The sequence below is a fragment of the Pleurodeles waltl genome, chromosome 6 (assembly GCF_031143425.1).
Source record: "Pleurodeles waltl isolate 20211129_DDA chromosome 6, aPleWal1.hap1.20221129, whole genome shotgun sequence".
Classification (NCBI taxonomy): domain Eukaryota; kingdom Metazoa; phylum Chordata; class Amphibia; order Caudata; family Salamandridae; genus Pleurodeles; species Pleurodeles waltl.
This window is the reverse complement of record NC_090445.1, coordinates 100065462-100353819: the sequence shown is the minus strand read 5'-3', so window position 1 is coordinate 100353819 and position 288358 is coordinate 100065462. Positions and strand designations below refer to the sequence as shown.

The following is a 288358-nucleotide window of genomic DNA, read 5'->3' as shown; positions in this document are numbered from 1 at the left end:
GGCCAGTACCTGGCCCATGGTCTCCAGGGAATGGTGATATGCTCCCAGGATGTTGGAAAGTGCCGCGTGGAGAGTGGGTTTCCTGGGCCTGTCCTCCCCTGTCGCACAGCAGTCCTCCCAGCTTCCCTGTTGTCCTGTGCCTCTGTCCCTTGAACCGTGTGCCCACTTTCACTGACCCCAGGTCCCTGATTGTCCTGTGTTTGTGGGGTTGCCTGGGGTCCCTGTAGTGGTGGACACACTGCTGATTGATGTGTCCTGGGGACAGTGGCATGGGCCCGCTGGGTGGGTGCTGTGCTGGTGTTTCCTGAGGGGGGAGGCTCTGTGGTGGGTTGGGACTGTGGCAGGGGAACCGACTGTCCAGAGGTCCCTGATGGGCCAGGTTGGTCATCCTGATCCAGGCGTGCAGAGCTGCTGTCATCACTGTGGGCCTCTTCTTGGGGGGGACTGGATGTAGCTGGCACCTCCTCTCTGGTGACTTTGGGTAGGGGTCCTGTTGGGATGCAAATGCATTGTTAATGTATCTGCGTGTGCCATTTTCTGCATGGGTGTGTTTCCCTGTATGATTGTGATTTCCCTGTCGGCTTGGCCTTGTGTGAGTGGTGATTTTGGGGGCTGGGTGAGTCTCTCTATTGGGCATTCTGGGGTGATGGCTGTCCATGCAGGTCTGTGAGTGATGTCCATGCAGGGCTTGGTATTGGGATGGGTGGGTTGTACTAGTGGGGTATATGTGAGGTGGTGGAGTGATGGGGTGAGGTTAGGGGTAGGAGTTTGTGACAGCATGCAGGTAGGGTGGGGGGATAAGGTAGTTAAGATTTTACTTACCAGAGTCCAGTCCTCCTGCTACTCCTGCAAGGCCCTCAGGATGCATTATCGCCAGGACTTGCTCCTCCCATGTTGTTAGTTGTGGGGGAGGAGGTGGGGGTCCACCGCCAGTCCTCTGTACAGCAATCTGGTGTCTTGATACCACGGAACGCACTTTCCCCCGTAGGTCATTCCACCTCTTCCTGATGTCATCCCTGGTTCTTGGGTGCTGTCCCACGGCATTGACCCTGTCCACGATCTTCCGCTATAGCTCCATCTTCCTTGCAATGGATGCCTGCTGCACCTGTGATCCGAATAGCTGTGGCTCTACCCGGATGACTTCCTCCACCATGACCATTAGCTCCTCCTCTGAAAACCTGGGGTGTCTTTGGGGTGCCATGGATGTGGTGTGAGTGATATGTGTGAGGATGTGTGGGGTGATGTGTTTTTGTGTATGCTGTGATGTGTGTGAATGGTCTATGGGTGATGGTGTTCTGTGCCTTTGATTGGGTGGGTGCTCCTGGCTTGTCTCTCTCAGTTAGCTATCTTGTTTTTCGTTGTAAGGGGTTGTGGGTGTGTGTTTTATATTGGATTGGGTGTGGGTGTGGTATGTGTATGTGTGTCAGGTGTGTGTAGTTTGGATTGTCCAATGTGGTGTAGCTTTGTAAATGTGTGTGTATTTTGAGCACGGCTGTGTGTACCGCCAATGGTTTATCGTGGTTGAAAGACCGCTGCGTTGATTCGTGGGCCGTGATACTGTGGGCATATTCCTGTTGGCGTAACAGTGCAGGTTTTGCTATCGCCAGTTTATCACTGACCTTTGGTGTGGCGTACTTGTGTGGGTGTCTATATAGTGGCGATATTCTATGTGTGGGTCATAATACCCATAGCGGAATACCGCTGCGGTCAAGGTATGTTGGTGGCCGTCAGCACGGCGGTAGATGGCATTTACCACCAGGGTTGTAATGAGGACCATATTTTTTTATAGTGTGTTCTTTGTGAAGCAGATGGTTCTTGCAAACCATTATTTTCCTGAGTGGAACCTCTTTTTTGCGGCTTACATCATTCAGTAGTATTGGTAGTGCTTAGGAGCTGTTTGCGTTCATTACATCATCTGGTTTAGGAACTGTTGTATTAATGTATCACTGCTCTGATGATGGTGATGGAGCAGCCTGGTATGCACAAAGGTCAAATCTGTAGAGTGCCTCCATGGGATGTGATGTAAGCTCTCTGGTGATGCAGCGGTCTGGCATGTGCAATGCTTCACAGATCAAGCTATGATTCATGTGTGTGCCCTAAGCCCCATTTTTAGCCCAGAGATGTGACACGAGTCCTCAGGTAGGGTGCGGCCTAGGGATGCGTAATGTCCAGTAATGTCCAACATCACTGACAGCTACGCAGCAGCAAGCAGATGTGCCTAGTCGTGGCTCCTCCATTAGGGAAGAGGAGCGTCGCCCCCCTGCCAGCAGCAGCCGCTGCAAATCCTTTAACAAACGAAATGATAATAAACCATGTTTATTATAGTTTTGTTTGTTAAAGGGGCGGGGCATTGGGGATGACGAGATGAGGGGAGTGCACTGCGCATGCATGTTTAGCCGGCCGTCTCGGGCCACAGAAAAGATGCAGCATGGTTTTCAATACATTTATTGAAAAGACTGCAATCTACAATAAAATATATGAGCTGCAATTAATCAAAGAAGTGGGCACCTCTTTTCGGTATGCGGGTGGCCTTTAATGAGAGAAGGAAGCACCCTTCTCTATCAATCAATCAAATAACTGTAGAGCATGACTTATCACCTGGGGGTCTCAAGGTGATGAAGCGGGATGTGGATCAGTCGAAGAGCCAGGTCTTGAGGTCCTTCCTGAACTGAGCCATTGTGATCCAGGTCTGCGAGGCGAGGTAGGAGAAGGATCTTCCTCCAGCTGAGTTGAGCAGAGTTGTATGGGGTTGGGTTGAAGGAGAGGCGGTGGTTGAGGTAGGCAGGTCCGATGTTGTGAAGGGCCTTGTAAGTGTATGTCAGGAGTTTGAAAGTGATGCATTTGTTGACGAGGAGCCAGTGTAGGTCTCTCAGGTGGGCGGAGATATGACTGTGGCGGGGGATGTACAGGAAGAGTCTGGCCGCGGAGTTCTGTATTCTCTGGAGTCTTGTTTGGAGTTTCTTGTTGATGCCGGCATAGAGTGTGTTGCTGTAGTCGAGTTTACTGCTGACGAGTGCATGGATGATTATTCTCGGGTCGATGGGGATCCACTTGAAAATCTTCCGGAGCAGGCAGAGTGTGTGGAAGCATGAGGATGAGAAGGCGTTGACTTGGTGGGCCATAGAGAGTGATGAGAATGATGTGAGATTGCTTGCATGGTGGTGGGATATGGGACAGTTCCGAGGGCAGTGGGCCACCAGGAGTCGTCCCAGGCGGTGTCCGTTTTATCCAAGTTGAGCTTGAGGTAGCTGTCTTTCATCCAGTGGGCAACTGCTTTCATTCTGTTGTGAAAGTTGCTTTTGGCTGTCGATGATTCATCAAGTAAGGGAGGGAATTGACTGTGTGTTGTCAGCGTATGAGACAATGTTGAGCCCATGGTGTCTGACGATCTTGGTGAGGGGGGTCATGTAGACAATGAAGAGGGTAGGACTCAAGGAGGACCCCTGGGGTACTCCACTGCTGGTTTCTATCAGTTTCGAGGTGAAAGGTGGGAGCCTTACTTTCTGGGTTCAGCGGGTAAGGAAGGAATGGATCCACTCCAGGGCTTTGCCATGGATGCCATCCTCCGTAGTATGGTGCACAAGCTGGTGTGGGAGATGATGTTGAAAGTGGCAGAGAGGTCGAGGAGGATGAGGGCAGCTGTTTCACTGTGGTCCAATAGGGCGCAGATGTCATCTGTGGCTGCTAGGAGTGCAGTTTCAGTGCTATGGTTGCTCCTGAATCCAAATTGGGAGGAATCTAGGATGTGGTTTGTCTCGATGAACTTGGTGAGCTGTGTGTTGATTGCTTTTTTGATTACCTTGGCTGGAAAAGGGAGCAGTGAGATCAGTCTGTAGTTCTTCAGCTCTGCTGAGTCTGCAGCGGGGTTTTTCAGTAGTGGGTTTATGTCTGCGTGTTTCCATTAATCCGGGAAGGAGGCAGTCTCGATGGATCAGTTGATGGTACAACATAGTTTGGGTGCGATGGTGGCGCCAGCTCATATGAAGATGTGGTGGGGGCATGGGTCCGAGGGTGCCCCAGAGTGTATGGTACGCGTGAGCTTCCAGGTGACTTTCTTGGTGAGGGGGGTCCAGTGGTCCATGGTTGGCAGAGGGTTGGGATCTGTGGTGGTGGTTCTGGTGTGCTGGGTGGGACTTTGCTTGTGAATCCTTTGTGGATGTCCTGGATTTTTCGGTGGAATAAGGTGGCGAGGTTGTCGCAGAGGTCTTGAGAGGGGGGATATCTGTAGTGTCCATGCCGGGTTTCACAAATTCTTTGACTATGGTGAAGAGTTCCTTGCTGTTGTGTGCATTGGCATTGATGTGCTCCTGAATGGCTGATTTCCTGGCTGATCTGATGAGTCGGTGGTGCGATGTGACAGCGTCTGTGAAGGCTTTGTGGTCTGTCTTGCTCTTACTGCTTCTTCGTTTTCTCTTGAGTCGTCTGCAGGTGCTCTTGGATTCTTGGAGGTCAGGGGAGAACCAGCTGGGTCTTCTGTAGTGTTGATTGCCAGCTGATCTCCTTGGAGGGGCTAGAGTGTTGGCGCAGTTAGCCATCCATTGGTGGAGGTTGTGGGCCGAGGTGTTGGCGTCCATGGTGTCTGGTGGTGGGGAGTGGTGGAAAGCGGTAGTGAGCCAGGCTTCAGTAACCTTGGTCCAGTTTCTTGCAGGGGTGGTGGGGGTGGTGCAGTTTGGTGGTCTTAGTGAAGGAGAATTGGACATAGTGGTGGTCAGTCACTGGAGTTCGAAGGTGTGTGAGAAGTAGATGTGATTTCCGCAAGGAGAAGACCGGATGGAGGATGTGTTCTGCTGCGTGTGTGGGGAGGTTGACCAGTTGTTTGAGCCCGATGGTGACGAGGTTCTCCATGAGAGATGAGGTGTTCAGGTCGCTGAGCTTGTCGAAGTGAAAACTGAGGTCGTCAAGGAGGCTATAGTCCATTGAGTAGAAGGCATGGGGAGCAATAGGTCGGTCAGGGCTTCTCTGAGAGGAGCGGGGTTCAGGGGTTCTGTAGATGAGGGTTCCACAGAGGGTGGTGTTTGGATTTGCCTGGATCTGAAAATGCAGGCGTTCAGCAATAAGGATTTGGACATCTATGCTGGTTGTGAGGCGGAGTGAGTTTTTGTGGACCATGGGGATGCCTCCTCCTGGTCAATTGGCGTGGTCTTCATGTATTATCTTGTATCCATTAGGGATGGCACTAGCATTGTCCAGCACTGAGGTGATGGTAATCCAGATCCCCGTGAAGAAGGCAACGTTGGGTCGATGGAGTTGAGTAGATCCCATACTTCTATTGCTTGTTTGATGAGGGAGCTAGTATTGAGTAGTATGCATCTGAGATGTCCGGGTGGTCTACTGGAGGCGAGGTTTGGTGTGCGACTGCAGGTGAAGGTGCAATTGCGGCAGGAGAAAAGGCCATGAGTGTCCTTAGGCAAAGCATGGTGGCATGCGGTGGAGCCTCCGGTGTTGAGGGTGTACAGGGTGCTACCGTCATAGCGATGGATAGTGCAGGAACCAGGGTCCATGGCGCGGGGTGCGTTCCGGGCATGGACGTGCGCAGATGGGCTTGCCTATGGTGTGCTAGCGGCACAGCCGCTGCGTTGCCCCATTAAGAAGGGCATGGAGGATAGAGGGGATGCTCAGCTGGGAGACGGGAAACGCGGTGCTAGAAGGGGGCGGGCCGCAGGGGTAGCAGCAGTAGGGGGAAACGTGAGAAAAGGGCACGGAAATGATAGAAGGAAGCAAAAAAAGAGGGGGAAAGTGAAAAAGCAAAAAGAGAAGACAGAAGGCCACAAGGGATGAGGCGCAGGTTGGTGCCTGTGGAACCAGGAGGGGCTCAAACACAGTGAGCCAGGCAGGCTCCCAGGACGCAGGGCAGCAGCAGCAACAGGTTGTGCTGCGTAGGGGGAGCGATGTAAACGCTGACCAGCGGTCAATGATGTCACTCCGTCTACAGTGATGGTCTATTCTGAAACCCTTAATCAGAAAACCACCAGGCACCCCTCCCCTATATACCGTTGGCCTTTACTGTCCTCCCCTACATACAGTTGGCCTTTCTTTTAAATAGTGAAGTGGATACCGCAATACATACATGATTTTGCTCCCATTGCTAAGTGTCTAAGATATTGCACCTGTCCTTATATATGGTCCTTATTACAAGCGGCACACTACTGGCGAAGTGCAGACTCCATCCCTGTAACTACCGATATCGTGCTGTAAGATCCTGAAAGTAGCACGCGTAATGTACAAGCACCGTCACCACTACAAATCTCCTTGGTGTATATTCTACATTCTGCAAAGTCTTTAGAAATGAATGTATAAAATATATGAGTGCATAGGTGAAGTGCCCTGACACATAGCACAGTGTAGATCAATATGCGTTGTCTGTGAATAGGAAAATGCCTTGCATGCCCTCCTGTGCTAGAGTTGGAGGTCAGAGGGCAGGGGCACATGACCTGGGTGCTGTTGCAGCCGAAGCCTAAAGTGATTTTGATGGCTGTTTTTTTCGTCCTGCAAAACTGGGTATGTTGTACCCACATCTGGGAAAAACAGGTGCGAAAACACCAGACCTTTCATGATTAGACAGAGCTTACTTCGATATGGGGATTTCACTCTACCTGACTCGTAACTATGGTCTTAGTCTCAACCAGCATATCTAATTAAAACAGTAACTTTCTCTCCATACGAGGGTGTATTTCAAGGTCTATATTTGGTTCTATGTTTTGATGATAATGTTAGTCTGGAGATTTGCTTTTCTCTTAAAAGAGACCTGACGAACGCAACCCAAAGTAAAATCAATTCCGTCATTTGTGGGTCAGTTTCCCCAAATCCAACCACTTGAATGATTTTTTGTAAAAAATGCTGTAACTATTTCACTTCTTCCTCTTCTTGACTCTCGCAGTGGGCTCATAACCGAAGAGCCACATAAAACCCCAGATATCTTCCTTGGAATATTGACAAGTGACAATCCATTGTCAATCAACAGTAACATAAAATAGATGACCTCCTATTGTCACATCTCAACATCCATACCCGCCTATCTTCTTTTCACCACCCAACATGCCAAACATTCCCACAACACCTACTTGTAAGCCCCTCCCATGAACTCCATTGATTATCTCTTGATCCAATGCTGTACCAATTTTCCCCTTGTGTCCAAGAGACTGATGGCTTCCGGTGCCAACCCATAGAATCTCCAACAGTGCACAGGACAAAGCATCCACAATGTCATTCTCCACTCCTGGAAGGTGCAGCACCTGATATTGAATGTGTGTCATATAACCATAAACAATCGATCACAACACCCTCCAAATCCTCTCTTACCTCGCTATCTGCAAGCTCACCAACACCACCACCGCCGGATTATCCATACTAAAAACTGCCTTCTAGTTTGCCATTGTTGTCTCCCATAGAAGCAGGGCCACAGTCAACACCACATACTCCACTATTGCTATACTCCTTCCTTGCCTCTACCAATTTTCTGGCCACTATTCCAATTTCTGTGGCAGCGAAGCCAAAAGCCCCTGCTCCCGCCACATCAGAATATATTTGCTTTCTATACCATGCTTTATCCAATGGCCACATGGTGACACCACTGAAACACCACATAAAACACCTCTCATACCTTCAGGTCTGCCTTTACCACTCTTTTCAGTCTTACCCTATGGTGCGGCAGATCTGCTTGAGACACGGCAAACCCACTCTTGTACAAAAAGTCATTCCGGCCTTCATCATTCTGCAATTCAAATGTCCCATCGAATGCTGCAACTTTTTCAGCTCTAACGTCTTTTGGCCAAAGCCTCTGTTATTAACTACAACACCTCTACAACTACAACTCCTCTTTGGGCAACTACACCCCCAACCTAACTTAATCTTGACTTAAGCTTAAGATCGATATAACTAATAAGATTGTCAATTTTTTCTTGTGCCAAGGGCACTCCTCGCTTCCACATCAAATCCTGAACTCCCCACTTTTGATCTTACCCACAAAGAAAAAATCCATCCTGCAAATGGTGCACAACTATGTAATTTCCGAATGCAAAATAGAAAACCCACTGCAGAAAAGTGCTGAGTGTTTGAAATAATGACACATCAAGGAACAAGCTATTGACAATCTGTGTTCACATTCATCTTCCCTAGAAATTGCATACTGAAAAACTAGAAATCATTCAGATGAATCAGCAGAAATCAAAAAGCAGAGTGGCACATTTTGGAATTTCTGAGCTTTTCCTATAACTTCAGTCAATTGTACCATATCACCTGCATCATCAAATCTAACCAAACTATCCACCTAAGCAATAAAGCTGCTAATCAACTAACAATATGACCAGGACAAATGATGTGTAATCCTGAACTCCATTCTCTTTTCTTATGGAACCACCTCTAATAGAGACACAATCAAAATCTCGCAAAGCTACCCTTGAAATGTGCCTTCCACTGTTCCTTCTTCCACTTATTTATCAAAGTTCTTTCCACCTCTAGCTTAGCCTAATTGACTTATTGACTTCAAGTTTTCGGCCCAACCTCAGACTCCTAAACCCCACCAGAAACATGAAAGCAAAACCTTCTTGTGGCATTGCAGTTGTCTCTTTGTTTCATAAACCAACCTGCACCCTCTGCTCCCAAGATCCCTTCTAAGGCTCCGCCCTCATCCACTTCTAAGCAATGCCCTTGCTTGACCCACGGCAGTTGTACTACTGAATGGAAGACCATCACGGTGCAAAAATAAATTGAGGACAAAATTTCAATGGACAAAATATCGAAAGGTAAACATATAGTGAAGTATAGGTTTCCATTCCTGACTCCAAATCTGCATATCTTAAAGATATATATACACACACACACATACATACATATATCTTACCAAGCTACATATATGGAGTGTGTGGAGTTAGGTATAGAAAACTTGACTTACCTGTCGATATTTTATTGTTGATATTTTGTCCTCGATATTGTGTTCCATTGATCTTCCAATGTCGATATTCAGGGTTCACACTCTCCTGGCTTGGAAGATCAATCCTGGCTATGTGCCTCTGCATCCAACCGGTAGACCTCCTGCACCATGCCCCTGCCATGACCCCTGAACCCATGGTCTCTTTCTATAATGAGGACTGCACACACCTGGGCTCTCCCAAGTCTGCAGGAACAGATCTACTCCTACTTGATACCCTCTGCCGCACAGCCCTAGACAGCTGTACAGTCTATCTACTTTCTGACTCATGCCTTAAGGTCGAAATGTGTGTGTGGCATCCATAGCAAAAGGTGCCGTATTCCACCAAATCTTCTTCAAGGTCCACTCTAGACACTAACAAATCTTTCACCTTGCCACCCTCAACATCCATAAGGCTTTCTTCACTTACTCCCTCTTACCCGACTAATTAAACCTACCTGAAAACTTCTGGGCCTAAACTTCCAAACCTCCAATCCTCTACTCACCTTCTGACATGCCCAACACTACCAACAAAATTTCTTCCTTGACAACCTCACGAGCCCTCTTATGTCCTGCGTAATCCCACGAAAACCCCTGACCCTTTGTCTGGCCTACAACATTTTGCAGCAAGAAAGAGGAAGCAGTTTCCTACGCACGCACTCTAGTTCCCATACAAATCCCTCCCTTTCCACCCCCTCAGCCAATCGGCCTCCTAGCCCCATGCTGGACTGCAGCCATTCTTTAACTTGCTTTTCACATGATTACTGAAGCCGATGGTCCCTCTCAGAGTCTAATCAGAGATGCAAATACCTATTTTTACAGATAACTTCTTCTAAGGTTTTTGATGAGAGGTGAACAACCACATATCCAGATAGTTCCTCCCAGATTATTTGCTAGGTATAGAAGTGTTCAATTAGAGAGGTGAAGAACAGTGTAGACATAGTTTGTCTCCCATTGTCTTTAATGAGATAGGTTTAGGTCTCTGCCTCTTGATGTTGCTTCGCAGTCTCTGTAATCAGTTAAATGAACACCCCTGCACACAAAGTGTCTTCCAATGTATTTAATGAGCTCCGTAAATACCACTGTGGGGTCTCTAAATGTCTTTAATGAGAGATGTTAAAGTCTTGCTATGCATATGTTCTGTCATCAGAGAGATGAACATCCGAACATATCTGCATCAGGGGCATAGCTTAGTCCATGGAATTCAGAGAGTATGAATCTGAGATTTCCCAACAAGTCTGTTTGCACGCAGTACAAAGAGGTATCACAAACATGTTCCTGTATCATCAATAAATCTGGCCTGCCCCCTAAAAAATCATAAATGAAACAGCACAGGTGAAGAAACTGTTTCTGAATCATATATGACTAAGACACATGTAACAGGTTCATAAATGTCTCTTCAGCAAGTGAATAAAAAGCTGAAAAAATGCATTACCTTTAAAACTTTCTTTATTATACAAGGCAAAATAGTTTTTCATAAAACAATAGGTCTAAATTGTTGTTTTCCATTACCATTTTGTCTATGTCCTCCTGTGTCTAGTTTTGTTCCTCCATAACTTGTGCCAGATATGTGAATAGTGCCTGTTCCAGCGTGTTTATCAAAAAGTCCTTATTTCCTATGCATTTAAGGACCTACTCTGCAGCATTACAAACAGCGTTAATATTGACAAGGACAAAAGGTCACCTTATGAGAGTTCGCCATCCTGACACGTTTAACAGTGGTCAGTTACCACACCAGGGGCCAGATGTAGCAAAGGATTTGCGCGTCGCAAACGGCGAAAATCGCCGTTTGCGAGGCGCAAATGCCTCTTTGCTATGCAGAAATGCATATTGCGAGTCGGGACCGACTCGCAATATGCATTTCAGAATCGCAAATAGGAAGGGGTGTTCCCTTCCTATTTGCGATTCTGAGTGGTATGCAATACCATTTGCGACCGCATATGCGGTCGCAAATGGTGTCGCAGTTACCATCCACTTCAAGTGGATGGTAACCCACTCGCAAATTGGAAGGGGTCCCCATGGGACCCCTTCCACTTTGTGAATGGACCCACAAATATTTTTTCAGGGTAGGTAGTGGTCCAAGGGACCACTACCTGCCCTGAAAAAAAAAACGAAACTAAAGGTTTCGGTTTTTTTTTTAAGTGCAGCTCGTTTTCCTTTAAGGAAAACGGGCTACACTTAAAAAAAAAAAATGCTTTATTTAAAGCAGTCACGAACATGGAGGTCTGCTGACGAAAGCAGGCCTCCATGTTTGCGAGTGCCTAGACTCGCTATGGGGCCGCAATTATCGACCCACCTCATGAATATTAATGAGGTGGGTCATTGCGACCCCATAGCGAGTCGCAGTCGGTGTCTGAGACACCGTACTGCATACCAATTTGCGAGTTGCAAATTGCGAGTCGCAGGGACTCGCAATTTGCAAGTCGCAAATTAGCATTTTGCTACATCTGGCCCCAGGTCCTGCATCTTCTAGTGGTCTTAGCTGCCAACCATGAATCAAAAGCGAAAAAGAACATAATTGGGCGGTGGTGCACCTGGCCCTTTTTGCTGGGTCACCCCCAGTCTTTTTGCCTCCTTCCTCCTAATGCTTCTGACCAGTTTTTGTTGGCTTTAGGACTCTGGGCACTTTACTACTACTAAAACAGTGATAAAATGCATATGCTCTCTGTGTACATTTTACTGTTGATTGGTTTATCCATGATTGGCATATTTGATTTACTGTTAAGTCCCTAGTAAAGTGCACCAGAGGTGCCCAGGGCCTGTAAATCAAATGTTACTAGTGGGCCTGCAGTACTGATTGTACCACCCACATTATAAGCCCTGTAAACATGGCTCAGACCTCCCACTGCAGTCTGTGTGTTCAGTTTTAAACTGCCAATTCGACTTGGCAAGTGTACCCACTTACCAGGCCTAAACCTTCCCTTTTACTACATGTCCCGCAAACCTAAGGTAGGCCCTAGGTAGCCCCAGGGGCAGGGTGCAGTGAATGCTAATGGTAGGGCATGTACTAGTGTGTTTTATATGTTCTAACAGTGAAATACTGCCAAATTCGGCTTTCACTGTGCAAGACCTATCCCTCTCATAGGTCAACATTGGGGCTGCCTTTAAATATTCTTAAAGCGCAGATTCCTTTTGAGAGCAGATACAAATTTGGAGTTTAGGGTCTCTGAACTCACAATTTAAAAATCCATATTTTAGTGAAGTTGGTTTTTCAATTTTCTGTTTGAAAATGCCACTCTTAGAAAGTAGGCACTTTCTTGCTTAAACCATTCTGTGACTCTGCCTGTTTGTGGATTGTCTGTCTGGGTCAGTTTGACAGTTGGGCTGTTTTGCACCTCTCTAGACAGTGACACAAACAGGGTGGGGTGTAGCCTGCATATCCTGATGAGCCACCTAAGCTAGAGGAGAGGGAGAAGTGGTCTTTCACACCTGAAAGGACTGTGCCTGCCCTCACACAATGAAGTTTCCAAACCCCCTGGGAGGTGTCTGGGGCCTGGCCTGGACACGGAAGGATCTCAGAAACACTTGAGACTTTGCTTTGAAGTTTGCCAACGTCAAAGGCAGAAAGGGGTATAAGAAGAACACCCAAAAACCCAGACTTTTAGAGTCTTTCTGGAATCAACAGGATCCTCTGCCCAGGAGAAGAACTGAAGAGCTGAATGAGGAGTACTGTCCTTTTACCTATGTTACTTTGCTGGACTGGCCTGCAGTTGCTGCTTCTGCCTGAAAAGAGTGCATAGGGTGAACTTTGCTGTGTGTCCTGCATGAGAAAGTTCTCCAAGGGCTTGGAGTAGAACTTGTCTCCTGTTGGAAGCCTCAGGGATACCAAAGACTTCAGTTTCCTCGACCTGCAGCACTGGGAACTGTGTGTTTTGTGCTGTTCAAGAGGAGAAACCACTATGACGATGCCAATTACGCCGCTGTCCTGCACTGTGATCTGCCAACGCCGCACGGAGCCGCACTGCCCTGCTTTGCACTGCGACCCTGATCTCACCCACACCATCATCAGATGACTTTACCGAGCCGCTACTCGCACCGCGACGTGTGGGCCCCGCACTCCGCCATCGCGTGCTCACACCACAGCCTGAGCATCCCAGACGATGACCCTCCTGCTGACACTTGCGCCGCAGCCTGCACCGTGACCTGTGGACACCACTCGTGAGGTACACAAAGCACCGTCCCATCCTGCACTGCAGCCCCGGTTCACCAACACCAGCATCATCGACTCCAGTGTCGTCACCAGGCATCCTTACGAACTGTGGCCTGTGGACACCGCTCGTGAGGGTCACGAAGCACTGTCCCGTCCTGCACCACTGGCTTGGGCCTACTGACAGCGATTCAGCAACAACGCCGCCGCTGCCTGCACCGTGACCTGGTGACAACGCACGTGGCACCACCCTGCTTCACACCGCAGCCATGGTCTCATTGACGCTGCTGGACGCTGTCACCCAGCCACTGCCTGCACCGTGATCAGTTGGCACCGCACGTCGCATCATCCCACTTTGCACCACAGCCCCGACACCATCCACGCTAGCGCTCCCCGAAGTTCGATACGCGATGCACGTGACTTCAAGGGCCCAACAGCTCACGCACAACTCCGGAACCGACACTGGGACGCCAGCGACGCCGCTCTCTGGAGCTCACTGCGAGGATCACGACGCCCTGCAAATACAAGGTACTGTTTGCGGGTCTTCCTGACACCGTAGCTTGCCCGTGACGCCACGGCCAGCCTGAACTGTTGGTTTTGTTAATCACACCGCCGTGATAGCCCCAGATGGAGTTATCGACTTCAAGGAACTGTATTTTTTAGTAAATCTTGCAGAATTAATACATCTATTACTGTATGGTGGATTTTTATTGTATTTGGTTTCGTCTTATATAGATAAATATTGGTTATTTTTCTAAAACTGGTGTGGTGTCCTTTTGAAGTGTTTTCATTTATTACTGTTATGTGCAAATGCTTTACACATTGCTTCTCAGATAAGCCTGACTGCTCATGCCAAGCTACCAAGGGGGTGAGCAGGGGTTATCTGAGCAGGTACCTCCTTTATCCTGACTAGAGTGAGGGTCCCTACTTGGACAGGGTTTCAAACCAACTGCCACCTAGAGACCCCATTTCTAACAGACGGCTTGCTGAACAACGCAAACATTCACCCCCAGGTACAAAGATCTGGGTTTAATCCATGTTTTTTTTGCCCACCATGCCACCCCAGTTTGGACACAGCCGTATGCAAATCAGTCTTGACCCTGTTACCCATGGGAAGAGTCCAGCCCGAACTGCGAAGCCAGGTCCTCCCTGGATGGGAAACTGGGATGGCGTGGTGGGCAGAAAACTATAGATTAAACCCAGATCTTTGTGACTGAGGATGAATGTTTGCATTGTTCAGCATTCTGTCCATCACCTGTCCTTTTTGTTTTGCCAATCATGAATCAAGCATCTGCTTTTCGGAACACTTTGGCTTTTTTTTTTTTTAAATGTCTATAATTTATTAAACTCATTTGTGTGGCGAAATTTTGTGGTTGTTGGACAAGCATGTCTGTTCAGAAATTAGTCAGTGCTCTATAATTACCAACAAGATTCAATTTTTCGAAGTGGCAAACTCGTCTGTTAATAAGCCAAGGCACTCACTTAGTTTCTCAGTTAGTTTTACTAAGTCTAACCTTCATGACAGCCCTCCAAACTGTAGGCTTTGTCACCCACCTGACAGAATTTACAGCTCAATCAGCATATCATGTGCCTTCTTCATTCTCCCAAAACCATGCTTTCAGCATCTTTTGGTTGGTGGGAAACCCCACAAAACCTCTATGAAGCTACGCCCCTGACCTGCAAGCAGATTGCTTTTTTGTGACTTACATGAGAGTGGATGCTATGTACTATTGAGTCTTGTTTTCGAAACAATAAAATTAAGTCTATAAAACAATGAGAAAGGCACGCCCCCAGTGCTTAATTTGTAAATAAAAAGGTGCCGGTGCCCAAATCCCTCCTCTTAAACACGCAGCTGCTGCAATTAAATGTGTGAACATGGAATACTGAGGCGGCGCAATCCTGAAGCCATCTCGGGCCTCTTCGATCCATATAAAGCCACTCTCTGCCCCTTCAGCTCACTCTTGCAGCTTTCTACTTTCTCCCTTTATGACGCTTTTACGTTTTTCCTTTCATTCGTCTTTCCCATAGGTATCTTTAGCTCGCAGCAAATGCTTGAGGCAGAAGAATAAGCCCATGCCCTCAAAAATAAGTGCCGGGGCTCAGCACCGAAAAAAACAAGCACAAATTAAGCACTGCACGCCCCCTGTTTACAGATAGTCTCTCTCGACGAATGTTATGAGCTCGGGATATAGCACTGCATACAGATTATGTCACCCAAGGTTTTGGAAGAGAGGGGTAAACACCTCTATGCACACAGACTGGAGCTTCCCTCGGGTTAAAGTCCTTGTACACAGACAGACTTTTCTGTAATCAGAGAGGTGAACGAACCAGCATACAAATGGCGTCTCCTATGGTCTTTGCAGTGCATCAGGGTGAACACCCCTGCGTACAGATGGTCTCTCCCTGGGACTGCAATCAGAAGAGGTGAACACTCCTATAAGTGCCCCCTCAAAATAAAGTGCTCGGTAAAACCCCTGTGCTCAGATGGTGTCGCCCAAGGAATTTCATGGAGGAGCTGAATGGCCCTTTGTTTTCCCTAGAGTCTGTAATCAGGAAGGTGGACACCCCCACTCACAGATTTTCTCTTCCTGAGCATACAATCAGAGAGTGAACACCATTGGGCACAGAAGTTCTCCCCTGCCCCCCGTGGCGCCGCGGGGTGGTGCCGCCCTGCAGGCGCCTCGCACAGCCGTGCCACACAGCACGTCACCAGCTGCCGCGCCCTGAACTGCTGCAAATCTCCCTTTAACCCGTGATGCTGGTGACGTAATGCAGTTAAAACTGTAAACATGCTCATCAAACAAACGCTTGCAAACATTTGTGCTCGGGGTGAGTCTATGCTGGCCCTGTACAAAACTGTTCATAGCTTGAATATGGTATCATGCTTGTGCCACAGCTGTGATATGGTTCCATGATATCGGGGACATCACATTTGTGTTTTATGCATTCATTAAAATACCCAGCGCAGTCTGGGGTTTATAGTCCATGTTCCCTTCACAGAACCATTTGGACAACAGATCTAGATTACCATGGAACGCTTGTCTCGATTGTAGTGTTACTGGTGACCGCAAACTCACAAAATATAGGCCTAGATATATACTTTGTTAGCGCCGCATGTGCGCCGCTTTTTGAGGCAAAAACAGCGCAAACTTACAAAATACATTTGTATTTTGTAAGTTTGCGCTGCCTTTGCGTCAAAAAATGGTGCAAATGTGGTGCTAAAATAGTATAAATATGGGCCTTAGTCTGCTTCAAACCTCTGTAGACAGAAGACCGGAGGAGGGCACGCGAGAGGGAAGGCTACTACGGGTCTAAATGGAAGACGGGTGGCAAGGGGTTGACAAAAAAACATAACTTCAGGTTTTAGTGGCATTCGGCCGGCTGTCCTTTTCACTCATAGGGTGGCCTACACATTGGCAAGGACCATCGTTTAGGCTTTTATATAGTGAAAATGTTTTTGCAAGCTTGCTAAATACTGGGATAGCAGCAGTGCTTTAAATGGAAAAATAGAAGTGCAGGTACTCTGTGCCAGAGTACCTGCTTGTTTCTGAGAAGTGCCGGTACTCTCTAATTAAAAGTATTACGTTTTTCTTGAGATATGCCAGTACTCTCCCTCTCAAAATAAAAAAGTGCTGGTACTCAGTACCGGAGAGTACCGGCCCATTTAAAGCACTGGATAGCAGATATGTAGTTCTCACTCAGGGCCACCGTACTCTCTCAGGGGAGGCTGCATTGGTAGATTATCAGACACGGCTGTGGGGCTTTAGGTTTCTGGGTGTGGTTGGGTGGGGAATCATAGCAGCCGTTCCAGTGCCCTTGCAGCCGTGGTGCCCGTTCCAGAGTGACATGCCCGTGCACCTCTTGGCGCTCTGCCCAGTGCTGGAGGGACACGATCTGACAGCCACGATCATGGCTGCCACCTGTCTGGAGTCTGGGTGGCGGCTCAGCACCCTCGGCTTCTAGGCGGTGACCACGCTGCCTCTGCGTGCTTGGTGGTGCGAGGGGGCATGTTCTAGTTCTGCGACCACCACCCTGGGGTAGGTAAAAGTCACCGAACTCTAGGAGGCAAAAATCACCGACCTCTAGGAAGTAAAAATCACCGAACTCTAGGACGTAAAAATCACTGAACTCTGCAGTGTGTGAGCTGATCCAGTGAAGGGGGGCACTGTGGAGACGACAGTGCGATGTCTGTAATGTGGAGTGTTTGGAGGGGCATGTGAAAGGATGTTTTTCTGAGAAGCACACTGTGTAAACAAATGTTATGGGTGAATGGGATGCAGTATGCATATTATGAGAGATTATGGACCATATTTATACTTTTTGACGCACAACTGCGCCAACGTAGTTGTGCCTCAAAAAATCTAACGCCGGCTAACGCCATTCTGAAGCGCCATGCGGGCGCCGTATTTATTCAATGACGTTAGCCGGCGTTAGCCGGCGGAGCTGCCTGGTGTGCGTAAAAAAAAATGACTTACACCAGGCAGCGCCGGCGTAGGGGAATATGGAGCTTGGGCATCAAAAAATGGGGCAAGTCAGGCTGAGGCAAAATTTTCGCCTCAACCCGATTTGCGCCATTTTTTTTTACTCCCAACCCCCATTTAAATGACTCCTGTCTTAGCAAAGACAGGAGTCATGCCCCCTTGCCCAATGGCCATGCCCAGGGGACTTATGTCCCCTGGGCATTGTCAATGGGCATAGTGGCATGTAGGGGGGCACAAATCAGGCCCCCCTATGCCACCAAAAAAAAAAAAAAAAAATACTTACCTGAACTTACCTTAAGTTCCCTGGGATGGGTCCCTCCATCCTTGGGCGTCCTCCTGGGGTGGGCAAGGGTGGCAGGGGGTGTCCCTGGGGGCATGGTAGGGCACCTCTGGGCTCCTTCCGAGCCCACAGGTCCCTTAACGCCTGCCCTGACCAAGCGTTAAAAAATGACGCAAAAGCGGCTGGACGTCATTTTTTTTGACCCGCCCACTCCCGGGCGTCATTTTTGTCCGGGAGTGTAAATACGGCACACATGCATCGGAGTCATTTTTTAGAAGGGAACGCCTACCTTGCATATCATTAACGCAAAGTAGGTGTCCACGCTAAAAAATGACGCAAACTCCATGAACTTTGGCGCTAGACGCGTCTAACGCCAGAGTATAAATATGGAGTTTGTTTTGCGTAAAAAAAAACGACGCAAATCCGGCGCAAACAGAGTATAAATATGGCCCTATGTGTGTAGTATGGGTGGGATGACCGTCAGTGAAAAGCAGATAAGCTCCGGACCACAACTATGCACACACAAAGTCTCATACTGGACAACCGAGTGCAGTGGCCAGCTAAGCAGATTCATTTCATATGAAATATCATAAGGGACCTGCAGAGCTGTTCAAAGCTACCAGTATACTGAAAACCATAAAACTGCACGTGTCTTTCACACTTCATCATCCAACACACTGCTGAGTGCTGCGTCCCATAACACAATACCGTACATCGGTGGTCATCACGCATGACATGCAAACACTTCTTGCATATGACCAAAACAAAAACAACATCCTTCCCACCATACACCCTATGTGGTGCAGCGGCCTACTCATGTAGACAAGCACTCCAGTGCCCATATAGGGGTAGTAACGGCTATATATATGCTGCAATACAATACAATGTGATACAATACGATAAGTTATATGACTACTGTGAACATCTGCAGGTTGTGAAATAATGTCATAGAAATGCAGCATATTAGTTCTTTGAAGGCACAGCAGGAGATGCAGCACAGAGAATTCAGTGTGTGAGCAGGATATACTTAATGTGACATGAACCTGACAGTTAATGCAAAATCACTTGGATTCATCCTTGATAAGGCCTCTCCTTCAATGACTACTCAACAAAAGCCCAAGGCCAGACTGGAACCAAAAGTTCAAACCTGCCCACTGCATTCCTTCTATCACTCATCTGCCTATCACTTTCTCTCTTTTTCGTCTTTTTCTACTTTGTAAACACCATGTTGTACCTTCTTCAATTAAGGTTGGGGAGCTGTTGGTGCCCCCAATTTCCCTGGTCCTTCAAAAACCAGCCTCCCACGGCTACAGCCCCTTGGGAAAACGCCTGATGGAATTACCCAACACATTAACCGGCCCTGGCAGACAGAGACAAATCAGGAGCCGGGACCTTTGCCAACCGGAACAAAAAGTAATGCAAGCTGGAAAAACACAAGAAGCAGACATTGTCGATCTACACACCCAGGATTTAGAACAATATCCCCATCAACATGAGACAAGGCGATACCCATCCTCTTTCAAAGTGCCACCTGGCGCAATAGGAAGCACATACTACCTGTCTCTTTGTTAGTATCTTGAATTGTATTTCATAAGTCACTCCCGCTGTGCAACGCTCGGTAGCTTTCCAAGGGTCCAACACTCTCCTGGCTTCCTTTTAACTTTTCGGGCCTTGGTATTTATCGTCCCCTGAATCTAGTGGTGACCAGACCAATTTACGCGCTCCTTCTAACAGTGAAGTCTCTAGTAGCTCTGTCAGCTGAGATGGGCATTAACTCAAACGTCACCCAATTTTTGAGAAACTGTAATACCCACTCTGGAAAACTCCCTACAGAAGGTGTTATTTTTTCCACTCACCTCTCTTTTCATTCCCAAAATATACCACTACTTTAATCAGTCTCCCTAAATAACATCTGCCCCTAAATGAATCAAGTGAACCCCATTCCAACCTACTTTACAAATCCTGAACCGTCCACATTCACTTGGATCCACTCTTTCATAATCGCTGCAGGCACAACAAATCCCACAGCACCCATCGCAGAAGTAACAGAGCCCACATCACTTTCCTCTCTGTGCCAAACCTCCTGGAAAGACACATTGAACTGCCCGAGTCACTCTAACCTGGCCCTTTACCGCAGATCAGTTTCTTCTGAGTGAAATACCACCATCAATGCTGGCGAGCCCAACAGTTTACCTATCGCAAATTTGCATGTATACTTTAATCTAAGAGGTCAATACAGGACTCGAAGAGACATTTTAAAACAAAGTAGCCATTTTCATTTAGTAAAACAAATGATAATGTTATGGTGCCAGTGATCTGTTTGGAGTAAGATATAGCTTTAGCGTTACACTATATACACTTCTGCACAGGAACCTTTAACACAGCGAGAGACTCTGTTTACCACTTTCAGGGGCTCTCCCAGAAAGCAAGTGGCACAGGACATAATGCATGGAGAATAAGGAGGAAGTGGCTTCCCTGTGCCTTTGTTTGCTATCACTGCCCCTGCTGCCTGAACTCCTCTGCCCCCTTCCTTAGCTTGTAGGCCAGATTTAATGACCCATTAAGATAATCCTGGGGCCCTGGATCCCTTGGTCCTTATAACCTGGTTTATTTGACAACAATTCCTTCGGTTATTGCCGTCTAGCCCGACCACAATTTAATCTCATATCTCAGTTTATTTGTGCCTCTCCCTGTAAGTTCCATGTGGGCTCTTGCCGTAGTCGCACCCATCGCTGCTTCGCTGTCTCTTTGCCATCCCTTTATTGACCTCCTTCTCCTGTTGGGTGAGACCATCAAAGTCTCCCTCTGACCCACAACCTCCAGTTGACACCCTCATCCTTCTGGTTCTGTCTTTCCAGGGACAGCCGCATCCTAGGGCATCTTCTGGTAGGTCTGCCACCTTCCTTCTAGGATACTGTCTTGTGTCTTTTTGGTAGGCCTTGAACATGTCTGCCCTGGTGCCTATTTTCCCTCGGGCCATCATGCAGAGGGCAAGTTCTTTGCATTCCCCTTCACCCACAGAGATGCCCTCTGGCTGCCATTTTGACCCCCTGAGAGAAAAGCATGCCATTGCCTGTTACCCAGGCATTCATTCAGGAAAGCCTGTTCGTGAGTGGTGGTGGGACTTGGGATGAGCCAGTCTGTCACATACAGGGCAAGCCTGATTCTGTAAGTCCAGTGGTGCTTGGGCAGTGTCACGCGCATCCGCTGAGCTGCCATCTTGAGTCACGTGTGAATCTAGGACAGCCTCAAATGCCTGCCAGGTGACTGGCGCTCAGAGAGGAGAGAGGGCCTGTTGGATAATGACAGGCCCTGGATAGGGTGCCTCCTGGTATCTGAGCAGCCTAGGTTGCAGAGCCTGACCTGAAAATACACAAGTGCTAATATTCACTGTCCGGAGTACCCGTTTGCTCAGGAAAAGTGCTGGTACTCTCCAATTAAATGTATTCTGAGCGCTGAGAGGTGCAGGTACTCTCCCATTCAAATGAAAGAAGTGCAGTTACTCAGTGTTTGAGAGTAACTGTCCAGTTAAAACACTACCGGTCTGTATATTTATGTCCTTGTGAGTAAAAGAAAAAAAAATGGGAAAAGCTGTGCGAACTGGTATTTTTTCGCTTTTGAAATGAAAACCTAAAACAGCAAAGATATGAAGAAATTGCTCTAAAAAGTATTTTAAAGCCGTCTGAATACTCTCGAAATGATTATAAAAACAAACACAGGAACTATTGTTATGTTACAAAAGAGTACTGTAAATGTTACACGAATTCCTTTTACCTACCAGCTCTTGGACCTCACAGAACAGCAAAACGTTAACAAACGCCCAGTATTTTTCTGAGAAAAGTGGCCACCCCGGTTGTGGACCCTGGTATCCTGGATTTGCCTTTTACCTTACCCAGTTGACCCAATTATTATTACGAGCAAATCACGATATTCTTTTGTGCCTCTACTCCCCAGGAGCTACACAACACCACCATTTCTCAACCATGCTCTCCCCTCCTTGTTCCATTCTGCATAGATGACAACATTCGGAGACAGAGAAGAAGGGCATTTTCGAATAAACATCTGGAGAATGTATTGTTTGCATTGAAGTGGAGGCAATTTCAGGTGGGAGAATGGTAAAGGAAAGCCATTTTCAGCATAAAGAATCTGGGGTCTCTCCTGAGAATCGTGCGTCGGCGTGAATATGCTGGTAATCTCGTTGTAAAGGCATTCATAAACTGACCTCAGCGATTTTAGGCCCCTCCAGCACAGCAGACATTTTGTTGTTTACTTCTTATGGAGTCCGGTTAGCAGTTTACAAGCACAGGGCTAGTCACCTGATGCGTCTCGCCGAAACAACCCAAACTCCCCGAGGCAGACTTTGCACTTGCGCTAGCAGTGTTTACACACACTGTCACGTGCCATGGGAAACACTCTTAAAAAGAATATAGCTGCAGTGATGCACTGATGTACATCCCGCGTGAGTACTGTCCTGTGTTCACGTTTCCAGTGTCGGACTAGGACAGAAAATAGGCCCGGGCATCAATGAGTAAAAGTGACCCCCATAACGAATCTGAAACTGTCTCACACCTCTGCACCTGCGCTTGCTAGAGGCAACGGAAGTTGTGATAACAGAGACATCATCAGTAACACGCATTGGCAAAGTCAGTAGGTCTCACCTACGTGAGTGCTCTTGACTTTGCCAATGTCTTTTAGCCCTATTGTACAGTAAGTAACGTGGCTGCTGTTCAGCATGCCTAAAAGTTAGTGAAGTGGGATAGAGGAGAGTGGAGTAAAGTAGAATGGTGTACAGTAGAGCTGCGTAGAGGGGAGGGGCATAGAGTAGCACTGTGTGCAGTGGCAGAGAGTAGAATGGAATAGAGAACAGAGTGGTGTAGAGTGGCGCAGAGTACAATGACAGAGTGGCGTACAGTTGCGTAAAGTGGCGTGGCTTTGAGTGGCATAGAGCAGAGCTGCATAGAGTGGAGTGGTGTAGAGTAGAGTGGCGTGGCATGGAATAGAGTGGCATTGTGTGGAGTGGTATAGAGTGGCCCTGTGTGGAGTGGAGTGCCATAGAGTAGAGTGGCTTAAAGTGGTATAGAGCAGCGTGGTGTAGAGTGGCACAACATAGAGTGGAGTGGCATAGAGTGGAGCAAATCTGAATCGTGTTGAGTGGCATGTGTAGAGTGTAGTGGCGTATATTGTAGTGGTATAGAATGGAGTGGCATAGAGTGGAATAGAATATAGTGCCGTAGAATAGAGTGGCGTAGAGTGGAATCATTTAGAATGAAGTGATGTGGCATAGAGAATAGTGGAAGGGCGTAGAGTGGAGTGGGTTAGAGAAGAGTGGCATAGAAGGAAGTGGTGTACAGTGGTGCAGAGTGGAGTACAGTAGCGAAGACTAGAGTAGCAATGAGTAGCATGGTGATAGGAAGATTGCGATGCGTGGAGTGGCATGGAGTAGAGTGGGGTAGAGTGGAGTGGCGTAGTAGGATGGAGAAGAGTGGAGTGGTGTAGAGTAGAGTGCATTGGCATACAGTAGAGTGGTGTTGGGTGGAGTGGTGTAGAGTCGAGTGGTGTGGAGTGGTGTAGAGTGGAATGGCGACGAGCGGACCAAGAATCTGGGACAATGGGTGTCTCCAATGATTACACATTGTATGCGAATTGTTAAATTAAAAAAACAAAAGTTTATCAACGATAAACTTGAGTGAAAAAGGGGAGATAGGCCAGGGTTGTCATCGGGACGGATTTTTACCTATGACCAGTATTGTCATGTCAGAGCTGGCGAAAAATGTAGGGAAATCAGCCAGTTTTGGTATTTCTTTCCCTTTTTAGTATGTCATTGACACAGCACCTAGAAAAGTGCTTTAAAAATTGTTCTTGGGCTGCGGAAGTGATTCCTGAATGATAATTAAAGTAAACAAAGGTAGAAAAACTATAATATAAATGAGTACAAAGAGTTAAAAAAAAGTCCTGAGTAAACATGCCCCCTGTCCTTACAGAATCTTAAAGCATGAAGAAATAGCTGGTATTTTTATCCTGAGAAAGATGACAAATCTAAATAGCCACCAAGAATGGGTCAGTGGGTTGGAAATATGTTAAGAGTAGTGGGTGAAAAGAGGAAAATAACATACAAGTATGTGGGTTGTCTTCCTATCTACAAGTACGTGTGTATATAAAGAATAATTGTTTCGCTACACACCTGAACATGTTTGTTTGATTTGGGAAGAACACGTTGCTGTCCTTTCAAAACATCTGCAAAATTTGAGAAGCTTGCAATTTTTAATGACCACTCATAGAACGTGATTCTTAATGCTAGTACTTTGTTGGGAGACAGGTCGGCCACTACGGGCCCGATATTCTAATATTCAATTAGCAAAATGTGGTTGCAAATTGCACAGCAACTTTTTGCAAATGAAATAGTATTTTGCAAACTAACATATGTACTAATAGGTCGGGTCAATGAATGATAGCAGAGAGTTGCAGAATGACCTACCTAATTAATATAAAAGGGGGGGAGGGACCGGGAGATTGATTGGTCCAGTGTACACTCTCCCTACAATAATGCTAATACAATTAAAGTACACTGTTCCACAAGAAAAAGAAAAAGCAAGGAAGAAAGAAAGACCTAGAGAGACCTGGAGTATCAGGAGTAAAACCCTCAAGCATCCTAGTAGATGACTGGTATCATCATTGGGTAATACTCCACGCCAGGCCGGCAGTGCAACGCCTGACGGGCTCCCCACAAGGAGGAGCACTGAACCGAATTGTTCTGATAGTTGTAGATGGATACTAACTAATTAAATAGGATAAGTGCTTCCATTCAAGCACCTATACTTGAAGGAGAGAACAAAAAGGAAAAAATTTAAAATTGGTACAGCAACCCTACATATATCATAATTTTAATCAATAGTCAGGGATGCCACCAAGATTAAAAACAAGAGAAAGTAATACAATGAGTGTCAATGCTCAATTACTTTCAAAGAGCAATAAACTCAGAGGAGAAGCCCATTGGGAGTCCTCATTAAGTAAGATCAGGTCCTGCACTACCTAATTAATATTCATTAGACAGGATGCAATTTGGGACTCCCCTTGGATTGGCTGTAATTACAGGGATGGTGAACTTCAAGCGACATCAGACCACCTCCCAATGATAGCATTCTTGTTAGATTTGTCAGCCTTAGGGTGGTCTTTCCCCAGTCATTTTTGCCATTCTCCACCTGTTTTTTCAGAATTTATTTTATTTACTCTGTACACTGCTAACCAGTGCTAAAGTGCCTGTGCTCTCTCCTTTGAACCTGGTGATATTGGCTTACATCCAATTGCCACATTTAATTTACTTGTAAGTCCCCAGTAAAGTGTTACTACACGTATCCAGTGCCTGTAAATTAAATGCTACTGGTGGGTCTGCAGCGCTAACTTTGCCATCCACTTAAGTAGCTTTTCAAACAAGTCTCAGGCCTGCAATTGGAGCCTGGTGTGCAGGTTTAGGCTGCCATTTCGACCTGGCCATATAAACATCTTGCCAGGACCAAACCTTTGTTTTTAGTACATATGAGTCACTCCTATAGTAGGCCATAGCCCATAGGGCAGAGTGCAGTGTATTTAGAAAATTGGACATGTACGTAGTGAAAAACTCTTAAATTCATTTTCGACTACTGCAAGGCCTGCCTCTCCCATAGGATAACATTGGGTTACATTATTGCCTTTAATAAGTGAGAATTTTCAATTGGGAGCAGGTAGGAAAGTCGAGTTTGGTCTCTGAAGAATTGAAATTTAAAACCTTCTTTAATATTAAAGTTGCATTTTAAGTCACAATTCTGAAAACACCACTTTTAGAAAGTTGGCATTTTCTTGTTCTTACCATTTGGTGCCTGCAGCCTCTATCCTTGGTCACATGACTAAGTGTTGGTTCCAGTTTGTCTTGGTGTATTACTCACAGACATTGAAACAAAGGGGTGAATAGATGTTGTCAGGATGGGCCATCTCTGTCAGAATGAAGGGGAGGACCTGTTACCTACCACACTTGCACATCACAAAGACCCTGCCCCAGCACATTCACTAAGGGTTTCACACTAGTCTTTTGTGTCCACAGGCAAGCCGGGACCACAGGGTGGGGGTGGAATTGCAGATACCTCTGTAGGGGGGTGACTCTAGAAGCTTCTCCCGAAGTGGGCACCAGGTGTAAATAGAAGACCCCCAGACCCAGATCTTCAGCTCACTTTTTGACCTGTGAATTCTACCAGGAAAGACTGCCCAGCTGTAAAGTCTGCCCTGCTGTCCATATTTTGTTGACCAAGGACTGCTTTGTGGCCCAAGGGCTGCTATTGCGGCAACAGGACTCTTCTGCTGCTGTGAGCTGCCCTGCTGAATCCAACCTGCCCGTGTGGATCTAGGAGTGCAGGAAATAGCCAAGGCTCAATCGATTGGCACCCTGTTCAAAGCCACAGGGCATAACAGACATCAACGCAATTCCTTGCATCTCGATGCAGCATAACGTAGCTCCCCACTGGCCCAGCATGACGCATCTTGCCCTTGTCGCCAAAGCATTACAGCATAAGGACTGGAAGCTTGGGTGGCTTCTTTGAAGACAACGCAGCTCAAGGCTGGTGTTGGCCGAGCATGACGCATCTTGTCGTCAGCACCGACGCAGCAAAGCGTAAGTCCACGCAAGCTCCCATGGATGGCTTCTTGATGACGGTGCAAGGTCTCACATCGCAAATGTGCATCAGTGGCCTAATTGACTCCACCGTGGTGTGTCACATCTCAACACTAGACCTCGCATCGTAGCCCCTCATCAATGACTCCTCAACGCCGGTCCGCGCAGTTCAACACAGAGACTCTGCGTCTCAATGCCCAGGCCACAAGGTACTGTGCCAGCGGACTGAACTCAGTCCTGTAACCCACCATTACTTTATCCTGGTCGGCCTGAACTTGTGACTAGGACCTGGTCCATCGTGACCAGATAACCGCAGTTGGCGCATTTTGCTCCTTAGCGCTTGATTTCTTCAAAATCTTTAACTGCATATCTTCGGTTCTACTCATTGGATCTTTGATGTTTTGGTGTCAAATAATTTATAAAAAATGTTCTATTTGTCTAATTGTTGTGGGATTTTTCTTGTATTGTGTTTTCACTTTAATACTGTTTGTGTCAAGCTAAGGGTTAAGCACAGGATAATTTGGGGTTTGTCTGCATTTCACCCTGACAAGAATTATGGTTGCAGCTTGAGTAGTATTTCAGCCCCCTAAGCCAGTTTCTCACAATTCCAAAACAGAATTTTTTTTTTTTTTTTAAGCAGCCTATGTTTTTTAAAGTAACCCTTGCTGTAACTATGTTGTTTTTGTTTTAAGCCGCCTATGTTCTTTTTTTTATTTTTATTGTTTTGGCAAATGTTAGGGGTAGCAAGCAGTGGTCCTCTGGACCACAACCTTTCCTTCCTGAGAGCACCAAAACAATTCCTAAAGGGGAAGGGCTCCAATTAGGAACTTTGCGAATCAGTTCCAGGGGCTGAAATCACAAAAGGGCTTTGTGCACAAGGGCACTAAGGGCAGTGCAGTAAGTGAAATGATGCACTAATGTACCCCGCTTTGATGGATCCTGCAACAAATAAGTAACACACAAATCTTTGCTGCAGGTGCATTAACTCAATGATTGTACACATTGGGATTAACTTGTGACTACGGGATGCCAGTGGTTTAACACAAAATGAAGCCCCCCTACCATTGCAGAATATGAAGTGGGGCCCTTTGCCTTCCAACTTTCACAAATATTAATTGGCCTGGGACTGGATGGGGTCCCTCTGAAGGGCTAGGGGACCCCAGTAGGTTGGGGGTCCCCTGCACTGCAGGAGCTGCATTACACCCCTGCCGGACGCACATAATCTCTGCAGTCAGTTTATAAAAACCTAATGATCAGAACTATTGAAACAAGTGACCCTGATATATTACACATACAGGGCCTGATTTTGAATTTGACGGTTGGAAAACTCTGTCTGCCAAACTCCCAACACAGTGACCGCTGCCTATGCGGCGACCTCCCTGCCAGAGTTATTATGGTTTTCCCGCTGGCCTAGCGGGAAACAGGCTACAGCATTGTCTTTTGCTTGTAATTGAGCTGGCAGCAATTCTGTTGCCAGCAGGGTGTTGGCCAGTGGGCCCCCTGCACTGCCCATGCCAAGTGCATGGGGATTGCAGGGACCCCCTGCACCAGTTCTCGACCAGCCTTTTTATAGCGTGCTACCGCCATGAAAAGGCTGGTGGAGAACGAGGTCGTAATCCACAGGGCATAGCTGCTTGCAGCGCTGCCCTGGCGGATTAGGACCGCCACCTACCACCAGACCGCCGGGATCCCTGATCCTGGCAGAGCTGGTGGTCCGACCGCCAGGGTTGTAATATGGCGCTTGGACCGCTGCATTGACAGCGGTTCGACCTCCATCCACGAACTGGTGGTCTTGTGACCACCAGGTTGTACTGAGGCCCATAATCTGTTTATTTTTTATGTTTCCCTTTCCATTTCTCTCTTCCTTGCCATTTGTCTCTTTTCCATTGTTTATTTATTTTTTGCTGATTTCTCTATTTTTATTTTTTTCCAGATAAACCTAACTTTAAACCATTCATTCTGCATTCTGTTTCCCCTTTCATTACTTACCCTCTTTGAGCTTGTGTTTTCTTTCTCTTGGTTCTTATCCCATCCTCTCCTTCCCTTTTTATCTTGGTACGTTTTCTGCAATAGCTTTTAATCTAATTGTGTCTCAGTTTTTTATTTGTCTGCCATTTCTTCTATTTTAACTTTTCTCTCTCTCTTTACAGTTTTTTCGTTTTATTTATCAGGATTTTTAATGTGCACAGTTCATCCCAGACAAGTATCTCAGCACTATACAAAAATTAGGATAGAAGGCTAGCAACTCGAGAAAGCCTATTGAGTAAATTGATAGGTTTTCAGGCTTTTAAGAAATTTAAGGATGAAAGCTCGCTGTAAATAAAAGGTGGTGAGGTGAGCTTAAAAGTAGTAATTCTGCCTGCATCAAGGCTATAACCTCAACACACTCACTAACAGCAATGATTTAGTTCTCCATCTAATTCCCATTCCTTCAGACTCCTAGGAAGAATTTACCCCGTCCGTTAGCGTGCAAAAGTGATAGGGATAGCCATGAATGTTGTTTAACACACTTGACTGACCATACAATCTCAAACTATGTTCTGATGCATAATGTTTTCAAAAAGTTATGCCTGGTCACCCTATCAGCTTCTTTGCAAAGTCCAGGCCCACACAATGAAGATAGAACGCTACAGACGCCATTGTGGCTATGTTGCAATGCTCATGAAAACCTTGAACATATACTGACTCACCTTGTGAATTCAATTTAGAATGTGTCAACGAAGCAACATCTACATGTAAACCTATGAGACCTCATCTCTCCATCTTAAAAGCTCTTCACTGGCTCTCTGGTGTGAGAAGATTCTTACAGACAATATTAGAGATACTGAGAAGACATTGCATTCCAGATTAGCACCACGGTTCATCGTATGACGTTACAAGTAAAAATTCATAGATGGCGTTTTCTTTTCTCTTCAAGTTGCTAAATTATAGAACTCCCTTCTAGCACGGATATGAACCATAGATAAACACCTGGAACTCAGGATCAAAGGCGGTAACTCTTTATGCTATCTGAGCCTACTAGCGGTAGAAAGGTGAAAACCAAAGAGATCCTCTCAGAGAATTACAGTGAATTCCATTAGCACTAAGCTGATCATACCACTGTTCCCCTATGAAACCCGACTGTCATGTCTTTAGGATCCAGCTGTAAGTGGATAGATGCGATGGTCACTCTTTTGCCTTTGGCCTGGCCTGTCCAAGGAAAGGGCGGCGCCCTTCATGAGCCAAGTTGCCTTACACAAAAATACAATGGGAATAAGCAGGTGTCTGGAGAAAGGTGTCTCTGAACTAGAGGAAAAGACAAAGGTAGTAAAAACTTTCAGGCATATGTGAGGTTGATCTACAATAATTCAGCAATGGGATTCACCAGGAGATCAGAAGAAATCTGGTGGCAAAAGAAGAAAAGATTAGACAGGGTAGGCACAAACTGTAATTTAAATAAAACAGGATTGGGAAATACTCAGTTACAGCTCAAGTTAAAAATGAGAAGGGACAAAAATGCAACAGAACGGGGCAATATTGGTCGGAAATTATGATGCAGGGTACTGAAGTCCCAGCTATCTATTTATACTGCATGGTGCGAAACAGGAAGAGAAAAATGAACAGGAAATGCAACAGCCATCTTTAGTAGGGCTGTAAGTCGCCATATTGGACTGGGGAACACTGGAGTTTCAATGTTCAGGTGTAGAGCTTGGAAAATAACGCTGAGTGACTAGAGAACCAAGAGTCTGTTTGGAAAACTCTTACACAACCATACACCACCTTTCCAGCTCCTGCGCTGCACCCTTCCGCTCACCGTCAGCGTTCTAAAAATCCTTTTCATGACTGCAGTCCCCTGGAAGCAGCCCGCGCAGTCCGGTTCTAGCCAATCCAGTGCCACTAGGAACCACTGTCCAGGACCCACCATGGCAGAAGAAACCGGGAGACGCCATCCATCAGAAGCAGGTAAGCTATGAATGGCCTCTCTGGTATACCCTGGGGCTATGTCACACCATAACACCAACAAAGAGGAAGAGACTACAAGAGACGCACATCTCAACAGCAGAATATGTTAAGGTACTAATTAATTTTCAAGAAAAAACTCCGCAGCCACCTGAGTAAATGTGAATTAGCATTACACAATTTTCTCCCTACGTGACCCTCCATGTCCAATATACATAAAATCCGATCTGCTCATTACGTTAAAAAAAATTTTGGTAAAATATTTGATTGTTTTTTCGAATGTAAAGTACAAACATTACAAAGAACAAGAAAAGTCATGGCTAGTTCTCACTGGATATTGCGATATTGGTCTGTTAACATATTTGGATGGATGCGGTGTGGTAGGGCAGCCTAGGGGTCAAAGTAAGCTCTGGCAAGGGTCCAGAATGATTACTAGTGAGTGAGCCTTTCGCCTTGACTGGGGAAGTAAAGTAAATAAAGTGTGGGAGGTGATGGGGGAGGGCGGGCAGTGTTGAGATACTCGGGAAGCTCTGTGTTGTGGGCAACGTCTGTCTATTGGTTAAGTGAATAGTGTTGTGGGTCTGCATAGGCACCAGCGTGGACCTGGGGTATGATGACAGTGGCAAGTTCTGTGGCTTATGGTGCCTGGGTAATGTATGTGTAATATTAGTATGGTCATGGGGAAAGATTATCTGTGTAGGCCTCTTGCTGAAAGTGAGTCAGTAAGGTGGCCCACTGGGGAGAAATTGAACGTTTACGCAGATGTCTCGCTTCTTCAAAGTGAAGTGCATCCTCCTCTGTGGTGCCCCATTTTTGCAGCGTGCCCTGCCAGGCTGCAACTGGGGGGGCATTAGAGGTTCGCCTGGGGTTGTATGACAGAGCCATGCATGCATTTAGTACTCAGAGCCTTTCCAACATGGGCAATACAATGAATGCGTTGTTACCACTTGTTCCTTTACCGCTCAAGTCATTACAACAACTTGCCTTAGGGACACGCTGGACTTCGGAAAGTATAATTTACTATTCCAACTCAGTAGGGAAGGTGTTGGACTTAAAATTCAACATCAGTCCAACAATGCATTACCTAAAGCAAGTCGTTGCAATGACTTGCAAGGTAAAGGAACACGTGGTAACGATGCATTTGTTGTATTTCCCACTTTGGAAAGGCACTGCATGGTTCCACCTGCGTGGTAAAGGCTGTTTCCCCGACAGTGTAGCGTGATGGTTCTCTTGCCTAGCAGGAGAGCCAGGGATGTGAAGTGGGTTCAAACTTTCTGCCCTTTCTTGTGCTTGAATATGCAAAGAGAACATGCCTCCCAGGTGGCTGGGTCTGAAAGCCACATGCCTCCCAGGTGGCTGGGTCTGGGAGCTCTGTGACGACCTGCAGGGTGTTGTGTATTGGGTGCCAGTAATCGTGTAAGGATGGGCAGGCCCAGAGCATGTGTTGGAGGCCAGCATCAGTGGTTTGTCAACATGGGCACGTCACTTGCGTGTTGGGGAAAAAAATGTTTCAGCTGTGCTGGGGTCAGTTACACAATATGAAGCATGTGGAATAGAATACTCTTAAAGCGTGAATTGCGAGAGACTGTTTTGGGGAACTGTAATGCTCTTTCCCACTCCTTATTGTGCAGCACCCTCCCGAAATTGTCTTACCAAGTTTGGCGCAGGGGGAGAAGGGAGCTAAGGATGAGTTCCTGGATTGTTTTATATAGCCATGAAAAGAGGTGTCGACCTGTCCCCATAACCAAGATGGACTGAAGGACTGGGTGTGTGGGCGGTTCTTCATCTATGATGCCCCAGAGAGTGTGAAAGGTGTGTTTTGAGTTGTCTATGTAACAGGAATTGCCCTGGTAGAAAGTGGTAGTCCTCGACCAGGCGCTTGATGTGGAGGAGATGACTGTCTGAAAACAGGTCACCTGTAACTTGTATGGAATGCTCTGTCCAAGTATTTATTGTGTAGAATCCTGGCCGGCGAGGTAGCCCGACCAGTGGAAAGGTGGGTGCGTATGTTGGTGTCGGGTGGGAAAGCTGGTGAATGCGGGCCATACAGGCCAGTGCCACTGAAACTGAAGGGGCCAGGGTGAGGAGGGCTGTGCCTTCGGGAGGAGGAATCCCCAAGAGTCGATATTGGCATGGACCCGTTGCTGTCTGATGCTTCCCTCAGATATCTGCCCGCTACCCATCGAGCTAGCCATTGAAGTTGTGTTGCTAAAAAGTAGGCCTGAAATGATGGGGCTGCAATTTAGCTAGAGCTACTCAGTGCTGTTTGGTGCCCCAGATTAGGTTGGAGAGGAGAGCCTCCAGTTCTTTAAAGAAAGATTCTGGAGGGATTACTGGAAGATTTGCAAAATAATATAGGAACTGTGGTAAGATGACCATCTTTGCTAATGCTATGTTCCCTGTGGGGGCCAGGGGAAGAGATTGCCAAAACTGAGCTTGGGTCTTAATCCCGGCTAGGGATTTAGGGTGATTTCCCTCATACAAGTCAGTGGGGGTGTGATACAGGTAGGTACTTAATCAACCAGTCGCTTGCCATGGTATGCTTGCGTCCCTCAGTTGCAGCTCGAGGGGTGGTTGGTCTGGGCAGAGAGGGTAAGCTGAAGATTTCGGCCAGTTAACACGTATCCCTACCGCAGAGGTGAAGTCTGCCAAGGTAATCTGAAGGGGCGTGAGAACCGTTGTGATGTCACGTATATATAAAAGCAGATTGTCAGCATAAAGAGATACTGCCTGGGACCGATCTGTCCGTGGGATACCCCACCCACAACCCTCCTCACAAAGGGTGGTGGCAAGGGGCTCCATTGCAAGGGCGAAGAGGAGTGGGGAAAAGGGGCAACCCTGACTCCTGCTTCGTTCAATGGTGAAGGGCACCGAGATGGGAAGTAGGACTGATGTACAATTAGCAGTTTTGGGCCTACCCCGTGTGGGTAAGTACTGAAAATAAGTAGTGCCATGCTAGGGAAACAAATGCCTTTTCCAAATCGAGTATAGGGTACATTACTGTCAGAAAATGGCCTCACACCTGATCTTGAATATGAAAAAGCCGACGGATGTTCTGAGAGGTGCTGCATCGTAGAACAAATCCGTTTTGGTCAATGGGAATAAGGGATGGTAGGATTTGGGCATATCTATCTGCCAGGATCTTCCCCAGGATCTTCTAGTCCGCATCCAGGATGGTTATAGGTCTATAAGAGCCTAATCTTGTGGGGTCTTTATCCAGTTTGGGAAGGGGGATCAGGAGGGGCTCTCGCAGAGAGTGTAGTAATTCATCTGTGCTGAGCGTGGCTGCATACATGGCCATGAGGCAGGGGTTAGTTGTGATGAGAAGGTGCTATAGTATTCTAGGGGGAGGCTGTCTAGTCCCAGAGTTTTATTACCGGCTATGTCGCTTATCGCCTGCTTTACATCTATATCGGTGATTGGTAATTCCAAGTATTCCCTGAGCGATGTGGGATGGTAAAGATGGTAATGCTAGCAAAGAAAGGCATCAGGGAGTCATAGAAGGCCTGTAAGATGGCTGCTTGTTGATATAGTGGGGTGCTGTTAGGATTCACTATTTCTGTGATTGGGTGAGTAGCCGTCTCACGGCGCATGAGCCAAGCAAGGAGCCTGCGGGCTTTGTCGTCTTCCCTATGTATTTTGGATGCATAGGTGGTAAAATTATAGCGCCTCAGATCTTCTAGAAAGGTGGCATGATCGGACTTTGCTTTTATAAGCCTCATGGGTAATGTTGGCTCATTGGTCGGTTCCTTGCTCAGAGAAATCATTTTGCGCTCGGCCTGTTCTATTTCCCTCTCTTAGGTCCTACGGATGCCCACGATCTTTTGGATACAGTCTTCCCTCGTAACCACATTGAAAGCATCCCATTCCAATGTCTCTGCGGAGGCTGTGCCACTGTTTTCACAGAAGTAGTCCCGAATGTGGTCTGTCTGTTCAGATCGCAGGACTAAATCATCTAGGCAGTCACGTGGTAACTTCCACATGGGCGCTGAGGGATGGAGGGTATCCAGCGAATATTCTTAGTGTGTGCATCATGATCAGAGATCACTCGACCAAGGTAGTCAGGATGTTGAACCAGGGGTAGGACCAGTGGTGAGCAAAAAAACCCGATCTAATCAGATATCAGATATATATGTCATGGGGTACAGGATGAAAGGATTGTAGGTGGATCCCAGGGTGGAGTGAACACCATACTTCTGTAAATAACCTTGGTTGGAGCCTTGCCCAAAAGCGATATGTCTGTGCTTGTGGCGTAGAGCAAGATAGTGGGGGTGGGATCTGTCTAGAGTAAGGTCTAGTGCACAGTTTGCACAGTTAAAGTCCCCCCCAATATCCAAGGTAAGTGTGACTTATGGGAGAGTATCGCTGACGGCGTGCTCATTACATTAAATATGATTTCAAAAAAATAATTCCTTACTTTTAGTAACTCAGCTGTACAACTAAACATAATCCTACACTCACTTCAATTAAAAAATCTATTCCCTATAATGGAATGAAAAACAATGTCACAAGAAGCACTATATACTCATGTCATTCCATAACGCGATGCCGGCTATGTTACTGTATTATACAGACAAATGAGGTAGGATGAACTGGCATATGATGCTGGTTGTGTGGACGCATGGTGGTGTGTAGATGACTAATGTTGGTTGAATCTACATCTAATGGTGTTATGGCGGGTGTGTTGGCACGATGCTGGTTTTCAGGGCATATTATAGTACTTGTGTTGACACACGATGTTAGTTGTGTGGATTTAATATGGTGGGTTTGTTGACATATGATGTAGGTTGTCTAAACATATAGCAGCGGGTGTGTGATGATGTGTGATGCGTTGGTGTATGGTAGCTGTTATATTGGTGTATGATGTTGCTTGTGTGGACTTATGATAGTGAGTGTGCCCCGTAAGGTGTTGGTTGTGTGAAAGTATGATGGTGACTGTGTCAATGAATGATGGTGAGTATATAAGTGTATTACGTTGACTGTGTGAACTTATGGTTGCAGGGTTGTTATCATAATGTAGTGGTGATAATGGTGGCGATAGTGGTAATGGTGATATAATGCTAGTGGTAATATTCATTTTTGAGTTAGTTATGGTGGTGTTAGTGGTGGTAACGATAGTCATGGCAATGCTATTGGTACTCCTGGTGATGGTGGTGCCAATGTGGTAAGCGTGGTAGAAATAATGGTGGTGGTGATGGTGGCCATGGTAACAATGGTATTTGCTGTCATGGAAGTGTGTTAACGCTGGTGTTGTTAATAGTGCTTTAAGTAGTGGTTGGAATGTTGGAGACTATAATAGTGGTGTAATTATAGTGCTCGTAATCATGTTGAATAGGTTGTGTTATGACAGTGTGAATGTGTTGGTGGCAATGGAATTGGTTATTGTAATGAGGAAAATGGTGCCAGTAATGGTGGCGGTGCTGATGTTTCTACCATTGGGTGTCATGGTGGTTGTGGTACTACTGGCATTAGTGGCATGGTAATGGTAGTTATGGTGGTGGTAATGGTGATAGTGGTATTAATGGTGGTAGGTACAGTAATGGCGTTAGTTGTGATAATGTTGCTCTTAATGTGGTGGAGGAAGTGGTGTTAATAGTGGTGGAGGGAAAGGTGGTAATGGTGGTGGTAATAGCAGCATTGTTTTTTCCATAACTCTTTTTATTATTTTTGAATGATATAATCACGACGTAGCCACACTTGGATATTATTTGTATAAATTACAGATGTTTCAGCCACAAATTGCTACAGGCTATATTGTGAATACTGTCAGTGCACACTATGAAATATTTGGCAGAACATTGTGAAATGGATTCCACCAAGACCCCCAGATCTTACGATATTTGTTGGGGCATCCATGGGCTCTGTACACTCTCTTGTCTGCTTGCGCGCTGTATTAAGCCACTATGACACAGACGGTGCTCGAATGGATCTCTCCAATGGTGTGCAATGTCGTGTTTGGGAAAATGAGCCCTGTGACGACTATTACACGGGTTCCTGAGGATCAAACTCATCCCTTACTTATAATTAACAGTGCAGTTTTAAGCACTCTGAAGAATAGTATCCCCGCTTCGACACCTCATCAGGGGTAGTAAGCGCTATATAAATACAATTACAGTTACAAATACTCTCTGTAGTGTACTATATGTACAAACCTGGCAGTCCCCTATGATCGGACATTCCCACACTATGTGGAACTACCTACAATAGTGTCACATTGTAAGCACTTGGGATGTGAACTTCTTCCCATCTTCCACAATTTCTCTGAATTCTAGTATATATTGTGAAAATATTTGAACTGGATCACCCGAAGTCTTTAGGAAATCACTTGGTTTTCTAGTGGCCATTTTAGCTGTCAGCCATTATGTACTGTCTAATGACCCTATGTCCATGTGCGCTGGAAGTAGGGGTGCAGGAGTTGCTGCAGGACCCTCAAAATAACCTTGCACGTCAAAAGGAGAATAAGAAATAAAGATGCCTTTAAATGTAGTTCATCTCTTGTTAATTGTGCAGTGCGTTCATTTACACAGGTCAAATGTCAGACAACATCTTCTGACAGATTGGTGTTTCCTTTTTTTCCTCTAACTTCAGGTAGTGGAAACTCGTACTGCATCGTGAACCACGTGACAATCTTTCTGGGATATACAGAGCATGAAAAGAAAGCATGTAGGTTGTGAAATGTGTTATAACACTCAACATTCAAATAGTTGTAAATAAACTACACAAAATACATCAACGTATATCAGCAGCAAGGTACATCAGGAATGTTATATTTGTGTAATTCGTGAGTGTGATGGAAACATAGATTTCAACAGAACCAAGACAAGGCAAATGATAAATATATGTGCTGGAACCCGATTGCCACACGGTATTGTGTGTGCACTACTTACGTTTCGCCTAATGCAAATTTAGTAGACATTTCAAGAGGCCATTACAATGGAAAACATGCTCCTTGTGGGTGGCAGTAGACAGCGGTGCTTAGTCATATATTTGGGGCAGAGTGCTCCAAAATGCACCACTAGAATCATAGTACTCCCTTGCCAATCTCCTGCTGAATGGGCGTGACTCAATTGCTACACCTGGTCTTTGTGTAAGGCCTGGATTTCTTTTACTATCCCTATGTCATCGGTGATGTAACATTGATGTCAGCAACTCCACTTTGAAAATAGTTCCAGCACTATTGCCTAGGTCTTGTTCCCATCCCACTCTAAACTTTCCATAGTAGTCAGTAGTATTCACTATCAGTGCTCTACAGGGACCATTTCCCCCAGTGCCTGCACATAGTGAGCTTGGCTTTCAAAGGGTTAAATACGGGCATGGAGCCTAGTTCTCTCCAGGTTTCAAGTGCATGGAGGAGTTGCTTTGTGAAACAATCATACTAATGAAGCAAGAGAGGGTTACCTTGGCTAACCATGTGCTGTGTCACAAAGGAGTATTGTTAGTAAGGATGTCCATCCATTTGATCCATTTCAATGTCTGAAACCAACAATTCACCAGGAGTCTGGTTACTGGAGGCAGCGTGTACTTTCTTTTATTGTACAGCAAGGTAAGCAATCCTTGTTTATCCAGTAAGTATAATTTGAGTATGAAAGTTGGGCCCTGCCTATCTGAACACAACCAATCACATACAGGGAGTAGTTGGAACAGCCTAGTAGCACAGTTCTAGGCCAACATTACATGGAGATACAACACATTTGCCAAACGATGCCCTCAGGATCTTCCTAGCCCATAAGCAATTGTAATTGTATTTATATAGCGCTTACTACCCCTGATAAGGCGTTAAAGCGCTTTTCGGCGAATAGCACGCTACTCCGGAACACAAAAGGATCAGTGGTGGATTAGTATAGGGAAATATGAGTACAGTATTAGTATTAGTTGATTTGAGCAGATATGTGAGTTTGTTAATAGGTTTGAATAGAATAATGGAGTGATAGAGGAAAGAAGAATCCAGAAGTGTTAATTGGGAGTTAATAGTAATAGGATGAGTAAAGGAGAGACGGAGGAGGGAAGAGTCTGTAGAAAGGGGTTAGGATGATCATAGTAGTAGAAGGGGTTTTGGATGAGTCAAAGGTGAGATAAGTGAGGGAGAATTTAGTAGGGCTGTTTGGGAGATCATGGTAGTAAACTGAGGTTTGGGGTGAGCCAGGAGCAGTAGAGGAGAGAAGAGCTTAGGCAGGGTTATTTTGGAGATCACAGTAGTAGAATGGGTTTGGGATGAGTCAGAGAGTGGGGATGGCGGATACATTGATAGAGGTATAGGACGTTGGGGAGTCAGACTAAGCTTTCAAGAGATACATTTTTTTGTTTTTTAATTTTGTTTTAATGTATTTAATGTATTTTTCCCCCTCTTGTACAGTAGACTAAAGTAATAGATACATAAATACATAGCAAGGGAATATATATTTAAGGAATATAATAATTAATATAATATTTTGAGACTTGAAGTTGTGTTGTATAAACACAGACTTTCAAGATTAGCAATATTTAAGGTTAATTTATTTGTGTACTTTTCTAACATTATTTTAGCTTTCCTCACTTTTCAATAGTGAAATGCTTGCTGATAAAATAGTTAAGATAACATTTGCTCATTGTGATAAATAAAATGAAAGCAGGGATTCATAAGTATCTAATCTAACAACTTATCTAGGAACTATGCAATGACATATGAACATGTTAAGCATTGAATAATATACACATATATATGTATACAGACACATATACACATACATTGTATACATACTTGTATATACATATATGCACACATATTTACACACACACACACACACACACACACACACACACACATGTAACTGTAAGTAAATATACATTTCCTAAACAGGCTTAAAGGGTATTTACATATTTTATTATTATGAAATAGTAATATATTTCAATGGTTAGAGCGGCAGACCCTCAAGCAGAGATCTGGCTCAAGACCAGGGTTCAAGTCCCGCTTCGGCAGGTCTTGGGCTCAATTCCCCTTGACCAGATAATTCTCGCCTCGGTGCCTAATCTAATTCATGGGTCCCACTCTGCAACTCTGGGCAATAGCTTGCTTAATCTCCACAACGGCCCCAACAGCGCTTGGATGCCTGGCTTCACCCTGGGGGTGCTCAGGAGTGGGCGCCTCACAGGGCAAAGCCAGGAGGGGTTCCGTAGCGGTATGAGTACAGCGCCTTGAGACCCTAACGGGTGAGTAGTGCGCTATACAAGTGCTAATTTACATTTACAATAGTCTGGCTTAATGTGCTCAAGCTAATTTAGGTAAACACAGGCCTTCACAATATTGGCTTTGCATATTCCAAGGAAACTAGCAAAACCGAGTGTTTTCTGTATAGAATGCATACAGAAGATAAAGAATTGAATGTGACAACCACAATGATAGAGTGTACTTTTCAGATATAAAATAGTCCGTCATTCATTCCGGTGGAAGCACTTGTTAGAAGGCGGAATGATACACAAAACACCCAACAGCATGGGCTGAGAGAATAATATCCCTCTGATTGAAGTTGACTCTACTGTATACTGGTAACAAATAGGTCCTGCAGCAGGTATGCCCGACCTAACAAAGTACCACACTGCTCCTCTGTGACCTACACAATGATGTGGGCCATGGAGATGCAGGTGGTCAGCTACCTGCCCCAGTGCTCTGGAAACTGGGCACAGGGGCTTGTGGCAGCCGATATGCTCATCCATATTTCACAGCATTCTATAGGCTACATAGATGCACCGTTCAGCAAATGTGCAACATGGCATAGAAACAATGTTTCATATGCCCTGCTTCTTCATGGTCTGCAGCATTGTGCAGGCCACAGAGATGGAGAGCAACTGCTAGTTGTCCAATCTTTTTGTTTTTTACATTTTTTAAACCTGCCCTGGTCTTAGCCAATGGTCTTTCCCAACCCTCTCACTACTAGGGGCAAAGGAAGAGGGCATGTGTATTGAGCCCCTTCCCCGGCACTTATTTATAAATCCCCCAGATCCTTGGGTGGTGAGACGGCGGTCATTTGCCCAGATTACACTTGAACAAGGAGAAAGGTTGTTGCATGTAAACCCATGCTCACCCTTTGTAAAGGCGAGGGGCAGTTTGGGCTTTTCCTCTCCCCTTCCCCTGTGCAAGACGTGTAGGACTGATTGCCAAGTCCAACCATGTGCCTAGGTTTAATGTGGGTGTCGGGCATTTCTTGGTGAGGGTTTTTTTGTAAACCCTTTGTCTTTGGGCAGGGTGAAGGTGGAAGGCAGTATTCTTTCCTCCCAGGCTCTTATGGCTGGTCTCGGACTTTATAACCTTCTTGTAAACCTTGGTCAGGGTGTGGGGCTGAGTGTAACCCCCTTAGTCTTGGCCAGGGAGCGGACGATTGAGCCCTACAAGCCATTTACACATAGATCTCTTTCTGGCCTGTCAAACAGATCGCAAAGGAATATTCATAATAGGGTGGATTTATCTGCCCACTCATGATTGGTGCAGGGTCGTCACTCAAGCCATGCTGAATCCTATTTGTTTCTTTTTTCCACCCAATATTTGCGGGTAGCGAGAGGAAACCCCTGTGAGTGCCCTGTGCTCATGTCCAGAACGTTGGGCAATTGCACTACATTCTTATTGCCTGAGATCTATGAGATTGCAAACAATCAAAACAAGCATTCGTAATGCAATGAGTCTTACGTTTGCTCGAATTAGAGATATTTGCACTGTAAATTCCTCACTGGACTTTTCTTGCCACATACATTGAAAATGAAAAGTAAAACATTTGACATAAGCAAGTCAATTCAAAGCGCCATGGCCACCATGAAAGTGAAGGAGAGGCACAAAAGGAAAAATAAGTTTGCTTGCAGTCAAACGTATCGGCAAACGTGCAATTATCCATGTAACAGGGTAGATGCCCAAGGCTGTAACAAAACTGCCCAAAGGAGGGACAAACGTAAAGCATTTACCAATGATAGCAAAGGATTTTTGAAAGGCAAGCCCATGAATGACTGAAAGTGATGGGCATGGTTAAAAGCCCATAGATAGATTACAACAGGCCAGAGCACTTGCACCCTTGACCTAAAAATTTAAACGCATGTGTTCTGGACATTCAAACTTTATCTGACATCTCCATAATTTTCACCAAACCAAAAAAAGGCATCAAATACTGAAAGGCTGAATGCCATAGAAATGTGATGACCATTCATTCAAGCAGCTTTGGTGCTTCATGCCTAAAACATTCTTCTGTGGTACATGAACAGTCTGGTGACATCTCACTGAATTCCTGGGGCTGTAATTAAGCGGGAACTCATAGGTTTATACTTTACATAGTGATTGTCTGTCTCAAACCAGATTCTGAGATTCTGCGGCGACAGTTCAGAGCACCACTGGGTTTGACCTAACAATACCCTATTCCATGCCCCAGTGCAGTATGATCAGTTCTGCCACTGGGATACATAGCTTTGCAGCTATTCAGCCAGGAGCGGCTTGCGGCGCTTAAAAGGGGTAGGGCGAGGAGGCGCATGCGTGGGTGGATTAATTAAAAACCAAACACTTACCTTTTCTGCCGCCACCACTACTGCGCTGCTCCTCAGCTGCAGGCACAGGCTCCCAGCCTGTCCTGTGGCCAATCTGAACGCTGCTGTCATGCTGCTGGCAGCATGTCAGTAGTGTTCGGATTGGCTGGAGCACCCAGCCATGGCACTCCGATGAAGAGTGAAAGTCTCTGCCTGCTCTCTCCAACCCAGCAACACAGTTCCGGGTTGGGGGCAGCCCAGTGTGTATGAGTGTTTGGCTGGCCCGAGGTGGCCTGGTGGGGTTGCACCAGGTCTGAGCGTAGCTTCCACACTAAGTGAGCCACTTAGTTGAGAGGGGGACTATCCAATGACTTGAAACAAATGCACAATATTTAAAAGGCAGGGAAGCAAATCTAGAGGTTGAAGCAAGAGAAAGTCCCAAAGAAGAGACCAGACACTAGTATTAAAAATAATATTCATGAGGCCTTGGGTGAGTGACCTCCTACCAATAAATAATGGAAGAAAAATGTAAGGGTTGTACAGTACCGTTGTGTTCAGGAAAGCATAGACAGACTATGGACACACTGCTGCAGTGAGAAAAATGGGTGCTCACCATATAGATGGTGGGTACCCTGTGCAGAATGAGAACCGTGTTATGGACAAATGGGTCAGCTCTGAAAGGGTTACACACTCAGGGAGAAATAACACTAGGAATACAGCAGCTATACCTTGTTTTTAAGTTATGGGCAAGAAGTTCAGCCACTGTCAGGGCACAGCGACTAGAAGCTGAAGACACCAGATCACGCTGAATAAGGTGAGCCTTGGTGGAACTGAAGCGACCTAAAAAAGAATGTGGATCCCACGGGTGCCATTACTTGAACTGAGTAGCCAGGCCAGGAGAAGGGGAGGGTGGCTGTTCTGCTCTGCTTCAGACTGAGAGGAAACAAAATGAAAGGAATGCAAAGAATGTAGCATTCTTAGTCTGAGTAATGAATTTATTAAGGCACTTCCCAAGTTTCATAAAGGAAAAGAATAACGTGAGCTTTTAATTCAAATGCAGCAACACACGTGCAGTTCTCAAAATAATCAAAGCAGCAGGATAATAATGATCAAACTAAATGCAATAATTCAACAATATATATATATATATATATATATATATATATATATATAGTGACTACGTATTCATGCATGCATACTGCACAGCTAAAAACAAGAATTAAAAATGCATCACCATGGGGCTTGACTCCGACATCATCCTTTGTCTGCCAACTTCAGGTTGTGGAACCCTGAACAACCAAAACAAGAGGGAGACCACCCTCAATGGGATTATTTTCTGGGCAATGCGCCTACTACCAGATGAGTTCCTTCTTCTCCCAGCTGTCAAGCTTCCCCACCTTATATACTTTAAACACACATAAGAGGAAGGTTCTAGAAACACCCCTCCCGTCGAATAAGTGGTTGTTCAAACGCTGGCCATACCAGGTCAGTGTTGAAAGAACACGCTAGAGACTGGCCAGATCCCAAGGTGTACTTTCAAACTGAGCTGTACCCTGCTCTACCATAAACATTCCCAGCCTGGTACATCCTTATCTCTTTTACTTCTCCATGTTATGTTCCCATCCTTGGTGAGAAAAAGCAAAAACACGTTAACAAGCTGTGCGCTGAAAAATACTTGTGCCACCAATGTGACGGCGTTTGAAGCTAAGCTAAGCACAAAATGGAGTCAGTGGTCAAGATGGAGCCGGTGTTTAAATACTGATGGCATTACAGTGGCCAGCAACAAATTAAGAGACATAGGGGGTCATTCCGACCCCGGCGGGCGGCAGTCGCCGCCCGCCTTGCGGGAACCGCCATTTGGCCGCTCCGCGGTCATAAGACCGATGGGGCCATTCTGACTTTCCCGCTGGGCCAGCGGGCGCTCGCCAAGGGAGCGCCCGCCGGCCCAGCGGGAAAGAGGCCTGCAACACTGAAGCCGGCTCCGAATGGAGCCAGCGGTGTTGCAGGTGTGCGACGGGTGCAGTTGCACCCGTCGCGCTTTTCACTGTCTGCTAAGCAGACAGTGAAAAGCAGCCTGGGGCCCTGTTAGGGGGCCCCTGCACTGCCCATGCCAGTGGCATGGGCAGTGCAGGGGCCCCCAGGGGCCCCAGGAAACCCGTTCCCGCCATCCTGTTTCTGGCGGTGAAAACCGCCAGAAACAGGCTGGCGGGAAGGGGGTCGGAATCCCCATGGCGGCGCTGCTTGCAGCGCCGCCATGGAGGATTCGCCCAGCCGGGGCTAATCCGGCGGGAAACCGCCGGACCCGGTTTTCCGACCGCGGCTGTGGGCAATGAAGCACCGCCAGCCTGTTGGCGGTGCATCAGTCATCCGTGGCCCTGGCGGTCTTGGACCGCCAGGGTCAGAATGACCCCCATAGCCTCCTATGGGGCACCATACCCACATGGAAAGTCTTGGTGGGTGGCTTCTCATGTTAACCATACACCACTATCGCCACGTTGAGCAGAACTACAGGAGAGGTCTCAAATAAAGAGAGAACGGTGGAGCACACAGACAAGAAAATTACTAAGAGCTTTATGAGGGAGTTATTTTACAATAATACAGCATAGCAGCGAACCCCACCACAAAGGCACCTCAGACCCAAGAGAGGTTGCAGTAAAAGTATCCACAATTAGGTCGCCCCAACACAAGAAGAAGTACAGCTGGAAAGATGACGGGTGATGTAGGCGGTGGCCTCTCTCAGCGGCTCCGGCACAGACCCCTTATCTCCGCTGGCCCATGGGCCCACAGAGGACTCTGAAGTTGCCACACATCACACCTGACACGTCGGATGACATTATTTGAATGCCAGGGGACTAGGGTGCAAGGCCCCGCAGAAGCACACGGAACTGGCTTAATGTATACTGCAGGTTTGGGGATGACTCAGAAGAGAGTTGGTAGTTGCCCCCGCAGCACCTGCAGCACTATAGTCTCTGAGAGTGCTGGATGGGAGGCCTGAGGGCAGGGGATTTCTCACCACCTGTACTAGCCCTATTTGTTGTATATTCTGTAGGAATCTTATCCATGACGTTTGTTTTTCTTCATGTTTGGATGAGGGGCCAACCCCTATTTGTCCTGGGGACTGGGAGTTGGGTTAAAGTTAGGTTCAGTTATTATTGGGAATTAGGAAGTCACAGCCACTCATGTGTCATACCCACAGTTCTTACTGGATGCCTGATTGGATGCTGGGGTGAGGATGGGGGGGATACAGACTATGTGACAACACTAATGATGACACCTACACTATACAGATTCCTCTCGTGGAACATCAGGGGAATGCATACCATGTCTGAAAGATATAAAGTGTTAACATACTTAGACAGACAGAAAATACAAGTGACACTCCTTCTGGAAACCCACCTAACAGAAAAAGATGGGCAGGCCCTCTAGAAGAGATGGAGAGGAGAGCTCTACTAGACCACCTATTTGGCCTTTGCTAGGGAGGTCCTAATCTGGGTAAGTGCAGGAATACCTTTCCAATTGACCAAACAGTTGATAGACCCAGGAGGCCGGTATGTCCTCATAACGGGCAGGTTGGAGGGGTGAGATATTACCATACTTAATATATACGCACCTAACTCTGATTAAAGGTCTTTCCTAGCAAGCCTATCAGGCACCATGGCTCCATACATCACACACTCGACACTTATAGGGGGGGGGGACTTCACCTGTGTAGCAGAACCGCACCTGGACAGATCCCATAGCCTACTGACTGACTCACCAACACTTAAAGTGGCCAGGGCATTCTCAGACTGGGGCTGGTGGACACACAGCAACAAACACACACTTTTAAGACAGCGATACAGGAACACTGGACTTAGGGGGACCTTACTGAGCAAAATATTGACAGCAGAGACAGCCCTCTGAGATCTAGAGAAGCGCCGTCCTGACTTACACCAGAGTCTTCTGGAACAGAGGAAGGAGGTGGCGGTCTGAGTTGACATACTGCGCTGCTTCAACTACTGGGGCTAAATGGAGCGCACACATGCCGAGCGGGACTGAGCAGGCCCATTGCTTGCCTGGTTTCCAACCCTGTGAAGCGCAGGACCCCCTTTTTAGAGGGGGGGGGGCATGAGGAGGGAATTGAATTTATAGTCAGTAAGGGATTAACAACTGTTTTTATCAATACTATTCAAGGCTATATGAAAGCACAATACAGCATGAGACGACACAGGTCAAAGCATTTCTATCCCACCTACCACTACCAAACCTATCCCTGGAAGAAGCCGAAATGCTTGGCGAGGACATCACTGCACAAGAGATTAAAGTAGCAATTAAAACACTAGCACGAGGCAAGACCCCAGGAACAGATGGCTTTCCAGCTGAATTCTATGTCACCTATTCAGACGAACTAGCCCCTAAACTGGAGACCCTATAAAACACTGCCAGGACTTCAGAGGCCCTTCCATCCACAACAAAAGAAGCAATAGTTATTCCTTTGCTAAAACCAGGGAAATCAGCCCATTTCCGTACAGCATACAGACCACTCTCAATGCTGAACGTGGATTATAAAATCCTGAGCAGGATACTGGCGAGTAGGCTCCTTCCATATATGAAGAAGCTTTTTTACACTGATCAAGCCGGCTTTATCCCCGGCCGCAGCACAGCCCTTAATATCCGGCATCCATATTGTCCCTCATGGAGATTGGTGAGTATAACCCAACCACAGGGGCACTGTTCGCTGTGGACATAGAGAAGGCATTTGATGGCCTGGACTGGGGGTACCTATATGAAGTATATGCAGCTTAGGCAGAACTTTCTGAAATAGACGATACTGCTCTATACTGACCCTATGGCGTGCGTTCAGACAGCTTGTACAATATCAAACACCTACAGGGGGGCAGGGGGCACCCGACAAGGTTGTTCTTTGTCCCCTCTGCTCTTTGCCCTGGCCATGGAGCCCCTGGCTGCCGGGGCGTGCACGGGGACATACTTCCTGGGTCTCAAGGTTGGCGAGCAATGGCATAGAATCTCCCTGTATGCAGATAACCTTTTGGTCTTCCTCCAGAACATGCAGGCGGATTTAGACAGGGCTAGGGTGATGCTGGAGCATTTTGGCTCCCTGTCGGGGCTTCCAGTAAACTGGCAGAAGTCCAGCCTATTCCCCCTGTTCGCGGATGGCCATTCTCCTGAAGAGCTGCAGCTACAATGGGAGCCCAGATTCCTGCCCTACTGTGGAGCACAAATCTACCATGAAAGACTAGACATCCTGGAAGGGAAGTGGGAACAGCAATCCGCTCCTTGTTATCATGCATGGACTTTTGGAAAACGCTGCCATTGTCAGTGATGGGTAGAGTAGCCCTGCTGAAGATGATGGCATGCAGGCGAATACCTGAAAGAGAAGTGGGACCTTTTGTGCCATTGCACGAGGACCTTGTGCAAGTCTTGCTCCAAGTGAAACAGCCCTCGATAACAGGGCAAGCGGAACTCAGAGTGGTCACACAATGTTGGCAACACTTCCTGTGGAAGGTGCATACCAGAGCCCATTACTCGCCTGACCTGCCTCTCGCAGTGTTGACGGAACTCCCGCAAGGCGGAGACTGGAGAGCCCCGAGGACTGGGTGGCTGCAGGGGCGACCACTGTCGGTTACCTCTATCGAATCAGGGAACTTCTATCCTTTAAGGAGTTCCGAGTGGAATTCGAACTTCCCCAGGGGCATTTCTTGTTGCACAGGGTGATTACAGCAGCATTAAGAAAACATTGGCAAATTGGCAATGTTGAACCTCCAACACATGTGAGCTGCCGATATATAGCTCTTTCATCCGGGGCCTTTAAAATGGTTACATGCCTTTACAGACCCATAGGAGCAGACACACACCGTTCTCTAGAGAGACAGCTGGGGGAAAATTTGGGCAACCCGATAAGCAAGAAAGACTGGGACATGATAAGGAGTAGAACCCCCAACAGAGTGGAGGAACTCTTTTTATAAACGTATACATTTCTACATCCTACCCCGGGCCTATCTCACACCAGCTCACCTCCACAAATATTTCTAGGTGGCCAATGCGGCCTGTCCGTGATGTGGGAAGATCCAAGCAGATCTGCTCCATATGCTATGGTCATGCCCACAGTTGTATTGGACAGAGATTACTAGGGCACTTACAATAATTTTAGACAGAAAGATTCCCTGCACCTCGGGCCACTGTCCTCTAGGTTGGTTTCCTGATACTTCTAAGAGTAAAGCCACCAGCAAATTCCAGGATCTTATTTTTATTTCAGTTAAAAGAGTGTTGGAAGTCTTCCAGAGGCCCTAGGACACTTACATGGTTAAGAGAACTAGAAAAGTGACCGAGCTGCGAGGGAAGGCTCCTGCTGAGGGCGGCAGCCGCCGCATTGGGACCAGGGAGACAGCGCAAGCACGGGAGACCCTGGTAGATACCCTTTGAGACCTCGACAACTTCCCATTGACTTCCTCCCAAGAAGATGCCCTGGTGCAAGCTGCCTCCTGACCCTATTAAGATTAGATCACACTCCCTCGAGAATTCCACTCACCAGCATGGAAAACACCCACTGATCATGCACTGTGATAATACACAATTAGAAGGCTCCGGAGAGAAGGAACTCTCACCACACTCATTGCGCTGTTGGCTGCGAGGGGGGGGGTATAAATAAAATACTAAAGGTGCTGTATATCTTGTTTAAGTACAGCCATTGTCCTGCTCGCTAAATAATTCAAGACATCCGGCAATATCTCAATTAAATGTGCAGATTGCATAGTACATGTTGCATAAAAACCTAATAACGTTTTTTTTACAAAAATAAAAAATATCAGAACACAGTCACTAGGATTACTCCCCCATTCCGTTTGTTAGCCCTTGAGCCATTCCTTGAAGGTCCCGCAGATACCAAAAGCAGTCCAGACCCCTAGGATATTGTGGTATGGATTAGGAAATTTAGCTCAAAAATGGAAATTGTGCCACAAACTATTACATTTTTTACATCATTTTCTTGACAATCATTCTGTTTCAAGTTCTGTCCAGTGATTTCAGTTAAAAAGTAGTAGAGTTCAGCATAGATAGCAGCTGTGCAAACAAACACTGGGGGACCATAAAACGATTCTCTTGCACATACAAAACAGGTACAACACAGGTAACACACTTAAGGAAGGGTAAGAAGAGTTAAAGAACAGTTGGAGGCTCTCAGTAAACAAACATACAAGTATAACACTCCGGAAAGAAACAGCCAAACGTTTTATGGAATTACAGAACATTCATGTACTCGCATAGGGTAATAAACCCTTACCTACCTAGTGCAATATTTTTCATCAGTGGGCTTCAGAGGTAACACTTGGAAACATCCAAAAGCATCTGTTCAGTGGCTGTCCAGTCTCCTAGTTGGTTTAGGTAAGGTTATGTCCCTTACGCTAACACTTATGCACTCCCTTTGCTGCTAAACTGTCAAACCTGTAGTTAAACAGTTGCATGAGTAAACTAATGTTGTATATTTGTTTCTCCATGAAACAAGATTAAAAACCAGTGTTCAGCAATAGATCCTACATATCTTTTCTGTCATGTTTTGGCATTCGTATACTGTCCCCACAGCGTAAAGTGCCGTCATAGGGACTATGGGTCTTGGTATCTCACCTTATACTTGGTTATGTTATGTAAGTGCATCCAATATAACATGGGGAACAGCAGTAGAAACACCCCTACTTCGTAGAGCAGCTATAGCTTAGGCAGAAATAGTGTAAGACAGTGATTCTTAACCTTGTGATGATTGTGGACCCCCATTGAATCATTACTGCAATCCAAGAATCCCTTGTTAGTCATTACTGGAGTCTATCGGCCCCGAGCCTAGCAACTTCTTCGATTTGAACCTCAAAACAATACACAAAAATACAGAAACAAGTATACATTAAACAAATATGTAAATATTTTATTTTTTCACAATCAAATGTAGAAAACTCTAAATTGTAATGGGAAGGTTGGATCCTTTCTAAATTTAATTTTTAATTTTAAAGATTAAGAAATAAACTAAACTCTGGCATATTACTTTGTATTTTTTTGTACAAATGCATGCTGTCTTTTTGTTGGCACTTCAATTGAGGCTGCCCATCATCTATATTATATCCCATCTGCTGTACTTGTGCTGCTCCAACAAATCAAGCTAAGGATACCAACTTATTTTTTAGCCTCCAACTTGAAATTTAGAAAATGCTTTAAAATGTTCAATTTTACTTCTTTATTTAAACATATAATTTATTACTCTTAATGTGATTTAATTTTTGAAACAGTTGTGGGCCCCCTAATTAGGCGATGTGGACCCCAGGGCTCCATGAAACACAGGTTGCCTCCCTCCTTCAGAGGGCGAGTAGAGTGCAGTCTTTGTTCAAGACACATACAAATTGGGCAGCAGCAGTGCAAGCATTGCTTCCTCAAAGAACAGATACAGCACAGAAGTAGAAAAGCAAGCTCCTTTCTCTCTCACACACACACACAGAAGGCAGCAAGTGCTATCTCTGAATTCCCACAGAAGATTTAGCCGGGCAGGCGAACAGAAACTTTTATTGCTCACAGAACATGTGCAATTAAGGTGTGAGTGACATCATAGAGCTCTGTGGAGCTAGTGTTTAACTCTTTGAAGGAAACATATAGGTGGGTGGTGAGTGAGTGAGTATGCAAGTTCTGACATCATCCTACCTTAGGTTATATTAAACAACAGCAGCGTGAAACACTTGATCCTGTTACTCATTGACATGCTGTTTGAGTTGATTCTTTGGTTTTAACATATCACGAAGCAGCCACAACCTAGTAGGTCCTTGTTATTTGGGGCATCCCTGCCACAGTCTAAATTACTGCACTCTAGACAGGTGACAATTTCTTTGAAAAGGTTTTGAATGCATCCCCACCAGAAGTCAGTATGGTCCCAGTCTAGATGGTGCACCTGTTCAAAAGGTTGTGGGCCACCATTAGAGGTGGGTGAACCAACAAATTAACAGGGAGAGCCGAGCCAATGGTCTGGCTTGACTGAAAGAGCATCATGCGACAGACACCAAGTAAAAATATAAAGTCCCTTTAAAAATCTTTGTTTCTTTAACATGTGAAAATGTTTCACCTTACGCATCACATTATATGAATATATCGAGAGGTGATTTTAAATCTAATAATTTTCAAACGTGAACTTGGAAACATTCATGCCCTTGTCCTGACACCAATGCCATTAGTGAAGATACAAAAGAGTTGTCATTTGTACCCTACTTATGGTGTAGTTTATTGTAGATGAAGCAGCACTACAGTCTATTAAATCAAACAAGAGGTTTTTGTACAGCCCATATCCTGAACCCCCATATTTGAAGGTGTTTTCCTACGTGATAATGAAGAAAAATGAGACTCTGAAATACAATATTTGCCCAGGCAGTTTTATCAACCAGGGAATCCAGGATTTAACCCAGATTTTCTGGTTTTACATTGTGCGACTCAGCCACTAGATGGGTATCTATCTCTCTCCAATTTTACATCAAAAAGGTCACTGCTTTGTTTTTAATTCTTCTTGCATGAGATGCAGGTGGAATCCACATTAAAGCTTGACTTATTTTGGCTGAGTCCAAGAGGATCGCGAGTAGACCATGGAAAAATGTAATTTACACCAGCATAATTCAGATAATTTTTAGAATTTTGTGTTACACTTATCATAATTTCAGGAATTTTGCATGACATCATGCTAGTTGTGAGATTATGCACCATTCGCAGTAAAGGTTTACTTCAAATGTGTCAGTTGTGTTAAAACATTACTGCAAACGCATGGGAACACGAGGCTGCACTTTTTTTTAAAAGCAAAAACATTTTTCACATAAATTGACACAAGGGTTCATTTCAGGCTAAATTATAGCACTAAAATGATGAATTTGCATTACATTACACATAATTTAGCTTCAATTAGTTATATGAAAGCAAATTTAGCACACCCCTAGCTTTTAGCGTCTTGTCCATCTCTAGCCGCTGCAGTTACTGGTGCCTCAGACGGCTAGCAATATTCTGCAAGACTGCAGGGATATAGGTAGGCCTCTCTCAGTTGGACTCAGTCAAACACTTCCTTCATGTGGAGGCTGAGAAAAAGAAAACCTAATCCTTAGAAGATTAATTTCTTCCACTGAAAGCTAATGTTAGCATGCCAAAGATGCAGTAAATTATAAGCTAGACTGGGCACCCAGGGCCTGCTGTAAGGCCTTGTGTTGGTGGCTTACAGCAAATAGCGCTGTCGTTTTTTTTAGCCAATTATAACCATTTCCCATGACATTTCCATATTTGCATGGCATACAGACTAGTTTTAAACTACTTTCTTTTAAATAAGGCACCCTAATGAATATGTGTTGTCTTCAATCACAGTTTTTCCCGAGTCATAGGTGCTGCTCAGATGTTTTTAAACATGCACGACTGACACTCTGCTCTCATCCCATGCCACAAAAGCAATTCAAAGTATGGAGATGGATATGTGGGGCGTATCTTTCGCCTTTCCTGACAGCACAGTGACAATTTCTGCTCTGAAATGAGATAAGAGGAGCTCTCTGACACACAGATTATTTCGTTGTTTATTGTGGTGAGCTCGTTAAATATTGTGGGCACCACAGAACATTACCAATAAATATTTCTTGAAATTTACAAATCATAGAATCGGTAAAATCTGGTAGGTCTGACCACTGGATTAGCCTGTGCCTTTATGGAAGTTATTCTACATCACATAAACAAAAAAAATAACCAAAATATCTTGAAAGCAGAAATGTGCTTTACTGAACAGACTAGGTTATAGCTGTCTGACGTCAACAACACTAAAAATGTTGTCTACAATACATGATTGAACAATCCATTTATTACGTTGTGAAATCAACAAAAAATGTGTTATATCTACTCACTGAAAGTTCAAACAGAAAAGCTTGTGGCTATTGTACAACCCCCTAGTGTTAAGTGGAGCACAACATCAATGGCATGCAGAGCCCATGCAGAATAGTGACATGGAAAAGGGACCTGTCTGTCAATCACGCAATAAACGTTTGATATGCTGTCAGAGTCGCCACAGGGTCATGATATAATATTATGGACTATCCATAGTCAATAAATGCTAGTTAGGGTCCCAGCCGTACCACACCTTATCTTGGCAGCACCACTTTAGCTGTCACTTTCATCTGCAGGCCCCGTCCTCCCTCTGGTCCCAATATCATTCGCCAACAGCTTTTTGTCCGGTTTTAAATGGCACAAAGAGCATACGAGCGATTTACATGTGCATCATGTTGCATTACACAAGGTAAAAATGCAGTATGTTTAAAGGCACAGTGTGATTTGCCTAGAATCACAGGATTTTGAGCCGACGACGGAACTTCGGTCCCCAGTTCCTAAATAGGCACCACGAGTCGTTCGGTATCATCTTTTCATCAGTCACGCCCATGAGCGCTCACACTGGTCATCTGGGGCTCTACTTCCTTTTCCCGTTGTTTCCTTCCCTTCCACCATCCCTCTTCTTTCCTGTCCAGTGCGGCGGGCGGTAGCAGCCCAGCTGTGGACAGGCTGCACCCACCTCGCCAGTGTTGTTATCGCTTGCCTCAATGCCTCTCTATTTTCTCCCAGGGGGCGGCACCCGCTGACAGTTAAGGGGAGGGATCGGACTAAAACACGTGCGGACACCACAGCCAATCAACACTTTGAAATTCTTCATAGTGTCCTAGGATTGGCTGTGATGCTTGCTTCCCAGTGCTCCAATCCGATGCCACCTAACAAGTTTAGCAGTACTTTCCACATCTAGTTGACTCCCAGAACATGTTCAGTAGTAGTATTGGTTGTTATGCGACCCGGAAGTGTTTAAACTTATTGAAAAATGACGTCCGTTTGAAGATAGCTAAGGACGCCGGAGATGCGGCAGAATATACGGACGGACCCTGTAAGTATTAGATTTATGCTCCCTGTACACTCAAGCGTGGTAGTAAATGTAGCCAGAAGTAAGGCGCGGTGTGAGATGGGAGGTATGTTGATGTCAGCGATACAGGTTAGGGAAGTTGGGTCAGGTGGAGATGGTGCAGGACTTATTGTGTAGACTACATTGGTTAATGAGGCAAGGACATGACAGTGAGTAGGTAGCAGCTGGAGCTAAGCTGTGTATAGTTTGTAGTCAAAGGGAGGTTATAGATAACGAGCGAATTGAGACCAGTGGTAAGAGATATCTACATAGTACGTTCTAGTACAATAATTTGTTTTCCCAAGTTGAATTTACTGAAATAAAAGTGAATTATTTTTCTGAATATTTAGCAGTAAGGAACTCGGAGTTCTGCTAAAAACACTTTAGACTTCTTTTTTTCCCCCTATTTTACATATATATTTTTTCCCAACATCCTCTTTTTGTAGGAAAATCTCGTCCATGCTATAGGGGTCTAATGTCTTAAACCTTTCTAACGCCTGCTTTTTGAAATACAACATCGCCATAGAATTTGGGGTTGGGAGATTTCGCGATTTAGGCTTCAACATTTTACAATGTAGGAAATGTACCCATAAATCCGACAACTCTTTACAGTTTAGTTGTAAATATGTCGTTTTTTAAAGTTTTTGGCTTGGAATATGCTACCTTTTTTGTTTCTTCTCCATCACCAAGAGAACGTGTAATAGTTGAGTGTTGACGGGTTCCAAATGATGTGGGTTTGCCAAGGGATAGTTTTCAGAAGAACCAGTAAAACCCCTGACTGGCTTGAGACATTGCCTCATTTGCGGTCTGTAGTAAAAAAAAAACCTCAATGTTTGTCATTGGTATGGAAAACCTTTAGTTTGGCAATGAGAGTTTTTGAACTACCCAAGGTGACCCACCAAACCTAAGGAACATTTACAGCGCTGATTAGCCCTTTGACCTGAGAGTATGAATATGGACCTCTGTGGATACACATGCTTTTAAGGATTTAAACGGTGTGACTTGAATGTTAATTTGGGAAATGAAGATCTATTTAATATTGTTATGGCAACGGAGTAACTTACTATGAGACTAAAACTTGAAACAGGCACTTGATGATGCTCACCATGCCCTTAGTAACAGCTCGCCATGCTTTGATCTGTGCAACTTGAACACCACTGCAAGTGCACATCAGCTAAAGAAATCACAAGTGCTCTACTCGTGTCTGGGTAATTCCGGACAGGAAGAAGCAGAGAGCAAGCTAATCTGCGTGGCCTCGGAACTCAGCAGAACGACAACAGCTAAGAGCACACCCAGGGGAAGAGCTTTAGACCCTGTTTTGCTTCACTAATGACCGAGCTGAAACACTCATGCACTGACAGAAATCTCTGGAATGCGCTTCCTAGTCCAAAGAAGGCATTTATTATTTTACTACACAAGGTTCCTAAAAAGAGATTAGCATGCTGAAAGCACACGTTCTAAAATGGTCACAGCAATGAAATGAAAGATTGTTCAAATGATTTTCCACTGCAATATACACAGCAAATATATGTATCTATATTATAATGCAAAGCAAATAATGAATTAAAAAATATGCATCCCCATGAGAAAAGAGCATCACTGCTTCATCTCCTTCCCATTTAGCATCAGATCGCCAGAATCAATCGAGGAGAGAGATCAGTTATACTCACAGGAAGGATGTCACACTCCAGCGTCCTGGATGTGCAAACACTCTGTCCCCGGTCCATCTGGTCTTGGCTTCTTATACTTTGAACAAACAAGAGGGGAAATGTCTAGAACCTCACTCTCCCTGCAGAAGTTTATTTATTCAAAAAATGCTGATTGCTTTAGGCCTGCTTTGAAAATAACACGTCCGGACTTGGCCACAATCCCAAGGTGCCAATTCAAAACAAGTCCGTTCCCTACCATCTGAGTACATTCTTATCTGCCTAAGCCTTTGGTGGGGAAAAAAACACAAAGAATAAAAACATGAGCACACTTGCAGCTTTTAACGCGGCAGTGGCTAATGCTAAAATCAAAATGAATCTGGTGGTCACTAGTGTGATGGTGTAGTGCTCGGCTAAGTGCAACGTGGAGTTAGTGATCAAAACTCGCATATCATTACAGACCCCTCAATGAGAAAGGGGGCAAACAAGAAGCAAAATAAAATTGCTCGTCAGTCAATCTTACATTGCCACCTTTTAGTCAAATCTTGCATTACAAACAAGTTATCCTGTTACAGAGAGGTATTAACCATACCAGCAGCATATTATTGAATTCAAATGTTATATGCTCAAGTTATAATTCAGCCACCTAGCTTCATTTCCCAACCCTCTCCCAAAAGAATGAGAGGAATGGATTAAGATTTTTGAAAATTACTAATTGGCACTGACGGTCAACATTTCAACCAAAAGAGGGAAAAAAGAACAGTGCTTATAAGCTCTTTGGGCAAGGAGGGCCTGCATATTTTTCGCTTATTTGGCAGTGGCTCAACAAGTTGATCCCATCACTGTCAACAGGGAAGCAAAGTTAAGATTGTTTGTGAGATTGCTCAAAGCTGTTAACATTACAGTGATATACCATAACTTTTATATGAAACCGCCATAGGCCAAACGAATCCGTGGAAGAATTGTGCATGTTTAAAAGAGTTAGCAATCTGATGCCAATTTGGTGAAACAACTGAGCTTTTAAGGAAGCAGGAAGCTATGGGAGAGATTTTTGACAGCTAAGAACCTTCCATTGAAGGAAGTGATATACGTTTCGAAGATTGTTGAGGAATCCAGTGCCAGCTTGAATAAGATGGAGAGGAAATTGTGGCAGGTGACAAAGGTGATATTATTATTCATATAACCTGTCTACGAGGCAAAGGGTGCGTGCAGGAAAGATAATGCAGCAGTATGATAGGGAAACATTTCTTACCAGATGGCGGCAATGATCTTCTTGGCTCTATCCACAAGCTTCAACTGCCTGCACTTAAAAGCATCCTCGATGCAGCAGTACACCAAACTAAGGTCTTTGGAAGTATGACAGGATGAAACTGGCCCTCAGTGAACTGCTCCGCTTCCTACACATAACTTTCAAGACTGATGATCAATCTACAAGACAATCAGATCTGGGATCCCTGCTCCTCCCCTTCACCCTATACTTGCTGACCATGATTAAAGACTCCAGAGAAGCAGACATCGCACAGAGCAGCAGCACCGCCCTATTGAACATTGGGAAATATATTAGTGATAAGATGAGGTGCTATTAATTCTGCTATCATTCTTTGATCGGCTATTCCACCCTAGTCTGCATCAGTGAAGCTCCATATGTCACACAGATCCAGCCATATTAACTCACTAGTTGTAGTAACTTGCAGAGGTATATTTTGAAAGTGCACATTCACCCAGAAGAGTATCTTGGTGCTGAATAACAAACCGTTAGTATTACCCAACTGGATGATATTTATTTTATCGACCACAGAATAATGAAAGGCTTAGTGCACCGACCTGGATTTGAGCCTGAGACCATGAGGAGTCCACTGAGCCGCCAGACCCGACTTGCCACGTTGTCTTGCAGCAGATGTACCCTCCATGAGCCGAGGTAGGGGGAGATGAGCAACATATTCTACTAGCTAAAGTGTGCAGCCATGGTTACAGCTGAAAATGAAAGCCTACCTCCTGCAGAAACGGCAAATGCGAGGACTGCTGGGTGAGTGTGGCAGAATTTGGGAGTTGCACTTTGTGGTCATTGTGTTTCTGTTACCAGCTGTAAGTGAGGCAGCTAACTATTAGTGAATTGATGGTTTGAGTTTTGAGGCTGAGGGTTTGGATAAAAGAGCTGCAGTGCACAAAGAACCATGGCAGTTGATGCTGCATCAAGTGACAAAGCAAGCACAGAGTTTTCCTTGCCTCCACCTGCGGGAATGCAGCTACATACACAAACAAAATTTAAATATTTGAGGAAGAGTAATCTTCCTGAAGTTTGTTAAAACATTTTGACGTAAAATGTTTTTGATGGGTTCCTTTTGCAGTTGGAAGAAATCGGGGTTGGTGAAAAGCGCGATATGTAGCATGTGACATCACCCACGCACTGTGCACAAAAATCCTCATGCTGTTAAAATGTGCACTTTCAACTCTTAGCAGAAAACTAATCTTCAAAACAAAAGCTCTCTGTTCTGTACCCTAATCATGGATCTTTATTGTGTTTTGTTCCTGTGACTCGTTTTGGCGTTCATCTTGGCGACAGGTTGAGTGTACATTAGTTATACAGAGTATTTATACTCTGGATCCAGAAAAATAAGAACTCAAATTTGTTTGCATTCATTTATCCTGTGAGACTCTGTCGCCATCTCCATCGAGCTCCTTGTAATTGTGGGGGGAAAAAAAGTCTATCAGAAAATGTTTTTTTGTCTTTCCTTTCAATGTATTTTAGAGAATCCAGGCTGTATGATCACGGTCTGCGGTTTACTAGTCACAAAATTGGTTTTGCTTTGGTTTGTGCATGTGTAGCTCACCACGTCTGGTGCCCCTGCCTCAGAATAGTCTTGACTTCCAAACAGAATACTAAATGCAGCAGTTAATGTGCAAACATTTGACAATAAATACGACTAAAGCTATTAGTTGTCATCTCACCTTTCTTACAATCTGGGCCCCTAAGGATTCTGCCATGGTTGTCAGTCTCTCACCATACTTCCCGAAACATGAAGAAGGCCTAGCTGTTTGGCTAGGCTGTTCTGAGTGCTTAATGTGTACCATTGGGTGCAGGTGGTGTGCACTGCCGCTCATGTTTGGGGACCAGGACTTATTTTTGATGTATTTATGCATTCATGATTGGACTTTGTGCGAGTGAGACAGAAAGGGAAATTGCAAAAGCTAGGAAAACAGCGACAAATGGAGAAAATATGAATGGAAATTGACCCGCATGAGTAAAATAGGCAACCTCGGTATTAAGCAGCAGCACGTTGCGTTCGTAAGGAAGACAGTGGACCTCTTTGTAGTTTGTGTATTTACCTTGCTGCATATGAATTTTGATGCTTCTATGTTTCCTTTGTGTGCTTGCCACGTAGGTACGTTTTGCTCCTGGCGGCTTTTGCCTGTCTCCTGATCTGGCTGGTCCTGCCTTCTGGTCATGGGCTATTTTCTTGGGAATTTAACCTCTTCAGACTTACTGAGCTTGTTGGTGACGAGGACTTGTGAAGGTACTTGGTTCCACCCATGCAGTGTCATTATTGGTTTTGAAGCACAACGGATCATGCCGTTCTTTTCCTGTGAGGCAGAACGAAAGAGCATGGTGTAGCAGTTAGATGCAAAACCTGCTTAAGGGACGTCTTTGCTGTCTATCGATCTTTGAATAGGTGTGCCATTGGAAAATTACCAGTTAAATGTATGTATTTCCATAAAGGGCTGAGGTGTCATTGAGTGGTAGAATTTGAGAATGTTGTGTCTGCTTTTGCAGCCTGCCGGAGAAAACCTTGTTTTGTTGGGTGAAATTCAAATTTCAAGTGTGGATAATGCTGATTGTGTGGGGGAATGGTGTTGAGAGGATATTATGTAAGTTTTCACATTTGTTTCTAGACTGTGTGGGAGTTGAACACCATATAAAACTCCAACTTTAGGCTACTCTATTTGTCTTTACAGTGCAGTCCTGTTTCACTGAGAGTCGGCGGTAAGCCTAAGCCTCTCCTAGATAACCTTTGTTCACATAATTAAACCCACTCATTTTTTGGGACTTGGTGTTACTGGTTGTGATTGCCTGTAATAAGCCATCCGACATTTTGCTTTGTGCCTAATAAGCCCCCTCAACAGCAATATCATGGTCAATTAGCATCCGTTGCCCAGAATTCAGGATATGATGGCTAATCTAGGTAATTCTAAGTATTTTTCTGTATGGTTTGTATTAACGTATCGCCAAGCTCCCCTTGATGCTGAGCTTCGGTATCTAACTAATTGGCTGACACCATTTGGGACATTCAAATGCCTGTGCTTGCAGTTTGGGTTTGTCTCAACGGCAATCATACTCCAGAAAACGAGGGACATAATATTCGGCGATATCTCTGCCGTACAGGTGTTCCAGACTTTAATCCTGTTTTTTGCGCAAAGCCCAAGGGAGCATACAAATGTAGGAAAAGATAAATAACAATCATACGGAATAAGTTTTTCACACAGGAAGTTGATTATTAGAGTCGCACTGTTTCATCATTTGAATTTGATCCAAGCCATTTAAGAGGTAACACCGCACACGGACATAGAAAGTATTATATTAGTTTTGTGTATGGATATCCTTTGATTGTACACCCAGCACCTAGGTTTTATGCTTTAAAAAAAAAAAAGGGTTTTAGAATTGAATGGCTGTGGATGCTGGATATTGACAAAGCTTTTGAGAAATTAAAGAAAGTGCTTTTGGGGGCTCTGACCCTTGGGCCCTTTCCTTTTGGTGAAAAGTGTTTAATAACGGTTGATGCCAGTCTGCAAGTTTTGGGTGCAGTACTGGGCTAGTGGCTGGATAGTAAGTAAGGAGCATGCTGTTGCTTGCCTCATTTACGCTGAAACAAGCGGAGACACACCGTAGTACAATGGAGCTAGAGGCTCTTGCTTGTATGTAGGTTGTTGAGAAGTTTACGAACTTTCTTTGGGGTGTCTATTTTAAAACATTTTATGGACCGCAAGCTGATTTACTTGTTGCGTGGCAATGATGCAGGCAAAGCGTTGGCCAGACTAATTAGGGTTTTGTCCAAATTTTAAGCATGCGTTTTGTTACAAAATATGTGCCTGGGGGTAATATGTCGGCGTTGACTGCCTCTCCCATGTGCTTTTGTCAGATGGTGTAACTCAAGAAGGCTTGGATGTCTCAGAATGTGATTTGGCAGCTCTGGATGCTGTCGAAGAGTGCGGTGGATTGATAACTGAGATGGAGTGGAGTTTGGTTTTTAAGAATGACATCTTGGTGCATGGAGTTAAGGAATGCATCAGAAATGTGTGGCAAAAGAACACTGTCTCCTCTCTGAATTGAGAGGTTATGCACAAAGGTTTGCTTCAGTACATGGTTGTGAGGCTTGATCGATTTATTTCACCTGTATCTTCGAGAGGTGCGAAGGTTACACTTGAGCCTGTCTGGCCCAAAAACGTGAAGCAGTATTACTGGTGTCCTTCATTGGAAGTAGAAGTTAAAAGGTGAGTGAATACTTGCCTTGAGTGTTTGCTGCCTGACACACACAGGAAGACCCCTAAAAAACAATTGCATCCTGTGTTTTCCTGAAGGCCTCTTTGAAAAGTTGTCCATGAACGTTTCTGACCCTTACAATCTCTTGCTGGCTAACACGAAGTGCATGATTGTATTGGTGGACTATTCCTCCAGATGGATCTACTTTGTTGTTGTCTGCCAGAATGGACAGTGTAATTGAATATTTACTGAATATCTCTTCGGTTGAAGGGTCACCTATGGAGGTTGTAACTGACAATCGCACTTACAGGGGGTTTTGAGTGTGCATAATATCAAACACCCGCAGGCTGCTTCATACAGTCTTGCTTTTAATGACCTTGTTGAGAAGGCCAATTGTTTTCTCAACGAAAGGGTTCTGGCATTTGAAGTCTATTTGAAACCAAAAGTTTGGAGTTATGTTGCAATAGCACTATAGGACTTTCGCCTTTTATGTTGTTGAGGGGAAGGGGCACAAAACTGAGTTTGTATTCAGAGTAGGTGCGAAATTCTAGATCGTTGTGTGTTCATGGTATTGTTGAGAATTGTGATTTGTGTGAAAGAAGTCTGCCGAAAGAGGCTGCTGCTAAATTATATTTTGATGAGAAAACTCATGGATTTGAATGTCGGGCTAGGTTATTATCAAGAAATTAAGCAAAGTTTTCAAAAGGAGAGTTGAGGGTTTCAGCCCCATTCAGTTGCCAACGTTTACAGGGGGGTCTATCTTACTGTCAGGCAGGAGGTAGTTGAAGAAAAGGAACTTTGTGCACGTGTCGGAAGATTATGAAAGAATTGTTATTCCAAACGTGTGCTCAGGCACACAGATCTTGATAAGTCAGGCTGGGCGAACAGTGATGCTGTTAAAAGCGAGTTGACTGCTGAGGGTTCAGAAAACAATTTGGGAGTAGATGTTGCTCGTTCAGTAGTACCTATTCCTCAAAATACCGATGTGGACTCTAGCGTATCTGATTTACATGCCTCCTCGTCAGTTACTTGAGCATGGTTTTCTGAGTCCTCACACTCTTGTGAGTGATTTTTGCAGTTGTGTGTTTATTTCTCAATAAATCTGTTCCTGCTTAAAAAGGATGGGATGCCTGTTAACAGTGGTGTTAGATTATCTTCTGAGTAGCTTGATTATTATTTGTAATGCATTTCTTATATGTTTATGCTTATTGATGCCTCTTTGTATCCTTTGTGCATGCATAATTGTATTGCACGTTCTGCAATTCAGGCAGATCTTTGAGTCTTGCAAATAATTTCTGTTCTCGACATTCTTGTTGCCTGTTTCCTGATTTGGCAAGTCGACCCTGCCTTTTTATTTTGGGCTCTTTAAATCCACAATAATTCAACAATGTTACATGAACAGCAGACAACGATGTTCAGAAGACAGATCTGTACAATATTGGCTCACCCACACAGCACCCTCGGTCCCCTTCCCTGCCCAGCACCCTAGACACTGGGAGACCTTTGTGCAGTACTAAGTATCAAGACTCAGAATATCCCTAGCACAGTTGCACGTCGGTCTTTGAGTCGGGTCTGCATCTGACTCTGATTCCGGGGCCATCAGTTCCTGCAACATCCCCGGCCAATGGAAGCAGTCCTCCTACATCTTGCCCTCAGTCCGGACCTCTCGCATCTGACTTTCTTCTACCAGAACCCTTTCCGCATGTCCCTGCTCCACTGTACATTAGTAGGTCCTTTTGGGGGCTGCCGTTGTCACCTATTTGCAAGTACAAGCCTCAGTAATGCAAACTTGTAGAACACGTTGCTCCCCTTTGGGCTCGACATCAGGTGTAGCATACAGTGTTCTCTATTATCTGTAACCTCCTGAAGCCAGCAGTTAACATGCTCCAGTAAACTGTCAGGTCTGGGCATTCCCACAGTAAGTGTAGAAAATCTGCTTCAGCCCTAGCACATCTTAGACAATCCTATATATCCTGGGCAGTCTCTTTGGCGAGAGATAGTCTCGATGCAAAACAGTAAAATGTGTCAGTTTGAATCGTGCATTACTAGAAATCCCCCTCACCAGTCCGCAGACACTCGCCCAGTCACCGTCTGTCTGGGCCTCACTTAGGTCACCATCCCATCCTCACCTGGTCACCAACTGGGCCACTGGTTTATCTCACCACAGTGCCCTGTATAATCTTGTAATCAGCCCTTGGGTGACTCCACCATCCGAGAGTATTTCAAGCTCGAGTGTAGATCGAGGGGACTGTGGGAAACCAGGCCAAAGGTCTTTAGCCATTTTTGTGAGTTTGGCAAATTGTATGAACTGGACAGATCACACATTTAATGCTTCATTAGCCTTCTCAGATGTAAGGAGGTCCCCCATTGTTTCACAACTACCCTCAATCCACACTGTCTTCGACATGGCCTCCCTGATCTACAAAAAGAGCCTCAACCACCACAGCGGTAGGTGTGTTGAAAAGGGGGCTTTGCACAAGACATGAGGGATCGCAGATTCCCATGAACATGCCATCTGCTGCAATATGTATGGGCAAGGTGCATGTGCTTGAGCTCCCGGCATGAGACTAAGGGGCAGCTCATCTGCCCCACCGATTTTGCCTGGAGCCCCTTCTCCGCATTAGGGCCCTCAGTGCATGACTGTGCTGTATAATGCTGTTGTCACACCATGTAGTATAATTCAGTGTCTGGTCACCCAAGAACACCCCCTCTCCCCAAAAACTCTGTTTCCAGTTTAAGGACCCGGAGTGCTACTCTGCTGCATTTTCAGGCCCAAACCAGGGCCACCAATAGGCTGTCCAATTTCTTAAATATCAAGTTATAGGGAACTGTGTGTTCTGCAGCACATAGACAGCAGGGTAGAAATACCATTTTTTAGGTCAACTGTGAGCTTGAGTATACTTATACTGTGGGTTAAATCAACTTCATTTGTTGGTTGGTGTGTCCTCTTAAAAGTTCTTGTACGCTAATGGTCAGTTCTGCCTTTTTCTCCCTCCGTTTTCTGTTTCAGAGCAGTGACCTACTACTGTATTGTTCCACTTTGGTTTCTTTATCTGTTGCTGGGACAAACAAATTTTTTTACGTTTCTTTGGTGGTCCCCTTTCACTGTGCATGTTTTAGGCTGGTAGCTGCCTGCATTTTATTTCAGTATTCCGTTCCTCCTACCTTCTCCCATGTCGCTGACATTTGTTTTGGCTTTATTCCAGTGATGTCCTTGTATCCGGATCCTAAGATAAGCTTATTTTACTAAACCAATGGCTCCTAAAATAAGTTTATTTTACTAAACAAACACCATATTCTCTCTCTTTCTCTCTCTTTCTCTCTCTTTCTCTCTCTTTCTCTCTCTTTCTCTCTCTTTCTCTCTCTTTCTCTCTCTTTCTCTCTCTTTCTCTCTCTTTCTCTCTCTTTCTCTCTCTCTCCTCCCTCTCAGCACTCATGACGTCGCACACAGGGCATTACTTATCTCCTTTATGGAAGCCATACATCTTCTTAGGATGCTCTGCTAACTTCATTAGAGCTTTGTTGAAATGCAAGGCATAAATGCTTGTTTTTGTCTGCTAGAGTTGTGGTGCACCTTTGTGTGTTTTTTCCTGTCATTTGGCAGATAGAGAGAATTGATCAGATTTGAAGGGGGTTGTCTGTCGATTATAGTTTTTATACTATGACAATGCATGCTAGTCTGCAGAGCCGTCGAGACCGGTGTCTGTCTTGAGTAAACCATGCGCACTGTGCAGAGGGGTGTAAAACCGCACATATCTAAAGTGTGATGCTGTCCTCCAACTCCACCTCTTCCAGAACTCGAAGAAATGCAGCACAAAGTTTTGTCCCTTTTGTACCTTGTTCGGCCGTGACATAGCATTCCTGGATTTTATTGATTTACATTACTGAACTCGGGAGCAAGGACCTTGAGAACTGCTGTAGCTGACTTTTGTTCGGACACACAGTTCTGGTTGTTGGATCTAGTTGGCATTTCATTTGTGTTCTCTTCTCACACATGGTCAAGATGTGAACTGCTGTCACAAATAAAAGGCAGAATTGTAATTTTTTTAAATCCCTGAGTGCCCTGCCTACGGTGCTGAAAAGAGCTCTATTTTGACCTGGATTGGCTGAGTCCTCCATCCCACCCCTGCACTGGACAGGACACCCTGGGTATTTTTACCTCAACTGGGTGGCGCAGACCACTGGTCATGGAGTATTGGGATGAAAGGGCAACTCACTTTACAACTGGTTTTCTACTGTCTTTTCTAGCTGTTTTGTCACCTTTCGAACAATAAAGGTAAACTAGGGCATGTGACTGGGATGAAGTTTGGTGCACCACGACGCAAATAGTTTTCTCCTATAGCCGCTGTCTAGATTTCTAGTTGAAAAACAGACATTTATCTTTAAAAGTGATAGGGCAGCAAAGGCAGTTTCAGGCTGGAGTGTATGTTCTAGTTAAATCTTTGCATGAAGTTTGCGCTCACTGCAGATCATGAAATAAACATAGACAAGCTGTACTTTTGATTGAGACATTTGTCTACATTAGCTGTTAACGTCACTCACTGCGAACAGTTTTTATAGGTGTTTCTAAATGAATGCTTTAGCTTTGAAGATTTGTGCTACTTGTTAATTGTTTATATTTGATTGACAGACTGCATTTATGTGCCGATCTGACAGACTGCATTTTTGTGCCGATCTCTACCCATGCGGCATCTTTCAACAGTTTAAAATCACCAATTACCGAGAGTATCAGTCACTCTATCCCCAATAACACTCTAATTTTAATGTCTGTCCATAAATCGCTACATTTGTCTATCATCTGCAGCCCCCGTGCCCTGCCCCCAACTCCCAGTTGCAGTGACTGCAATAATGATTATAAACCATATACATTCACGCCACTCCATAAAACATGAATAAGAGGCATTCATTTACTTTGCCAATATTTAGTTTTCGCCACTCCAAAACAAAACACATGGGTAAAAGACATTGTAATTTACAATGCCAATATCTCAAACTCTTGCAAATGCGAGACCTACTGCATTGCAAATGCTAGTTGTGATTGCCACTATGTCTGCGGCCGACAATGGTAGTTTATTCCAGTAATCTACTGAAACCTTTAGCCCTGCCACAACTCTGCCCATATCGTAGTCATACTGATTCTTGGCTGTGCATACCACTTGCATACCCAAGTAGCAAAAACTTTCGATTTTCCACTGCAGACTCAGGTCAGGGAGTGGGCCACTAAGTATCGTCCTGTCATCCCGCAATAGGGAAGACCAGGGACTTGTACATATTCACACTAAGGCCCGACAATCTCACAAAGGTGCAAAGTGCATCCAGGAGAAGCAGCACTGCCTGTGTTAGTTTCCTTAAATACACCAAAGCATTGTCTGCGTAAGGGGCCACTATATGCTCTGTGTCTGCCACCTGTACCCCCAAGCCCTGCATCACAGTTCGTAGGTGCTGTGCCAGTGGCTCCATGGCCAACGTGAACAGGAGGTGGAGGATGGGGCATCCCTGTCTTGTTCCCCCACCATAGCTTGAACTTGCCGGAGACAAGCTGCTTGGAGCGGACCCTGACTGAGGGTTCAGAATATAGTAAGAATATTCATTTGAGCATCTGTGCCCCCAAACTGACCTGAGACAGCACCACCCACAGTTATTCCCAATCATCTGTGCCAAATGCCTTCTCTATATCTAGTGCTTCCACTACCATATCCGACCAGGAGTCCTGCACTGAATGTGTGACATGTGTGAGCCTGTGTATGTTCAGAAGGGTGCTCTTCGGGGGGATAAATCAGCGTTGATCTTCATGTACAAGTTGACCAATTACTGCCCACAGCCTGCTCGCTAGGATCTTAGAGAGGATCTTCACATCCACATTGATCAAGGATAGTGGGTGTTAGGATCCTTATTCTACGGGCTGGGTCCCGGTTTAGGGAGCTTGATAATGAAAGCTTCTCACATGGTTTGGGGAAGGGTGCCCCTCTCACTCACCTTGTTATAGATTTCAAGCAGCCGCTCTGCTAGTACATCAGAGTAAGTTGCATAGAACTCCAGAGGGAGCCTGTTTGGACCCAGGGCTTTGCACTTAGGCAAATCACCTCCTGGATCTCATCCTTGGTCATGGCCATTTCGTAACCATTCTCATTGTGCTGGTTTCAGTAGGTGCAATTCTGGCCCCCTAATTAACCCCAGCACTGCAGATCCATCCCGGTTGGCCCGCTGTCCATACACTTGACCCAGAATTGTTGTCACTCACTGTTAAGCATTGTTTGAAACGTGGTAAGTCAGTCATTCTCCAGCTGCAGTGATAAAATCATGGAGCTCTGTCTCTCCCTGTATGGTATACAAGCCAGGAGGGAGCGAGGGCGGTCACCCTCCCTGTGCAGCATTTGTTGATATTTCCTCAATGTAAATTTATCAAGTCTTTCCCAGGTCTCTCCCAGCACCCGCTGGGCCTCTATCAATCTGCCCTGCACAATCTGGTCCCCTTCATATGGCCCCTCTGGGCACCAGCCCGTGAATCCTCCTACTCCTGAAGCTCCCTCTCCAACTGTTGCTTGATGCCATAACCTTGAGAAAGGTATTCACCTTGCAAAACCACATTCGGGGTGCCCCACTTATTATCCCTGGTTTCTGTGGACCCCCAGCTGCCCTGTAGGTATCTTGCCAAGGCTTCACGGATCTGTGCTCAGAATACATTATCCTGCAGTGCCTTCGAGTGCAGTTAGATCATTGACAGTTAATTGTGATGTAGTGATTTTAAAGAGGTGATTCTTCAACTCTTTCCCATGGATATCGAGATGATGTTCCACATGCTGAGTGCATAAATGGGAAAGGCCTACTGTCTTGTGGTGGGTTTTAATTTTTTTTAAATAATCTTCTTAGTCCGCAGTTTGATGTTGTCCTGGTTGTGCCGAGATCCACTAGAAATGGTGAGCTTGTCTGCAAGATGAGTGGGGATGCTGGTTGTGATGGCATTGTAAATGATTCAGCTGGTTTTGAAGACGGTGTGGGCTGGCAAGGGATGCTAATAGCTTCCTATCCGGATGGAGCTGATGTGATCATATTTCTTCAGGCCCATAGTAAGGCATTTTGCAGTGGGTAGTATGCCCCAAAAAGATGCCACTGTGAAGTACAGGAGTTCATTAAGTAGAGCGTTACCACCACTCAGATGCAAAAGGACCAGGGCTTCCACAGCAGTTCTGAAGTTGATTTCTAAAAGAAAAGGTTTCTCTTTCTTCAACAAAGAGAGCTGGTACCAGGCGTCTTTGTATTTGTTTTTGGCAATGTGTTCCTTGAGGGCAAGATTGGTGTTCAAGGTGAATCCAAGTAACTTGGCTTTCTGTGAACATTTGGATTCAAAACAGTCAAGGCTCATTTCATTGAGCTAAGTTAGTAATAAATCTTGTTAGCTGTTCTTGGAAAATAACAAGAATTCTTCCTTGGTTGGTTGAGCTTCAGGTGGACACTGGGCAGCCGGGTGTTTATGATGTGCAAACGAGTGTTTGAGGCATTGGATATCTGAAGCAATGAGGACTTTTAAGTAGAATTTTGTATAATCGTTATATTGGTGAATAATGATGCTGTTATCTGTGAATAGAGCACCAAGCCGCTCTGTGTAAAGACTGAAGATGACAGGAGACGGTGTGGAACCCTACGATGTGCCACAGGTGAAAGGGATCTTTTGTGACCTAGAGGTGTCCATGTGAACAAACTGTGTCCAGTGAAGGACACTGCAGGAAAATCCCCTTCGAGACTCCATGGTGGGAATGAGGGTATATGCTTGACTGTTTTGCTGAGAGGGCCAGTAATTTCAGTAACCAGGAGTCATCTTAATCTGTGGTCAAGAGGACCCCAAAGTAGGAGTCTCTGTAAGGACCCCGGGCACTAATTTGCCCGTCGATGGCCTGGTATACTCTCGCCCTGCTTGTCGTCTTAGCCCCAGTCCTGACGTGTCTGTCTGTGACTTCAGAGCTCCTTGCCTTCCTTGTACATGTGCCACACTCCTCACGTCCAGGTGCCCCTCCAGCCCTACCCATGTTCCCATCCTGCCTGTGTGATCCCACAGCCTCACTGTGCTCTTTTGGCTGCCTGCATTCCACAGTGTCTTGCCCTACCTGTGCATGCTTCCCCAGCTTCTTTTTCCATCTGTGCATGTGCCAAGCCTTACACACACTGTACACCCTGTACATCTTTTGTCCTTTACCTCCTTTAGAGTTTCTGTCCATATGACACAAGTACTTCATAGTCTGTGCCTTGAGTTCTTTAGTTCTTTTAGTCTACAGGTTTTCAATATGTTTTTTAAGTTACACTTCCTTGCCTAGGCTGTCCATGTGCCACAAACACCAGGATACCTTCCCGGGGGAGTTGTGAGCTATACAAACGCACATAACTCAGAAAGCCTGTACAGTCTCTCCTTGACATGAATGGCCCACATTGTCTCGGACTAGGTACTGTACTTTGAGGTTTGTTGCAAGGAATCAGAAGAAAGATTGTTACTAGCTCTGTTTGTAGTCATGGGTTGCTGCAGTGACCTCATGTGAAGTGATTTGACTGAGACGGTGACATTCCACTCTCCTCCTCGGAGTGTTAGATCAGTTTTGTGGGCCAGAGGTTGTGGATGTTCTATTGTTTGTGGGTACAGATTCTGGTGTTATGGGAACATGTGTGCAGCACATCTACAATGGCTTGTATGCCCTCTCCCTCTTCACCATGCGGTTTAAATAGTTAATGACTGCATACTGAAAAGCCAGTCTGCCTCCCCTTGAAGAAAGTAGGAACTTCTGTTTTCACGTCTTTGCTTTTGACATACTCCTTGTAAGTTTCTTAAAATAACAGATATTTTCTTACTTATACCGACTTTTTGTTTTTAAATATCCCTTTTTATATTTAGCTCAGCACGACTTGCAGAGGCAAACAAACTGATATCCGTGCATTAGTCAATTAATTTCCAAAATTCCAGTGTGAATTATATTTTAATGATTGATCTAGAGTGGAGAGAAACCACTTATATTTTAAACAGTCTTGCTGTATCCTATCTGTTTATAAGACGTATTTTGTTTGCTAATAGATGTTAATAACCGTGGATTCTCCCATTGCTCTCATCCCTTGTTCAATACGCGTCTGTCCAAACACAAGTACACAAAGTAAGTTGCATATCATTCTGAATGGAAAATTAATAGCTGTGAAGAATGATCCATTCTCTGCACTGACTGGCCTAGTATGACGTTTGAAAACCTGCAGTGGCTGGTTCATTATTACCTTTGTACTCCATTTCTCAAATTGGTGATGTTTGTCCACTTAATGCAACAAACAGGGAAGAGAAATATTTCTTAAGTCAATTGGGGAGGGGGAACATGATTTATGGTCCCATTACAGATATATTTGGCTTAGTTCATCATGCCCTTGTTTATACATCAATACATCATTTTGTGAGAGAAGTAGTCCAGGTTTCTAATTACGGGCAGGGATTGTGGGAAAAATCCCCCCCTCAAGTCAGTGATTTGCTGTGATTCTTCCATCCACTGCAGCTCAATGCTGGTAGGGCCTTCAAAATTGTGGCAGGCACGTACCCTTGCCTAGTCTGACCAAATGCATGGCCAGGATGCTCACCATAAAGGCTGTGCTTGTCATTTTCTCTTGAGCCTCTTATTTTGAATTAGCCATACTTGCTTTGATCCCATAGGCTACTTTATTAAGTCCTTGATTTTACCGAGAGTGAGTCATTGTTGACGTGCATGATCCCCGCTCCCACTCTGTAGCAGAGTGGTTGGTTGCTGCTGTATATTCACAATTGTTTTGGGCAAATCTGTTTCCTGAAAAACGCTCCAAGTTCATTTGTACTCTGGAAAATGATTGAATATTGGAAGCCCTTATGTGTTTTTCTCTCACCTGAGATTCTTATTCCAATATTGAAACCACACCTTAGTAACAATGTTATGCCTGCCGTAAAGGAAAGCACTCTGGGCAAGCTCCACTTCCTGATTACACTGCTTTTTGTTTGGCAGCAAAGTGAACGTTTTATCAAGATAACACAACATTTATTAGCAACTGTTAATCTACAAATTTGAAATATTTGTCACCACTTTCATAACTTTTAACCACTATGGAACCAGCTTCATCAATGATATCCCCACTCATATTTTCCTGGCTCAACCTGGCAATCCAGCCACGGAGTTGGGCGAGTGGGTAGACATGCTTAACAGTTATCTTCAGGCATTTATGGGAAAGGCAGACATTGCTTCTTACTACTCTTGAAATGGACACCATAAAAGTATTTGCCTCAACTATAACTGTTACACATTAAGAAGTGAGGAAGAGACAAAATAGGTTTGCTAAAGAAACAAATATAGTGATGTCTAGGTATAAACTCTACACTCAAATGCAAAGGAACCGCTGGTGTGCTACGACAGAGAGGAACAGCTATCAGGGTATAGAGCTCTGCGGACAAACCCACCACATTGCCCTTTGTGCAAACGATCTTTTGATTTTCCTATGAAACGGTTGATGCTCGGAGACTGCTGGAGAACTTGGGTTTGGTATCCGGACAGAGGGTCTATCGGCAAAAAAAGGGTCTATTCTGCATAACAAAATACACCCTTCATGTCTCTCTCAGCCACCAAGTCCACCACCAACACACAGAGACCCAACAAAATGCCTCCTAAGTCTGCTGGAGGAGGAACACCAGATTGAAAAACTGAACTATTGGGACCCTCATACAGTTATCACAACTAACACACATGCTACAAGCTCAAAATATACTGATCACCCTTCTCCAAAACAAAGCACCGCCCCTAACACACATTTTCTAAACTGCCTGTTTGTAAATACTCGATCACAAAAACAAGCATCACATCTACGACCTGCTCGCTGACACACAACCTGACTTACTGTTCGTAACAGAATGATGGTTGGGAGATGACATGGCCCCAGTGCTGAATGAAGCGATTCCTCCAGGCAATCAAACCATCACACAAAACCATGTAGGCAAGAGAGGAGGTGGACTAGCTATTATATTCAAACAGGCAATACATCTCAGTAAAACAGACATTTCTATACAAGGTAGTGAGGCCCTCCTCACCAGATGCAACCCTACACCAAGTTCCTCTTATATCTTTCTCTTCCTTTACAGACCTCAACCTAACAACTCAACATTCCCAGACACTTTTCTATATACAGTATCAAACCTTATAACATTATACTCAAACCTTATGCATTCTTGGGTACCTAAACATTTGATTTGACAAACCTAATATGCCCCATCCAAAAGCTATCGCCACTAGCCTAGTCGTGTTGAACCTACATCAGATTGTACACAATCCCACACACATCGCTGGACACATCCTAGATCTAATTTTTGCAAAGCCTGAACAAGTTACCATTAATAGCATCACGCCAATCACATGGTCACACCACCATTTGATAACTTTATGACATAAAACACCACAAATCAACACAACCCATAGCAACTTATACATGTATCTATTGACCATGGAGTGCACTCAGTTTTGAAGACTTAGAAACACAACTAACAGCCAACACAGATCTAGATACAATTAATTCTGTTCCAAAACAAGGGCTATAGGAAGCTTTCGATATCCTAATACCACTCAGAAAAACTAAATGGGACAAAAGAAAACCAATAACTTGGAGAAACGCAGAACTTAAAAAGATAAAGCAACAAATCAGAAGCTTGCAACGAACCTGGTTCAAAACAAACCACATTCAAGACAAACTTTAGCTACGCAAACTTAACAGAATATACAAATAATCAAAAAAGCTAAAAAAAAAAAACAGAATTCTAAATGCTAAATCTGCAACCAAAGATTTTTATAAAATTCTCAATGAATTTCAACAACCTAAATGCATGGAAGGAAGTCATCCCACTACTCAAGATTTCACAAACAAACTGGCAACTCATTACACAACCAAGGCAAACACATTGGACTCCTATTTAAAAGAGAGGAAAACCATTAGCACCAACCCCTTTCTTAAAATCCCCTCCAGGAATAAACCAACCCAGCCTTTGCACTCCTTCAAACAAATATCACAAGGTGAATTTATGGATTTGGTCAAAGCAAGCAGGCCGTCCGGTTGCCCTTCTGACCCTTGTCCACCACACATCTTCAAGATCATTCTTTTATCAATTTCTGCTGCCACACCTGTAAGAAGAATCATCAATAAATCTTTAACTACAGGAACTTTTCCTGCAGACCTGAAAAAGGCATACTTACGTCTGTTATTAAAGAAAAGAAACCTAGACCCGCAGGACCCCAATAACTACAGACCAATCACAAATGGACCTTTCCTGAGCAAACTGATAGAAAGAGCAGCATTCGCCCATATGTCACAATTCATTGAAGACAATTCTATACTTTCAGACTACCAAAATGGATTCCACCCAAGAAGAGGCACTGAATCTGCACTCATAGCAATCTGGGATAATCTTAAAAACAGTCATCGGCAATGGAGTTGCTGCACTACTTCTCTTGGACCTCTCTGCTGCCTTTGATACTGTTGACCATGACACCCTAATTCAATGACTTCACAAAGCCAGCATAGAAGGGACTGCTCTTGACTGGGTTACATTCTACCTTCAGGCAGAACTAATACTATCTATTCTCTCCCCCCTTCTCGTCCAAACCCTACCTCACAAAAGCAGGGGACTCCCAAGGATCAGTCATCTCACCTATGCTTTTCAACATCTACATGATGTCATTACCAGAATTGATCAATGATTTTCAACTCGCATGCTACAACTATGCAGATGACACACAAATACTACTAAAATTGGAATGCCCCAAAGAGATTGAAAACTCACAAATATTCAGTTGCCTCAGAGCCGTTGATCAGTGGATGACTTGGAGCCATCTCAAACTAAATGCTTCCAAAACAGAAATACTTGCATGTGGCGACTGGAAAAATTATGATCCACTCTGCGCCTGGCCTGACTATCTCGGACCACCTCCTCAAGTATCCAAGGAAGTTAAAAACCTTAGAATTACCATGGACACCAAGTTAACAATGAATGCCCAAATGGACAAATTAGCACGAGCAAGCTTCATCACCTTGAAGACTCTGTGACGCATCTTCCCCCATCTCGGATTTCCACACAAGGTGCAGGCTACCATCTCTCTTGTACTATCCAAACTGGATTATGCCAATGGCCTCTACCATGGATCATCTCTATCTATTATGAAAAAAACTACAACTAATTCAGAGCTCAGCTGCCAGGCTACTATTACATGTAAAGCCACAAGCCCACATCTCCCCTGCCTTGATAGCACTACACTGGTTACCCATTGCCAGAAGGTCCACCTTCAAGCTGCTTTGTATCACTCACAAAGCTATACATGGAACAGGACCACTTTTCATCAGAAGCAAAATAACCAAATGCATTCAACAAAGAAACCTCCGCTCAAGATTGGCACCCGCCTTAGAACATCACCATACAAGAAAGACAATAGGTGGAACTTCCTTCTCAGTTCAAGCAGCCAAACTATGGAATTCATTACCCCCAAATATAAGGTCCACGGATAACTATCTTGCCATCAGAAAACTACTCAAAAGTTGGATCTTTCCTTCATAACCACCATATTAAAAAAACAATGGACTGCATATGCCTGTGTTGATAAATATTCATAATCTAATTGTGTATACTTCTTTAAGAAATATGTATTGTTACCCTTTCATAATGATAAATTATGCACATACTCTTTAAGCCTGTTTAACAAATGTGTATTTACTCACGGTGTATATATATTTTTATATGTGTGTATATATACGTGTGTGTGTTTGTGTATATTATTCTGTGCTTAAGATGTTCATAGGTCATTGCGTAGCTCCTAGATACGTTGTTATATTAGATACTTATGAATCCCTGCTTTCATTTTTATATCACAATGATCAAATGTTTTATTATAAGCATTTCGCTATTCAAAAATTGAGTATAGGTAAATGAATGTTAAAGTACACGTATTAACTTTAAATATTACAAATCTTGAAAGTGTGTTTATCCTATACTACTTTTTTTCTCATGTTATTATACCCATTATTATATTCCTTGCACATATATTCCCTTACTATGTATTTACATATCTATTTATTTATTACTCTAGTCCTACTGTATTAGAGAAAAAATAAATAAAATCTATAAATTAAATTCAAATTATAAATTAAATTAAGACATAATAAAGAAAATATATCAAATAATATAAATGTAATCTTGTAAGCTTTATTCTGTCTCCCCATCACCCAATGTCTCTATCAATCTATCCTCTGACTCATCCCAAACCCATTCTGCTGCTTTAATCTCCAAAATAACCCTGCCCTAGCTCTTCCCTCTACCACAACTAGCTCACCCCAAACCTCCGTTTACTACCATGATCTCCCAAACAACCCTACCAAATTCTTCCTCATTTATCTCACCTTTGACTCATCCAAAACCCCTCCTGCTGCTATGATCTCCCTAACCCTTTCCACAGACTCTTCTCTCTACTCCATCTCTCCTTTTCCCATCCCAATCCTCATCCTATTACTGTAATCTCCCAATTAACACTTCTGGATTCTTCCCTCCTCCATCCGTCTATTACTCTAGTCAATCCAACTAACAAACTTGCATATCCTCTGCTCAAATTAACTCCCAATAATACTAATACTGTATTCATATTTCCCTGTACTAATCCACCACTAATTCCTCTTTGGTTCCGGAGTAGCATGCTACTCGCTGAAAATCGCTCCAGTGCCTCCCAGGTAGTAAGCGCTATATAAATACAATTACAAAAATCACGCCTGTTCTCTACATTGCTGAATCACCCCTACCCCCTCCTCTCCCAACCCCAGCCGGGTTGATGGCATTGCAGTGGGAGCCCTGATACTTGCAATACTTGGGTGTACAGATCTACCATGACCCAATGGATATAGTGGGAAGGAATATCAAGAATGTGATCCAGACACTCAGGATGAGCATTGACTTGTAGAGGACGCTTCCCTTTTGGTTGCAGGTTTAGTGGCACTGCTAACAATGGCTGTGCTCCCCTGACTAATGTATTTTTTTTTTTTTTTTTGAGGTACTACGAGTGTGGATCCCTCGAACGTCGTTCCAGGAACTAGATTTGCTCATTACTGCCTTCCCTGGGGCTCAAGCCGCAGACTGGTGGCTCTGACCACAGTGCAGAGACCAGTGGGAGAGGGTGGTGTATCGATTCCCGACTTTGAAACCTACTATCTAACGGCGCAGCCCCAGTGGCAGATGCAGTGTCTAGCGGGCAGACAGAGCCCAGTGCAGGAGATGGGTCTTTTTGTGCCTGCTCTCCCCTTACTGATCAGGGTACTTCTAAACCTTTCCGAAGATGACGCTACAGAGTTTTGAGTGCTCTGGCTATGTTGGGCCAGGTATCTTCAAAAGACGCGTGTAAGAGTCCCATACTCTCCTGTTATACTCATAGAGGTACTAGAAGTACTGCTGTATACCTATGGAAGTACTGCTGTATGGGTGAGACTGGCAGGATATTGGCTCAGAAAACGTCTTGCACAACTATAAAAACTACCCTAACAAAATAAACAGAAAAGGCTAAACAAACACACTCTGCATAACTTCAATACTCCAATGGGATGTAAGGTGGTAAAAACACAGGCAATCAATAAGTTCTACAAATTTACAATACAAGTGTACAGATAACCCCAAACCTCCCTGCTCATCCAACAGAGAACACGATTTACCTGTTCCCCTCCACATCACTTACACTCTTAACAGGACTAGCCTGTTGCCCTCGACAATCCAACACTCGAACAGGACTAGGACTAGGGCTTCTTCCACACTCTGCTGCATTGGGGTGTAATCATGTACCCCCATCACCATGCACTTACACAGGACCGGAGTTCCACCTACCCTCTACTGCATTGGGGTGCAACAACATAGCCCCTTAACATTGGGCATTACACACTGCCCCCACATCCTTAACCCCCTTAGGAAGGATTGACATATATCACTGGGGTGTTAAACACCCCCCTTAAAATGTTGGGCTTAACTCACTGCCTCTACATCCTAACCCCTTAGGAAGGATGGTCAAAATCACGGTCCCAAATAAGGACCAAGAGGCTAATTACAAAATGTACTCTGACAACCAAATCAGCAAAGCATAGAAACATATACTGTGGTAGCGCCCATTGTAACACCCACTCCGGTGAACGACCTTTCACATTTTTTTCACAAATTTCAAACACTTCATCCTCGCCATGGCCTTCTACTCCAAATACCCTATGGTGATCCAGAATGCTGAAGGATCCTCAGATGCTCTTTTGTCCTATAAACATATTTCAGACGTTTCATATGCACAGCTCTGAAAAATTACAACGCTCTTCTCACATTGCCAACTTTTATAAATCTCACCACCAGCTGTGATCGCTTCCTGTCAAAATTTTTGTATTTTCGACAAATAGTCTGCACTTTACTGCCCGCTAGTATGTTATTGTTCAAGGCACACTACTCAAGGTGGAATCTCTATTAACCAGGGGTCATACGTCATACAGCGCAGGTTGGCAAATCTTCTACAGATATAGTACTGTATTTCTCCACAAGTCCCTGGGGTGAGCGATCCAGTGTGCGTCTGATTACGGAAGCATTCCCTGGACAGTACACACAATTTCACACAAACGTGTTGTATCCACTTCCTGCTTTCCTCTGTAGTGTGTGTTCCAGCCTTTGAACTGCTGGGTCAGGAAGTCTCCTTCAGCGCAAGAATTACATGCGCTGGTAATCTTCACAACAATGCGTGTTGGCCTACAGCTTTTGAGAACTCCTTTCACAGTACTAACTCCCCGGTGTCGGGAGCAGCGGAACAGCAGCCTCAAGCCCGGTAAGATTTACACTTCCTTACAATGGCTGTTGCTGCTTAACCGCTTTGCCTAGCACTCGCATCCTTAGCAATGCTTTATTTAAAAATTACTTAATATAATGCATGCCTTCCTTGGTAGTGCTCGTGCCCCCAACAGTTAATCAAATACTCTGCGTTCCCTCACCATTTCACCTAAGAAGGATGCCAAATTCAGACATTCATAGTTAATCCCAATAGCGGCAGGCCTACACCAAGCTTTAACCAAAATTCCCAGAGTGCTTGCGGCACACACTTACCAAAACGAAATTTAAGAGCTTCCCTGGGCTCCACAATCCTGCGCTATAGAATGCTAGGAGGTTGCATTAACATAAGCCCCCTGATATCCACAAATTCTCGCTGACCACAGTGTACCATAATGTTGTATTTCAGCACTTTAATGACTGCTGCTCCTCACTGCTGGTTCATTCATTGCCATGAATGCTACACAGACTGTTCTGTGAATGTTAATCAGGCCATCCTCACAGTCTGCAGGCTGTCAGATGGTTTGAGACACTGGTGGGACTAAGGGTGTCATTTTTTTTTCCTCTTTACACATCTGTTTTCCTCTTAGGTTTTCAATCTCCCTTCTCTTGTTTTTCCTCTGTAATCGGGTTTCCCCTTAATAGGTTCAGTTTCTTTCACTGCTTGTTCTTTCTTAAATCATCACCAGTGTTGCAATCAACGATGATTACTTATGACTTATAAAAGAGGTAGGTTTCAATCAATGAAGTATACTCTTATGTTATAAAAGAGGTAGGTTTATTAGCTTAGTTGTAGGTTACAGGTAAAACCCCACCAGGAGCAGCATCCTGCTGCTCAGCCCTTCTCACTCCAACTGTCCACTCATCCAAGCACAAATGCTCTCATACTCCATACCATACAATGTCCTCACTCACTGGCTGAGCAGCAGGGAATATTAAGAGTGTTGGGAGAATGCATAAGATGGCAACAGGCCACAATGCGGTAATCCCTGAAAAAGCTGATGGGGAACTAGAGGCTATGTGTAAACCTGCACAGTGGGATCAGCCATTATTGGTGACAAATTCTGCTTTTCAAACATCAATGAGCTTGTTTTGCTACTCAGAAGTGGGAGATACTTCTCAAAGCTTGAGCTTCTGCTCCACAGTGATTCCAGACAGCTCATGGCATTCCTAAACATGGAGGAGACTTTCCAATTCACACTTATACCGTTTGGTTTTATATTCAGCTGCAAATGTGGTCCAAAGGATGATGTCAAGTATATTTAGTGGCATGGAAAATATTACATATTTTCAAGATGACATGTTGTTGCCTGTCAAGACAATAGAGGAGCAAAACCTAATACCCATTCAAGTTTTGGATAAGCTGTCTGACGCTGATACAATTCTGTGCCTAGAAAAGTTGTGATTCCTAGTGAGTGTAGTGACATATTTAGGTTTTACCATCTCTGAAGGAGGGGTTAAACCTAAAGCAGATTTGTTCAAAACAGAAAAACATATACCCTCTTCAACTGATTTAAAATCATTTCTTGGTCTCATGGAATTTCATGCCTAGTTTGTAGAGACTTTTGCTGGTAAGACTAGAGTGTTTACTGAGTTCTTATCTGAAAGTGTCTGGATTTTCTTTTCATGATTCTTTCTGTGTGAGTCACGAGGTAGGTTCCTCAGACTATGTGCAACTCTTTAGCTAGTCCGGCATCCTTTATGTGAACTGTTTGGCTATCAATTAATGGTATTTGCAAAAGCTTGTCCCTTGAGTCATGCTTGCTTGCACCACCATCTCGGAGGTGGAACTTAGAAGTGACACGGAGTGATTATTGGACATTTCAGCTGATGTACTAATTATGGAACAAAATGTTGAGTTTCCTAGCTTAAGTAAAGGAAAATCTTGATCTTGATTTATGATACTGAGGTGAGTATAGTGCATTCTGTTCTTGTCATATACTTACTCAATTAGTAACCAAAATATTATAAACCACACTTCCATGAACCAGTAATAAAACAAGAACAAAATGATGTCATAGTGCATCATAACCAATGAACAGTCAGCCAGTCCATGAGCACTTTTGACTGGGGGCAACATTTCATTTTTTGTTCCAGGAGCAGAGAGTAAGTATAATGCAACATCGGAACAGTAACCAGAAAAAGTTTATAGGTAAAGAGTTTCCCAGTAAGGTCCAAAATAATAGGCCATTTATCTGGATCTCTGATAGGATGAGTTGAGTTGCAGTAAGTTCATATTTTGCAGTAAAACCTCTCTTCCATCAAGGCCAGGACTGCTCCAAGTTATTTCCTGGACGAAGTCTCACGTCTGGTAGATGAGGGAGTTGTGCTGGAAGGCACTAATAGAAGGAAGAGAGGGTATTAATAGTACAAATAGAGGTGAGATAATACTCAACTCAAGACAGTCCTTTACTAAGGCTAGAAAAATATACATTTTATTACAAGACCAGATGCCTGTATAAAACTCATGTAAAGCAGAGCCATAAACACAGTTATCTGCATGAGGAACAGTTTTATAGTAAAACATCCTGAAAGTTGTTATATTTGACCAATCTGCTCATCTGAGATTTTCATTTAGGCTAGCTCCAGCACAAAGGCTTTAGAATGCATAGCCACTCAAGGGAATGAGCTCCAGTAGCATTGTACTTATACCAGTTGGGTCTCTGACCCGTTGAACTCAGCGAGCTACCGTGGGGGTATGACACTGGTTTGTGGGGTTTCTTGAAGGAAATAGGGAACTTTACTGATTATTACGTTCTCCGGTCAGCTATTGTCTGTATGTATACCTTCAAACAGTTTCCCACAGAGTTGTGATTGAAAAGGGAAGTAATGATAATGCACAGACAATAAATGAGCCTTGGCTCTTCTATGAACATTTAAACAAACTCTGTACTGCAGAAACATCTAAGGCTTTTGCATCAGAAATATGTTTCAAAGAAAATTAAACATAAGAGAATGACAATTGTTGCAGATAAAACATTTAAAGATAAGACAGTTGTCAGGCCAGGCAATAAACAAATTCAAACTTAAATTCATTTCCCACATCTAGTTGTATTTAGGACATAGAGGATTATAAAATCTCACACCCTTTAAAAGTCGATGAAGCAGCTGGAGTTCACCCCCTGATCTACTATCCACTCACATATGCTCTGCAGGAATTAATGACCTCTAGGTGTTTATGGTTGTGTATGCCTTCCTTTGAGGGGCTGAAGGAAAAAAATATATATATTTTACCTGAACACCAGTGAATTAATCTATACCTGTGAATTAATAGACCTTGGAGGTTCCCTGGTCCCAAAGTGGTGTATAAATTTAGCAGCTTCTAAAATTCCTGGGATTTTTGATGCAGCTGAAAATTCTCCAATTGCTTCAGGATCAACTTCTGAAAATGGCTGGGAGGATCCTGAGGCAGACTTAGATAAGGTGGGGATTAGTACTGGACAATCTACTGACAATTCTAGAATATTTGAGAACCAGATTTTAGCCTGCCAGAAGGGTGTCAGTCATAGTAACGGGGCTTTTTGTCAGCAAGCTGGAGCCAGGGCCCTAAAGCTGATGATGAACAGAGAAAGGCACGTCAATGGTAATTTAAGAATATAGAGAGGAGCTCCAAAGTATAGACAGTTGGCATAGTTAAGACAGAAAGCACTTAAGTGACAGTGGCTTGTACTCTTAAGGAAGATTTAGCTAATTCAATATTCAGTGTAGGCTTTTGGTGATGTAGAAAGATCCTTGAGAAGTTGATTTACTTATGTTACAAGGGAGAGATTGTAGTCCATGTTCTTTCAGAAATGCGTTACCTGTATTAAGGTAATTGTAGGTAGACCTTGTTCTTATAGCCATGTGGTGGAGGGGTTATAGTTGGTCTATTTCCTGAATGAAAGTACCTCTATTGGCAGAGTTTTTAGCCTAATGTGGGATTGTATCTTGTGGTCAACCATTCTGAGGTATTGGTCAGTGGTGCCGTCAGAATGGTGTGTGTTTTCAAGGACTTTGAATTGTCTGAGTGGCCTCAGCATAATTGTAGCATTTAAGTCCGAAGTAAGAGATGTCAGGGGGAGGGCTTAGCTGTGTGTGTTACATGTTGAAGAGCAGTGGAGCAATGGTGGACCCTTGAGTGGCATCGGCTATGTGGTGGAATGGCATTAAAGAGAAAGGAGGAAATGCTGCAATACCAGGATCTGCCTTTGAAGAACAAGGGAATCTAGTCTATCAGTATTCCTCAAGTGTCTAATCTCTGTAGCAGTGTAAGATGGTGAACAATAGCAAAGGAATAGTGGGCATTATAGAAGCGTACCGCAGCTCCATTTGAGCTAAATGTAATTTAAATGTGCTCTCATATTGAAAAAATATGTTGTGGTGATGCAAGCATTCAGTTTGGTAGTCCGAAAAGTAAATAGTCTATTCGATGAATGCTAATGTTTGGCTCAATATTGATCTTTCAATGAGGCTGCCTAAGAGCAATCCACTGGAAAATGATTGATTAGAAAGGTTAGTCGGGTCACTGCCTACTGGAAGAGGGGACAGAAGGGATATCTGTAAAAGAAAGGTAGACACAGGTGGAAAAAAAGAGTAGGTTGGGATGTAGAGGATGCTGGGAGGTGCTGAAGGTGCACAGGGACATCAGGATAGACAGAGAGAGCTAAAGTTGGTAGAATTTTTTTTCTTTCTGGATAGTGACTTGTTTTTCAAACTTATGTAGGTCTTCAGGAAATGCTCAGTGAATTTGGGGCAGTAGTATTGTAAAGTGATGAGTAGATTAAACTTTCAAGAAATGTAGATTTAGTTGCTAGTTCGCAGTCCACTGATATTTGCCTTGAAGTGGTGGGAGTTCAGTTTCCAAAGATGACTTAGTGCTGTTATGAGTCAATCCCAGGTTTTTTTTACTTTCTTTTTTTAGCAGTGTGATGTCAACCCAGCTGGAGCTCAGCTTTCAAGAACCACATATATTGTACATTTGGGTCAGTTTGAAGGAATTTCCTCTTTAATGTTTGGCAGTATGGCACCAATACTGGAGCAGTGGGACTCAGCTGCCACGAAACACTTGTGTTGCTTAATTCTCAAAATAACATATGTTGGCACAATTTGTTGCCTGTGAAGTATCGCCTCTGGTAAGAGAGTAGATCTTCCAGCAGCTGCCAAGCATTCTGGGATCTCTCCTACACCATTGTTCCATGGACATACTTCTCAATAAATAATTTAGAACACATAGGCACAGTTAACTATTTACACAGTCACTGCAGGAAGAGAACTTGTGTAATGCTCATACATTACTACACAGGTGACGTGGGATTATATTCTAATTTAAGAATAAATATTAGCATTTGGACAGAGTGCCATCCTCCACCAACAATACATTATTTGCCACATCATAGATGGGGCACCGGAATTTTGTGATGCCTAGGTATTTGTTAAAATAGCAAATGTGCAACATTATGCTGCATAATTTGCTGAACCCTGCCATAGCATAGCATTTGCATCATGCAACAGTCTTTGTAGTCAGTGGAGCATAATTATTCACTGTTAGAGAAAGAAATGCTGGTCTGTGGGCAGTTGAATAATTCAAATTATTTATGTGGGCTAATTCATTTACTACGCAAGTGCATCATGAACACTGGATTCAAATGCTTTTTCACGTGGACACTGCTAAGTGTTCAACAAAGTTGAAATGTTTAGCCACTTGAATGTTCGCTTGAGCTGCCGTTTTTCTAGGGAACTGCGTGTCTAGCCATTCTCATTTGCCTTTAACTTTATCAAAAGTTGAGTCACAAGGAAGGTGATAATAGGGCAGGATTCTAGGTTGAAAGTATACCCGTTTTAGCATGTGTTCGTCTATTGAATAATGTTCCACAGGAGTTGCAAGAATTCTGGAAAGGAAGTGATAAATTGGTATTTCAGTAGTTTTTTTTTTTATTTATTTTTTTTATAACCCACTTAGCCATTAACATCGGAAGTAAAGAAGTTCCTTTTGGTGGGCAAGTTTTTAGTTGACGTGCACAGTTTGTTGCTTATCTGACAGGTCCCTGTGCCTTCAACCCATCACACATTGCTTTCTATGGAAGTGCCTAGTGCGCCTTCGTAAACTTTTGCCTTCAGTTTTATGGACTGTAACGCACTTTACCAGGAGGTTGGCCTTATAGTATTACTTTGGTGTCTTCTCGGGATGGTTTGAAGTACACTTTGTAACATTTCGTGTTGTGGGATGTTCTCCAAAGTTCCTAAGAGAAATATTTAGCAGAATGTGGCTTCCAGCCTGTTTGTTTAGTGACAATTGAATACATTATACGTCACACCAAATAAAAAGGTGTGCATATTTAGGCTTGTTTTGTGTTAAAAGCATTATTGTTTGTTGTGCCCAGACTATTACTCTGGAAGGTAGAAATGGCAATCTTAAAATGGTGTTTCTAAGCTTCCATTTAAGACACAATTATCACTTGTTGATGAGTAACTCGTAGAATAAGATCAACTGAATGAGGGTAGCATTTGTTCTTAAATGTTAGCATGTTCTATGGAATTGAGATACATTTTGAATCACTGCATGTTAAAATGGCAAAAACCATGACAATTTTACATAAAGCTGCACAATTTACCTTTCCATCCTACATAATTTAGAAACCAGTGCTGCATAATTTGGGTCTTCATTGCTGTGTAAATCCAGTGACACTGGCTATATGGACAGTAAATGTCTTAATGGGTTATAGGTCATTGAGGTTCACAGGGCTATGTGGGTATGCTAACATAAGCTTTTGGCTATATTTGGGATTTTGAGTGGAATCATAAAATAACAGCAAAGTGAAAATTGAACTCTTTGCTTCCTATGATAGACTGTCTAATTTCTAATATAGCTATAACCCATGCAATGTTCTCTGCCCCGGAAATTGTGTTAACCCCTCCTCCTTTGCTTTGCATTTCTCTTCCGATCACGTGGGGGAGGCCCAGAGAGGCTTCAAAGGGAAGGAAAGTTATTTCTTCCCTTTGAAGTCTCTCTCTGCGTTTCAAAAGCCGGATTGCAAAGCACTAGACACCAGGGATTTAATTTTAAAAATGAAACTGGCATGAGGGAGCGACCCCATGGGCAAGGGTCGCTCCCGGGGGGCATTTTTTTTAAGGCCTTTTCTGCCCCCCCCTGGGGGCAGTTCAGCCTATTATTAGGCCGATCTGCCTCCAGGGGGGGGCAGAAACCTCTAGGCACCAGGGATAATTTTTTTGTTTTTGTTTTTGCTTTTCTTTTTTCTTTTAGAGGTGGGGAGTGACCCCTTAGACAAGGGTCGCTCCCATAGGGGGCAAATTATATTTAGACCATTTCTGCCCCCATTGGGTGCAGATTGGCCTATTTTTATGAGGCCAGTCTGCCCCCAAGGGGGACAGAAACCACTAGACAACAGGGAGTTTTTTTTTTTTTTTTTTTTTTCTTTCTTCGTGAATTTCACATAAGGGGATCGACCCCTTAGGCAAGGGTCGTTTCCCTGGGGGGCAAATTCATTTTAGGCCATTTCTGCCCCCCAGGGGGGCAGATCAAACTATTTTAATTAGACCGATCTGTCCCCAAGGGGGGCAGAAACCACTAGGCACCGGGGATTTTTGTTGTTGTTGTTTTATAGATGGGGAGCGACCCCTTAGGCAAGGGTCACTCCCCTGGAGGGGCAAATTGTATTTAGGCCATTTCTGCCCGCTTTGGGGGCAGATCGGCTGATTTTTGGTCAATCTGCCCCCAAGGGGGGCAGAAACCACTAGGAACCAGGGTTTTTTTTTTTTTTTTTTTTTTTGTGCTGTCACGCAAGGGGAGCAACCCCGTAGGCAAGGGTCGCTCCCCGGGGGGGGGGGGGGGGGGGGGATTTATTTTAGGCCATTTCTACCCCCCCTGGGGCCGGCTGAGCTAGAGGCCAAAATCCACACGTTGTGTTTTGGGCCATTTCCTTTCGTGGGCGCTAGGCCCACCCACACAAGTGAGGTACCATTTTTATCAGGAGACTTTGGGGAATGCTGGGTGGCAGGACATTTGTGGCTCCTCTCAGATTCCAGAACTTTCTGTCACCGAAAATGAGAGGAAAAGGTGTTTTTTTTTTTTTGGCAAATTTTGAGGTTTGCAAAGGATTCTGGGTAACAGAACCTGATCAGAGCCCCACAGGTCACCCCATCTTGGATTCCCCTAGGTGTCTAGTTTTCAAAAATGTGCTGGTTTGCTAGGTTTCCCCAGGTGCCAGCTGAGCTAGAGGCCAAAATCCACAGGTAGGCACTGTTTTCTGTGAAAAAATGTGATGTGTCCACGTTGTGTTTTGGGCCATTTCCGTGGGCGCTAGGCCTACCCACACAAGTGAGGTACCATTTTTATCGGGAGACGTGGGGGAATGCTCGGTGGAAGGAAATTTGTGGCTCCTCTCGGATTCCAGAACTTTCTGTCACTGAAATGTGAGGAAAATGTGTTTGGTTTTTTTTTTTATAGCCAAATTCTGAGGTTTGCAAAGGATTCTGGGTAACAGAACCTGGTCAGAGCCCCCACAAGTCACCCCATCTTGGATTCCCCTATGTCTCTAGTTTTAAAAAATGCACAGGTTTGGTAGGTTTCCCTAGGTGCCAGCTGAGCTGGAGACCAAAATCTACAGGTAGGCACTTTGCAAAAAACACCTCTGTTTTCTGTAAAAAAAAAAAAAAATGGGATGTGTCCACGTTGTGTTTTGGGGTATTTCCCGTTGCAGGCGCTACGGCTACCCACACAAGTGAGGTATCATTTGTATCGGGAGACTTGGGGGAACATAGAATAGCAAAACAAGTGTTATTGCCCCTTGTCTTTCTCTACATTTTTTCCTTCCAAATATAAGAGAGTGTGTAAAAAAAGACGTCTATTTGAGAAATGCCCTGTAATTCACATGCTAGTATGGGGTCCCTGGAATTTAGAGATGTGCAAATAACCACTGTTCCTCGACACCTTATCTTGTGCCCATTTTGGAAATACAAAGGTTTTCTTGATAGCTATATTTTACTCTTTATATTTCAGCAAATGAATTGCTGTATACCCGGTATAGAATGAAAACCCACTGCAGGGTGCAGGTCATTTATTGGCTCTGGGTACCTAAAGTTCTTGATGAACCTACAAGTCCCATATATCCCCACAACCAGAAGAGTCCAGCAGACGTAACAGTATATTGCTTTAAAAAATCTGACATTGCAGGAAAAAGTTAAAGAGTAAAACGTAGAGACAAATTGCAGTTTTTTTCACCTCAATTTCAATATTTTTCTTTTTTCAGTTATTTTCTGTAGGAAACCCTTGTAGGATCTACACAAATAACCCCTTGCTGAATTCAGAATTTTGTCTACTTTTCAGAAATGTTTCACTGTATTTCGGCTAATTTCTTGGCCTCCTTCTGGGGAACCCACAAAGTCTGGGTACCTCTAGAATCCCTAGGATGTTGGAAAAAAAGGACGCAAATTTGGCGTGTGTAGCTTATGTGAACAAAAAGTTATGAGGTCTAAGCGCGAACTGCCTCAAATAGCCAAAAAAAGGCTCGGCACAGGAGGGGGAAAGGCCTGGCAGCGAAGGGGTTAAGAGGATGCCGATTTATTCATTTCTCAACCTTTACTTTTCACAAATGGATTCTGCAGAATACATTTTGAGTAGTCCCTTACATCACATTCCATTCAAAGTAAATAGAAGAATTAGTTCTAATCCTGAAGTGGCCTGATTGATTTTGGCCAGGAAGTGTGACACCAGATTGTTGGTTTGTAGTGGGTGACCATTGCCCTTTGAGTGTTCATTTTGTTAACAGTTATGCTTATAGCAGACGTAATGCTACTCTTTACTTATTATCTTGTATAGGTTTATTATCTTTACTTCCAAGAACCATACTTGCTGTCCTTCAGGAGCTGGATCCAAGTTTAAAAAGAAAATGTATTTTGGATAAATAGATAATCCAACCATACTGCATTTAAGGGATATTGACTTGCCATTAGCCGGAAAGCTGCTTGTATTAATTACATCTTTTTACACTGGGAATCTGAAATGTTGCTTGTACCTAATGGTTCAATAAGCGAGTACATCCACTGCAGGTATATGGTTTGACCCCATGGTGATAGGCTAGAATCCCGCAGATTCACGCATCTTTTCATTATTTTGTTTTCAACAAAATAAATGCCAATTGCCTTGAGTAACAATAAATATCAGTTATCTATCAATAGTGCCACAACCAGTTGACATCCCTCTGATGGGTGGCAGGTGGTCATTTGAAGTGGTCTATTGCTTTGTTTGTTTGTATCAGGGGTTATCTGCACCAGCTTCTTCAGGAGTCCTTCTTCAGTAAATACTCGGGATACTGCTATGTGATGCACTCAAGAAATCCATGGAGGAGGATAGCTGTTGCACAGTTGATTTTTCGCAGAAAAAGTGATGGACTTATCAGGGGCTCTTACAGGGTCGCTTGTTGTGCATCTCTCCTAGAAAGAGCTTGTAGAAATTATGAAATCCCTGCAAACACTGGATACATGTTTGGTTTTGTTCGAACTCTTCACACTGCATAATTAGTAGGTCACGTGCCTATCTGCTCCCAGCTCTTTTATAAAACGTAATAATGTGTAAAGTACTCTCTATTATCGAACTCATTCCCAAGAATTACAAATCATACCCTCAATAATTTACTTCAAATAATATCTATGGGCCTCTCTATTTAGTGGCTAGTATCAGATAAATACTGATAGAAAATCACCGAACGACCTGAGAAACCCTCCTAAAAGGGCACTGGAAGTGATAGAATGTTACGTCCCCTTTACAATCTGTGTCTTTAATTGTGATGTGTGTTATGACTACTGTTCCTGCACATACCATAATTGAAAATTGCCTTACAAGCAGCCCACCCCTGCATTTTTGCCAAGGTAAATTTTGTCAGCTGAAACCTGCTTAAATATACTGAGCGGATCATTTATGGTAAATAATAGAACAAGAGGATGTTGATGCAGTTAGCACCATCCTGCATATATCATGCCCAATTTGAAGAGCAGTAATCGTAATAGATTGGTGTTCATCAAACTTGAGAGATTCTGATCCTTGTGTTGTTGGAATATATTAGATATAATAAATATTACACGGTTTTCCAGACCTTCATGGTCAATTTAACCAATTATCACGAGGGTAGATATTTCCCAACTCAAGTCTGGACTTCAGGTTACTCATTACCACTGTGTTCACTTTATACCATTTTCATAATCTAGATTCCTAATTATCTAAATAGCTCGGCTGCTCACATAAATGTTCAGTGACATCTTACATTTCATTCAGGTCAGCATGAAATTATTTGGTTTGCTATAACTTATACTGCGTCTGGCTACTGCCCGCAGGTGGTCTGCAGCATTATATTAATGAGATGGATTATTGTGTTATCAAAGAGGGGGAGCAATGGCAATCATTTTTGCTAAAATTGTAATGTACGTAATAAGGTTTGGATAACCTCCTTTTTTTTTTTTTTTTTTAAAGAAAATATTATTTCGAATTCTAGCACCCATTGGGTTGGCCTACCATTTTCTAGTGTCTCTGTACACAGCTTCACAGCATTTGACCAGGACAGAGTTTATAAGACGTAGACCATAGTTCATGAAATTTAATCACATAAAATAGGGCAATATTGATGAATTTGATAACAGAACACGTTTCCACTGCATCTGGACCAGTTGTATGTTGGAAAGAAAAGACTTCAAGACATCTTTCCCTGTAAGTTTGGAAAGCTATGTAATAAAATATTCCATTCCAATGCCAGCTGCATTGATTACAAGTTGTGGGGAAGCTCTGCTTGTTCGGTATTCCGAGTGATGCACAAAAATTTGCTTCATTCTCCCTTGTCTTCCTCCTGGAAAGGTTTTTCACTTGCCGACTGAAGCACAACACTGTAAAAATATCCCTGAAAGAAAATGTCTTTATTTCATTATATCCTTTACTATTATTTTGTTATATTATCTTTTTTTAAATGCAAAAAAACACCTATTTGATTCTTTTAAATGGTATGATTTACTCGAATAATACTTCACTCCGTGTCCAATATCAAAACCCTGTTTCTGTTAATACGTACTGGGAGCTAATGCCTTCTCAGTTTGGGATTATTTAGCACACCCTACGTCTAATTCACGCAGTTGAGAGCAGCAGTGAGAGGTAAATCGAGACAAACTAGCTTTATTCTAATTAGTATTTTACAGTGGGGTTTGGGATGATTCCATTAGGGCAGGGTAACTCTGGTAGCAAGAACCGGCTCATTCGTTATGGAATGCTATGCAAGATTTCTGATGTCAGCAATGCTGTACGACGAATTGTTACCCCGTAAGTTTGAGTGCGAGTACTGAGTCGGTGCAGAATCTCTGAAAGCGAGAGAGAGAGAGAGAGAGAGAGAGAGAGACACAGACACTGAGGTCATTTGGTCGGTGGTGGTGCTTTTCCATCTGTGGTGAGGTGGAAGCAAGGAGACTACAACCTAGATCGCTCAAGTTCTGAGCAGAGGCATGTTGGAGGGCCTTTGGTGGGGGATTGCTTTTAACCTTTCTGACCAGGGGCAATTTGTTGTTGTTTGCTTATGCAGGAGTTCAGTTAGCATGTGCAGTTTTATAAAGAGCGAACATGACCCAAGGATACGAGAGTGTTTACTATTAAGAACCAGATTTAAACATTCATGGAGGTAACCAGCATAATTTCTGTTACTTATGAATTTTGGTTACATACAAGATCATGACCTACAGTGACACACATGGTCAGTGTCAACATGTACAAAAACTACATGTTGAAGTGAGGTCAGAAAATGTTTATTTTTATTTTTGCGTTTTGCACTAATTCAGAGATCCAATCACTTGTTCCGCTTATCTGTAAATGTAGCTTTCGCCTTTCACTGTAAAAACTGACCATAGATTCAGAGGTGGTCATGGAGCTTGCAGTGCGCAGATAGACATGGGTCCTATTCAAAGAGGTGGGTTGGGTTTTTCTAGCTGGGTGCTATATTGCGCATGTGCTAGATTGTATTAGATGACATTGAACGGCGTGGCTGGCAGCTCTGCTTAGAAGATGAGTGCTAGGAGAGGACACATTTGATAGATGGTTACATTGGGACATATTTTTATTAGTGGGGTTCATGCGACAAACATTTGCGCAAGATAGGACCTGAAGGGCATGCCGCATTTTTAAATGGTGCGCATTTTGATGGGTGCGTATAGTTTTATGGAATGGGCTCTGGCTTTTTTCATAGCCTGGCACTGTCGATTGTTTGATAGGTGTGCCCTGGGTGTGTAGGTATTCGGGCTACATTTTCTATGGTGTTGTGAGAGGTTTTTGGGCATCTACTTTTCGTTGTGAAGCTTCATCTGCATTTTTTGTGAGGGAGTGGAGGCACATGTGATGACCATCTACTGATGCCCATATTTTACTGTAGGTTTTATGTGGTCTGGGAAACCTGGGATCCTCCACTGTCTGACATGCTATTGTCATTGTTGGGCAGTGTCTGCAGGTTCTAGGGGGCTTCAGAATCACCGTGTTCCAGGTGCGAATCTAGCTTCTGGGTTTTTGGATCACTGGACAGGTTCGGAGATTAAATGGACTGTTCTCCTCACTACGCTAGAGTACTGGATACTATTTCATGCAAATGTCAGCAAGGGCACTCAAGATTTCCTTGATGGTTAAGTTGTGATTTATGGTTTGTACCGTAGTACTAATGAGTTACTGTAATTTTAAAAAGTTGATTATCCAATCCGTTTTATACTTCTGGAACGAAATATGACTACACTATAGTGTTAGAAACATGCAACTGTTGAAATAATAGTGAAAGGGCAGAGGTCCTAGCACGCATGGGTCCAGAGAGATAGATGGTTCTGAAGCGATATGCTTCTGTATGGTTACTATTCATAAAATATAATGGCCGCTGCCCTCTGTACTTGTATCGGTCAATATATTCTTATATGAGAAGGCCCTTCATCTCCGGGCGACCCCTCTGAATCACTGCTCTTTTTACAGATAGCAAGACAGCCAAATAAAATATGCAATCTAGCTTTGAGTACACTGCAGCAATCATACTTGCCGGTACACCCTTTCAATGATTACTGTTGCCATCAAATATCCACTAATGTTGTTGGAGCTGCTCAGCTGAAAAGATTGGCAGAGGTCTTGCAGCAGGAAGGTGATTTTTATAATTTGGTTCCCCGTGTGTGCTTAAGTACTCTGCGCCTTACTATTTGGGTTGGATATACCTAGGGCTGCCAGGTTTATGCGGCAGCACCAGACCAAAATATGCAGGGTTGGATAAATTATACGGTAGGAGAAGATGAGGTAGCTTAACGAGGTACAGTCTTTGCTAGTTTTGTCATTTTAGCACATATTAATAGTACCTGCCCTATGGCTGCACCTCAGTGATACTAGTTTAATACCTGAATGCAGCAATCAAAAACTGAAAGGTGACCAGTTAATCCTTGAAGCAGGTTTGCAGTTACAGATCCTTTTGCAATAGGAATATTTTTTTAACTGACATCTGCACATTATGTGGGAGAATTTGTACCAGTCTTGGTCATTCCAAATGCAAGAGTGCAGAATTGCGTAATTCTAGTGGCCCTGGATTTGCCAACAGAAGTTTCAGTTAGCTGTACTATGGGATTTTCTAGTCATGGTTGCACCATGTCTTAGCTTGGGCATACCTACTAGCCTGTGTCAGATTTTGGGCAAGGTTAAGTGGCTGCAGGGTGCCAAAGAATTGGGTATCCTGTATGTAAGGTGTAAGCCTCTAGGTTACGCACCTCTTCCTCCAGAGATACAGCACAGTGCACATGTGGTTGACGAGCAAGAACTCTACACATGGCGTCCTGTGCCTGCTTGGTAACTGATGACCTTGGTGCACACCTGCACATTGCTGTTCTGAGTTCCTTGTCCTGGTCTCATGGATCCACTCCCCACTGCATTGCCTTCTCGTCGTCAGTCAGTCTGTTTTTACGGTCTCTTGAATTGGGGGTGGGCGAGTAGGGTGCAGTGAGAGGAGAGGAGAGGAGAGGAGGGGAGGGGAAGGTAGGTGAGGTTGGCTCTGGTCTTAAGATTTGCTGGCCAGCAGGTGGGAGGGTGAAGTCAGAGCCTATACAGAATTGTTCTAGTTTGGTCCCTGCCTGCAGTGAGGGTGATGTGGAAGAGGATGCACGCTTCTTTGCTAGCTATTGAGCCCAAAATAGATCTGTCTTGGCCCTTCTGTCTCTGTACGTTGTCAACATAAGTTCTAAGAGACCCAGTATATGTTCTGTTTAAAGGAATGCAGACAGAGGTTCAGCTCCAGTCAATGCATGAGCTTGTTTTGTTGGCCATCCAGAGTGTGAAGTAAGATTTTGAACTGAGACGAGCTGGCATAGGAGCCTCTATTCCAACCTCAAACCAGTTATCTGGTAAACAGCTCTTTATCTGGAGAGCCTGTTTGGGGTAATGTCAGGCCGATCATGTATGCATTTTGTTTTTTGTATTTGGCGGGGGGGGGGGGTCCCAGATATGCATTCCTAGAACAGTGGTCCTGTCTAGTCCTCAAGCCGGCTTACCGCATGCTCTCTGGTGAAATAAGTGGTCCTGTTATCAAGGCCGCATGTGGAATCGTCAGACATCCACACCAGGTGTACAGTAAAAGGGTTTGTAATCCTAGTGTATAAGCTGTCATAAAGTAGGCAACTCCCACAGCACTTAAGAGGTTTCTCAACTAGGCAGATCTCTCAATTCTCAGCCTCCCTAGGCCAGTGCGTGAGTAGCTTGTACAGTTCAGGTTTTCCGCTTTGCATTCTGAGATTTGATAGTCTGCTTATCACACTGAAATTCTTACAATAGAAAACATTCGCATGCACCGGGAGAACTTGAGACCTCTGCCAGGCAGTCTAGAACTGCGACTGGTACCACCTTAGAGCTGGCGCACCGATGGCCTCTGACTTTTAGGCATCTCGGGTGACAGCGAGGTGACGACGGACTTTGAGCGGAGAAGGGAACGGGTTGCAGCGCGGGGAAGTTGCAGCGAAGCGCCCTCTGCTTTTGTCCTTCCACTCACTGTTCCCGTTTCTATCCTTAGACTGAATGCTGATGCCAGCTGACCATTTCCCTCCGCCTGCCGTCGAGCCCCGGCTCTGAGAGGACGATGAGTAAACCGCCGGGGTCCTACCTTAGTGACCTGGAGCAAAGCCTGCCCGCCATCGCCTCCATCAACACCTCCTACTCGCAGAGCCAGATCTACTCCCCGCATTATTTCCTTGCACCCGAGAAAAGGAAGGCCATCTCGGATGTCAGGCGGACTTTCTGCCTCTTTGTGACCTTTGACCTGCTCTTCGTCTCCCTCCTGTGGATTATTGAGCTGAATGTAAGTATCCCTCTCCAACACACCCTCGTCAGTTTGTTTTTATTGAGCTATTTAGTTAAATGTCGACTGTAATCAGTTTATGAATGGCTGGAAGTGAGTAGGTGAATAACGACCTTCCACTGCGAATGATTGAATGAGTGAATAACTGTCTTGCATAGGACCGCTCCGTGCACTGATTTGCCTCGCGGTACCCTTTAGATCTCAATCATGGGTGCTTCGGGGTTTCAGTTTTCCTACAGCAGGGGTAATTTAAATGGGCAGGTCACATTCGGCACTTCGCTGTGCTGGAGGAAAAAAACATATAGAGTGAGGGAGTGCGCCCTACAGTTCAGCCAGAGACAAACTGCTCCTAAAACTGACACTTTTCTAATGTTTCTCTTGGTGAGGTTGATTTCTAGTTGAAAGCTGAGTTGACCCGAAACCTGGTTTTTAAGACTTTGGCATTGATGTTTACTGACTACTGCAGAACCGTGGCCATGGCCTACACAATGTCTCTCGACAGCAGAAGTCTTCAAACTTTTTGATGCCGGGACCCCCACGCAAAGATTTTTAGATGTAAGGACCCCCTCCTGACAAAAATTTCTAGAACCTAGTACTCCTCATCATCGACCATAATAAATGTCCCAATTTCCCACAGCAAATCACTTTTACCGCGGAAAATAATATTAATATTAAACAGTGTTTAGCACACCAAAGGTCAGTGAGTGTGGGCACATGGTCAAAGGTGTAGCTAAAAACAAAGGTCCTCATTTCTGAGGATTTGGCGAAAGACAGTGCCACAAGTCTTCTTGCTACGCTGCCCTACGCCAATACAAAAGGGGAAGAATGGACCATATGTATGAAATGCAGTGCATTTCTGTCCTTTCCCCCTTCGCTGGTGCACAAATTGCTGCCTAGGGCCAACGTAGGCAGGATTGTTGTTGTGCAGGAAGGGGCACCTTTGTGCACAAAAACAATGTAGAGAGGCATTGTACCTCTCTTTATATGTGCGGCAGATAGCAACACACATGGAAAGAGGAGAAATTAAAAAAAATTCTCCTCATTATGCCTGCTCTGGGAGGCGTAAGGTTTTGGCACTGCTCCAGTTTACAGGATTTTGTAAATCTGGGGCAGTGTCAAAATCCATGGGTGTTACATGAGAACACCCACCACATCGCTCATGGATCGCCTCCTTGATGCAAAGTTAGGCAGTGCAACGGCTCGCTCTGCTTTCCCTTACTCCATATCTATGAGGCCATTCAAAGCCACGCACGGTGGATTTGCGTCACCTCATACGTATGATTAGGAGGCTTGTGCCACTGGAGTGTAAAAAAAAAGTGATGCTCCAGCAGCGCAAGCCTCTCATAAATAAACCCCAAAATATTCTTCGTTGTTTTTAAGTCTTTCACCGTTAGGTAGCTACATATAAAATGACAACCAGCTTAAATGAAAAATAAATAAAAGAAAGCTGGTACTCATTGGGAAATGCCCTGTAGTTCATTATGAAACCTCTATTAATGCACCACAGAGGTCTCTGTGTTACCGGAGAGCGACATAATTAACTCTTGGTTGGTGCAGTGGAGAATAGTGACGTGTATTTTTAGTGCCATGAGGTCACAGCCTGTGCCAGAAAGCACTGTAAACATGTAAGGCATTATTTTATACTTGCATTAGACACAGAATAGGATAGGCCACTACAAAAGGTTTAAGATAAAACTGTGCTTTAAAAATGTAGATTTAAGTAATATTAGAGCATATGCAATACCTCTTTTTTTTTTTTTTTTTAAATAGCTGTCTCTTCAACACCTCCAGCTGAATTAAGTGTTGTGTAACTACAATTAAAAGCACACACACACACACACACACACACACACACACTTCTTAACTCTTTGCACTACCACTAAAAAAGAATAAATGTTTGTGATCACAAAGCTTTGAGTGGTTGAATCCGCTCCCAAACATTCTTTACACTTGAAGATTGCCCTTTACATTTGCATTTCACTCAGGAAGCAGGCGCCCTGGTATTAAGGCCTCCTTAGCTGTCCGTACAACAGCACAGGAGACTCAATAAATCAAAGTTCACCTGAGGCATTTTAACAATCGGCTGGGGTAACGCGGGATCCTCTTTCCAGGACTCCAGGGCCACTCTGGGGGTTGCGACCCCATATTGAAGACCTCTGCTCTACAGCATGGTTTGGGGATGCATCCAGATTTGGGTCAGGTGAGCTAAAAACACCCCCTTGTGGATATGATGTTATGTTATAAAGGGGGGCTTCTGTATATGCATTTACGGTGAGAGGCTATGATTTTCAAGTACACAGGCACTGACTGGAAACAGTTGTACCGTTTTGAAGTTCAGTGAGTAGGTTCAGTGACTATTTTCCAGCCACCCTCCTTACGGAAATTTGGACAGATATGAAGTTTCAGCAGGTGTTTGTTTCTAAGATTGAAATTATCATGATTTTTCCTTCAACAAGCATCTTTTACCTAGGATCATAAGCCTGGCAAAAGGCCTTAATACACAAGTATTCGTGTACGGCAAGGTCAGTGTAGTGGTCTTGCTTTTGGGCCTTAATTTTTTTTTTTTTTTTTTTTTTTTATTCATCCGTACATGTACTCTCCTACATGCACTCACTCTTCTCACTAGTATTTGACTCATTCGCACATTCTCCCATCCACAATGCCACACACACTGCCAACAGCGAAGAAGCACTTTCACTTGTAAAGTAGCCATACCAAGTGGCTGTGCCAATTCTTGTTCTTTACGGCTGCCTTTCTTGTTTTGAGAACTGTTTGTGTGTGCCATAAGTAGCCTAACTATGGCATACTTGTAATTAAAACATTCCAAAGTTGGTTCTGATGATATGGCGACAACAGAGGAGGATGTACGGTCAGACGGTGAAGGGAGATTTGCAAGATGTTTATGGCTAACTTGACTCTGGGTTGCTGGGAAGCATCTCATGTTGCCTAGGTGTCAACCTGCCCTCCCCGAGTACAGTATTAAAATACTGCCTTCTCTAATGGTCTTGGTGAGTTGACAGCACAACAGTACCTAAGGTTATAACAACTCGGTCTGACAGTTTTCTCCAGCAGACATTAATCAGTCTTGGAGTCTTCCTTTGCACTTGCGCTGGGATGTACCTGGGTGTTTGTTCCACACCCTCTTAACAACCAGATGTGTTTATAATGACAAGAAGGGCACAAGTTTACAGATTCTGCAAAATTGCGAGTACATATAGAAACTTATTGTTGACGAAGTCCAAAGTACGGTTGACTTTTGTTGCACAGTGAAAATAAACCATGGGCATGTAGGTTTATCTTGTCTGCCAAGCTCCCACCTGCTGTGAAACTTCTAATAACCTCCCATCATGCCATGCATGCAGGGGTGAAACCACTAGTGATGGACTTGATGCTCGAAGTGTTCCACAACAAAGACATGGAAGTGGCCAACCCGGTCACTGTATATTCCATTGCCTCTTATACTTTATGCATACCATACCAGCCACAGTGGGGGATATCTTTGTCTGTGGTATTCAGGCGGCTTAGTCTGAATTTTACAAGTAATGCTGCATAACTGCTTAAAAAGGTTAGTATGACAAGCGATAGGGGTGGAGTGGTCAACGAGGTTTGTGCAGGGGTGATATTCTAAATAGTAAACCTTATTCTTAGGACCATTTTGTTTAAAAGTTTTTATTATTTACGTTTTACAATAACACTTCAGGGAAGCAATTTGAACATATTATGTCAAACTGTTTACTATACATGTCTAATTAGCGTTGATAATAACCGTCAATCAGCGAGATGCAAGCGAAAGCTGCCTGGGGAAATTTAATATAATCTCCGATTCAGGCACTATTCACTCCAAAAGGGCCCATTCTAAGGAAACTCAATTATAGCACTTTTGGGGCGCCTCTAAAATCCATTGTGTGGCCAACAAAAATCTAAAAATAGTCCAAGTCTTATTCATTAAAGTTAGTTTTAAAGTATTTTTTTTCATTAGATTGAGTCTGGCATCTGTAAAGTAGGCTAGAAAGCTCAAGAGTTTGCCAAATACCTGTTTAGTGTAGAAATACTGATGTACTTCAATAATGAACAATTATTGGTTGACTAGAACTAATGAATAAATGACTTTCAAACAACATTATTCAGTTCCTGTAGCACGATTTGGTGACTTTTATTTTTTCTTCTTCTTGACCACACATTACATTTTAGAGGGGACCGCCAAATATCAGAATCCCATAACAAAATGAATGAATTAAATCATAACCACAAATATTTTCCTTTTACCCCAAACCGACGTTGTGCTTCTGTGCATGGTATGCTCTCATAATGCACATTCTTTTTGAGCACCTATCCTACCAGTTTGGTAAAGAGATAATCTTTAAGATCTGCACTATTGACTGATATGAAACGTTCATCTAGTCTGATTTGCATCGCACACTGCTGTCCCCACATTGAGTCCTGCCAAAAAGAGCAACTCTGTGTTGATTTGTCTTACTAAGAGCTTCCAAAACTCCTTCCTTCTGACCTTTATCATTAACTAGTCCTCAAGTAATATGATGCACCACTATCTGCTGCTTAGTGACACATTATCATCAGAAGAGGAAAGTTATTGGCAAGAAGTGAACAAGATACCCAAAACACAATTTAGGGACATCAGGAAAACAGATGGATGCTCCGACTCCAGTAACACAAGGGCGCTGACAGTCAAGCTTTAGACACAGCTTGTTCATCACATTTGGTGTAATATTGGCACATTTGTACTTTTTTTTAAGTTGCAGCCTTCCATACAACGCTGTCTGGTTTGCTAAAGATATCTTGGGGGCATTCAGAAAGCAGACCTAGGAATGCGTTCTGACCGTTGCTTGCAATTGGCTTTGTGATTTGTAACTCACATTTTTTTCCTTTTTATTTGCTGCCTTTATTTGTTTTAGGTTATCCAGCTTGAAGTTGCACCTTCCCTTGCCAAACCTTATTTACAGTATCCTTCCGAGTGCTCCCTTTCTGTAAACAGGGCTGTAAATCTTGTTCTTATCGCATCACAATTGCTATGCATCTTAAAGACTGAGATCAAATGTCAGGTGCTGTCTTCTGAAGGCACTTGTTTAGTTCTCTTTTTCTGACTTCATAGTGAGAGGATTTAGGTGACAATCTTGCTGGATACTTGGGGTAGGAAAGAGTTTTTTTCTAGCACACAACATTTAAATGACCTGTGACGATTTCAGAATATACCAGAATTAGGAACATAAATGAAGCATATTTTTTTATTTTTTATTTCTGAGGTGTCTTGGAAACTAATACTTTAATATGATCAAAACAAATCACTACACTAGGTGATGCAATTTCCACACACTTGTCTGTGCACTGTATAGTTTTATTAATAAAACTGAATGTCTTTGCAAATGTAATGAGCATTTCAATTGAAAATGTGTTGTCTGGAATGTCAGTGTGCTACCACACCATGAATACTCCACTCTACACCACTCCAGTCTAGGCCACAGCAATCTACTCTGCACAACTCCCCTTTGTCACTGTACTCTATGCCACTCTGCAACACTACACTCTATGCCACTGCACTCTACGCCATTACTCTCTAGGCCAGTGAACTTTACTCTGTAACTCTCAACTCTATGCCCTTGCACTCTACACCAATCCTCTGTACACCACTCTAATATACAATATGACACTGCACTCTACGCCCCTTTTCTCTAGGCCATTACACTGTATGCCACTCTAAGCAACTGCACTCTACCCTGCACCATTCCACTCTGTGCTACTTCACTCTACTCTGAAAAAACAATCTACTCTACGCCACTCTGTTCTTAACCACTGCACTCTGCGCCAGTGCACTCTATACAATTGCACTCTATGCCACTGTACTCTATGCCACTGAACTCTGCCTCTCTACTCATCAGTAATCAACTCTACGCTACTCCACTCTATGCCATTTCACTCTGTGCCACAGCTCTCTATGCACTATACTCTGCTCCATGCCACTGCACTCTCTGCCACTTGCCTCTATCCTGCACTCTGTGCCACTGCTCTCTGCATCACTCCACTCTATGCCCCTGCACTTTACTCCGCTCCACTCTTCAATCTATGATAAATGCATGAGCTGCAATGATTGGGATAATGAGAAATAAGAAAATCAAGATTGTGAAGATTAGAAATGTACATATAAACAACCCCAACATATTGTCATGACATGAGTATACAGTTCCTACCTAAAAGCCTAATCTCTAACCCATGAGCGAAAGCATGGCAATGTAAGCCAAATATGTTCTTTCAGTGTCCATAAGCACACCACATCCACGTTACCTTGATGCAAGGTCAGGTCTCCAGATCAGGACCCCTGGAGACGCAAAGGCTGAGGTCGACCGAAAACTGGCATGCATCATGAATGGAAATTCTGGCGGGAACCTCCTCTGATGCCCTTTGTCCTACAAGATGTTTTTTATAGGGGACATGTTTATGTTCATGCACAGAAACCTGATGTGGGTATGTACCTAAGCGCTGGACTGTTTACTCAGTCTTGGGGCCGGCAATACAAAATATTTATTCTGTGTGCCTCGCTTTCCGCTCTTGTGAATTTTGGGAAAAGAACAATACAAAGTATGTAACAATCCCCTCTTCCACCATCAAAGCCTGTGTCCTGTTCTGCTTCTTGCCTGCCACTGTCTGTCCCTTTCTCAAACAATTCACTGTTCCACCACCAAAGCCTTTGTCTTTTTCTGCCTCTTGCATCCAGCCTCTGCCTATATCTGCAATCCCACCATCAAAGCTGGTGCCCTCTTCTGCTTAATGCCCTCAGAGATCTGTCCCTTTCTCCAACAATCCGTTGTTCCATTGTTCCACCTCTGAAGCTGGTGTCCTATTCTGCTTCGTGCCCTCAGCCATCCGTCTCTTTCTGCTCATCGGCGCCTTTGAGCAGATATAGTTCACGAATGGATGAGCTTATAGAGGCAGCGGCCACACATGCATGCTCATTCCATCTACCTTTGGTAGCAGTTGCCCCATCAATTACCTGTTCAATGATTAGGCTGCTCCTGCCGTGGTTGTTACTAACTGCTGGCCCTCTTCCTCCATTGGTATCACCCCTTGCACTGGTTTGTGCCACTTGACTGGGGCTGTGGCAGAGTAGCTTGCCCAGTGCTGTACAGCGCTAGAGTGTGCACGCGAGGCAATGAGCTGCCACTGAGCTGAGTATCATTACACCTTACCAGCACAAATCACACCATAGCACCAACAGATACCACCAAAAACCACCTGACACATCTCACATCGCAACAGCCACTCCCTTCCCACCAACACTATGACATAACCCTATTTCACACAGCCTCACCGCTTGAACTGCTTCATCTGCACTGTACTTTCCGGAGAGTAGCTTAAGTGGTGGCTGCACATGCTGCACCAGCCAAGTGTGTGCGTTACTATGTTCTGTACATCAGGTAAACTTGCACTGCTGTGTCCTGCGCTGCATTATCCTGAGTGAAGCTTGAGCTGCGCCTGCACATCCTACACCAGCCGAGTGTGTGCGTTACTATATTCTGTACTTGAGGTAAACTTTCACTGCTGCGTCCTGTGTTGATTCGTGTCTGGATAGCGTGTGGTGGGAGGGTGCTTGCTTTGTGTTTGCAATCGTGCTTGCTTTGTGTTTGCAATCGTGCAGTGCATCAGTTTCAGTTCCTTCTTTCACTGCGATAAGCAGTTTGTTGAAATGCGCTATTTCTATAGCGCGAACCTATCAGAAGGCAGCGGAGCGCTGTGCAGGGTCAGGTATTCACCTCCTCGCAATCATGGCTTCTTGATTGTCTCACTTCCTCTTCCTGCTTATCTGTGATCCATGTGTTCAGGCCTGGTTTACTTCATCTTTTAGACTGTTTCTTCATTCGCCTTCTTGCCTCCATTAGACACGTTGCTTGAAACGTTTTGTCCTGTTAGCAGTGTACACAAAGCCCATGGTGTTTTTATTTTCCCTGGTACATTTTCATGTTCTCGCCACCGGGTCTCGTGTCTCCTTAACCAATACCACGTAGTATATGTTTTCCTCTAAGTACTGCAGCACAACCTGTACCTCCGTGCAGTGAGCCAGGGAAACAGTGCCCCCTCGACCCAGTATCGAGACCCACCTAAAGCTCAGTGCATCACCTCACTCCATGACTCGCGGCGCTCTGCTGTCCCATTCCCGGGGAGGGCACGCAGCTCTGCAAATGAACCTCAGTCATGCCGGCAGCACCCCACTGTTCCCCTGATGTCCCTGTGCTTTGGAGTACCTTATGCTTCTTCAGCAGCACCGAGAGACAGGGGGGCAGTTATTGGACTGTGCTTGTCGGTTCTGCCTTCAGTTCTCTTCCTACCCAAGTACTGAGACCCGCCGATTGCTGCGCCAGTGCACATCACTCCAGGCCTGCAGTACTCCCCTGTCCGATTGCCGAAGAATGGGCACAGCTCTGCCAGTGCACCTCGATTCTACACCAGTACTGAGGCACACGCATGCGCCATACACACTGCTGCCTCCCAGGCCGGCCCTACAGAAATCCTGCTACACCAGCACTTTAGCCCACTAGCAGCTGAACCAGTGCACGTCTCTCCTGTCCTGAAGTTCATTCCTTGTCCCAGTACTGACCCCCGCAAAGCTCTGCCAGTACACCGAAAAGCCTAACCTGCATTACTCTCCTATGATTACTGGGGCTCATGCTTGGTTCTGCTGATGCACCTCCATTCTGACCTGCATTACCGGATTCTTGACATTCATTACTCATTGTTTCCAATCTTGTTCCGAGTAGCTCAGCTTTGTCAGATGCTCTTAGCTTTTGTGGGCCCTCCCAGCGCTTCCTTTCCAATGTTCTCTTCTGCAATCACTCTCAAGTGCTGCTTATAAGGTCACCAGCCTCGGGATCAGCAGCACCTTGTGATTTGTGAGCCTGGGCTGGAAACAAATGTGCTGAAAGGAGCATATATCTTGGTAATGGGCTCCATGACTCAAAGGGTAACCAAATTAGTATTGACGGTGCGACAGCGTCACCAGCCCCTCGGGAGGGCTTAAGTGATTCAATCCATAGGAACACTTCACTTAAGAGCTCTCGTATGATTTAGGGCCCAGGCCGGGTGCAGCTTCGCCATAACTTTCCACCATCGTGTGGTGCCAGTGAGGCCTGGTTTCTAGACTGGTGTGAGGTGTACCCTTTCTGTGTCACAGGGGTGTCATCCAGAGTAGCCAGCGTGCAGGAGGATCTTTTAATCCGGGGAATCTTTTTATAAAAATTAACCTTTCCAGGGAGGACCACAACAGAGCCGTGCAGAGTTCATGTAGCTGGCAAGGGCGCACTGTTCATGCAAAAAGTCCCTTTGTGTGATGCTGATATGTATTGTCCTGAAGGCTCCTGCATAATGATGCTCTGGCACCTTGGGTAGAAGGCCCATTGTGGAATCATGGTCAGGCTCTGAATCCCTTCTTGAGCAGTGCTCTGGGTGTTGTGTTGAAGGCCCCTCCTGGTACAGTACTCAGACTCTGGATATTGTGTTGTGTGCTGAAGGCTCTCATTTGACTGTACTCTGTTAGTGTGTTATACCTATGTCCACATTCGCATGAGACTGGATGGAGGAGATTTGGCAAACCTCATTGCAGCGTTTAGCATGGTGTTCCACCCCATCCTCATCCAAAACCTACATGAAATCAATCAATCAATCATAGCATTTGTAAATTGCAGCATTATCACCCCTAATGGGTATTTGGGAGCTGAGGGTGTTATGTCTCCATCGAAAAGCTACATCTGGAGTTTCCTCCTGAAGTCCTTCAGGGAGTAAGCTGTTCAAAGGTGGAGGGGCCGGCTGTTCCAGGACTTGGCTGCTGTGTAGGAGAAGGAGCGGCCTTCGCTACAATGGATACAGGATGTGTGTGCATGGTTTTAGCGAGGTGGAGTGTAGTTCTCTTGCTGGGACGTAGACACTCAGTCGATGGTTGATGTAGGACGGCCCTAGGTTATCCAGAGCCATGTATGCAAGTGTGAGAATTTTGCATTGGCATCTCTTCTGGATGGGGAGCCAGGGGAGGTTCCTGAGGTGTGGGGTAATGCTCAAGTGCTTGGGGAGGTTGAGGATGAATCTGGCTGCGGTGTTCTGTAGAGTCTGGTGTCTTTTAAGTAGCTGGGAGGACACTCCGGAGTAGAGCGCATTGCCACAGTCAGGGTATCTGGTGACCAGGGCATGCGTGACTGTCTTTCTGGTGTCGGCAGGGATCCATTTGAAGATTTGGCGAAGCATACTCCGGATGTAGAAACAGGAGGAAGTGACTGAGTTTACTTGTCGATTCATGGTTGGCAGTCGAGGAAGATGCCAAGGTTTTGTGCATGGTCTGATGGAGAAGGCGTTTGTCTGAGTTCTGCTGGCCACCAGCTGTGGTCCCATACAAAGGTATTCTTCCCAAAGATCAGGACTTCTGTTTTGTCAGTGTTTAGTTTGAGGCAGCTGTTTTTCATCCATGTTGCTACATTGGTCATGGCGTAGTGGAAGTTGGCTTTGGCATTTTGGGGTCTTCGGTGAGTGAGAGGGTTAGTTGAGTATCGTCGGCATAGGAGACTATATTGAGTCCTTAGGGTCTGACGTTGCCTGCGAGGGGGCGGGTGGTCCTATAGATGTTGAACAGGGGTGGCCTGAGGGAGGATCCTTGGGGTACACCGCAGGTGATGTTATTGGGTGTAGAAGTGCAGGGGTGAAGGCGAATGCTCTGCGTATGGCCTGAGAGGGAAGAGGCAACCCACTTAAGGGTGTTTTGTTGAATGCCTGTGTTGTGGAGTCAGTGGCGGAGAGTGCGGTGGGAGACTGTATGGAATGCTGCAGAGAGATACAGAAGGATCAGCGCTGCCGACTCTCCTCGGTCAAGGAGGGTCCTGATGTCCATGGCTGTCAAGAAGGTGGTTTCGTTCGAGGTAGTTGGTGTGCTGTTGATTGATGGCTTTTTCAAGCCATTTAGCCAGGAAGTGGAGCAGGGAGATAGGTCTGTAGTTTGTAAAGACTCTGGGGTCGGTGAAGGGTTTCTTCAGGAGGGTTCTGACCTCTGCATGCTTCCATTCTTCCGGTAAGGTTCCCTTGGAGATGGAGGTGTTGATGGTGCAAGTTAGTGTTGGGTCTGATGTTGAAAAGCTGGTGGGGGCAGGCATCAGTGGGTGTCGCAAAATGCATGGATGACTTGATGGCTGTGGTGGTCTGTGTGGTAATCGGGGCCAGGAGGTTATTGTGTGGCTGGTGTTCACTGCTTGAGAGATGCTGTCTAGACTGGAGGTTGAGGGTTGTGGGTCAAACTTGTATATGGTGGTGATCTTGCTGTGGAAGTAGTCTGAGCGGGTGTCACAGAGTTCCTGGGATGGTTGGATGGTAGTCTGTTTGGCTATTGGGCTAGAAAATTCCTTGATGATCTGAAGAGTTCTTTCATGTGGTTGGCTGCGGTGTCAATATGAGCAGTGATTTCTGCCCTTTTTGCTGCCTTGAAGTCATGGTGGCAGTTTGTAGGGCTGCCTTGAAGTCTGTTCTGTCGTAGGGATTCTTGATCACACGCCATTGTTTCTTGAGTCGGAAGTTGCGTTTGGAGTTTCTAAGCTTTGGAGTGTACCATCTCAATGGCTTGGAGGTGTTGGTTTTAGCTGGTTTCAGCAGGGAAACTCTGTTGGTGAATTTGATGATCCAGGTGGTGAAGTTTTTGGATGCCCTGGTTGAGGTAGAAGTCTGCCGTGGGCTTGGGTTGTGCTGTGACCACGGCCTGTGCCCTTAGGGTCTCGGTTACTGTGCCCATCTTCGGTGGCGGAGGGGGGTGCTGAGGTGCTTGAATGTGGTGTGCTGGGAATTGGATATGGTAAAGTGGCCGATGACGTGGTTGGTCCAGGTGAATTCAGTCATGTGGGTGAAATTGATTCTGTCGGTAGAAGTGAATAGGGCGTCCACTGTGTGTCCGGCTTTGTGCATGGGCTTGGTGACCATTTGGGTGGGGCCAATGTTGGTTCCGGGAGGGGAGTGGAGTTCGTGCCGTTGGGATTGTTAAGGTGGGTTTTGAGATCGCTGAATAGGACGTAATGGAGGGAGTCAGTGGTGAAGGGGGGGGGGTTTATGAGGTTTGCAATGGTGTTTCAGAAGGCTGGGTCTGTATGCGAGGGTGCCTCACATCATGGTGTTGGCATTGGTCTGGAGTCAGAAGTTGAGGTCCTCTTTGAAGGGTGTTGAGTCGTCGTCCGTGATGGTGCATTGAATGGTTTCCTTGAAGATGATGGTGATGCCCCTGCCATGTTTGTTAGTGCGGTCTCAGTTTTGGTGTATCATCTTGTAGCCGCTAGGGGTGGCCGTGGCGATGTCTGGGTTTGAGTAAGGTGTTAGCCGATTTCAGTGATGAAGGTGACATCTGGGTTGTTGGTGGTGATGGTGTCCCAGATTTCTGTGGCATGTTTGCAAAAGAGCGGGCGTTTAGCAGGATGCACTGGAGTGGTGCTTAGTTGTATGTACCCTTCTGTGTGGGTACAGTGTGGGCATTGGTGTGCGCAGTTGGGCCCACGTTGCAGGAGAAACAGCAGTGTAGACAGGTGAATGGTCCTTTGGTTGAGCATGGGGAGGCTGCGAAGAAGCTGTTAATGGGGTGTCGGACGTTGAGGGCCTGGAGGTTCTTGGTGGAGTAGCAGTCGGGCGTGGGAGGACCAGGGTTCCTGGTACTGGGTGCGGTCCAGGCACGGACCAGCGCAGGCGGGCTTGCCATTATAAATCCTGGGAGTTGGGAAGGGCCAGGATGGGAGGCAGGAGGGCAGCAGTGGCGCGAAGGAGATGCCGGCAGGGGCGTAAGCAGATGCCATCAGGCTCAGGAATGCAGGCGCAGCTGTTACAATCGGGCTCCGAAATGCGGGCTGAGCTGTTGCTATCAGGCTCAGAAATGCAGGCTGAGCAGTCTCAATCCATCTCAGGAATGATGGCAGAGCTGTTGATGTCAGGCTCAGGAATGCGGGCGGAGTTGTCCGCGGCAGGCAGGAGGGACATTGAACGGTTGGGGAGCTCTGACTGGCCCAGTTGGTCAGGCACATCGGATGGAGCTGCCCCATATTAACTGGAAAGACTCAGTCAGTAAGCCTGGTGCTGTACACTTCAGATGGCCACAACCTCATCTGCGGAGTTTCACAAGGATCTTCCTTGAGCCTTGTGCTCTTTTACACATACATAATCCCTCTGGTCAGCATCATCTGCTCTCACCACATCTATGTCCTCTCTTGCGTCAATGACGCACAACTCGTTCTGTCCCTCACAGGCAAGATGCCCAGAACCCGGATCAAGTTCACTGCCTGAATGACTGAAATAGCCCACTGGAGGAAGACCAACTGTCTGAAGCCGAGCACAAACAAGACAGAAATCATGATCTTTGGGAAGAGCACTTCATTGGGGGACTCCTCCTGGTGGGTCTCCACCTGGTGGGCAACAACACCAAGAGATTCAGCGACATTATCGATAGCTAACTCGTCATGACAGCCAAAGTCAATGCAGTCACTGGCTCATGCTTTCATACCCTGAAGATGGCTGACCAAGATTTTAAAATGAATCCCAATGAGCCACTCCCTCATCACAAGCAAGCCTGACTATGGGAACACCTATGCCGGGATCAACAAAAATCTTACCAGAAGGCAGCAGACTATTCAGACCTTGGCGGCCACAATCCCTCTCAACCTCGTATGACACACTAATGTCAGACCAAACCTGGAGGACCCCCCCACCCCCCAAAAAAACACTGTTCACCCACACATTCAAGGCACTACGTAACACTGGCCCAGCATACCTCAACAATTGCATCTGCTTTCACAGACTTTCCAGTAACCTCAGTTTGTCTGGACTTCACCTTGCACACATCCCTCGCATACAAAAAAAACAGATCTGGCAGTCAAGCCTTCTCCTACATCACTTCTAAAGCATGGAACCACGCACAAGAGCCTCCTTCCCCCTTCTTGAAGTCTGCTAGAAGCTGAATACCTGGCTTTTTGAGTATTCCACAAGGCCCCAGGTTTTGGTGGACTTGCGCCTGCTCCTAGGTTATAGTGCCCTCCACAGAATTGTGTAATATGTGCTATTTCACTGATACTCAAAGTACGGCCTGGGGGCCGCATGCGCCCCTCCTGACCTTTACATGCGCCCCCCCCTGCCTGCTCACTCAGCACAAAAGGCAAGCATTTGTTTACAGGTTGAAGAAACTTGGAGGCCCTGCACTGCTTAGCTTAGCAACACATTAATTCCCAACGACATCTTGCCACAAATGTGTAAAAATATGATAAAAGTTGCTTCAACATTCTATTTTATTAATATGTAGAACGGTTTCACCTTAGTCCACCAGATAATATCAGTGCATTGAAGTATTACTTTCCAAACATGATTTTGGATACATTCATGCTTCCACCCACCCTGACAACGTCAGTAGTTAACTAAGAGGCAAGTCAGTTGTCATGTTCACTCTCTGGGTGGACTGTGTTGCTATTACGTATGAACAACATAATAGTTTAATAAATGAGACACAGGAGAGGGTTACATACAGCACACATCCTGAAGTAATGTATTTTAAGGTCCTCTTATATCTGATAACGAAGAGAAAGTGAAATAAAACAATTGCCTAGGATCACACAATTTAGTCAAGTGGGGAATCTGGGATTGATTATAGGTTTTCTGGTTTCACATTGGACAGTTCAGCCATTAGATGTACATGCTTTGTTTCCTTAACAACCTCCTCCTCTGCCACCGTCACCCTGCTAACATCAAAGCGGACCACTGACTAAATGCTTTGGCTCTTGGGAAAATGTTTGCGAGTACCCATGTCTTATTTGATGAAAACCCTTGTGGGTGTGCGGTGATGTTCTGATGCAAGTCCTGTGATAGCTTTGTGAAGCTGTCCTGTCCTGCCCTTCTATTTGTTCTGGACAACCCTTTGCATTTCTCCCACACCCTTGCATATGTGAGGTAGTTAGTTAAGCAATCCCACTATAGTTATTCCTGTTTTATTGATATGAGACGCAAGAGCTGTGCTAGCTTGTTTAGCAGGCAACCACACTATCTCTTTGTGAAAGTGGCTACTTACTGCCTTTTTGATTCAGACCGTGGGACATTCGAAAAAACTATGGTTCCTCTAATAACAGTGACATTCAATATTATTAATATTATAAAACCAAATAATGTTTTAATAATAAACACCAATTTATGAACAGAAATAACAGTGAGGTGAGAAAACCTGCTCGGTGCTCAGGCAAGAGTGACGTGTAAATTACACTCTGTATCACATTGTACATTGACATATTTTAGAAATCGTCATGTAAACATGTCTGTGTTATTTTACGGCAGCATTTAGATCCACTACAATTGTAGGATCATTAGCAAGACAAAAAAAAAAAAGTCAACCCTAGATAGCGACTTATCGATAAGGAAAACAATGTTCGGCTTGTGAGGTGATGCAGGTCCAGCAGTTGAGGAGAGGAGGTAGCCAGCAGCCTGGGTGGTTCGAGAGCAATTAATGTCAGTATGGGCCAAAGATCATGGTGCCCAACTTAAGTTGTGCCCTGGCTACCAACTACGAAAAGTAGGAAAATCATGTCTTAGATGTAGCGGGGATCAGGGAAATGCAAGTCCCATACCAAACTCCCTGTGGGTAACAAGGAAAACACCAATGAAATTAGTGTGGTAACGTGACAGATGAGCACGGCATAACACACATCCCATGGTTGAAGGTTATAGTCCCATAGTTGTGGTTCGAAACGCCGTAGATAAATTATACAGACCGTTTACATGATGATAATTTGAAACATATAGGTTGTTTTTATAGCCTGCATAATGTTATACAGCCACTGCGGTATTACTCTTGCCTGAGTGCCTAGCATGTTTTTTCGACTCGCTGTTAGTTTAATCGTTTGGTCTTTATTATCATTAAACCATTGGTTATATCATTTTGATATTACTCAGTGTTGCGGTTATCATAAGGACCATTGTTCCTTCAAAAATATTAATCCCCCCCCAGATCCCTACGGAATCCGCGGGGCCCCTTGTGAACAGAGCATAGAATGCGCAACCAGGCCATGAGACTGGCAGTGGTAGCAGAGTAACCTTTAGTTGGGGCTCATCCCTATTTATTTGTACCCCATTGGAGGGCTACACTGTAGGCCCTCTTTCTGTGAAGTCCATGCAGTCTCCCATTGTTGGGGCTCTTTGCCTCCACGGGGGAGGTGGTGTTGTGGGTGGGTGGGTGTATGGCGCGCATCCCGCGCCCACTATCGATTTTTGGTGGTTCCTTTTGTGTATTTAACTTGTCACATTTGCTGCTCTTCAAAGACACAGGTCAAATGTCAGGCTAGGTCTTCTGACAAATTGCTGCTTTTGTTTTTAAAACATGGGGATAGGCGTTTACAAACTCCTCTCACTTTGCAGTCAGAGAAAGAAATGTAAAGTTAATTATGTAACAATCTTGCTGGGGTATAGAGAGCGGAAAGGCTGTAGGATATAATTTGTTGTAACGCACAACAAAATGTAAATAACTGTAAATGAACTGTACACATTCATCAGTTAAGAGAGCAAAAATGAAGCTCACGTTTTTATAATTCTGAAGTGTGATGCAAGCAACGATTTTAATACGGTCAAAACAAATCAAGCTACTTTACTTGGTGATGCATGAATGATACATATTCACTGAAACCCGATTTCCACACATTAATATTTTGTGTTCAGCATTGTTTTAATAGTAAAACTTTGTCTGTGCAAATTTAGTGCCAATTTCAATAGAAAATGTGCTCTCTGTAAATGAGTGCCCTACACAAGATGCTTTGGTTACATTAAAATAAATCGCACGCCTCATGTTCATTAAAGCTAGGTAGGTTGCAAAAGTTTGTCGTTCTAAAAAGTGAGTTGTGGTTTGGGAAGCACTGACCCAGACAGTGGTAAAGTGACAGACGATACTGTGTATTAGACATGCCCCCACAACATCTGTTCCCTTTTTCTGTTTATTTGTATTTCTGTTACTTCTGCTTTGTGTGGAATTGGGCATGTACTTGCATTTGTGCTAAGCTAAGTCTGTGCATGTTTTTGATCCAGATCTGTTGGTGTGGTCGATGGTTTATGGAGACCTTTTCTCAAGAGTGCCTGGGGATCAGGCACAATTTTCAGTGCAGCTGTGGAAGAACACAGCTTCTGGCGTGCTGTGGGGGCCACAGTACGTGTACCCTGATTGAAGAAAGGACATTGTTGTCTCAAGCTCGACAAAAGGCAGTGTCCGCAGTGTGAGCTTGGTCCATAGCTTGACAGTCCATATTGATAGCAGATTGGTTGTGATCCAGAAGTGGTGAATTTGGGTACATGTCAGCAGTGGTAAATGTGTGCGCAATTGCACTGAGACTGTTGGACTGTTTTCACTCTCATTGTGTTTGGGTGGGCCTCTGGCGCTGCAGTAGTATGCAAGAAACTAACCCAAGATGGAGGGCCCTTGGCACCGACTGGCAATTTCCTAGAGTGCTTCATACTATGAAAGGTCTCGGGTGTGGCAGGAGAGGTAAAGGAACTACTGTTACCAAGAATACCCAGACTCTTTAGATCTCCCAAGTATGCAGTGCTGTTGGTTTGAGAGAGTGCACAAGTAGGACTTCACTTGGAGGGCTGGAGGATGTGGGCTGCCTTAGACATGGCCAGGTTACAAGCAGCAGTTCTGCAAAAAGTAACTGCAGGCCTATCCACCCGTTTAGCATGGGACATAGCAGCTTGCCCATCTGTGCCTCACTGTCTTATTGCCTACAACCTTATGGAAAATCTAAGAGGCCATCAGATCCTAGCTGGAAGGATGCAATTTCCCCCTATCCCTCCTGTGAAGGTAGATTAGCAGCTATGCCCCTAAGAGGGAAAGAGCAGGAGAAGGAAGCTCCTTGTAGAGCGTTACGGAGCTCCTGGGGCTGGACTGAGTGTGGCACTATGTCAGGTTGTGTTAAGTAGCATCCTGTATGTATGTGGATTATTTAGTGTTCACGAATGCCAGCGAGCCTCGCCTCGTAGGTCTATCTTGAAGGTCTTTGATAAACAATACACTGATGTTTGTGTCTTGGCTCTTATTGACTGTGCTCCGGGGTCACAGGTTAGGCTTAAGGTTTTAGTCTTTATACAGTTTCACCTCGGATTTTCACATCCCTTATGATCCTTTTCTTTGTTGTTTCTCATCCTCAGACCAATGATGGAATCAAGCAGAATCTGAAGAAGGAGATTTTGGAGTATACGTTTACAAGCTCATTTTTCGATATATTTGTAAGTGGCACCCATTTTTAGGTCAAGCATTAGCCAGAACCTTTTCATTTTAATAACATTATATGGATAATATACTTACTTATGAGGCTTTAAGCAAGCCCTCTTCATCCATTGGTCTGTTGTGTTACAGTTTTTTCCACCCTCTACAACCTACATCATGGGGTAGTGTGTTGCCCGACTTCAGCAGTTGTCTACCAGCATGCGGCCCTTTCACAAAGAGCGCATCCACAAAACAATTAGTTTCATTAAAGGACTGCTATGACAATGTGTATTTTGAGATCAAAAAAACTTTTTGCTTTCAGCCAATGTGTTTTTTTTTCCTATTGACAAGGATCAGACAGCTTCCCAAACAACAACTTTTTTTTTTTTAAACAAAAACATGACAATTCAACGCTAGCATTGACAAAGCAAAAAGACTGGTGGCCAATGCCTGTGCTGCTGATTTTGCCAGTGTTTGTTTCTTCATTCCTTAACTTAAGTCAGATGGAATTGCAATCGGAATCCGAAGGATTTATTTTCAAAAAGCTGCAGAAAAGTTTGCAAAATGTAGGAAGTGTGCAGAACCCATGATTAAAATAATGTATTCAGGTTTCTCTTTTCTACGTGTTTACTATATTATAGTTTATAAGCTGGAAAATACTCTCAATAGGCTGTTTTTTTTTGCTCTCTGTTGCCACTCAGCATTACTTTTTTTTTTTTTTTTTTTTTTTTTTTAAATTGAATTCCAACTTTTACTTTTCCTTTGTTCAGCCATCAGATCCTTACTCTTCCCCATTCATTCTCATCTATTTCCTATTTTCTGTTTAGTATTGCAGGAGAAATAGAAAACAGACTACTGCAGCCTACCCAGCCTTTCAACTTTTTTTTTTTGTTTTTTTTTTCACCCCCATAAACATCATTGGAAAAAATGTGTGCATTTTTCAAAACTTTGAGTATACATTTTTCATATTTTTCTTTACATTTATGTTGGCTTTGCCTTGTCTGGTGCGTTGAATCTGAATTTGTGCTAAGTAAATAAGTAAAATAACATGACCTGAGGATCTTGTGAGGTGTGATTTAATTACCCTTTATTTCAGTTTGAGAACGCACTATATAGAAATTTCTTCAGGAGTGTCCTTTGTCAGTTTCAGGTCACCTAAGTCGGTTTGTTTTTCTTTTTTGTTGAATTGATGGGTGTCCAGTGACCATCCGGAATGTGGTGAATCCTTTTCAGGTCCAACAGCCAGAAGTGAAAGACGTGGTTCACCCACATGTGTCAGTAGTAGGATCCACTTCTCAAATGCTCTAGGCACATGTTATATAAACGGGTAGTGAAACTGACCTTGAAAATGTGACTTGAAGTTAGGGGTTTGACATCAGCAGGCCTTTATCGTAAGTTTATGGTTTGCAATGGGCACGTTACATACTGGTAGGCTACCGTTAGCCTCTTTTGGAATGCTTTCTAAAATGTTACTGATTGAATGTTGTGTTGGACCTCTTTATAATCTGTTCTCGATGAGTTGTTGACCTGTACATTTTATGAAAGCTCTTGGATGTGATGCTTATGATGTATTTCTGATGTTGGTGTTAGAATGAACGTGTGCAGATATTTTGAGCCTTCTCTAATGCTTATGAAGAAGTGCGACTTAAGAAGAAGAGTGGCAGAGAGGACGGTCTGGCTTTAATCGTGACGTTTTCCTCAGAAACCTTTAGTGCATTGAATTTACCCCCATCCGAAAAGGTTTCTAATAATACTGTACTGGGCAGTAGTCCAAGACACTTTGTTTTTGATTGCAGAGATGACGTCACTGGGTTCTGGGTGAGATCCTGTTGGCTCTCGGACATGATTTTTAGGGTCGAGCCTGCTTTGCATGCGCTCGCGCATGCGTTTAGCAGGGAGACTCTTTTGTATTTAGAAAAGGGCACCCTGCCCTGTCAACTTCACGTCAGTGCTTTTTATTGGTTCATGGGCTTCCCTAATTAAATCGGCTTGCTTTCATTAGTCGAGGCGCGCATATGGCATGCCTTTTCCGGTGGCAAGCCCTCCTCCAGCGCAGCGACCAAGTACAGAAAACATGCGAGGCTCGCTGTTTTCCATCGGGCTTGTGGACTTTTTTTTTTTTTAAACTAATTTACGAGCCCGATCTCGCTTGGCAGAAGTCGAGCGCTTTACCTACTTGATTTCACTTTTTCGGGTTACGTGCATAAATGCACTTTTGCCCGATGAGTGAAAAGTCGGGTTAGGAGTTTACAACTCGATCGGCTCTAACACGAGCAAACGCGAGACCCGATGCATTGCAAATGCTTGTTAAATCTTGCTGTTATCAAAGATCTGTACACCCTCTCCAAGCAGTGTCTCCTGCACCACGCTGCCTTTGAGATGAAATGCTCCACCTAAACTCCATTGCAAGAACTCTTCACCTCTAATGTGCACACCTTGTTTGTGTTTAGGTTCTGGCCTTTTTTCGATTCTCCGTCTTGCTGCTGGGGTATGCAGTATTGCGTCTTCAACACTGGTGGGTGATAGCGGTAAGTAGTAGCATAACTGTTGTCTCACCTGGAGGTACACACAGTGATAGTCATGCCTGTTGGGTGTAGAGGTGAATTCTGGAATGCGTAGGGGACATGGGACTAATGGGCTTGGGGGAAGGCGTCTGTGTCTGTGTCTGTGCTTAGGCTTAGCAGCATGAGGCGGGTACTTGGAATGAGGTGGGGGGACATACTCGTACCCAAACCAGTGCTTTGTTGGGAGTGTGTCGTGAAACTGTTTAGAGGGAACAGCAAGTGGATGCTGCTTAGAGAAAGGTGGGGCTTGTCATTGCTTGGAAGGCGGTAGGGAGAGATACGTTTGGAGCAGGAGAGATCTGCTGATCTTTGGAAGGCAATGTGGCAACTGGTGCTTCAGTGAGATGGGCTGTTGGTGGAAGTCTGCCCTCAGTGAGATGGGCTGTTGGTGGAAGTCTGCCCTTAGAAGCGGGAACTGCAGCAGCTAGTGCTTGGAGGGGACCTCAATATGCAGCCGGGGCAGGCTTCTTAAAGTGGGTGATACATGTGTTTGGAAGGAGAGGTAATGGACAGTTGGGCCTTTATAGGTGAATGTGATGCAGGTGTTTGTTTCTTGAGTGACATTAAATAAACACAATGCTTCATTCGGTTTCATTTAGCAAACAATTTCTGCATTTTCTGTTTGGTCCACTTCGGATTGGCAACCCGGAGAAGATGAATGAGAAATACGTACACTCCATAAACGTTTTTTTCCTTTTTTATACATAGAATATCTCATCATTTTTTTCTGTCGGTAAATACCTACATTTTCATGATTGGAAGTAAGCAAATTCCCTTAAAAACTCAGCTGCAGACCAGCAGACTTACCATTGTACATGTATTGTTTGCTGCAAAAATCAACAAACGGTGCTGTTAGTGCATCAACACTTTGGGGGTGATTCTAATCTTGGCGGGCAACCGCCAGAAGGCCGCCCGCCCGCCCGCCCAGCGGGAAACCCCCTTCCACGAGGATGCCGTCTCCGAATGGAGCCGGCGGAGTGGAAAGGGTACGACGGGTGCAGTTGCACCCGTCGCGATTTTCAGTGTCTGCTATGCAGACACTGAAAATCTTTGTGGGGCCCTGTTAGGGGGCCCCACGACACCCGTTACCGCCATCCTGTTCCTGGCGGTGAAAACCGCCAGGAACAGGATGGCGGTAAGGGGGTCGGAATCCCCATGGCGGCGCTGCAAGCAGCGCCGCCATGGAGGATTCCTTGGGGCAGCGGGAAATGGGCGGGACACCGCCGGTTTCCCGTTTCTGACCACGGCTGTACCGCCACGGTCAGAATGCCCATGGGAGCACCGCCAGCCTGTTGGCGGTGCTTCCGTCATTTTAGCCCTGGCAGGTCGTCGACCGCCAGGGTTAGAATGACCCCCTTTGTCCGTCGGTTCCTTTGCCTATCGGCACTGGCAGCGCGTGTTCTTTTTTTTAATCACAATTTTTGGATTATAAACAAAACGTTGACATATAATCCCTTATTCATGCTGAGAAATCTTAGGTGGCTGGTGAACTGTGTACTTTGCTAAATGAGTGCTCAGACCGCATGTGGTTTATCTAGTGTCCTAGATACCCTACTCTGTGTAAGCTGGTGGTGGGATGGCAACTGTCAGTACTGGGTGAGGAGAGAGTCTGCTGCTTTGGAGGGAGGGGGCTGCTGCTGTGGCAGGAGTGTGCTCGTCATGGGATGGCATTAGGTTAATCGCAGGCAGTTCGCTTCATTGATTATCCTACAGAGTATTGTAGTGAGTCGGCCTCCGGGGGTCCCCTGTGTATGGAATGTGCACCCATCACTATTCCCTTTATTTTCTCAGATCACCACGCTCGTGTCCTGTGCCTTCCTGATCGTAAAGGTCATTCTCTCCGAGGTGAGTTGTCTGTTCCCGCCTGCGTTCAGGTTCAAGTTTTACACAGACCGTTAATGGGCTTATTGACTAGTCCGGGGTAAAAGAACTAATGTATGTTGGTGATCTTCCTGTGGAAGGGTACATGCTTTTAAAATCTTCCTGTTATGAAAGCTCTTTAGACCCTCTCCGTGCAGTACCACCTTCACCACACTGCCTTTGAGGTAAAATGTCCCATCTAATCTCTATTTCAATAACCCTTCTCAATCTCTGGTGCACTCGTTTCTCTTCTCCAATATGAAAACTGTTCCTGTACAAAGTCCCCTCAGAGACAAAAACTGCTGTCCATCTTCTCCCCGCCTGCCTCCTTTTGTGAACCTCACGCCTCCCAGGCATACACTTCCCCCTCTTCCTCTCTTGTATCTTTCCTATACATACAGCCCCGCTTGTTTCCTTGCTCTGGTAACTCTCCAGTACTGCCACCGCGCTGTGCTAGTCTCTGACATTAGTTCTCCCTAAATTGCTATTTCTCCCAGGTACATTCCTCTCCTCTTCCACAATAACTCCATGTATTGCACCACTCTCCCTGTACTACACTTCTTCTCCCTATACTACGCTTCTGAAAGCATTGTCTGGGACTCTCCCAGAGTCCAGTGCCTAATCACCGACTGGAGTCCCTGAAAGTGACTGTCACCAATTTTAAATACATGTCATGTTTTTGCGCCAATCATCATTTCACGCCGTGATCTTCATACATTTCTATAGAGAGACTTTGCACTTAACCGAAGAGTATGTGAGCTGAAATTAGCATTGGGGTTGAGAAGGTCTCTGGGGCACGGGCAAGCTGTCAGCATAGCATGTTAGGTCAAACATACTCTGCACCACCACATTACACACACACAAAGAAAAAATATTTCCACTGAAAAATCAGAGCATGAAATTCAAGCAGTACCCCATCGCAAATACAAACAAGACACTTTTTTAGCAAACTAAGGAAAACAAACCTGGTTCATTTAAAACTATATGAATTATAACAATTTAACTCATGTTTTTCTTTGATACCAGCAAGAGAAGACAAAACACACACATTTTCCTACACATGAATCACATTGATTTACGCATGTGATATACCATATCAAGGACTTTAGCTAGTGCTCTGTGCAGCCCCACCCGATGATATATGTTGGCTTAACGTTCTTTGAGCCAGAAAAGACTCTCTTCAAAATCTACCTCCTCCCTTGATCTTGATTATACGCAGCGCTTCAACACCCTCTGTGTGCTTGTATGCGCTTTATAATTGTCAAATCATGGTGATGCTGAATAAGTGTAAGAAAAGTATGCTGCAGACATTCACGTCCCTTAATATCTTACTTGGATCAGGAGTTTGCAATGTTTACCCCACTGAAGCTTTCAGCAGCAGGAATAAACACTGCCTCGAGGCGGCCAGGCCCCACCTCCTGTCCTGTTCAAGACCGGGTCCGAAAGTAGCCCCGGGCAACAAAATAAGTGTCTGCCATTAGTAAATTAGAATGCTAAATAAGTGACCTGTGTTAGCAAATTGGGGATATTTTAAATTTGTAGAGATGCCATATAAGTCGTTGGCAACTTACGAAGACTGTATGACTTTGAGCTTACTGCAGTCAATCTTTATTTTAATGTCAGGAAAATCAACTGTGACAAGAAGCCCGGCCCTTCTTGCATAGCCCTAACTAGGCACTCTCATTGCCAAGACCAATTGGCTATGCCAATGCTTGTTTTTTCTTTAGGTCTTGCCTACAGAAAGTTCACAGGTTTTTATTGATGGCCTATTTTCTACAATTCCTAGAATGAACTTTGATCATCCCGTTGCTCACGACTAGATGAGTTTTGTCTGCATCAATTTGATGCTTTTCATTGGCTTTCCTCACTAGTCTTGTTGAGTCCCTGGAGCGTAGCTTCTTTACCATTATGATGATCAGAGCTTTAAATTGAAAAAAATAATTGCAGGTACTCACCAAATTGAACATTTGACGGGAGGGGGAGGCGTTTGGGATGGGGTTAGAGGTGGAGCTAGAAGGAACGCATTTAATGGGGTTAAGATTTTCTGTGCATGGTAATACAGAGACATTTCTGTCATCTGTAGAGTATTCTGATGTTCGAAACGTACTTATTTTAAATTTAATATCTGGGTAAGTAAAGCAAGCACAGTGGGTTAAGTGCAAAGTTGAAGAGATAAGCCCCACTTGCTTATAAGGAGCAAAGATTTGCTAGGCATACTCAGGGAATGAGTAGAGTGCAGAGCGGGTGATTTGAGAACATGGTGGTCCGGGGAGCACACGTTGAGTAAAATAAGAATTATAGGTCTGTTCTAAAAAGTAAGCAGAACTTGTATCATAAGGTAAGCACAAAACGTGCAAGGCAAGTACAGACTGGATATATCCAACACTTTGAGGTTACATTGGGAAGATGAAAGGTCAGTGACCAGGCCTCAGTGGCATCTGAGTGGCTCAAATGAGATTTTAGAACAATTTTATAGCATTTGGATGATTCCTACAACAGAGGTTTGAAAATAAAACAAAGCAAGAAAATAAAGTGATGCAAAAGGATAAGACCTTGGAAAAAGATTTTTTAAAGAAATGGATCTGACTACAGAGAAGGTCCGACCACTGAGACTCTTCTTTGCAGCGCAATGTACCAACAACAAAACAGTGCACATACATATGACTTTCTTAGATAACAAAAAAGATGCATGCTAGAATATTAGCCAGAGACGCAAAAACTGCATTATTTTTCACTAAATGTAATTAAAGTTTTACTACACTGCAATAAAAAACCCGGGCAGAGCCAGCTCTGTGTCTTGCATGCTATGATGAAAAAATAATAAACCTGATGGGGGTCATACAGTTAATGATGTCACATTAAAGGTGGTCATTATGACTTCGGTGGATGGAAAAGACCGTCTGCTGAAGTCCCGTGGTCAGGTTGCTGCCAGTGCAGCTGCATTCCCGTGGGCCCCATTAAAAGTTTCCTGTTGAGTCTGCGGTAAACAGCCTGCAACATTGATGCCGACTCATAATTGAGCCAGCTGCAATGCTGGAGTGCTTAGGGTGCTCCAGCACCCGTCGTGCTGTTGCAGACAGTGAACAGCATAACTTGGCTGGCCATGGGGGCCCCTGCACTGCCCATGCCAAGTGCATGGGCAGTACAGAGGCACCCTTGGGGCACCCTGCACCCCATCTCTGCCAGCGTTATCCTCAGAGCAGTGCTGCTTGCAGCACTGCCCTGGAGGATTAAGACCACCAGCACCGCCAGAGCCTCCTATGGGGGAAGACTGGCATGACCACCGCAGTCATAATGTGGTGGTCAGACTGCGGCCAAAGCGGTCGGACCACCACTTTGGTGGCAGTCAGACCGCCACTGCCATCCTAGCGGTCAATAGACTGCCAGGGTCGTAGTGACCCCCTAAATCTCAACCCCCAGGAGACATCATGAAACAAACGTTCTAGAATGCTTACTTGTTGGTGATTGTTAGAGATGTAGGACTAAGTAACAATAACTTTTTTATTTTTTTATTTTTTCTCTCTAAGTTATAATTATGGGTGCGTGATCGTTTATGATGTGAGGGGCTAAGTTAAAACAGCAGTTTTTAAACAAACAAAAAAAGGGGATTGAGGAGGAGCCTGAACAAGGCAACAAAATGTGAGGTGGTTACAACTGGCCATGATCACTCTGGGTGTAAGGATAAAGGTCAGTAAGTGACTCGAGAGTCTGTTATGTTGAACACTCCCCTCTCCCAAGCTACTAGTTCCCAGTGTTTTCTTGCACATCTCTTTCCACCTCTGATAATATGTTTGATCTTATGCACCCATCGCTGTCAGTGCGTGGTTGATCCGTTTATTATCCACTGCTTGTTCACGGAACGGATCCATGAATGACTGACCCCAGCGTTATGCTGTAGTCCCATCAGTGTTCACGACCGCCCTTCATCTTGTGCACGCAGGGCACACGCCTCTCGCTCGGAGTCTGGCAGCTCCAGCAGGGTGGAAGTGTGTGTGCACTACTGCCTCGGATTCCCACAGACAAGGCGTGGGTGTGAGCCCCCTTTCCCTGGCTAACATTCTCATGTCTCCAACACATAAGAAACCGACACCCATGGAGCCTAGATGTGGGTTTGAGGTGAGTCCCGCCAAAACACGTCAGCCTACAGCTCCGGTGACTGAATAACTTTTTAGCACGTAGGCGCATGATTTTTTTTTTTTTTTTTTTTTTTTTTTTCCACTATTAGTCTCCTCTTCACTGCTAGTCTTGAATTAAGGCCACGGGTGGGCAGGGACAGTCCTGATCTGGTGCAGAGCTGCTGATGTGGGACATGTTCCATCATTACTGGAGGGCCCTGTTAACCAAGGGTACAAATAGACAAAGGTGGGTTTGGGGTGAGTAAGGACAGTACTGGGTCTGCTGACTGACCACCTGTCAGGGGCTTGCAGGGTCGTCCGCACGACGCACTACCTCCTATTCTTTATCATCTGAAAAATCGAGAGACAGTCCTTTAGTAATCATTCCTTCGATGGGCAGTTGCAAGCTCTGCCTGGAGCGGGTACCAATAATCCCCGAAGAACTAGGTTTGAACCCCGGCCCCCCTTGAGTTAACTGGAACACTTCCGGCGCCTTGCTCTCTCCTAGACCTACGCCCTCCTATCAATACTAAGTCCATTTAACTCGTTGTAATCCTACCTGTGCCACCTGCCTCTGCAATATTCATGTCCTTTACACCTCTTCACCACAGGCCTCGAATTAAACTTCTCCTGGTACCGCACCCCCTTCCTGTTCACACTGACTGTCCCAGTACCCGTTGCCTATGAGCTCTGCACTCCTGTTTCTTCATTTCTCAGGACCTCCCCTGGTACTGTGCCACCGGCTCACCTGGCACTGTGCCACCAGTGAGGACTGCGCTCCTTTTTCTTCTTTCTCAGTACGTCCCTTGGCACTGTGCCACCAGGAAGGTCAGGGCATCTTTTTCTACATTTCTTCGGACCTCACCTGGTACTGTGCTACCAGTGAGGTCTGGGCATCTTTTTCTTCATTTCCCAGGACCTCAGCTGATAACGAGGTCTACGCTCCCTTCTCTTCATTCCTCAGTACCTTTCCTGGCACTGTGCTACCAGTGAGGTCTGGGCATCTTTTTCTTCATTTCCCAGGACCTCAGCTGATAACGAGGTCTACGCTCCCTTCTCTTCATTCCTCAGTACCTTTCCTGGCACTGTGCCACCAGGGAGGTCTATGCATCTTTTTCTTCATTTCCCAGGACCTCAGCTGATAACGAGGTCTACGCTCCCTTCTCTTCATTCCTCAGTACCTTTCCTGGCACTGTGCCACCAGGGAGGTCTATGCATCTTTTTCTTCATTTCCCAGGACCTCAGCTGATAACGAGGTCTACGCTCCCTTCTCTTCATTCCTCAGTACCTTTCCTGGCACTGTGCCACCAGGGAGGTCTATGCATCTTTTTCTTCATTTCCCAGGACCTCAGCTGATAACGAGGTCTACGCTCCCTTCTCTTCATTCCTCAGTACCTTTCCTGGCACTGTGCCACCAGGGAGGTCTATGCATCTTTTTCTTCATTTCCCAGGACCTCAGCTGATAACGAGGTCTATGCTCCCTTTTCTTTATTACTCAGTACCTTTCCTGGCACTGTGCCACCAGGGAGGTCTATGCATCTTTTTCTTCATTTCCCAGGACCTCAGCTGATAACGAGGTCTACGCTCCCTTCTCTTCATTCCTCAGTACCTTTCCTGGCACTGTGCCACCAGGGAGGTCTATGCATCTTTTTCTTCATTTCCCAGGACCTCAGCTGATAACGAGGTCTACGCTCCCTTCTCTTCATTCCTCAGTACCTTTCCTGGCACTGTGCTACCAGTGAGGTCTGGGCATCTTTTTCTTCATTTCCCAGGACCTCAGCTGATAACGAGGTCTACGCTCCCTTCTCTTCATTCCTCAGTACCTTTCCTGGCACTGTGCTACCAGTGAGGTCTGGGCATCTTTTTCTTCATTTCCCAGGACCTCAGCTGATAACGAGGTCTACGCTCCCTTCTCTTCATTCCTCAGTACCTTTCCTGGCACTGTGCCACCAGGGAGGTCTATGCATCTTTTTCTTCATTTCCCAGGACCTCAGCTGATAACGAGGTCTACGCTCCCTTCTCTTCATTCCTCAGTACCTTTCCTGGCACTGTGCCACCAGGGAGGTCTATGCATCTTTTTCTTCATTTCCCAGGACCTCAGCTGATAACGAGGTCTACGCTCCCTTCTCTTCATTCCTCAGTACCTTTCCTGGCACTGTGCCACCAGGGAGGTCTATGCATCTTTTTCTTCATTTCCCAGGACCTCAGCTGATAACGAGGTCTACGCTCCCTTCTCTTCATTCCTCAGTACCTTTCCTGGCACTGTGCCACCAGGGAGGTCTATGCATCTTTTTCTTCATTTCCCAGGACCTCAGCTGATAACGAGGTCTACGCTCCCTTTTCTTTATTACTCAGTACCTTTCCTGGCACTGTGCCACCAGGGAGGTCTATGCATCTTTTTCTTCATTTCCCAGGACCTCAGCTGATAACGAGGTCTACGCTCCCTTCTCTTCATTCCTCAGTACCTTTCCTGGCACTGTGCCACCAGGGAGGTCTATGCATCTTTTTCTTCATTTCCCAGGACCTCAGCTGATAACGAGGTCTACGCTCCCTTCTCTTCATTCCTCAGTACCTTTCCTGGCACTGTGCCACCAGGGAGGTCTATGCATCTTTTTCTTCATTTCCCAGGACCTCAGCTGATAACGAGGTCTACGCTCCCTTTTCTTTATTACTCAGTACCTTCCTTGGCTCTGTGCCACCAGTGAGGGCTCCACCCCTTTTTCTTCATTCCTACAGGCCCTTTCTCTGCACAGTAAAGTTTCCGGTAGTATGCCGCCTCTGAGATCTGCAATTCTGGCCACTGTTTCCTCTTCTCATCAGACCGGGAATTTCCCCTGCTCGGCTCCTATTTTATTTCCTTCTTTCTGCCAGTGTAGGAGTATCTACAGCAAGATTATACGTTGTTGTCCCCAAACCTCAGACTGCTGTAAAATATCAGTTCCTCCAGGGAGCCTTCATTTTATTCAACTCCACTGTGCCTTGAGGGTCATGTGTGAGGTCACCTCTGCTGGCACCAAGACCTTCAAAAGCTTCAGCCATAAAGTGCGGCAAGCGGGAAGTACCTCCCCTTGTGCATTGTGAACAGGCTGTTCTGTAGGGGGCTACAGCTCCCTTGTGCATTGTGAACGGGCTGTTCTGTAGGGGGCTACAGCTCCCTTGTGCATTGTGAACAGGCTGTTATGTAGGGGGCCGCAGCTCCCTTGTGCATTGTGAACGGGCTGTTATGTAGGGGGCTGCAGCAACCCCATGCATTGTGAACGGGCTGTTTATGTAGGGGGCCGCAGCTCCCTTGTGAACGGGCTGTTATGTAGGAGGCCGCAGCTCCCTTGTGAACGGGCTGTTATGTAGAGGACTGCAGCTACCCCATGCATTGTGAACGGGCTGTTTATGTAGGGGGCCGCAGCTCCCTTGTGCATTGTGAACGGGCTGTTTATGTAGGGGGCCGCAGCTCCCTTGTGCATTGTGAACGGGCTGTTTATGTAGGGGGCCGCAGCTCCCTTGTGCATTGTGAACGGGCTGTTTATGTAGGGGGCCGCAGCTACCCCATGCATTGTGAACGGGCTGTTTATGTAGGGGGCCGCAGCTCCCTTGTGCATTGTGAACGGGCTGTTTATGTAGGGGGCCGCAGCTCCCTTGTGCATTGTGAACGGGCTGTTTATGTAGGGGGCCGCAGCTCCCTTGTGACAGGCTTATGCCGGGGGCTGCAGCTACCCCATGCATTGTGAACGTGCTGTTATGTAGGAGGCCGCAGCTCCCTTGTGAACGGGCTGTTCTGTAGGGGGCTGCAGCTACCCCATGCATTGTGAACGGGCTGTTTATGTAGGGGGCCGCAGCTCCCTTGTGAACGGGCTGTTATGTAGGGGGCTGCAGCTCCCTTGTGAACGGGCTGTTATGTAGGGGGCTGCAGCTCCCTTGTGAACGGGCTGTTATGTAGGGGGCTGCAGCTCCCTTGTGAATGGGCTGTTATGTAGGGGGCTGCAGCAACCCCATGCATTGTGAACGGGCTGTTATATAGGGGGCTGCAGCTACCCCATGCATTGTGAACGGGCTGTTATGTAGGAGGCTGCAACTACCCCATGCATTGTGAACGGGCTGTTCTGTAGAGGGCTGCAGCTCCCTTCTGTATTGTGAACGGGCTGTTCTGTAGGGGGCTGCAGCTACCCCATGCATTGTGAATGGGCTGTTCTGTAGGGGGCTGCAGCTCCCTTGTGAACGGGCTGTTATGTAGGGGGTTGCAGCTCCCTTGTGAATGGGCTGTTATGTAGGGGGCTGCAGATCCCTAGTGCATTGTGAACGTGCTGTTATGTAGGGGGTTGCAGCTCCCTTGTGCATTGTGAATGGGCTGTTATGTAGGGGGCTGCAGCAACCCCATGCATTGTGAACGGGCTGTTCTGTAGGGGGCTGCAGCTACCCCATGCATTGTGAACGGGCTGTTATGTAGGGGGCTGCAGCTACCCCATGCATTGTGAACGGGCTGTTATGTAGGGGGCTGCAGCTACCCCATGCATTGTGAACGGGCTGTTATGTAGGGGGCTGCAGCTCCCTTCTGTATTGTGAATGGACTATTATGTATGGGACTGCAGCTTAAAGGGAAAAAACATGTTTTTTCTTAGTTTAATTCATTTTGCACAGCAGCTCGTGCTGCTGCGCAAAATGCAAAAAAAATAAAAAGGCCACGCCAACAGCTTTTGCATAGGCGAAAGCGATTGGCTTTACCAGTGCTTGTTCCTTGTTAAGTGCGACAGGTTTTACCTGCTGAAATTAACGAAGGTGCGGAATCTTCTGCACCTAGTAGTTACTGGATGAGGGTAAACGGTGCACAATACAGAATTCAGATCGCTTGAATCGGAAACCTGCAGCCCACTCATGACGAGGCCCTTGTAATAGGAGTATTGTTCCAATAGGCAAAGTGTACTGGTTGCCACTGAACTACCCAGCTTCAGTCTCGAGGGAGGGGAGCCTTTTGTAGGACCCGCAGTGGTTATTTTAGCTCCAGGAAATGCTCACCAGCCGAGGAACAGCAGACGGCCTCCGCATCCTTCCTTTTGTACTTGTGTGGTTCATGCTATAGCAGTTAAATAGTGAATAGGGAACTAGGAACCTGGCGTTCCAACACTCAAACCCTGCGAGTGTTTATTAAGCGTTTAACAGCGACGTGAAGTACTGAATGAACAGCTGGCCCGTAAGAAAAGCTGTCCCCCGGTTGTCCGTGTGCTGCAGAGCACTCGCTGTAACACACGATGGCGCTGTGTGCGCGCCTATTTAATTGTATATCATTGAGGTTAACTGTACTTTCAGGGACGCCTTACGTCACTCCTGGCCAGCTAGACCACCCAGGCATGTTCGATAGCATGCACGACCCCTTTGAAAGTACTGTAAAAAGCCGTGTTTGAGATCTCTTCAGCGTCTCTAGAATGATTTTAGAGGACTTTGCAGGCTTCACTGACATGACTGCACTTTCCCGAGTGTAACGGTGTCTGGGTCCCGCGCTCTTCATCTTCACAAGCGATGGTGGGTCTGGCCAGAGGCTCGTATCGTGCCCGCGTCTGCCCGCTCTGTGTTACCGGGAGCCAGTGGAGAGTGTGTGCGCCCCGAGGCATCAGACCTGACCTTCCGCAGAAACCTCACACACGCTGGCTTCACATGACCCAGTCTGCTGACTGCAGCCGCCGCAGGAGGTTTCAAGTTTCAAGGAGGTGGAGGAGTCGTGTGTGCTGCATTACCAATCGTCAGACACGGAAATTGTATTGTAATAGTATTTATATAGCGCTTACTACCCCTGACGAGGCGTCGAAGCGCTTTTCTGCGAGCAGCACGCTACTCTGGAACCCAAAAGGAATTAGTGGTGGATTAGTACAGGGAAATATCAGTACAGTTTTAGTATTATTATGAGTTAATTTGAGCCGCGAATATGTGTCACTTTTTCCCCAAAACAGAATTATCATTGTATGCCACTTATTTAAAAAAAAAAAAAAGCACAGCCTCAACCACAGTGAGTTATAGGTAAATGTTAAATTTGTTGTAAACAGATCGTTCATGAAAGACTGCATGCGTGTTAATAACGTGTTGATATTGTGACCTCAAAACAGCAGTTCAAACTTTGAAATCCTTCACCAATGGTCACCGAGCTTCAAGTCTAAATGCATTTGAAATCCAGGAAGCTGCAAGATATTTGCTGGACTTTGGCCAGACGAATAGATGCTGGTCTACTACTTAGCATGACTTGTTTATCAAGAGAAATCTATATCTGGGAAGTGTACAGAAATATTTTTCAGCAGTGCCCACGTACAACGTAATTGGAAACCAATTCGTAGAAAGGGCAGAAGCCCCCCTGTAAGCCCTACATGTAGTGTCTTAACGTTGCACTAAAAAAGAAATAAAGAAGTTGTCCTAAGTAATTTATGGTGTCCTTAAAGAGGGGAAAAACGACTCTCCTTGAAAAGAAATCGATGAAAAGGCATTGTGTTTTTGAACAATTGCTCTGGGCCCCCATCTGCAACTTTAAATCAAATAAAAAAAAAAAACATAGGTGTCGAATCAGGGTTAAATAAAAACATCTTAGCACCCATTATGATAAGTTCTTCACGAACATCAACGAAAAACAAGTTCCTGATTGTTTAAGTCCTACACCTAACAGGCCACAGGTCTTCAGTGTTACCGCGCGAGATATCGGACTTCGCAGCGCTTTAAGGGTTGAGTTACCCTCTGTGGCACAGCCTTTGGATGGATGGATTCTTTGAGCCCTGAATTTGATTTGAACCCAGCAGGCTGTCCGGTGCTGCACCATAAAGAGGTGCAAAATGCTGCTACAGAGCATTTGGGTTCACTAGTGATACTTCTGGATCACTGCAAATTTCTGCCCCAGAAGGCCTCACACTTTCACGCTTTTTCATTCGGCTGCACATTTTTTGCTTTCCTCTTGCACACCGTCTCTTTGCCTGTCTCGGTTACATATCGTTGCGTTTTGCCAGGCCCAAGCACAATATCACGTTTTTTCTTTCCCTATCACATTTGTCTACATTGTCAAACATTCATCGTTTGCCTGGCTCCGTCTTTGCCAGGGCCCTTCACAAAGTCTCCTTTGCCAGAGCCTGTGGACCACTTCACTCTCTGTCTGGCTCGGACACACCCTGCCTCACCCTGTCCTACTGTTTTACTGGCCTTGTGGCACTAGTACTGTGTCCCTGGCCCAGTGGCACTAGTACTGTGTCCCTGGCCCAGTGGCACTAGTATTGCGTCCATGGCCCTGTGGCACTAGTACTGCGTCCATGGCCCTGTGGCACTAGTACTGCGTCCATGGCCCTGTGGCACTAGTACTGCGTCCATGGCCCTGTGGCACTAGTACTGCGTCCATGGCCCTGTGGCACTAGTACTGCGTCCCTGGCCCTGTGGCACTAGTACTGCGTCCCTGGCCCTGTGGCACTAGTACTGCGTCCCTGGCCCTGTGGCACTAGTACTGCGTCCCTGGCCCTGTGGCACTAGTACTGCGTCCCTGGCCCTGTGGCACTAGTACTGCGTCCCTGGCCCTGTGGCACTAGTACTGCGTCCCTGGCCCTGTGGCACTAGTACTGCGTCCCTGGCCCTGTGGCACTAGTACTGCGTCCCTGGCCCTGTGGCACTAGTACTGCGTCCCTGGCCCTGTGGCACCAGTACTGCGTCCCTGGCCCTGTGGCACCAGTACTGCGTCCCTGGCCCAGTGGAACCAGTACTGCGTCCCTGGCCCAGTGGCACCAGTACTGCGTCCCTGGCCCTGTGGCACCAGTACTGCGTCCCTGGCCCTGTGGCACCAGTACTGCGTCCCTGGCCCTGTGGCACCAGTACTGCGTCCCTGGCCCTGTGGCACTAGTAGTGCGTCCCTGGCCCTGTGGCACTAGTAGTGCGTCCCTGGCCCTGTGGCACTAGTAGTGCGTCCCTGGCCCTGTGGCACTAGTAGTGCGTCCCTGGCCCTGTGGCACTAGTAGTGCGTCCCTGGCCCTGTGGCACTAGTAGTGCGTCCCTGGCCCTGTGGCACTAGTAGTGCGTGCCTGGCCCTGTGGCACTAGTAGTGCGTGCCTGGCCCTGTGGCACTAGTAGTGCGTGCCTGGCCCTGTGGCACTAGTAGTGCGTGCCTGGCCCTGTGGCACTAGGTCACTCGGCCCATCCTGCAGCCCTTCTGCGAGATGGATGTTGTTGCTGTGGTGCAAAGACTCAATGGGGGTTATGGATGTGCAACACTTTGGGTGCAGTTCCTTGATCTGCCTCTCTATTCTCATTCACTCGTCTTAGCCGTGGGAGACAAACGTTCCTGTGGCATCACCAAACGTTCGTCGTAGGATGTACTTTATTCACTTTATAAAGTTATATTCATCCTTCAGATGCAGGCATCGCTCTTCAAATTGATTTAATCAAAAGATTGCGTGTAAGAGCTATTGCGGGAGAGGTATCCTTGTGCACAGCCCATCGTTGTGGCTTCTGCAGAGTGAAACGCTTATACCATGTTTCACTAACACATGGCACATGGACATCATTTGTAGCAGCAATACAGGCTTTCCTATGCACAGTACAAGTACTGCAGGAGGCGGGAACTACATTGCAAGCTTCCACAATGCACAGTACAAGTACTGCATGAGGCGTCAGCTGCAATGCATGCTTCCCTATGCACAGTACAAGTACTGCAGGAGGCAGGAACTACATTGCAAGCTTGCACAGTACAAGTACTGCAGGAGGCTGGAACTACATTGTAAGCTTGCACAGTACAAGTACTGCATGAGTCGTCCGCTGCAGTGCATGCTTCCCTATGCACAGTACAAGTACTGCAGGAGGCAGGAACTACATTGCAAGCTTCCACAATGCACAGTACAAGTACTGCAGGAGGCGGGAACTACATTGCAAGCTTCCACAATGCACAGTTCAAGTACTGCAGAAGGCGGCAGCTACAGTGCAAGCTTCTAAAATGCACAGTACAAGTACTGCATGAGGCGTCAGCTGCAGTGCATGCCTCCCTATGTACAGTACTAGTACTGCAGGAGGTAGCAGCTGCAATGCATGCCTCCCTATGCACAGTACAAGTACTTCAGGAGGCGGGAACTACATTGCAAGCTTCCACAATGCACAGTTCAAGTACTGCAGAAGGCGTCAGCTACAGTGCAAGCTTCTACAATGCACAGTACAAGTACTGCATGAGGCGTCAGCTGCAGTGCATGCCTCCCTATGCACAGTACTAATACTGCAGGAGGTAGCAGCTGCAATGCATGCCTCCCTATGCACAGTACAAGTACTTCAGGAGGCGGCGGCGGCAGCAGTGCACGTTTCCACAATGCACATTACAAGTACTGCAGGAGGCAGCAGCTACAGTGCAAGCTTCTACATTGCACAGTACAAGTATTGGAGGAGGTGGCAGCTGCAGTGCAAGCCTTCCTATGCACAATACAAGTACTATGAGAGGCGGCAGCTGCAGTGTAAGTTTCCTTTTGCGCAGTACAAGTACTGCAGGAGGCCGCAGTTGTAGTGCAAGCATTCCTATGCACAATACAAGTACTGCAGTAGGCTGCAATGCAAGCTTCCACAGTGCACAGCACAAGTAGTGCAAGAGGCGGCAGCAGCAGTGCAAACTTCCCTATGCACAATACAGGTACTTCAGGAGGCAGCAGCAGTACAAGTTTCCATAATGCACAGTACAAGTACTGCAGGAGGCGGAAGCTGCAGTGCAAACTTCCCCAAGCAAAGTATAAGTACTGCAGGACGTGGCAGCTGCAGTGCAAGCTTCTACATTGAACAGTACAAATACTAAGGGAGGTGGTAGCTGCAGTGCAAACTTGTACAATGCACACTACAAGTACCGCAGGAGGTGGCAGCTGCAGTGCAAGCTTCTCTGTGCTCAGTACAAGTGCTTCAGGAGGTGGCAGCTGCAGTGCAAGCTTCCACAGTGCACAGTACAAGTACTTCAGGAGGCGACCGTAGTGCAAGCTTCTACAGTGCACGTACTGCAAGAGGCGGCAGCAACAGTGCAGGTTTCTACAATGCACAGTACAAGTACTGCAGAACGCAGCTGCTACAGTGCAAGCTTCCCTATGCACAGTACAGGTACTGCATGACGCTGCAGTGCAAGCATCCCTGTGCACAGAACAAGTACTTCAGGAGGCGGCAGCCGCAGTGCAAGCTTCCGCAATGCACAGTACAAGTACTGCAGGAGGCTGCAGCTACAGTGCAAGCTTCTACAATGCACAGTACAAGTACTGCAGGTAGCGGCAGCTGCAGTGCAGGCTTCCCTACGCACAGTACAAGTACTGTGGAAGGCTGCAGTGCAAGCCTCCTTGTGCTTAGTACAAATACTATGGTAGGAGGCAGCTGCAGTGCAAACTTTCACAGTGCACTGTGGAAGTAGTGCAGGAGGCGGCAGCTGCAGTGCAAGCATCCCTTTGCACAGTAGTGCAGGAGGCGGCAGCTGCAGTGCAAGCATCCCTTTGCACAGTACTGCAGGAGGCGGCAGCTGCAGTGCAAGCATCCCTTTGCACAGTACTGCTGGAGGCGGCAGCTGTAGTGCAAGCGTTTACAATGCACAGTACAACTACTGCAGGAGGCCGCAGCTGCAGTGCAAGCATCCCTTTGCACGGTACTGCAGGAGGCGGCAGCTGCAGTGCAAGCATCCCTTTGCACAGTACTGCAGGAGGCGGCAGCTGCAGTGCAAGCATCCCTTTGCACAGTACTGCAGGAGGCGGCAGCTGCACTGCAAGCATCCCTTTGCACAGTACTGCAGGGGGTGGCAGCTGCAGTGCAAGCATCCCTTTGCACAGTACTGCAGGAGGCGGCAGCTGCACTGCAAGCATCCCTTTGCACAGTACTGCAGGGGGTGGCAGCTGCAGTGCAAGCATCCCTTTGCACAGTACTGCAGGAGGTGGCAGCACAGTATTGCAGGAGGCGGCAGCTGCAGTGCAAGCATCCCTTTGCACAGTACTGCAGGAGGCGGCAGCTGCAGTGCAAGCATCCCTTTGCACAGTACTGCAGGAGGCGGCAGCTGCAGTGCAAGATTCTTTTAAACACACCGGGTATGTACAGTTCAAGTGTAAAGCATTCTCTTTTGGTAGCTAAGCACAATATTTAATTACTGTGAAAACTGAGAAGCCGGTCTACAATAGCATCCTGATACATTACATTTATTGTATGACGTTTAAAAATGAACACGTATAGATGTGCAAATGAACTGATGGTATTGAGCAGTCAGGTAGTTGACACACGTTTCTTCCTTCCAGTGCTTGACACATTTGATCTTATTTCCAGTCACTACCATCTAAATGTGTCAAGGAGGGAGTCGTGCGTATATGTACAATTCCATTATGTCATGTCAGTTACTGTTTCATAGCTCTGCAAGTATCCAACTCGAATCATAAGTACAGCTGACCCTAGAAAATCCCTAGTGCAAATAGAAACATGGGCTGGTTGTTAGTGAAAACCCTGTGTGCAGGTAACCTGGTTAGCAGTAGTGAAAGTTGGTCCTTTTGTTGTAATTACCACAGCCGGTACCCTCCTATAGGTTCTTGCACCGACGGTAGCCAGGTGGTCAGTAGATGTCGTGCCCATTCTTTGTTTGTCCTCTTACATCTAATGCACAAAACGTGCAAGAACCCTTCAAACATGGGCTCCACTGCGGTAGTATATGCATGGCTGGCAGCGGCACTGCAAGCTTCCTCGTCTGCGGGCATCTTGGGTTCTCATATTGGAAGGCTCACTTTGGGATACTGAGTCGAATTTTGCAGATCAGTCGAACCATCAGGGAGGAATGTGGAGGGGGGCTGTGAGGGTTACCAGAATATTCAGAGGGGTTCAAAGGTATGTGTAGGTCTCGAATCTAGTGCGGACACCGATGGTGCACAGCGTGTCACTTATCGGATGTAGATAGCTAGGGGCACATCACCTTCCTTCCTGCCCATGGCCCGGCGCTTGACTTCCAGTTGAGGAACACTGTATTCATCCACAGGCTGGCTCGAGTGACGGTCCGTTCCCGCCCATGGCCGTGCGTTTGTCTTCTAGTTAGAAACCAGCCTGTATTTACCTGCAAGCTGGCCCCGAGCCCCCGGCCCTCTGATTCTTCAGGCAGTGGGCTCGCATTTAGTGTTGAATTTCAGATTGCACCCTTTGCCCTTTAAGCCCTTACCTATGAAAATGATTCATTCGCCCTGTCTCGAGTAGAGAACTGGAGCATGTCCTCGCTCCCTTTCAGCGGAAGTTCTTGAATATCCTGCTGACTTCATCCCTTATAAACAGACATTTAATGACCTGGAATGCAGCTTTGTAAATCAGGATTGCTCAATCACGTCTTGCATTTCAGTTCGTGCTTTGTGATGTGTGCTGTAGTGTTCTTTAAAGAGCGGAGTCTTCAGTTCTTTCCAGAGTTGGAGCAGCGTGGGCTCTCTCCTGACTTGGCACACGGATGTTCTAGATCCTTGCTGAATAGATTCCAAACACACATGTTCTCAATGATCCCCCCCCAGTACGAGTTCTTATTAACTGTTGCAGAGAAACCAAGTTGCCACATGTTGGTATCCTCGGCTCTTTCGATCTTTTTTTTTTTCTTCCCTTTGTGTTTTGGGACTTGGAATGTTGCACTTCGCACTCTTTTGGGCAAAGGCACATGATGGTTAATCTGATTTGTAAGGTTTCATTTTCAAATAAGGCTGCCCTAAAATCCCATGCTTTGCCCTAAGACGGTGGTTATGTTTTTACTTTTCAAAGGGTGACTTGCTCAAAGTATCTGGTGTGTTAAGTCGCAGTACACCTCCAGGTCACTAGTTCTGTGGGGCAGCACCAGAGACTCCAGAGTGGGGTGTGCCAGAACCCTTGAATACTCTTAATTCTGGCAGCGTCCATGACGATAGCGTGCAATGAAGGGGAGGACGAGAGCAGTGAACGTTGCCTTCCCTATACTGAATCATTCCACAAATACCCAGCGTACTGTGGTTTGTAGCAGAAACACTTTATTTATAGTCCAAAGCCTACCCTACTATTCCTGTTGTAGCAGTTGAAGAGGACACCAATCCTAGCCCACACTAGGTGGCATGCTTCATCAGTGGGTCTCACCCCTCTGAGCGTGGCCAAGGATCCTTGCCCTGCCCGAGTAGTTCTGAGTTTATGTTGCGCATGTGTATATCTTGTGCGTTCCTAATCTGTAGGGCCAGGCTGTCGAAACTGTGTTGTGGTGGTTACTGTGAGTTTTTTTTGTTTATCCCACATACTCTAAAAGGTTAAACCCGATTATAGCTAGGATTGCCTTTGACATTACTATATTTTATCTATGATAAGTGTCTAACTATAAAGCTGCCTGTTTAGTCCGAGGCATTTGTCATGAGCATTCATTCCCTTCACTAAATACTTCTCTTGGAAGAGTGTAAGGAAAAGGTTCACAGCACCTGTGCATACTGGCCCTTATGCTTTTAACTATCTGCCATATTCTAAAGTCCAGGATGCAGCTGACGGGTGGATACCTTTTGAAGTAGCGAGTTATCAGTAGGAGAAGGTCTTGGATCCTTTTCCATGTACTGTTGGACACCCCAGAAGTATCAGGTTTTGTGTGCTCAAATAATGGACCCATTCCGCAGAGTTAGAACTTGTACTGATATCACACTGAGCTCTTGAGCGTGAAGGCAGGTAAGTGAATGCTTATGTGTTCCTGCCCTCAACGTTGTAGCTGAGAACGATTTTGTCATAACAGATAACCGCTAACCCAAGTGACGCATCTAATGTCTTGTCTAACTCCCTTCAATTGCAGCTTCTTTCGAAAGGGGCTTTCGGCTACCTCCTTCCCATTGTCTCCTTCGTCATCGCTTGGCTGGAAACGTGGTTCCTTGATTTTAAGGTCTTATCTCAGGAAGCAGAGGAGGAGAGATGTGAGTTGGCTGCTTGGCCTGGAAGTGCTATGTGATTTGTTTCCTGGATTCGTGCCATCCTTGTCGATAAGTAAAGGACAGTAACTGCAGTCCTCTGGCCTGTCTAACGTGAGACTCCCGCCATTGGGGAGATGAAAGGGCTTAATCTGGACCACTTGTAGGCCAAGTATATTAAATATCATAGGTCTAGGAGATGGGCGGGGGGTGCACTGATTTGAAGGGCTGACTTAGAGGCTGCTACATTAGTTTGAAAACTCTCCTTGCCACCTAGTCAGACACCTAGAGGAGCACAGATTGAGCAGAGTTGGAGCTTCAGTGCAGAACGAATTCGGAGAACTTCACCCCAGACAAGAGGATACCTGCATCCTTAGTGTCCCAGACCGGCTGCTCCTGAAAGACTTTTCTGAGATTGCAGTGGATCTGTGGCGCTTGCAACTTCTGCATTGAATATGCCTCTCGCTCACACTTTCTGCGAAGATTCTTTTCATAAGTGTATTTGAAGTATATTTGTATTTAATTAAACTACTGGTGTGAGATTCTTACCTGTTCTATCTTGGGGGAGCTGGGGCAGTGATGGCTCGCATTCACAGAGTGCTCAGGCAGATGAGTATGGGGAGTGGGGTCTTGTAAGAGGAGTAATTCCGCCAGACTTCAGCTTTCCTCCTGTAACAGCAACCAAAGATAGAAGTGGTACCATTATTAAATATGTGCATTCTTTTTGTTCATTTTCTCACAATTTTGTTGGTTGCAGGGTATCTGGCGACACAGGCTGCGGCCAATCATCGGCCCCTGCTTTACCCCCGTGCCATCTCAGATGGACAATTCTACTCTCCCCCGGAGTCCTTGGCAGGTGAGACAGATGATGCCTCTAAAAATAAGAGTTCTAGAAGGAGTCGAGAGCAGCTGAAGTGTTTCTGCACTACTGAAGTCCCTTGTGGTGATCTTGTGCACCCAAGCTCTGGGCAAGAAAATCTAATTGCTCTGTAACGTATCCTTGCCCCGGAGTTGGAAATTACATGTATGATGGTGTACTTTCCCCATTATCCTTGTGAAAACATGTCCCTTTTGGATAATGCATAATTGCATCAGTGATATTGCAGCCCTTTTCATTGCATCAAGTTGCACCAGCTATAAATTATTACTAGAGGTAACTTTCTGTACGTCAGTGTTCCAGTTTTTAGAAAAAACAACCGTTGTGTCAGAAAATGTCTTCGCACACAGCAGGATGTAAAAGGCCTGCATCTTTTGGCATACTGTCTGTCGTCTGTCATTTGACCTGTTCTTCTTTGCCTATTTTTTAGGATCTGACAATGAGTCAGATGATGACGGGACAGGGCGGCGGGCAGTCACTGCTCAGGTAAATTGCTGACTTTGCTCATGGTTGAAGGACTACATAATCTGGCAGAATCCTGCAGTAATCTCTTAGGAGATGAAACCGTTCGCTGGTTGAAAATACACCATGTTGAGTGTAGTAAAACTGTATTAAAAGATTGGAGTAGTGTCAGTTTCTTTAAGTTTGACTTAGCCAGGTGTGCCCCTCTTCTCCTTTGTACCACTGGTTCCAGTACAGTAATTTGGGTTTTCAAGCAACATATGGCTCTAGATTGGAGAGGGGCAAGTGATGGATTCAGACTAGTTTGACTTAGTGTTAACATTTCTGAAGCGCACAAATCAAATAAGTTATCTTTGCAGCGGTGTTTGTGGAAGAAATGGCAGCAGGTTTATTTGCATTTAGTAAAGATATTTATGTGAGTGATGGGTGAGCAGTGGCTTAAATCAAGTTATTTACATTTTCATTTTATTTTCTGACAAGTATTTCTTTTCTAGCATAAGTTGTAACTTTGACTTTCATAGGACAGAACCAGATAAAATCGAATTAATTATTGCCATACACCGTGCAACTAGTGAATAAAGGACTTCTCAGCTCAGTAAAGAGCCAGAAGAAAAATAAATCCCACTTGACTTGAATATCTACCAATTATGCAGCTTGTCTAGCCAAAAGATTGGCAGTGGATCCTAGATATCCTTCGTTTAGGGATGAACTGGCCAGTAAGGGGGATAAAGGGTATGTTGATTTTTAGTGGACCCTAGCTTGAGTTATGCCTTAAAACAACGATTCTTAACCTTTTGTCTTCTGTGGACCCCCACTTAATCATTATTGGAACCCGGGTACCCTCACCAAGCCATTTCTGGATGCCAGGGGCCCTGGCCTAAGCATTTTCAATTTTTTGAACTGCAAAACAATACACATAAAATACAAAAACAAGCATTCATCAAACAAATACAAACAATACTGAAATATTTAATTCACAATTATAAAAAAAAATCAACATTTTAATTGTATTGGGAACATTGGAAATGTTGTCAACTCATTTGAGACCACAAATCAATCTGAGCATACTACTGTACATTTTAACCTCCATTTTCAGATTCCTTCACATTCACTGAAAGTTTTAAAATGGTTGATTTTACATTTCGCTTCTTCATTTATATACACTTTATTAGTTTAATTTTATTTAATTTTCTAAGCAGTCGCGGACCCCCCAGAATAGGCTTTGCAGATCCCCCAGGGGTGCCCAGATCACAAGTTAAGAACCATTGCCTTGGAACAATAGCCATTTGCCTTATAGTATCCATACAACCTCTGTGCTCCACCCACCCAGTCATCTTTTACTATATGTAGTAGGGTTATGAAATATAAAACAAAGGGGGTGTTCGAAATTGCCCAGTTGGTCACTTTTCAGATATTTTGTATGTGAGGGCAGTCAGCATTGCATGTTTGTGCATCTCTCAGTACTGCTGGCTTTGTGAGGTGGGTCTTTGACCCATCCAGCCCCAGGCATAAACATCCTTTGTATTTCAGGAACGAGAGTATGTTCAGCAGGGAAAGGAGTCCTTGGAAGTGGTTGAGCAGATCCTGGCACAAGAGGCCAACTGGAAATTCGAGAAAAATAACGTGAGTAAATATTTATTGAGTTCTTTAGCAGGATGCTGCAAGGCATAAGTTTGTTTGAAAGAAATAATCTATTTTCTTGGGACAGGCCGTCTTTCTGCTGAAATCTCTTCCGACCCCTTTCTTGCTGTCTTTCATCTTTGTTCCAACAAATTGTATAAGTATGTAGAATTGCCAAGTCCCCTTTCTACATTAAAAACCTGAAGGTGCATTGCATCTGTACCTGGAGGTGTATTTAAAAGTCAATCAATCGGCCATTTGCAGAGCGCACTGCTGTCACCCCTGCGGGTAACTGGGTGCTGAGGTGCGATATCTCTGTCGAAGAGCCAGCTCTTGAGTCTCCTTCTGAAGTCTGCCAGTTCCAGGGGGGGGAGAGAGGTTGGGGGGGTGTCGTTCCAGGCTTTCGCAGTGATGTAGGAAAAAGAGCGGCTGCAGCTGCACCGGAGTCTAGGTGTGTGCGTGAGGGCCAGAGAGGAAGAGCACGTGTGTCTGGTGGGTTGGTGGAAGTGTAGACCGTGGTTGATGTAGTCTGGTCCTTGATCGTGTAGGACTGTGTAGGCGTGCGTGAGGAGCTTGAAATGACATCTCCTCTGGACAGGGCGCCAGTGGAGTTTTCTGAGGTGGGAGGTGATGTGAGTGTGCATGGAAAGGTCCAGGATGAGTCTGACAGCGGTGTTCTGTAGGGTCTGGAGTCTCTTTAGAAGCTGGGAGGACATGCCTGCGTAGAAAGCATTGCCGTAGTCGAGGCGGCTAGTGACAAGGGCCTGGGTGACGGTTTTCTGGTGTTGGCTGGGAACCATCTAAAGATTCGGTGGAGCATGCGGAGGGTGTGGAATCAGGAGGTGGTGACTACGTTGATCTGCTGCTTCATGGTCAGCTCACCGTCGATGATGGTGCCAAGGTTGCGAGCGTGGCGGCAGGCGTGGGAGTGGGTCAGAGTTCGGCTGGCCACCAGCTATGGTCCCAAATGGAGGTGCTTTTCCCGAAGATCAGGATTTCCGTCTTGTTGGAGTTGAACTTCAGGCAGTTGGTTTTCATCCAGTCGGCTATGGTGGTCATGGCGTTGTGAGCGTTGGTTCTGGTGGTGGGGGGGAGGGGCTTCAGTAAGTGAGAGGATCAGTTGAGTATCGTGTGCATAGGAAGGAGATTGTTGATTCTGTGGGATCGAGCAATGTCAGCCAGGGGTGTCATGTAGGTGTTGAACAAAGTGGGGATGAGCCTTGGGGTACGCTGCAAATGATGCAGTTGGGTGCAGAGTTGAAAGGGGGTAGTCGGTCGCTCTGAGTGCATCCTGTCAGGAAGGAGGTGATCCATTTGAGGGCGGCGTTTTGTATTCTGATGCTGTGTAGTCTGTTGATGAGGGTGTGGTGGGAGTCAAAGGCAACGTCTGGTGAGAGGGAGGTGATGGTGGCCCAGATTTCCGTGGCATGTTTGGGCGGATGGTCAGAGACTGGTGTGCCTTTGGTGTGCCTCTAGCATGTCTGTTGCAAGGTTGCGCTGCTGCCTTCATTAAGTAGGTCCTGGGGGGAGGCTGGGCCACTGGGTGGCAGGAGGCAGGAAACAGAAGGAGGAGGGAAATTGGGAAGAGAGGAGAAGGAGCAAAAAGGGCAAAAGCAGGGAAAAACGAGCAAAGAGGAGGGAACGGTGCAGAAAACAAGCAGAGAAGAGGAGGAAAAGGTTCAGAAAGCGAGCAGGAACAAGGAGGAAAAGGTGCAAAAAATGAGCAGAGGCGAAAAGGAGCAGAGTAATTAGTAGAGCAGTTAGTAATAAGAGTAATTAGCAATTATTTAAAATATTTTGTAATAACAGTCCTGCTTGTAAATACATTAGAGAGTTGTGATTTATTAGCCAAGTTTCAGGAGATGTCCTTTAAGCTGTCTAGGCGCAGAGCCCGTTCCTGCATACAGTCAATAAATATAGGTTGAAGGAATAGTTGCCACTGGGCTTTATTTCAAATAAGTCAGTAATACAAAGATAGTAGGATATGAGTAACCCATGACTAACGATTCCCTTGAATAACAGTCTTGACACCAAGTGACACACAAGTTTCCAGGCGATCAGATGGCCAGTCGCTCCGAACATTTTGAAATCCATAGGACCGACACTTAAACCGTGTTTTGAAAATATGCAATCCTAATGAGAAGGCATTAGAATATGAGGGATTTAGCAGCTTCGTTGACATGTCTGACCCAGTGCATATCTGAATAATAGTTAAAACAGGGCATAAAAGTGAGACTGTGCAGAGGGATCAAAAGATGAAAGGTAGTAAACCCAATCCACTGAAATATTGGGATTTTAGAGTTCTTAGCACCTAGGCATAGGCATTCCTCACATTTAACAGACTCCGCCCAAGCTGTGCCATTTAGCGGACATTGTATGGTGCCTTTTAGGAGGAAGAAACACTTAAGGGAGGTGCAGGGGAGAAGACCAACATGGGAGTTGGACATTGAGACACCATAGACTTATGGCCAGTCCGGTACTGTTACTAGTGACCTCATGAAGAATAATACACTGACGTTTGCCTTTTTGCCCTTACTCCTGTCTATGAAATGTGGCCACGGTTGGCTCATCCTCCAGTTCAGCTGAACCGGTCACTGACTGCTTATTTTTTATGTATGGCTGAAGCTGCCCATCTCCTTTTATAGCTGATGTTGTCCTGTGAGCCTCATCTTACCTGTTTCATATCTCGTCCTCACTTAAATGTCAGTATCACACAGTCTGTTTTAATATGTTTTATGTGTTTTTTATTTTCCGTATTCAGGAAGTGGGAGATGTTGTGTACACCATCGAAACACCATTCTATGGGAAGTCGTTCGTCTTGAAGGTAAGAATCCCATCAGATGCCTACTTGATAAACCTCATCTTCCTGTAGTGCACCAACCTTTTTAAACAATTAAGGCCTTACCTACTGCTGATCTCCATGGCTAAACCCCGCTATTCCACAGTACACATGTACAGGTCTTAGCTCGTACAGTTCACTCTCCCATTATATATAGGTGCATTCCTTGTTTCATTCATGACACTGTCCTAAGATTCATCTGACACTTCTTACCTCAAATATCATGCAGCCATATAATTCTATGCACTCTCATCTACTCCTAAAATACAACCGTTTCTATTCTCTGAGAACACTCTTTGGGCACTGTTCTCTCTAGCTGCCTTCTGTCCCCCTTTGTCCTGCCTTATGAGTCCAGTAAACTCAGCACATCCCCACACTCAACACCACCCAGTAAAGCCCTATGAGAATCTACAAAGCTTTTGTGAATAGTGGGCAGTTCTTTGTTTGGGTGTTGACTTCTTTGGACTTAAGGAGAGTGAAAGATGTACAGCTTACGTCCATTACGTCCCTTTACCTTCAATTTAAGTCATTGAAAAAGCATACCAAATCCATTGGATACATATATTGAAACATTGCATCTTTCAATATTTTGGGTACATGTATTGAAACATTGTATCTTTCCATCTGAAACCTCAAACAGAATGACTTCGCTAAAGAAGGCAAGTGCTTCCGTATTGAAGCAAGAAGGCACCACATTTCTCTCAGAGCTTAACCTTGGCCATAGGGATTAGTGTTAACCTGTTTTGCAGGATCTAGCACTTAACGATGAGGGGTGGTTTTCTAGCCCAGAATGCGGTATACACCTTTGGTTTTCTTTGTGTATTTGTAGTTTGCTTGCGTGTATTCACATCCTTTTTCTTCATAAAAGTTAACTGACCGGTCCTTAAAGTTATTAACAGTTTTGTAGCGATACAATGTTTGAATGTTCACTGGGACATCACCTTCTCGAATAAGCCTTGCGTGCTATCCTGGGAGAGCCAAGTGCTGAAAAGGAGCACTTGGCCCACCAGTTGAACACGTGTTTTGGCACTAGCCCTTTATCTTACAGAGGAGCTGGGTCTTCCTGGTGATTCCAGGCCTGGCAGCTGGTGCATAATGCCTTTCTACCAAATGGCTGACTCCCACACAAGGCAAACAGTCTGGTTTGAATTGCCATTCTCAACTTCCAGTGCACCGTACGAGTCAAGTCACACATCTCCAGATACTCCCCTGAGATCCCATCGAGTTCATTAGAGCCCTTTTGCACACATGCTGGGTAGGGCAGGGTTAGAAATGTGGGAGGCAGAGGTGTGCGCACTATAGGTGTCTTGTTCAGTGATGACGCCCTTTTGCCCTGTGAGCAGCTTAGGTAGGAGTGTGATCTTCCGGTGGGACATTTTCTGGCATATGGTGAACTCCTGGCACTGCTGGAACAACATTGGGGTGTTACAAACACTGAACTTTCACAACACCCTTAATACATACACTTTATATTATTGGAAGTGGTGATTAACTTGTTGCATGGCTTGTTTGCGCACTGGCACACTCCGCCCAAGACCTTTTGACGACAACCCAGGATTGTTGGGAGGCGGACATGGGCAGAGAGCTCACACAGAAGGAATGGGAGAAGTATTACGCTACTCTAGGAAAGAATCACGGAATGCAAAGTATCACGGAATGCAAAGTTCCATTATATCCAGCATAATATATACTCCATAAGGGCTATCTCACTCCTGCTCACCTGCATTAGCTGTTTGGTTCCACCTCGAAGTGGAGGAACAATTAGGAGACGACCTCCTGCACATGTTCTGGACTTGCTCGGCAGTGGTATCCTGGCGGGGGGCTGGGAAACGCTTATGCCCGATCTGTGCACTTGCAGCGAAAGCTTATTTGCCTAGCATTCCAGTACCTACCAATTTATGTACTCTAGTCGCTTTGCTCTGTTGGAGGCCATTCCCCCGTCCACACTGGCTACTTGCTCCTTGTATTAAAATGACCTACTGGGCTAATGTCACTGCCCGTGTCTTTGTTGTACCCGTGCCGCCTTATCTTAGCTGCCATTCTACAAGAATTGTACAACCTCGCGAAGCCTGCGTGGGCCGCATGCAGACACTCCTTAGAGTCTCATATATACTAGAACAAGGAAGTACAGCAATGGAGAGTTTCAGATTCTTAATGACTGAGTATTGTCACCACATTTTACTGTTGATAATTGTTTGCGGGTGTTTTTGTTTCACCTGTCATACTCACAATTGCAATAGCTGATCTGGACTCCTGCTGGTATTATACTTATGTCACGCTTGACTTAATTGATGTAAAGGAAGCGCAAGATGTGTGTACCTGTCATGGGATGAAACTGCTGTCAGCTGTCTGTGCGGCTTTTGGTGAAAATAAAAATTGGTTAAAAAAACCAAACCCATTTTGTGGGACCAGAACGCCAGTGGCATTGAACAGCAATTGCTACAATTACTTCCAGTAACCTCCAACTGCCAATGGACTCCAAGAAGAAGCCTCAAACCTTATCTCCAGCTTCCAGCCATTCATGACTCTCCTGTCTGTCTCCCACTTGTGCCATTTTCCCTCCTTAAGATCTCTCCCGTTCATGATTCTCTTGTTAATGGTGACTCTCTTCATTGATAACTCTTACCTCGCCCATTCTTAACTTTCTTCCCACCTCCCCTAGGCTGTTACCTACACACAACTCTCCAGGTGTGCTTCTCCTTCCCCCGTGCCTCCCCTCTGTATGCCTGTTATCTCTCCCAGATCTTCCCCAGGCAAGCTTCTCTTCCCCAAGATTCCAGCTCTCTCATGGACTGTTCCTCTTGAGACTCTCACCTATTATTTGTTACCATCCTCAGACTGTCTCACACTCGTGACTCTTCCTTCACCCGTTTCTCTCATACACATACCTTTTCTATCTTTAAGCTTTCTACCACTTGTAACCTTTGTCTCCTCCAGACCCTCACTCATGACTCTATTCCGTTCCAGGCTCTCGTGCAGTGTCCGGCTGAAGTGATCTACCAGGAGGTTATTCTGCAGCCGGAGAAGATGGCCCTGTGGAATAAAACCATCTCTCTATGTCAGGTGCGTAACTCCGTAGTCAGTGCATCACTTCCTTTGCCTATTTCCACTGTGCATGCCCTACAACCCTGTCTTCTTATTTGTCCCCATAGAACTAGATCCTCACAGGGGAAGGCAGTGTTCTACCATTTCCATGAGCCACTACAGTTATGATTGTTTTGGGCCCTCTTAGAATACATTGCTATGAGGTGGAGATTTTTTCTACAGAGTATGTTCATACACGTATTGACCTTGAAACGTGCAGTTTTTCCAGTTTTATATGCAGCTTTGTATTGTCACACATATGGTCATTGATATGCCCAGTTCTGTAAGCCTAGTAATCCAGGATCCATCCGTGATTCCAACATGCACTGAACACCTAAGGTTCAACCGTGACCCCAGCGTGGACAAGACGGAAATCACAGAATAATGATCATTGTCAATACAGGACACCAAAGTCCCAGCCATGATCCATACAAATGCAGAGGAACAGGAGCCCAACAGTGATGCAGACTGCTAAAGGTGGCCGTAGGCCAAATCGCAGACCCTTCAAGCATAGGACACCCAGGACAACAACCCTAATCCTTTTAGGTACAAGAGACGAGAGACTCCTGGACAAAACCATAATCCTGTGGGTACTGGAGACCAAAGAACCAACATAACCTCTGCAAGTAAAGGGGCCCGCTGACACAACCATGATCCTTTTAGGTGGCAGAGACCCCTAGAATAAACCATACTCCCTGCAGATGCACGAGACTCTGGACTGAACTATAATCTTTGCAAGCACAGGAAACCCAGGACCCAACCATGATCCTTGCAGTTGCAGGGGATCCATGACCCTGTCACGACCCCTGCAAGAACAGGAAACCCCTTGTCCAACCATGATCATTGCCAGTACAGGACACCTTGGCTTAACCAGTCTGTCCCGTGCAGACATGCTCTGCAAATATAGGTAACCCATGGCCTCCCGAGCCTTTCCCCTATGACTATACAGACATGTGCAAAATTGAGCATGTCGTTCCATGTATAGAAATATAGTTACCCCAGAACCCAAGCATCTAGCGCACAGAAGGTAATAAAAAACAGCAATTTGAATCGTGCAGTTTTTCCAGTTTTATATGCAGCTTTGTATTGTCACACATATGGTCATTGATATGCCCAGTTCTGTAAGCCTAGTAATCCAGGATCCATCCGTGATTCCAACATGCACTGAACACCTAAGGTTCAACCGTGACCCCAGCGTGGACAAGACGGAAATCACAGAATAATGATCATTGTCAATACAGGACACCAAAGTCCCAGCCATGATCCATACAAATGCAGAGGAACAGGAGCCCAACAGTGATGCAGACTGCTAAAGGTGGCCGTAGGCCAAATCGCAGACCCTTCAAGCATAGGACACCCAGGACAACAACCCTAATCCTTTTAGGTACAAGAGACGAGAGACTCCTGGACAAAACCATAATCCTGTGGGTACTGGAGACCAAAGAACCAACATAACCTCTGCAAGTAAAGGGGCCCGCTGACACAACCATGATCCTTTTAGGTGGCAGAGACCCCTAGAATAAACCATACTCCCTGCAGATGCACGAGACTCTGGACTGAACTATAATCTTTGCAAGCACAGGAAACCCAGGACCCAACCATGATCCTTGCAGTTGCAGGGGATCCATGACCCTGTCACGACCCCTGCAAGAACAGGAAACCCCTTGTCCAACCATGATCATTGCCAGTACAGGACACCTTGGCTTAACCAGTCTGTCCCGTGCAGACATGCTCTGCAAATATAGGTAACCCATGGCCTCCCGAGCCTTTCCCCTATGACTATACAGACGTGCAAAATTGAGCATGTCGTTCCATGTATAGAAATATAGTTACCCCAGAACCCAAGCATCTAGCGCACAGAAGGTAATAAAAAACAGCAATTTGAATTGATGCAGCGACCTAGTTTACCCTTGTAAATATTCCATACAGGAAAGTCTCCCAGTATAGACCTGCATGTTGAGGATATTTAGTGTCCATGCAGTCTCGTGCTCTGCATAGCGAGCAATCCACGCACTCGTAGGTAACATATTACATTTGCCTAAAGCCTATTGATTCCCTTTTGCGGGTGGTTGGAACGACGCACTAGTGATGTTTTCCTAGATTCCACTTAATACAAAATGAAAAAACAATCTGCTTCCGCGCTCCCGCATGACCATCGCTCTGGTGTGACTGCGCAAGTGCACACATCTGATTATAATGTGCGAGCATCTCTCGGTATTGTTGGATCTTTATCTCCGCTGCATTCCCAGTGCTGTAGCTCCAGGCAGCCGCTGACAGCACAGATAACGTGCCCGGGTAGCTTTTACCTGTCGCTTCTCTAATAAGCGAACTGAAGTGGCTGCTGCGTGGGAGGTGAGGGGGCGATTGGCAAAGGAAGGAGCGAATGTTGTCAAAGTTTGTGAAACACCTACTTGTGCAGGGGTAAAATCCTCTGCCACTACTTTACTTCGCAGTGACGTGGAAGAGCACTGCACAGTTCTGAAGTAATGCACTCTGTGCACGGTAGATCAGCACAGTGTGTGCATGGCGACTCGAGACTCCTGAACAATGACTTCTGTTGGCGTGCTGTGATAAAGCCTGCCTTAGAGTCCTAGAAGAAGTGACATCACAGCCTCCGACTACAATGGCTTCTGTTGGCGTGCTGTGATGAAGCCTGCCTTAGAGTCCTAGAAGAAGTGACATCACAGCCTCCGACTACAATGACTTCTGTTGGCGTGCTGTGATGAAGCCTGCCTTAGAGTCCTAGAAGAAGTGACATCACAGCCTCCGACTACAATGACTTCTGTTGGCGTGCGGTGATAAAGCCTGCCTTAGAGTCCTAGAAGAAGTGACATCACAGCCTCCGACTACAATGGCTTCTGTTGGCGTGCTGTGATGAAGCCTGCCTTAGAGTCCTAGAAGAAGTGACATCACAGCCTCCGACTACAATGGCTTCTGTTGGCGTGCTGTGATGAAGCCTGCCTTAGAGTCCTAGAAGAAGTGACATCACAGCCTCCGACTACAATGGCTTCTGTTGGCGTGCTGTGATGAAGCCTGCCTTAGAGTCCTAGAAGAAGTGACATCACAGCCTCCGACTACAATGGCTTCTGTTGGCGTGCTGTGATGAAGCCTGCCTTAGAGTCCTAGAAGAAGTGACATCACAGCCTCTGACTACAATGGCTTCACAGACGGTCGCTTTATCTATGGGCATGCAGTTCCTAAAAGGACTCCACAGTCTTGCAGAAGCCGATACAAGCACCTCAAATAGAGGATCATTGCTCTAAAACCATTGCAATTGTTTCCCCACTAAAAATCATATGGTTTGCTTCATTCGGAAGTTGGTGGCCACGAGTAAACCAGCCATTGGAAGGGTTGGATCACAGAGAGAAAGAATGAGGGTGATGGGTTGCTACACTTTTGCAATTTGACCAAATACCCCCTTTGGCCACTTCTGGAAAAGAGGGTATTATAAAGTGCTGGAAAACAAATGAAACGTTTGTTGCCGCACTATCATTTAGTCCTATTTATTCGCAACAGCCATTACATTTGTTATGCCCATCACAAAAGTGTGTTCCTTGTGAAAAGTATAGACTGAGAAAATCATTCTCCTGGGAAGAAATCATGCCATTGAGATGTTTAGGCGGTCATTCTGACCCTGGCGGTCAAAGACCGCCAGGGCGGAGGACCGCGGGAGCACCGCCGACAGGCCGGCGGTGCTCCAATGGGGATTCCGACCGCGGCGGTAAAGCCGCGGTCGGACCGGCACCACTGGCGGGCTCCCGCCAGTGTACCGCCGCCCCATTGAATCCTCCAAGGCGGCGCAGCTTGCTGCGCCGCCGAGGGGATTCCGACCCCCCCTACCGCCATCCAGATCCCGGCGGTCCGACCGCCGGGATCCGGATGGCGGTAGGGGGGGGTCGCGGGGCCCCTGGGGGCCCCTGCAGTGCCCATGCCACTGGCATGGGCATTGCAGGGGCCCCCGTAAGAGGGCCCCTACATGTATTTCACTGTCTGCTGCGCAGACAGTGAAATACGCGACGGGTGCAACTGCACCCGTCGCACAGCTTCCACTCCGCCGGCTCGATTCCGAGCCGGCTTCATCGTGGAAGCCTCTTTCCCGCTGGGCTGGCGGGCGGCCTGAAGGCGACCGCCCGCCAGCCCAGCGGGAAAGTCAGAATTACCGCCGCGGTCTTTCGACCGCGGAACGGTAACCTGACGGCGGGACTTTGGCGGGCGGCCTCCGCCGCCCGCCAAGGTCAGAATGAGGGCCTTAGTGTCTTAGTGAAGAACGTATCAGTCCTGAGTGGCTGTAGAAATAGCAATAGTTTAAAATCAGTTGCCCAAGGATATAATGGTAATCACTTCGTCTGCCAGTGACTTCATCATTCTTCCTGGCCCAGCGCAAATCCCGTCACTCTTCGTGTGCCAGTGAATTTCCCTAATTTTTCTTCTGACAAATAATATCCATTACTCATCCTTTGTCAGTACATAGACATCACTCTTCCTCTGCCAGTGACTGTCCTTAGCCCTTCTTCTGCAGTGAATATCTATCACCCTTTGTATGCCATTAAATGCCCCTCATTCCTTGTGCGCCAGTGAATATCCCTTATTTTTTCCCCTGTCAATCAGTATACATTACTTGTCCTCTGCCAGTGAATAGCCTTCTTTTTCCTCTGCCAGTAGATAGCCATCGCTATTCCTCTGCCAGTGAATATCTCTCACTAATATCCTTCAGCTTTCATGTGCAAAGGAATATCTATTGCTATTACTTGTTAGGTCGGGGGATATCACTTCATGTGCATGTGCCCAGAAAACTCTCCACACTGCCTTTATCAGTGAATTCCTATGCCCTTCATGCAAGTGAACATCCCATCACATTTCCGATGTAAAAACAGATTAGCCTCAATTGTTTTTTCCTATGCCAGTGAGCTGCAGTCATAGTAGTTATGTTACCTTGTTTATCACCCGCTGCTTCTGTTCCATTTTGTAAATAATCTCGTGCTTTCTGGTCATTTTAGCGCTAGTGGTTCCCCGACTCCTGCATGAATAGTTTGTTGGCATGGCACTAGTACTTCAGAACACAAGAACTCTGTGTGCACGAGACTACGCTTGCTTCCAGTCTTTCTGTGTCCTTAAGCTTTTCCCCCCAAGATCTGGGTAACAAAGGGAGCACTCTCAGAAGTGCCAAAGGTGGTATTGCATTGCCCAATGTGGCTTCTTTGGCTCACTTGTGCTAACAGCTGTAAGCAACTTACCCCTGCGCTGTACAGGAGCTGGTGCTAGATGCAGTACACTGACCATTACTAAAGGAAAAGTGTGATGGGCCAGCCTGCCATGGCATTCAGACATTCCCTGCTTTTGGTTGACTCTTGCAGCATTCTTCTAAGCAGGCATATATACACTGGCCCTCCCAGACCAGAGCATTTGACTGTCTGATGGTATGAAGCATGTATCTGGTGTTAAGTCGCTTGCTGTGCAAACCTCCACATCTAGTGGCTGTTATCCGAATTGCTACTGTTTTATTGTAAAGCTGAGACTATAGGGCACACGTCTGGTCCACCCCTGTGAAGCATGTAGGAGACAGGAAATGCATGGCAAGCATGCAGGGTACTGGCTTCGAGACTCCTGTGCAAAGGGAACTGCTGCTTTTGTCTTCTGTCAGAACCCCTATTCCCAGCTTGTATTCACAGCATTCAAGTTCATAAGCCACTCACAACCCATTGACTGCAGTCTAGGAGTGGAAAACGTAACCTATTCCTTGGTGGGAACTTGTGCATTAACCCACCTTTTCTCTCGGGCAGTTTTGCATCACAGTTCTGTGGACCAAAGTGCCAAATGATAATCCTTGTACCATTGGTACGAATGCACACACTGTACACCGGTAAAAATATCCAGGACATGTAGTATTTTGGTTTAATTTATTGTTTTCCTTCCCAGAGATATGATTATTTTTTTTTTTTCTGGGGGGGGGGGGGTGGGGGGGGGGGGGTTTGACTCTGGGCAAGTGCTACTGCTGCATTAAAATACTGTGTGAAGTATTCCAATGCTCTTTAAGGGTAGCTTTGTGTTATGTCAAATAACTAAAATAAACTTGTGTGGCAGAGAAGTTTCCCAGAGGCGAGTGGCTGTATCTGTTGGTAAACGGCCATGGCAATATTGCAGTTGTGGTACACTGGAATGCTAGATCTGCTGGAATTGTATATCATCTCTAGAACCATTAGGTAAAAATGGTCTCTGAAAATCATGGATACCTCAAGGGAGGTATGAGGCGCGCAACATTGTAACATGGAATGGGCTACGTTCATATGATTTTTGAGGCAATCATTCTCCATGGTGGAGCATGGTCGAGCTGCTACGATTCTTCATGCTTTTGTAGGAACTGCCTTTTGGCATTACCAGGTAGCGCCTACACAGTGAGCAGGGCAAGGTCTGCAAACTCACCACCTAAACAGGCGTGCCTCCCAACACCAGAGAGCTCTGGAATGCCTCTGGAATTTTTATCAGGTCTCTGGGGGACAGCAACCACTTGATTAAAGTTGTAACTTATAGGAGTCAAGTCCAGGAAAAAAGAAAAAAATGCATTGAGATTGAGCATCCCGACGTTTAGGTGCTTATAATGCAATTGTAGTTTTTTTTATCCCAATCCTTTATGGAAGAACTACACTGAAGGTGCAGCAACCTTTTCTTTATTACAGCAGCACAATTCTTTAGGGTAATTGCCTTTTCCTTTTTTGCTTATGCTTATATCTACTACACAGTGAGACTTTTGTTTCACACCTTAGACAGTATTCTAAAGACACAGAACCAACCATGCCTTGAAATAGATCTGATATGTAAAACTAGTGTCATTGGGCCATTCATTATGGGCTTGATTCCTCAAAAGGAAGCAAAAAATCTGATAAAGATTCAAGCAGTAGATTTCTTACCTAGGAATATTCCCCAGTCAGACTGGATCCAGAAATATGTTTGGTGAGCAGTGCCAGTAGGTGGCGTCATTCAGCTCTATATGGCATTGTCTGCGCCAGAAGTGCCCTGCTCAGTGCCTATAGGAGTGCCACCCCAGTGCGCTGTCAGTTTCTTTTCACAACTTTCCACGCCAAAAGAGCAGAGCCATGAAAAACACTGACCACTGGTGCGTCAAACTAGGACCCTTGAAGGGGAAAAATACCTTTTACACTGAATCAGTTCGCAGAGTGGGAGGATAAGTGGGTTGGTAAGGAATCTGTGACTACATAGTCAGACAAGGTGTTACCTAACTTGTTCATCTGATAGAGAATTATAGCCACAGATTCCTTACTTTAGAAAATATATATATATGTTCGATGGCATGTGTAGCTGCAGATACACATGCTGTGCATATCCCGCCATCTAGTGTTGGGCTCGGAGTGTTACAAGTTGTTTTTCTTCGAAGAAGTCTTTTCGAGTCACAAGATCGAGGGACTCCTCCCATTTTGGCTCCATTGCGCATGGGCGTCGACTCCATCTTAGATTGTTTTCTTTCCGCCATCGGGTTTGGACGTGTTCCTCTTCGCTCCGTGTTTCGGTTCGGAAAGTTAGTTAGATATCTGAAAAATTCGCCGGTATTGTTTGCGTTCGGGATCGGGTTAGTTAACGCAGATCGACACCGAATTTTGAAGAGCTCCGGTGGCCCTTCAGGGTTTCGATTCCCCGTCGGGGCCTGGTCGGCCCGACCACGTGCGTCTACAAGACTAATGGAACGGACCCCATTCCGCTTCTGCCCCGAATGCCACAACAAGTATCCTTACACAGATCAACATTTGGTCTGTAATTTGTGTTTGTCTCCCGAACACAAAGAGGATACCTGTGAGGCCTGTCGAGCGTTTCGGTCGAGGAAAACGCTGAGGGACCGGAGAGCGATAAGGCTTCAAATGGCGTCGGCGCCGTCAGGACACCACGACTTGGAGGAAGAAGAAACCTTCTCCTTTGCTGACTATGACTCGGACGAGGCCGAAACAGAACAGACGCCAAAAACCGTGAGTAAAACAAGCCCCGGCCAAAACTCACGTACAAATCATCAAAGCCCAGGGGACGCCACCGCCGGCAGGCCATGGCGTAACCCAAAAAATCGGTGACTGTCCATCGGCACCGAAAAAGGGCACACATGTGTTGAAGTCATCCGACTCCGGTCGAGATACCGGTACAGAAAAGACTCTGCCCCGAGACACTGGGTGAGAACAATCTCGACATCGAGATACCGGCACCGAGATGAGTCGGCACCAAGAGATCTGAACACCGAAACTCGAAAAAGTGGCTTCGGAGCCGAAAAAGACGGTTGAAAGGGTTTCGATACCGAAACATCCGGCTTCGGAGCTGAAAACAAGTTCCTACATCGACGAACAAGGGCTTTCCACTCAAATTCAAAGCCATAAATTCGGGCAAGAGCTAGAAGCAGGGGAGCCAGATTAGACACAGAGAAGGCTCCATATCCAAAAGGAGACAGGGAAAATAAGAACTCTCCGTCCTGTAAGGATGAAAAGGAAACTGGCTTTCCAAGAGAAGGATAAACAACCACAAACAAAGGTGGCAAAGCAAGTAACTCCGCCACCATCACCACAACGCTCACCTCAATCATCACCAATTGCTAGCCCACCTATGGTGCAGTCTCCAACGCACACAGGCATGAGCCAAGATGACCCAGATGCATGGGATCTTTATGATGCGCCTGTGTCAGATAACAGTCCCGACTGTTACCCAGCAAGACCATCACCACCTGAAGACAGTACTGCTTACACACAGGTGGTGTCCAGAGCAGCTGCTTTTCACAACGTGACACTGCACGCTGAACCTATCGAAGATGACTTTTTATTTAATACTCGGTCGTCCACACATAGTCAGTACCAGAGTCTTCCGATGCTACCGGTAATGTTGAAACACGCAAAGCAAGTATTTCAAGAACCCGTAAAAGGCAGGGCCATCACTCCTAGGGTGGAGAAAAAGTACAAGCCTCCACCAACAGACCCTATGTACATCACGCAGCAACTGACACCGGACTCAGTAGTAGTAGGCGCAGCACGCAAAAGGGCGAATTCACACACCTCCGGAGATGCACCACCACCCGACAAAGAAAGTCGCAAGTTCGACGTAGCGGGAAAAAGAGTGGCAGCACAAGCAGCCAATCAATGGTGCATTGCAAATTCACAGGCTTTGCTGTAAAGATATGACAGAGCCCACTGGGATGAAATGCAACACTTTATTGAACATCTGCCCAAAGAATTCCAAAAACGTGCACAATAAGTGGTAGAAGAGGGCCAAAGTATCTCAAATAACCAGATATGTTCAGCAATGGACGCAGCAGACACAGCTGCAAGAACTGTAAATACAGCGGTCGCAATTCGGAGACACGCATGGCTGCGCACCTCAGGATTCAAGCCCGAAATCCAACAGGCTGTGCTTAATATGCCTTTTAATGGACAGCAGTTGTTTGGGCCGGAAGTGGACACAGCTATCGAGAAGCTGAAAAAAGATACAGATACGGCCAAGGCCGCGCTCTACTCCCCACAGGGCAGAGGCACTTTTAGGAAGACACAATTTAGAGGGGGGTTTCGGGGTCAAACCACAGAACCCTCAACCTCACAAACCAGGCCCACATACCAGAGCCAGTATCGGAGAGGAGGATTTCGGGGACAATACAGAGGTGGACAGTTCCCTAAGACTAGAGGGAAGTTCCAAAGTCCAAAGACCCCTCCAAACAAACAGTGACTTCAGTGGCACAAATCCCCAACACATAACACCAGTGGGGGGGAGACTAACAGATTTTTACCAAAATTGGGAGGAAATAACAACGGACTCGTGGGTCCTAGCCATCATCCAACATGGCTATTGCATAGAATTCCTACAATTGCCACCAAATGTGCCTCCAAAAACACACATGTCCAAACAACACATGGATCTATTACAGATAGAAGTCCAAGCGTTGTTACAAAAAGATGCAATAGAACTAGTACCCAATCACCAGAAAGGAACAGGGGTTTACTCCCTGTACTTTCTCATACCCAAAAAAGACCAAACTCTAAGACCCATATTAGATCTCAGAACACTAAATCTTTACATCAAATCAGATCACTTTCACATGGTGACACTTCAAGATGTAATTCCCTTGCTCAAACAACAAGACTACATGACCACATTAGATCTCAAAGATGCGTACTTTCATATACCCATACATCCTTCACACAGGAAATAGTTACGGTTTGTAATCCAAGGAGTACATTACCAGTTCAAAGTGTTACCATTCGGAATAACAACAGCACCAAGGGTATTTACAAAATGCCTTGCAGTAGTAGCGGCACATATCAGAAGACAGCACATACACGTGTTCCCGTATCTAGACGATTGGTTAATCAAAACCAACACACAAGAACAGTGTTTTCAACACACAAAAAACGTCATAGAAACCCTTCACAAACTAGGTTTCTCACTAAACTACCAAAAATCACACCTACAGCCGTGTCAAATACAACAATACTTAGGAGCAACAATCAACATAAAAAAAGGGATTGCCACTCCAAGTCCACAAAGGGTACAAGCATTCCAAAACGTAATACAAAGCATGCACCCAAACCAGAAGTATCGGGTAAAATTAGTGATGAAACTACTAGGCATGATGTCCTCATGCATAGCCATTGTCCCAAACGCAAGATTACACATGCGGCCCTTACAACAGTGCCTAGCAACACAATGGACACAAGCACAGGGTCAACTACAAGATCTAGTGTTGATAGACTGCCAAACACACACCTCGCTACAATGGTGGAATCATATCAATTTAAATCAAGGGCGGCTTTTCCAGGACCCAGTGCCTGAATACGTGATCACAACAGATGCTTCTATGGTAGGGTGGGGAGCACACCTCAACCAACACAGCATCCAGGTACAATGGGACACTCCGCAGAAACAACTTCACATAAATCAGCTAGAACTACTAGCAGTGTTTCTAGCGTTGAAAAGATTTCAACCGCTAATAGCCCACAAACATATTCTTGTCAAAACAGACAACATGACAACAATGTATTACTTAAACAAACAGGGAGGCACACACTCATCACAACTGTGTCTCTTAGCACAAAAATCTGGCATTGGGCGAATCACAATCACATTCACCTAATAGCGCAATACATCCCAGGAATTCAAAACCAGTTGGCAGACAATCTCAGTCGAGATCATCAACAGATCCACGAATGGGAGATTCATCCCCAGATACTACAAACCTACTTCAAAAACTGGGGAACACCGCAAATAGACCTATTCGCAACAAAAGAAAACGCAAAATGCCAAAACTTCGCATCCAGGTACCCACAACCTCACTCCAAGGGCAATGCGTTATGGATGAGTTGGTCAGGGATATTTGCTTTCGCTTTTCCCCCTCTCCCACTCATTCCGTATCTAGTAAACAAACTGAGTCAAAACAAACTCAAACTAATACTAATAGCACCAACTTGGGCACAACAACCTTGGTACACAACACTACTAGACCTGTCAGTAGTGCCTCATATCAAACTACCAAACAGACCAGATTTGTTAACTCAACACAAACAGCAGATCAGACACCCGAATCCAGCATCGCTCAATCTAGCAATCTGGCTCCCGAAGTCTTAGAATTCGGACATCTAAACCTCACACATGAATGTATGGAGGTAATCAAACAGGCTAGAAAACCTACTACAAGACATTGCTACACAAATAAATGGAAACGATTTGTTTATTACTGTCATAATAATCAAATTCAACCATTACACGCGTCCGCTACACACATTGTAGGCTACTTACTACACTTACAAAAATCTGTTAGCTTTTTCCTCCATTAAAATACATCTCACAGCAATTTCAGCTTATCTGCAAATTACACATTCAACTTCACTATTTAGGATCCCAGTCATAAAAGCTTTTATGGAGGGTCTAAAAAGGATCATTCCACCGAGAACACCACCAGTTCCTTCGTGGAACCTCAATATTGTATTAACGAGACTCATGGGTCCACCATTCGAACCCATGCACTCTTGTGAAATGCAATACTTAACTTGGAAAGTAGCCTTCCTAATAGCTATCACATCTCTCAGAAGAGTAAGTGAAATACAAGCCTTTACCATACAGGAAACCTTTATACAAATACACAGACATAAAGTGGTTCTACGTACGAATCCCACATTTTTGCCAAAAGTTATATCACCGTTCCACTTAAACCAAACTGTGGAACTCCCAGTGTTTTTTCCACAACCAGACTCTGTAGCTGAAAGAGCATTACATACATGAGACATAAAAAGAGCTCTAATGTACTACATTGATAGAACCAAACAGTTTCGCAAAACAATTGTTTGTAGCTTACCAAAAACCTCATACAGGGAATCCAATATCCAAACAAGGCATTGCCAGATGGATAGTGAAATGTATTCAAACCTGTTATGTTAAAGCAAAGAGACAACTGCCTATTACACCAAAGGCGCACTCCACTAGGAAGAAAGGTGCCACCATGGCCTTTCTAGGAAATATACCAATGACAGAAATCTGTAAGGCAGCCACTTGGTCTACGCCTTATACATTCACTAAGCATTACTGTGTGGATGTGTTATCTGCACAACAAGCCACAGTAGGACAAGCAGTATTACGAACATTATTTCAAACAACTTCAACTCCTACAGGCTAAACCACCGCTTTTGGGGAGATAACTGCTTACTAGTCTATGCACAGCATGTGTATCTACAGCTACACATGCCATCGCACGGAAAATGTCACTTACCCAGTGTACATCTGTTCGTGGCATGAGACGCTGCAGATTCACATGCGCCCTCCCACCTCCCCGGGAGCCTGTAGCCGGTGTAAGGTGATCAAAATTAAACTCGTACATTTGTAAATTTGTAAATCTAATACTTTTAGTCACATTATGTGAACATACTTACTCCATTGCATGGGCATTATTACTATATACACAACTCCTACCTCACCCTCTGCGGGGGAAAACAATCTAAGATGGAGTCGACGCCCATGCGCAATGGAGGCGAAATGGGAGGAGTCCCTCGATCTCGTGACTCGAAAAGACTTCTTTGAAGAAAAACAACTTGTAACACTCCGAGCCCAACCCTAGATGGCGGGATATGCACAGCATGTGAATCTGCAGCGTCTCATGCCACGAACAGATGTACACTAGGTAAGTGACATTTTCCATATATATATATATATATATATATATATATATATATATATATATATGTGTGTGTACATGCACACATGCATGTATACACACACCATGATAAAAATAAATGTAACAAAATATCATGTTATTTAGAGCAACATTTATTACTCCTGTGCAGAGATTAAATTCCAGTTTATTACCACAGTACAGCAAAACTTACCTGACTACTCGCCACTTCAGACCACATATTCCAATTAATTTACTCAAGAAAATGCTCGCCCAATATTCATGTGTCCTCTTCCATGTGATTTTACATTACTGCATAAATGTATCCCCTTACGTCCAGGTTTTGGTTCAATGTTCTTTTAAAGATTTACTTGAAAAAAAATGCCATAGCATTAATGACATATGGCGAGTATATAAAATGCTATTTACTACCATTGTTGAGTGAACAGAGGGGGTACATGACCCACGTAACACTTGCGGCAAGTGGGTCAAGAAAGTGCCCCTCTCCTTCAGCAATGGTATCAAATAGCATATTGCAATTTGTGCTTTTACATACATACTATATGTGTCTCTCTTTAAGAGATATATGTAATAAAGAGAGAGAGAGCTATAAATACATTTGGGTAGCAGTTGTAGCTCAATGCAGTTGAGGTCTCTGTCCCCTAGAGTGATTAAAGTAAGACTTGTACGGGAGGTCCAGGTTCCCTGATGCAGGTCAGTATAGCTGCAGGCAAAGGCCAGATCATAATGGCAGCCTGTTATTGTCTAGCAAACTATATTCAAGGCTAGAGGAGATAATCTCTAAGACCTGTAGGTAAATTGCTGTTCAGACATGGCTGTAAAAATCATACATATCTCACAGGTTTATTATTCACAGAATATTCTGGTGTGTCTAACTCTACGATGGAACAAAGTTCAGTCCTTGTCACTCTCCTAGTAAGGCAGCTGGTAGGCATTGATCCTAGAGTTATGTTATACTACCATCAAGCTAGCAGTACATATGCAGTCAGGTTGGCACGTGTTATTCACCCCATAAAAGTGTGCTGGTATACCCTGGGCCAGAAGACTACAGTGGAACAGGCATGGAACTGAACTTGTGGTGACTCATGAGATAGCAATTGTAAGACATAAAATTACAATTTTTTTTAAAAAGTGGTAATGCTAACATCCGTATATCCTGGAATAAGGCGAAGAAGTTGATATCTGCCAGGAATTCCAAATGCAAATCCCGTGCACCTTGCCTAGTACCTACAGTAACACTGTACTTCATCCCTTAATAACCATACCAGTCGCCAGAGAAGGATGTTAATGTGCTAAAATGGGGCATAATACAGGAATCTGAGAAGTCGCTTACACAACTATCCCAATTTGAATCAAACATTTATAGAAACTTGCCCCATTCCTATCTGTACAAGCTAACACCAGTGAATAATCTAAAATAAAGGCAGAAAATAAACAAAAACCCTTAAAGCTTTCCTCAGGGCAGGTTTATATTATTGTGGAGGCGGGGCAAAAGAAATGTGTTTATGTAAATTAGGTTAAACAAGACGATCTAATCAAAACACATTTCCAACACAAGTGATACTTCCCTCACAAAAAATGATATATAATATCAAGAATTCTTGAAGTTTGTAATTTCTTGTGCATGGAGCTGTGCAGTCATACTTCTTTACAAGGGTAAGCAGCAGACGTTCAGTATGGTACAGGTTTTTTCTCTTTCCGCGAACACTTATTTTGCCCCATTAGAACATGCACGCTAAGGGCTTTTTCAAGGCTTCTGTGTTTCTGTTGTAGGTGACTCTTAAAGGTCTGAGTTGTCATTCTTGTTAGCATTCTGGATAGGAGGGCTTTGTATGCCGTGTGCATTATCGTCCAGTTCATACTTGCATGTCATGCTGTACTATATGTAATAAGCCTAAAAAAGAAAATGGATGGAATTCAAAATGCAGACCTTATGGCTACAAAGAAAACAGTTCCAATCTGGACATAACAAGGGACATGCCAATTGCATAGTGCCCTTTGTGGCGTGAAAACAGAACTTAGAAGTCAAACCCTTAGACATGCCACTTTACTGGTGTAGAGTGCCTGTGAGTACATTCATTGCTTAGACCATTGGATTATTTGATTTGCTCATTTGACAGAATGCTAGCAAGAGGTTCTGCAGCTGCCATTTGTTTTTTTTCCCCCAAAGATTTTGCAGAACTCGGATATGACTCTGGTCATACTTGCAGCCTAATTTCTGCTCCCCAGCAAGTTATTGGAAAGCTCAGTGCATATCCTATTTATGAGGAAGCCAAAACCATATCATTTACTCGTTGTTACAAGATTTTAGCACTGAGCCACATACACAAAGGTATCTGCTTATCAAAATTTGTTACAAGACAGCGTATACCTTTATTTCCGAACACACGCTCACATTTCAACACAATTTTTCAAGTATGAAATTGTTGCTTTTAGATGGGAGCCTTCTTTCCTGGGTGGCTTTTCAGCAGGAGCTTCTCGCAGGGTTTGTTGGGGCAGGACGGCGCAGGGGGTGTGGTTGGTGAGGGGCAGGGGCACGGGGGAGGGATACCTAATTAAATAAAACAATAAAAAATAACTTGCCTGCTGCCCTGCTCCTCTGCTGCACTGCATGCACAGGCTGCCCTGCGGCCAATCCTGACGCTGCTCAAAGCAGCATTAGGATTGGGTGGGAGTGCCCAGCCAGGGCGCTCCCAGGCAGACTGGGAGCCTGTGCCTACTCTCTCACCGGGCTGGAGACCGCATACTGTGCATGTATGTTTGGCCAGACCGAGACGGCCGGCAAAACCTACTTGCGCACTAAGGGGTGTGCACAGTGCACTAACCTCCTCGTTGTCATCCTAATGCCCCGCCCCTTTAACAAACGAAATGCTAATAAACATGGATTATTATTGTTTCATTTGTTAAAGGTGATTTGCAGCACCCGCTGCTGGCAGGGTGAGACGCTCCTCTGCCCTAACAGAGGAGCCGCACCTGCTTTTCAGTTCACCAAATAGTACCCAGCAGCTGTTTCTGAGAAGGAATTTGAGACCAGACAGACGATAGCCTGTGGTGAGAGAAAAATGCCCCTCTGGCATAATCCAAGAGGTGATTGACTTAGGCAAACTAGCTGATGAATGGAACTGACCCTATGCCTATTCTGTGTGTATAGTAATAGATCTTCTAGACATCGCTATGGACCTGATCTGAAGATTGTATTGGTTGTGAGGGTGCAACATCACACCACTGCTTTCTAAATGATGACTGAGCACTACCTTCTTTAAACATCTCAGTCTGGCCCAAGTGTGCCGAAGTTTAGTGAAGTATGTCCCCTTTTGCTTTATTTCTGGATGAGGGATAGCGTTTGTTTTCATCTTAGGCACAACTCAGAGCTGCCTCTTTGTGGCCCATATGATCGTGCAGGAGATGGAGGAACAGGACAGCTCACAACTGTACACACACAATCCATGAAATCGAGTTGCACATGTCTGAGTTGGGAACAGGTGGCTTACGGAAGTCAACACTCAGAAGTACAGTGATCATTTAGTATAGCAGAGCAGCACCCAGAAAACACCAACCTGACATTTGGTAAATTGTGTATGCGTGCTAAGTGAACTCCAACGTAATACATTTTTATGTGTTTCAGGATGGACCGCTTTGATGTGTGAGATGGGATTTTTTTTAAAGTAATTTCAAGACCAGATTACTTTGGCAAAGCTGCAAGACACAAGTGTTTGTCTTCGGAGAGATAGTAATCAATGTATTGACCGTAGAGCTACACATTTCTCAGTATCTTAAAATAAAGCCTTGTTTTGTTGTCTTATTGCAGGTCCTGCAAAGAGTGGATGATAATACATTGGTGACCTATGACGTGGCTGCAGGGGTTGGAGGAGGTGTTGTCTCTCCCAGGTGTGTGTCTGAATATACTGCCAGCCTTGTGTCTTCACGTGCAAGTATATGAATGCAGTCCATATTCTCTTTGTGGCCCGATCACTGTATACGATCATGGAGGTTTTTTGGCCCAAGTATCAATGTTTGTGTCATTAGAGTTGCATTTCTTCATCTGTTTCATTGAACTGTTTTCAGATTTCCAACAGACTAGGTGGGCTTCCCGGAGTATCAACGTACTCTGACCCATCCTCCACCACCTCCTTTATTTATGACGAATATACAGGCCTCCAGGTTATGTTCATTGTGTTAAATACCGCACTAAATACAGACACTAATTCTTAGTCTAAATACAGACACAAATTCTTAGTCTTTACCAAAAGCACTGATGAGGGGCACAGAAACCTGTCTCTCTGTATACAACTACCTGTGGATTCCTCACCTTATGAATTCTCGCAGTGCGCCAGAATTAGAAGGAAACTTTCTTCCTAGCTCCTCACATCGATGAGGATGTCACAATTGCACGGCTCCGCGTGCCACTCCGTCTGACGTCATCGTAGCCGTAAGAAGTCCTCTCCGGCATGCTGTCAGTTCGCTTTTTTCCACGCCACCAACGCAAAAGTTTTTTTTCCTACCTCTTGGCAGTTACTGTTTTGAGGGAATTGTTGTGGAGTGCTACAATGTCTCCACCTAAAAAAATCTGGACTGAAGCCTTGTAGTGAGTGTGGGGGCCACATGTCAGTGACAGACCCCCATGAAAATTGCCTGTGGTGCCTGAGTTCGGACCACGACATGGAGGGGTGCGTGTCCTGCCAGCGGATGAACCCGAAGGCCTTGAAAGAAAGAGAAGCTAAGCTTTTCTTGGCAAAAGCTAAGCAAGAGCAGAGAGGTCGCCAAATATCAAAGGGGAGGGGCTCTTCATCGCATAGATCCTCGAAGTCGCATAAAAAGCTATGCTGACACGAATCGCGACGTTGTTCATCCCGAGAGCGGTCTTGGTCCCCTCCGAGACGGCGCCGCACGGGGTGGGAGGTCAGCCCTTCAGTGTCGCCTCAGTCCACAGACTTCTCCGGTGCCTAGTTTAATTGAGATCTCAGAGTCCCGGCGAGCCCAGTGGCTCATTTTTCTCCTGCGTCCACTCATGATCAGGAGTCGGGTGTGCAAGCATCGGAGCCAGTCCAGCCACCTCAGGAGGAGCAAAGGTTTCCTGCCTTCCCGGCTCCGGGAGCGGATACATCAGTGTTCCTCAATGCTATGTTAAGCATACTTAACAGAATGGCCCATGGGTCTGTTGGCATTCACGCTAGGGACGCCGGTGCCGTACAACCAGGCTCAGTTTGTACCGTTTCTTTCTTGTGAAGGTACTCGTTTGGCACCGATGACATCTCCACCTTTACCCCGAATGTTGATGCCAGTGGTGCCGTCTCAGTCGATACCGTGCCGGATGGATCCTGATCGACAGTATGGATTCGCCTCCCTCTCCTCCACCAGAGCGACCTTCTACTTTGAAACCGTCGACGTCTGTTAACTCTGTCGACACCGCGTTTGGGTTCCAGGCTGAGGTCAAGAAGGAGGGCCTTGAGACTCTTGGAGGAGCAAGAGTATCGACAACAGCTATTAGAGGAAGGGGAAATTCCAGAGTCTGTAGGGGAATTTCAGGGCCTAGACTCTGCTAGTGGTTTGGATACATCCCCTGAGTGGGAATTCTCATCCCCTGGAGGCAGCTTCTTACCACTGTGTGATAAGAAAGGCTGCTGAATTTTTGGACTTAACACTACCAGCATCAGAGACAAAAACAAACATTTTAACTGAGGTGTTGCATCGATCGGCTACGTCTTCTGAGCCTCTCCTCTCTTTCAGTGATGCCCTTACTGAGCCCATTTTAGAAATTTGTAGGAAGCCTGTCACGACACAGGCGGTTTCTAAGAGTGTGGCTAGGAGATACAGAGTTGCCCCAGGAGATCCTCAGTTCCTGTTACAGCATCCACCGCCTGAAAGCTTGGTGGTGCAAGCCTCTTGTTCTGCACGGTTGGCTCCTGGTTCGTTCCCTACGACTCCATCTGATATGGAGTCTAAACATATGGAGCAGACGGCTAAGAAGTGCTTCTCCTCAGGCAGTATGGCCTTGAAGTCTCTGAATGCTATGTGTGTGCTGGGTAGGTATATCTATGTGGACTCGGCAAGAGCAGTTGTGCCAAATTTGCCACAAGATGTGCAGGGGCATTTTGATGAACTCATGCTGGACAGTCAAGTGACAGCAAAGCGGGTCATTCAGTCTAGTTTGGACACTGAAGATTCATTTGCTAGGGCTTTGGGCACTTCCTTAGCAACCAGGAGGCATACATGGCTCCGAGGTCCTGGTTTCTCCTCTGATGTTCAGACTACACTGATGGACCTTCCTTTTGATGGCGATAAGTTATTTGAGACTAAAGCGTACTCTGCTTTGGGGCGATTTTAAAAAGAAAAAGCAGGCTACTGCAAAATCTTTGGGTCTCCAAGCATCATCGTCTGCACCCTTTAGGTCTTTTCAACGATTCAGAGGATTTGACCGTGGGTCCTCATTTCGTGGAAGGCTACATTCCAGCGTTCAGCAGCCTGCCAACCTTCTCTACAGTTCTTATAGGGGCCGTGGGAGGGTTATGATGCGAGGAGCCACTCAGCAGCCTTCCACTTCATCCTCTTCCTCTGGGGGAGCCCATCAAGGAAAGCAGCCCTAGTTATCTCTTCATCTTCCAGGATGTTTTACCTGTAGGGGGAAGGCTGTTTCATTTTCTCCAAGAGTGGGAGTTAATTACATCGGACTCTTAGGTGCTGAGTATAGTGGGAAAGGTTATGCCCATCCTTTTCAGGTGTTTCCCCCTCCCTTCCCTCCATTGATTTTACATGGAAGAGCATCTCCTGTTGCTTCAGCAGGAGGTGCAGGCCCTTTTGTTAAAAGGTGCAGTGGAGATGGTTCCAGAGCAGAAAAAGGGTCAGAGATGTTATTGATGGTATTTCCAGATTCCCAAGAAGGATGGTCGATTGAGGCCTATTCTGGATGTGAGGATTTTGAATTGGTTCCTCAAACAGGAGAAGTTCAAAATGCCTACCCTAGCACAGGTGCTTCTTGCATTGAACAAGGAAGACTGGATGGTGTCTATTGACTTAAAGGATGCTTATTTTCATATCCCTATTCTGAAGTCGCACAGGAAGTATCTCCGGTTCGTGGTAGGGTTGCAACACAACCAGTTTGCGGTCCTTCCTTTTGGTCTTACTTCCGCACCTCGAGTCTTCACGAAGGAGATGGCAGTGGTGGCAGCGGACCTACCTCAGAAGGAAGAGAATATCTGTATTCCCTTACCTGGACGATTGGCTGATCAAAGCCGGGTCCCCAGAGCTCGTGCTGCATCACTTGCAGAACAACCGAGTTATTGTTCAACCTGGGCTTTACAGTAACCGTGCCGACGTCTCACCTGGAGCCCTCTCAATGCCTCCTGTTCATAGGGGCAGTACTGGACACAACATTGAATCGGGCCTACCCTTCTCCGGGACATTCAGGCGATGATTCCCATGTTTCAAAAGGGAGCGACTGTTCCAGTCCTCAAGGTCCTACGTCTATTTGTTCTGTTCGCTTCCTGCATTCAGTTGGTCATTCATGCACGTTGGCACAATGAGGGCTCTCCAGTGGTGCCATCGCAAGCAGTGGTTTCAACACAAAGGGGATCTCGGAGTCGATTACGATCTCCAGAGACACTGCAGTGGATCTACGATGTTGGGCTGTTGATGGCAACCTTTCCCAAGGAAGGCCGTTTTGTCTCGCACCTCCGGTGACCACATTCATAATGGATGCTTCCACTCTAGGGTGGGAAACTCATCTGGGGGACCTGGAGATCAAAGCCCATTAGTCTCCAGTTGAACAGATGTTTCACATCAGTCTGTTAGAATTGCGGGAGATACGTCTGGCTCTCTGGGCCTTCTTCATGTCCGTTCGCAGTCAGTCAGTTCAAGTCTTGACGGACAACACTACCGCTATGTGGTACATCAACAAGCAGGGAGGAGTAGCATCATACCTTCTCTGCAGAGAGGCTCTGAGACTCTGGTCCTGGGCGCAGGACCGTTGGATATGCATAGTAGCAAACCATCTGGCAAGAGTTCTCAACGTACGTGCGCACTTCTCGACCGATCACGAGTGGCGTCTCCATTTGGACGTGGTTCTTAACGTCTTCTGGATGTGGGGAGTTCCTCTGATAGACCTGTTTGCCACTCAAGAGAACGCACACTTTCTGTTGTTCTGCAGCCTCCAGTATCCGGTATACGGGGCGTTTGGGGACGCATTTCAGATGTCTTGGTGCGACCAACTGCTTTGGAAGTGTTTCCTCCCATACCCTTGTTTCCTTGAGTTCTGAGGAAGATTCGCCAAGATCGGGCTCAAGTCATTTTAATAGCCTCGGATTGGCCATGAAGGATGTGGTTCACAGACCTTCAACTCTCACTGTGCCTTCCTCCATCTCCCTCACAGGGTAGATCTCATCTTGCAGTCACAGGGGTGGGTTTTACACCCCCACCTCCAGAGACTGCACCTACATGCCTGGAGATTGAACAGGGCAATCTGAGTTCCTTTTTTCTCCCTCCAGAAATGGTGGATGTTCTCTTATCGGCCAGGCCAAACTCCACCAAGACGGTCTATGCCGGCAGATGGGCAAAATTTATTACTTGGCATGGAGAGAGACAAATTGATCCCTTAATGGCCTATTTGTCTGATATTTAGCTTTTTGCCCTTTCCTTGTCACACAAGGGTTGTGCAGTTGCAACAGTGAAAGGCTATTCGTCAGTGCTGTCGATCTTTCTTTGCCTTCCTGATCAGCCTTCCTGAAGTCCTCTATAGTTCTTAGGTTCCTTAAAGGCTTAACTAACAAGTTTCCTCCCACTCAGTTTGTAATGCCTCAGTGGGGTTTTAATTTAGTTCTAACTTTTTTTTAATGGGTTCACCGTTTGAGCCTGTGCATTCTTGTCCGTTGGAACTCTTTAGTTTTAAAAACAGTTTTCCTCATAGCTGTCCCGTCAGCTAGACGTGAGTGAGCTTCAGGCTCTTAGTATGAAACCTCCTTTTGCAACCTTTCATGCTGACAAGGTGGTACTGAGAACCAGGGCGGCTTTCCTTCCTAAAGTAGTCACTCCTTTTCATATGGGACAGTCTACAACACACTTGTCCTTTTACCCTCCTCCCCATCCTTCAAAGGAGGAGGAAAGACTGCATCGCTTGGATCCAAGAAGAGCTCTGAGTTTCTACATTGAGAGGACAAGAGACTTTTGAATTGATGATCAACTCTTTGTTGGATATGTGGGCAAGATGAAGGGCAAAGCTGTACACAAGAGAACCCTTTCAAGGTGGGGTCATTCTTTGCATAAAGATTTGTTATTCGCCAGCAAAGAAGGTTCCTCCTGAAGATATTAGGGCCCATTCCACCAGGGCTAAGTCTGCCACTTCGGCTTTAGCCAGAGGTGTACCAGTTGTTGATATTTGTAAGGCAGCAACTTGGGCTTCCCTCCACACTTTTGCAAAGCATTATTGCTTAGTCTCTGAAGTTAGGAGGGATGGCCATTTTGCACGGTCTGTTTTGCAGGACTTCTTGGTTTGATCAGTCAGGCACCCACCCCAGAGTGCGGGACTGCTTTGGGATTCTGTTCATAAGGTGAGGAATCCACAGTTAGTTCTATCCATCAGAAGAACAAGCTACTTACCTTTTGTAACGCTTTTTCTTGTGTATACAGTAGCTACCTGTGGATTCCTCTCAGTCCCTCCCCGTTGCCTGTCTGGTCATACCAAGACTTTGTTTATTATAAAATGCATATATTTTTGTTCTTATATAAACAGATATTGTGATTTATATATATGTGTGCATATATGTTGTGTGTGTGTGTGTGTGTATATATATATATATATATATATATATATATATTGTTTTGTTGTTGTTGGATTGGCACATGTTGTGCTTGTGAGGTCTGTATTCACCTGTTCGTCTCAAAGGCACGTAAAAAATGGTGAAACTGACGTCAGCACGCCGGCGCGTGCGGAGACGTGCAATTGTGACGTCCTTGTTGACGTGAGGAGCTAGGAAGAAAATTTCTGTCAAATGCTGGCACATTGGCAGAATTCATAAGGTGAGGAATCCACAGGTAGCTACTGTATCCCCCAGAAAAAAGCATTACCGAAGGTAAGTAACTTGTTGTTTATTGGCTGAAGAGTAAACCGGGTCAGCACATTACTCAAACATGTTGCTAGTGACTCAGTCTTAATATCCAAGCCGACTGAGATATTGCTAATGTCTTTGCTAAGCAGCTAAATGCAGACATATCAGCCTGACACTTCTAAGACCTTTCATTAGAGCAACTTTCTGTGCCAGGGAAGATCCAGTCTCAAATTGGCAAGATGATCTCTGATGGGAGATCGTAGATCTAGATCTGCCACATCCATTTCATAGGTTCTATACTGTTAAAACCTAAGCAGGCTGTGGATTTGGTCCAGCTCAATAACCCTTCTGTTCTTGATGGTGTTCTAGGCCTTCCCAATTGTTTTTCTCTAAGCATATGCTAGTCACCAACATTTTTTTAAATAAAAACATCAGTGCTCCCTTGGAGAAGACAACATTTAAAGATGGCAGTGTGAACTGTTGGGTTAAATATCTCTTCAAAGGACCAACCTTTCATAGTAATTGGAAATCTCTGTTCATTTAGCAGTTGACACAGCAGCCATCTCCTGTCTCCTAATTTTAAACGAGGTTGAATTGTGAGAGAATCAAGGAAAGAAAATGTTTCAGAAGACTTCTTTCCCAAACACGGATTATGTCTTGTTTGTCCTGTTCCTGTTTTAACTTGTTCAACATTGACTAAATTGAAGAATGCCTTCCTTCTGAGACAGCTGTTCTTCCGGACTTCAGAAGCCCACGAAGCTGCTTCGCAGCAGCTAGAGATAAAGGCACTCCAAGCTAGAGCTGTGAATGCCTGACTGTATGCCCAGGCCTGCATGGCGCAGGTCATACGCATTGAGGCTAAGGGCCTGGAGTTGCTTTTTGATGGTCTGGCGTAATATACCCCGCTGACGGATGAAGTTTGCTAAGTGTGAAATGGCTAACTTCTAAATCGCAGAGTACATTCACGGCAAGCTAACAAGTGTCTGTTTATCAGCCCTTCGCATGCTTTTTTAACGACCTCGGCAATCTAGTCTTCACAAAGCTCACTACTTTCTCCCTCCACTCACACAAATAGCAGTGACGACAGACTCCACTCTGTTCTACTGAGCTGCACACTGCCATAGCCTAATTACTCGGCGTTTGTGTCGGTCTGGAAAATTATGTACCAAAGTGAGACCATTTCTTCTCTTTTTCAGGCAAAACCTGTTCTAGATCTCTGACACCCTATCCATTTCTAAACCAACCTGAAGAAAAAGTGTTATTCCTTGTGTCAGCTGACTGCCACTATGGAAGTGGGTGCTTCAAACTTCTTTCATGCAGGTTTGCGTCTTGGAGGTTAAAGCAGTAGTTATCGGAGAGGCTGAGTGCGGGCTGTCCTCAAGTAAAGCCGTTTGCGACAAAGGACAGTCATCCATGTACTCTGTTCTCTTATGTGGGAGCAGAAGAGAGTCCCATATGAGGACTGCCTTTAACTGCATTATCGGGGGAGTTTAATTATAGTTTTCTTTAAATTCCTTTGATTCACAAGAATCTTCAGAAAGGTAAGACATCAGACAACTTAGACATGATCCTCATAGCATCATCCGGCTACAACAGCTGCAACTGCGATAATCATGTGAGGTTCCACATATATTGTGGGATTCGTATCTGCATGCTACTGAGATGGAACACATAACCTCCCACCCTGAACAGGGCAAATGTTTCTTGTAATCAAGATCTAACAAATCTAGTCTACAGTTTCAATGATGTTGCACTCAGGAGCGGCTCACAGTACATTTTATTTGAAAACAATTTTTTAAAAGCCACTGCCGCCACCACCGCGCTGCTCCTCTGCTGCAGCCACAGGCTCCCAGACTGCCCTGCGGCCAATCCTGAAGCTGCTCAGAGCAGCGTTGGGATTGGCTGGGAGCACCTGGAAACCTGTGCCTGCTCTCTCCAGTCCAGCAACACAGTGCCAGGCTGGAGAGAGCCTCCTGCGCATGTGTCTTTCGCCGGACCAAGATGGCTGGCCAGACATACATGTGCAGTGAGGGGTAAGGCTGAGCACTCCCCCTCAGTGCGGTCATCCCCAATACCCACCCCTTTTACTACAAAACGGTAATAAACAGAGTTTATTACCGTTTTGTAGTAAAAGGTTTGCACCTGCTGCTGCTGGGTGAGGGGTGAAGCTTCTATGCCGTAACGGAGGAACCGCGCCTGGTTGCAAAGTGCAAGTGCGATTGTTACAAATGAACTTTGATGTCAGGTTATAAAGCTACCAAAATTTCGATTTTTAACCTTTTTTTGCACTGTATTTACCTGTATTTTCGGCATCAGAAGGTGCTTGATTTGCTGACTGGAAAACTCTTTCACATGAGATCATGCTCACAGGTAGGTTTTAAGGGGTTGGCTGTTTGGCTATGTTAGAACAGCAGCTGATGAACACTAACAAGTACCCTACAGAAGAACATAGATGGTCAAAGACTGTGGAAGAGGCCTGATTACAGTAGGGCACGAGGGCCAGAAGCAAGTCAATGGTGCTGTGGAAATGGACTATCCATGGGCGTCTTGAGAATTAATGAACCACAGCCTTTCACTGAATGTAAATGTTGCAGGTGTTTTTTTTCTTGTTTTTTTTCGTCTCTTCGAAAGCCTATCCCATCTGGTTTAATGGGTTGGGGTCCTACATGGCTCGTCTCTGTGCCTACCTTCTTCAGTCTATACCTTTGCCTTCTTTATGACCTTTTCAAGGGCAACAGGTGGTTGTCCAATGCTGTGCTGATAAGACACCCTTGTGTATGCTGTTCTCAGTCTCCCAGCCCAGTTAGGGATCGTGAGCATTTACCTGCAGGGTTTCAGCTCTGAATAACAGTTCTTTTCAACTTAGCAACTCCACAAAAGATGCTTATATTTGCCCGCAAAGGCAGAGCTTCACTAGCAGCCATACTAGCTCATAAAATCCTTGGCATGGACTTGCAGCCTATAGATCAAGTTCAAAGCTCAGCTTCTCTTTAGGACTGCATTCTCTTTTCTGCCGAAGGTAAGCTCAATAGTATTGGTATTTTCACCTTATGAAATGACATGCAATCTTCTGCTCCTTTTGGGGGGGAAAAAACACAAGCTGTCTGACTGTGCAGCAATTCCGCCACCTCCCTCCCCTCCCCCAACCACCGAGTACTACAATTCTCTATGTTGCACAATACCCAAGACTTTGCCGGGTCATCGCCAGAGACATCAAAATGCTGCTGTAAGCGCTATATCTTGCCTTTATTTATATTTAAAAAAAAGACGAAATAATTTATGCAAAAAAGTAAATATCTTTTGGTGGTTCAGAATTCCATTGTGGCTCTTGAGGTGGACTATCCTTTTCAGCTTAGTATCCTATGTGGAAGCTGTTTCTGCTGGACAATATACTGTTCCCGACACTAACAATCTTCAGGAAAAAGCTGAAGATTTTTTGTTTGGCTAGACTCTTTCCAACCAGCACCAAAAGACCTAGCCAAGCATTGTCCACAGCATAAGTGCATTCAGACATTCATCTTAGCCCTCTATTTTGTTCAACAAATTGATTTCCTACACCCTTATCATTTGTCTTTGCCGCTTTTCCGTTTTTAGGGATTTTGTGAATGTTCGCCGGATTGAGAGACGGAAGGATCGCTACATTTCCTCAGGGATGTCTGTGTCTCATGCAGCCAGGCCTCCACACCCCAAATACGTGCGGTAAGCATTTTTTTAAATCTTATGGGTGGGATATTGGGTGGGTGTGCCCATGTGAGAATATACACGACAGCTTGCCCACATACCAGAGCATTGGACGTCTTCCAGCAGCTACTTACCATTGTGCATGTTCATTCATGTCCTCTTTCTTTCAGTGGCGAGAACGGTCCTGGTGCTTTTGTAGTCTTGAAGTCTTCCCGGAATCCAACAGTGTGTACAGTCATCTGGGTACTCAACACTGACCTCAAGGCAAGTTTGGTAGTTCTTACCCTTCATTAACCTACACCGTCAGGTGTCACTCCTGCTCTGACTTTATTTATTCTTCTTTTCCACCCTCTCCTGCTTCTGCAGCCACCACTCACCTTCATTCCCCTTGCATGTCCCCACTCCGTCTTCCAGGCTTCCATTCTATTCGACTGTCTGTTCTAGCATCCTCCACCACCTACACCCTTTCTAACCCCAAACCCTCTCTCAGGTTCCTACCTGTGGCTACATCATTCCTCTCTCTCTCCACCAAACTGCAGTGTACATTTTCTGCTTCTACTCCACTGAGCCCCATACACTTTCATCCTTCTCCATCCTCCGGTGATCTCCATCTTCTCTGACGTTCACTTTGCTAATGCTCCTCCTTCATCCCCCACATCAGGCTGCCCTCCCACTACACCTTATTTATTAGCCTCTGCATCAGTGCTGCTATCAGGCACTGCACATGACACCATGTCTCAATGCTAATATTACCTAATCCCTCTCCAGTCTTTCCTACAAAACGCTAATGCAAGACACCTATTCTGTGTCGTCTCACGCGCAGGGAATGGGTTTGACCTGTTCAACTAATACCACTCTTCAGCATCCCACTGTTAACTGCTAAATACCTGGGAGGGAGAGGGAACTGATTGTGGAACATCTGTGCTGCATGATGACAGTGGAAGATCAGTTTTCCAAAGTTAAAGTTGGGAATTTAGTTCACTCTCATATGAGAGATCACAATACAAAATATCTATTCCTGTCTAGTGAGAGCATGGGATATCCATCCTTTTGTTCCCAGGGGCACAAGTGTAGTAGTGGATGCAAACAAAATTACCCACTTAAGCAGCAGCATTCTTGAAGGTCATCATAAGTCTACAGCGTGGCACATAAGTATGCTGCTAAGAGGCTTGAGGAAAGGAAGTAGATGCTAGGGGATTTCACTGGTGGGGTGAAGGAGAGGATTTTGTTCAGGGTTACAAGTCTAGCTTTCACTAAAAGTGTTGTGTGTTAAGCAAAGCTAAGCATTGTACCCTGAATAGGTTTATGTGTTGTCTGTCTTCCTTCTGAATGTTCTAGCAGGGAAGTTGTAGAGTGCATGATTGCACAATGCTTATTTCATTATTTAACAAACCTGTTACAAGAATTTCTGTCCCGGTAATACTTGGGAGTTTTCCCTGCTCTCCTTACCTGCTGCTGATTCACTGCAGGCAGTTACCATTGCCTCTGTAAAAGATGTGTGCCCATTCACTGAAACTCCTTATAGACAGAGCAGGATGCAAAGTAAACAACAAAGCAGTCCACCTAGGGCCATATGTGCAGAGTTTATGCATAGTAATTACTTAATTGCGATACGCAGAGAATCGCAATTAGAAATTCGCTATCCCTTATGTATGAAACTCTTCGAGGAACATTTAGTTTAGGTGTCTCCAACCAGTATCTCGAGAGCTACCAGTAGCTCCAAGACCCATTCAGAGTAGCTCACAGACTGGAGTTAATTTTTAAATTAGCACAGGGTCACCTTTTCATTTTAAAGTTAAGGTAAGGCTGTGTTTATTTTACATTATCTTCAGGCTGCAGATAGCAACAGGGCCTGATACTGATCAGTACTGGAGTTAGATTTATGACCCAGGTCACAGAGGTGAACAATTGAGGTATTTAACTCTAAGTCCTTGTCAACTCAGTATTGGAAGTGCGAACAAAGTGATGTTTCTCAATGCTTTTAAATCGGAGAAAATTTTAATGAAATGTTACCTAATTAGGCTAACTTTTCATATTAATTTTATTTCCTTAGTTTTTTTTCAAGGTGGTGCATTTACAAACAGAAGGCCTCTTGCTCCTCGTTGCCAGTAGAACACCGTGCCATGTTTGTAACTGAAAAAAAGTAATTTTTCAAATGGGACAAATTTAAATTGCAGAATTTGTTTCCACGTTATAAACATTTTTCCACTTTAAATTCCTCCTATTCAAAAATGGTTGTATGTTTGTGTTATAACAGTCACGTATGGCAAAAGGTATTCCTGTGTCACAAGTACATACGACAGACTATGATACCAATGCACATATATCCCATTCATTTGCACATGTTCATACATCCCCAAAGACCATGCTGTCACTGAAAGGCATTTCAGGTCTGTCCTAGTGCCCCTAATCAAAGTATTTTTCTCAAGCCATAGTATCTGGCGTAGTGGACATTAGGCTTAGTCAGTGAATCTGGGCATTGGGGCATCTGGTAACTGTATGTGAGTTGTTTAGCCTTCGGTTGCTCATGATGACTTTCACTGATCAAAAGTAGCTCTCAGTTCAGAAAAGGTTGGAGACCCCTGCTAGCGTTTCCTAGTGGGTTGCAAATTGACCTGTGTCATAAATATTAATAAGGTAAGTCTGAGTTTGTGACTCATTGGGAATAGCATCCATCACTGGAATGGTAGCCTGCTGACGTCAGCAGACCATGTCTGTGATTGCCTGGAAGTTTCATTTTTTTTGATGGACCCCCTCCCCCCCCCCCCCCCCCCCCCCTACTTTACAAAAAAATATATTTGTTTACATTCTCATTGGGGAAAGTGGTCCTTGGGGACCTCTTCAAATTTGGGAATGGTTACCACTGCTTTCTAGGAGTCGCTAAAATATGACTGTTTTGTGACCTTAATTTGGTCGCAAATCATTCATACACCCCATTCAGATTCAGTGTTTGGAAGGGACGCCCTAAACCCGCCCCTTTCTAAATATCAAATTGTGATTCGGTAACGTGTTACTGAGTCGCAGTTTGTGTTTGTATATATAAAAGCATTTTTGCTTTATGGTCGTTTCCGACCGCAAAATGATTTGTACATGTCCGTAATGTGTTACAATTTAGCAAACAGATTGAACACTGTCAATGAGTGCAGTACTTGAGCAGTTGTGGAATGTCTGTAACAAACAGTGATGGATGATAGGGGGCTCGAATTAATCTTGGTCACTGGCTATTCCTCATTGATGTAGTGACGTCTGTGCTACTCTAGGCAGACCTAAAGAGGCTTGTGGAACACTTGTAGAAAACAGTGCATATTCTAGTAATTAGAGAGCATTGTTTGCAACTTGTGTTAGTTTGCAGCTATGCAAACTGACGAGTGAAAAGAGGCCTTAGTGAGGCCAGTGGGGTCATACACATTGAATAGGTATACCACACCTACAAAAAGCAGTAAAACCATACTGACAAGAAGGAAAATGTGCTGTTTTCACTTTAGATCGATGGCTTTTATTTAGCCTTGTGTAAAAACTGCTGATTGCTGTGTACAACATTTCTTGTCAAAATGCTATCGTAAAGTCTTCAAAAAATAAAAATAGTTGGTTTGGGCTGCCCAACTGCATACACTTGATGAATGTTGGTATTGCTCTCTCCACCTTGTTCCAGTCCATGTTTGTGTGGTTGTCCCAGCTGTATGCTCTAGCTAATTTTTTGTGGCTCCATGACTGCATGCAGTACTTGCTGTTGTGTCTGTATTTGGGTCTAGTAATGTACCTCATGCTGATTAACATCTTTTGTTCTCTTGTAGGGCCGCCTGCCCAAATATCTCATCACTCAGAGCCTCGCAGCGACCATGTTTGATTTCATTTTTCACCTTCGTAAACGTGTTTTGGAGGTTACTAACAATGGCGTGCCTTAATGAGGGTTCCACGTGAGAGCCCCTAACATTCCTATATCCCCTGCATCCATCCATACATTGCTGCTCGTCTTCCTTTATAAGTCTCCTGGCTGCTCAAGGCCTTCTTGTTGGACTCCTCTGTGGTACTCTGGAAGAGCTTGAACGTACATCCAGAAAGGAGTTGCTGCTGCCAATATGACAAGAATTCAGAGCGCTTCAACTGGTGATAGGTGCTGTTCTTGCAGTTATCTCAGGATTTGCCAAAAATTGAGGAGCAGACATGAAGCTTTCTTGCATTCGTGGGGACCGAAGTCGCAAAGCATTTAATGCCTGGTGCATGAGTTCCTAACCTCCTTCTTTCAAAGACACTAACTGTGCACCTCTGGAAGGGCCTTTGCATCCCTCAAAGTATCCGTCTCAATCTACACCTTTCCTTCCAGAGCGTGGCAAACACTACAATGTGAAGTTCCTCTGGTGCTCTTAAGCTTCAAAGAGATCTTCTGTCCAAAGCCTGCTGTTCAGTACGTATGAAGGGGCTCTTCCTTCTAGCCTAGCCTTTTGGTGTTTCCGGATTGGCTGCAGAGACCTACCTTGGCTCTGAATGTGTTTGTATCAGGGTATATCTGCCTTCTTTTTGAGAATAACCCCACTTGCTGATAAGAGTGGTGGCCTAAGGGGCCGTGGTGGTACTCTGAGTAACACACGGTCTGGACCAGGTTGTCCCTTTTATATGCAGTAGTTGAGAGGTCTTTGAAGGGGCCTTTGTTTGAGTGCTGTATTAATCTGAACAAAATCGTCTGTTGTGGCACGACCATGAAATCCCGTCCCTATTATTTTGGCACTTACTAGGCCCCTACCCTGATAGTACTAGAGTTATCATGGAGGCTTCTTACAGGAATGGTACAATGGCCCAGGATTATCACACTGATTTGTGGTTAATAGGCTTAGTTTGTGGTGAGCATCATTAAGACTATTGAGCATATGAATTTGAGCATTCAGGCAGTGTAGTACAGTGAGCCTGAACTGGTTAACTCAGACAAGCGGACTAGTCAAGATGAGTATTAGCTGCAGACTGTCATCTGATAACTCTGGGGTGCAGAGTTCAGGCTGGATGGCGCACTGGTCCCAGGCAAGTCACCCCATCAGTGGCTCCACACCTCGATGAGAAACTGTCTTAGCATCTGCTTTCCATCAGACCAAGCCAGTAACTGTTGCAAAGACGTGTTCTACTGGTATGCATTGCCTTTTTTTAAGCTCAGACCCATGCTTATCAGTGTAGCCCCTTCTCCCTGTCCTGGCTTTGGCTGCCTTTTCTATTTATTTTCCCTCATTCTGTATACCAGCCCAAAGTGGCTGCAGCTGGCAGTGCCAGCGCGGTTCTTATTTCTATCATGCACCCTTATAGTGTGTGGGAGGTGGACCTAAGCGAGATCTTCTGCCTTTTGCCAGGATCACCACGTGCCATCCAGTGAAGGTACACTCAGCGAGTGGCTTCAGAGCTTGTACTACCACCGGTCTATTTTCATGGTTTTCTGTTAATGTGTTTCTGGGACTGATCATTGTAGGGCTGCTCATGGACGTTCTGGGTCTTAAAAGGAAATGAATGACATACGAGGGAATCAAGGGAGTGGTAACAGTTTTTTCTGTCTCTGGAGTTGCTTTACAGAAGCCATTCTGAACCCTGCATCACCTTGGCACCTGATTGGAGGAGGAAGACGGGGACCACTTCACTGAGCCTGGATTGTTTTCTTCCAACCGAAAGCTCAGTGGATTTACTCATTGGTGCTTTAGGATCCCAGCAGCCCCTTAGGTTTCTGACCTACTGGGATCATGAGATGTGGACTGCAAGGCATATGTTGCTTCACCATCTTTTTTTCTGTTGTTTGTTGTGTACGTCTCATCCTCTGATGTGAATCGGGGCATCCGCGAGGGCTCCGAGTATTTTGATGGAAGCAAGGTTTATTTTACTGTGCTGTGCCCCAACCATCCTGCAGACGATGCTTGAGAGACAGCAGGCACAGCGTTCTTTTAACGAGGTTCACAGGAAAGCGCTTTTGGGGTTTGACTTACGGTTTACATCTGAAACAATGTATTTACAAAAACCAGTTGGAACTTTCAGTTCTGTCACCCCAGTTTATATGCAGCCAGATTTAACTTATCACCTTTGACATTGTTTTAACTAAAACCTTTAATTTTTTTAACACAACTTTGGATGAACCGGACTCTTTGGGGATTCAAATGTCTTTTACTTTGATGTTTTTGCACTTTTATGTTTGCACTCATTTACCATCTAGCTCTTGACGCCATCCTTTGGATTTCGTTAAAAATCATTTGATCATTGATAATTCATCATCTCCCTTTGAAACTTTGTGCCCATATGGGAAACAAAATTAAAATACCTTTACAAAAATAAGAAAAGATTGTGTTTTTTTAAAACGTACCGGGAGCAAACATGTGCCCATTAAGTCTGCTTATTTTCCTACTGCACTGCAGGCTCTCTGTTCAGTTTATACCTCTCTTCCCCCACGCTGTGCTATTCATACGTCTTTGTGCTGTATTCTCTGCTCCACCTGAATTGAGGTAGATGGATCCTGCTACAGATTCTTTCAGACTTGCTGAAGATTCTCCAATCCTGGACTCATTTTGTCTTGTCACAGAACCACTGGTTATAGAGTGTTAGAAATAAAATGTAACACTTAAACAAAACTTTGATACCCAACTAGTCTTTATTGCAAAATAGCAGGTAACCAAGCAAAAGATCAGACCGTTGTCATTTCAACTGACCAAGGCTCTCGCTAGAAAACAGTCAGTTGGAGCAAAGAGCAAAAGACATGCACAATTGATCTAGTGTATGTACAGTCTCTCTCCATAGAAGTCAAAGAATGAAGCTTGCTGTCAGCAAAAACGTGTTTGATTGTCCAGGTGTCAGGATCTTCCCCTCCAGGAAGCATAAAATGGTCTTGAAGGGGAGGTATTCATATCCACAAAGTTAACTTCTTATGAATCCCGCTTTCCTTGTTAGGCTTGAAAACAAGGTTGCACTACTGGAAAATGTGCAGTGTACAAGATGTAACATTGTAGCTTCTGAGCCTGCTAAGTCTTGCAGTTATTGTAATATCAGGAGATGCTTCAAGCAAATGGGAAATAGTGTCCATATTTGATAAACAGTGGATGCATTTGGGGTTAGCTATATGGTTATTAGCACTTCTTTATATATAAAGCCTATATGAACCAAATACGAATATTAAGTATGTTTTCACAAGAGTACATGGACAAATATGTGCATTTATTGCTATTTATACTCTGTAGTAGTGTGAGCCCTTCCAGAGGGCAAACTTGTGCAAGTGTTCCCCCACCTTGGTTTTCCAGCATGTCTACTTTCTATGCATGCATGATGTTGCTAGGTTTCTCTGTGATGAAAGAGTAGCTAAAGATGTCACTGGTTTTCACAGCATGCCCCTTCTTTCTATATAATGTGACATGAATGTGTTTTCAACCCAGTGGCATTCTTTACAAATGAAACGCTACACTATGCATTTGTTGAAGAAAGATCACATCTGAAGTTTAGAAATTGAGAGAGGGACATGGTCATTGATAATCCGGACTTGGCCTTGGGTGTGATAATGTTCCTCTATTTGTTTCGTCCTCCAACAATCCCAGCACCTTCACTCAGATGCGCTGTAGAGGAGCTAATTGCGTTTTGGATTTGCATGACACTATAAATACTCAGCTATCCCCTTCAGCTGTGGTCAAGAGGCAGAACAATGTGGTTGTACCCTTGTATTGGAACCAAATTTCTTCTATTTCAGTTTACAATTGGGGCAGGTTTGATTGTACCTTCAACTATTAGCTAATATTATTAAATGTGAAAAACGTATAAATTACAGTCAGACAAGTGGTCCAACCTGAAATTCACCAATTGCCACCTTACCTAGCAACAATATACCAGTTTCCAGAAAACAGCTCTAACTACCTCTCAGTTTATTTAGCTTGATTTGCTTAGGTAGTGGTGGTAGTAATGAATATGTGATTGTTCCGCTGCTGGGGCTTCAGCGGAGTGCTCCAAGGACAACACAGTCCTACTAAAACATGCTGTCAGCCAAAGTTGGCCCTGACGTGCTGACTCCCCCCTCCCCCATGCTAGCTCTTTTTGTTAAGAAGGATGGTTATTTCCTCTCCTGTATTGATTTTGGAGGTATGAATGATAGATGGTACTATTAATAGAAATGTTCTCATTATTGTCTTCCAATTCTCAGAGCTTTCCGTTACCGTGTTCTGAAGTTTCTAAAAGCATACACACTAGTTCCTGGGTCCTCTCAATATGATCAAAAGTGAACAGACAGAATCTGAGGTCTCTTCTTTTTTTCCTTCGGTATCACACTGGAGACTTGTGCAGTTCTTTAGTTTTCTTAGTTACTTTATTTCAAACATTATTGCAGCAAATTATAAGTTAATGTTGTATAGGAAATTAGGCGTAAAACATGTTTCACAACTGTTACTGTTGCTTCTTCAGGGCCAAAGAATAATTAAATGCTTACATACACAAAAAACGACCTAGCCTATTGTCCCAGTGGCCAGTAATGCAGTCAAAACCTCCTTCCCGGAAGCTTGCAGGCGTTGTGGGTGCTTTTCCTTTAATTTTTGTTTGTTTGCATGGCCTTCTTCTTTCATTTCTATGCTCCATTTCCATCCTCACCCGCTGTGCGGGAAAACAATCTAACAATGGAACCGATGCCCATTACTAGTTGTAGGAAGAAGTCACTGAACCTTGTGACTTGAAAGACTTCTTCAAAGAAAAACAAGTTGCACACATCTGAGCCCAACACTAGATGGCAGGAGTATGCAGAACATGTGAATCTGCAGCACTACATGTCATGAACAGATAGTTACAGGGTCAATACAATTTTCCCTTCCTACTTTGGATCACAGTCATGGTAGAATCCCTTGGGCACAGCTGTAGATGCAGCATGCAAAGTGTGACTGGAGGTAATCATCTACAGTGTATAAAGAAGTTATACTCACGGGTAGAATAATCTAGTAGCAGTGATAAGGAATGTAAAATGTGTTTTAGGCAAGATACTTTGTTCTGGTGGGAATGAGGCAAGAAACGCAGAAGCGTTTCAACTGGATGCGTTTGGTTCCAGAAAGTATTGTAAAGAAAGCTCCATCCAGAGGCATTGTGATATTTGTGGCAAATAAAACAAAAACAACTAAAATAGTCTAGTGATGTGGACTGACTAATGACTGTAATGCGAAACCTCTAGGAGATTAACAGCACTTGTCAAGCCCAGGGAGTATATCAGAACAGTTCACATATTATTTTCATAATGATGGAGGACCTTCAGCTAGAGGTAAAAGTACTGGTGCTAGTGTTATTGGCACATAATCTGTGGCAGATCAGAGGAAATATAGATAATCTTGGAACCTGAAAAAAAACAATGTCTTATCAAGTGGACTAAGAATGTTTGTGGAATATCTGAACCACACCCATAATAATTTCAAGTTCACCTACAATAGCTACCATGACTGCATACCATTTCTACTCCTATTGAGTAAACACTGACCAAAAACATGTTCGATCTCTGTACTGTAAACCCATAGAAAGGAACTCTTCTGCAGTACCAGAACTTCCATCTGCATGCTCTGTGGGAATGTCCTATCATGTGGCTAGTTCATCAGATTGCTTAGGAATTGCATCCATAAAGCTATTTCAAAGAAGTAATCTGCTATCTACTAAACTGCTAGAAAGAGGGTACCTACGATGTGTGGTCCGAATAGATATTAAGAGAGCCTAGTTCTGTCCCAGAGAGAAGCTTCTACACCCAAGGCTATGCAGTCCTACGCTAATCCCCTGTGCTACCACATTTGGTCCCCATACAAAACAAAATAGAATATGCCAATATTTCTTCGAGGTCTTAACTGAGACATATTGATGCCACTGTTGAACTGCTCAGTTTTGCATACAAAAGGCAGACATTAAACACCACGTCAGCAGTGGATGCGTCTGAGTTAACAATACTTACAAAATGGTTGAGGCACGACACCAATACTAGGCCACTACAAGTGTGGCGGGGTTGTAGGCCAATCCACTTTTAACACTAAGGATTTATGGACAGACAAGTGTAACTCTATCACAGAAGGACCAAATACCATGGAAGAATGACATACTTTCATATCCATAACAGATAGACAGTACCCAAAACATGTTTCTGATTGTTCTTTTAATTACAAAGCCATTATTAATTGCAAAGCCAATAAGTCTTGCCTATGCAAGAGCAATTGGCTTTGTCATTGTATTCTAGCCATGTTGTATAACAGCATGGCTGAAAATATAGGGAAAAAACAGCGCTATGACTGAAGTTATGTGGTTGCCTGAAGTAAAGGAAAGTGCAGGACTGGTGTTTCTGATAGTGAAGTATATGACAAACGTGTATGGGACGATAATGTGTTTGCAAGATGCTTAAAGTGGCAGGTGAGGCACTCAGTTCATGTGTGTGGTTAACACTTAAGCGATTTGTGAGACCCTTACAAGATGTGTGCTTGATATTGAAATTATATGTTCGATGGCATCTGTCGCTGTAGATACACATGTTGTGCATAGCCCGCCATCTGGTGTTGGGTCGGAGTGTTACAAGTTGTTTTTCTTCGAAGAAGTCTTTCGAGTCACGGGACCGAGGGACTCCTCCTCTTTGTCTCCATTGCGCATGGGCGTCGACTCCATCTTCGATTGTTTTCTTTCCGCCATCGGGTTCGGACGTGTTCCTTTCGCTCCGGGTTTCGGAACGGAAAGTTAGCTCAAAATCGGAAAATTACGTCGGTATTGTTGCGTTCGGGATCGGGTTAGATATCATCGATACGATAACATCTCCGTTGCCCTTCGGGGTAGTTTTCGATCCCCCGTCGGGTCCTGGTCGGCCCGACCGCGTGTGACATCGACGCTGATGGAACGGACCCCGTTCCGATTCTGTCCTAAATGCCACAACAAATACCCGTATACAGACCAACATTCGGTCTGTAACCTGTGCCTGTCGCCCGAGCACAGGGAAGAAACTTGTGAGGCCTGTCGTGCGTTCCGGTCCCGAAAAACGCTCCGTGACCGCCGAGCCAGAAGACTGCAAATGGCGTCCACGCCGACAGGACACCGAGATTTCGAGGAACAAGAAGAAGTAGAAGCCTTCTCGATCCATGAATCGGACTCGGACGAATTCGACGACCATGAAACAGTGAGTAAGACGTCGAAGATAGCACATAAGAAAACTGACAAGGCCCAGGGGACGCCACTGCCATCAGGCCATGGCTCAACCCATAAAATCGGTGACCGACCATCGGCACCGAAGAGGGCCGAAATAGTGCCGAGATCGTCCGACTCGGGTCGAGACACAGGCACCCAGCCATCTCGGGACCGAGATAGTGCTGCCGACAAGGCTCGACGCCGAGATAGCGGAGCCGAAGCTGCTCGACGCAGAGACAGCGGCACCGAGGAGGATCGACGCCGAGAGGGTTTGACTCCGAAAAAGAGGAAAGTCGCCTCGGAGCCGAAAAAGAGCGTGGACATGGTTTCGGTGCCAAAACGACCCGCAACCAAGCCAACTACCGGTTCCTATTCAGAGGAACAATCACTGTCCTCTCAAATGCGAAAGCATAGATTTGAGGAGGAATTACAATCCACCGAGGTGGACCACAATCAAAAAAGGATTTTTATACAGAGTGGAACAGGGAAAATAAGCACCCTTCCCCCTATTAGGAGGAAGAGGAGACTGGAATTCCAACAAGAACAAACACCACAAACAAAACTGGTGAAGAAGGTAACTCCGCCACCCTCTCCTCCACCTGTGGCTCACATTTCACCGGCACAGACTCCGTCACATTCACCGGCTCACACCACCTTAAGCCAAGGTGACCAGGACCAAGATGCTTGGGACTTATTCGACGCCCCAGTGTCGGACAACAGTCCTGAGGCGTTTCCTACAAAGCCCTCACCAACAGAAGACAGCACAGCATATTCACAAGTGGTGGCTAGAGCAGCAGAGTTCCACAACGTGTCTCTACACTCGGAGCCTGTTGAAGATGACTTCCTCTTCAACACCCTCTCTTCCACACATAGCACCTACCAAAGCCTGCCTATGCTCCCAGGAATGCTAAGGCACGCAAAGGACATATTCAAAGAGCCTGTCAAAAGTAGGGCGATAACACCGAGGGTGGAAAAAAAATATAAAGCACCTCCCACAGACCCAGCTTTCATCACCTCACAACTGCCACCAGATTCGGTTGTGGTAGGGGCGGCTCGCAAGAGAGCAAACTCCCACACATCGGGCGATGCACCACCCCCAGATAAGGAGAGCCGAAAGTTCGATGCAGCCTGTAAAAGGGTTGCAGTACAGGCTGTAAACCAGTGGCGCATCGCAAACTCTCAAGCGCTCCTAGCGCGATATGACAGAGCCCACTGGGATGAGATGCAACACCTCATTGAGCATCTACCCACAGAACTACAAAAGAGGGCGAAACAAGTGGTTGAGGAGGGCCAAAACATCTCCAATAACCAGATACGCTCCTCTATGGACGCAGCGGACACAGCAGCAAGAACAGTTAACACGGCAGTAACCATCCGAAGGCACGCGTGGCTACGAACATCTGGTTTTAAACCAGAAATACAGCAGGCGGTGCTCAATATGCCATTCAATGAGCAACAATTGTTCGGACCTGAAGTGGACACGGCAATTGAGAAGCTAAAAAAGGACACTGACACTGCAAAAGCCATGGGCGAGCTCTACTCCCCGCAGAGCAGAGGCACTTTCAACACCTTCCGCAAGACAACCTTTAGAAGGGGGTTTCGGGGTCAATCCACACAACCCAGTACCTCACAGTAAACACCGTCCACCTACCAGGGACAGTACCAAAGGGGAGGCTTTCGGGGCCAATACAGAGGGGGACAATTCCCTAGAAGCAGGGGAAAATTTCAAGGCCCCAAAACACCTACAAACAAACAGTGACTCACACGTCACTCATCCCCTCCACACAACACCAGTGGGGGGAAGAATAAGTCAGTATTACCAAGAGTGGGAGAAAATAACAACAGACACTTGGGTCTTAGCAATTATCCAACATGGTTATTGCATAGAATTTCTACAAATCCCTCCAAACATACCACCAAAAACACAAAATATATCAAAACAACATTCGGACCTCCTAGAAATAGAAGTTCAAGCATTACTGCAAAAGAACGCAATAGAACTGGTACCAGATACACAAACAAATACAGGGGTTTACTCACTGTACTTTCTAATACCAAAGAAGGACAAAACACTGAGACCAATCCTAGACCTCAGAACACTAAACACATACATCAAATCAGAACACTTTCACATGGTCACGCTACAGGAAGTGTTACCATTGCTAAAGCAACAAGATTACATGACAACCTTAGATCTCAAAGACGCGTATTTCCACATACCAATACATCCGTCGCACAGGAAATACCTAAGGTTCGTATTCAAAGGAATACATTACCAATTCAAAGTATTGCCGTTCGGTTTAACAACTGCACCAAGAGTCTTCACAAAGTGCCTAGCAGTAGTGGCTGCACACATCAGAAGGCAGCACATGCACGTATTCCCGTATCTAGACGACTGGCTAATCAAGACCGACTCACTGACAGGGTGCTCACACCACACAGATCAGGTCATACAAACCCTCTACAAACTCGGTTTCACCATCAACTATGCGAAATCACACATTCTGCCGTGCAAAGTACAACAATACCTAGGAGCAACCATAGACACAACGAGGGGAATAGCCACTCCAAGTCCACAAAGGGTTCAAAATTTCCAAAAGATTATACAACGCATGTATCCAACACAAAAAATACAGGCGAAGATGATATTACAACTCCTAGGCATGATGTCCTCATGCATAGCCATTGTCCCGAACGCAAGACTACACATGAGGCCCTTACAACAGTGCCTAGCATCACAGTGGTCACAAGCACCGGGTCACCTTCTAGATCTGGTGTTAATAGACCGCCTAACATACCTCTCGCTTCTATGGTGGAACAATATAAATTTAAACAAAGGGCGGCCTTTCCAAGACCCAGTGCCACAATACGTGATAACAACAGATGCTTGCATGACAGGGTGGGGAGCACCCCTCAATCAACACAGCATACAAGGACAATGGGATGTACATCAAAGAAAGCTGCATATAAATCACCTCGAACTACTAGCAGTTTTCAAAGCATTTCAACCAATCATAACTCACAAGTACATTCTTGTCAAAACGGACAACATGACAACAATGTATTATCTAAACAAACAGGGGGGGACACACTCGACACAGCTGTGCCTTCTGGCACAAAAAATATATCAATGGGCAATTCACAACCACATTCGCCTAATAGCACAGTTTATTCCAGGGATCCAGAATCAACTTGCAGACAATCTCTCTCGAGATCACCAACAAGTCCACGAATGGGAAATTCACCCCCAAATTCTAAACACTTACTTCAAACGTTGGGGAACACCTCAAATAGACTTATTTGCAACAAAGGAGAACGCAAAATGCCAAAACTTCGCATCCAGGTACCCACACAGGCAGTCTCAAGGCAATGCCCTATGGATGAACTGGTCAGGGATATTTTCGTACGCTTTTCCCCCTCTCCCTCTCCTTCCATATCTAGTAAACAAATTGAGTCAAAACAAACTCAAACTCATACTGATAGCACCAACATGGGCAAGGCAACCATGGTACACAACACTGCTAGACCTATCAGTAGTACCCCACGTCAAATTGCCCAACAGGCCAGATCTGTTAACACAACACAAACAGATCAGGCATCCAAACCCAGCATTGCTGAATCTAGCAATCTGGCTCCTGAAATCCTAGAATTCGGACACTTAAACCTCACACAAGAATGTTTGGAAGTCATAAAGCAAGCTAGAAGACCATCCACTAGACACTGCTATGCAAGCAAATGGAAAAGGTTTGTTTGCTACTGCCATCATAATCAAATTCAACCATTACACGCATCTCCAAAGGATGTAGTGGGTTACTTACTACACTTACAAAAATCAAACCTGGCCTTCTCTTCCATTAAAATACACCTCGCAGCAATATCTGCATACCTGTAGATTACCCATTCAACTTCACTATTTAGGATACCTGTCATTAAAGCGTTTATGGAAGGCCTCAAAAGAATTATACCACCAAGGACACCACCCGTTCCTTCATGGAACCTCAACATCGTCTTAACAAGACTCATGGGTCCACCCTTTGAACCTATGCATTCTTGCGAAATACAATTCCTAACCTGGAAAGTTGCATTTCTCATCGCCATCACATCTCTAAGAAGAGTAAGTGAAATTCAGGCGTTTACAATACAAGAACCTTTTATCCAACTACACAAAAATAAAGTAGTCCTAAGGACCAATCCTAAATTTTTGCCAAAGGTTATTTCACCGTTCCACCTAAATCAAACGGTAGAGCTACCAGTGTTCTTCCCACAGCCAGATTCCATAGCTGAAAGGGCACTACATAAGTTAGACGTCCAAAGAGCACTAATGTACTACATCGACAGAACTAAAAACATCAGAAAAACTAAACAACTGTTTATTGCATTTCAAAAACCCCACGCAGGAAACCCAATATCGAAACAGGGTGTATAGCCAGATGGATAGTTAAGTGCATCCAAATCTGCTACCTTAAAGCAAAAAGACAACTGCCCATTACTCCAAGGGCACACTCAACCAGAAAGAAAGGCGCTACCATGGCCTTCCTAGGGAATATTCCAATGCACGAAATATGTAAGGCAGCCACATAGTCTACGCCTCACACATTTACCAAGCACTACTGTGTAGACGTGCTGTCCGCACAACAAGCCACAGTAGGTCAAGCCGTACTAAGAACCTTATTTCAGACTACTTCCACTCCTACAGGCTGAGCCACCGCTTTTGGGGAGATAACTGCTTACTAGTCTATGCACAACATGTGTATCTACAGCGACAGATGCCATTGAACTGAAAATGTCACTTACTCAGTTGTACATCTGTTCGTGGCATCAGTCGCTGAAGATTCACATGTGCCCACCCACCTCCCCGGGAGCCTGTAGCCGTTTGGAAGTTAGCTTCAACTTTGTACATTTGTAAATATATTAAATCTTAAATAGGTACATACTTATTCAATCCATTGCATGGGCACTATTACTAACAAACAACTCCTACCTCACCCTCTGCGGGGAAAACAATCGAAGATGGATTCGACGCCCATGCGCAATGGAGACAAAGAGGAGGAGTCCCTCGGTCCCGTGACTCGAAAGACTTCTTCGAAGAAAAACAACTTGTAACACTCCGACCCAACACCAGATGGCGGGCTATGCACAACATGTGAATCTTCAGCGACTGATGCCACGAACAGATGTACACTGGGTAAGTGACATTTTCATTTTCCATGTTTGACACTGAAGTGATGTGTGTGTTTAATTATGAAGAGATGTATCTATGGCACTTAAGTGTGATGTCTAACTATGGCAGTGAAGTGATGTCTGTGTGTAGGATATTACTTCGGTTTTAAGTCTGGTGATATCAATGTGTGACACTGAAATGGTGTGCACTTGTGATATGTAATTGGTCTGTTATTGGGTGGGTGTGTTTGGTACTGAAGAAATGTGTGCTTAAGGCTGATGATTTTTTTTTTTTTTGTGCTGTACCAATGTGAAGTGTGAAGCATGGGAGTGATGTGTGTGCATGTTATTGACATAATGAGCTTTGGGCATTGATTCCACCCTGGAAGAGGCTCAGAATCTGCCCTCATTGCCATCTGGGAGGACCTTAAAAACACAGTAGGCCGCAATGGAGTTGCTGCACTACTGCTCTTGGATCTCTCAGCTACCTTTGACACAGTTGACCTACACATCCTAAAACAAAGAACCAACGAAGCTGGCATAAAGGGGACTGCTCTCGACTGGATCACACCCTTCCTTCAAAACAGAACAAGTGTCATTCATACTCCCTCCCCCCCCCCCTTTCTCATGCAAACTGTGCTTCACAAAAGAAGGCTCTATCATCTCACCCATTCCTTTCAACATCTACGTGAAGTCATTACCAGCAATGATCAATTAATTTCACTTCACATGCTACAACTAAGCAGATGACATCCCCTAAACTGGAAAGCCCCAAAGACCTTGGGAACTCAGAAATCTTCAGTTTTGCCACATGAATCCATTTCTGGATTCACATGCTGTGCATCATTCCGCCATCTGGTGGTTGGGTCTGAAATGATCTTTTTTTTTTTTCCTTTTCTTCTGGGCATCGTTGAGCACCATTTGGTGTTAGGTTCATCCCCTACATGACGTCAGACGCCGCCCTGGAAGTTCCTGAGCGTGGTAGTCCTCTTCAGATTTTTTTTCCGCTGTTGGGTCTGGAAGCAAGGAAGGAGCTCTGAAGTTTTTTAGAGAGATTGCCGAAAACGTAAAGAAAAAGTTGAACGTTTTTCACATGAAGATAACGCCAAAACCAACAGAAGCAGAGGCAAGGAGACAGCTGAAAACTTTTTTCGGCGTGGGACACCAAAGAAATCCAAGGACTGAAGCAAGGTAGGGGTCATGGAGAACACCCCTTTTAAAATTCTGCCTGAACTGCCACCATATGTCTGCAACTTCTGCCTCCCAAGAGATCAGAGACTAGGGCTGAAAAGCCTGTGCCGCATTTTTCCCCAAGACACTCTGTGCCGAAAGCAGAGGAAGGAACACCACGCAGTGATGCGGAGCCAAAAGAAGCACTAGCTGCTGATGGAGTTAGGCCTATCCAGCGACGAGGAAGAGCAAGCGGGAAGTGCAGAATCGACTCGCGGAGGGTCGGATGTCTAACTCCTCAAGGGAGTTCGAGAGAAGAAATGCCTGCAAAAGAAGGCGACAAAGGATGTCTAAAAGAGACCCAAAAAGATAAAGACGCTGAAAAGCTTGGAGGAGAAAATCCCAGAGAAGAGATGCCACAAGGCAGCCCGATGTCCAAGAAAACATCAATCAAGGGCCAGCAAGCAATCCCCCATGGATCCCAAACCAGGGATACCGAAGAGGGCCGGCTGCCAAAACTGCCGAAATCTCACTCTTTGAAAGAGACCCTGAAACCATCAGGGAAAGAGACCCCCAAAGCCATTGGGGGAACATACACTGAAAAGACAACCTTCGACGGAACAAGACGATGAAAAGGCATTGGAGGTGCAGAAAAGAGATGTTGTCTGGAGGCTGAAATAGCAGCGCTCCTGCAAAGAAGGAAGGGAGTTTGATGACTCACTAAGACAATTTCGAATTCCACCCCAAACCCTCAATGGCCTCAACAGATGCAGACACCGAAGAGGAAGAAACAGCCCTCGAAACCCCGGCAATCCCTGAACCACATGAAGAAGAGGCGGAGTAGGAGTTCTACAACCCCGTGGAAAAGGAAGCCACAGGGAGTTTTGAGGATTATTGAAATGACCTAGAAACACGGAGCCCAGAAGAGTAGGTCGACAGCTACCCCTCAAAGCCATCACCCCGACAACTTCACAAGCTACAACAACCTGGTGACAAGGGCAGCAGACACATATGAAGAACCCCTGGAAGAAGAGAAAGGGGGCTCCTTCCTGCTGGAAACCCTCATGCCTTCAAGCAAGGAGAATCTATACCTACCCATGTTACCAAGCATACTAGACCAAGGTAAGGAGGCCTCCGGGAACCGGCAGCAGCCAAGGGAGTTACACTGAGGGTAGAAAAAAAAGTACAAACCCTCTTCAAAGGACCCCAAATACATTCAGGGAAACACAGTGGCAGACTCCATAATATTACAACATCAATCAAGGTGGAGGAGCAATGCACACTCCTCCACAGCCCCCCTCCAGAAAGAAAGCAAGAGATTGGACCTGGTGGGGAGGAAGATGGAAAGAGAAGCAGCAACACAGTGGCGTATAGCCAACTCCAACGCCGACCTAAACAGATATGGCCACCAGCAGTGGGACGAAATTTTGGAACTTATGAAAAATGTCCCAGAAGAGATCAGAAGAGGGCAAAGGCGATTATACAAGAAGGAAAAAACCCATTGCTAATGCATGTTTAAAATCCACTCCGGACGCCGCAGACGCAGCTAGCAGGCAAATGTGCACAGGGACAACACTCAGAAGGCACGCATGGCTGAGGATATCTGGCTTTAAACCCGAAGTGCAGGCCTCCATAATCAACAAGCACTTCACTGGAGAATCCTTGTTTGGCCAAGAAGTGGACAAGTCCTTACAACAAATCAAAAAGGACAACAATACATCCAAGGTGATGGAGACACAACAATTCATAGGTAACATCAGGAGAGGGAGCAATATCAGAAGGCCCACAGTAAGAGGAGCCTTTCCCTCTGGGCAGCAAAAGCAATCAACCCAGGGGAGTACCGTACAAGGCAGCCAACACACTGAGCACCAACAACACCCCGCCAGACAGCATTTTCAGGGCAGAGAGAGAGCAAGTGGCCAACCCCCCCTCCCCACCACCACCACCACCACCACCAGAGGAAGGGGAACAACCAAGTGACTCAAATGCCCTCACACAACACTGGTAGGGAGCAGAACAGCTCTGTACCCATAACAGTGGGAGAAAATTGGTTACTAAACGTGGTACGCCACAGCTACTGTATAGAACTCTCAAAGCTACCACCATCAAATCTACCAAGGAAGCAAAAATATCAGACAACAGAGCTCGTTCAACTAAAAAGGGAGGTAAAGGAACTCTTGCTAACAATAGAAAAGATACCAAAGGGCGAATTGAACAAGGGAAATTACTCGCCCTACTTCTTGGTGCCAAAACAAGACCTTACACTAAGACCGATCCTAGACCTCTGGTTCATAAACAAATTCATTCGCACTCAGCATTTTAAGATGACAGCACTTCAGGAGGTAATACCACTCTTGCAAAAGGAGATTACGTGGCAACCACATACCTCCAGGACACCTATCTGCAAATACCAATAAATCAGGCACACAAGAAATACCTCAGATTCATGCTTGAAGGAGCAAACCATCATCATCATCATCATAGCTTTATTTCGGTAATAAAAATACCATAAAAGCACATCCCACATACACATATCAACATAAATAAAACCATAGCTTGAAAACGTTCTAACTATAAAATATGCGGAACAGGAAATACAATATTATTAAAAGATAAAAATACAACCATGTTAGCAATTAATATCAAATGGTCTCTATAAAAAGCATTTCCATTGTTATCTATGAGCATACGCTTATTCAGAAACTGCCTATAAACGTAGAAAGAAAATTTCCAAATACATCCAATAAAGAACCCTCCGCTCAAGACTGGCACACCGCCTTAGAACACCACCATACAAGAAAAAGACTGTAGGTGGTACATCCTTCTCCGTCCAAGCAGCCAAACTATGGAATTCATTACCCCCAACTATAAGAGCCACAGATAACTTTCTTGTCTTCAGAAAACTACTCAAGAGTTTGCTCTTTCCTTCATAACCACCATATTCAAACAACTATGAACTGCATATGCCTATGTGGATAAATATTTTTTTTCAGATTATATGTATATTTCTATTTATTTATAGTTTCTTTGGAAAATATGTATTGCTACTGTCATAACAATAAAATACACACACACTCTTTTAAACCAATCTGACTAAGTATTTTTTACCCATGATTCTAATTATGTATTGTATGTGCATATGTGTGTGTATTTATGTGTGTGTGTATAATATATATATATATATATATATATATATATATATATATATGTTGTTTCTGTGCTTGGCATGTTTGTGGATCATTGCATGACTCCTGGTTTTTGGGTTGTTATACTAGATATCTATGAATTTCTGCTCTCATTTTATCACACTTATCTACTCATCACTCTTATGTCATGTCTCTATCAAACTATCCTCCATTCTCACTCTGACTCATCCCAAATCCCTTCGACCACTTTCATCTCCTAAATATCTCTGCCTAAACTCTTCCCTCCACGTCCACATCTAACTCACCAAACCCCCACTCTACCTCTGTGACCTCCCACACAACCCTACTAAATTCTCCTGCATTCATCTCACCCTACTACTATGCTCTCCCTAACCCTTCCACATACTCTTCCCCCTCCGCCCCCCTTTATTCATCCCAAGCCTTTGGGTTGAGTAAATGAAGGATATACTCCCAATTAACACTTCTGGATTTCTTTCCTCCTCCACCCCTACATTACTCCAGTCAATCTAACTAACAAACTCTCATATCCGCGGCTCAAATTAACTCATAATAATACTAAAACTGTACTCATTATTAATGATACTAATCCATCACTAATTCTTGTTGGGTTCCGGAGTAGCGTGCTACTCATCGAAAAGCGCTTCGATGCCTCGTCAGGGGTAGTAAGCGCTATATAAATACTATTACAATACAATACATGCCAAATCGCGTCTAAAAATCTAGCCAGCGCACATACCACTATACCATGGGTATTTGTTTTGCATAGTCTAAGAGCTAAAAGCCGATTATTAAAGCCCATGGATCTGCAAAGGGGTATAATCCATTGCATCCGTTGTTTGCCGTAAGCCGGACAATGGAATAATACATGTGCAATACATTGTGGTAAGCCACAGCCCATAGGGCATAAATCGTGTTGAGGATCCTATTGAGACCATTTACAGGTAAAGGTGCGTAGTGGTAGCGATCCCAGCCTAAACCTAATATAAAGTGCACGTGCTCGAGGGAATAAGATCAGATCCATATGATTGTCTAATTCATAATGGCATTTAACTGATATAAACTTATCTATCAAGCTGAGCGGAGGCACCTCCGCCAATTTACCTACTTTTAGTTTTAACCAGTATGCATCCTTGACAATTTGCGCCGCATTTTTGGGAAGACCGCATGGGTCTGACCAAAAATGGGGCAATCCAAACTATCTTCAACCTGGTTGCACCATGAGATTTTCCTTGTGAAATTTTTGCTAATCAGTGCATTCAACCATGTCTTGAAAGGGCTAAAGATGTCCGTGGACCATATCCTAATCCAATCCAATACAATATTGGTCTTAGAACAGCTATATGTGCAATGGAGTCTAAATTCAGGTCCATCCGGACAGGCAACGTAGGAGAACTAGTGGGTATTTTGAGCAAAGCCTTTATAAATGAGTTTTCAGTGATCTCTAGGTCCCTCAAGTTGCCGTTCCCCCATAGTTCTGCTCCGTACAAGGCACTCCCTCTTGCTTGTATTTTATATATTTCCATTGCAGGGGAGATAGCAAATCTGGGAGACCTGTTGGCAAATCTCAGAACGCCACCCGAATTCTGCTTCAATCTCATATGAGCCTTTAGTAACTGGGCCTGCCATCTTTGCGTATCCTCTAATCTAACCCCCAAATAATCAAAATCAGTGACTCTCTCCAGAACTTCCCTTTCCATTACAATTGTCTTCCTTACTGTACATTTTTTGTCACCAAAGATCATGTATTTAGTTTTCGTGGAGTTGACTTCAAGACCATGATCTTTACAGAGGGCGTAAACTTCACGAGTAAGTTTGTGAGGCCAGAACGGTTTTTGATAATAATAAATTGTCATCCGCAAAGAGTAAACACGGGGTCTTTACCACATTTAGTTTGGTTGCATCATTATCACAGGCAAGTAAGTAAGGGATGCTTGCGTTAATAAATATTAAAAACAATGTCGGAGCCAAGACGCACCCCTGCCTCACCCCCCTTTTAATCGGAATGTCACTTGTTACCTCTCAATTTACTCCATCTAATTTTTGCGAAACTCTCAGTATATAAACTTTTGATTATATTTAATAAAGGACTCAGAAATCCGACTCCATCCAGTACCTCCCACAGTTTATAATTCGGGACCAGGTCAAATGCAGATTTAAGGTCCACAAAGGCCACATAAAGGTTCCCTCCGTCTAAATCCACAGACTTTCATTTAGTCGTAAGGAACCTAAATATCTGGTCAATTGTGCTAACTTTCTGCCTGAATCCTGCTTGGAGGTCGCTGAGGACTTGAGACTCTCCTAACCATTAGTTAATCCTTGTCAGTACCTGGTAACAAAATATTTTTTGAAGGTTATCCAAAAGGCTAATTGGCCTGTAATTTGCCAGGGCAGCCCTACTCCCCTTTTTATAGATGGGTACAATAATTGCGCCATTCCAGGAGCGAGGGTAAATTCCACTAGCCAAGGCGGCATTTGATACATTATTGACATATGGACCCCATATATCTAAATCCGATCTATATATGTCGGCAGGTATGCCGTCTAGACCAGGGGCTTTTCCTGGTTTTTGGGCCATAATGTCAATTTTGGATTCATTCAAAGAGAACGGAATAAGGCTATTTTAGAGGGGAGATCTATTCTAGGAGCCACACTATCAGTGGCTTCAGCTTCATACAGCTTTGTAAAATGGGCCACCCAATTTTTCCGATGAAATATGACAGTCAGGTCTAAAATTATGGTTTCGCCCATTAGAAGCCACCAGGGACCAGAAGCGTTTTGATTGCTTTTCCTTGGCTGCTACCAGCAGATCCTGCCAGGACTCTGCTTCCCAATTGTTTTTACAGGCCTTTATTATTAGGGAATACTCGCGCCTAGCGCTAATTATCAGGGATCTATCATTAGATTTGATTGCCTTGATCAAGCCACTCTTAGACTCCCTGCACGCTTTGCCAAACCACCTATGATGGGGACCCACCAATAGGCGTTTCGATTCTTTAACAGTTCTAAGGAAGAGATCCCTCAAAGTGGAAAAGAGATCCATATGCAGACTCATGACCTTATTTGGGGAATATGAGCAAGGGTCTTCCACTGCTTGGTGGGTTGAGACTAAATCGTGCATGGTCCCCCACAATTTTATTGAATTTTTAAAACAATCCCATTTCACGGCGTGCTTGTTAGAAGAGACTGCTAAGGGTAATGAGATTCCCTTGCTTGGTTGCATAACTATTCTTTTAGCAATGAGGCCCTCATATGTGACTAGAATTGGAGCATGATCACTGTTATAGTGGTTTCCTACACAAATGTCTTGGATAATGTTCCAAATCCTCACATCAATTACCACATAATCCAATATGCTACTGTAGAGCCTTCTTTAAAAACTTGGGTTTAGCGGGGGTATCCAAGGGAAAACACCCATTCCCTGGGCGAAGGCCATGCGTTATCATGAAATGTATAATCTGGAGCGCCCTAGTGCTTAATTTGACCTGTTTCTTGAAAGAAGAAAAAGGAAGAATATTCCATGATACATCTTCTAGCTGCGTGACCTCAGAAAATACACAATTTGGTTCAAGCGTCACATTTAAGTCCCCAGCAACAAAAATGAAATGCAATGATATATAATCTGACACCAAAGCATTCAACACCTGGAAAGTTTTGGTCAATTGGTTCGGTGGACCTGATCTATTATAAACATTAAATCACAACAAGGAAAAACAACTCTTTTGTTGTATAGATAAAGCCAATATGTCCTCTGAGTCTGCTTGAATTTCTCTAATCTTTCCCAAATCTGAGATCCTTGTCCATATAACAAGCCCCCCCGCCGCTCTCCCCGCCGAGGAAGGTCTAGCTTTTTTACAATAGGAATTAAAGCCTTGTCTGAAAACATTGGTAGTCGACCACGTTTCCTGAAACAAACATATATCAAATTTGTCAATAAACTCCCCCCAGTCTGGGTCGACTAGTTTATTGCGAATTCTAGCCAAGTTCCATGTCAAGAGCTTTGAAATTAGAGACTCCTGAGTTGCGGTAGCCTTCCTCTAAGGTGTCCAGCTGCATGGGCTAACATTAGGGTTTCTGGAGGGAAAATTAACCGGTGGTATATCTGTAACAATCAAAGGAGATCCCTCCATCACAAAAGAGGGGAACTCTGGATCTAACGCCCCTTCTGCCCGCGAGTTTGTATTACAAAAGGGCCCTCTATTATTCCAGTCAAGGGGGAGTCAATCAGTATCTGCAACCACGGACGCTTGTGCAAGCCTCCTTGGAGTAAGCAACATATTCTAGGAGGCACGTTCCTGTTTGTTGAGTAAACCTGGGGTTTCCTTTGGGGGCAGGTAAGTTCAACCTTGTCAAAGAATCCTCTGCAGGCCAACAGCTATTAAAACAGATATTTTATCCATTTTGCAAGGGATTCCGCGTTTCCTGGGACAAAAGACCCCTTACCAACTCTGGGGTGAATAATATTAACTTTATTGTATCCAAGTGGCCCTCAGTCTCTGGATAGTGCTGAGCAGATATTATGTCTGAATGTATGACGGAGCCACATTGCCTGGTATACCGAATCCAGTGTGTAACCTTATTTATAAGGGACGCCCTGTCTTCTTGGACATTTGGCGCTAAAGATGGAACTCTACACATAAGAATTGGATACCCACTACAATTCAAGGTCTTACCATTCGGAATAAAATCAGCACCAAGAGTTTTCACAAAATGCTTAGCGTCAGTTGCAGCGTTCCTAAGAAGAAAGGGAGTTCTACCTGGACGACTGGCTTATAAGGGCACATACAAAGGAGAAATGTCAAAGAGATACAGAAACCATTATCACAACCCTACAAGAGTTTGGCTTTAGTATAAACCACAAACAATCCTCACCGCAACCACAACAAGAAAAAAATCTTCCTAGGAGCCAGACTCGATGCGAGAAGAGCACATGCTTACCCTGCCCAAACGAGAATACAAGCAATCACAGAGCAAACTTGCCTTTACCAGAAGGACAATCTCTGACAATGAGTACAATCATGAAACTGATGGGCATGATTGCATCTTGCATCCCTCTCATACCACATGCAAGACCACACATGTGACCATTCCAAGAATGGCTAACCAACAATTGGTCACAAACTACAGGGAGTTTGGAGGAGCTAGTAGTTGTAACGGGGAAAAATACAAATGGAGATACCATGGTGGGCATCCAAACACATAACCAAGGGAAGGCCTTTCAAGACAACAACTCCCCCTTTGTGACCATCACCACGGATGCATCCCACAAGGGGAGGGGAGCACACACACACACAATCTAAGAAACTGAGGCCAATGGAACAAAATAGATGCAGTAATACACCTCAATTTCCCAGAACTGAAAACTGTGTTACTGGCCCTAAAAGAATTCCAAATACAAATAGCAGGGGAAATGGTACTAGTACAAACAGACAATACAACAACAATGTTCTACCTGAAGAAACAAGGGGGTACAAAACCTTTCACCCTAAGCAAGTCGGCTCAAGAAATATGGAAATGGGTGATACTTCAAGGAGTCAACCTACAAACAATACACCTACTGGGAAAAGACAACACAGAGGTGGACAAACTAAGCAGACAAGAAAACAGCACACACAAATAGGAGGTAAAAAATGGGAGCCTAGAATATTTTTTCAGGATTTTGGGCACGCCAATAATCGACCTGTTCGCATCAGCAGAGAACAGGAATTGCCAACACTTCGCCCCCCATTTCCACACCACTAATCAGAAGGGAATGCCCTGCCACTAAACTGGTCAGGGAGATTTGCTTTCACCTTTCCACCAATTTCCCCAAATACCAAAGGTACTGGAACCTCATCCTTACAGCCCCTCAATAAGCCAGACAAGCATGGTACTCTGACCTACTCAAACTGTCCTAGGGACAGAGGATAAAGATCAAACCAGAATAAGATCTACTCACACTACAAAGGAGGCAAGTGTTCCACCCGGAACCAGCAACACTCAATCAGCAGCATGACACCTGAATACATAGAATTCGAACACCTAAACCTACCACACAGAACCATGGAAATACTAAAGGAAGCTATGAAACCAACAACAGGAAGATGCTATGCATCAAAATGTAAAAGATACCGCCTATAGTGCACAGGAGACCATACGCTAGAAGCAATATCTAGGCAGGAGACAGTAATAACCTATCTCACACACCTGCTAGAAAGCAGAATCAACTACTCTCCCCTCAAGATACACTTGTTGGCAGTCATGGCCTACACCTGCGGGCATTATTTAAAAGTTTCTTTACAGCACCTGTTATAAAGAGGTTCCTGGAAGGATGCAAAAGAATTGCCCCTCCAAGAAAAGCACCAGCCCTGATGTGGAGCTTAAACACAGTGCCAACACGACTCATGCTAAAACCATTTGAACCCATGCCCAGGGCTGAACTGCAGTTTATCACATTAAAAACTGCCATTCCTAATAGCAATCCTGTCTTCACGGAGAGTAAGCGAGGTTCAAGCTCTAACAATACAAGAACCATACATGCAAATCCACAATGACAAGGTAGTCTCCTAATAAACCCACAGTTCCTACCCAAGGTGGTCACCTAATTCCATGTCAATCCGACCATACTGTTACCAGTTTTATTTAAAAACACGCAAACCTAAATGGTAAACAAACTACATACACTGGACGTAAGAAGGGCATGTAGGAAAGTACCCTCTTTTTAGCATGGTTACCCCCCACTTTTTGCCTGCTGTCTGTGTTTTCACTATGTTCACTGAAATCCTGCTAACCAGGACCCCAGTGACTGTGCTCTCTCCCTCTAAATTTGGTTGTCCCTGACTTTGTACACCCCATAATTGGCATACTGGTGCCCCCATGTAAGCCCCAAGAATAGGGTACACGGGTACCCAGGGCTTAGGGCACCTGGGGTTTTCCACAGGCTGCAGCATGTATTATGCCACCCATGGGAACCCATGCAAAATATGTCTGCAGGCTGCATGAAAAGGTGCGTGCACCCTTTCACTACAGGTCACTGCACCAGGTCACTATAAGTCACCCCTAGGGTAGGCCCTCCTACCCCAGAGGGCAGGGTGCAAGTACCTGTGTTTGAGGGCACCCCTGCATGAGCTGAGATGCCCCCACGAACTCCAGCTCCATTTTCGTGGACTTCGTGAGTGCAGAGGAGCCATTTTAGCCGTGTACTGGACATAGGGCACTACTTATGTCCAGCTACATATTGATACTTCCAAACCTAGGAATGTTTGATATAAAAAATGTCGGAATCCTATCCCAATACTGTTACCAGTATTGGTTGTATGAATCCACGCACTCTGGGGGCTTCTTAGAGGACTCTCAGCTTTGCTCCTACCAGTTTTCAGGGTTTTCCCAGGCAGCCTGTGCAGCTGCCATCCTACATGTAGGTTTCTGCCCTCCTGCTGCTTGAACAGCTCAAGCCCAGGAAGGCAGAACAAAGGATTTTCTTTGGGAGATGTATGTGACACCCTCTCCCTTTGGAAATAGGTGTTACGTGGCTTGGGAGTGGTAGCCTCCCCAAGCCACTGATATGCTTTGAAGGGCACATTTGTTACCCGCCTTGCATAAACCAGTCTGCACCAGTCCAGAGACCCACGGTCCCTGCCCAGGTGCGAAACTGGACAATGGAAAGGGGAGTTACCACACCCCTATCTATCACCACCCCAGGGGTGGTGCCCAGAGCTCTTCCAGGTAGCTATTTGATTCTGCCATCTTGAATCCAAGATGGACAGAGGGCTCTGGGAGCATCGGAGTGGCCATGTCAAGCAGGTGATGTCACAGCTCCCTCCTGCTAGGTGGTCACCCTGCTAGGTGACCAATGCCCCTTTTAGCGTTATATAGAATCTCCATCTTGGGTGGGTCCTCAGATTTGACGTGCAAGATTCCAGCAAGACTCCTCTGCATCGTTTACTTCATCCTCTGGCCACTGGGACTGCAACTGAGCCCTCCAGGAAATGACAGTCTGCAACTTCAGTAACTACTCCACTTTGCAACATTGTTTCTCTGGCCTCCTTTCATCAACTGCAACATTTCCCTTGCTGTGCATCCTCAAAGGGCAACAAGTCTTCAGCCTGCACAAGAAGTAAGAAGGAATCTCCCTTGGAGTGAAGGAGTAACCCCCCTGCAACCGCAGACACCACCTGCACTGACAACAGGCTGCGTGGATCCTCCCACCTCCGGAACTGGGTGGATCCTGCATCACAGGTGGTGGTCTGGAGTGGTCCCATTGGTCCTCTCTACCAGCTGTCCAACTTGGGAGACTGGAAGCTCTTGTAGGACAGTACCCCTGTGCACTGCAACTCTTGCAGCTTCTAAGGCTTGTTGGCTCTTTTTTCACGGGATCTTCAGGCTCCGTGTAGCCCCGACCTCCAGCATTCTTCCCTGCAAAGCGCAGTCTCCTGTCTGCTGCTCCAACGATGTGGGACTCCTCGCCAGGTGTGCCGAGGGGGCCTCACTGCGACTGCTGTGCCTGCTGCCTTTGAGTTGCCTGTGGGGGCTGCATCCTTGACGTCTGACTCTCCTCACTACTGAGGGTCACCTGGGACTCCACTGACAGACTGCAACTCTCTTCCGACGTGGGAAATTGACTGCATCACTCCTGAAACTCTTCCTCTGCTCCTGTACTGCATAGCCAACTCCTGGTCTTCACTGTTGACCAGGTCCTGCATCTCCAGAAGGGTGGGTAGTGGCTTCTGCCCCGACCGGACACTCCAACTGGACTTTCTCCCCTTCATTTGCAGGTCCTCTTCTGTCTGGATCCATCTTTTGTTTCTTCCAGTCTTGCTTGGGTCTTGCACAGTCCTTTTACAAAGTTTCTCTGATGGTTTGAGAAAACCAGGTACTTACCTCTTCTCTCTTGTTCGATAGGGGGCACTCTGGTACCTACCTTTTAGGGTTCCTAGTTCCTCCAGATCCCCTCTACAGATTCCACTTACCTGGGAGGGGTGTCGGACTTTCGCATTCCATTTGTTTAGTATATGGTTTGGTCTCACCCTAGGGTCTCTATTGTTTACTGTTATTTCACTGTTTTCTATTGCTTTCTATGCCCATTCCTGATTACTAAGGTGTATATAATAGTTTGTTTACTCACCTGCTAGTAGAGCATTGCTTATACACTATTTTAGTATTTGTCACTAAAATAAAATCCCTTTATTTTTGTAACATTGTGTGGTTCTTTCATGTGTGACTATAAGTGGTATTGCATAAGCTTTGCATGTCTCCTGCATATCTCTTAGATGAGCCTTGGCTACTCATCCACAGCTACCTCTAGAGAGCCTGGCTTCCTAGACACTGACTACACCTCACTAATAGGGGATACCTGGACCTGGTGTAGGGTGATAACACCATAGGTGGTAACCACACACCAGGCCAGCTTCCAATAGGGCACTAATATACTACTTGGAAGAGACCAAGCAACTCCACAAGGGGAACCAACTATTTGTAGCATATGCTAAATCCAACAGGGGAGGCCCTGTCACAAAGGGGACTATCGCACAATGGATCGTGGAAACAATTCAAAAGTGCTATGCAGCAGCAGGCAAACAGCTGCTGCACCTCCCAAAAGCACACTCAACAAGGATAAAAGGCGTACCCCTGGCATTCAAGGCAAACATGCCCATAGACAATATTTGCGCAACAGCAACATGGGCATCCCCACACGTTCATGAAACATTATTGTGTGGACATCCAGATGCATAAAGCAGCCCAAGTGGGACAGAAGATATTACAGCACCTGTTTGCAAACTCATTTCAAGCCAGCCAACTTAATTCTATGTCTGGACCGGAGGCTCCAATTATACTTCTCTTTATTCACTTTAGTTTCTTCAGCAGCCAATCAGATAGTTAAAACACAAAAACTACAAATCCCAAGAGTATACACAGCGTGTGATAACCATAGAGGAGTCCCCCTCCCATATAATGCTCACAACAATGTAACAACTCCTCTTTCTTTGCTGCTTCGCAGCCAGTCAAGTGCCTTCCATCCTTGTTTATTGCCTATGCATGTGTAGATTTAAGATTTGTACTTATTCTGTTGTTTTTCAAAGGTTGCGGCGATCACGCTGTGTGTGCATTGTTTTTCCACTTTCTGCTTTTCGTTGGGAGCATCTTAGCACCTCCGGTACGTGGCCAGTTGGCCCGTGTCCTGTGTCTGGAGCAGAGGAGTGAGGACATGCGGCTCTGCTGCACAGTCCTTTTTTTATTTCTACAGCTCTAGTCTAGCACACATGTGTGAAGTATTAGATCGGCATTGAGACGCGTGTTCTCGTCTCTGGCGTCGTGTAGAGCTGTGCACTCCCTGTGTTATGCCCCAAGTGCGTTCACCTTGGGTTTGGAATAGTTTTGACCCAGGATGTGCCTGTTTATATATGGGCAGAGCTCCTTTCACATCCTAATTTGATTTCTCCTTTTGTTTTCAGGGCTTGTACTCTGCCCTTTGGCCTCCATCACCCGGTGGATTGCTCCCTTGGAGTTTAGTTCTGAATCTAGTCCGCATGGCTGCATATAATGATCAATTGGGTGATGAATATTATGTGGATGATACTGTTGGATCTTTTGAACAGGACCTACTCTATGCCTTAGATGCTGGTGTGCGTCACAAGGTAAATCAAACCTTGGCCCATGCTATCAGACCTATTAAATATCATCTCATTGGCTTTGCCGAGCAACATGGATGGATGGCCCCCTCTTGACCTCAGATTGTCGAAGAATCCTCCCTGTGTGGCAGTTCGCAGGCCCTCAAGCAGGATATAAATCCACGTACTGCTGTCTTTGAGAGTCTTATCAGATCCCTGGCCAAGGAGCATGATTATAATACGTCTGCTTCCACCCCGAAGTCTAAGTCCAAGGAGGATTTGGACTCCTCCCCATCAGACCATTCCTCTGACCACGGGGACGACCCTCCCTGGAAGTGCACGAGGAAGACCACCACCAGGAAAAATCTGTCCCTACCCCAAAAGTGTTGACCCAGATAATATTGTTTATCCCCGATCTACTCTATGGTTTCCTCCGGCGGAGGTCGCAGACTATGGCGCTCCTTTCACATCCTAACCTGATTTCTCCTTTTGTTTTTAGGGCTTGTACTCTGCCCTTTGACCTCCATCACCTGGTGGATTGCTCCCTTAGAGTTTAGTTCTGAATCTAGTCAGCATGGCTGCATATAACTCTCAATTGGGTGATGAATATTATGTGGATGATACTGTTGGATCTTTTGAACAGGACCTACTCTATGCCTTAGATGCTGGTGTGCGTCACACGGTAAATCAAACCTTGGCCCATGCTATCAGGTCTATTAAATATCATCTCATTGGCTTTGCCGAGCAACAGGGATGGATGGCCCCCTCTTGACCTCAGATTGTCGAAGAATCCTCCCTGTCTGGAAGTTCGCAGGCCCTCAAGCAGGATATAAATCCGCGTACTGCTGACTTTGAGAGTCTTATCAGATCCCTGGCCAAGGAGCATGATTATAATACGTCTGCTTCCACCCCGAAGTCTAAGTCCAAGGAGGATTTGGACTCCTCCTCATCAGACCATTCCTCTGACCACGGGGACGACCCTCCCTGGAAGTGCAAGAGAAAGACCACCACCAGGAAAAATCTGTCCCTACCCCAAAAGTGCTTAATTTTGACCCGGAGAATATTGTTTATCCCCGATCTACTCTATGGTTTCCTCCGGCGGAGGTCGCAGACTATGTTGAGTCCCACATTCGGCATGGCTTTGAGAAGTTTCGCTCCAGGTTAACGTTCCGAATGTCCAAGACCAGACTTCCCTTCTAAGATGGTACACTCCGGGACTTGACCCTACACTGGTTACATATTTAAAAAAGTTTTCAAAGGACCCCAAGAAGAGGCTGTGCCTGGTGCGGTTCCGCAGAGGGAGATCTAGAGGCACCCAATCCTACTACCAAGATGCAGGATCTACAGGTGTGCCTAATTTCCAGCTCAGAGGTTGTTTTAGGGGGCAGGACGTTTTTTTTTTCAACAGGCAAGATCATTTGCGACTCTTTGGTCCTGGAGACCATTCAGGGTTTCAAGCTAGCATTTTACAAGACTCCCTCCCAGCCGTCCCCTCCCCATCCGACATATTTTTCCCTTAAAGATCGTAGTTTCATTTCTGCCGAAATTGCAGCACTCTTGCAAAAAGGCACTATTGTCAAGGCTCTACCTCACCCTATGGGGTTTCTCAGCTCGATATTTTTGGTAGACAAAAAAGGTGGGGGCTCCCGCCCTGTTTTGAACCTCAAAGAATTCAACGGATATCTTGTTTACTGCCATTTCAAAATGGAGGGCATCCACTTACTGAGAGATATTCTTCAGGAACGAAACTGGATGGTTCGTTTGGATTTGAAAGATGCCTATTTGACCATCCCTATTTTTCCTCCCCACCGTCTGTTTCTCTAGTTCTTTGGGAGGGCCATAGACACGAATACAAGGTCCTACCTTTCGGCCTCTCATCAGCTCTTTGATGCTTCATGAAGGTGATGCGGCCAGTAGTGGAGTTCTTCTGAGCAAGAGTGTGCGTCTGATAATTTACCTCAACAACATTCTCATCATTGCTCAATGTCCTCGCCTAGTCATTTACCATCGGGAATGGTCCATTTCCCTTCTCCAGAGCATGGGGTACATAATCAATGCTCAGAAGTAGGTCTTAATTCCGTCCCAGCGTTTGGATTTTCTGGATTTTTGGGTGGACTCTACTCTAGGTCAGTTGGTCCTTCCTCAAAAGATTCATTTGTCAAGAGGGAATTGATGTTACTGTTGTCCAGACAGACGGTATCATTGAGGGCGATTGCCCACCTGGTGGGCCTGCTATCTTCCTTAATCCAGGCGATCTTCCCCGGTCCCCTTCACTATAGGGCTCTGCATCTTTTTAAGATTTCTTAACTTCGGAGAGGCCTCAGTTATGTGGACCAGGTTCCCCTTTTGGAAGAGGCTCGGACGGAGATGTGCTGGTGGTTGGACCACATGGAGGCCTGGAACGGCAGGGTCATCTTTGGGTCCTCCCCATAGATTGTAATAGAGTCCGATGCCAGTCTTTGGGGATGAGAAGCTTGTTACCGGTCAGTATCCACAGGGGGTCGTTGGTCCAAAGTGGAGCTGGACCTTCATATCAATTGTCTGGAGCTCCTTGGGGGCTCATTTACAATCAGGAGTTTGTCCCCTGTCAAGACTGATTGTTGTATTCTTCTTCGAATGGACAATACCTCAGCAGGAAGATATGTTAACAAACTGGGCGGGACCAAGTCTTGCATTCTTGCGGAGATTACCAAGGACTTTTGGCACTTCTGTTTACAACCCCGGATTTCGGTAGTGGTGGAATATCTGCCAGGGTGCAGCAGTTCGGTGGCCGATTGGCATTCTCGCAACCTTCGAGATTTCAGTGACTGGAGACTTCACCCTAAGGTCTTTTAGGTACTCAGTTCCGGGTGGTGTCCCTTCTCTGTAGACTTTTTTGCCTCCTGTCTCCACGGGCAGGTGAAGAGATTTTTCCGCTGGAGACCAGACCCGGAAGTGCTTGCAACAGACTCCTTTCCTCCAGGACTGGTCTTTGGATCTGGGTTATGCGTTCCCTCCTTTCCTTATGATTCCCAGGGTTTTGGCTCAGATCTGTCATCAGCAGGCGGATCTCATTCTGGTGACTCCTCTCTGGAGGTCCCAGACGTGGTTCCCGGTGGCTTTAGAATTGAGTTGCGAACATCCGCTTTTGATTCCGCACTAACAGAACAACCTCCTGGACCCCCTGGGACTTCCTCACCCTCTAATTCTTTCGGAACAACTAGCTCTGGTGGTGTTGTGACTTTCAGGGAAAGATGGAGTCTCACAGGCCTTTCGCAGGAGTCTTCCGATTTTATTGCAGGGGCCTGGTCTTGCAGCACCCACAAGAGATATGTCTCCACTTTGAAACAATGGTGTTCTTGGTGCAGTGCACGGAAGGCAGATCCTTCTTCAGTGGATTGCAGTCTAGTCCTGAATTTGTTTTGTTCTCCCTGACTTCGTTTGGCTTAGCTTATAGATTGGTTAATACTTATCGGTCTGCCATATCTGCGGGTCATTTGACAGTGGATAATAAACCGGTGGGGGAGTTACCCATCGTTTGCAAGCTTCTAAAAAGGCATAAGGTTGGCTAACCCCCCTCGTCCACATTAGTTTACCCTTTGGGATGTGTATATATTCTTGAGATTTTTTGAGTCTTGGCCATCTAATCGATTCCCTTGCAGGAAACAACTGTTGGCTAAGCTTACTATGTTGTTATGTTTAATATCTTGCAAACAGGTTTCTGATGTTGGCCTTAGATTTGGCGGGCAGGGTTTTCTCCCCGGAGGGAGTAACCTTTTCCATTTCTCGTTGTACCAAGTGCAATTCAAAATCAGTGTCTTATCCTTATTTTGTAAACAATCCAAAATTGTGTGCGGTACAATGTTTAAAAGCTGACGAGGTAAGTACAGAAGAATTTTGTTCTGATATGGGGGGGACAGTTATTGATTTCACTTGTTAAACCTTATCACCGTGTATCGTTAGCCATTTTGGCTAAATGGGTTAATTGGCTCTTGGCCGAGGCAGGCATTGATATTTCCAAGTTTGTTGCCCATTCAACTAGAGGGGCCATGACTTGAAAATCTTTTGCCATGGGTTCCAGGTTAGAAGACATTTTAATGGCTGCAGATTGGTCATCTGACTCTACATTCAAATCCTTTTATTATAAGCCTATTGTGGGTATTGCTTCTGTGGTTGTGGGTCAGCTTTAAACAAGCATAATCTGAGCCTCCGGTCCTGACATAGAATAACATTCTTTCTAGTATTCGGGTTAAGAATTTTTAAATTCTATTCAGGACAGGGAGGTGAGGATTATCCCACCCGCACTATTTATTTGTTGTTTGATTTGTTGTCATTACTGTAACATTTACATGGTTATTGCTGAATTTTCAGTGCTTTTTTCCCTCCCTGTTTCTACTTCTATTATTTTATTCTGGTTCAGTTTTATGGCCTGGTCTTTTTCATCTCCTTGCAGGTAATGATGACAAATGATCCATTGGCGTAAGTGGGTTATTTTGCCGGTTGATGCTCGCGAAGGGTCTTCGGTCCTCTTCATCCTTCAAAGCTGATCTTCATTTGTTTTCTCCTCTGCATTTCATGTGGTGTTCATAAAGCTTATGTTCTTTTGGACTCTGAAGACTTTTACTGTATGTTCGAGCAAAGGAGGATTTGTTACATTGTTGTGAGCATTATATAGGGGAGGGCTCCTCTATGGTTATCACGTGTTGTGTATACTCTTGGGATTTGTAATTTTTGTGTTTTGATTTTCTGATTGGCTGCTGAAGAAATTAAAGTGAAGCATAATCCTCACCTCCATGTCCTTAATGGAATTTTAAAATTCTTAACGCTAATGCTAGAACATTTTTTATTGGAGGTGATAACCCGCTACACAATCTGATGCACAGCATGTGAATCCAGAAAAGGATTCATGCTGCAAAACAAAATGGTTACCTACCAGTAATAGTCGTTTTGCAGCCTGAAGAGTTTTCTGGATTCACTTGCGAACAACCCACCCACCTACCCAGAAATGAGAACAGGACAAACAGGTGGGGAAGAGGTCAAAGACAAAAAAACAAAAGGGAGAGAACCGAAAACAAAACCACGATGGGTAAAAAGAATCCAAAGTTAGGTTCCACGCACAGGAACTTCCCGAGAGCCGTCTGATGTCATGCTGGGGACGGACCTAACACCGAATGATGGTCAACGACACCCAGATGAAAGAAAAAAAAAAGAGTGAGACAATTCCGGACCCAACTACTAGATGGCGGAATGATACATAGCATGTGAATCCAGAAAACTCTCCATGCTGCAAAACTACTCCTACTGGTAAGTAACCATTTTGTTTCCTCAGAGCTGTTGATCAATGGATGACATGAAGCCATTTCAAATTGAATGCTTCCAAAACAGAAATACTCACATGTGGCAATTGGAAAAATTATGACCCACTCTGCACCTGGCCTGACGATCTGGGACCATCTCCTAAAGTAGCTAAGGAAGTTAGAAACCTTGGAATTACCACGGACTCCAAGTTAACCATTAATGTCCAGGTGGACAAATTAACAAGATCAAGCTTTGTCACCATGAAAACTCTGCTGCGCATCTACCCCAACCTTGGATTTCCACACTATGGCCAGGCTACGATCTCTTGTACTGTCTAAACTGGATTACGATAATGGTCTCTACCACGGATCATCTCTATCATCTATGAAAAGATTGCAACAGATTCAGTACTCTGCTGCCAGACAGACTACTCCTACATGTAAAGCCACAGGCCCACATTTCCCTTGCCTTGAGGGCCCTACATTGGTTACCTGTTGCCAGGAGATCACTTTCAAGCTGCATTGTATCACCCACAAAGCAATACATGGAACAGGACCGATCTCCAACAGGAATAATATCAACAAATACATTCTACAAAGGAACCACTGCTCAAGATTGGCATCTCGCCTCAAAATTCCACCACACAAGATCAAGACAATAGGTGGTACACCTTTCTCTGTTCAAGAAGCCAACCTATGGAATTTCTTACCGTGAAATATAAGATCCACAGATAACTATGTTATCTTCAGAAGACTACTCAAGAGTTGGCTCTTTCCTACGTAACCACTGTACTCAAACAATAATGTACAGGATAGCCCTGTGTATGTAAACATAATTTGATTATATGTGTTTATATAGATGTGTATTTCTTTATACAAGTATGTATAGTAACTGTGTTTTTTTTTAAATATATAGATAATCTTTAGGTCTGCTTTAATAAAGTATATATTAAGTTTTATATATATGTGTATATATATGCATATATACACGCATATATATTATTCTATGCTTAACATGTTTATAGATCATTGCATAGTTTTATACAAATTGTTTAATTAGATGCTTATAGGCCCCTGCATTATTTAACTATCAACAGGAAAATAGTATCATAACTATTTATCTACAAGTACTTCACTATTGAAATATTGAGGAAAAGATCAAATGTAAACAAAACAAAAAGATTGAGTTGTAAAAACAAATACACAAATTCCCTTCAAGTACTGAAAGTCTGCTTTTATATATTACAACTTAAAATCTCAATATATTATCTTCCTTATACCTATATACCCTCTCTATTTAGTCATGTATCTATATATTTATTACGTTACTCCTCCTACTGTAGAAGAAATAAATCACACTCCAATACACTGCTATGTATCACCCTATAACTCTCTCAATCTATCATCTATCTCCACTCTCTGACTCATCCCAAACCTTATTCTTCTACTGTGGTCTCCAAAATAACCCTTTCTAGACTCCTCCCTTCTCTATCCCTCCTGGCTCACCCCAAACCTTATCTTTCTACTATGATCTCCCAAACAAACCTTCTAAATTCTTCCCTCAAGTATCTCTCCTTTGACTCATCCCAACTCTCCATTTTACTAGTATGAGTTCCCTGATACCTTTCTACAGACTCTTCCCTCCTCCATCTCTCCTTTCACTCGTCCAAAACCTTGTGTTACTACTATGATCTCCGAATTAACACTTTTTATATTCTTCCCTCTTCTATCTCTCCATTATTCTATACAATCCAACTAACAGACTCACATGTCCACTGTGCTAACTCATATTTCCCTATACGTATATACCACTAACCCTTTTGGGATCCGGAGTAGCGCGCTACTCATTGAAAACTGCTTCAACACTTCGTCAGGGGTAGTAAGTGCTATATAAATACAATGCACATATGGCATTGAATACTGTATGTGTGTTTAACATTGAAGGAACATGTGATGTGGATGTTTGAAGCTCTGAAATAAAACACGGAAGTGGACTGTAGGCACATGTGGGTTAGTGCTGCCAGGCGTAGGTCAGAATGAAGGGCCATGCATTTACGCTGGACGCTGTTTCAATATAAATTTTACTGGATTCTTGGATTTTTATTGTCTAAAGCAGAGGGCTTTTTTTCCACCTCCACTTCCCCTCTCAGTGGCGGTTTTCTTGGTTCTTGAACATGCTTCTTTAAAAGAATATGCCTTTTTGAAGTTTTATGTTGCGCAAAGATATTGGAGCATTTTACATAAGCACCAGTAACACTACCCAAGATGGCATTCATTTAAAAAAAATTAGGGGAGATTAAGTTATCAGCTCAGTATCACAGGATGTTGAGCCGGTGCTGAGAATCAAACCCAGTTCTAAATTGGAAACTCTGCCCATAATGCCAAATCTGTAATATGCCTTCAGATGAATGAAGAACTGATTCAAGGATGCTTGGAACACATCGCAAAAATGTTACTATCTGGTGAAATTCCTGTGTTTGTGAATACTACACATTTACAGTGACATATCTCTATTTTGAATTGTTACAATTTGGTAGTATTCCACCTACCATTGCCATCACATTTCATTGCTGACACATCCAACAGCCACTTTTGCCATTACCAGCTTGCTCAGAGGATTGGACACCTGCTACAAAGATGTGATTGTAACCTGCAAATCAAAATACATATTTACTTGCTCAGGTTTCATTTTTTGGAATTTGGTTAAATGCATGACACTGTTTTTTACAGTGCCACTTTCACAAAAAGCACCAATAGAAATGTTAGTTTATGGAGTATATATATATATATATATATATATAGATATAGAACATCAATAATTTTACTGCTAATGTTACATTGTAAATTTAGAACCTAACTATCACTATAACTTTTATGTTTTTAAGTGAATTTCAGTTTTTTATTTCTATTTCCTAGCTATATAACGTCGCTGTAACCTTTGTTTTTTTTCAGTGAATTTCCATGTGTTTTTTTTTTTTTTTTTTTACATTAAGTAACTTTGATTACTTTATTAATCCAACCACTGCTGCACATGGCCTGCGGCCAGGCCCTGTAGCCTACCCCCTATATACAACCAACCCTGTGGCTGTACACGTCAGGGGTTGGCTGCAGGGCCTGGCCTGTGGCCAACCCCTTATAAGCACACAATCCCGCACCGTGCGAGGCAGGGCTTGGCCACGGGGCCTATAGCCACAGAACCCCGTGCCATGGGTTGACTGCAGGGTCTGGTCTGTGGCCAAGCCCTGCTGCCTACCACCTATGTACACCCAATCAACAAGGCCTTGGTCAGGCCCTGCAGCCTACCCACTATATACACCAATACTGCAGCTGGTGTTGACTGCAGGGCCTTGCCTGGGGCCAACCCCTATAAGCACCCACCCCACATCACACACAGCCTTCAGAGGCCTCCCCAGGTAACCACCCAACCTTGTGCCTGAGGGTTTGCCGCAGGGCCTGGTCTGCAGCCAACCTCCTATAAGCACCCAACCCCGCAGAGCCTTCAGCCATGCGTGACAGGGGTTGGCCACAGAGCCTGGCCTGCACCCAAAACCTCATTAAGTAGTCATCCTCATGCCACACTCAGCCTTGGGAAACAAAAGAAAAGGGTGCTGTTTTTTTTTTTTTTTTCACATCTTTGCCACAAATTTGCGGCGGATTCACAAATCTGTGGCAAAAATTTAAACAAGAAAAACAAACATGGTCTCTGTGCTTGTATACAAAAAAGCCCCCAGGTGGGCCAGGTCCTGAGGGCATCATGGTAATTGTAATAATGCAGGGGGTGGTGTGTATGGGGGGCCCCCTCCAAGGGCTTTTTTTGTTTGCCCCGGGGACCACCACCTCTCCAGTACTTCATTAAAAAAAGGGAGGGGGCAGTGCGGGATCCACTCTATGGGGCTCAATGAGCCCCAAGGACCCCCGCCCCCCAAGGGCTTTATTGAATAAAGGAGGGAGCCTTCGCAGACTCCCCTCCTAGGTCTCAGGGCTTAAAGATTCCCCGGGACCACCACCTTTCTGGGGCAAAATAAACACTAGCAGGAGAGGGTGCGGACCTCCTCCAGGACCACTACCTTCCCGGGGCCAAACACTGAATTTAAATTGGGAAGGAGGCCGTGCAGGCCCCCTCCCCGGGCTCATTTTGGCCCTGGGGACCCCATTCCCCAGTCCTGCTGGGTGCCCTAGCCCCAAACAGGGCACCCACTTTACTTTGATGGGGACTGGTGGGGAGAGACTCGAGGCCCCCGCAGTCCCAGTTGGCTCCTGTGGGAGCCAACATTGCTCCCACACGAAGGAAGCTGTTAAATTTGCAGCTCCCTGCATGTAGAAGCAGTCTTTCATCTGTTTCCCTGCTCTCATGCCAGCAGGCAGAGGAACAGATGAAAACTTCACTCCCAGCAAGCGGGAGCAGTTCTCATGTTTTTGCTTGGAGGGAGCTGTCACAGCTCACCCCAAGCAAAAGCAAACGGGCACTTTGGGAGATAGCAGGAGCCAGTCCTGGAGGGTGGTGATCCCTAGGGCCATTAATGGTTACTTTGATTGCACAGCCTGGCCCTGGGAGAGTGGTGGTGCCCGGTGCCCTATATGGCCTCTCTCTCTCTTCAAAACAATTGAAATGGCCCCTGGTAGGTGGTGGTCCCTGGGTTGTGGCGGGTCCTTGTAGCCTCACGCACTATTTGTCATTCAGCCCAGGGGAGATGGTGGTCCCCACGGCTTCGAACGACCCCGGGGGGGGGGGGACCATGGGCCATCTTCCATTGATTAGTTCCCCAAGGAGGTGGTGATTGAGCCCATGGAGGGGGTCTGCGCAGCCCCATTCCAAAATTATTAAGCCCCCAGGAGGTTGTGATCCCCGGGGCACTTAAGAGGTCTTTTATTTTATATATTTGGGTATGTCCTTGGGACCTGGCCTACCCGGGAGCTTTCTCTGAAGACAAGCGCTTGAGCCCTCACTTACAAAGAGACCGAAGTATACAACTGTGCCCTGCCTTATTTGGCACTTAGATGCTTTAATAGAGAGGCCTGCTGTTTTCAAGGCCTGCAAAAGGTGATCCTGCCAGCTGGAGCTAAAGACAGCAGTATCATCTAGATATACTGCACTAAATGACTCCCAACCAGCAAGGACTTGAATCACCAACCTTTCGAAGGTGTCAAGGAAATTCTTTAAGCCAAAGGGCATAACAGTAAACTGATAATGCCCATCAGATATAGAGAATACTGTCTTTTCTTTTGCTCCAAGTGCCATCCTAATTTGCCAGTACCCTGCAATTAAGTCAAAGGCAATTCATCTGCTCTGGGTATGAGGTTTGGGGACCAAGACCACTAGGCTAGCCCAGGGACTGTCAGAGTGCTAGATTATCCCTAACTCCAGCATCTTGTGGAAAAAGAAAATGTTGCCCAAATTCACTGATAATTTGCGTCAATTTTTTTTTTTTTTAATGCTTTTTTTTGCCTTTGCGGGGTCCCAGCTGAACCCATGCAGCAAGGCTATGGGGTCAGTGTATTTATACCCTGCCCCCTTTTCTTTATTCCTTTATGTTGTTGTTTGGGACTCTGCTGCGTCAGAGTATTGTGGGCTTTTAACCACGCCCACCCTCATGCCGATAACTTTCAGTCGTTTGTGGGCTTGCCTTTCAAAAACCACTTGATGTCACTGGTAAATGCTTTATATTTGTCCTGCCTTGAGGCTGTTTTTATCACACCTTGCAGACTGCCACTGTTACATGGATTATTGCACTATTTCCCATATGCTTCAGCGTAGGTGAACTCATTTTCTCTCTCCTGTGTGCTGCATGGCGGCCATGGCGCTCACAGTGCAAACAGGCACAACAGTGTGAACTCGATCGGCGGTATTGGGGCGCTGGTCACATTGTTCACAGTTACCTAATCAGACTCCTTCCTTGTGACTTTCCCCTTAAAACACTTGAAATTGGTAAATGCTTTATGTAAAACAGAAATCCTCAAAGCGAAAGCGGCTCTCACGGCATAGTAGGAGAGCCAATACTACAATATTCAATGCATTCGCAAAACTCGACCCATAATGCTTAGCAAGCATTCTTTTTCACAACATTTGTGCCCATAACTCAGTCTGTGGTGGTCCTAGGACAAAAGGACCACCACCAAAGCATTCAGCAGGATGCATTTTTGCTGTTAACCCACACACACCATGTTATTGTGGCCCCTAAAATAATGACTCCTCCAACCATTCAGTCCCTTTTTAAGGTATTTTATAGCTGGAACTTTTGTTTTACAGCTGGGAATAGTACAGTCAACATACTACAATATTTGTTGCACTCGGTCATCCCAAAATGCTTTGCATGGCATTCTTTTACAAAACATTTTTGTTTATAACTCAGCCCGTAGTGGTCCTAGGACAATGGAACTATCTTCAAAATGTTCACCATAACCTTCTCTTTCTGTCTAGATCATCTCTGAGTCCCCACACTAGGTTATTGGGGACCCCAAAATAGTAAACCCTCCCTCCCTCCATTCAGTATCTTTTAATCTCTCTTTTGACTGGAACTTTTGTTTTACAGCTGAGAGTAGTTTGTGTTTTAAGGGTCTTGTTTATAATATCATTGCATTAGGCCTGCTAGCCCTGAAAATGTGTAATGCAGTGCACTCTCTAGGGGCTAAATATATGGTTATACTGAAATACTTTGTCATTTTCTTTTCCTATGGTTATGCCCCCTAGGGGATAACTACATGGTTGCATGGCCATGTTTCTTACTGATGTTAATTTCATTGTGGTGTCCTCTAGGGGCTGTTCTTGGCATTACGGTCTAATGCCAAATGTTTATTTCTGATAAAGGTGTTTATTGGGTTTATATGATAATTGTATATTAATATTTCCTTATTGCATTTGTGACCATGATTCAGGCCAACTTAACATCCTTATTACACTATGACTGTTTGAATACTCTTGATATGTTTGGGTGACCCTTCTAGTTTATTTCTTTTGTTGCTCCTCCATGGCTGTTTTGTTTTGGGAATTGTGTTAGCCAGCCAGGAACTGGTGGGGCAGTGAAAGTGGTATTCTATTGGAATTAGCAGGGCAGATTTAAATTAAGATGCTAAATGGCAACATTTTCATTTTTGGCTGAAGATACAGGAAGAAGGTAAATGGAAGTGCTTTAGTTATATTCAGGGTCACTGGAATTATGTGGCAGGAAAAGACCAAATTAGGAGGCATGGTTGACCAATTTATGTGACAAGAAAAGTCCAGTTAAGAATTTACAACACTGATAGCTCTAACTCAAGCAAATGCTAGACCTTTTGTATTGCAATGCTTGTTCATTTTGGGCCTACCGTTCCCCTCAATCGTTGTTTGCTTTGCCGATTTTTCACCATTTCACTTTCCAGTAAGTGTCTTTTTTTTCCGACCACTCCTTTCCGAGCCACATGGCAACACAATTTATTGCATTTTAACAAAGTTAAATGTTGCAGCATTTGCTTAAGTGTGTGTTTATGACTTATTTTCATTCTGGTCGCATTCTGTGTAATGACACCTTACTACTGAATTTGGGAAAGCCAACTTTAATATTTTTTTTTTTTGTACTAGTTTATGAGATCTGTGCTTGCCTAAATGCATGTTTACACATGCTATTAGCAGTTCATAGCTTGTGTGCCTAAATAACATGGCATACCATACTCATAACATAATATATTATACAATAACAGGCCGTGGCATACCACAACATCCCATAGCATACAATAACAGATCATACCATGCCACATTGCACAATAGCATACCATACTACACAATAACAGGGACCACCATACAATATAATGACCGTTCATATGATATCATACATATTATACCATACTATACAATAACGGGCCATACAATAACATCTCATACCATACCATACTATAAAATAGCAGGCCATACCGTGCCATTACCATACTATACAATGACGTGCTGTATTGTAGCATACTATCCAAGTAACCTTCTTCTCTTTTTACTTCGGCCGACCACTGAATGGTCAAGTCACACCACCTGCCTTTACCTCTGTCCACCCTGAGCCCTCAAGTCACCCTCATCTCCATTTACCTCTACCCAGCCATGAACCCTTCCTTTACCTCTACCCACCCCTGAGCCATCAAGTCATCTTCACCTCCTGTTACTTCCACCCACTCCCGAACCCTTAAGTCACCCTCACCTTCCTTCGCCTTTACCCACCGAGCCCTCGTCTACCCTCCCCTCTATTTATCTCTACCCACCATTGAATTCTCGAGTCGCCCTCTCCTCACCCCGTTCCACCCCTGAAACCTCAAGATACCCTCCTCTCCCTTTACCTCTGCCCACCCCTGAGTTGCCCTCTCCAGTTGCAGCCAGCAATTTCAGCAAAGATGGGGCGGAAGAGCCACACACGCACAAAAATACACTCATACCAATACACACACACACACACACACACACACACACACACACACACACACACACACACACACACACACACACACACACACACACACACACACACACACACACACACACACACACACACACACACACACACACACACACACACACACACACACACACACACACACACACACACACACACACACACACACACCCCCCCCCCCCCCCACCCCACAATACCCCACAATACCCCACAATACTCTCAACAAATTCATACATCCATGCACCAAACATTGGAAAACATAAACCTTACCTGCATTCCAGCTGCTGAAGATGGAAGCCTTGGAGGTTTGGGACTGCTGCTTCTTCTCATTGGTTGACCACAGATCAGTGAGACTGATGTCCCCACCCCATCTTGTGATGAGGTGTTACTGACTGACGCTTGACCCTGGTACTTCAGGGCTTAAAACTGAAGCAACCAGTCCCGAGATAATCAGTGACGCTCCCCCTCATCACAAGGGGGAAGACCACAAGGCAGATTTGCCTAGCTGAGGAGGTCACGCCCAGAGGGCTGTGAAATACTCAGCCTGGAAAAGTTCAGCTCAGGCAGCTAGGTTCCTGTGCATTTGGCGCATGTGTAGCTCCTGGATGCCTGACCTGAACAAGAAGAGCGTCTGTCAGGCTGAGCAAAGGTCAGCCTGACAGACACTCTTCTTTTCTTGAAAAAGGTGGGTGGGGGTGGAGCTCGTACAGACGGGCCACGGATGAGAATCACTTCTACCTCCTTGACCTCTACCTACCCCTAAGCCCTCAAGACATCCTCACCTTCTTTTATCTACCCACGTCTGAACCCTTAAGTCGCCCTCACCTTCCTTTTCTTCTACCCACCCATGAACCTTCAAGTCACCTTCTGCTCCTGTAAGGTCTTGTGCGATATTGATGACGGGACTCTTTTGGTTCCTGATGGACTCCGTAGACTTGTGACGTAAGTGTTCAGGTGTGATGAATAGATTTCATGTTTAGAATGTTGAGTTTGCGGTTACACACAGAGGAATAAAGACGTGTAAAACCTGGCTCTGAGTGTGGCATATTCATTTACGAGTACCCTGGCTGGGGAGGATGCTACAATTGAATACGAGATAGGGGATACGTAACCCAAAGAACCAACAGTGCTCTCCAAGAGATTTTACTGTGGTCTAACAAACTGCTCTTGTGTGCCACACGCGCCGCAGTCAAAGTGAAGATTAATGTTTGGCGTATGTGAAGCCAAAGTGCCACTCCAGCTAGTGCCATGTTTTGAAGAAGACGAAAGCTTTATAGATAATTTTGTGTATTATTGGCCAGGAACCTGCTGGTGAGGCCGTGAAAAAGGTCCTGCGGCACAACACAGAACAGAGCTTTGATATACGGAATGATAACACTAAGGGCAGCGATCACCAGGTACAGAAAAGCGCTAGCGTCAGCAATAGCTGAGTATAAAGAAGCTCAGAAGCAGTGATAGCCTGATATGGAGAAATGCTAATGGCAGTGTGTGTGAAAGTAGCCTCTTTCTAGGCTTGTTACCCCCACTTTTGGCCTGTTTGTGAGTGTATGTCAGGGTGTTTTCACTGTCTCACTGGGATCCTGCTAGCCAGGGCCCAGTGCTCATAGTGAAAACCCTATGTTTTCAGTATGTTTGTTATGTGTCACTGGGACCCTGCTAGTCAGGACCCCAGTGCTCATAAGTGTGTGGCCTATATGTATGTGTTCCCTGTGTGGTGCCTAACTGTCTCACTGAGGCTCTGCTAACCAGAACCTCAGTGGTTATGCTCTCTCATTTCTTTCCAAATTGTCACTAACAGGCTAGTGACCAATTTTACCAATTTACATTGGCTTACTGGAACACCCTTATAATTCCCTAGTATATGGTACTGAGGTACCCAGGGTATTGGGGTTCCAGGAGATCCCTATGGGCTGCAGCATTTCTTTTGCCACCCATAGGAAGCTCTGACAATTCTTACACAGGCCTGCCACTGCAGCCTGAGTGAAATAACGTCCACGTTATTTCACAGCCATTTTTCACTGCACTTAAGTAACTTATAAGTCACCTATATGTCTAACCTTTACCTGGTAAAGGTTAGGTGCAAAGTTACTTAGTGTGAGGGCACCCTGGCACTAGCCAAGGTGCCCCCACATTGTTCAGGGCCAATTCCCCGGACTTTGTGAGTTCGGGGACACCATTACACGCGTGCACTACATATAGGTCACTACCTATATGTAGCTTCACAATGGTAACTCCGAATATGGCCATGTAACATGTCTATGATCATGGAATTGCCCCCTCTATACCATCCTGGCATAGTTGGCACAATCCCATGATCCCAGTGGTCTGTAGCACAGACCCTGGTACTGCCAAACTGCCCTTCCTGGGGTTTCACTGCAGCTGCTGCTGCTGCCAACCCCTCAGACAGGCAGCTGCCCTCCTGGGGTCCAGCCAGGCCTGGCCCAGGATGGCAGAACAAAGGACTTCCTCTGAGAGAGGGTGTTACACCCTCTCCCTTTGGAAAATGGTGTGAAGGCAGGGGAGGAGTAGCCTCCCCCAGCCTCTGGAAATGCTTTCTTGGGCACAGATGTGCCCAATTCTGCATAAGCCAGTCTACACCGGTTCAGGGGACCCCTTAGCCCTGCTCTGGCGCGAAACTGGACAAAGGAAAGGGGAGTGACCACTCCCCTGACCTGCACCTCCCCTGGGAGGTGTCCAGAGCTCCTCCAGTGTGCTCCAGACCTCTGCCATCTTGGAAACAGAGGTGCTGCTGGCACACTGGACTGCTCTGAGTGGCCAGTGCCACCAGGTGACGTCAGAAACTCCTTCTGATAGGCTCCTTCAGGTGTTAGTAGCCTATCCTCTCTCCTAGGTAGCCAAACCGTCTTTTCTGGCTATTTAGGGTCTCTGTCTCTGGGGAAACTTTAGATAACGAATGCAAGAGCTCATCCGAGTTCCTCTGCATCTCTCTCTTCACCTTCTGCCAAGGAATCGACTGCTGACCGCGCTGGACGCCTGCAAACCTGCAACATAGTAGCAAAGACGACTACTGCAACTCTGTAACGCTGATCCTGCCGCCTTCTCGACTGTTTTCCTGGTGGTGCATGCTGTGGGGGTAGTCTGCCTTCTCTCTGCACTAGAAGCTCCGAAGAAATCTCCCGTGGGTCGACGGAATCTTCCCCCTGCAACCGCAGGCACCAAAAAGCTGCATTACCGGTCCCTTGGGTCTCCTCTCAGCACGACGAGCGAGGTCCCTCGAATCCAGCAACTCTGTCCAAGTGACTCCCACAGTCCAGTGACTCTTCAGTCCAAGTTTGGTGGAGGTAAGTCCTTGCCTCACCTCGCTAGACTGCATTGCTGGGAACCGTGACTTTTGCAGCTACTCCGGCCCCTGTGCACTTCCGGCGGAAATCCTTTGTGCACAGCCAAGCCGGGGTCCACGGCACTCTAACCTGCATTGCACGACTTTCTAAGTTGGTCTCCGGCGACGTGGGACTCCTTTGTGTAACTTCGGGTGAGCACCGTTTCACGCATCCTCGTAGTGCCTGTTTCTGGCACTTCTCTGGGTGCTACCTGCTGCTAAGAGGGCTCCTTGTCTTGCTCGATGTCCCCTCTACATCCTGGTCCAATTTGCGACCTCCTGGTCCCTCCTGGGCCACAGCAGCGTCCAAAAATGCTAACCACACGATTTGCAGCTAGCAAGGCTTGTTGGCGTTCTTTCGGCGGGAAAACACTTCTGCACGACTCTCCACGGCGAGAGGGATCCGTCCACCAAAGGGGAAGTCTCTAGCCCTTTTCGTTCCTGCAGAAACCTCAGCTTCTTCTGTCCAGTAGAAGCTTCTTTGCACCCGCAGCTGGCATTTCCTGGGCATCTGCCCATCTCCGACTTACTTGTGACTTTTGGACTTGGTCCCCTTGTTCCACAGGTACCCCAGATTGGAAATCCAGCGTTGTTGCATTGTTGGTTTGTGTCTTTCCTGCATTATTCCTCTAACACGTCTTCTTTGTCCTTAGGGGAACTTTAGTGCACTTTGCACTCACTTTTCAGGGTCTTGGGGAGGGTTATTTTTCTAACTCTCACTATTTTCTAATAGTCCCAGCGACCCTCTACAAGGTCACATAGGTTTGGGGCCCATTCGTGGTTCACATTCCACTTTTGGAGTATATGTTTTGTGTTGCCCCTATCCCTATGTTTCCCCATTGCATCCTATTGTAACTATACATTGTTTGCACTGTTTTCTAAGACTATACTGCATATTTTTGCTATTGTGTATATATATCTTGTGTATATTTCCTATCCTCTCACTGAGGGTACACTCTAAGATACTTTGGCATATTGTCATAAAAATAAAGTACCTTTATTTTTAGTATAACTGTGTATTGTGTTTTCTTATGATATTGTGCAAGTGACACTTGTGGTACTGTAGTAGCTTCACACGTCTCATAGTTCAGCCTAAGCTGCTCTGCTAAGCTACCATTATCTATCAGCCTAAGCTGCTAGACACCCTATACACTAATAAGGGATAACTGGGCCTGGTGCAAGGTGCAAGTACCCCTTGGTACTCACTACAAGCCAGTCCAGCCTCCTACATTGGTTGTGCAGCGGTGGGATAGGTGCTTTGAGACCACTTACCACTCTTGTCATTGTACTTTTCATAAGAGAAAAATATACAAAACAAGTTCAGTGTATATACACATAGCCAAAAAGTTTTGCATTTCCTCTTTTCACTCTTTTCTAAGTGCTGAAAAGTACTTCTAACTTTCTAAAAAGTTCTAAAAAGTTTTAAAAGTTTTTTTCTCTGTCTTTCTAAAAGCTCTGACAAACTTTTTATCTTTTACTATCACTTTAACTCTCTCTAAAAAATGTCTGGCACAGGCCAAAATGTTGATCTGTCCAAACTTGCATATGATCACCTTAGCTGGAAAGGAGCAAGGAGTCTCTGCATAGAGAGAGGTTTGAGTGTAGGGAAGAATCCTTCCTTGGAATTGTTACTTAACATGCTTAGAGAACAAGATAAGGCAAGAAGTGCCCCATCTGTTGAAAAAGTAGCTAATGGTTCCCAATCTGATCCAGGGACTCCCCCAGGAAAAGATTCAGGAAAGAAACTTCCTAGCCTGCCCATTACTAGACAGTCTAGCATAGTTGGTAATGATGAAGAGCCACACCATACAAATAGTGTTGTCTCACATCATAGCAAAAGCATTTATTCACACCACAGTGATACTGATGTTTCTGTTAGCCAAGCTGTTAGGGTGCCCTCTGTAAGGGACAGGTCTCCTTCTGTCCATTCTCACCATACTTCTGTTTCAAGGCATGTCCCTCCCACCCACCCTGATGACAGATTGTTAGAAAGGGAGCTCAATAGATTGAGAGTGGAACAAACCAGACTGAAGCTTAAGAAACAACAGCTGGATTTGGATAGACAGACTTTAGAAGTAGAGAAGGAGAGACAGAAACTGGGTTTAGAAACCCATGGTGGCAGCAGCAGTATTCCCCATAGTCATTCTGCAAAAGAGCATGATTCCAGGAATCTGCACAAGATAGTTCCCCCTTATAAGGAGGGGGATGACATTAACAAGTGGTTTGCTGCACTTGAGAGGGCCTGTGTTGTACAGGATGTCCCTCAAAGGCAGTGGGCTGCTATCCTATGGCTATCATTTAGTGGAAAAGGTAGGGATAGGCTCCTTACTGTGAAAGAAAGTGATGCCAATATTTTTACAGTTCTTAAGAATGCACTCCTGGATGGTTATGGCTTAACCACTGAACAGTACAGGATAAAGTTCAGAGAGACCAAAAAGGAGTCTTCACAAGACTGGGTTGATTTCATTGACCATTCAGTGAAGGCCTTGGAGGGGTGGTTACATGGCAGTAAAGTTACTGATTTTGAAAGCCTGTATAACTTGATCCTGAGAGAGCATATTCTTAATAATTGTGTGTCTGATTTGTTGCACCAGTACTTGGTGGACTCTGATCTGACCTCTCCCCAAGAATTGGGAAAGAAGGCAGACAAATGGGTCAGAACAAGGGTGAACAGAAAAGTTCATACAGGGGGTGACAAAGAGAACACTAAGAAGAAAGATGGTGAAAAATCTCAAGATAAGCATGGGGATAAGGGTAAAACCAAAGATCCCACTTCAAATCTTAAACACTCTTCGGGGGGTGGGGATAAAACAAATTCTTCCTCTTCTTCTCAACCTACACAATTTAAAAAGCCTTGGTGCTTTGTGTGTAAAAACAGAGGCCATAGGCCAGGGGATAAGTCCTGTCCAGGTAAACCCCCTGAGCCTACCACCACTAATACATCAAGCTCTAGTGCCCCTAGCAGTAGTGGTAGTAGTGGTGGGACTGCTGGCAACAGTCAAGTTAAGGGTGTAGTTGGGTTCACTTATGGGTCCATAGTAGAAACTGGGGTAGTCAGTCCCAAGACAGTTTCTGTCACACCTAGTGGCATTGGCCTTGCCACACTGGCTGCTTGTCCCCTTACAATGGATAAGTACAGGCAGACAGTTTCAATAAATGGTGTTGAGGCCTTGGCCTACAGGGACACAGGTGCCAGTATCACTTTGGTGACTGAAAACCTAGTGCATCCTGATGAACACATCATTGGACAACAGTATAAGATTATTGATGTCCATAACTCCACTAAGTTTCTTCCCTTAGCTATAATTCAGTTTAGTTGGGGTGGAGTTACTGGCCCTAAGCAGGTGGTGGTATCACCTAGCTTACCTGTAGATTGTCTCTTAGGTAATGACCTAGAGGCCTCAGGTTGGGCTGATGTAGAGTTTTATGCCCATGCAGCCATGCTGGGCATCCCAGAGGAATTGTTCCCTCTCATTTCTACTGAAATGAAAAAGCAAAGGAGAGAAGGCCTGAAAACTCGGGATCCCTCTCCAACAACAGGTAAAAGGGGTATCAAAGTATCCCCTAACCACCCTACCATTCAGGATACCATTCTTGTGGTGGGAGAAACCTCTCCTGGGGTGGCACCTCTTCCAAGGGAATCATCAGTTGGCAAAACTGTACTCCCTGAGGTAGAAGTACCTCTCTGTGGGATAACTAACATTGGTGAGAAAAAGAGCACCATTTTAGTTAACATGGAGCATCCCTCCAACCCTCCCAGAGAAACTTTAGTGCAGAAACTCCGCACTGCCTCACAACACTTAGGACAGCATCCCTGCCCTAGTGTGGAGCTCATAGGACAGCATCCCTGCCCTGCTCCAACCCAAGAGAAACAGCATCCCTGTTCTCTCTTCCAGCCATATGGACAAAGTTTTTGCCCAGCTATGACTTTTCTGAGACAGCATCCCTGTCTGGCATTTCCATCACTACAAATAGGTTCAGTGGACAATTCCCACTGCTCTAAACTAAAACTTACTGATAGAAACTCTGAAAATACATCTTCACATTGTTACTTAGCTAAAAAACTTCAAACAGGGTGGTTTACATCCCCACAGGGAAGTAACCATATAGTGGATGATAAAGGGAGTAACCAGTCTATTGCAGAGCTACTCTATACTTATCACCACTTAGACAATAAAGTCTCAACTGGCCAAGGTTAGCCTTATTGTCCTTCGTTTGGGGGGGGGGTTGTGTGAGAAAGTAGCCTCTTTCTAGCCTTGTTACCCCCACGTTTGGCCTGTTTGTGAGTGTATGTCAGGGTGTTTTCACTGTCTCACTGGGATCCTGCTAGCCAGGGCCCAGTGCTCATAGTGAAAACCGTATGTTTTCAGTATGTTTGTTATGTGTCACTGGGACCCTGCTAGTCAGGACCCCAGTGCTCATAAGTGTGTGGCCTATATGTATGTGTTCCCTGTGTGGTGCCTAACTGTCTCACTGAGGCTCTGCTAACCAGAACCTCAGTGGTTATGCTCTCTCATTTCTTTCCAAATTGTCACTAACAGGCTAGTGACCAATTTTACCAATTTACATTGGCTTACTGGAACACCCTTATAATTCCCTAGTATATGGTACTGAGGTACCCAGGGTATTGGGGTTCCAGGAGATCCCTATGGGCTGCAGCATTTCTTTTGCCACCCATAGGGAGCTCTGACAATTCTTACACAGGCCTGCCACTGCAGCCTGAGTGAAATAACGTCCACGTTATTTCACAGCCATTTTTCACTGCACTTAAGTAACTTATAAGTCACCTATATGTCTAACCTTTACCTGGTAAAAGTTAGGTGCAAAGTTACTTAGTGTGAGGGCACCCTGGCACTAGCCAAGGTGCCCCCACATTGTTCAGGGCCAATTCCCCGGACTTTGTGAGTGCGGGGACACCATTACACGCGTGCACTACATATAGGTCACTACCTATATGTAGCTTCACAATGGTAACTCCGAATATGGCCATGTAACATGTCTATGATCATGGAATTGCCCCCTCTATACCATCCTGGCATAGTTGGCACAATCCCATGATCCCAGTGGTCTGTAGCACAGACCCTGGTACTGCCAAACTGCCCTTCCTGGGGTTTCACTGCAGCTGCTGCTGCTGCCAACCCCTCAGACAGGCAGCTGCCCTCCTGGGGTCCAGCCAGGCCTGGCCCAGGATGGCAGAACAAAGGACTTCCTCTGAGAGAGGGTGTTACACCCTCTCCCTTTGGAAAATGGTGTGAAGGCAGGGGAGGAGTAGCCTCCCCCAGCCTCTGGAAATGCTTTCTTGGGCACAGATGTGCCCAATTCTGCATAAGCCAGTCTACACCGGTTCAGGGGACCCCTTAGCCCTGCTCTGGCGCGAAACTGGACAAAGGAAAGGGGAGTGACCACTCCCCTGACCTGCACCTCCCCTGGGAGGTGTCCAGAGCTCCTCCAGTGTGCTCCAGACCTCTGCCATCTTGGAAACAGAGGTGCTGCTGGCACACTGGACTGCTCTGAGTGGCCAGTGCCACCAGGTGACGTCAGAGACTCCTTCTGATAGGCTCCTTCAGGTGTTAGTAGCCTATCCTCTCTCCTAGGTAGCCAAACCCTCTTTTCTGGCTATTTAGGGTCTCTGTCTCTGGGGAAACTTTAGGTAACGAATGCAAGAGCTCATCCGAGTTCCTCTGCATCTCTCTCTTCACCTTCTGCCAAGGAATCGACTGCTGACCGCGCTGAAAGCCTGCAAACCTGCAACATAGTAGCAAAGACGACTACTGCAACTCTGTAACGCTGATCCTGCCGCCTTCTCGACTGTTTTCCTGGTGGTGCATGCTGTGGGGGTAGTCTGCCTCCTCTCTGCACTAGAAGCTCCGAAGAAATCTCCCGTGGGTCGACGGAATCTTCCCCCTGCAACCGCAGGCACCAAAAAGCTGCATTACCGGTCCCTTGGGTCTCCTCTCAGCATGACGAGCGAGGTCCCTCGAATCCAGCAACTCTGTCCAAGTGACTCCCACAGTCCAGTGACTCTTCAGTCCAAGTTTGGTGGAGGTACGTCCTTGCCTCACCTCGCTAGACTGCATTGCTGGGAACCGCGACTTTTGCAGCTACTCCGGCCCCTGTGCACTTCCGGCGGAAATCCTTTGTGCACAGCCAAGCCGGGGTCCACGGCACTCTAACCTGCATTGCACGACTTTCTAAGTTGGTCTCCGGCGACGTGGGACTCCTTTGTGTAACTTCGGGTGAGCACCGTTTCATGCATCCTCGTAGTGCCTGTTTCTGGCACTTCTCCGGGTGCTACCTGCTGCTAAGAGGGCTCCTTGTCTTGCTCGACGTCCCCTCTACCTCCTGGTCCAATTTGCTACCTCCTGGTCCCTCCTGGGCCACAGCAGCGTCCAAAAACGCTAACCGCACGATTTGCAGCTGGCAAGGCTTGTGGCGTTCTTTCGGCGGGAAAACACTTCTTCACGACTCTCTACGGCGAGAGGGATCCGTCCACCAAAGGGGAAGTCTCTAGCCCTTTTCGTTCCTGCAGAAACCTCCGCTTCTTCTGTCCAGTAGAAGCTTCTTTGCACCCGCAGCTGGCATTTCCTGGGCATCTGCCCATCTCCGACTTGCTTGTGACTTTTGGACTTGGTCCCCTTGTTCCACAGGTACCCCAGATTGGAAATCCAGCGTTGTTGCATTGTTGGTTTGTGTCTTTCCTGCATTATTCCTCTAACACGTCTTCTTTGTCCTTAGGGGAACTTTAGTGCACTTTGCACTCACTTTTCAGGGTCTTGGGGAGGGTTATTTTTCTAACTCTCACTATTTTCTAATAGTCCCAGCGACCCTCTACAAGGTCACATAGGTTTGGGGTCCATTCGTGGTTCGCATTACACTTTTGGAGTATATGGTTTGTGTTGCCCCTATCCCTATGTTTCCCCATTGCATCCTATTGTAACTATACATTGTTTGCACTGTTTTCTAAGACTATACTGCATATTTTTGCTATTGTGTATATATATCTTGTGTATATTTCCTATCCTCTCACTGAGGGTACACTCTAAGATACTTTGGCATATTGTCATAAAAATAAAGTACCTTTATTTTTAGTATAACTGTGTATTGTGTTTTCTTATGATATTGTGCAAGTGACACTTGTGGTACTGTAGTAGCTTCACACGTCTCCTAGTTCAGCCGAAGCTGCTCTGCTAAGCTACCATTATCTATCAGCCTAAGCTGCTAGACACCCTATACACTAATAAGGGATAACTGGGCCTGGTGCAAGGTGCAAGTACCCCTTGGTACTCACTACAAGCCAGTCCAGCCTCCTACATTAGTGAAAACCAGGTACCATGCAGAAGGGTGAGAATGGTGAAGATCAGGTGCCTGAGACAAAATAAGTAATTGCAATAAAAAAGGAATAAGGCACAGCACGTGAGGTGAGTGGGCCCGATGACCCGCGTTCAAGTACTGATCCAGTACCTCCAGAATATGTGGAGTCAGATGCACAGTAAGCGCTGTCTCAACAACTAGATAAGAAATATTGGTGACAGATGAAGTGCCTGGATAGAAAAGTTTAATGATTTTATCGATGCCCTTGAAGAAGCAAATGACAAAAAGAATATCAAAGATCTTAAGAATCTTGCAGGTGAAGGAGTAAAATAAGTAATAAAGAAAATACCACATGCTTAATAAGTCTCATACTGTCAAATCAAAGAAGCTCTAAATCTCAAGTTCAATCCAATACCGAATGTTGACTATGAGAGATATATTTTCAGTCAGAAAAGTCAAAGAGCTGGTGAAACAATCGATAAATTTGTTGAAAGACTTACTACTCTCATCAAACATTGTAAGTTCAATGATGACAAAGCCATATGTCTCAGAGTTATAGATGGTACTTTGTCAGATTCATTCGACAAATGTCTGGTGCAAGTACTTATGGCTGCCAGGGCTGAGGAATGTGCAGATCGACAAGCTGCTGACATGGAGGCCAGAGGTGCCCAAACTGAATCAGTCATGAACTTGAAAAGTAAGTAGAAACTCAGATCTAAAGGACACAAATTGATGTCTCCAAAGAAAAAGGAACTCTGCTTCTGACGCAGATTTTAGTTTCTACATGAAGGGAAATGTCTCACCACTGGACAAGTATGCAAAGGCTGCAGGAAAGAGAAACATTTTGGCAAATGGAAAAACTAAGTCTCACACTGAGAAAACAAAAAAGATCCCTGAATGTTCCAGAAGCGAAGTTCTACTCACGCCCACAAGGCCAAGCAGCAACATCAGCTGTGGCAAATCGACAGTAGATGAAGTTGATCGTCATCTAAATCTTTGTCTAAAAGTTCTTCAGTTTCATTGTTACAATGAGGAACATGGATGTGCATTGTCAATGTTTACCTCAGAAAAACATGTGCATGTCGGACTGGCCACATGCAAGGAAGAGTGCAAATCAAATAACATTTGCAGTGTAAAATCACAAAAGTCATTAAAACATTGTCCGAAAAGTACACTAAAAGTAAATGGCTGCTCAATACCTTTTATCCCCTTCTGTGCCGCGGACGTAATGGTTACGCCCCGCGGCACAGTGCTCCTGTGCCGAGGACGTAACCATTACGTCCTCTGCACGGAGCCCGGAGGGAGCGCTAGGGTGAAGGCGGGGATGGAAGGGGAAGACCTTCCCCTTCCACCCCCACCTCTCCCCTGCACACCCCACCCCCCCGTAATGATGTCAGCGGGAGATCGCATGCTGACATCATTACCCACTGCCGGTCACACTGGAAGCCATTTGCTTCCAGTGCGATCACAGGAGAAACAGGTAAGTTTCTCCTCCGGCGGGTGGGGGGTTTGGGCCAAAGAGGCACCGGGGGAAAGGAAAGGCTTTTCCTTTCCCCCGGTGTTTCTTTGAGCATTCCTGCTGCCCGATCGCATTGCGATCGGGCAGCAGGAATGCCCACTAGACGCCAGGGATTTTTGTTTTTTTTATTTTGATGTGAAATGTTTGTGTTTGGGAGCGGCCCCTTGGGCAAGGGTCGCTCCCTTTTGGGGGCATGTTTATGTTGCCCATTTCTGCCCCCCTTAGGGGCAGATCGGCCTATTATTTTTAGGCCGATCTGCCCCCAAGGTGGGCAGAATAAACTAGACGCCAGGGATTTTTTTTTTTTACTATTTTTCAAATGTTTGTGTCTTGGGAGCGGCCCCTTGGGCAAGGGTCGCTCCCTTTTGGGGGCATGTTTATTGTGGCCATTTCTGCCCCCTTTTGGGGGTAGATTGGCCTATTATTTTTAGGTCGATTGGGGGCAGAATCCACTAGACGCCAGGGATTTTTTTTTTATTTAGTGTGAAATGTTTTGCGTTGGGGAGCGATCCCTTGGGCAAGGGTCGCTCCCATTTGGGGGCATGTTTCTTGTGGCCATTTCTGCGCCCCTTGGGGGCAGATCGGCCTATTATTTTTAGGCTGATCTGCCCCCAAGGGGGGCAGAAGCCACTTAGACACCAGGGATAGTGTGTGTGTGTGTGTGTTAGTGGAGGGGGGGGCAACCCTGTGGGCAAGGGTCGCCCCCCTTTGGGGGCACGTGTACCATGGCCATTTCTGCACCCCTTGGGGACAGATCAGCCTATTATTTTTAGGCTGATCTGCCCCCAAGGGGGGCAGAAACAACTAGAACGCCAGGTTTTTTTAAAAATATGTTTATTTATGTGGGGGCGTCCCCTTGGGCAAGGGGCACCCCCCCCCCCCAAGGGGGGCATTGAACTGTTGGCCATTTCTGCCCCCCTTGGGGGCAGTTGAGCCTATTTTGTTTAGGCCCATCTGCCCCCAGGGTGGGCTGAAGCCACGTAGGCACCAGGGATAGTGTGTGTGTGTGGTTTGTTTTTTGTTTGGGGGTGGGCCCTTGGGGACACACTACTAAAGGTATTTTCTGCCCTCCTTGGGGCAGATAGGCCTATTTTTTAGTAGGCCCATCTGCCCCTATGGCAGAATCCACTTAGGCACCAATTTCAAAATGCTTGATGGTGGGATGTTTGTCAACTGACAAAGTATTTGCATTTGTGACAATTTTTTTCCTCCTTTTTGTTCTAGTTCAAAGCTTTTGCTTTCTTTGCTGTGGCTCCTTGCAGTTTTGGCGGTGGTTGACCTGCGGTTTGCATAGTTGTATGTTTTAGGTAAGTAAAAACAATTTACACCAAAGGAGTATTGTTGCCATGCATGAATGACATGTTTGTAGGTGGTGTACTAAATGCAGGTTTGTGTGAAATTGTCCTTAGATTTGTGCACAATGATATTTGTGTTGTCTAATTTCTAATTTACATTTCTTTCTTTCTTTTTAGTGGGATATCATTGGTGATTGCTGTGTCTGTGCAGAGTAGTTGCTGGTGATTCAAGCTTTTTCAGGCAAGTGAGCGGTATAGTTTTTGAGTTTATAACTCTTACTAATAAAGCTACACTTTATTACTTGTCTTACACAGTGCTGGTTGTGGGTGGTGCATTTGTCCAGTTAATTTTCATAGGAAAGATCATGGCTAGCCGCAGGATGACCGCTCAGCAGGTGGTTGGTATGCTTTTTGAGTCATTGTCTGATCATGATTATGAAATGGACTCTGCATCTGAGGCAGAGGAGGAAGTGAGGGATTCTGGCAGTGAAGTTTCTGCCGGAGAGGAATCTTCTGATGAGGAAGCCACACTCAGTGCAGATGAAGGGCCTGTTTCAGAGGAGGACACTGATGTGCCATTAGTGCAGCAACATGGGGCTGAAAGGTTTCCTGTTAGAAGACCTGAACTCTGGGTTGCCCCAAACATGGAGCAGCCAGAGTTGCCTGCTTTTACTGGTCTCCCGGGGTGTAGAGTCAATACTGAGAACTTTTTGCCTGTCAATTTCTTTGAGTTATTTGTGGATGATGTGTTTTTGGAAGAGATTGTTGAGCAGACTAATTTGTATGTGGAGCAGTATTTGAGGGACAACGCTGCTAGACTTAGGCCGCACTCTAGAGCTGCCCAGTGGATTCCCACAAATTTGGAGGAGATGAAAAGGTTTTTAGGTTTGACTCTTTTGATGGGGTTGATAAGGAAGCCGTCACTGGCTTCTTATTGGTCTGCTAGTCCCTTGATGGCAACAGCTATATTTCCTGCAACAATTAGTCGTAATCGGTATTTGCTTCTTCTTAGGATGCTGCATTTTATTGACAATCCATTAGCCTTGCCACGAGATCACCCTGATTCTGACCGTCTTTTTAAGATTAGTCCTGTCCTTGATAATTTTCTAGATCGCTTTTCAGAGGTCTATGTTCCAGGCAAAGAAATAGCTGTGGACGAGTCGTTGGTCCTCTTCAAGGGTCGTTTGGTTTTTAGGCAGTACATTCCTAGCAAGAGGGCACGATGTGGAATTAAATGGTATATGCTGTCTGAAAGTAGTACAGGATATGTGTATAATTTCCGTGTCTACACTGGTAGGGATTCCAGTATTGACCCCCCTGGTTGTCCTCCCACTTTTGGAGTTACTGAGAAAATTGTGTGGGAACTTGGTAGACGACTGTTCAACAAATGTATGTAGATAACTTTTACACTGGAGTGCAGTTGTTCAAAGAATTGTTTAGAGTGGACACTGTTGCTTGTGGCACAATTTGTTGTAACCGGAAAGGCTATCCAAGGGAGCTTGTCTGTAAAAAAACTTGAGAGGGGACAGTGCAGTGCCTTGCGGAATGATGAGCTGCTAGCTTTGAAGTTTTCAGACAGGAGGGATGTCTACATGCTAAGTACCATCCATGATGAGAGTACTTCCCCCGTGACTGTTTGGGGCCAGGTTGCTGAAGTGCGCAAACCTGTGTGCATTTTAGATTATAATAACCACATGGGAGGTGTAGATAGAGTTGATCAGAGGTTGGAACCTTATACTGCCATTCGTAAGTCTTACGTTTGGTATAAGAAGTTAGCAATTCACCTCTTCCACTTAGCAACTTTTAATGCTTTTATTGTGTTTAAGGATAGGTCTCCAGAGTCAAAGATGACATTTGTGAAATTTCAGGAGTCAGTGACAGAGAGCCTTATTGTGGTGGAACAGGCCAGAGTTCCTAGAGAAGCAGTGGTGGAGGATGTGGCTAGATTGAAAGATCGCCACTTTGCTGAGCACATTCCTCCCACACCCAAAAAAGACTTTCCAGCTAAGAAATGTAGAGTGTGTTTTCGAAGAGGTATCCGGAGGGAGACTCGAATGTACTGCCCAGATTGTCCTTCAAAGCCTGGGCTGTGTGTGGGTGGTTGTTTTAAGAATGACCACACCCAGAGGAATTACTGGGAACAACCATGAGTGTAAACTCATGTCTGTTTTGTATTTTCATGTGTTCAGTTTCATGGTTAGCATTTCTGTCATGTACTTAGTTAGAGCTTTTGTGTTTGTAGTTTTGTAATTATTTCTAATTAGTTAGGGGTTTCTTTGTTTAAAAACAAAAAAACAAAAAAAGTGATGCCATTGTGTCTGGAGTGGGGCTTGGCTGAGGGTGTACATAGTGTACATATTGACTTGCTGTTGGCTACTGCAACACACTGCCAGCCAAACACAAGTCCACACACTCCCATCAGCTAGTGTGATTGTTGTATCAGGCATGTGGGCGTATGTAAGTGATGGGCCCTTGAGTGGCGCTGTCTGTCGATGTGAGTGTTGTAATGTGCTGGGCCCGTGGCTGGCGCTGTGAATGGTCTTGTGCGTGTCATGTATGAAAGGTGTGTGAATGGACTGTAAAGCGGTTGGTGCCTTGCTGTGGCTTTACAGCTCACGAGCTGTGAGTCATTGGTTCCGTTTTTTGGCCTTTCAGTTATTAACAGTGCATTTCATTTTTGTGAAATCTCTTGTTAATAAAATTTGATCCACTGAACCATCACTCACCCTTGTGCCAAATCCATCCAGTATGTGTGGTAAAAATGACAAAACCTGCTCCGCTGTAATCAGGCGCCGCAGCACACCTGTGACACGCTAGGTGCCTCGGGTGGGACCCCGATGATGAAGCATGCCACCAACTTGGTTGGTGGGTGAGGGGTCTTTTTCACATAACCTAAGTGTGTTTCTTTTCACAATTTTAGTGTTTGGCACATCACAGACGTATGTGGACACATCAAAATGATATATTACAAAACTACCTGTGTTTGGAGGGGGGGGGGGCACCTATGTTTTTGGTTCTGGATGCGACCTTCATCTAGGGAAACCTACCAAACCCAGACATTTTTTTAAACTAGACACCCCAAGGAGTCTAGGGAGGTGTGGCTTGTGTGGATCCCCCAACATTTTCTTACCCAGACTCCTCTGCAAACCTCAAAATTTGCTTAAAAAAGCATATTTTCCTGACTTTCGTTTGTACGATCACCGCTCCAGCACAAAATTCCTACTCCCCAGCGTTTCCCTCAGTCTCCCAAGTAAAATGACACCTCACTTGTGTGTGTCCCCAAAGCAGAGTCAGCCTAAAGATGTATGAAAGAAGAATATGTCCTTATCAACTCGCTGTGCTATCCCCTCTATCTCTACAAGTTTTTGGCCTTATTCTGTTGCAGGCACCTGGCCCACCCACACAAGTGAGGTATCATTTTTATCGGGAGACGTCGAGGAATGCTGGGTGGAAGGAAATTTGTGGCTCCTCTCAGATTCCAGAACTTTCTGTCACCGAAATGTGAGGAAAATTTGTTTTTTTTAGCCAAATTTTGAGGTTTGCAAAGTAGTCTGGGTAACAGAACCTGGTGACAGCCCCACAATTCACCCGTCTTGGATTCCCCTAGGTCTCTAGTTTTCAAAAATGCACAGGTTTGGTAGGTTTCCCTAGGTGCCGGCTGAGCTAGAGGCCAAAATCTACAGGTAGGCACTTTGCAAAAAACACCTCTGTTTTCTGTCAAAAAATGGGATGTGTCCACGTTGTGTTTTGGGGCATTTCCTGTCGCGGGCGCTAGGCCTACCCACACAAGTGAGGTATCATTTTTATCGGGAGACTTCGGGGAACGCTGGGTGGAAGGAAATTTGTGGCTCCTCTCAGATTCCAGAACTTTCTGTCACCGAAATGTGAGGAAAATGTGTTTTTTTTGGCCAAATTTTGAGGTTTGCAAAGGATTCTGGGTAACAGAACCTGGTCAGAGCCCCACAAATAACCCCATCTTGGATTCCCCTAGGTCTCTAGTTTTAAAAAATGCACAGGTTTGGTAGGTTTCCCTAGGTGCCGACTGAGCTAGAGGCCAAAATCTACAGGTAGGCACTTTGCAAAAAACACTTCTGTTTTCTGTCAAAAAATGGGATGTGTCCACGTTGTGTTTTGGGGCATCTCCTGTTGCGGGCGCTAGGCGTACCCACACAAGTGAGGTACCATTTTTATCGGGAGACTTGGGGGAACATAGAATAGCAAAACAAGTGTTATTGCCCCTTGTCTTTCTCTACATTTTTTCCTTCCAAATATAAGAGAGTGTGTAAAAAAGACGTCTATTTGAGAAATGCCCTGTAATTCACATGCTAGTATGGGCACCCCGAAATTCAGAGATGTGCAAATAACCACTGCCCCTCAACACCTTATCTTGTGCCCATTTTGGAAATACAAAGGTTTTCTTGATAGCTATTTTTTACTCTTTATATTTCAGCAAAGGAATTGCTGTATACCTGGTATAGAATGAAAACCCACTGCAGGGTGCAGCTCATTTATTGCCTCTGGGTACCTAGAGTTCTTGATGAACCTACAAGTCCTATATATCCCCGCAACCAGAAGAGTCCAGCAGACGTAACAATATATTGCTTTCAAAAATCTGACATTGCAGGAAAAAGTTACAGATTAAAACGTAGAGAAAAATTGCATTTTGTTCACCTCAATTTCAATATTTTTTTTTCAGTTGTTATTTTCTGTAGGAAACCCTTGTAGGATCTACACAAATTACCCCTTGGTGAATTCAGAATGTTGTCTACTTTTCAGAAATGTTTCGGTTTCTGGGATCCAGCATTGGTTTCACGCCTATTTCTGTCACTGACTGGAAGGAGGCTGAAAGCACAAAAAAATCGTAAAAATGGGGTATGTCCCAGTAAAATGCCAAAATTGTGTTGAAAAATTGGGTTTCCTTATTCAAGTCTGCCTGTTCCTGAAAGCTGGGAAGCTGGTGATTTTAGAACCGCAAATCCTTTGTTGAATGCCATTTTCAGGGAAAAAAACACAAGCCTTCTTCTGCAGCCCCTTTTTCCCATCACAAAGTCTGGGTACCTCTAGAATCCATAGGATGTTGAAAAAAAGGACACAAATGTGGCGTGGGTAGCTTATGTAAACAAAAAGTTATGAGGGCCTAAGCGCAAACTGCCCCAAATAGCCAAAAAAAGGCTCGCCACAGGAGGGGGAAAAGGCCAGGCAGCGAAGGGGTTAAAATTGACAGTGGTGCGTTGATAAACATTATGCATCATGAGAAATACAATGAACTTTCTCCACTACCCCGTCTCACACCGTCGAAGGCTAAAATGTGTACATAGGCTACATAGATAGCATTAAAGAGTCAAGATTTATCCGTAGCAACTATGAGACACAAAAAGACATAGGTACAAGTACCCATTCACGTACTTCAAGGTACTGCATCAAGTGCCTGTTTACTCGGTTTTAATACTGCTGCTGATATGGGACTGATATCTGTGAACTACGGCATGAATGCTCATCAAGAAATAGTGGGCCAGTTCTCTTTGTTGTTTCATGGGTTAGGAAATCTTAAGACCATGAAAGTGAAACTGCATATCAATAAGGATATTCATCCTGTTAGTCAAAGGCAAACGAATTGTATTTAATCTACAAGAACCTGTTGAAAAAGTTTGAGACAATACTAAAGCATGATATCATTGAGCGATCTACTGGTCCAACTCCGTGGGTTTCGCCCATAGTTGTACGACCCAAAAAGGACAGTGAAAGAGCTGTGCGCATCTGTGTTGATATACATCAATCTAGCAATACTTGAGAGAGAACAACATCCAGGTCGGCATATTGCCGATATGATCACACAGTTAAATGGTGCTAAACTCTTCTCTCACCTTGATTTGAAAAAAGGTTCCCATCAATTGGAAATAGAAGACTGCAGGTACATTACTACCTTTTCTGCTCATATTGGTTTGTTCAGATATAAAAAATTACGTTTCGATGTGTCATCAGCTGCAGAACTTGTTCAAGATGTCATTCGACGTATAATACAGCCTGTCACGAATGCTTTCAATAACAGTGATGAAAAATTAGTCTTTGGGGCCATATGAAAACAACATGCCTACAGGTCTACACAGGTTTCCAGACTACTTGCTGAAGCAGGTCTGACCTTGAATGCAGAGATGTGTGAGTTCCACAAAGCAAAGCTCTTATTCTTTGGCCATATCTTTTCTGCTGGGGGTATGATGTCAATTACAGCTAAAGTACAAGCCTGGTCAGCCACCAGTCCCCCACAAGATGTTGCCATGTTACGTCATTCTTCGGCATAGCCAGTTATTTTTCCAGATATATATGTGACTTTGCCAGAGTAAGTGCTTCCTTAAGAGACTAAAAGAAAGAAATGTTTCAATTAACTAGTCACACAAATGTGAACAAAGTTTTAAGAAAATCAAACATGCAATTGAGGACTGCACTGAAATGGCCTACTTTGATCCAAAGCTGCATACAGAGGTTGTTGTTGATGCGAGCCTGGTTGGGTGGGGCGCGATCCTTGCCCAATACTATAGGCTCCCAAAATGCTTGAATGCATATTGTGGAATATGCAAGCAAACGCTTGTCACAAACTGAACGTGCCTATTCACAACCTGAGAAAGACAGTTTAGCAGTGGTGTGGGCTTGTGAACATTTCCACGTATTCTTATTTGAAAAACCTTTCACTCTTGTAACTGATCATCAAGCATTGTTCACCATCTTTGGCAATTGAAAAACAAAATACCTCCTAGAATTGAACACTGGGTTTTGCGACTACAGGAAAATGACTAGACTATTGTGCACCGACCAGGGAAAGAACAAAACCCTGCTGTCTACTTTTCACGAACCCTAGTACAGTGTCATGGTACACCTTCCAAAGCAGCTGAAGCCTACATTAACTTTATCGTAAAGTCCAAAACCCTTGCGGTATTTCTTTTAAACAAATTATTATTGTAACAAGCAAAGGTAGATGACATGTTGATACTAAGGGCATTATTGCACATTAATACTGGAAACAGCACACTTGTCCTGACACACATGACAACAAATATCCAAAGTTCAAAAATGTAAAAGACAAACTGTCCGTTACTCAAGAAGGCATTGTCTTACGAGGTTCAAGGATTGTCATACCAGAGAGTTTGTGACATGTAATTGAAGTGGCCCATGAAGGTCATCATGGAATTATTGCCACTAAGCTAGCTCTGCGAGACAGAGTTTGGTTTCCTCATCGATGAGAGTGTTGAAAGAGAGTTGAAGGCTTGTCATTTGTTCAGTTGCTTATCTCCCAAAATCACTAAACATACCTTGCAGATGTCAAATTTACCAAAACATGTATGAGAGAAAAATGCAGTTTATTTCTTTGATCCTGTTAACAATGGACATCACCTGATGGTGACCATCGATGAATACTTCCCTTTTTCACTAGTAGGTCTCTCATTGATTACTCAAGAAAGAGTCATTGGGAGATTAGAATTTTTTTTGCAATGTGGGGTGTTCCTTCAATTCTAAAATCTGACAATGATCCGCCTTCTAACAGTCGAGAATATCGAGACTTTCTTAATCATCTTAATGTGAATCATCAGAAAATCACACTTCTTTGGCCACAAGCAAATGGTGTTGACGAACGCTTTCGGAGCACACTTAAAAAGACTGTCCAGCGTGCTAAATTGGAAAAGCTTAATCTGAAGTCAGTTCTCCATGCTACTCTTCGAGCTTACCAATCGACTCCTCATTCAACAACAGGTGAAAGTCCTGTCCTGCCACCCTTATGTTTGGGAGAGCCATGATGACCAAGTTACCACAATGGATCAACAGAGAGAAACAGCCCTTATAATACAGCTGTTTCCCTGACTATAGGACAGCCTGAGAATGAGTGACCATGTGTGAGACAGCAAGCGGGTGAGTGAGCGTGAACACAAGAGACTCGGGATGGGTGAATATTTGTAAGACAGACTTGGGAGAAGTATGTGTAAAAGAGTCATGGGGATGAATGTAGATGTGCAAGACAGTAAGGTTCAGTGTGTGTAAGAGAGCAAGGGGATGAGTGAGTGTGTGTAAGACAAAATATGGTAGGGCATTTGCAATGCTTAATTTGTGCAGGTGGTTTCCGGTGCAGGGCACTGGCACTTATTTTTGAGGGCATGCACTTAGTTTTCTACATCAGTCATTTACTGCGAGTAAAAGACACATATGGGAAAGGTAGAGGAAGAGAAAAGCAAAAAAGAGCCAGAAAGGGAAAAAGCAGAAAGCTGCAGGGAGTGGCTGTAAATGGGTTAAAGTGCCCTGAGATGCAGCAGCTGCGTGTCTCTAAAGAGAGTTTTGGGCACTGGCATGTTATTTACAAATTAGGCACTGGGCATATGTATTAACCATACTTGTTCTCCTGATCTTGCACACAGGTTTTTGTTAGTGTGACAAAAGCATTTTCATAAAGTTTTATTGAAACTCTTTATAGAGACTATTTCTTCTTTTCAGAATCATTTCCTTATACTATTATATAAAATGCATATTGAATATCTAGTTGTTCAATTTATTACCATTAACTACCATAGTTTCTAGGCATGTCTATGTTTTAGGGCTTGGAGCGTGTATGGTGGGGGGGCTTCGGTTTTAGGTTAGAGCGGGGAGGGGAATGGTTTTCGAGCTCGGAGGCAGGGGCCGATTTGTAGGGCTCAGGGCACGGGGTTTTGAGGGGTACTGTTGTAGGGTTCAGGGCAGGGGAGGGGTTGTCGCGCTGGGGTCTTTACCACACATATGCCTTCAACATACATGCTTTTACAATGTAATTCATTGTAAAGACATGCATGGTAAAGATTATGCATGGTAATGGCATTCTTGTAGTAACGCATGCGTGGTAATGGCATGTGTTTTAACCGAATGTGTAGTTCTGTCATACAACTCCAGCAGAAGATCTACAACAGATGGTGAACTTTGTCAAAAAGACTTGTGCCGTAAACAAAAGATGAAAGTATATGCAGACAAGTACGGAGGTGCCAAGAACATTATTTTCAATGAAGGAGATTGAGTATTGGTGTGACAACAGGGAAAATGCCAATCTAATGCCCTCTTTGATGTTGAACCCTTTAAAGATGTGTCTAGCAAAGGACACATGGTGACTGCTCACTGTCCTGAAAAGTCCATTACGCAAGATTCTTCACACTTCAGACATTTGTCTCATCATTCGCCAATTCATAATGTCTGAGGTCAGACTTGTTCAAATAAGACTGTAGAGGGCCCCCTAACTTCATCTGCCCCTACATCACCAGTATCAGTCATGGCACTTCTCTTTTCTCTTCCAAACCTCCAAGGAAACAATCTGGGCATTTGGTCAGAGCTCCACGGGGACATATAGAAGAGTTGTTTTTTTAAAAATTATTTTGTGTGTGTGTGTGTGTGTAAAACTTTTTATTTAACAAGGGGGGAGATGTCTTGTGAGTTAGCAATGACGGGACTCTTTTAGTTCCTGATAGACTAAGTGTTCTGGTGTGATGAATAGATTTCATGTTTAGAATGTTGAGTTTGCAGTTACAGGCAGAGGAGTAAAGACGTGCAAGACCAAGCTCCGTGTGTGGCGTATTAATTTATGAATACCCAGGCTGGGGAGGAAGCTACACCTCCCTTTACCTCTACCCACCTCAAACCTTCAAGTCATCCTCACCTCCCCGTACCTCTGCTCACCCCATAACCCACAAGTCACCCTCACCTTCTTTACCACTACCTATTCTTTAACCCTAAAGTCATCCTTACTTCCCTTTACCTCTTCACATCCCTAAGCCCTAAAATCATTGCTTTAATAATATAAAAAGTGTTATTAAAAAAACAATACTAACCTGAATTCACTGAGTGGTAAACTACTGAATAGCAGTGGTACCATCGCTTACCTGCATGGTACTTACCTACGTGGTAAAGGCTGCATGGTAAAGGCGGTTTCCCTTAAGTAGGGCACAAATGTTTTAGAGGCACTATTGGTTGTTTTATGCCCTTCAATATGTTTGGCGGGCACCTTTGCCTCTTTGATAGTTTGTCCGCTCCCTGTAACCCTCACAGCCCCACAACCTTTAGGTCTTGCTTGAGAAAGTACATGTGCTGTAAGTTGCGATACATTTTGTTTATGTGGGGGGCTTATAGCCCACCCCTTGCCTACCATTAGTTGGCTTCATCCTCACTCTTATTTCCTTCTTTTTGGTGAGCAGATGTTGGTCTCAGTTACTCTATATGTGTTTGTCCATACCATAAAGCATGGTCCACGTACTGCTACCCTTGCCCAGTGTCCTTTGAGTGCTTGCTGTTTTCAGAGGTACTTATTGGTTCCGTTAGTCCTGCCAGCTCTTGCCATGGTTTTCCCTGTCGTTTTGGCCTCTGACCTCCTGTTTTTGATCCTGTGCTGAATTTTTTTTTTGCTGACTTTAGGACTCTGGGCACTTTATCACTGCTAACCAGTGCTGAAGTGCAAGTGCTTTCTATCTAAATTGTATTGGTGATTGGTTTACCTAAGATTGGCATATTTGATTTACTAGTAAGTCCCTAGTACACTGCACCATCTGTGCCAGGGCCTGTAAATCAAATGCTGCTAGTGGGCCTGCAGCACGGATTGTGCCACCCACATAAGTAGCCCTGTAAACATGTCTCAGGCACACCACTGCAGTATGTGTGCACAGTTTTAAACTGCCATTTCGACCTGGCAAGTGCACCCACTTGCCAGGCCCAACCCTTCTCTTTTACTGCATGTACGTCACCCCTAAGGTAGTTCCAAGGCAGCCCCATGGGCAGGGTGCAATGTATTCCAAATGGTAGGACATGTACTGGTGTGTTTTACATGCTCTGATAGTGAAATACTACTAAATTCGTTTTTCACTAAAGCAAGCCCTCTCTCTCTCATAGGGTAACATGGGGATTGCCTTGCAATATCTATGTCTATGTCTATGAACTCACAATTTACGAATACATCTTTTGGTGAAGTTGGTGTTTAAAATGTAAGTTAGAAAATTCCACTTTTAGCAAGTGGGCATTTTCCTGCATAACCATTAAGTGCCTCTGCTGTCTGTGGAATACACGTCTGGGTCAGGATGACAGTTGGGCTGTTTGTGATTCCACTCTAGACCGTCACATGAAGGCTCTAGACAGTCACATAAGGGAAGCTGAGGTGTGCCCTGCATATCCTGATGGGTCGTCCTGGGCTTGAGGGGTGGGAGGCATTTGCACCTGAATAGGGCTGTGCCTGTTCTTACACAAAGCAGTCTCCAACCCCATTGAGCGTGTCTGGGGCCAGGGCACAATTGCTGTACAATATGGCTAACAGAAAATGACAAAGCCAATAGCCCTTCCAAAGGTGGGACCTATTGGCTTTGTCAATGCTTGTTTCATTTACAAAAGACTCACAAGACATGAGCTGTCTCAGGCAAGGCCTAAAACAGAGGGGAAACAATGAAAAATAGAGGAGGAGGAAGTGATGGGATGACGTAAAGGGAAATATGGGGTTGGTGGGAGTAGAGAAGAAGGTGGAAAGTTGGAAGTGGATGGCCAATGAGGAAGGAAGGGAGGCAGTAAAAGATCATAGAATGAAGGGTTATTTGACAGAGTTGCATTTGGCTAGAACAACAATTCTTAAAATGTGGTCCCCCCGTGGAGGGGTGAGGACTGTGACTGCTTAGAAAGTTAAATATTAATATATTAATAAAGTGCCTATAAATAAACAAAATGTAAAATTGAAACATTTAAAATGTTCTCTAAATGTGAAGGATTTTGAAATTGGAGTCTAAATATTAAGTTGGCACCTTCAGATCTGGCCGCTTCCTACCTGGTATCCCAAGTACACCACTGACCCCTGCCCTATCTGGCACTTACTGGACTTGACAGTGAGGCCTGCAGCTTGCAGCGCCTTCAGCACTTCCTAAAGGTGGTGCAAGTGGTCCTCCCAACTGGAGCTGAAAACAGCACTGTTGTTAAGGTAGGCAGCACTGACGTTTTAAAGCCCGGCTAGGACCTGATTGACAACCTCTGGAAAGTGGAAGGCACGTTCTTCAACCCGAAGGGCATGAACTGGAAGTGCCCCTATGGCATTGAGAACGCCAACCCCTCTTTGGCCCCATTAGTTAAGACAATCTGCCAGTACCCAGACGTTAAATCAATCGTGCTGAGGAACTTGGCAGACCCCAACCGATCAATGTGCGTATCAGCTCTGGGGATGGGGTGGGCGTCAGTCTTGGTGATGGCACTGAGCCCACGGTAGTCCACACAGAACCGAAGTTTTGGTGTGGCACCAGGTGCAGCAGCCTTAGGTACCAAAACCACTGCACTGGACCAAGGGCTGGTGGAGTACTCAATCAACCCTAAAGCCAGCATGAGGCGGTTCACATGTAGAACCCTCAAGGGGTCCCTTGGAGTCTGCAAGTCCACCAAGTAGGTGACATCACTCTTGCACTCCTTCACCTCGAATGGCCCTGTCCACTTATCCTGCAGAGCACAAGGCTGTACTAGGACCATAACACACACTTTCTGGCCAGGCCGAAACTCAACCAGAGTGGTATTCTGGTCACACCAGTATTTCAAGTCCTCCTGGTTTGCCTCTAGGTTGTCTTGAGCAAGCTTCCTGAAGTGGGCAGTCTGGTTTCTGAAGGCCAGCATGTAGCTAAATACACCCTAACTTCCTAGGAGCTTGCTCCAAGCCTTCTTTTGCCAGACTTGGAGGTCCTCTGACTGGGTGCCCATAAAACAGCTCAAAGAGCCTAAAGCCAACCCCCTTCTGTGGTACTTCCCGGTAGGCAAAAAGAGGCATGGCAAGAGGGCGTCCCACTTACGCCTTGTGGAGTCTGACAGACTCACAATCCTGCCTTTCAGAGTTCGATTGAATCTCTCAACCAACCCGTTACTCTGAGGGTGGTAAGGAGTGGTGAACTTGTAGTTGACCCCACATTCCTTCCACATGGCCTTTATGTACATGGACATAAAGTTGGTACCCCTTTCAGATACCACCTCCTTGGGGAAACCAACTCTGGTAATGATCCGCATCAGTGCCCGGGCCACAAAGGGCGCCATCACTGTCCTCAGAGGGATAGCTTCAGGGTACTGGGTGGCATGGTCCACCAAGACCAGGATGAACATGTTGCCCAGGGCTGTTTTGGGGTCCAGAGGCCCTATGATGTCAATGCCCACCCGCTCGAAAGGGAAGCTCACGAAAGGAAAAGGTTGGAGGGGCGCTTTACATTTCCCTCCACTTTTGCCACTTGCTTGGCAAGTCTTGCAGGTCCATTTGTATTTTTTCTCATTTGGGGCCAGTAGAAGTGGGTGACAAGCCTGTCAAAGGTCGTGCCCTGCCCCAAATGTCCTGCCAGAGGCACATCATAAGCCAAACCCAGTAAGAAGGCTCTGAAGCACTGGGGTACCACGAGCACATGGGCTGCTCAAGGTTCAGCAGCCTTAGGCTCGCTATACAGGAGACCATTCTCCCAATAGATCAGGTGATTCTTGGGCTCAGTGCCAGCAGGCTGGTCCTCGTCCTGCTGCCTAAGACCTATGAGAATAGGGCACCCCTTCTGCTCTGCCCAGAACTCCTCCCTGGTGGGACCCCATTCTTGCTGCCAATGGGTCAGCTCAGGTAGGTCCCCCAGTTTGACCACTTGTTCTTATTTGGGTGCCAGGGCGTCTCCTTCGAGGTCGTCATCCTCCTGAACCGTGGAAACTTCAGGGGTTGGTTTCCTGCGCCCCTTGCCCTTTCTCTTGGTAGGCACATGGGCCATTGTTTCAGGCTCCAGGTCCGTCTGATCACCCTGAATGGCTGCCATTGATTGAGCGGTCACACACGTCCACTCTGGCAACCCCAACATCCCCAAGTTTGACTTGAGCTCCACTTCTTTCCAGGCAGAAGCCTCCAAGTCATTGCCCAGCAGACAGTTAACTGGCATGGTGGGACTCACAGCTACCCTCAAGGAACCTGGGATCCCCCCCCACTCAAAGGGAACCTGCGTCACCTTACACTGGCGCTCTGAGTTGTCCACTGCAACTACGTTGTGGAATACACCAGGGACTATCTGCTCTTTAGACACCAGGTGACACCGGACTGTGGTCACACTGGCTCCAGTATCTCTGAGAGCTTCTACCCTCTGCCCATTGATGGTCACCCACTGCCTGTATTTTTTAGGGTTATCAGACATTAGGGCCCATATTTATACTTTTTTAGCACCGCATTTGCGTCATTTTTTGATGCAAAATCGGCGCAAACTTACAAAATACCATTGTATTTTGTACGTTTGCGCCAAAAAACAACACAAATGCAGCGCTAAAAAAGTATAAATATGGGCCTAGGTTTCTCTGGACCATCTCACCATCCCCTAGTGAGACAAGGCTCATCTTGGCTGGTTCCCCACACCCACCTGGGACCAACTCCTCCCCAAGCGCTACACTGGTCAATCCCTTGGTCTGCCCACTGGTGGGTGGTTGTGTCCACTTGGGACATTTAGGATCCCACTTCATTTGACCCACCTGGTCACAAGCAAAGCATTTACAGGGTCCCGCCTCAGCAGGCTTTCCTGAAGAGGCCCATGGTTTGTTATCCTCTTGGGGGCGGAAATTTGTACCTTGCGTACTAGATTACAGCCCTTTGGAGAACTCCTTTGTTTAGCCGCCCACCTTTGGCAGTCTCCCCCATACACCTTCTTTTGGACACTGGTACTCGCCCAGCGGTCCACCTCCATAGCAAGCTTCTTGGGGTCAGTCAGCTTACTATCAGTCAAGTGCTGTCACAGCTCTGCAAAACATAGCCTAGACCAGTGCTCCCATGCAATTAGGTTGTACAGCCCCTGAAAATCTGTGACATTACTGCCCTTCACCTACCATCCAGTGCCCTGCAAAAGGAATCCACACATTCTAACCAAGTCTGTAAATCAGTTTTCTGACTCCCTCTAAACTGATCCCTGTACTTGTCAGGAGTGAGACCATACCTGGTAAGAAGGGCCTCCTTCATGTCAGAATAGGTAATGTTGTACCCCTTACCTAAAGCTAGCAAAGTGTCCCTCCCCTCCTCTGTGAAGTGGTTCCTCAATCCTGCTCCCCAATTCTTCTCGGGGACCCCATTCATGTGTATAGATGCCTCATATCCCTGAAACCATCTCTGGATATCATCTCCCTTCTTGTACTCTCTTCCTACATTTTTGTGAATGTGTACTATTCTATCTGAGTGTGGGAAACTGGCACCTTGTTGGAGAAATGTTTGCTTGGTTTCTGAATGCAACTTGGACTGGAGTGCACTGGTATCCTGCTAACCAGGTTCCCAGTGCCAATGTTCTTTCCCTAAAACAGTAGAAAGGTAATTGGATACACCTTAAGCTACCACTATAAGTCCCTAGGTACCCAGGGCATGGGGTACTATGGGTAGGCCCCTGAGGACAGCAGCACTGATTGTGCCACCATGCATCTCGATACACCCGGCCCTGCCATTGCAGGCTGGGTCTCCTGGTCAAACCTAAAACACAAGCTCGACTTGGCACACTACCTGTGTGCTCTGTCCACCATACACTGCATTTAATATGTGTAAGACACCCCTCTAGCAGGCCTTACAACCCTAAAGCAGGGTGCTCCATATTATACGTGAGGGCATAGCTACATGAGCAATATGCCCCGACTGTGTCCCTGCCAACCCGAGGACATAGTGAGTGAACAGAGCAGCCATTTTAATATTTGTGCTGGACACTGGTCAACAAAAGGTTCCCAGCTACATAATAGCTACTCTGATACCAAACAACCCAGGGTTCAAACAACTCAGAATGATAAATCCAAACTAGTATCAGTACTGGATTTATTATAAAATGTTCCCAGGGGTCACCTTAGAGGTGCCCCCTGCAAAAGCTAACTAACCTGCCATGGTTGCTGACTGGTTCCAGACAGCATACCACCTCAAGGCAGCCAATATACAAACATAAACAATGGCCGCCAATATACAAACATAAACAATGGCCTTCCAAGCAGTGAGCTTCAAAGGGATACCGCCCTTGAAACTCGACCCCCAGGCCTGCCGCTAGCAGCAGATGACCACCCCCTTTGCAAACCCCAGTTTTGGAGGGAGCAAAGGTGGGAAACCACACAAAGGGTACGGGGAGTAGCCTCACCTGGCATGCACCACCCCTAAGGTGTTGCCTGCGAGGTGGACCCTCTGTCATTTTCCTCCATCTTGGATGGAAGAAAAATAACCAGTCAGGTTTAGGGATGTGACCCTTCCCACAGGAAGTGGTCACTAAAGTGGGTGGAGCCACCCATGGGTACACTACCAGGTTTCCCCTAAAATGGCCACTTAATTCAGTATTTAGTGGGCATCCCTAGACAAATAAATCAAATTTGAAAGGACAAAGAAGACCAGCTCCAAAGCAAGAAAACTTTGGACCTGCTGCATCAAGGAAAGGCACCAAACCCTGCCTGCTGCACCCAGGACCCGAAAATCACTGCTGCAGAAGAGCTAGACACTGGACTGACCCCAAGAAACCCAGTGGACCTCCAGGCTTCACAAATCGCTCCAAATCTCCCTTCTGAGTGGAGGCACCACTCAACAACAAAGCAAGAACCAACAAGCCAGTGAGGGTCTCTTCACTGACTGGCCGATATCTCCCGAACCGGACTCCGCATCCAGACCCGACGAAACAGCGATGAAAGCCAGGACAAGCCCCGCAAGTGTCAAATTTGGCACTGCTCCCTTAAGTGGCCAAGTCGTGCCAATACCCTAGGATGCTGGTCAGTGGACATCGGAAACCAAGCAAAACAGCTCCCCCTGAGCTGCAACTGGACCAGAAGGAAGCCCCAGTCAAGGGACTTCAAGAACACCCCAGACCTCCCGCCAGAGTGCCTCCGTTGTCCTGACAGCGACCTGCATCTGGACCAGAGAAGCATCTTTACGCACAGCCTTGGATCAACAACTCACCCTGCAATGAGGAACCAGCTGTGCCCCAAGGGGCTCTCACCCCTTGTGACCTCGAAACCACAAGGTGACCCCAAGGCACCACCTTTAAACCTGCCCCTGCAGACTTTTTCCAAGTGGTCCCTCGCAGTGGCCCTGCATAAGCTCCAAGAGTCTTTCCAATGCTGCTCCCACCGGAACCGGGAGCCGCCCAAATTTCTCCTGCTGGCATAGTGTACCCACCGCCAACTGCGACCAACCTGCCAAAGCTGAACTTGGTAAAGCAACTGTATGATTTTATATGCATTTTTATAGATGGTCCTCCATTGATTCCTATAGTATGTAATTACGCACAATAAGCCTGAATTTATTAAAACTTACAAAATTCATAACTTAAAAAATACTTAACCAATTTTGATAATCTTTGTCCTAATTATATAAAAATATGAAGTATTTTTATAAATTGGTCTTGTGTTATGCGTTTGAGAGTGTGAGTCGCATGGATGATACTGTGAGTACAACAAACGCTTTGCACTTCTCCAAGATAAGCCTAACTGCTCGACCAAGCTAACTCAAAAATTAGAGCAATAGGTGATCTAGTTTTTGCCTCTGTAAACCAACGTGTGGTTGCCTGGACCCCCTACACAGTGTGCCTAGTTTGTACACTCATAGAGGGCCAGCCTCCCACACTGAGGTATTGCTGCCACCATTGCTGCTGGATCTACTCCTCTGATCCCGCTCCTTTACTGAGAGCTCATGGTCTAAAAGCATCTTCCTTTCCTCCGTGGCTCAGTTCTCCCATTGGGCCTCGATTTTTAGCCTCTCCATCTCTATCTGATGTCTCCTAGTTTCCCTCCTGTCCTCCAGTTCTTCTGGGGTCAGAACCTTGGAAACACTAGTGCTGCCTGGCCCAGGGGATATCTCCCCCCAATTGGATCCTCAGAATGCCCACTGGCATTTCTGGCTGCTACCCAGGCCCTCAGCGCCTTTCGTAGCTCCTCCTTCTTGATGAGGCCTCTAACTTGGACTTTGAGGCTTTTGCAAACTGGCTTCGGTTCCTTCACAGTGTAGGTTTCCAACCTATCCTCAAAAACCAAATCCAGGGATGTAACTGATGATGCTCTTAACTGAGTCATGATGTAATAGGAAGTCCAACTTGAACTCAAGACCCAAAAATAGATCAAAGGAAAAATCCACAACCAAAAACCTGTATGTGGTATGTAGTGGTCTGCGATATGGTAGTAGTGTACACCAATCACTTTAGAACAAATGCAATGCAAATCCTATCCTCACCACTGACAACCAATGTTAGAAATGGGGTCTCTAGTTGGAAGTCAGTTTGCACCCTGTCCAAGTAGCGACCCTCACTCTAGTCAGGATACAGGAGATACCCAGCTCAGATAACACCTGCTCACCCCTTGGTAACTTGACACAAGCAGTCAGGCTTGTCTCAGAAGCAATGTGTAAAGCATTTGCTCATAACACAATAATACAGTGAAAACACTACAAACGGACACCACACTAATTTAAGAAAAATAGCCAGTATTTATCTTTGTAAAACAGAACCAAAAGGGGAAAAATCCAACACACAGTAATAAAGATATGAATTTTGCAAGACTTACTTAAAAATACAGTTCCTTGAAGTTGATAGCTCCGTCTGGGGCTATCACAGCTTTTTGAACAACAAATCCAACAGTTCAGGCTCGCCGCAGCATTGTGGGCTAGCTACGGTGTCGGGAAGACCCGCAAACAGTACCTTGAGAATGCAGGACGTTGTGATCCTTGCGATGAGATCCGGAGGGCGGGGTCGCTGGCGTCGGTTCCAGAGGTCAGTGTGGGGGTTGTCGGGCCCTTGAAGTCACATGTGTTACAGATTGAACTCCGGGCTGATGATAAAGTCAGGAGCGCTGGCTTGGATGGCATTGGGGCTGCGGTGCAGAATGGGACAATGTGACGTGCGGTGCCCACAAGTCACGGTGCAGGCAGCAGCTCTGTGACGGTGTCCTGCGGCATCAGTTAGACCAGGGTTGTGGTGTGAAGTGGGGCGGTGCGACGTGCGGTGTCTCCAGGTTCCGGTGCAGGCAGCGTCATCATCATTGTTGAAGCACTGTCGTCGGTAGGCCCAAGACAGCGGTGCGGCACAGGGATGCCAAGGTTGCAATGTGAGCAAGGCGATGCAGAGTGCGGGGGCCCACAGGTCACGGTGCAAGCAGCGGCTCGGTGACAGTGTCAGGTGGCGGCGTCTGTGAGACCAGGTGGTGTGACGTGGGGAAAAGCTCAGTGTGGTGTTGTTCGGTCATGGTGCAGTCAGCGGCGTCGTTGGCGGCGGCGTGGTGGTTTTTCTTCTGTTGCAGCACAAAACACACAGTTCCCAGTGCTGTAGGCAGATGAAGGTGAATTCTGTGATATCCCTGAGACTTCAAACAGGAGACAAGCTCTACTCCATGCCCTTGGAGAAACTTCACAAGCAAGACACACAGCAAAGTCCAGTCTTTGCCCTTTTCAAGACAGAAGCAGCTACTGCAGGCCAACCCAGATAAGCACACACAGCAAATGGGCAGTACTCCTCCTCCAGCTCTTCTCCTTGGCAGAGGTTCCTCTTGATCCAGAAGTGCTCTAAAATTCTAGGGTTTTGGGTCCCCTTTGGGTCCCCCTTTTTGCCTTTGAAGTAGGTATACTTCAAAGGAAAGTCTCTGTTGTTGACAAGATCCTGTCTTCCCCAGGTCTGGTCCCAGATACACACCAGACGGTCGGAGACTGCATAATGTGAGGGCAGGCACAGCCCTTTCAGGTGTACGTGTCCACTCCTCCCTCCACTCTAGCCCAGATGGCTCATCGGGATATGCAGGCTACACCCCAGCTCCCTTTGTGTCACTGTCTCGAGGGAATTCACAACAGCCCAACTGTCAGTCTGACCCAGACGTGGAATATACAAGCAGGCAGAGGCACAGAATAGTTTATGCAAGAAAATGCTCACTTTCTAAAAGAGGCATTTTCAAATGGACAATTTAAAAACCAACTTCACAAAAAGATGTGTTTTTAAATTGCGAGTTCAGACACTCCATATCTCCATCGTCTCCCAAAGGGAAACTACACTTAAAGGTTATTTAAAAGCAGCCCCAATTAACCTATGAGAGAGATAGGCCTTGCAACAGTGAAAAAACGAATTTGGCAGTATTTCACTGTTAGGACATGTAAAACACATCAGTACATGTCCTACCTTCTAAATACACTACACCCTGCCTGTGGGGCTACCTAGGGCCTGCCTTAGGGGGGTGCCTTACGTGTATTAAAATGGAAGGGTTGGGCCTGGCAAGTGGGTACACTTACCAGGTAGAATTGGCAGGGCAAGACTGCACACACAGACACTGCAATGGCAGGCCTGAGACATGTTTACAGGGCTACTTGTGAGTGGCACAATCAGTGCTGTAGGCCCACTAGTAGTATTTGATTTACATGCCCTGTGCACACATAGTGCACTTTACTAGGGACTTACCAGTAAATCAAATATGCCAATCGTGGATAAGCAAATCACCAACACAATTTACATAGGGAGCACTTGCACTTTTGCACTGATCAGTAGTGGTAAAGTGCGCAGAGACAATAAACCAGCAAAAACAAAGTCTAGCATACCATAAAAACAGGCAGTCAGAAGGCAAAAGACAGGGGAAACACACCAAAAGATGCCAGGTGTATCTATTTGTGAGAGGAGTGCAACTGAATATAGAGAGTCTCTAACTTTCTAAAGTAAAAATTTTAGTTAAAATTTAGGGCCAGATTAAAGAGAAAATGACAGTGCCTGTTGTTGCACCAAATTTGGCAGCATCGCGCACCGTCATTTTCATAACACATGGATCTGCCATATTTATTAGAATACGGCACACCCCTGTTTTCCCCTGCACCTGCGCTAAATATGCTGCTGTGCGTCAACGCAGCAGCCCTTGCACCATAGTGCAAGGATGGCTGAGTTGAAAAGGAGATTGTTTTTGTGCTTTAAGGAACACCTTCCTGGCACAAAAAGGAACTTAAATGGTGATCTGCTATTTCTACATGGGCTGCAGAAGGCAGCCCACATAGAAAGAGCCAAAAATGAGGAGAAATTAATGCATTTCTCCTCATTGTGCCATGCTGACGCCACCTGGAGGGGGAGTAGATTTTGGCACTACCTCAGGTTTACGAAAACTCATAAATCTGGGGCAGCATCAAAATGCAATGGGTGTTGCTGTGGCACACCCAAAGCAACACCCATTGCGCGCCCTTTCCACGCAAAGTGCTGCATGTGAAGGAGTAGAATTTACAAAGTGGCGTTAAGCCACAAAAAATGGCTTGTAAATACGGTGCAGCGCATACCGCCACCAGCCTATTAAATATGCCCCTTAGTTTTAAAAATTTGTGATGTCAATATTATTTAGCGTTTCTCTTTGTTCGATGAAGGCTTGTTTCCGTCTTTGAGGCTGGGATCCCCAGAGTTTAATATTGACTCAGTAAAGGAACCCCGGATTCCTGAAATTATTAAGTGGGGGGGTCCACAGAAGTTCAAAGGGAAAGAACCACTGAACCACTGGAGTAGAGGATTCTAAGAGATAGGCCAGTCTTGTCTGAAGGGTGTTGGGGTGTTGGGGGGGGATGGGGGGGGGGGGCAATTCGGTTTGGTTTCTAGTTCTGATTTCAGGTGGTTTGTTCCCTCACCGATGGTCCCAGTGCACCTTACCGCATGTGCTCTTTCTTCCGGGGGCCGAGCCTGCCCCTGACCCTGCATTCTTCAGACCCTCCGAGTCTGGCCGCCAACCTCCTACCTAATGCTGCAAGCCCGGGCAAACAGGCTTTTTATAAGAGACATGTCACAATGAAGTGCTCAACAAACGTCACGGAGACATGACGTGAGCGTGTGAGATAGCATTGGTTGTCTGTTTAAAGGCGGGAGCAGGGCTAGGCTTGGAGAATAACCGGTTTATTGGGAGATATAACTGTAAATTAATTCAAACCTGGCAGTTAGATTGTCAAGGCGGCCCCATTCACTTGGTTGAAAATTGGACGACATTTTTCCGTGCTGCACCTGCGATGGAGGCTTCCCCTGACTCAAGCTGGTTTACCAAGGAGCTCGTGACGTCATAGTACAGTGGCTGTGACCAGCCCCGCCGTTGCTAGGATAGCGCCCTGAGCGAAAAGAAATCTAGCGCCCTTGTTTCTGACAGTGACAAAAATGAGGCAGCAGGGACCCCCATTTGTGTTCACCAGCCGGTGCCTGGATAAGCAGTGACCGACCTCTAAGCACAAACATCTCGGAGCCCCAACCCCCAAGCAGCTTACCATTGACATGCTGGTGATGGGGTTGTTAGTATGTGTCAGCAGGGGTATGAGAGAGTAAGGGATTAAAGGAAAGAGGCAAATGGTGTGTGTTAAAAAATCGCCTACAGCAAGTCAATAAATGATTAATACCGCTTCAAACTGAATTACTGGAGCCAGGTGAGAGGGTGCTTCTGTCTGCAGAACCTTAATGCAACAGCTCCGTGCACCTCTCTGAAGATACAGCACCCTAGGCATGGGCCCAGCTCACCCACGCCAATAGCCACCCTTGCCTGTGACATCTGTGTGCGCCAGAGTTCCACTTCTCATGGGTTTTGCTGAGATTTTCTCTTGCATTTTATAGCAATTTAAGTTGTTCTCAGGTTCAGATTTTACATGCACAAAGCCATAGAAATTCAGCTGTCAATTATTTCAAGTAACACCAACTGGTACCCTAAAGTAACTATAACTCGCACCCATGCCATGCACTGCTAATTACCCAAGATATTACATCACTCATGACATCACCTTTGACATCATTGATAATATCACTGTAACATTTGCAGTAAAATTATTGATGGGAAAACCGTGCATGGCGAGGGTGCGAGTTATAGTTACCTTATGCACGAGTTATAGTTACTTGAAATAACTCTAGAACAGCTAAATTTCTATCGTTTTGTGCGTGTAAAATCTGAACCTAACTATAATGTCCCTGTCACCTTTGTGTTTTTTTTTTAGTACATTTCTAAGGTTTTCCACAGGGGTTTGGAGCTTACAGGGGACAACATTAAATATATATATTTAAGTGATGCTGCACAGGCCCCCTTGGGCCCCAGGGGCCATCACCTCCCCAGGCTACATAATAAAGACACTTAGTGGGGGGTGTACAGACCACCCCCAGTCCCGGGGTCCACCAACTCCCCAGGACAGCAGTAAAACAAAACAAAAAATGGTGGTGGCCCTGGTGGGACCACCACCTCTCCGGGTCTTCACATTAAAAAGTATTAAGGAGAGCCCCCACAGCCCCGTGTCCTGGAAACCACAACCTCCCGGGGACAACAATAAAAAAATATATATGGGGGAGGGCGCATGGACCCGCCTCCTCCCTGGGGCCACCCCCTCCCTGAGGCTACATTTTATAAATATGTGGGAGGCGGATGTGGTCTCCCCCAGGCCCTGGGGACTACCCCCTCTCCAGAGCCAGATATTGTTTTCAAAAGGAGGGGGGCATATGGCCCCCAAGGCCCCTGCGGTCCCAGTCGGCTCCCATCTCCTGTGGGAGCCAGCATTGCTCCAGCATTCAGGGAGTTGCTTTAAATAGCATCTCTCTGCTTGTGGGAGCAATGTTATTATTTCTTTCCCTCCACGCACATTTGCGTGCAAGGATAGAAATGAAAATTCTGCTCTCAGCAAGCTCCAGCTGTTGGACAACTCCCGCTTGCTGAAAGCGGAGTTATTTTTGCTTTTGCTTGGTGGGAGCTGTCTACTTCCACCAAGCAAAAGTAAACAGCTACCTTTCGAGGGTGGGCACCTTGGGAGGTAGCGGGGGTGGCGGTCCCCAGGACCATCTATGGCTCTAAGAGGGGCCCCCTCCACCATTCAGTTTGGCCCCAGTGAGGTGTTGGTCCCCAGGGCCTGCAACAGACCTCCTTCTGTAAATGTAACTGTAGCCCCAGGAACCCCCCCCATATTAAATTGATATGTTGCCCTGGGTTGGTAGTGGTCCCTGGAGTACGGGGAGGGGGCACGCGGCAACAGAGTCACAAAATGGTTGCCAACTTCTCCTGATTTAAATGTTGGCAGCCAATAGGATATCAGCACATAGACAGTTGGATATATGGATCCTCCGTTTACCTATATAGCTATACTTCTTTTTTCTTTAATATCTTAAAAACTACTGAATTGATTTACACCAAATAACAAAAGGATGCGTTCTGGACCATGAGCTAGCTTTCTGCAAAATTTGGTGTAGTTCCGGCCAGCGGTTCGGGCTGTAGTCATGTTCAAAATCCCTATGGAAAAATGCATGGGGAAAACTTGTTTTGGGACCCCTCCTTTTTGTTGGCCCCTGCTTGACAGATCACCCCGAAACCTTCAAGCCAGCAACTGAACCAACTGTAGTATTCAATCAAGCAATACATTCTTTATTTCTGCTATAAGCCATAAAAGCAGCGTGCAAACAATAAAATCATAGCATATTATCCTACAAGAAAAATATATATTTACAGCACATAAAATCCATTAATTGGGTTGAAATTCTTTACAACTTTTAAAATTCAATATTTGGTTAGGGTACTTGGTTACAGCATTCCCTCTAGCAGTTCCATGTTTTGTTTTGTTTGTTTTGCTATGATGGCCCTTCTATCACAAGTGAGTATCCCCAACTGTTGGCTTGACTACACAACTTAGACTCCCTCTTTAAAGTTAAAGGCTGTTGGTCCCTGGAGGTAATAGATGTTAACCCAGTTCAGATCTCTAACCTCTCAACTAGGTTCCACGATGTACTAAATTACAGTCAACAGAAAGCGAGATCTTTCATTCCCACAATCCAGGCCCACTGTAAATACTGGGTAACTGCAAACACTACCTTTCCACTTGTGTTGCTTGTTAGAATCCGAAGCGTCTCTTGGTAGTTCTGTGTGCCAAGAAGTCTGCACAGCTGAATAATCCACTTCCTCCTTGGCTTTAGATATTTTGGACAGAAGAGAACAAAATGTGCCATGGTCTCTTTTTCCATGGGGCAATATGGACAAGAACTGCTATCGCTGCTGTCGTTATTCCATTTAGAAGTAACGGATTTCAGTGGCAGTGTACCGATGTTTGGCCTAGACTGGGTAAATACGGTCCAAATAATGCTCAAACTTAGGAGTGCACTTATGATTTAGAAATTGTTCCGTTCTACTGCCTGCTGTCTGGGCACATCAGATCTGGGATAGTACAGCTTCCCAATAAAGTCGCTTTATACAGTATACTATGCCTCTAGTTGTTTTCTGAGGAGAATCCTATACTTCATCCATTTTGATCCACTGGCAAAGATTCTTAATGTGCTTAAGCCAGGGAGTTGATACCGCTTTGTCTATCGTGAGTAGGTCTAACAAGGCAATCCTGTAGGAACACAGATCCTTGGAGGCCCATAGTCGTACCCAGTATAATAGTGGCTTCAGGGAACTTACACAATGGATTTGGTTGAGGGCCAGGTCAAATCTAATGGTATAAAAGGCGTACTACTGGGCATATTTGGAAGGGACCGAATTACCTTGTTTTCGACTAAAGTTAGCTGGTGTGCGTTATGATGTCCCCAGAGCACCATACGTTGCGGCTGTCACTGCTGCGGCTTTGTACATTATGAGGGAGGGAGAGAGAGGACCTACCATGGTGGATTTATATTTCCTCCCGATTGCCATTGACAGATGCTAGAGAATGGTGGTACTTTTCTCGATTTGGGGAGCCATGATTGGTTGTCCGCCAACCTTACCCCCAGGTAATCAAACTGTCCAACTTTATCCTCTTCCTTCCTAAGCCTAATTTCATCTGCCCTTTCTATTGTTATCTCCCTTCAAGTAATTACGCTGTGCTGTCCTTTCACACGCCAGCGGGTCAGGAGACAACTCCTGGAGCAATCAAAAGCCATCTAGATGGTTCAATGTTTTTTTGATGAGTAGTACATCCAGCTCAAGCCACACTTCCACATCATCGTACAACAAAAGTATACTTTAGACAATACCTGTCACCATCATATGCACAATACACACCAACGCCATACTGTTGTCTAAGTTTTTGTTCCCCTCAGTGAAACGTCCTATCATGTTATACTGACAAACTATACCATATCATCAATCTACATAGCCATTCTGAAAAAGTTAGATTAAACCTACCAAATCCACAAACACTTAGAAACGCATCAAAGCCACTTAAAGCCAAACAACGTACAAATATATATCCTGATAGAATAAAATAAATTGCAGTATCTTTCAGTACACAAATGCATGGCTATTATTTTAATATCTTCACATTTGTGCTTCAGTTTCTAAATTTCCTATTAAAGGTAAGAAAGAAAAAAGAAGCCATGATTCCTTGATGCGTAGATCACCACACTGTACAACTGTTTTATGGTCCAGGTAGTTTCAAACGTTCCTCTCCTGGGGTTTTAAATGCCTTACGTCAATACACACAGCTCGGTATTCTGCACCACCTTTACTATCTCACAGCTTTCTCCTAGGATGCTCTCCCTGATTCCTCTCTTTTTCCAAGTGTGGTATGCTGCTGGGCCTGGGCTACTGAAAGGCCTGCTCTACTGAAAGGCCTGCTCTAGCTGCCCAGCCTAAGTCTGGTCTGTTGATCTTTGGTATGCGCTTATGCTAGTCTGCTTTCCTTGGTCTCTATGCCATATATTGCAGTGAAGATGGACCTCGTCTAGAGTGGCCAACGTAGTCCAGACTATCTCCCTGTGGCCCTGTGCTGTCTGATTTACTTTTCCAAATAACTGAAACTGAATACCCCCAACCCTAACTATTGCCAGTGTCCACTGACCCCAGCCTGTCTTAATCTTGTTAGTAGGGTACACCTGGTTCCTTTTTGGGAAATCTCACACTTGCCTAATATTATTGACTAAACAACGCCCTTGGTTATGATGGTTGCTAGGTGATGGTGATGGCCAGCACAGCACAGGAAAATGGGGAGGTGGAGTTCATTTTAGTGAAGTCAAAATGGTGAAGTGGGGAAAGAATAATGATTCTCCTGCAGCCCGCCAGGCGGCTAGAGTTTCAGAGAAGGGATCATGGACACACAGCATGTAACAGTTGTGTGACGAAACTTGAGGGACCTTCCCTGCACAGTACATAAAGGCTCCCCCCTCCAGACTCACGCAGGAGCCCTCAGGCCAGAGCACTGTGCTGAGGAATCCCTGGAGCTCGCCCCCCCCCCCACGCTGCGGGGGCCTTTGTTACTTCACTGGCATGCAAGTTGCCTTGTCCACGGTGAACAAAGGAAATTTGGTGGGAAACCACCATCAAATGCAAACATACATACTAGTCCACATTGGACACCACCCTTACCCGAAGACTCTTACTTGCTCCCACGCATACCAGGTACATGCAGCTGCACAGACTCCCCACCACATACACCCTACGGAAGGCTGTCAAAACAGGGAAAATAGTTGGATTGTATACAGATGGTGGGAGGCCGTCATCCCCAAGGGGTGCATGTAAAAAAAGAAAGAAGGTGATCAAGATGCCCCCCTCTGCACACTTTGGGTGCACCTGATAACCAGTAGGACCTAGGTTCTACTATACTATGCCACATAAAAATCATGGAGCATCTCCAGTGAGCATGACTTTTGCTAAAGTCCAGTGTGGAAGAAACAAAAGGCAGGCCACCATGAATGAACAGGCTATGGTAGTACATGTTTTCCACCCTATGATAAAACTTGCCTGATTTTTTGTTTGGCAGGCAGCCCACTACCATCAGGGTGGTAGAAGACATTAAGTCCACCCTGATGGACAACTGCCTGCATTATCCAGAAATCACCACCAACCCAGCAGTAATCTCTGTGTCTCTAGAGGAACCATCATCACAGCGTGTCCTCTGAAGGCACTGTGAGTTTGGCGCAGTGCAAAAAAATCGAATCACTTTCAAACCCCGGACATCTTCTCCCATAGCGTAGGGTTTTTTTTTTTTGTTTTATTTGAGACTGTGGTGGAAATGTACAGAAAAAAAAACACACCAGACTGCCCGCTCAAAATAGAGAAGTTTGTCTGTTGACCTTACTCTGACACTTTCTAGTTTGTCCGACCGACCTTTCGGGTTCTTTTTTTATGTTTGAGTGTGACAGGTCTTTCCTGGCAGAGATGCCCGAAAAAAAATACTTGAGTGCCTAATTAAAATGGAGCAGATAGTCTGATGTCCTTACTCTGACAGCGCCCACTTCATCATGTGTTTTCAGACAGCGGAGTTAGTGAGAGCACTACCGTCTGCCCGACTCATAATAGAGTGGGCAGGACATGGATTTGATAAACAGGCTCCTCTGACAAACTAAACTGGGCCCTTACATTCCCAGGGAGATCAGACCTACATAATGGAAAAAGGCTGGCTAGGCTCCTCACCAAGAAAAATGCACACGAAAAAGACATAACTAGCAGCTGTAGAAACAGTGCTGACAAGGGGGGATCAGCCTGTTCATGTCTTCATTTAGGCTTGTGCAGCAGCAAAGCATAGCAAAGGCATCAATAATCATTCTTGGAAATGTGTATCAAAGCATGTGCTATCTTTACAGCCAAGATAAAAATAGCTCTGGAGGGCAAATCGTATGTATCCTGGGATTTGGAAGAATCATTAAAGGGTCTCATCTCCACGAAAGAGAGCATCTTAGAAGAACAAATGCATGAAGAACTGGCCAAAAAGGACTCATGTCCAAATGACACAAGTACATTAAATTGATTATCATAATCAAAATCAGAAGAAGTACTCTCATGTATGAATAGGATACCACACAGTAGAGGACAGGATGGACACTGGTATGGCAGAGAGCATTACCTGTAAATTGACTCTCAAAATAAATTATAATCAATATTTGAATGACTTAAAAACGGTTTCTACAACAACCCATCCTTCACCTTTTCGAGCACCTTCTCTCTCCATCCAACACTTTAACGTAAACATATCCCACATACAAAACCCGGCAAATCCCAGTAGTTTCCCCATCAAAGACATTGACCTGCAGATGAATGACTATTTAATGGCTGTTGAGGGGCTAATCTATGCCAGATGTTCAGGATAACCACTGACATTGTAAAGGATTTCTATTTAGATTGATTGTATTCAAATGTATCTTTTGGACATCCTTAAAATCTAGCTTGGCCATGGCTGTTGCAAGCCTTTGTAAGGCAACACTGCCCTCTGCCCTCGACTTCAATATATGGAGGCCGGAACAGCTAAGAACCTGTTACAAATACTCTTGCTTACATTCCCCTGCAAACTGAGACCTCTCACAAGAAAGGTAAATTGATATGTAACCAACCCTAATCGGCGGTCCCAGAAGCATTTTACTGCATATATTTGCATTAATGTCATACAAGTGAAAACTATAATAATGAAAATGTTGTGAAATGTTTTGACAGATTTTATGAAGGTTAGCATGGGGGAGGGTACATACAAGTCAGTTTAATCAAGAGCATACTGATCCCAGGGCTGACGACGCTATTGGCTCTGATGCCATTGCAGCAGTAGTTGGCCATGAGAGGTGGCCGCTTGTGTGCCTTGAGATTTGCCCCTCCCCCCTTGACTTTATTTGTTTAGAAATTCCACTATTGAGGAGAAAGACTAAGAAGCCCCCTGCAAGTAATTGATTGTTTTTACTTGCAGGACACACAGAACCCTTTCCCAAAATACTTAAAAAATAAAGAAAATTGGCAAAGTTGATTCCCTGGTAAGAAATGTGATACAGATAAACAGAATTTGCTACAAGTATGCCACCATAGTATTCAGTTCCAGATTCCATGTTCATGTAGTGACCAGAAGGACTGAAGACTTGTCCCCTGTAAATCCCTTTGGATACCCTCAAACCTCAAGCCCCTCAACAAGTTAATCCCATTTAGACAGAAGGGGTTATAGGCATCACCGTGAAGAAGACCTGGAAAGAGAAACATGAATATCAAGATCCTGGATGACAATGATTTGATATCAAGTTTATCCGTAAAGGTGTGAGACCAATCAGGAGCCCACATGTGGTCTAAAGACCAAAATGTGAGACAAGGACCCATTCTAGTTACTTATATGAGAAAAACAAAACCACCTCTTCTGCTCAAAAGGGAATGGACAGTATGGTGTCCACTTGTGGGACAACAAAAAGCTTTTGGTTCTAGGGCATCAAAGCAACTTGATGGGGGATTAAGATGTAAGATGTGGATTAACCCTTCTTTGGATTTTACACAGTACATAATTTGATTTGCCTAGAATACTGTTTCTGTTGGCTCTACCAGGTTAGATACCAGCAAGAATAAACCTTTTCTGACAAACATCACGTTTGTGAGCAATGTCTGTTGCTGGTATGCAGCTCGTAATATTGCAAAGCGGCAATGTCCATTAGTCCACACAGCATTTACCTACTTACATCAGCATGAGTATCAGTGTCTATTGTTTGGATATGTAAGAGACGTGACTGATATCCAACCTGGAATTCGGAGGTTTCAATTTGAGGGGTTATCCCCACACAGGCACTCTGATCATGTTGCATTATTACTCACAGAGGGGGATCGTTTATAAACATAACCCACTTCAGACCGCTGTGGCCTCTTACAAAGACCTTGAGGATAAGTGGTACCTCTGTGGTGGATGTCTCTTATCCAAGGATCTATGGTCCTAGTCAACTCTCTATGAGCTGAAACTTCATCGGCTGAAAGTGTGTCCACCTGTCAGCCCTGAAAAAGGAGCAAAGTGTCATGAGTTCAACATCTATACTTGTAGAGTACTTCAGTGGACTAACCACCTTACTTCTGATGGCCAATGCAGTCAGAAAAAAGATTATCAGAGTCCCACTAGCAATTCCTTTGTGCTTTCACTGTAAAGCTGCTGGTCCCTCTTGGAGGCTCCAGTCCATCGTAGTGGTAAAAGAGCAGATGCCACTGACAACCAACTGTTGGAGTCTCAGGAAGGACCCGGTGCCCACCTGCTCAACCCTGGATACCCTGAAGACTATCACAGTCCTAGGAGGACAGCCTCAAACACAGGTCCTCAGGTTTTCACACCCTAAGATCTGCAGCAACACAGCTCATCTCTTCTCCTTGCAAAATGAGTGTAGGGGGTGGCGTAGGCCAATCAGCAATGAAAGGTAACCCACCAATCGTAAAAGTTGTACCTCCGAGTTTATTTACAATGACAGGAGCTCTCCAGTTTGTGTCTAAGACTCCGGCACTGACCTCCAACTTACAAACTGCAGTCTGAGACCTGGAACCAGGATGCAGAGCACACACTAAAGAATGCTTAATCACGGAAATAACTCTTGCGATACAGCGCGAGGACTTCCCTAAGAGGTAAATAATAACAGCACAAATACAACACTGAGTCACACTCATTAGAACATTCTTTTCAGGCAGATCTTAGGCACCGCCCCTTAATCTCCTGGCCAATCACATTGATACATTTCACATACTGACAGCCTGTCCTTCCCAGGTAACCCCACCTGCTTCTGCTGATTGCTTTGGGGACACTTGCAGTTCATCCAAACCATGCAGTCTACCTTTCTAGGTCAGCAGAAGTGGTCCATATAGGGCTCTTAAACCCTCATAATACAAGTCGCGCCTGTGATACCCAGTGCATGGGCAGTGTAAGGAAGGGATAGGTTATAAATACAACACTAGACGGGTGAGAAAATCAGAGAATGACATAGTCCTGTGCTCAAATGTACTCACACATAGAAAGGTGAACTTCTTGGGTATTTAATGCAGTAGTTAATTTACACAGACAAGCAGCATAGTAGCAATGGAAAGTGGACACTTTTTCAGGAGTCACTTGTGAAATCAAGGACTACTGGATTCAAATTTTTACAATGACATCATTTAATGGCTGGTGTTTTGGGCTTACTCTGCTGTTGGGCCCAAAACAGAACTTTAAGTAAACCCCTTTAGCCTTGAGCCTCCAGGTAGCTAGCCAGTGTGATCCAAGGGTTACTCAGGGAGGTGGTGTACGACAGAGACTCTGAACCCAATGAAACCATGAATAAAATACTGGCCAGCCAGTGCTTTACTAGAAAAGAAAAAGGGGCATATTTATACTCCATTTGCGCCGGAATTGCGTAGTTTTTTTTTACGCAAAACTAACTCCATATTTATATTTTGGCGTTAGACGCTTCTAGCGCCAAAGTCCATGGAGTTTGCGTCATTTTTTAGCGTGGACACCTACTTTGCGTTAATTATATGCAAGGTAGGCGTTCCCGTCTAAAAAATCGACTCCGTGGCATGTGCGTCGGATTTATACTCCCGGGCAAAATTCACGCCCAGGAGTGGGCGGGTCAAAAAAAATTACGTACGGCCGCTTTTGCGCCGTTTTTTAGCGCCTGCAAAAGGCAGTCGTTAAGGGACCTGTGGGCTCTGAAGGAGCCCAGAGGTGCCCTCCCATGCCCCCAGGGACACCCCCTGTCACCCTTGCCCACCCCAGGAGGACACCCAAGGCTGGAGGGACCCATCCCAGGGACATTAAGGTAAGTTCAGGTAAGTGTTTTTTTTTGTTTTTTTTGGTGGCATAGGTGCCCCCCTACATGCCACTATGCCCAATGACCATGCCCAGGGGACAGAAGTCCCCTGGGCATGGCCATTGGGCAAAGGGGCATGACTCCTGTCTTTGCTAAGACAGGAGTCATTTCTATGGGGGTTGGGAGTGAAAAAAAATGGCGCAAATCGGGTTGAGGCGAAAAAATTGCCTCAACCTGACTTGCCCCATTTCTTGACGCCCAAGCCCCATATCCCCCTACGCCGGCGCTGCCTGGTGTACGTCGTTTTTTTTAACGCACACCAGACGGCGCCGGCGGCTAACGCCGGCTAACGTCATTCAATAAATACGGCGCCCGCATGGTGCTTCAGAATGGCGTTAGCCGGCGCGAATTTTTTTGACGCAAAACTGCGTTAGCGCAGTTTTGCGTCAAAAAGTATAAATATGGGCCAAAGTACTTTAATAATTTTACGCAGCTCAATACTACAAATGAAATGCAGTTGCCCAACTATCACTGGAACAGGTAATTAACGAATCCTTAATGTAGGCGTGTAGACTTCGTCTGGATTCTGACAAGTTGTGTGGTAAAAGCAGTGTCAAATACTTTGTGACCCCAAGTGCTTGTGGGGTACAAACGCCTTTCACTTTCCCATGGCTTTAGATAGAACATTAATAATGCTGGCAAGATACAGTTGTCTGGATGCTACTTCTGTAGCTGCCCTGGTGTCTGTCAATGTTACTGTGGTCCCTGCAATCTTAGTTGGACATTGCATCTTTAAATCATGATGCAAGGGTCTCTCTCAGGCTGACTGTAGCGCAATCACTTTTGTGTTCTCTTGCACAGAGTCTCTGAGGAGTGCCAGCGATGCCACTGTCCCAGCCGACTTCCTCAACATCCTCTGAAAGAGGGTTGTGCTCCAATTCAGAAGAGATGGAACTGCCGGCGACAGCTCCTCTGCTACAGCGGAGGAGCATTCCATCACCCCCAGCAGCAGCTGCAAAGCTTTTACAATAAAACAATAATAAACTGTAAAAAGAGTGGGCAATGGGGTGTGACAGGGACGGAGGGTCGCCTCAGTGTGCATGTATGTTTGGCTGGCCGTCTCGGGCCGGCCAAACACATGCAAGCTGGGCTTTCTCCAACCCGGCACTGTGTTGCCGGGTGGAAGAGGCTCCTCTGCCTCGGAGCTCCAAGCCATGGCGCTGCGGCCAATCCTAATGCTGCTTTCATGCTGCCATACTGCATATTAATGAGGATGCCCATCCTGTTGCTCAGAGAGATAGATGAGTTGCTTTTCATTTACAAGAAGCTGTTGAAAAAGAACTCAAATCATTACTTAAGCATGGCATTATTGAATGTTCCACTTGCCCATCGCCCTAGGTTTTTCCCATAGTAGGAATGCTTACAAAGGACCATTAAGGAGCTGTGCACATATGCGTTGACATGTGCCAAGTGAACAAAGGGATTGAATGAAAGCAACATCCAGGGTTGCACATTGCTGACATGATCACGCAATTGAATGGTGCCAAAAGATTCTCTCAACTTGATTTGAATAACGGTTATCATCAGTTATAACTAAAAGAAAACTGCAGATATATTACAACCTTTACCGCACGTGTTGGTTTGTTTAGACACAAGAGACTTAGGGCCTGATTTATGAAAAGTTAGCGCCGCCTTTACGTCATTTTTTGATGCAAAAGCAGCGCAAACTTACATTATATTTTGTAAGTTTGCATTGCTTTTGCATCATAAAATGACATAAAGGCAGTGCTAACTTTTCATAAATCAGGCCCTTCATTTTTCATGTGTCATAGGCTCCATAACCCTGTCCAAGATATCATACGACCGTCATACAACCTGTTTTGAATATATTGAACTATAAGGATGAAATATTGGTTTTTGGAGCTACGCAGAAGGGAGCACAATAGAGCTCTCACAGAAGTATGGATGTAGGTTTGACTTTAAATGCAGATAAGTGTGAATTCAAAGAGACAAAACTGAAATTCTTTGGCCATATATTTTCTGATAGGGGCATGACACCGGATCCTGCAAAAGTACAAACTTTGAGAAATGCTAAACACCCACAAGAAGTGTCAACGGTATGTTCATTTCTTGGGATGGCCAGCTACTGTTCACATTAGATAAAGGTCTTTGCCACTGCAAGTGCTCCACTACAAGAGTTAAGCAAGAAAAATATTTCCTTGAAATGGTCACACAAATGTGAAAAGTTTCAAGAGAGATAGAATAGAAAATGCTACAGAAATGGCATACTTCAATCCAAAGCTCCATATTGAGATTGTATTTGACACTAGTTTGGGCGCTATACTTGCACAGCATAGTAGATGCCCAAATGCAAGGCGGCATATTGTAGCCTGTGCTAGTAGAGGTTTTTCTCAAACAGAATGTGCTTACTCACAGCCTGAAAAGGAATGTTTGGCTTAGTATGGTCTTGTGAACATTTCCATGTATTCCTGCGTGGAACACTTTTTATGCTGGTGACTGATCATCAAGCCTTGCTGACCATCTTCGTCAGTTCAAAAGTCAAGATGCTGCCTCGAATTGAAAGGTGGGGACTATGATTGCAATAGTACGATTATACAAATTATCAAAATCCTGCTGACTCATTGTCAAGTACACCAGTAGCCCAGATTGTCACTGCTACATGTGATGATAGTGACCTGCTCAAGTTAAAAGATATAATTACACATCAGTCGTGGAACAAGCATGTTTGACCTCTCAGTAATGATGGTGAATATTAAAAGTAAAAAAAAATCAAATATGATTTGTCCATAACGCAGGAAGGAGTTATTCTGCAAGGGTCGAGGATCCTGATATGGAGAGTCTATGACTAAAGGTAATTGAAGCGGTTCATAAAGGACATTGTGGTATTGTCACTACAAAGAGAACTCCCCAAGGCCCAGTTTGGTTTTCATATCTAGATGAAAGAGTTGTAAGGGAACTCAAGGCCTGTCACATATGTAATTGCCTGTCAACCAAAGTTATTCAACATACCTTCAACATGTCAGAACTCCCTAAACATGTCTGGGAGAGAATATCCATTGACTTCTTTGGTCCACATGACAATGAACATCATTTAATGGTGAAAATAGATGAATATTCACAGTTTCCTTTGGTTGAAGATCTCTCATCCTCGACACATGCAAGTTGTCAAAAAACTTGATGGCAGATTTGCAACACTGGGTTTCTCTGCCATTGTGAAGTCTGACAATGGTCCACCCTTTATTAGCAAAGAATGTAAAGAATTTCTGTAGCATCTGAGCATAAAACATCAAAGGATCACACTTTTGTGGCCACAGGCCAATGGATTGGTTGAGCGTTTTATGAGTACACTAAAGAAAGCAGTGCAGCATGCAACTCTTGAGAAACTCAGTCTAAGAACAGTGCTGAACTCTACTTTACGAGCTTATCGGTCAACACCCAACTCAACCACAGGTGAAAGTCCTACGACTTTGATGTTCGGGACAGCAATAGCAACCCAGATACCCCAGTGGCCCACAGAAAGAAATAGTAATGAAAAACTAATTCATACAAGGGACTTGGTTCAAAAACGGAAAATGAAGGTGTGCAGACAAGAGGCGACATGCGATAGATCTCTCATTCTAACAGGGAGATTTGGTGATTGCTCAACAACTAAGGAAAGGAAAATTTGATGCCACTTACAATGCTTAACCTTTTCAAGTACTGCCTACCAAATGACACATGGTGACTGCACAATGATCTGGGAAGTCCCTTACCAAATACTCTTCTCATTTTAGGCCTGTGATTCACCGGTCTTAAACTCGAGATGGTGATGGAAAGACTAATTGTGAAAATTCTATGACTTGCTGATTCCTTACTGTCCTTGGCAATTTACAACATTGAAGATTACCATTTACAGCTTCCAGTAACCAGATCAGTTCAACAGATCAAAGCACCAAGAAGAAGAATTGAAGAAATATCGTTGTACATGTTTCTGTACATGTAGATATTTGTGTTTGTCTGATTTTCAAAAAATTAGCAATTTTTCATTTAATAGAGAGGTGATGTAGTGTCTTGCATTATTTAGAATGTAACCTTACTGGCTCCCTGAGGATTCTGTATCAGTGTGTGATGTATTTGCTAGAATGGAATGTATGAGCAATTGCTTTGGAATGTTGGAGTTCACAGGAACATGCAGAGGAGTAAACACATGTGATTTACAGCTCCGTGTGTGGAGGGTACCAGGTTGGCGAAGATGCTACACCGTCCACCCTTTCCACGCGACTCACTTCAAAAGGGCCAAGGAAGATTCCTTCATTTGTCACCAGTTGGCATCTGTGCCCTCAATCTCCATCTCATCATTTATACACATACAGAAGTCACAAAATGGATTCCTGCTTGCACATAGGAGGCATTAAAGCTAGGGGTATACTGTTCCGCACTGACTTGAACACTCTCAGTGGGGTCTGTGTGTAGTCAAAGGGAGTTCATGCTGTTAGGAGCAAGTGCTCTCACCCACCCAAAGGTGGCATGCTTCTTCAGTGGGCTTGCTCCTCATTGGGCTGGCACTGCAATGCCGATGGGCCACGGGAGAAGACACTTTGCCGGACATCTTTTAATCCCCAATAGAAGACTGGAGAGGTGAGTGTGTTTCCAGTCAGTAGGTGAAAGGATTGGACAAAGATGTGGATTAAAATCAACTATAGACCTGGTGAGGCTATCTATTAAATAGGGATCCAAGTCTAAGTTGCATTAAAAACAGAGTGAGAGACCACTGGACATAATGATCCTAGTGCAAAGGTATACTGTCTGGTGTAAGATCAAGTGAGTGTACATAGATCTTAGCTACTAATCAACATGTTTCCCAGGATCCGACACCTTGGCCCCAGAATCAAATTTGTGTTGGGGTCAATGAGGGAGAAACCAATGGCTGGAGTACCAGAAAAAAGGCTGACTTTCTTCTCAATCTCAACCCCTGGATAACATACTTCTACTCTTTACCCAAGATCCATAAAGGGACATGATCACCTCCAGGGAGACCCATTGTCTCCAGCACTGGATCACTTCTTAAACCTCTGTTGAGGTTTTGTGATCATTTCCTAAACGCCCTGGTGGAGAAGACAGCAACTTTCCCGGGGGATGCCAAGGACACTCTCAACCTCATAGAAACCATAAATGCTGGAGTGAGCATTGACTTCTTGATAACTCTTGACATAGAAGCTCTCTAGACCAACATATATCAGGATGCTACAGTACTGGTCATGGAAGAGACTCCGCGGGAAGCTACATGGGACTCTACTACATCTATTGACTTCATCATGGCATATGCTACATTAGCCTTGAAGAAAGATTTCTCCCAGTTTAAAGGTCAACTGTTCCTTTAATGCCCAGGGACATTGATGGGCAGTACTTTTGCTCTTAGCCTGGCCTGTCTCTACATGTATAGTTTTGAGAAAAAGTTTATTTTCGACCACTCCAACCCATACTTTTCAAGGAACCAACTATGGCGAAGGTACATAGATGACATCATCATCATTTGGAGAGACAATACCACAGATATTTCTGAATTTACCACTTGGATCAATGAGCTAGATCCATTCCTTATATCTACAGTCTCCAATAAAGAATTAGCCTTCCTTGACCTCATCATAATATCCATCGAGGACGGATACCTAAAAACTACAACTTTTTACAAAGCTACAGACAGCAACAACCTCGTTCTGTTTGGGAGCCACCACCCCCAAACCCGAAGGACCAACCTCCGCTTTGGGTTCTTGAGACTGCTGTGGAACTGCAGCAAACTGGCTACATTTGAATATCAATCTGATGTCCTAGCAAGTAAATTGAAGAATCACTACTACCTGAGTCACATCATCAATGCAGCCCGCAAATGGGCCAATAATAATCACAGGGAAGCGATCCTAGCACCCCCTGAATAGATGACCAACCCAAACTGACATGTCACTATGTTCACCCCCAAATCCTACCTTGTAAAAAAAGATGATTTAAAAAAGTGATCAATAAAAGATGGTCCTAAATAGTGGGGACATTAGGATGGAGAGACCCCTCATTGCAATTAAGTGCACCAGCAATATCTGTGATAAGACATCAATGTATGGAAGCGCCACAGACCATTACTACCACTTGTGTTCTAGTCCTAGTGATAGGACATTACTACAGAGGACACTGCAACGTATGTCTCTTGACATACACTACCAAATAGATTGGCTTGGGCCTGAGAGACAAATGGAAATTATTAAAACACACCATCTTCCAAACCAAGAACTGCATCTACCTCTTCTCTTGCCCATGCAGCCTAAGGCACTTAGGCATGCAGCAGGCCGATCAAAACATGGATCAATGAGCACTGCAGTAACATCAGGTGCGCGAACTACATTGAGGTCAATCCCACTCCAGAGGACATGAGCTGGCCCATACTGGAGATTGTAGAAGGAGAGACCATTACCACCAGACTTTTTGAAAAAAAAAAGAAAAGTGGGTCTTTAAGCTTAAACTGTACACCACGGGTCTGAACAATGAGATTCTATGGTCTGAGATTAGAATCTAAGAGGAAAAAATCACAACTTCCTGTCTCTATAGAACATCAACTGGTGGTTCAGGCACACTCACCAGTACATTTACCCTGTTGTCCATCAATGGATACAAGCACCCAAGTGGGGACACCCGCTTAAACTCTCCTTTGAGTCACTGGCACATTGCAAGTAATGTCTTCTGCTATTGGCTGAAAATGAATTCCTCTTACACCTTTCCCCAAGATGATTATGGGCCTGATTCTAACTTTGGAGGACGGTGTTAAACCGTCCCAAAAGTGGCGGATATACCACCTACCGTATTACGAGTTCCATAGGATATAATGGACTCGTAATACGGTAGGTGGTATATCCACCACTTTTGGGACGGTTTAACACCGTCCTCCAAAGTTAGAATCAGGCCCTATGTCTTGTGGATCCACTGTAATGCAACCTCACACTCCCTTCCCTCCTGAGGACAAACGGGGATCATCACGTTACTTCTGAACTGTCATTTTGACGTTCCCATACCCATTTAGGCATAGGTCATGGAAATGCATTTCCATCAGCCGCTCCCGGCGTAGGGTCTAAGCAGCACATTTCCATGCACATCCATGACGAACACATGGGGCTGCCTAAATATATCCCCCTTCCCACTGAGGTACACAACAGCTATTTCACTTTGGGTTGTAATAACTGTTTATTATGTATTTTTTAACTTTTTTCAGGCTATTCTCCCTTACTATGTATCACTCGTCACAGGCAACACAGAGCCAATTGACACCGATTCCCCCAAAATGGCACAAAAACCACAAGCCTAGCTATGGAAACATTAGCCATTTTTTTTATATGTATTTAGATGCCTACCACTGAAATACCCAGATGTGATATTCACAACGCACGCATGTGTATGTTTGTGACTTTGTTTGCAGTGATTTCCACTGCTTACGTTTGTTTAATTTATAGGTGTATTAAGTACAGTTAAACTTGATCGCTACGTGCTGTGAAGTGATTTAAATATATATGCCATGTGTTCTTTCTCCTGCTTATTATGTGGGTCATTGTTTTTATGTGAGTGTTTATGTTATTGTTTTATTTGGGTGGATTACCACACCATCCACAGGGGTGAGGAAACCTAGATACACATTTAGGTTCCCCACTTTGTAAGAAGATTAGGTATGCAACCATGTAGGTTCTGGTGAAGTGCCACTTGATCGTTTTACGACACACTAAGGAATTAAACATGTCGACCAGTAGCTAAAATCTATCTTTCACCAGGCAGTATACCTTTGCACTTGAGAGACTAGAATCATTACGTCCAGTGGTCTCCTGCACTGTTAATAACTCAACATAAACTTGGACCCCTATTAAATGGATGGCCCCACCAGGTCTATAGTTGATTTTAATCCACATCTTTTGCCAATCTTCTCAATCACAGACTGGAAACATACTTACCTCTCCAGTCTTCTATTGCCAATTAAAAGCCCAACAAGGAGCAAGCCCAATGATGAAGAATGCCACCGGGTGGGTGCAGGCACTTGCTCCTAAGAGCACATTCTGCCTGTGACTTCACACATACCCCATCGAGAGTCTGTCAGTGCCAAACAGAATACCCCTAGCTTTACTGTACTGGATTAGAGGAGAGTGTATATTGGACCGGAATTCTCCTCATCCTCCCAAGTGTAGATGCACATAAGAGGCACCACATTAATACTCAATGGCTACTCATCTATACAGAGGAAAAGATTCCTGTGACAATCCTAACCCGTATGAATGGAGCAAAGCAACCAGTAAAAAGGAAATGCCAACATTTTAAACAGGTGAGGCTAGCAGGCAACTTTCCCACAACCTGCTGTTGCCACCACTGCCAATTGATCCCAACTCATTTAGATGACAGTGGTCACTCTTGTGAAAGAGAGGTACATTTGGAGTGTGCTTCTTTGCTGCTAGGCTCTGTTTTGCACGCCATTTCACAGAAGCTTTCAGTGGACATGCATGATTGTTATGTGTACTGAGGTGAAAAACTAAAAACCTATTGATAGCAAAGGTAACGCAGGGCTACCAAGCCATGAAGCTGGACATTTCTATTCCAACTTGAAGTAAAGACCCGAGGTAAGTAAAAGTTCTACAAAGGCACAGCTGAGTTATAGGTTACTATTATGGAGAACAAATATAAGGCTATGAGCTCCTAATCTTGGAATGTCTGTTCCAGGAAGCTAGGGCTTGTGCAATCAATGTCACATGTTCAAAGATAGTCAGCTGCCTCTCAGATCAAAAACAGAACCGACGAAATAACTGTATAACTATTGTTTCTTATGTACTATTTATGGGTGCTCCATTTATCTATGAATGTCATTCCCTGTGGGGCATTATTATTTGCTTTCCTTTTTTCTGTGATGTACGTACTAAGCATTAACTTTGAGCTGAGACAGGGCTGTTTTTAAACAAGCATTGGCAAAATTAATAGGTTGCGTCAATGTTTTTTGGCCACACTGACCAAGTCCCCAATGCTGTGCAGCATGGCTAAAAAAAATTAAAAGCCTTTGACGGAACTGCGTGCGTCATTTTGTAGGTGTGAGCACCACTCATGCTTTTAGGTCGGAAAAGTACCCTGCATGGTGATAGATGTACGCCCCTGCCCTAAGTGCCTAAGTTGAATGGATATCTGGACCCCTTGCAATGATTATTAGTCAAGGGCAAACATGGATCATGCATGTGCACCATTAGCTAAGCCTGTCTGATGTTAGAGCAACCTTGTTAGGCCGAGAAGGGTGCACCAAAGGCTACACTTATAGTGGTAGAGGGATATTGCCCTTACATAGAGTTAAGTGACATAAGTGTGGTGGTGGCAGAATGTCTGTTTGGTATTTAGTAGGAATCAGTAGTGTGAACAACCCTTTTTACCTGTGTCACAGGAGCGGTGCCTATTGGCCCATTCATGTAAAGTTTAGTAGCTGGGTACTTAATTCACCCTTGGACTGCATGGATTGTGTGTAGCGCCAGACAGTGCGCAATACTCACTTGTGTGAGCTGGGATGTATGAATGTCTCTGTATGATACATTACATGGAGGCCTATGGGTTTCACTTTAGAAGCTCGGGCCTGGAAAGGCTAGTGGAAGTGAGGACTGAAACCCCCAGACAGGAGATGTCGATTGCTGACAATCCTGAGGGATTGGGTGAGAACACACTCTGGAGGAAGGGGAACAAACCATCCTCTGTGTACATCAAAGATCTCTTTGATTCCAGGAAGAGTTAATGGTTAGTGGGGCCTGGGCTCGTTGTCCGGGAGATAGTGGGACTGATAAGGGTTCACTGTGGACCCGGGACTCTTGATAAGAGTGGAATGTGTAAGCCCCTGAACCTTTGTGAGGAATATTTATGTGGAGGATGACAGCCAGATGTGATCCCTGGTTACTCCCTTGGCCTGTATTGTGGGTCAGTCAGAGTTGGAGCCACTCAAGGGGTAGCAGACTGTTGAAATGAGAAAGGACAGGGCAGGAGAAAGAATATTTTAAAGCAACAAATACACACAACCTTAATTTCAAAGGACCAGACACTATATCACATTTGTGTATGGATTTGAACTATAAAGGTGGGAGCATGAGTCCAAAACTTTGTTCAATGGCACTGTTCATCAGGAGAAAGAAGATTGCATAGACTTCGAGCTGCTGCATCCACGTTGGGGATCATGTCTATATCTAGGTGTTGAACCATCACCCAGAAAGCCAAGGACACTTCAAACTGATCTACCTACCAGTGTGCCCTGTGAGGGGAAAGAGAGCAAGACACAGCTTGGGTTCTGGTGAGTGGATCTCACTCAACTGATTGTAAGCCACCGAGTCCAGGCCAGACCAGTGTTGCAAAAGAGCTGTCTGCCCTCTCTTGGAAGTCAGTAGCTGTTGGGGCTGCTGTGAAGTTGTGGGCCACCACCCATTGCAGTTGCCTTCACTAGGACTGTTGCCCGGGGCCCCAGTATGCCATGAAGGAGGTCACTAAAACTGTTGGGACTGTCTCCTGTTGCAGTTCCACTAGTTGGGGCTGGTGCCTGTGTGACCCGTAGCCCCATATGCCAGGAGGGGGCCTTGACACTATTGGTACACTTCATCGTACATCCAAACTTGTTGGGGCTGTCACTGATGCCCGTAACCCCTGTTTGCCATGTGGGGTTCTCCAGGACCATTGGGGCTGCCCCCTGTATCGGAAGTGTCCCCGTGATCACCGGAGGGACTTGGGATCAAGATCAAAAGCTGCTCTGCATCATTGTTCCTGCTCCACCACCTTACCAACAGAAATTGTGTAGAAGAAGCCTCTTCACCTGGGAGCCTTTGCCTGTGACAGGGTCAGCATGCCGTCCTACCGATGGTGGGAAGACATGGCATAAGCTGTTCATCATTGGGGAGCAGGAATACATGCCTCAGCTCCCGGGCACTTCTAAGGGCTGTGGCTAGGTTAGGCTGGAGCAGGGCCAAAGGACCTTTTGAGACTTGCACATACTGGGATTATCGTCAGAAGAGCTGAACTTTCAAGGTCAAAGATGACTTTGATGTGCATTTCTAGTGTGGGCATCTATAGGGGCACCTCCACAGTTCTGCCAGTGGCACATTGGTTATCATGGAGGAAGGAGAGAGGAACTACGGGGTGGTGAGAGACACTGCCCTAACAAGCACTAGACCACTAACCTTAACAGATTTGCGTGGGGGACACTGTCCTGGCCAGCACTAGGGCACTAGCCTTGAGAGACTTGATGTGTGGATTATTTAGTATGCTGTTTTTTTTACGTGCACAACATATACTGCTTTTAATCCCAAAAGTAAGTATTGGGCAGGACAAAAATATTAATTGGGTCACTGGCTTGAAGCTATGCCTACCTTGCACCTTTCTCCCTCCAAAGAACCTGGCACTTCTCGACCCACGCTACTAATGAGAGTCAAGTGCTGAAGGAATAGTACTTGGCCCAGTTACTCAAGGACCATAGTAAGTTGGGCTCCAGGACAGCAGGAATAAAGGAACACAACCCCATTGCAGGACCCAGTAACTCCACTTGCCCTATGGCGTCCTGAAAGGGGTTCTGACAGTTAGAGATCTGAGTTGGATCAGTAACTTAAAAAGAAAATTAAAGTTCAAAAGTGTTTTTTGATTTCTTAAAAGTAGGCGGTGAAAGCGGAAGCACCTGGGGTAAGAACGAACACAGTGAGGGGTGGGTGGCATGGGTTGGGGAAAGGAGAAACACATGAGTGAGCTCCACAGGGAGCAAGGATGTGACGTAATGGCCAGAGCTGATGTCTTAGGAGCTGGGGTACCAGGTTTGAGTCTCGGTGTCAGCTCAACATCCATTGATTCTGGGCAAATCATTTACTCTCCTCGTGCCTACCAAAATTTAATGTGTCTTGTGTAATGTAACTGATGCTCATGTGAAGTGCTCCAATACCTTCGGGTCCAGTTTGAGCTATATAAAAACTACAAAAAATTCCAAACAATAACACAGGGGGAAGAGGGAAAGGAAGTACCTAAGAGAGACAGCTAAGAAACCCATGATCTCTCACAGAGGGTCTGATTACGAGTTTGGAGGTTGGAAAACCTGACCGCCAGATCCATGGTGAGGAGACCGCTGTGGACCTAGCGGTCTCCCTACCTGCCCTATTACGAGTTGTCCACTGGGCTGACTGGCAGAAACCAAGATTTCCGCTGGTCAGACGAGTGGAAAATGCGTTGCGGCATTGTACCCAGCTCCACATTGAACCGGGTCCAATGCTGTCACACAGGGGTCCAACCAGCACCCTCAGAATGCGCAGTCTCCTGAGCAGACAGTGCGCGTTCCGATAATGTTGTGGGAAGTGCAGGGCCCCCCCTGAGGCCCTCAGCACTTGTTCTCTGCCAGCCTTTTCGTGGTATTTGAACCACCATGAAAAGGCTGGCAGAGAACATGGTTGCAATCAGCAGAGTGACGCTGACTTCAGCGCTCAACTGGCTGATTACAACCAAGACCACCATCAGTCCTTTGGGATCAAAGGTCGTGGCGGAGACGGCGGTCCCCTGGCGGTCTGACCTCCAGGGTTGTAATGTGCCGGTCTGGCGGTCCGACCGCCACCGCGAATCTGGCGTTCTTGAGACTGCCAAATTTATAATCAGGCCTTGAGTGCTTAAAACAAAAGGAAAAAAGTGATTTAAAGCCAAGCAGGGAAATTAGAAATTCCAGCCAAATAAGAGATGATAATTAGACATTGCTCTATGAGACGAACAAACACAAGATTATGAAACTAGGATACCAAAAAGAAGCAGGCAAGTGAGCGCGACAGGAATCCTAACCTATGATAGGCACTGGGTGGGCTCCAAACTTTTCTAAGTCCTTGGTAAGCCACAACATGTCTCACAAAAGACAACGCCTAAGCTGTCAAGTAGGCTCGATATAAGAAATGTGATATAAACACGGTATATATCGCATTTCTGAAAGAAAAAAATACCAGATGACAGTTTGTTTTGCAAACAAAGAGTGAATAACATGAAGATCATGACAACTAATTTACGTTTTTTGCAAGTAGTTTGGTCCTCATTCCTCGGATTTATTGAACAACAAACCCACCTCAAGCGTAATCGCACTTTGCAGTTTTATGCCTGAGCGATTTTACTGCCAATTACTGGGTTTTCGCCTGAGCGATTTTACTGGGAATTACTGGGTTTTCGCCTGAGCGATTTTACTGGGAATTACTGGGTTTTCGCCTGAGCGATTTTACTGCCAATCACTGGGTTTTCCAGGTTGTCATGTTATAATTGTGTACAGCAGTACTGTTACTGCACATTTTCCCTACTCACACGGCGCTCCCATGCACATTTCGCCAGATCCTACCTGGAACAATGTGCAAAGGGGAAAAACAAAGGGCGTGCTAAATGGTAACCAGCCTTAACAACGCAGAGCTTGCCGCAACCCTGTAGGGTGTGTGTAGAAAGCTTACTGCCCCATAAACATAAAACATGTGCTATTTTTATTTTTTTTAAATGTGGGTGATTGCCTTAAAGGGCATTACTTTTTAACAATCTATATTGAAATAGTATTTAGACATTTTTTATTTTTTTAAGAAGCAGTATTTTGTGGTACTAGGGGGTAAGGGTGGAGAGTGTATTTATGTTTGTTTGGAAAGTGTGGGGATTTATTTTGTAGCGGCATGGGTGCTACTTGTTTGGGTATTAAACATTTTAAACATGCTAATTAAAAAAAAAAATACTGTTTTCTTTTTTTTAGGAAGCCCGATATTAGGGTTACACTGCATAAGTGTGGGGAGTGTATTCATTTATGGCTATTTGTTTTAAGAGGTGATAAAAACTTACTTTCCTACATTATATAAATCTATTTTGAAAATAATAAGGTGGTTTGTGGAGGTATAACCCCAATAAATATGAAGAAAAAACAAATAAAACAATACAATTTGTATGTTAAGAAAGAAGGGGCTTGGGAGTGTTTACTCTCACCTCTACAAACGTATTAAAAAACAAATATATTTCGTATTGTTACTGGTTATAGGGGAGTATGTTTTTAAATAATGGGATTATTGTCCAAATAACTAATGAGTTTTATTATTTAAAGGGTCTGGATATTAGGTTATTAGGGTATAAGGGTGTGGAGTGTTATCATTTATGGGGGGGGGTTATTTTGCTGAAGCATGGATGTTAATTATTTGTATCAGTTAGTTTTCTTAAATTAAAGAGACAGCAGACCACCATGCCTGTGACTGCTTTTAAATAAAGCAGTTTTTTTTTTAATGCAGCCCTCTTTTCTTTAAAGGAAAACGAGAAGCATTTCGAAAACGAAAATGAAAAGCTTTCTTTTCATTTTTTCAGAGCAGGCAGTGGTCTGTGGGACCACTGCCTGCTCTGAAAAAATATTTTTGCTGTCATTCACAAAGGGGAAAGGGTCCCAGTGGACCTCTTCCCATTTGCGAATGGGTTAGCACCAGTTTGAAACTGGTGCTAACTGCGATTGTTTTGTGACCGCATTCACGGTCACAAAACAATGCTACATCGCGCTGCGACTCGCAATTAGGAAGGGAACGCCCCTTCCTAATTGCAACTCGCAAGCCTAGATTACCGAATCGCAAAATAGGGTCTGTACATACCAAAATGTTTTTTTCCTGTCGCAAACTGTCTGATTCTGCGAATCAGGCCATTTGCGACAAGAAAAATGGTACGTACATGTGCCCCTATATGCATAGTAACTATAACTTGTGTCCTAAGGTAACTATAACTCGCAGCTCCGCCACGCATAACTTTCTCATCAATAATTTTACAGCAAATGTTGCAGTGCTATTGTCAATGATGTCCTAGAAGATGTCACGAGTGATGTAATATGTTGGGTAATTAGCAGTACATTGTGAGGGCACGAGTCATAGTTACCTTATGGTACGAGTTATAGTTACTTGAGAAAGTTTAACTGAATTTCTATAACATCCCTGTAACCTGTTTTTTTTCCAGTGGATTTTTATGTTTTTTTTAAATTCTATTTCCTAACTATAATGTCCCTGTAACTTTTACTTTTTCATTGACTTTCTAGTTTTTTTTGTTGTTTTTAACATAAAGTAACATTTAATTACCATATGTTAATCCAACCCTCAAAAGACACCCAACACAGGAGGGGGCATACTCCTTTTGCTGATTTCGACCCTGGGTACCCCATCCCCTGGGGCACAGGACTTTTTGTGGGGGACGGGAGCACATACCCTCCATCCTGGACCATTTGTGGCCCCGGGAACCCATTCCTCAGGGACTACTACTTTCATTTTGGCACTGGCCAATTTTGGCCCTGGGGACCCCATCTGCAGGGCCCAGCCAGATTGTAAACAGGGAGAGGGGCAGATATCGGCCCCAGGGACCGGTCAATTTGTAAAGGCGCAGGGAGGCTGCGTGATCCCCCCGTACACATTTCAGCCCCGGGAACCCCATCCCCCGGGGCTCAGCAAATAATTCATGAGGGAGGAGGGCTGTGTGGCCTCCCTTTCCGGACCACCACCCCCGGGGCTTCTATTTTACCATTTGCAGGGGGCCCATACCCACCCGCTGCCCTGGGGACCGCCACCTCCCCAGGGCTGCCTTAATTTTATTATGTGGTGGGGGCCCGCGTCCCCCGCTCCTCAGGGACCATCATCCATCAAGGCTTCTAATTAAACACATGTGGGGGGACCGCGCCCCGGGGACCGCCACCCCCGGGGCAAAGTGTAAATCCCTTTGGGATCCCCTTCCAAGCCCTGGAAACCACCACCCCTGGGGCGTTGATGAAAGTAAATGCGGGGGTCTCATGCCCCCCCGCGCCTCAGTGAGCACTACCCCCTGGGGCATAGTGTAAAAAAAGAAACCTGGGGAACACCACTTCCCAGGGCTATGTTAAATATTGGAGAGGGACCACATGGACCCCTTTGAGGAGGACTTTGATGGCCTGGGGGACCCCCACCCCCCAGGGACCGCTTCCACTACCGGGGGGTACCCATCACCCAGACATACCTTCGAAGCAGGTCCTGCTGTCAAAATCCAAAGGTTTCATCTCTGCAGGGGACAGAGATTAAATGCTTCAGCAAGCACGGAGCTGCTGTCAAAGCAGCTCCGTGCTTGCTGAAGCAATGGCACTGCGAGGGAAGCCTTAAGGCTTTCCCTGCAGTGCCAGGTAGCCCATAAAGGGTTGTTGATTTTTTTTTTACTTTAAATAAATAATATTTAAATAAATAAAAAATATATAGGGACCGCGGTGGGAGCCCTTGAGGGCTCTATCCTGGTCCCTGAAAGTCCATAAAGGGCAAAAAAATAAATAATAAACCACCCTAACTCAGTGAAAGGTCACAGACCTTCACACTGAGCTATGGGGGTTGGAGTCCAGGTGGACTAATTTCCATTATTATTTTTTTATTTAAAAAAAATTATTATATTTTTTAATAAAACAAATATATTTTTTTATTTTAAATTGGAGACAAATTACTTGTTCTAAGTATATCAGATATCTCGCACCCTCTAACTTACTTTCTCTCTGTCTCTCTTTCAATCAATTCTCCCACTCACAGACCCACTCAGACAATCAAGCACCCACTCACAGACCCACTCAGGCACTCACGTACACACTCACAGACCCACTCAGACCCTTATGCACTCACTCACAGCCGCAGTCAGACCCTCATGCACCGACTCAGACTCACTCAGACAGTTCACACTCACTCACACACCCACTCAGACCGTCACACACCCACTCACAGACCCATTGACACCCTGATGCACCCACTCACAGACCCACACACACATACTGACACATCCACTAAAACACTGATGTACGAACTCTCACACCCAGATGCTCTGAAAGTCACTCTTACCCCCTGATACAGCCTCTCACACCTATTTTCACACCCAGAGAGGCCCCGGCTAACTTCTGCATGCGCAAAGGACCATGCACAACATCGGGTTGGGTGTTTAGGGTGGTTGGCTGCTCTGGCGGGCAGTCCCTACTGTGCACAGGAGAAAGCAGTGCACTGTGCAAGTTTGGGTGCCTATAGGGGGTTGGCCTCAGGGTGGCCAACTGTTCCCCCCTGCCGCATGGCCTTACTATATGTTAAAAAAACATAGAAATACACTGACGGATCCGGGGGAGGGGAGCAGTCTGTGAGGAAGAGGGAGGTGGATCGTAGATGCAGGGCCAGACTGGCCGTAGTGGGCACTGGGCATTTTCCCGGTGGGCCGGAAGGGTGTTGGCTCGTTTTGGAGTGGAGGGGGCTGGTTCTGTGACTGGGGGTAGTTTTGTAGCAGTGCCGTGAACTCTGCCCCCAAAACAGCAGCAAGCTCGCGCTTGCACACCCCCTATGAGATCTTAAAACTGTGTGTGGTAACTTTGCATGTACAGTTTTAAGACCTCACTGTGCATGCAAAGGTACCCCTGGCCGTACCCCCTGGCCATCCCCCCTGTCCCTTCGCCCACCCCTCCCAGTCCGACCGCTCATAGGTGTCTGATCGGTTGGTACATGGTCATGTTTTTGTAGATGTATGCTGGTTCCTCGTTGTGCAGGGCTTTGTATGCATGATTCAACATCTTGAACTGGCATCTCTTCTGGATCGGGAGCCAGTGTAGCTTCTTTAGGTGAGGTGTGATGTGGCTTCATCTGGGGTGGTCAAGGATGAGCTTGGTCCCTTGCGTTTTGTATTGTCTGCAGACTCTTCAGGAGACGTACGTGATTCCTACCTAGAGTGTGTTCCCGTAGTCCAGCCTGCTTGTGCCGAGGGCCTGTGTAATGGTCCTTCTGGTGTTGGCTGGGAGCCACCTGAAGATTTTGCAGAGCATGTGTAGGGCGTGGAAGCAGGTGGATGAGACTGTGTTTACCTGTTTTTTCATGGATAGCTTGCTGTCTAAGATGATGCCGAAGTTGCAGGAGTGGTCTGTTAGGGTGGGGGATAGGCTGAGTTCAGCAGGCCACAATGCATCATTCCATGGTGGTGTTGTTCCGAAAGATGAGGACTTCCATCTTGTCTGTGATGAGCTTGAGACAGTTGTCCTTCCTCCAGTTGGTGAGGTTCATCATACATCTGTGGAAGTTGGCTCTGGTGGTGGAGGGGTCTTCTGACAGCGAGAGGATGAGGTGGGTGATGTAGATGTAGGAGATGATGTTAAGTCAGTGCGATCCGATGGTGATGGCCAGGGGTCATTTATGTGTTGAAGAAGGTGGGGTTGAGGGATGAACCTTGTGGAATGCCACAGATGATCTTCTTGGGCTCTCAGGTGAATGGTGGGAGATGGATTCTCTGGGTTCTTCCTGTGAGGTATAAGGCTATCCATTTCAGGGCGTCTCCCTGGATTACGATGTGGTGGAGTCTGTTGATCAGGACGTGATGGGAGATGGTGCCGAAGGCAGCTGACAGGTCGAGTAGAATGAGGGCTGTTGTTTCTCCATGACTCAGAAGGGCTCTGATGTCATTAGTGGCTGCAATCAGGGCTGTCTCTGTGCTGTGGTTTGCTCGGAATCCGAATCGAGAGGTGTCCAGTTTCTGGTTGATTGCCTTCTCAAGAACCTTTGCTGCAAAGAGGAGCAGGGAGATGGGCTGGTAGTTATTCAGTTCTGCTGGGTTAGCAGATGGATTCTTCAGGAGGTACCTCACTTCGGTGTGTTTTCAGTCCTCAGGATAGGAGGCCAAGGTGATGGAGGTGTTCAGGATTTTCTTGAGCTCATTGCCATTTGTATTGCTCCTGAGGTTGAAAAGGTGGTGGGGACTGAGGTCCGTGGGTGCTCCTGAACGTGGAGTTCATGATGGAGATTGTGGCTTGAGTCGTGAGAAGGTCCCAATGGGTGAGCAGGTGTTCGGGATTTGTGTTTGAGGATGTGAGCAGGTTGATGCTTTCAGCGACGGAGATTGGGGCTCAAAGTTATCATATATGACTGAGATCTTGTTGTGGAAAAAGTCCAGTAAAGTGTCACACAGTTCTTGTGAGGGGGTGATCTTCTTTTCGGCGGCTGTGGGATTGGAGAACTCCTCCACACTGGCGAAGAGCTCCTTGCTGCAGTCTGTGCTTGCTTTTATGCGGTCTGCTTGGGTGTTCTTTGTTTCTTTCAGGAGACAGTGGCACTTGTTGATTGCTGTCTTGAAGATGGTGTAGCCTCCTGTCTCTTTGCTGGTGCGCCACTTCCTTTCTAGTTGTCAGCAGTTGCATTTGGTGGATCTGAGGGGAACCAGCTGGCTCTTCTGGCAGATTCTTTGGATTTGGCTGGTTTGGCGGGCGATTGTGTCAGCGCATTCTATGAATCACTGGGAGAAGTTCTTTGCAGCCTGTATTGAGTGGGAGGTGGAAGTCGAAAGTGCTGCTTCACTGCTCTTCTGATATCTTTATCCAGTTTCTGTACGTGGAGCTGGGGGTTATGGTGCCTGAGAAGATGAAGAGGGTCCAGGTGAGCTGTGGAACGTGGGTCTATTTGACTCTCTCTGGACATAAAAATGTGGTTGAGCATGTGTCCTTCTATGTGGATAGGGTCAGTGACAAGTTGCTTGAGGCCGATCTTGCTCATGCTTTCCCAGAGGTTGGTTTTGTTGGTGTTGCTGGGGTCGTTGAGGGGGAAGTTAAGATCCCCCAGGAAGCTGTACTGCTTGAAGTCGATGGAGGTCAGGGTGATGAAGCCAGGGGTAGTGTTGCAGAAGCTGGGTCATGGTCCTGGTGGTCTGTAGGCGATGGTGCCTCTTATGGGGATTTTTCTATTTGTGTGGAGTTGGAAGTTGAGATGCTACATTATCGGGGTTGAGTCATCTGAGGAGGTCGTGCAGGTGGTATTCTTGTAGATGATGGCAATTCTACCTCTGTGTTTCTTGGTTCGGTCCTGGTATGCTATCTTGTAGCCTTCAGGGGTGGCTTTGGTGATATCTGGCGCAGAGGTGGGGTTCAGCCAGGTCTCTGTGAGGAAGATGACATTTGGGGTGAGAGATAAGACCGTGCCCCAGATCTCTGTGGCGTCTTTGGCGAGTGATTGTGGGTTGAGTAGGATGCACTGGAATTGTGCTGTGGCAGTCTCAGGTTGGTGTGGTAGATGTAGTTGTGTTTGCAGTGTCTCTGGTGATGTTGGTTGCTTTGGTGTCGCAGGTGAAGCGGCAGTGCTGGCAGGAGAACAGTCCTCTGGTGGTGCAGTGGAGATGTGGGGCAGCAGTTGTTGTTGTCAATGTCCAGGGCTCTGAGGTATGTGCCGGTGTAGCTGTGGGTAACAGGAGGTCTAGGGTTCCTGTCGCTGGGCATGGTCCAGGCGTAGACGGGCTTTCCTTTGGCACGCATTGGTGTGCCATCAGCACATCCACTGCATATGTCTGCTAGGAGGCGGCAAACAGGAGGTGGGAGTGGCGACCGGCGGGAAAGCGGTTGGCGAGGAGAGCCAGCTCGCTGTACAAAGACAATCACAAAATACTCAATTAACAAGGCTCCAATGAAGACGGTCACAATATAATCAAATAATGGGGCTCAAACTGCAAATAAAATGGCATAAGGCACAGGATACAAAAGTGAAAAGAGGCTGGAAAGTGAGATTACAAGTAACGCATTTGACACAGGGTAACAAAATAACAGGGCTTGAACTGCAAATAAAGGCACAGCAAACAATCAACAGAACAGAGGGAAAGGAAATACAGGGGCAACCTGGGAGATAGGCACAGGGCTTGGCAGTGAGGTGGCAGAGTGACGGAGTAACCCATCCACCAAACTCTAAATCAGGCCCAAAGACTGTTATCAAATTTGTAAAATAATAGTAATGAGGGATTAGCCTATTAGATATTTGCCAATTATTATTTTCCTATTTCTCAAATCAGTACATTAATGTTCTTTGAAGTTAGTCATATTTAATTTTGTTAGAGGTGTTAGTAATGCAGTATAGGTGCAATATTTTCCAAACAGTTGGCACCACCAAACATTTGAAAATTGCTATGTTTTTGCAAGTAATCGCTTGGTTAGTTCTTTAGCTGTCTTTTTTTTTTACTAAATGTAGGTTGCAGATTACCTGAGAAACATGGTACCTGTCTTATTTGCTGGAAACTTTGCTCTTTTTTAAAAAATTTCAGGAAATGATAAAAGTTAGGATTACTCTTCCCTATAGGACACCCAAAGGAATTCTGCCAACCCTCTTTGGCATTGTCAGTTTTTGAATCTCCCTCTAAACATGTTGATTGACTGTTCCACCATTCAGTATGAAAACGTTTTCTTCTGCAGTCCAACCTGTTTAGATGGCCAATCTGGGTTTCTTCAAGGAATTCAGCAATGGTGCCAATTTTAATTAATTTTGAGATAATAAGCTGATCGAATTTTAAATGTGTAGAATTCATCCATAAGTGCAGGAGGTAGAAAGTATAACACAGTTAGTTTTCCAAGTCAAATTGTAGTTTGCTGTCAGGCAGATACTCGTATGCCAAAGATGTTGTTGCAAATTTCTTCCAAAATGTCTGTGAATAAATGAAAAATACATCTTTGTATTTGAATTTCTGGACATATCTTTGTATTTGTGATCATAGACAATTTAAAATCAATTATTATTTTCTTAAGTCTTTTGTTTAAAGTTTTTATTTATTTTATTTTATTATTGATAAAAATTCAGTATATGTCGAATAATGTTCTTCTGGTAGTATTGCATAAATCCGATAGTGTTGTGTTATTTATATCACTATGACTATTGTACACCTATGTGAATTAATCAGGTGTTGTTTTGAATATTCCATCCATCATCCAGACTTCACTATTTTCAAATGTTAAAGTATTATGTGAAGCACATTAATATGTTTAGGGTCCTCGTTGTACAGAAAAAAGGTTTAGTGGTTGCACTCGTGGAGCACTCTACAAGGTGAACAGTAAGTTGCACTCAAGGAGTGATTGGAGGAGTAGAGGTTACTAGAGCAGTGGTGGACTGCACTTTTATGTTTTGCAGCTATTTCCTAAACTGGAACAGGGTTGGGGCAGCCTTTACTGTCAAGTAACTATTGAAAGCTACACACAAGTAACATAGGGTGCCACTTTTATCCCTCAGGAGTCCATTTGTCCACGTAGCTAAGAAAGCTCGATGCCAAGTGTTTCAAACAGTGTCTGGAGCAGATCTGACTCAGAAGGCATGCTAGAGCCAATGAGGTCTCACAGGCCAGTGACAAGTATCCTCCCTAACTTGAGACTGCCTGCCATGCAGCAAAGCAGTGGATACACATCTCTCATGTACGTGTCATTAAGGTCCCTGCAAGAGCAAATGCAGTCTCACAGGATTTCTCCTGCTGGAGTCTGTCTGACCTACAGCAAGCACTGCACTCCAAAGATATCTCTCATGCATGAGTGGTTATCCCACTCCAGAGACAAAGAATCAGTAATGCACCTGCAGAAGCATATTCTCCTGCAGACATGTCTGCAGGATCTCAGCAGCGCTCTCTCGCGATGGGTTTTACTTTTTGACTAGGACAGGTACGAGCTCATTTATTGTCATTTCATGTTCTTTCTCCCTTCCTGTTATTTTCTCTTAAGGCTTGTGGTTCACAGCTCAAGTCCTGTATTCATTCTTACTTTTCAGTAGCTTGGCTTCATTCTTGGCCATCCTCCTGCTGTCGTTATATCTCCTGCCGTTTTCTTTTGCTTCTACCTATCCTTAATTTGTAAAATAATAATAATAATAATAATAATAAATACAAAAATAAGTGCAGAGGATAAATATTTTTCTTAGGATCTTATCACCCAGCTGGATAAAATGCCAGGTTGCAAAATACAAAGACTGCCTCATCTTGGTGAACCCTCCAGCATTTTTCTTCCACCCCCTACACTTCCTGTCTCTTTATCTTACTCTTGTGGGTCCTTTTTTATCTTTACTTGCTCCCTTTGGCACTGTTTTCCTATCTTATGCTTCTATTTTTATCTATTTTCTGCCTTTTTCTCTCTTGCTCTGGGTCAAAGTATTCTGATGAAGTAGTAGTGGAGATGCCTAAAATGAGCACTGATGAACCGTGCCTGCAACCACCTGCACAAATTAAGCTTCTACTATAGACCATTTCACCTCCCTTGACATCTACCCCTCATAAGCTCCCTTTTTACCTTACCCTCTGTCATATCTTCTATCATGTTTTTCTCTCCTTCATCTCATCACCTGCAGCTTGCCCTTCCTAGACCACTGCATTCCTGCTGATATTGGATGCACTGGTGGTGTTTCCTCATACATCCACCGTTTCCATAGACAGGTGTGAAAAAATACCAGTCCTGTTTATCATTGGCTGCACAGAAAATTAGTCTGATCCCATCACTTCAAGGGCTCATGCTGTTTCTCAAACTCATCATCTCAATATTTTAAAGTTTGTGATTATACTGTTCCAAAGCCAGCTGTCATGATATGCCTCCCGTGCCTCTAGTCACTGCATGCCTGTAAAGCCCTGCAGGAGGTTACAGTGGGTCATGGCACTTCTCTGACTACAGGATAACTTGCTGGGCTAAGAGGGGTGTTCTTCCAGAGGGACTATACCAGATTGAACCAACTTGAAGGAAGGGGGTCAATGTAAAAGCAAATATTCTGAGTTAGTTCACATTTAATTGTAAGAAAAATGTGAAGGTTGTTGTCAAGAATACATTTGGTCTAGATTGAACTTTGATTCATTGTGGTTTACAAATAATTTAGAACCAAATACAAGAAACATAATATCCTTGAAAAAAGAGAGCATCATGCAAAGAGAACTGGTCATGCAGATCAGCAGAAAAGACTAGGAGAAACAATTAATATAATTCCTTCTCTTTCATATTTATCTCCAAAATTAGTACCATTAGAAATTGCAATCATGGTCTGTAGAATGTTTCTAGATTGTACTTCCAATCCCGTCAGCTTTAGACAATTGCCCTTTAGGGCACTACTTAGGCTTAATGTGCTAGAGATCCACCATGGCAATTCCAGCTCCGGAATCTCATAGATCAGATATCCAAAGTCTACCAGTATCAGTGATGGCAGAAAATGACAGGTGTTTCTCAGACCTCGGGTCAGAATATTTGGATCCTTTGACCACACTATCCCTGAAGGAGATTTATTTGGAGTTGAAAGGCTTGCTGGTGATTTGGCCACCTAGAATTTTATCTGGACAGCTAAAATATTTTATTTAGTAAGTGAGATTACCACAATTCCAGCATTGTTCTCAGTGTAGTCGAGAGATGGGGTTAGTCTACCTTTTGTGGGATTTTATCCCTTGCTTTGCTCTCTGGGGTGGTTATTGACTTAGTAGGGATCTCGTTGGTGGTCTCAATGTTTACGCTAAGTTCCTTACACCTATCTTCACTATAATGTAAACCATTTAAGAGCTTGTCCTGTAACTCTACTCTAAACTATATCTTGTAAAAAGTTTCTATAAGCCTACTATAAACTACATCTTGTTAAAGGTTTTCTCTACGTCTACAATAAACTGTACCCTGTTCAAGCATTGTATATAATGCTACTAAAAACTAAAACTGTACTGTGTAAGCATTTGCCTTGAAAATGTATTGGAAATTATAGCTTGTAGAGGGTTTTTCTATTCCTCTTTTACAAACCCCTCACTTTCACTTGCTCATGCCCACACAAGTGTGTACATAGAACCTTCAAATGGCAAAACCTGTCATGAGTGAGTAAGAGAGCATGGCAGCTAGGTCACCAGATTATATTTTTCACTAGCCAACCTTGAAACATACTTCTTTCAGATGGAAACAGCTGTGTTTACACATTCACAGGTGAACACAGAAGCACATAACTGAAGGTGTAAGAAATGGCCTAGCACACGCTTATTTCTGAAAGACACTATGGCCCATATTTATACTTTTTTAGCACCACATTTGCGCCGCTTTCAGACGACAAAACGGCGCAAACGTACAAAATAGAATTGTATTTTGCAAGTTTGCGCCGCTTTTGCGTCAGAAAATGACGCAAATGCGGCGCTAAAAAAGTATAAATATGGGCCAATGTATATTGTATTGACATTTTTTATTTTGTATGGAACTTGGCTGGACGCTTGCTTGTACCTGTAGTTGCATGGTTCTGGAGGAGGTGATGTTCTGTACTGCTTTTAATGTGTTTTTTAATATACACTGTTCTGTTTTAAAGGTCGTACCTCGTAATAGTTGTTCTATCCCTCTACTATAAACTATACCTTATAAAAGGATTTTCATCTGCTATAAGATATATCTTATAACCACTTGCAAACGTTTACTCTCCTAAGAACCATAGTTTGTAAAAAAGAATCTGCATCTCTTGTACAAACTGTACTTTGCAAAAGATTTCCCCCTATGTCCTAATAAAATATACTCTACTAAAAAGGTATTCTGTACCTCTGCCACAGACTGAACCTTGTAAAAGGTTGTCTCTACTATGAATGACACCTTGTAAGAGGTTTTTCCATGCCTTTCAAGCCAAAGGCGTCTCCTTACTGCTGCTATACACTGCACTTGTGAAAAGAGGTTCTTTTATTTTGTTATAAACTCAACTTTCTCCCTCCTTTAATCCAAATTATAACTGGTAAAGATTTGCTCTCCCTTTACTATGAACTATACCATGTGAGGTTATCTTTCTTTATTACAAATTACACTTAGTAAATGTTTTTTCTCTCCTTCTAATGTAAACTATACCCTTTAAGAGGTGTTTACATGCTTCACCCATAATATGTGCCCTGTAAAATGATTTAGATTTTTCTTTAACTATAATATATACTATACCCTGTGAATGGTATTCATTTTTCTTTCTATAAAATTATAAACTGTACTATCTTAAAATATTTATTTTCCTCTATTATAAACTACAACATATGAGTGATTTGTTCTGTCTTTACTATAAACTATACTTCCTGTTACTTAAACCTTACATAGTAAAATGTTCTTCTCTTCCACCACTGTAAACTATACCCTGTGATTTTTTTTTCTTTTAAACTACACTCACTCCTTTACTATAATCTATACCTAGTGAAAGGGTTACTATATCTCTACTATAAAAACACTTTGAGAAAAGCTTTCTCCTTCTTTGCTATAAACTATAAATAGCAAAAGGGGTTTTACCACTATAATTCATACCTTGGGAACAGTTTTTACTTTCCTTTGCCATAAACTATACTTAACAAAATGTTTCCTGTTCCTCTGCTTTAAACTATAACCAATGAAATGTGTCCACTACCTTAAACTATACCCTGTGAAGGTATTTCTTTTCCGTTGCTATGAATTATACTGTATAAATATTGTTCTCTCCCTCTACTATAACTTATTCTTAGAAAAAAAGTTTGTTTGACTTTTACTATAAAATACACTTTTTGAAAAGTTGTATTCTTCCTAGCTATAAGCTATACTTAATGTAAAGTTTTTATTTAGCAGTACTATACATTATACATATTAAACAGTTCTTCTCTATAACTTTCAAGTTTATTTTTTTTATTGATTTTGACCTCTCCTGTGGTCTACAAACACCAACATATTATACAAATTTAAAATCCAAATCTTCACCATAAAAATAATCTAAATAGATAAAATCTCATATCACTCATAAATCCATGTAATATTTCTCCCATTTAATAAACTGATAACAAAACATTTAAAAAATGTGTACACTTTAAAACACACAAATTAATCTTGAGGGTTTTGTAGCAAGTCATCAAATTCTAAGGAGAGTCTGATTTATATTGTTTTATTAAAGGAAGCAGGTATTAATTTCTAGCCTCTTTCAATGCTGGGCATAGTGTAAAACGCGCATCATATTTTGATCTCCATTATAACAGAGGTTGCGAAGGAGAGATATTTGTGAATTCCTCTTTCTCCTTTCCAGAACTCTATTTAGAGGGATATTTCCTGTACAGAGACACATAATAAAACGTGTAAGACCAGGGGGGATTTGGAAAAAAGGTAGGGCTCAGCCTGCTCCTATGACATTTCTGTACACAATCTTTTATACATTTTCAAGGAAGCACAATAACCCTCATCAAGTGTATAACTTAATTGAAAGGGTTGGGCTCTAAGAAAGAGTCATAAAGTCAAGGCTGCCCTTGCAACTAACCCCTCAATAACACTCGAAGTACTCCAAGGCTTTATTAAAATGTCTCCCAGAAACTGTATAGGCAGAGGAGTCTTGCTTCATTTCTGCCATCAGGAGGGATCTCCTTCTCCATAAACTATACTTAGTAAAATGTGTTTCCCTTCCTCTGCTGTAATTTCTAACCTGGGAAGTGTTTCTCTACTATGAAGTACACCCTGGGAAAGGTTTTATTTTTC

The 288358-nt window shown here is 45.1% G+C and overlaps 1 protein-coding gene across 1 annotated transcript; it reads left to right on the top strand.

The window, feature by feature from the left end:
* Window positions 1-53650: 53650 nt before the first annotated feature.
* STARD3 (StAR related lipid transfer domain containing 3) lies at window positions 53651-177033 on the top strand. The gene is made up of 15 exons (XM_069237448.1): window positions 53651-53770; window positions 93782-94066; window positions 112241-112318; window positions 114749-114826; window positions 116654-116707; window positions 134579-134696; window positions 135448-135546; window positions 135998-136053; window positions 137560-137652; window positions 140411-140473; window positions 143456-143551; window positions 160534-160613; window positions 170357-170461; window positions 170614-170707; window positions 174238-177033. The coding sequence occupies exons 2-15, from the start codon at window positions 93848-93850 to the stop codon at window positions 174346-174348; spliced, it is 1344 nt and encodes a 447-aa protein (XP_069093549.1). The 5' UTR covers window positions 53651-53770; window positions 93782-93847; the 3' UTR covers window positions 174349-177033.
* The last annotated feature ends 111325 nt before the right edge of the window (window positions 177034-288358 follow it).

Bases quoted from the DNA above. Each gene is read 5' to 3' on its own strand.
- STARD3 (XM_069237448.1), top strand. From the start codon at position 93,848: ATGAGTAAACCGCCGGGGTCCTACCTTAGTGACCTGGAGCAAAGCCTG. The intron at 136,054-137,559 runs GTAAATTGCTGA...TTTGTATTTCAG, and splicing joins GGCGGGCAGTCACTGCTCAG to GAACGAGAGTATGTTCAGCA. The intron at 170,708-174,237 runs GCAAGTTTGGTA...GTTCTCTTGTAG, and splicing joins TACTCAACACTGACCTCAAG to GGCCGCCTGCCCAAATATCT.